This window comes from Vanacampus margaritifer, chromosome 1, assembly GCF_051991255.1.
Source record: "Vanacampus margaritifer isolate UIUO_Vmar chromosome 1, RoL_Vmar_1.0, whole genome shotgun sequence".
Taxonomy (NCBI): domain Eukaryota; kingdom Metazoa; phylum Chordata; class Actinopteri; order Syngnathiformes; family Syngnathidae; genus Vanacampus; species Vanacampus margaritifer.
The window spans coordinates 12,737,240-12,975,524 of NC_135432.1; the positions used below are offsets into that span (position 1 = coordinate 12,737,240).

The following is a 238,285-nucleotide window of genomic DNA, read 5'->3' on the forward strand; positions in this document are numbered from 1 at the left end:
GTGTTATGCTCCCAAAGTTCAACTTCTTAGATGGGGGTCACTGGTTTGAAAACTTAAAAACAAGAAAACAAAAAGTAAAGGTCAGAACAAATTGGGTCTGACTGGTTTCTGAATGGAAGTTGAGAAGAAAGTTCACCAAAACAACGTAGCAATTCTATCAAAATGGCAAATGAATAAAAGTAGTGGAAGATGGGGAAACCCCTTCTTTCCTTTCCTTACCTCTTTAGGTGAATGCAAAAGCTCCTGATTAGGTGAGCGTGGAAGCAAGGTAGGCTTTTTTCAAAGTCGTTATCATAACAATATTGTAATTTTTATTGTAATTATTTACCAGGTTGGATTACTTTATTAATGGCACTTTACTTAATTCCAATGGGGAATATACTATATATATATATATATATATATATATATATATATATATATATATATATATATATATATATATATATATATTTGAAATTGAGTAAACTGAATTACAAGCATGCTGATGGAATTAATTATGGAAGTCAAGGCATCACTGTATTGTATTCCTAAACTGCTTCACATTACCCAAGCAATTTGTGAAAGCATTAAAAAGGTAATAGTAGTGAACCTTTTTGTATGTCATCTTGTAGTTGTTTCAGTTGACTCATCTTATTATCTTATCACCCGCTTACTGAAACAGACCTTTCACTGCCATTGATATCAAACAGGGACATAGTCTTGTGTACAATTACTTGTAGGCAATATGTACCTGCAGCGTTTGGCCCAACAAAGCCAAATTATGAATTGATTTCAGGTTTATTGTGTCTCCCGGGCAGCCGCAAAATCATTTCTCCTGGGACAGCCACACTCATACCCCCACAGAGGAGACCTAGACCTTTAAAATGCGTGCTACATCTGAGATGACACCACTGGTTGAAATTATTGCCCGTCTCAAACCAGAGCGTGCCGTCAGTCCTTCCACTATATTTCATATCTGTGTGTTCCCACACATTGTTTCACCTGCAGGAGCTAGTGAGACGGCTAAACAGTTGTAATTAATTTCAAGGTTGAAGGTGCAGAATTTAATATGGGAAATTAAAAGATGCTAATTTCCCGCTTAGCAGGTATGCCTCAATTGCATGAATTTATTGCTGGTCTCCAAGCATGACAGTATCCTCATTGACTGTAAAATATAATCAGCTCTTTGCAAGCAGTTTAGCTTTGATCTGGATGCTGGGAGATTAATCTACACTATATTAAATAAATGAAGACATACTAAACATGTGTCCATTAAATAAACCCTGTTGGGGCTGGCTACGCGCAGGGGCAAGAGGGGGCGCTGCCCCCTCAAATCAGAAGTTGAGAAATCACATTTTTAATATACACGCAGCAGCGGTTTTTTATCTGGGCAATGTGGGTGACCGCTTATGGTGCAGTCAATGTGAGGGCGCGCAGGCAGGTGCCCAAAAACAAACAAACAAAACCGCTAGTTTTCTACTACCCTATATTTCCGTGTTGAGATGTGGAGTAGGTGCCCTCATGGTAACGTCAACTTGCTGCGGAGGCAAGTGGGAGGTGGGAGCGGGGGGTCAATTTGCGACTGCAGAGGGGGAGGGGGGTAGACAAATTTGTTTACGTCACGTGACTCCGGTTGATCGTGAACGGCGAACGAACGTTGTTAGCAGGCTATGATGTCGACTGTTGAGACTTAATTAAATGAAGATGATGGATTAAAAGTACAACTGAAAGGAAGCCATCAGGTGCCCAGTTTAGAAAAAGGAATGAAGAGGAGAAACAGAAAAGGTAGGCCAATTTCTATGAGTGCATGATGTGAGTGACAGCTGGCTATCGGCTATTTATTAGCCTCTTGCTAATATGTTGCTCAGCCACAAAACTCAACTGTATTATTTCATTTGATATTTGGTTTTGCTAGACTAGCAACTATTAGAATTGAGGCATTATGTGATGGAACTAATTTCACTTAGTTTAGTGTGTAGTTTGTTTGCAACACAACATACACTTGGCTGATGTTGACTTACTTGCCAACTTCTGACATACTTTGACATGACATTTTGTAAGCTACATGTGATGTAGATGTTTAAATAATTTCTAGTTTGTTATTATTAATCTTATTATAAAAGGTAGATGAGGTCCACTATGTGACAGGGGCGTCTCTCTGGGTTTGTCATCAGCATCAATCAAACAGTTGTACAACATATTTTGTATGATGATGTCATTGATGATTTTGCATCACAGAAGGCTAGAAAAGTCAAGTTTTCGATTGCACTTCACGCTTGTTAACGTTAATGCCAGTTCTAAACTGGGTGAAAAACCCAGGTTGATAAATAGTTAACTGCAGGAATATACAATATATATTGTTTTATGTTCCATAGATTTACCTTGTTGTTATTATTATTATTATTATTATTATTATGCTTTCTTCACTGATTTCTCGAGCATGTCCAATTATTTTTATTGATTGTATTTTATTATTTGATTTAGTTTTTTTTCCTTTGTTCCAGTTATGTTTTTGTATTATGATTATATGCAATGACATAATGCGTTGGTAGTGGGGTTTGGTGCCATGTCAATTTTTGGTGAGGGTGTGGGGGCTCGGTGGTTTGGGGGGTGCAGCATTATGTGGGGTTGGGCATGTTCATGTGTGTGTGTGTGTGTGTGTGTGAGTGTGTGTGTGTGTGGTGGGGGTGCGCTCAGTAATTGCATACCCCTGTCGGTCAGACTGTCTGACATGGATGAGTTTGTGAAAGTTTTTGCGAAGGGAAATAAGAGACTGTTGTTGGAATGGAGAGGAGTGAGAGAAATGAAAGAGTGGAGAGAAAGGAGATTTTTGCTACTGTTAAACTGTATTTCTTTTTTAAATAGCCGAACAAATGAAAGAAAACATACAATGTTTGTATCTGTATCTCTGTGTTTTATAAATTATTTTTTTGTTATAATTTAAAAAAGTACTTTTTAGTTTTGTAAATATTTATTATAGTGTGTGAAGTCTTACTTGAGGCAAAAATGTGTTTGAGAATTAGGCCATCCAGTTAAGATACATACATTGTTGTTGGTTGATAAAATCCGGATGAAGGATATTTTATTTGTATTTTTAAGTTTTGCCCCTTGAGGGATTGCCACCTTATTGTGGTCAAGGGATTCGTGTGTCTCAGTGACCGTCAGAGCTGTACCCAGCAGGAGCTTAGTCTTCAGGCGCGACACCCAAGTTGTCCAGGCCTGACTAATTGCAATACACTTCTCTACGTTGGGGCTGGACACATACTGTAGCTACCACCCCAATTCAATCAGAAAACAGTGTAACTATAAGCACAGGGAGAGAAAAAGTTCCGACTCGTGATGTGTACATATGATGCCCCCTTCACATTTCTGACTGCCCCCTCAGATAAGCCTGCTTACAACCGGCCCTGAACCCTGTTCATGAAAACAATTTGCAACATTTGGAGTCTTTAATAGTTTTCTGGGAGTCTAATCTCACCACATTCACACAGTCACATACAAAGCAAACACAATATCGTAGACATTTAACAGCAAAAAAAATTCTAAGAAAAAAACTTGGAACACTGGCACATCCATCAGTGAAATGAGTTCTGTATGTGGCTTTTACACTTAATTGGCTACGGTTGAGAAATGATTCCTATTATGAGCCACCTAAATAAAGATGTGTGAAATATGAATAAGGAGGTCAGTGGAAAATGTGCATATTACAGCAACCATTAAGAGCTTCTTTGTAGTTGACTTTAAAATGGAGCTTTCCGATAAGGCAGCCCTAGCGCTGTCCTAATTTCTTTAATTGGATGCCACTAAAGTAACAATCAAGAGAAATGATCTGTAATATACACTCCCCAAGCCAAGTGCATATCATGGACTGTGCTGCTTTGACACTTTATTAAGGATTCAATATAGGCTATTACTGTGCAAGTTGGCTTTTGATTGTAAAGAATGGACTCTAATCAACTAAGAGTCTTCAAGAAGGGAGTGGTTTGGCAACATGTTCCACAATCTTCTGCCATTCCTTTCAAGATAATGAACATACTTTATCAGCCAGGGGAAATTATCTTTACAACCATATATAAAGTGTGTATCTGTGTGTTTGCCGTGCACGCGTGTGTGTTGGTGTGTGGCTGCACACTACTGATGGATGGGAAAGACCTTGGAGCCAGCTGTAGTGTGTTTTCACAGATGGATTAACATGTCTTCCACTCTGAGGTCAATATGTCCCATGACGGCGGACTGAAACCACTTACTGTATATAGTGCCATCAATAGGATGCACTGTCCAGTAGTACAAATGGTTGCTTCAAAGGCCACTTCCTGTCATTTCATATGTGAATGCTAAGAAATTGAAGCAACATTTGAATGCTAAGAAATTGAAGGGAGTGGCAGTCCGTTTATTACATTCTAGTCTACAAAAGGGTTCTGAAGACTTGGATTTGTCCTGCTTTTGTTGCCTTTTAAATTCAGGATTCACACGCTAATACAGTCAAATTCTATATTAAAGGTTTGTGGCTTTGAGTGCCACTTGTGGGAGATTTCTGAGAGTGGCACATTTTCAAGTCTTTGTATTTGGAAGGACTCATTTTATGACAGCCGTTTTGAAAGGGTCCAACTTGATCCGGTACAATCAAAAGCCATCAGCATGATTTACAGAAAAATAGAGCCATGTCAAACAGAGTGCCTAGTGTGGCTTTTTTTCAACGTTGCTTTTCCTAACTCCGTAAAAGCAAATAGGTTCTTTGTAAAACTCAAAAATGGCTTGTTTTAGAAACCGACAAGTGAGGTAGCCTACTCACTTTATTGCCGTTAGCATCATCCGATTTAAAGCCAAACACGAGCCCATAAATATTTGCGTCACTATACAGATTTGCAGTTGTCACATACAGTACATGTTCAAAAATGTCTACATCCATGATTTCTCATTAACTTACTGTTAATATAGTTTCAGTTGTGCTTGAAAGGGAACATAAAATTAGATAATCAAGCAGAAAATTTTAGACTTGCTGAAAAGGCTTGTTTGAAAAGCAGTCTGAGAATTCGAGGCACTCTGTAGTGATGTTTAAAAGCGTCAGGGCAAAGTTGATGTCTTTCAACTGCGCCGCCTATGGTTTTTGTGTGAGACAGTCCCAGAGAAATGATGAAACTCAACTGTCAGTGATCACTTCCGCAGATCGTTGAGGGGAGCCTTCACTGATGTTGCTTACAATCAAATGGGTTGACAGGATCTTGCGGATATTAGCAACAAAAAGATTAGAATAATAATTAGTGGTTTTCCGATACCGTTATCGGTTAGAGGCCCCAACACTGCATAAAAACAGTGGTATCGGGATCGGCAAGTACTGACAAGTAAGATGCCGATACTATTATTTCTGACGCTAATATAGGACTTTGGATGCAGCATCTTGTGTTTTACGTGTGGACACCATTCACTGATGTGTGATGTGTTCACTGCATGCCAAGCTAGGATACCCTATTGGCCCTTGAATGCTCTGAACCAATGGCAGGGCAGCTTTTTCATGTTGAAAAAAACAACAACCCAGGTATCGGAACGGTATCGGCATAGGCGATACTGCAAAATTCGGTATCGGAATCGGTATTGGGGGCCAAAAAACAGTATCGGAACAACACTAATAATAATAATGAGAATCCTCACAATAAACACAATAAACTACTTGGCGGTTTGGTTATTGCAGCTTTTCATTTGTGACTGACCGTAGCTTCATCTATAACAGTTTTGCTTCACTATTTTGTGGGTTTTCTTACTGTTGTTGTTCATCTAAGTCATTAGAAATTAGTTTAACAAAAACAAAGACCATGAACAATAGAGTTCATCACTACGCAAATCCCTGTCCCCATGGGAGCAGTTTGAGGCAACTGGCAGACTGTTTAAATCTGTTGTTCGGTTATTCCGAGTGCCCCAAAAAGGGAGTACGGGAGCCCAGTGCATCAGGCAGTACAGATGGGATGTGAACAGAGCAACCCAAGGACGATGAAATGTCCGCTTACTAACTACGTCGAAGTTGTTCTTTTTATTTAACCAGAATCCCGGCCACATTACATTGTAGCCAAAGGTACAATCCCGCTGGGTTAATGCACAGTAAATCCTTTTTGGGGAAGTTACCATGACTACCATCGTTGTTCTTCTTTTTAGCAAGAAGAAGACTACCCATGATGAAGATGATACCCATGACTTAAAAAGAACAACAAAAATAACACCCCAAATTAGCAAATTATACTATACTATACTACAGTATACTATAATAATGTAAATATCTGCTGCTTTTGCATTTGAACTTTTCAAATTCTCTGTGTTTTATATTTCAGGTTAACACACAGACATGACAAAATGTAGAAAGTGGAGCACAGGAACATATCTGGGTAAAAATGATCTGCAGTTGTTCTGAAGAAAGTTTAGTTTTGTGTCAGTCTATAGTTCATAGTTGGTAAGCTCACTGCCCATCCATCTCGTGCACTATGACAGGAAGTAGCTCATCCTCACGACAGCTGCCTGAAGACTCTGTTAGCTGATAGATCGGAGTGACAGAAGACTGACACTCACAGAGAATATGACACATCATTTCTATAGAATGATGTAGTGCTGCAGTGAAGAATCGATTCTTTGGCTGGATCCGCTGCTTGCAGTGCTGTGGGAGGAGTTTGCCTCCACCAGGGGAGGCCCGACTCAGGAGAGTCTCACTTTCACCTTTCACAGCCATAGGAAACCCCCCAAATTGAGAAAAAGAGGAACACATGATGCACATTTTGTCCGGGGTTGCTTCATCGCCTCCGTTTCATGTGCACTGTAGCATAGGACACGCAACTTAGAATCCACTTTGTTGTTTCCCCACAGTGCACTTTATCTTCATATTTGTGTGTCACTTGAAGCGTGGGCGTGTGTACATGCATGGCGGGACGTGAGTTCATCACGTTTATTTGAGTGTGTGTGTGCGCGCACACGCATGCTTATAAATCAGAGAGCACAACTAATGTATGGTCATGTCCCACTAGTGGCTCTTTTGAGAACCATGTGTAATTTCACATTCGTTAGGTATTCCTCTTCAAGCGTTTCTGCAAAAAGATTTATGTATTGCCTCGCAAGTACACTTCATATTACGCATCTATACTTCGCCGCTTGTCAGATCTGTGCTATGCATTTACCAGCTTTTATCCAACTGTGAAATTTGCTTGAAGTGCATACTGTATTAGTAGTAAAGTATCTCAAGGTGATATTACTCCAAAGTGCATGAATGACTCCTTTAAAAACACCATTAAATCCATTTTTCTTGTTTTTTGTTGGTGACAATCCTGTACAGCACTGTGCATTTGAACTGTGACTGCATATGCTTCATTTATGTATTCACACTTTTATTTGGGTTGGGTCCTAAAAACCCTGCAGGGCATCTTGGCTCTTAGCTACTCTGTATGGCCATAATTCAGTCTGTAAATACTGTTTACATTCAATTCTCATTTGCACCAATGGCTGGGAGGCATCGTGGCTGCAGAGGAGGTGCTCTGAATTGTGTAGATGATTTATTACAGCAGTCCTCAACCAATTTTTGCATCACGAAACGGTTTCACATGAGGCAATATTTTGCCTGGCCAGCATAGAAACAAATAAGAACAGAATATTCAGAATTTTACCCACCATTAAATTGCTTCTGTTCCTCTGCAATGATAACCTGGCAATAGCTCCACTGTGATTTGCTCGGGAAAGGCGGGACATTTGGTACGTTACTTCAAGCTCATTGGATGATGCGGCATCTTGTGCACGTTTGTTTTGACCAATCACGGCCACGGATGAAAATGTCGTCATCAGTCTCATCTTAGAAAAAAAGCACGAACATCTTTACCAGATGAAAATGCTCGACGCACCTCTCGCTGTTTAACATTTAACAAGGAAACGGTAATTCTGCAAAGACAGAATTAATTGCAGCGTCCATTGGTCTATGTTAGGTTTGTTTCCCCCGGTGTCGGCACTTCCTGGTTTCGTCACGGCTGCATGTCCCGCCCTAAACAACGCCTGATTGGTCCAACCTAAAAAAGGTCGGTTGCAAACTAATCAGCGGGAGCAGTACAAGATGGATTCTCGTAGTTTTTGCGGCAGTTTTGAAGGCCTCATTTGCCCAAAGCAGACTTGGCATGTGAGGATCATGTTGCTCTAAACCTGCATACCAAGTAGGACTGCTGATATTTTCTCTTAAATGTATCTTTCTTTTTCTGAGGTTAAAGCAAGAGTGTACAGTGGGTAGCATCAATTGTCAGACGGTGTAAAACGAGTAACTGTGTTTTCTTTCTACTGAAGTGGTTTTCCAAGGTACCTTTTATTGAACATTAAAAATAAATGTTCGTTCAGGCACTCAATTAGTTTCAGCGTCTGATCCTTGACCAGTTCAGTACAGATTTCAAGTGTGGATATACAAACTTAGATAATGTATTATACAATCTTCAGCAAAAAAACATTGATCAGGTAGTAAGCCGTCAAACAATGGCCAACAAATACTAGAAAAGATCATGGTCAATTGCAGGAAACAAACCATTCACACTCACACACTACACAAGAACAAAATAAAAAACAAAGGTTTTTACAACTGTCGGACCACCACAGCTCTTGTTTCTGTCCATGTCGATATATGTAACAATTTGTTTACAGCGTTGTACATCACAAAGTGTGGTTTGTCGACATAATTCCATCATGGAACTTAGTTGAGTTGAGGGTTGTTTTCCAGACGTTGTTATTTGTGTGCTGTATTTCCTGTTTTATGGCGAGACTGTGGATTCAACATTTCAAACGACACACCTCCTTTGTCTCTTCGTGAGGTGCAGAGTTAGGACTCAGATGGCCTCAAAGAAAACACGTGGTAGACAAACCTTGAACTAACAAACTTGATTGAGAGAGCAGCGCAGGATGCATTTAAGCAACCTCGAACATGTTAAAGAACAGGCTGCGTGGAGGAAAGCTTGCATTTAAGAGTATGAATAGGAAATCTCAACGTGCTGAAAGAGAACCTCGACATACTGACAAAGCTGTCACTCAGAAACTCCAGCTAGAGCAAGGCACAATGCTAAATGACAGAATAAAGGACTATATGACAAAATAATTGTGACGAGACGAAAAAAGAATGACTAATACAGAACCATAAAAAACGCATAGCAACTGTCAACATCATTGTACTAAGGGACATAGCAACTGCATAGCAAATGACAATATCATCATCACAAGGTACAAATAATGACCATTAGTCACATACGACCCAATCCAAATCACAGTCATAGCAAAAAAGGTTGTAAACCCCATAGTTCTCCTTTCCCAAAGTCCAAAGGTTTCCATCATCAATTTAAGACATGACCTAAAGCTAATCCTTCTTATGTTTCAGTTGTGGGATTCAGTTTTCTAATTGTGCAAATCCCTTCTATTTAATTATACTCAAGGGCCTAAACAATATATTAAAATAAATATTATAATATATTATTATATTAATATAAATATTTTACAAGACACAACAGGGAGAATTTATTCACAGAAAAAAAAACACATATTGGCAATATTTCAGTCAAAATGCAATTCTGCACTGAGTATAGAGAAACATGTTTATATGCACCAGCGGCTCTGTGCAAACATGATTGCTACAGAATCTCTGTTTTATTCAGGTGGCCACCAGGGAGACCGTCTGTTGCTTTTACACCCTGTTAGGGATTTTCTTTGGCTATTTACTCATAGAGTGGATTCGATCTGGGAAGATGTATTGTGTGCTGTATCTCAGTGATGCATGCCCTTTTTCAATAATACATTAATCTGTCAGTCAGTACCAAACAATATAGAGCCATTGGGAGCTTGTTAATTAGCACAGAGATGCTCAGTATTGAATATCTATTTTGTATCAAGCAACATTTGACTTTTAGGAGCATACATTGCTGACATTGGCATCCATTCACGTGATTGGAATGCAAATTATATAAAATATGAGATATATGGTCAGGTGGCAGTCATCTCAACTCTTTTCACAACAATTTGTTAGATGGTGAACATTTCTTAAAGAAAAAGAGACTTAAAGCTGTTTATTGCCACTCCCAATTTTGTTTGCTGTCAAACTAAATATAAAACAAAGATTATTATATTATATTATTGTCACAGCTTGAGAAGGGAGGACCCAGATGCAGTGAGGTAGGAGAGCCACGGCAGGGATGCGGATAACTTAGGTTTAATTTGCCAACAAATGTAAACACAAAATCACGCACACAGGCGGACAAAAGTAAACACAAACTCACGCTCACAGGCGGATAACAAACAAAATCAAAATCACGCTCGGTGGCGGCAAAAAGGTAAGTCATGGGCAGCAGGAGAAATTCTTGTAGGAGCGAATCCAGTCGGGTCAGGAGAGCGGCGTCTCGGAGTAATCACCCGACACTCCTTGCTGTGTCCGACAGGCTTTTATTCTGGCCTGATGGCATGATGGGCAGCAGGTGTGTATGGTGGGCTCCGCCCACCAGCTGTTTCCCCAGTGCCTGCAAGAAAACAGAGCAGCTGACCCAAATCATGACAATTATATTATATTATATTATATTATATTATATTATATTATATTATATTATATTATATTATATCATATTATATTATATTACGTATTTAAAACAACCATCTAGCTTTGCCTTACGACATTCTGTTTAGCTTAATGCTAACAGATCAATAAATGAATAACATACGTGTCAAGGTTCATACTCATAACGCTTTATACAACAGATATTTAAACACTCATAGGCATATTTTCTTTCATCCTTAATAAAAAAGACTAATATTGCTGCATATGTGTTGATGTTTATATTATACTGTCGAAAAAGGAGTAGCACAATGTCCATTGAAAACACAGTACACAATTTTTTATTGTTTTCTTGTGTGTGTGTGTGTACACACATATATATATATATTCAGGCTTGCATTGCTTACAAATGATTGGTTCCTAGATGGTGGATGGCCAAAGGATGTTTGGTGATGGATGAATGACAGGCATGAAGGAAGAGGAATACAGGGAACTGGGGATGCTTTGAAGTCTTGTAACAATAAATGACTGAAAATCTTTACTTGGGTTGGAACACTTGAAGCCCACCGCGACGCGTCACAAGTAACCACATTTGATTGTGCATTTGTTCTGCTGGGACTTCAGGCTGGATAGCGGTTTGTGTGCAAACGCCTACATCCTTATTCTTCAATCATCGTTGCACTTCCCACCAAGGCCTGCTTGGAGGAGCGATAATTGTTCGAATGAAATGCGATGTGTCGTCATTTCATGGGGACCCTGAAATATCGATATAAAAATGTTGCAAATTGATATATTCTGAACGATTGATTCTGCCTGAGAGAGGTCAGCCAATCAAGTTGAAGAATAACAACTTCCAATGGAAACCTTTCAATGCTCTGACATGTGACTTTTTACTGTACTTAGCTGGGCTTTGAAACTCTCCAGCACATGTCAAAGCGGCAAGCGCACTGGCAATTTGTCACCTCAACCGTTCCGTTTGCTCCTCGGACTTCATGGCTGAAGAAAATTAATGCGCGCACATACATAAGGGCCTGCTTCAAGTCACAAGTAGTGCTGCAGCGAGCCGAGTAATCCGTAGAGAAGTTTGGAAAAGGTCAATCTGTACTCCCGTGATAGGCAATGGCTGCCATGCGTGAAAAAAATGTCGGATGTTTGTCTGATGCAGCAGCAAGTAATTAATTAACTTTTTCTCTCCCGGTGGAACAATAAGGAAGTGCAAGAAGTAGAAGATGTTTCATCATAATACCAACCGGCAGCAGAAATGCAAAAATACAGGCTTTTAAATCACTGAATAGTTAATTAAATTGGCAGCATAAAAAAGAGGCGGGGGTTATGTGGCGGGGTGTATGAGGGTAAAAAAATTGTTTGCACTGGGGCCTCTTAGCATGATCTTACATCACTGCCTCTTCTTATATCCTCAGATTTGAAGGTATACTAAGTCAATACTCTTCCTAATGATGTAGTTACACTAGATATATATTCCTAATACGCTAATAAACAATCCAGTATGCGGCATATGGTATAGTGTTAATTACTTGGAGTGTTAACATTTCCCGTTATGTAGGCAAAAAATATCTAACTGTGTTCTGAATTCATTTATTGCTTCTTTGAAATATGTTGAATCCAGTCTTCCGTAAAAGTTGAGTGGTAAAGGAAAAAGTGGAAGCTTAGCCACTGATTCAGCTTGCTGAACTTTCTGCTCTATCGACACTTCTGACGAGATTAAGCAAAGCTGCCCCTCTGTGACGTTCCCCCTCTTGCTGTTCCATCCCGCCTTTCAACCATTGTGCTTATTTTACTACTGCATGTGTGCCCTTTCATATGCATGCAGGATTATCATCACACTGCGATTCTGTTTGTGTCTATGTGTATGCATGAGATGGCATGCTTGTGTGGAAATGCCTTCTGCGACGACCATTTATCTCTCTGCTGATCTCGTCCGTGCCGAGGAATTCAGCGGCGACATAAGAGAGGTGCTTTCACGAATGATGCCAGTAGTGATTGCACGATCCTGTTCATTTTGAATGACTGACAAGCTCCTCCCCATTCATTCAAGACACGATTCATAATTGGAAGAGGATTTGCTGTATTATGAGTGAGTGATTTCTTTTTAATTGCTTTTGAAACAACACTAGATAGAGCCGGTGATATTCTTTTAAGATCACTAAAGCGCTAATCTGTATTTAAATGCCAGCATGCCCTTGTCTGCATGAGGATGGAGCCCTTACAAGTTACAAGTTATCAATTATTTCAGACTATAATTAATTTTCATGATCAAATCTTACATACCAGTTGACTGTAATGGAGCATTTTCTAGTGGGACTTATTTCAATGTGTTCCTGTACCTTTGAAAATTAGGCCTAGAATATCAGGAGAAACAATATCTAAAGGTGAAATTGTGAAAATGACTTTATTCATTTCTCCCTCCCCCAAGTATGTATTTTAGGTATTATATAATGGAATGAGTATGTTCTTTTTTCCACAAAAAAATTGTGGTGTCAAATGCATAGATATAAATTGAATCTAAATTAAATTATTATTACTGATTCTGATTAATAAAGTGCAGAATATCAATACAACTGGGAAAACAGATTAGACTCCATACACATGCATAAAAGAGGATTCTGTTCAGTAACAGACTACCATCTCCCACTAGTAATCACCATTGCCATACATGCCATCGGAGCCTGTTCAATTTTGATGTGTGAGAAGTGAGTAGGGCTAAATCGATTCCAATGATCATCTACTGATTGATGGACATCCACAAAAAGGGTTGCAGTCCGCTGTGATGAAGTGTCTTTTGATCCCTTCTTGTGTCATTGGCAGGTCATCGCTGTGTGATATTCACTAAGCTGCTCAGCTCAGTCAATGAATTGAACACGTCTGTGGCAGTAAAACGCATTATGGAGCACAAGTGAGGGAGGTTAAACTGGACTTCTGGAAACTATGGAAATTTAAATCCATAATACGGGTACTTTCAAAGCTTTAAGCGATGTTGTAAGAGTGCTCTTTGTTCATAACTATAAAATTGAGTTTTTTGTTCGCTTAGGTAATCATCGTTCTTGCTCGTGTGGGGTTTAGTGCTCTTGAATGTGTAAGGAGTGTGCTTTTATACCTGCTCCATATAAAAAGTGCCTTGGGATAACTGAAACTGGCACTATATCAATAAAATGTAATTTCTCTAACTTGACTTATGTTTGGTCCACATTACAAAACACCAAAGCTTCACTCTAAATGAGATCTAATACAATATGAGTGTTATGTGTACACAATTCCACATCAAAGAAATTCACCGAAATCCGATTAATAATTTATTTAGATAACACATTTCATACTTAAAAAAAAAAATCAACACAGTGTTTCACATATCAGGTAATAAAAGGACCAGTCAGGACCACAGGCAGAAGACGCGTACCCCTGTGGCGAGGTCAAAGAGCTGCCAAGCGCACATCTTCACCCATCCGTTAATGATTGTACTGTAGTGTCTTTTTTAGTGTTGAAATGAATGTCAATTCGCCGTCACAGACATGGTTAGGGTTAGCAAAAGCTTTCAGTGAGGTTGTACAGTAAACGTCACGTCTTTACAGGGGACACTAATGGTTGATGTCGTAGACCGCTACAAAACATGTCGTGACATGTAGACAACACTAAAGCAATCACTGGCCAAGTAGCTCAGCCAGATAAACACTTGTCTTCCGACCAGAGGGGCTGGATTCGACTCCAGCTTTTTGATTTTTGCGCTATCCAACATGGCCAATAGAGGTCGCTAAACTAAAATGCGTAACACTCGGTCGTAATTTGCCACCTTTTCAAAATGACGTACAGTATGTGGTCATATTTATTGGAGGACTTTCTCAAACAAAACTAGATCATGTGTGTAACCGGTGGCAGCCATTCCAGGGATCGAAACCACATTGCGAGTAGTCTCTGGTGTATGAGCGCGATGCCATCCTGTTGAGCTAAAACTCCGGAGTGCCGTCGCCGTTCCGGACAATAATTGAAGGATCATTCACCGTGTTTATGACCCACCCTGGCTCATCAGTCCTCGTGTAAAGTTAGCCAATCTAATCAGTGAAGGCATTGCCTACCAGCCAATTAGAGGCAGAGGAGCTGAACTTCAAGTGGGTAGACGCGAAAGTGACTGAAAAAGAAGTAGGGTATACACGCATATACCCTAGACTACAGTGGTTAGAGGGGTATAACAAATAAGCAACAGCGTGTACCAATCGTTTTTGCAGGGATGTGATTTTTCCGCTAATTCGCGGAATTCCGCTTTTTTTATCTCCCCCCCAAAAAAAAAAAATCCGATTTATTTTTTTTTTTAGTAGTTCATTGTGTATGCACATGACTCCGACAGATAACATCTTCTGCTATAACAAAGACATTTGTGGTATGCTCTAATATGAGTTACTTTTCATTTGGTCATGATACAATTATTTGTTCATGAAATTTGAACTCTTCAACATTATTTATGTGTTAACTTAGTAATCACATTAGTTAGATATGATGATATTTTCAGTGATAGTTTTTAAAAGCAAAGGCAGTCCAATGTTTTTGAATGTGACTGATTTTGAGTTGACTAAAACTGCCATTTTATATGGGATAGTTTAATATACATTGAAAATTTATGCTGTTGTTTTGTCTATTTCTTTGTCATAAGAGTGCATTGAAAGTACTTAAAAACACGGAAAACCCATAAGCTCCGGGGGCGAACCCCCCTTGTCCCCCCACCAGGGCACTGCCCTGGACCTAGCTGGGTGCCAGCGGCCCCCAGACCCCCGGCTAAATTTTCAGATAATTTCACTTTGGTCAAATCACATCCCTGTTTTTGTGAAGGAGGAGCTGACGAAAGAAACAGAAATACTAGAATTCTACTGATGAAATGTAAGTACTGCGTATTCATGAAAATTATTGTTTTGTCTTCATATTGGTCTTTTACAGTACTACCTGTACAGTCAAGGCTGGACTGGGCATCGGGTGTGGTGGGCAAATGGATGAAATAGCATGTAACAGAAAGCATTTCGAGGATATTATAGTGGATGCATTAGTCCCGTGTTATAGTGATTCAGTGGTTTAGGATAGTTCAACATTTTTGTTATATATCAGATCAGCCAACCCCCCCGCACCCTTCCTTTAGCTAACACACATATAAATCACTAGTCGTTTGCGCTCCGCTAATTATGAGTGGCTGCTCCAAGACAAAAATGACAAAGCAGATTTATTTTAATCCAATCCAAGGCCAAACTACAAATGGAACCAAGCTTTCATAAAAGAAGTAAGTCACCACTGTTTGAACCCTTTCAAGTGTTCAAATCTCTGCGGCATTGTAGCAAAGTGACACGTTGTAATTCCTATAGATGAATGCTTGAGTGCTCATGCACTTTGGTGTGTGTGGTTTTATGGAATGATCTGTTTTCTTTTCTTTTTATGATACAGGGAAGCTTACAATAAGCCGAGTTGAATTGGACACACGACATGTGGTAGGTTCTGTTTCTTCTTGCAAGAGTGCAAATTGAAATCAGCAGCTCGTGATAGAGCAGAACTGTTACCTCATAATTCCCAGGCCTAAACCTTCCTCCACTGTGCTGACCTCCAGCTTGTGAAAAAAAGCGTGAAATTAAACAATTCCCCTGTGACACAGATCCCTTGAGGCCCGCGCATCTGACTTGAGAAACTTCTGGTCGAGTGAGCAGCATGCTTTCACCCCGGCCGGCCGTCCGCGATGCCTGTGTGTCTTCAAGCAGGCCAATGAGGGAGGGCGGCGAGTAAAGCCCAGCAAGCCTTCCCAGATTCCCTGACAGGAGGGGTAGTCAAGTGGAAAAAGAGCAGCCCTTTCCACAGACTTCCAATGCTTCACAAGAGGATCGCATGGTTATCCACTATGTCTCCTGCACGATACTTCGGAAACTGTATTTATTAACAAATATTCTTTTGCAAATTCTTCAATTCACCACCCCCAAATCATGTTAAATCTCTAATTCAACCCTGTAGAACCCAAGAACCCTTTTCTTCTTTGGAAAATGATGTCAATTTATGACTGCTATAAATTCACTGAACACCAAAATATATGTATTTTCAATTTTAACCCTTTATTCCCTAATTTAGGATTAGGGCGAAATTTGACTCTTTTGGGATTTAGGGGTATCATTTCGAAAAATCTGAATAACAAAAACTGTCAGTAAACTATTTAGAATTTAAGAAAATAATCAATCAAATACACAGCTACATTGAACAATATAATTTTTTTGTTTTATTTGTTGCATTTTAGAACTGGATTTTGAATGTACAAACACAACTTTGGCCAATGGAAACAAGAACACAGGGACAAAATCACTGCTGGAAAAAAAAAAGGTCTTTGTTATTTGAGTAGCAGAATTTATAGGGGCCAAATTTGACCCCGTGGGTTCTCCAGGGCTTTAATATGCAAAAAAAAAAAAAAAAGTATTACACTGTCATTGGGAATAAAATGAGGTGGTGTCCTCGCTATGTATTTTGCATACTGTACACTTCTTCCACAGTAATGTTGTATCTGTTTCCATCTAATATTTGCTCTTCCTCAGTGTCATTTTGTGCGTGTCTCTTCTTCTACCCTGAGAGGGTATCCTATCTGTGGTGTCGTCGTGTTTGTTATTTTACCCCGACAACTTGGTTGGCATCTACAACATTGCTATTTCTTCTTAGTAGAAATGAGAGCATCAGTGCAAATGTTTTAACATCGTGTCACTATTTGTGATGCTATATGTATAGCGTATACGTAAATAATACAGCCTAAAGCCTTAGGTTTTAACATCATGTGCACACTTGAATATGCATGTGGCTTCCCCCAAGGGTCAGTATTCAGGCCAAAATGATTTATGCTTTGTATAAAAAGCATTAAGTTATTGGTGTCACACAATGAGGTATTGGCTATTTGTAGAAAATTGTAACTTGCGTGAAGACATGAGAGAACATTTCAATTCCAGCTGCACAGTGGAGAAAGGGTGAGGATTAAACAAGTTTATGCTTCTCCATACTCATTTTCAAACAAACATGTTGAGCTAGTATGTTTGCTTTTAGTATACTATCACTCACATGTTCTGAATATACAATCTTCATTTATTCTTCCTCATGTATGTTTAATGGGGACACAATTTGGACACAGGACACATGCAATGCAATTTAGGGCTTGAGAATATGAGCTGCTGTCTTTAACAAGTAATTTAAAATCAAAGTCACTGTGGGTATGCTTTTTATCTTCCGTTTATTCAAATTTATTCTCAAAAGAGTGGCAATATTTTTATGCCTTTGCACTGTTTTTAGATTATATATTAGTGTTCTCTGACTGAGTTGGGGGGAAAACAGAAAAACACACCATTGTGCTTTCCTCAGAGATGTATTTCAAAAGGAATGTTAATTGTTTTTTTTTTCAAACAATGCAAAGTGTTCTTTTTTTTTTCTTTTCTTTTTCTCTAGAGCTCAGTATTGTTCATTCGATTTGACATCATTGCTCTCCTTTTTTTTTAAAAAACAAATAAATTAAAAAAAAATAATAAATGTTTTTTTTATATAAATATACAGTACATATATATACATATACACACATATATATATATATATATATATATATATATATATATATATATTTTTTTTGTATGTGGGTGAGTATGTGTATGTGCGTGTGTGTGTGTGTGTGTGTGTGCGTGCGTGCGTGCGAGCGTGTGTGTATTCATCAGTTCACCTAAAGCCCATTAAATCCCATACTAATAATGCAAAGTGTTCTGTCTCATTTTGTACATCCATACATTGTCATGACAACAAGACAAAAAATGTTGGAGACAAAATTAATAAGTGTGTGAAGAATGAGTCAAGAGGTGGCTTATTGATTTGAAGGCAATCACTAATCTTGATGGAAGATGTAAATTGCTTGTTGTTCAATTTGCCAGCGTTCTGCTCTTCCCACTGTAATCAACAGTCCAAACACACACAGTGACTCTGAATAATTTAGCTCTGATGGAGAGATAAATAATATTACAATCGCGATTGGGGTAACTGATTCATAGGAACAGTTTCGTCTTCCACCTCATCAGTTTTGTAACAGTGCAGAATTGATATTATAAGACTTCCTTCATTCTGTCACATCATTGTATGAGCTGTTTTCTCCCCGGGGCATTTTTGTGCTCCATTACTGCTCCCCCTGCCCATGACAGCTACTATTAACCTTGGGATTGGACGTGTGATTCCATGTGTGTGTTTAACTGAGAGAAAAAGCAGGAAGATGTGCGACACATTTTGTAAATATGCATCAGTTTGTTGGATCATGTGTGTTGGCATGCATGGGGAAATATAGTGTAGGAAATTTAAAAAAAAAAATCATAATTTTGCGTGTGGACTCATCTAAACATACTCCACCTGCCATCGGCAATAAAATTGACTTGCTGTCAGTTGACCTGCAACAGCTCTTGTGTGCATTGTTAACCTGGCCAAAATCGCAGAGAAACTCACTTTAGGATAAGATTGCAATATTTTGCCCCACTGTATGTTGAATATTTAGGGAAAAAACACACCGGATTCATCTATGTCAGGGATGGGTTTCGGCCCGCATACAGCATACTGTGTGTCGTAAAAAGCAAACCATAAACCAAATAAATTGTGTATTTATTCCTCCATCCAGTTTCTATAGTATCCGTGGCTGAGCTGGAGTCTATTCCAGCTGACTTTTGGTGAGAGGCAGGGCACACCCTGGGCAGGTCGCCAGTCCCACCCAGCACACATATACTAGAAGAGAAACAAGCATTCACACTCGCATTCACACTATGGGCAATTTATAGTCATCAATGAACTCAATATGCATGTTATTGGAATGTCAACCATTAACGTCAGAATTGTGTGTCTGGTTTACTAAATATTCAACCACAGTGTCCTAATTTGAAAGTTTTAGACCAGGATTCTATATGTCCTTATGTATCCTGTTTGTGTGTGTTTAATGTTAATGTAGACAGGATTGAAAAAAGTAGCAAGCCTTCTGTGTGTTTCTATTAGTCTTAACCATACCATAACTATAAATAGAAAATGAGAACAACACTAATTTCCCCAAAGCTCTGGATGTTGGAAATGTTAATATTTTACATGTAATTCAGCATAATCAGTAGCAGGATAGAATTGATGTGGTTTTTGAGAAGTGTGGGCCAAGTCAAATTTGTCAATCATCAGATCTAAATATTACATTCATAAGCTAAGGTTGCCAGCATTTGCTTATCATTACTGTTGGGCGGAATCGTTGTATCACCACAATCACTATTTTTTAGGAAATGAAAAAAACAAACACCGTCTTCCTTGTGTTTCCCCTTATGTTGCTATCAAATACATAAAATCATGTCAAATTGTTATTATTGTTCACGGCAACCTGACGAAAAGGCTTTACAAAAGCAAACAATCAATTTTTCACAAAAAAGGTTTGTTCAAGTGCACTTAAACTAACAATTGTCATTTGTAATTGTCCAAAAATAAACATCGAGACTTTCAGTCTTGAGTTGACATGATACTGCACAGCTCCTGCACAGTGAAAGAAAAAGCAGTTTTACACTTCTCAGATAGCTAATCGTTTTGGTCTCAAACTATTTTCAACAGTTTAAATTGGTCTAAAAAGCTTAAAAAATACAGAGCTGGGAACAGACAAGTAGTATTAATTTGTGAGGAAAAAAATGAAATTGACCAAGTTTCCACCCTATAGTTATATTATTCCTCTCTGGCCAAGTGGTAATAGTTAATTGTGATGAAATATGACATAACAAATAAATAAAGAAATAAATCGCTGCTTGGATACTACAAAAATAATACACATAATTTGACACAGAACAGTGACATTATTCATAACTGATGTTGGCATATCATAGTGTTGTCATGATACCAAGATTTTGACTACGATACCAAAATTTTGACTTCGATACTATACCTGCATAAAATACCTCGATACCGGTACTGAAACGGTACCTCGACAAAACTCTAAAACATCAGCAAAAGCAGCAAAATTAAAGCTGACAAAAGAACTTTAAATTATTTTTATTTTTTATTAATTCAGAATATTGGGATGTATGCATGTTAATTTATGTACATACTGTATATATTTATGTTAATACTGTATGTGCTTTCACATTACATGCCATATTCTTGAAGTACTGTATTTGACTGCATTTGATGTAATCCGTTTTAAATATTGGCAATACAGTGGCACTCCAATGACTCAATGTAACGTTGCTTGAGTGTGCGTGCATGTTTCCGCTCTTCTCTATTTTGCTCCCAATTAGTCGAATGCGTAATCAAATACTACAAACTGGTAACAACATAATTCACACGCCACTTATTTTTAAGGGAAGGGTCAAAAATGCGTCACAACCTGTGTCTGTTGCTCTCTCAGTCGTCTGAGCTTTTTCTATGCATAACTGTGATTTCCTAATGCGTGCCTGTTCATTGAACACACCTTTAGTCCACTGCAGGAATGATTGCTGCTTTTTCTTCAGCTTTTCCGCGAAAAACATTTGCTATTGTTACAAAACGTTTCTAAAACTGAAAATTGAAAACCACATCTTCATGTGTTTATTCAAAACATGCGTAGGCAATGCCAATGCTGTCTCGTGGCTTCCACTCTGCTTGAGCGCTCCCGTGAAGCCTTAATTAGCGCGTCATACTTCGCAACGAGGAGTGGAGGGCCAGCGAACGCTACACTTAATAAGCTTTAAGAAGCTAAATTAGCGCTTCAGTGCGTGACGCCATTTTCCTGCGCCCTCTCGCACACACGCTGAAAGAGGCCTGTCGCTTACTTAAGGCGTTTTCCACATATCGGTAGACAGGCGGTCATGCGTGTATGTGTGCCTGCCTTTAAAACAGAGTTGGCGGGCTGTCTCCTATTTATTTTTTTAAGTACCGGTACTAAGAAAAAATTATACTGAGCCGTTTTTTACGCCATCAAGGTACGGTACTGGTACCGGTATCCCGTGCAACACTAGCATATTATCATTACTGCACTGTGGGATATTCTGCCTCACTTGTCCTAAACATTCCTCTTTTCTCTCACTTTCCCTTTTCTCGTTAGCTTTCGATTATAGGTACCTCTCTTTCGGTCTCTCTCCTCCACCTTCCACTTGATTCAACGCCCTATAATGAAAGCCTAATGGTCTATCATTTGTTTCCGCTCTTTGCTTGGCGAGGTCTGCAGTCAGGGCTAATAGTCCAGTAAGTGTTTGTGTGTACAGTACACAAATGTACCAACAGTTTGCAGCATGTACCTTATATGCTAGGGGTGTTAGAAAAAAATCGATTTGGCAATATATTGCGATATTACAGCAAATCAATTCGATATGTGGCCGAATTGATTTTTAAACATACATTTTTTAAGGAAATATTCAACAAAACGTCTTACTTAGGGTTAGGGTTCACACGTTAAGCAGGGAAGAATGTTATATTGATGGAACATTAAGCCTTAATATTTTATTTCAATGCTGTTTAAACATGAAACAGTTTGTTTGTTAAATACACTGGCTCACAGTTATAAGCCTGAAGTTTCGGATAAATAAATACATTTTCATACAAATCTTACAATGTACATGTACAAGTTTACTGATTAGTATTTTCTAAATTTGAGTTTAAAAAAATCACAATAATCAACTTATAGATTTGTATCCGGATTAATCGAATCGTGACCTTTGAATTGTGAGAGAGAGAGAGAGAGAGAGAGAGAGAGAGAGTGAGAGTGAGAGTGAGAGTGAGAGTGAGAGTGAGAGTGAGAGTGAGAGTGAGAGAGAGAGAGAGAGACTGTTGATAGAATAATGGAATAATGCATGTTTTAAAATATGTCTATGCTGAATCTGAAAGCAATATTGGGAGGTTTTGAATGCATTGAACGGACTCCACAGTGAACCGTTCTGGATAAACACAAGCACACAAACACACTCGGTGCCATCAAGAGGCTGTCATCTCTAAATGACTGATATTAATGATACTGCAAGCATTGACGCAATCCAGGTGCTTCATTTTCTTGGAACTCTTCCTATTTTATCATTTAATTACTGCTCCACGCAGCACAGGTGCACACGAGTATCTGTGAAAGCCATCACGCTAGTTTGGATTACCCGTGATAGGCGGTGTAATAAGGTGCCATAAAATCCAAATTAATAATTGATTTGAAGCTGGGCAGGAAACCGGTGCCAGATGCTCCCTGTCAGCTTCTCTCTCTTTCACACACTCACACACATTAAGCTGATGGGTGGGGTTGTGTACACGTGCTCTTGTTTCATCAGTAGGCTACATCAGTGTATGTTTATCTGCGGCAGTGTTTGTGAAGGTAAACACAACTTCGTCTATAAAATGAATATGTGAAGATCAACACTTCGGAAAAGCAACAGAATGACATAATTGTCAAAAGAGGGGCAGCACAAAGTGGAAGATGGTGGGTACGATGTGATCTATGCAGGCAGAAGTCTGGGTTTCAATCTTGGTTGGGGCTTTTCTGTGTTTGGTTAGTTTTGTTCTTGCATATCTCTTTCTATTATTCTGAGTGTGTTGTGACACTTAAGTGTCACTGTAGCATCTCCTTGTAAGCATCTCAAACAGGAGGGTACTCGAGGTGAAGAGAGATTCAGTAAGTGCCTGAAAATTTTATGATGGTGGCTTAGGTCCCAATTTTCTCCATGCTTATTTTTTTACTGAAAATTTCTTGCAAAGTCTAAATACATTTGGGGTTTTTGTTCCCCATGGAAGCTGTTAGCTAAACAACTAATCAAAACACATCTGCTTTGAGGAGATCACATTAGCCCTATAAAGCCTGAACCATAAAAATATGAGAGACAATTCAGATTCTTTGTAAATAGAGTATTTATTGGTCATTTTGAAAAAAACTTTTTTTTTTTATTTATAAAAATGAACTTCCACATATGACTTTTGATTTGTGTCATATTTGATACATCCCATCACAATGCTTTAAATTTGTACGTTTATAACTGTCAAAAATATAATACTAAACAAACATTAGGATTTCCAAAAATCAGAAAGAACATTTCCCACTATTAACTCTTTCACTGCCATTGACGTTTATAGACGTCAAGTAAAAACCTACGGAGCACTGCCAATGACGTCTAAAGACGTCATCCAATTTTTTTTTATTTTTTTTTTTTGAAACGGGTGCGGGCAAGGCTTCTGAAGCTGTGTTGAAAGTTTCCAGCCGGTCTGTTGTGCCTAATGACTATTTTTGGCCCCTAGAGGGCAGCGATGACTCTCTTTTGACAAGATCGGGTGGTCGTCAGTAGAGGCGGAGCTAGAGCGTCGAGCAGGAGATGAGAATGGAAGACAAAGGAAAAATGGCGGCCGGTCGCGAGGAGCTCACGCCCGAGCCGTTTTTTTCAAAGACCAAAAGCATCGCTGAAAGAGCACATTGTTGACGACGATGATCATCATCGATGATGAAGATGAGGGTGGTGACTCCGTGGTTGGGAAGCATTGACGCGGCAGTAGAAGACGTTAGATGGAGCTAGATGGAGGAGGGAACGGGCAATGGCGAGCGTTTGCAAGCAGCTCTACACTTACAAGACGAAAGGCATCGACCAACGCTAAAATAGTACATTGATGACGACGATGATCATCATCGATGATGATGAAGGTGAATCCGAGCTTGACGGCGAAATTGGAACCGCTGACGCGGCGGCTATGATGGTGTCGTAACGCGGAGCACAACCGAGCACGCACAGGAGGACGTTCGATCGGACGACGGAGAGTGCCCCGAGTCCAATGCATATTCATCGGAGGAAGTGTGTACAGTCTGCTACTTGCTTTTTATTCCCCGGAAAAAAAGGCCGTCAAGAAAGTGTAACGTTTGCACGCAAAACGGACCAATGCGAAAGTGAAAGTAAACTGTTGTGCGAGTCCTGGCGTCTCCTTGCACGCAGGAGAGCGTTACAAAAGGAAAAACTGTATTTGAAACATCCACATAATTGTAAGTAGTACCACAGTTGCACACATTTGTAAATAGTTTGCGAAATTGTTTTGTCAAATTTTACACTGTTGAATGGAAATAAACGTATTTTGCAATCAAAAAACACTTTTTCATTGTTGGTGAAAGCGTTTTACAGAAGTAAAGCACTATTTAGGTGTTTGTGGCATCATTCATGGACAAAAAGAAGTGTAGAATTCACTAGAGTGCATGAAATAACATAGTTTCACAAAAAGCTCTTTTTCTCCGTTTTTTGTTTCAAAACAGAGAATTTCGGTGAAAGTAACCATTTTCTATTGTTGATTACTGAAGAACGGAATAAGGTAGAAACAAGTCCAAACACAACATTTTCTGTGGACCTTGAAAGATCACTCAAAATGCTTAAATCGGCTGGCAGTGGGGACAACCCGTTTCTGAAAATGTCTGGCAGTGAAGTATAGGTGTCTCTTCTTTCTCAATTGGGGCAATCTTACAAGGTCACTGGAAAAGCCATCAGCTGGGTGACACTGCCCTCTAATGGATTATCCGTGCAATGCATGTGTCAGATCATATACATCAGGGTTTGAATAGGGAAAAAATATATTCATGAAATAGTGTGCTCAAAATGTCTTATATTTAATATGATACGTTTGGTGTTACAGGGTTAGACTAATGCAACATTTCAGACTTCATAACTTAAAATATGCTATTTTTGGTGGGTAAATATTTAGCTAGGCCTCAAATGATATCAAACCTGGGCAAATTTTTAATAAAGGTGATTTAAAAAAATGTTAAAAATATGTAAAGATGGAAACAAACGCCACTTGAAACATTTTGACATAAATAGGGGTGGTCTATCAATTCAAATTTTCTCTATTGTTTTGATTTTTTTTATTTGATTTGCTTCACTTCAATACAATCCGATATTGATTAATTATGGAACATCAATTCTTCTTAAATATCGAGGACAATATAAAATGTCCACAAACATTAAATTCCAACTTAAGTTTTTCTGCAGCAGTAACTGGTTAAAGGTGCATTGTGACGTGTAAAAAGGTAATATTAAAGCTTTTTCTACATCATGCATGCTCCACCAATGCTCAGATGAGTACGAAGAGCCCTGACTGTTTTACTCTGACTGCACCTATCAGCTTTTATCTTCCTTTTATAGTAGACACTTCACAGTTTCTTTGGGGAGGGGTTGGGCGGAGTTTTTCTTACCTCATTTGAAGTTATGTCTTTGTCAACTGTGGTTGTCGCTTTAGGATCGTGCACGTACTCCACGCACCATTAACGAGCCTAACACAGATGTTGCAGTTACACTTTGGGTCAGAGGTGGCAGTCGCGAGTAAAAAGGTGACAAACTGCACATAAATCCTTTGAACGATTTAGTTTATTAATGGAAGTAACACGTGTTAGAATCACTTAAGTGTTACACAAACACTGACATCAGCATGAATGACATGAAAATATATTCATAATTCTAATTCAATAATTGTAAATATAAAGTAAAAAGATTATAAATTGTCTTAAAAGCTTTAGTATTACCTTTTTAAACTGCACAATGCAACTTTAAAGTGCAATAAGTCAGGGCTTTCATAAATGTAAGAAAATACTTTTAAATTCATGTGAACGATACATTTCAAGAAAACAGAGATACAGAAAAATGGTCTTTAAAATTCTATTTTCTTATGAACATATGGGGAAAAAAAGATATCAAAATAATTGATTCATGGTTTTATTCATTGATATCAAGCTCAAAAAGGAAAATTGATCCCTGAGAAAACAACTATGGAAACTTGACCCCATAAAATGCATGTAATAAAATGTCTTTTAGATTATAAATTTCCTTCCGAGTACATGCTTGTGATGACGAAATCATCTTAAGTATCTTTGGGAAAGGGGCAGGAGGCAAATTGGGGAGCATAAACAATGATCGCTCCTTTCAGCCTGCACACTGACACTATGCATAATGTTTTTACAGTGGGTCCACCTACCAGTGGTGTGCCATCGTTGCCATGGGGACCAACCATACTGGAATCCCTTGCCATGGTTACGTGTATGCATGTTCCACACGCCCAACCAGTAAAGTGTCCCATGGAGACTATTAAAAAATGAGCTGCAGGTCGGACACTACTTGGGAGGACGTGCGTAATGAGCCCTGCTATAAGACATCACCAAGTATCCATGGCATGCACAATTGTTCGTGCTCTTGGATACTAATTTGAACATGGATGCTTCATCATTCAGCATCAATCAGTCTGTCTGAATGCCTTCCCCACCTCTCAGTATTCAAATACTTTTCTTATTTCTATGCTTAACATGCAACAATAGCACAATGTTTTTGTACCTCTAGTTGTCACCACATTGTGTAACTACGGCAGAGATTTTCTGGTAATGAAGAACTAATCTGAAAAGACTCTTCTTTTTTCGGTCTTTGCCTCTCCCCATCTGTTTTTGCTCTCATTCATTCATAAACAGCTTGTTTTCAACACGTGGTCAGAAAGAGCGCATAACTCAACTACAGTATGAAATCTGGTTGGATTTAATAAGAGGTCTGCTTGCATGCAAGTTTTCATTAAATTGTATTTGCAGTAGTTGTTCAGTATTAATGAAAGATCCAATTAAGGCAGTGGTTCTCATTGTGTTTGTTACGCCACCCAGGTAGAAGAAAATATCCCCCCAACTCTCCCACCACGACTATAAATAGCATCATTTGTCTATGAAATTGTTTTTAGTAGTTGATACTCCTTGTGCACTCTTTGAGAATGAGAGTGCCATTGCCACCTATTGAAGTAGATGTACAATTACACTTTATTCCAGCATGGCAAAAAACTAACAAACAAAGAAAAGAAAAAAACATGTTCCACCAGGTTTTGCCCCTATTTGAGAAGGACTGGATTATTACGGCCATACACAGGCAAATATTCTGACATTCACCTGGCTTTGTTGTTTCATCAGGAGTGAGCACCTGCCACATTTTTTTTTTAATGAAGCGAGTGCACATGTCCTTGACTGTGCATGCGCCTTGTGCATGTTGTTTGAGTGTTAGCCAGCAGAGGGGTTTTTACACTCCTATTCCCATGATTATTTGAGACAAAAGAACAGAAGGTCTTGCTCACTTCCTGCTTGCATAATAATGAAAACGTCCGTGATAAGCACACCTCCACAAAAACACACAAAAATAAACATTAGAGAATACATTGCTCAGTGAGGTGACAGAAACTAAGGTTGGTAACCGATAGAGAATGAGATCAGTAATGCATGACAATTTTCAACGATCATTGTAAACTCCTCTGAGTGATACTTCAACACACTTGATAAAAGATGACAAATTTCATCTTGAAATAAATCAAGGTAATAGACTCTCATGCCTAATGTCGGTTTTCACTTTGTAAAATTCCACTACCTTTATTTTTAGGGAGTATGCAAGAGACAAATATGGTCTATTTGAAATTTATACACTGAATAGATGATGCTGATGCTTCATAACTGAAACAAAAATCAGACAGCTAAGTATTTTTGGTTTTACAACAGTCTGATTTAAACCCTGTCATAAATATTAAAACATGAACATTATGCGTTTAAAAATAAAACACAAATTGGATCTCTCAAGTAAAAGTGTCCCATTTCCAACAATGATAAATAGGCCTACACACTTCAAATATGTATGATCATTTAACTGAATGCCTACTCCTTACATTACTAACGTGTAGTTCATTAGCTTCTTTTTTTGTTCATTAACTCAATAAAACGCTGTATATCATAGTTTCCTTTCTGTTTAGGATCTTACACTTGTCTAAAATAAATCAAAGCTGTTAGCTTGCATCTCAGCCGTCTGTGTGTGCTGAATGGCACGCTGCCGCATGGATCGCATACTGCTGGACGCTAACGTCCCAGTGACTGATTGACCAAGAAGATAATTGGCTAATGGCGCAGGGAGAGACTTGCTTAATTACTTCCTTCATTTGATGGAATTGGAAGCAGCACCAAGGTGACATTTGGCTACATCATGTCAGTTCCCGTCTTCAATTTGCCACTCAAATGACGCGGAAGAAGTAAACGATGGATGGCATACATTTGTCCATGCAATGGCAAACATTTCAATTGATGAGTTGAATTCATGCATCAACATATGCTGCTCCTGTTTTCTCTCTTGTTCACACACACATGCTGTATGTCATCATTGTAGGCCTGGTACACACGGAAGGATTTTAAAAAGATTTTTCCTTTGTGACAGACCCCACACAAAGACATTTAACTAGGTATGTTCGATACCACTTTTTTTAGACCGATACCAGGCCCTCAGTACTCACCGATGCCGATACCATTAGTACTTATGATACATAAAATTTCCACAAAAAAACAATGACATAAAAAAAAATTTTTTAAGACTTATATAACCCAACTATAGCAAATTTCCTTAAAATGAATGGCAATTATATTTTTTACAATTTGCTTGCAAAAGTCATTTTACATGGCGCACACAATAAAATAAATTTTAAAGAGTAGATAAATAAGATGAAACAAATATTCCAGTGGCCAGGAAAAACAAACAAACCAAATATGTGGTTGTACAACTTCCTTTTAAGGAATACAGTAAAGTACATAGAATTCAATTCGATACAATAGTGTTTCAAGTAATTTGGTAATACCCACCATGTTAAGAATTATTCAAGCGTTTTAGTGTGTGCTGTTTATTTATATCTTGTTTTGAAATTCATGCTTTTAATTTGAAAGGCTGCTCTGAATTTCCGTTTCCTGTTTCACGTTCTCCATTAGTCATTCATCTCATAGCAGTGCAGTAGTCAATGACTATATACTATATAAAATACACTCTAAAAACAGTTGGGCCAAAAATGGACTGATCCTCTACTTGGGTCTATTTGACCCAACTTTGAGTCAAGAAATAGGTCTTTTAGTGTAAAACAACTCATAAATATTGGTAAAAAAATAGCAGTATCGATAGCAGTCGCGAGTACCGATACATTGAAATGTGTCTTGGTATCGGCTCGATACCGATACCTGGTATCAGTGCTCGCCCATCCCTACATTTCACAGTTATGGTTGTAATTTGGGTGGTCTCCTCTCCTCCGATAATCTCAACACGTGAGTTGCCTACCACATAATGCTTGAGGGCATTCTCATTCATCCAGGTCATTTCTTTCTCAAGACATCGGATCAATTGCAACTGCACAGAAACATGAATGACTTAATCACAATGTAACGCACATAATGTAAGTCCTGTAGTCTACCAGTGAGGGCAACACGGGCGAACACAGATTTATGACGTCTGTCTCCACAATCACTTTTGGATTCAAAACTCAGTTGAGCACGGCACAAGAAAATATGAAATATGCAGATCACAGCTTGGTGAGAAGCCGCATGTGTCATCATGACATCAAATGTGAAATGCACATAACTCAGTGACACATATTGTTCACACATTCGCATAGCTGTATGGAATTATATATGGACACTGAAGAATAATTACACAATGCATTACAGTGGTGCCTTGAAATACGAATGACCTGACTCGCAATGGATATTCGAGCACAAAACATGCAGAATATAATGATAGTCAAGCATACATTATTTATCCTCTGTGAAGAACTATGGTAATATTTTTACGGCTTACTGGGAAGTTTTGCCCACCTCCATATATATGCATGCTTCTGATTTATGCCAGGTGAACAAGGCACACACACCGGAAGGAGCACCACAATGTCCATTGAATTGGAAAAACATTTAATTATATAATGATTATGCATTTTTTTTATTATTATTTTTTTTATTTTTTTTTTAACAAAACATTATTTATTTATATATATTTTGGGGTGGGGGGGTGCTGGAATGGATAAATGGTATTTCCATTCATTTCAATGAGAACGGATGATTGTAGATATGAGAGTTTTGATTTGTCATTGGTCACAGAACAAACTAAACTCATAATTCGAGGTGCCAACGTTTTAATTCTTTGGTGCAAAGTAAGAGAATCCTTATAGTCGTTATATTATTTTAACTTGCTTTATTGGCTGTAGTGGAAATTTAATTCAACATAAATCTTCTTAGCAGGATTAACTTTGGAAAAACACCTCAGTGAGTCAAAAAGCTTCACCGGCATCAATGCTAAAAGGCAGCAGGCGATTTGTCCCCTTTTCAAGAAAGTCTCAAGTCAAAGAATAGCATGAACGCTTGTGATCATCCAAAAGAAGTTTGTGCGAAGAATCTGACCATGATAAGATGACTGATGACTGTCATGATTTTATCAAGTTCACTTGAAGCCGCACATCTAAATGAAATGTGACATTTTAATTTCGACTTCAGACCGTAGATATGAACCAGTCGGCGCAGCAGACTGTGATGCGTCTCCGCTTTTTAATTTATTGAACTGCCTAGCTGGAGGCCATAAGAGGGATGAAATTAGTGTGTTGTATGCTATCATGCATGAACACCCCCACATGAAAGCAAAGGGAGGTATCTCTGAAAACTCTTAAATTTGTGAGATTGTTGGTTTATTATCTTTTAATTACTTTATTTACTTGTATTTTCCGGACCTGTTTTTAATTGCTGTATTTACTTGCTATCTCATTCAGTTTTGTTTGTTGCTTTCTACATTAGCCTTTTGTGTACTTCCTGGAACTTAACCTAGGGTAACCAGACGTCCCAGTTTAATCGAGCCTTTGTGTCTTGAGTCCAGGCGAATTTCGCCAGCCCTATTGTTTTATTCTGCTTTTACACAGGTCCCGTTGTGGCACTTTGTTTTTTTTTGTTTGTTTTGTTTTAGTCCAGTCAGCAAGCCAATTGTTTGAGCCATGTGTATGTCAAACAGATAGTTGTCATAGCGATTCAGCAACTACAATGCTAACAGGCTTGTTTTTGTCATACTGGAACTAGAACTACTATTGTGGGGAGGTTGGCGATATAAAAAAAGATATAAACATGCCTTGTGAAAATTAAACCACTAAAAAAACTAACCTAACAGAGGGTGCTAGAACTGCACAAATGGAAATCAACCTGACTTTTTTAACAGATGTTCCGCTTTTAATATCGTGACATGACGACGACGATATTGTGGCAGTTTTAATATCGCAATATCACGATATTGCCGTTATCGTTGCATCCCTATTTCACATTAGCTAAAGCAGTAACACAACCACTGGTCACCAGACTACATTTAGTGAGTACATTTGCTATGAATAGTTCCTGGTGAGAATATATTGTATATTTGGTTTTCAGAGAAATTGGAGCATCTCGGTTTTTAATTTTGAAAATCTGGTCACCCTAGCTCAGGCTTCCTAGTCCTCGAGGGCTGGAGCCCTGCAGGTTTTAGATGTTTCCGTCCTCCAATACACCTGATTGTAAAGATCAGACTCGTTATTAGGCCATTCGCAGAGCTTGCTTATGAGCTGATTATATGAATCAGGTGTGTTGGAGGATCATGTAAACGCATAAAACCTGCAGCACCCTCAAGGACCAAGATTGGGGAAGCCTGCCCTAGTTTAACCACCATTATGTTAGTCGTTGGATTATTTACCCATCACCATAGCTCAGTGGGCAAACTATTTAGTACACACAAGAGCACATACTTGAATAGGCTTGTGTTGTGTGTTATTGTTCCCACACTGTTTATTTCCATCAAGTGCGACTTAATTCTTTTCAGTCATGGTGGGACTGGACGGTGAATGATATTATTAAGCAGGTCATCATCTTGGAAATGACTTCTCTCCCTATTGTTAATCACAGAAGCGGATTCAAGCTCGAACACTGACTCCTATAATACCACTGTGAACTCAGCGGTATCACAAGATTTCCTGCAGAAGCCTCAGCCCACTAGTCACACTCCAAGGGCTTAGAAAGCAGACTCCCTCTGGACAAGTCTGAATATAGCCCCTATGTGGCTGCCCTCAAGTGTTGTGCCAATCACATTTATATGCAGAAGGATTTCATTTTTAATTCAAAATTACTAAAGATTGTCAGAGCGTCTCCAGGGAGGAAGAATAAAAAAAAGAGGATGAGACTGCTTTTGTCAGTAGAGCTTTACATCATGAAGTATGAGCATACATTCAAGCACTTTTTTAACACGTTCCTAAAACATGAGGAGGGTGTGTCGCCTATTTAAGTGTGTACTGGATGTCACCAGGACTGCCAAGACTTAATGAATCAGGTTGAAAATGCCAAAGCAGGTCCCAGATCGTTCTGCTGTGGCTCATCTATAGAGCGCTGTCAGCACCAGGCGGCTTTCTGATGGTAAGAAGCCTCGCAAAACAAACAGCAGTGCACAGGCACGAGCACGCATTGTCTGCCAAATCGTCATTTCTCCTCCTTTAAAAAAGGTCACCCTTGTCTCCCCGCCCCTTCTCGCTTCAGTGGGTGGTCAAATTTGCAAACTCTAACCCCAATATGTATCAGAGAGCAATTACTGTATGTGAGATTTGCTTTATCATTATTATGTTTCCTTCCTCTCCTTGTAAATCTTGCCAGGCTGACATGCTGATCTCATATCAGTGCTTTATATCCTGCTCCATCATGCTGCAGAAATACTTAAGCTTCTCCAGATTTTCATTTCAGGAAAGGGATACATACTCATCATGCATGCCTAACTTGGGGTCAATCAGACAGTTGCGGGGTGATTATCTTACATTCACATATCACCACCGCATCACTCTTTGCCTGCCAACACTCTTGTCTGCTTGCAGGCCTGCATCCCCATGTGAATGATAAGAAGAATATAAACAGTGTGACATGGGGAGAAGACAAATTCACATGTGCAGGGATTATTGGGTTGTCAAGCACACACACACACACACACACACACACAATCAACTGTGGTGCATTATATTTTCCGCCCGTGATAAATCGTATCACCCATCCGTTAATTTGGGCACACAAACTGCCATCCACACTCACGTCCTCACTTATGGACAGTCTTCAAGTAACCTAGCATGTTTGTGTGACAATGTCAAAATAATAACCTGAGCTAACTGTAAAGCGGCATTTAATTTGGAATAATTATAGTTGTATTAACTCTTTCACTGCCACTGACGTTTAAAGACGTCAAGTAAAAACCTACGGATCACTGCCAATGACGTCAAAAGACGTCATCCAATGATTTTTTTTTTTTTTTTGAAACGGGTAGGGGAAACCCTTCCGCATGTCTGGTGAAAGTTTCCAGTCTGTCTGTTGTGCCTAATGACTATTTTTGGCCCCTAGAGGGCAGCGATGACTCTCTTTTGACAAGATCGGGTGGGCGTCAGTAGAGGCGGAGCTAGAGCGTCGAGCAGGAGATGAGAATGGAAGACAAAGGAAAAATGGCGGCCGGTCGCGAGGAGCTCACGCCCGAGACGTTTTTTTCAAAGACCAAAAGCATCGCTGAAAGAGCACATTGTTGACGACGATGATCATCATCGATGATGAAGATGAGGGTGGTGACTCCGTGGTTTAGAAGCATTGACGCGGTAGTAGAAGACGTTAGATGGAGCTAGATGGAGGAGGGAACGGGCAATGGCGAGCGTTTGCAAGCAGCTCTACACTTACAAGACGAAAGGCATCGACCAACGCTAAAATAGTACATTGATGACGACGATGATCATCCTCGATGATGATGAAGGTGAATCCGAGCTTGACGGCGAAATTGGAACCGCTGATGCGGCGGCTATGACGGTGTCGTAACGCGGAACACAACCGAGCACGCACAGGTGGACGTTCGATCGGACGACGGAGAGTGCCCCGAGTCCAATGTATATTCATCGGAGGAAGTGTGTACAGTCTGCTACTTGCTTTTTATTCCCCGGAAAAAAAGGCCGTCAAGAAAGTGTAACGTTTGCACGCAAAACGGACCAATGCGAAAGTGAAAGTAAACTGTTGTGCGAGTCCTGGCGTCTCCTTGCACGCAGGAGAGCGTTACAAAAGGAATAACTGTATTTGAAACATCCACATAATTGTAAGTAGGACCACAGTTGCACACATTTGTAAATAGTTTGCGAAATTGTTTTGTCAAATTGTTACACTGTTGAATGGAAATAAACGTATTTTGCAATCAAAAAACACTTTTTCATTGTTGGTGAAAGCGTTTTACAGAAGTAAAGCACTATTTAGGTGTTTGTGGCATCATTCATGGACAAAAAGAAGTGTAGAATTCACTAGAGTGCATGAAATAACATCGTTTCACAAAAAGCTCTTTTTCTCCGCTTTTTTTCAAAACAGAGCATTTCGGTGAAACTAAGCATTTTCTATAGTTGATTACTGAAGAACGGAATAAGGTAGAAACAAACTTTTTTTTCTGATGAAAGATGAGAGTTCAATCTTTCATTTGGTAGTATGTGTGTTTCCATAGTCCAAACACAACATTTTCTGTGGACCTTGAAAGATCACTCAAAATGCTTAATTCGGCTGGCAGTGGGGACAACCCGTTTCTGAAAACGTCTGGCAGTGAAAGAGTTAAGTAAGATTTCAGTAATCATCTTTTGGCAGCTTAGAATTTGTACCTCAAGTTATTCGGTATCTTAACTTCTTTGATAAGATAAGCATTTTGAGATCAGTTTTGTTGTGAGGATGCGCTTCCCGAATCAAATTCAATTGCGCTTCAAATGTTCAGGAATGAATGAAAGGTTATATAAAGTTAGGTTTTAGCCAGCCATCTACTGACGCAAACTTCACCTAATCAGTGAATGGTTAAAAAAGGCCAACAACAAAAATCAAAGTGAGTTTAGCAGTGGAAAAATGCTCAGATACTTAATATCTTCACCCTCACCTACAATGTAGTCTCACACATGTACTGTTTGTGGTTGGCTTCCCAATTGGACACAGTCACTTGCACATCTGTCATTTGAAATGCGGTTTAATGAAGCTTTCAGACATCAGTCATTGAGACAGACACGCAACACTTAATTAATCTCCCTGTGCACATTCATCCCTTGACCTTCCTCCACACGTAGCATCTGTGCTACACGATATAACAAAAAACAACAACTACCTGCAGAACAACATCCAACAGGAGACAGAAGGCATGACCAATGAGGTGTGTTAATCATTTGCTGTGCACATACTATTTTGGAATACAGTATTCACCTCTAGCATAAAGAAAGAAAGAAAGAAAGAGCTAACTTTAGCTTAGTATTGCTAGCTCTGTTATTTTGTTGAAGCTGAACAGGGTTCTCTGTGAATATTTATCACAACTTCGCACTTTATGTCAGTGAAGGGGACAACTTTGTCACTTTGGTCATAGACTCAGAGGTGTAGGGTTGGGACAAGTGAAGTGAAGCGAAATCTTGCTAGCGGCTTTAAAACAGCAAACTCCTTTAATTCTTAAAATATTTCATGTCATCGTTTTTGTTGTCATTGTTTTGATTGTGAATGTACTAGGTGACAATCAGTTTACCATTTAGCTGTTGTGGCCTTTTTGAATGAACCTTTTTGGGCTGCAATATTAATCAAATGGATTATGTTTGACCCTAGGTAGAGTCTGTATGCAATGTCTTCAGTTTGCATTTGTGTCAAGTTGCTTCTGTCATAGATAATTGATATTCAGGCCAGATGAAGAGTACAACTTTGTCACTTCTCTGCATAGTCAGCCTCGGGGCCTGCAGCAGCTTGAAACGCTGGATGGGAAATGTCGGGCCCATCGACAGATTGCACACAGCCACACAGAAATGTTCGCCTTCTACTGTACCGTATATATGCTTGCAAGTGTAGAACGGCTGTGACTCAGCTTTTGAGCAAGCCTCAGAGTGTGTATGTACCTTTACCACACTTGCATCGCAAAACACTCTTATCTCATATCAAATCAACTTGCTCCATTAAATGGATGGAAACGCAATTAATTTGTTCCGGGGAAAAATAAATGCACCAATATTTTAACATTTTTTTTTTTTTTTCATAAGACAAATTGCACTTAACATTATACTATAAAAGTAAACAGTAATACCCTTTAATCTCCACATAACCTGCATACACAGATGTTTGTAATGTTTTGCCATACCTTGACAAAAAGGTAGTTCAGTGTAGAGCGGTGCTTCTCAATTATTTTTTGTTAATATGGAAGAAGGAAATATTTCACCCCCACCCTCCTCAGAACTACCTCTCTGCCTCGACTATAGTGTCATAGTGTCAAATTGTTGTAAGTATAGCGTTCCAGAGGAGCTAATACTCCCTCCGCACTCTCTGACAATGAGAGCGCCACTGCCATGTGCAATCGCACGCAAGTATGGCAAAAAATACCCCCACCCCTTATTTGAGAAAAACTGGTGCAGAGGCATGTTTTTCTGCATGATGGCAAAAAGACTTGATGTTTTTTTTTCTTATAAATCTCTTTAATGGCTTGTAAGGACCTTTTAAAATCACTGCAGAATTATGGCCAATAACTGGGTGCTGAAAGGCTAAAGCTATAAAAAAAAAAAAAGCTATCTGCAGGCCAACAGATGCCTCGCTGGAACAATACTGATGTTTTAGTCCTGCAACGTCAACAATTACACAGAGACTCTGACACAGTCTCATGGAATCTTAAAAATATATTATGCCCTTGAATTTGCAAACAAGTTATCAAATTACATAACTTCATGTAGTGGTGAGCTATATTAACTCACCCACTTTTATTATTGCCTGACAATTATATTTCATTGTGTTTTCTTTATGTTTTTCCACCACCATGCTCATGTCCGTCCACTTCCTCTATAAGCCTTTTAAGATTTGCGGTTTAATAAGAAGCCATTGTGGGAATATTTGGTGTCATGGCTCCTCTGAAGGATAATCAACTCATCCACTGAGGTTTTGCAGTGATTAAGTTGTCAGCTGAATAGGAACCAACTCCAGGGAATTTATTTTCTTTTATAAGCATGTGTTGACTCAGTCTTGTGGCTTGGCCATGACATGACGTTGGGTTTATTACCACACAGCTTTTCTGCTAAATGAAGAATGTTAGTTGCACTTTTGGAACTTTTTTTGATGTGAATTTTTTCTTTTCATAAATTCCTAATTGCAGAACGTGGAAATTTGGTGGTGGTGTTCCTGCAACGGGCGGCTCGTAAGTCAACTAAAAGTATCGCTCTATTTGGACAATGCTATGTTGCCCCTCAGCATCACTATGTTTGCGCAAGCTTCATTCATACAAACAACTCCCTGCAGCGGCATGCAACAGAAAAATGAAACGTCATAAAAGTCTGCATATAAAATAATGAGCCATTCTGCATAAAATCTAATATTTTCGACATGTTACTTTGTGGGGCTGCTACAGCGCTCTACAGACGCTCCCCACCTTACAAACGAGTTACGTTCCGGACGATCGTTCGTAAGGTGAATTTGTTCATAAGTTGCTTCAGTGCTATATTTTGTATTATAATTTATGTTTAAAGCCTATATAAGTATATTGAAGGTTTATATAAGTATGTTTAAGGCTTGTACAAGTAACCTGCATTGGTTTGTACTGAACAAAAACTTTTAATAAAATGGAGAGAATACGTACAGTACTGTACTGTACTACGTATGTTAGAGAGAGAGAGCGAGAGACACACACACAGTATGTACATGTACGTAATAAGATAAATAAAATGAAGTTTAACTTACTTTTGGAAGATGTACTCGATGCTTAAGGAGATGATGGAGGAGGAGGAAGAGGAGGATTTTATATCATGAGAGATTCTTCGTCGTCGCTGGAATCGGCTTCAAAAGTTATTTCCTGCTTCATGGGGACCGGCGTTTCTTCCTCCTCCTCCTCGCAACGTTGCTCAGCCTCCAATGAGCTCTCACAGCGCCAATCGTCGGTATTAGCGGCGGAAAGAAGCACTACGCGCAATACAAAATCTAACTTACAGTATTTCTTTCCGAACATTTTTCGACATACTGTACGCGCAGAAATGTTAGTATGTACCGTTGTTCGTAACTTGAATGTTCGTAAGTAGGGGAGCGTCTGTATTTCCTTGTTATGGGTTACGCGGCCAATTGGGTGCCTGTAATCAGTATTCAGGTACTCGATTGGCCACATATCCCATGTGACCATGTGCACTGCTTGAATTGCTGGAATTAATTACTGCATGCTATAAAACAAACAAACAGAGAGAACTAGTGTAAATTGTAGAAGCAGCCTTGCGTCCATCCCACATGGCTTCAGGAGAGAGGGATCCCTCATGCCGGCATTTGTGGCCCCAACACAACATCGTCTGCCCGGTAACACTTGCAGATGGACATCCGCTTCCCCCGACTTCCCCCAACACCCTCTCCTCAAATCAGATAAGACAATCTGCCATCACGACACTAATTGCATAAAAGGAACGTAATAAGGTTAAGTTGGTTATTTTATTTATTTATTGTTATTTGGCTGTTTCTATACGTGTGTTGCCACTCAATTTTCAGTTTTTCTGACTTGAATTGAGTTTTTGGACTACTGCAAAGGAATTATTGTTAGTAGGCACCATCCGCTTTATAATGTTGTGAATAAATAAATATGACAAATACTGTCAAAAGAAAGTGAACACACAATGCCTGATGACAAATTGAATTGAACTGTTTGGGGAAAAAAAGAAGAATTGGGCCAAGGGCCAAACTAATTTGACAACCCTTGCACTACAGGACTGGAGTAGAAGAGTTTGTTTGTTTTCCAGATTCAGAAAAACATGCTTGTAATTGTTTGGCCTTGATAGAGGTTTGAGCTGTCCTCAGTGACATTCTAGTTTTGTAATCATTCCACTTCACTTTGTGGCATTAATTTTCTACAGAGACCCTTGGTTAAGATATAAAATCTCATTAAATTTGTTTGAAAATAATTTTGTAAATGTTGCTAAGGGATCTTCTTCAGCAGGGTAGGCCTAAAGGAACACTTATAATGAAGAAAATGTAATTGTAATTTAAATGATATTATGTTGTGGGAAAATGCAATAAACAATGAATTTGCTGTTCATGAATGAGGCCCATCATCCCATTCTCCACTACTGAGACCAGTTTGAAGTATAAATAGAACTATCACATCGATGGACATTAACAGTGACATACATTGCACGTGACAGACTTTGCTCACCGCTGTCTGAGGTTTCAGTGTGTCAGGTTGACCCTACTCTGCATGCAGATTATTATCAGGATAGAATGCGACAGACATGAAGAAAGTAGCAGAGATAAGTATCTCCCCATGTGCCCCATAGCTCATATGCTATTCTCCACGGAAAGCCGGCGGGATGTTAGGAGACGGAGATGCTTGAGTGTAGTCTGTTAGCTGAATTGAGTTCCAGCAGAGTTCCCTGTAGATTTATCCAAAACAACATTTGGCCTCGAACACATCTCACCTACTGGCAAATAATTTCATTTAAATATTATGCAAATATGGCTGAACTAAGTCTGAACAATTAAGAAAATTGTCGACAATAGCAAGCTATCCCTTACTTTCCAGCCCAACACAAACTAATGTCAAAAATAGAGGTGTCCAAATTAGTGTGTTAATTTTGAGTTAATTTAAAGTAGTGCTGTCAAAGTTAAAGCGTTAACTCATCGATTAATCACAAAAAAATGGACGCATTAATCATGCATTGATGCAGATTAATTAATTTTGACCACACATTATATAGAGGGTCTTCTGCCCAGATTTAGTCATAACTGTTTTAATTTCCTTATTTCCTCAGTAGAGCTTTATTCTGCGGATGTATCTTTGTGAGTGTTATCGTAATTTCTGCCAGGTGCCGGCATGTCTGAAAAACTTCCTCTATTCCACAACAATGGGCCGTTGTCTGTGGTTGAAATCAATGTGTTTGAATGATGTCTTTAAAGTCTTATCTCATGTCCGGTGAACTCCGGGTGGGCTGTTTGCTGGGGGCTTTGTGATACCGCCCTTCAAGATTGTATAAGAATGTAGTAAATCCACTGTAATCTTCGCACTTGTGAGAGGCTGCAGCCATTGTCTGTAACTCACTTGTGCCCGGAATATTCTGTAGAAATAAAAGCTTCGAAGTAACTGTTCATCGATCTCCAGCCTGTATTCGAAATGTACTCGAAATGCAGTAGTGGGCAATTAACCTATTTTATGGTGTTACCGTAATTAATCTGCTTTTGTTATGCTAAAAAACTTTCAATAAATTTGATCCTTTCCGAAATGTCTGCTACATACCTTTGTGCGCTGAGAAACAACCGCCTCCTTGGTATTTTGTTTCCAATGTGCATGGAGGATGATTACATTGGGAAATTTTATTTTGAACATGAATAGTAATAAGAATACAGCTTAATAAAATAATTTGTGAAAATAATTAAAAACAACGTCCTTAACTCGCTGCCAGATGTTTTCAGAAACGGGTTGTCGCCAGTGCCAGCCGATTTAAGCATTTTGACTGATCTTTCAAGGTCCACAGAAAATGTTGTGTTTGGACTATGGAAACACACATACTACCAAATGAAAGATTGAACTCTCATCTTTCATCAGAAAAAAAAGTTTGTTTTACCTTATTCCGTTCTTCAGTAATCAACAATAGAAAATGGTTACTTTCACCGAAATTCTCTGTTTTGAAACAAAAAGCGGAGAAAAAGAGCTTTTTGTGAAACTATGTTATTTCATGCACTCTAGTGAATTCTACACTTCTTTTTGTCCATGAATGATGCCACAAACACCTAAATAGTGCTTTACTTCTCTAATACACCACCGCCAACAATGAAAAAGTGTTTTTAGGATGCAAAATACGTTTATTTCCATTCAACAGTGTAACAATTTGACAAACAATTTCGCAAACTATTTACAAATGTGTGCAACTGTGGTACTATTTACAATTATGTGGATGTTTCAAATACAGTTTTTCGTTTTGTAACACTCCAGGGCGTGCAAGGAGACGGAGCAGGATTTGCACAATAGATTCGTTTCACTTGGATTGTCCGTTTCGCGTGCAGACGTTACACTTTCTTGACGGACGTTTTTTCCGGGGAATAGCAAGTAGCAGACTGTACCCACTCCTCCGATGAATATGCATTGGACTCGGGGTACTCTTCGTCGTCCGATTGAACGTCCGCCTGAGCGTGCTCGGTTGTGCTCCGCGTTTTCCGGTGTTAGCATCGCTAGCCCGTGAACCTTTATGACGTCATCATAGCCGCTGCGTCAGCGCTTCCAACTTCGGCGTCAACCTCGGAGTCACCATCATCATCATCGATGATGATCATCGTCATCATCAATGTGCTCTTTAGTGTTGGTCGATGCCTTTCGTCTTTGAAAAAAATTCCCAAGTGTGGTCTGCTTGCAACCGCCATTGCTTGCTTCCTCAGCCATCTAACTCCGCCTCACGTCTTCTACTGCCGCGTCAACGCTTCCAACCTCGGAGTCACCATCATCATCATCGATGATGATCATCGTTGTCATCAATGTGCTCTTTAGCGTTGGTCGATGCTTTTCGTCTTTGAAAAAAAATGCTCGAGCGTGAGCTGCTTGCAAACCAGTCGCCATGTTCTGTTCTCTTCCCTTCCCCAGCCATTGTCCCCTCTAGCTCCGCCTCACGTCTTCTACTGACGCCTGCTTGAAACTTTCACCACAGCTGGGCAAGGCTTTACTCCACCCGTTTCAAAAAAGAAAGAAAAAAAAAGGGGTGGACGTCTTTTAACGTCTTTGGCGCTCCTCCGTAGGTTTTTGTAGAACGTCATTTAACGTCTTTGGCAGTAAAAGAGTTAACTGTGTCAGGACAATCGTTGAGAAATGATATCTAATTAATGCCATCTTTTTGGCAATTATTAAACAAAAAATGAAAAATAAATCAGTGTTAGAACCGGACTTAACACCTAAAGAGATGCTCCATTCAATTCCACTTACAACAGTTCTCACTCAGTGGAGTGGTGAGACATTATTAATGGGCCAGCGGTCCTTTTAACACCTAATAGTGTTGACGGGAAGATGGATTTTGACTCATATTATCCCTGGCAGTGTGACTTCATATGTGAGAAATGGGGGAGAGGAGAGGGCGCTGTTATACTGTTATACTATTTAATAGACCTTTCCAGAGTAGCGAAAGTGAATGCTCGCACTTTTTTCTCTTTTTTTTCTTCTCTAGTTACTAGAGATAATAGAATATATTTTTTACACAGCACAGTACATTTATTTTTGTTCCATGTGTACTCTTGACATGAAGCATTTGCATGTAAGCATGAAATTATAATATGTCACTAATCTGATAATTTACAACAATACAGAAATGCAGCACCTGCAGTCTGACAAGGGTGAAATTAGACTACCATCTCAACACATCACATCTGTTCAGTAATAATGATTTTGGAAGATGAGGCAGACAAACCTGTAAATGTGCCAGCCACTCTTAGAGTTTTCTGGAGTTATGACCTCTTCTACTACAGGGCGTCTTGGCTTACGTGAGTTCTGCTCCTATGGCGGTGATATAACTTGGACTTTTGTACATGAGTCGGAATGAGTTGCAATCTATTTCTAAGACACACTACCCCAGTAGTCAAGTCATAATTACAGTATATGTTTACAACCAAATGTTGATTTTTATTTGGTTGGTAAACACAGCAGTGACCTTAGTATGACCTCAAAATGTCTTATGATCATCATGTGCCAAGGCCTGTATTATATTGATTTTTCTTCTTTTCAAACTTTGTGCCCCCAAAATGCACCATTGGTTTGGCTTATGATCAAAAGACTATGGGAACCTCTGAAATACTGTTTGTAGATCAGCAACGCAAAACAAGCCACACACAAATGTGAGTCCTGCGCACTCCCCATTCTCACGTCTCTTTTTTTTTTTTTTCACCAATTCCTAGATTGAAAGTACACAATATAGGGTTGGGCGATATGACCTAAAATTCACGTTACGGTGTAAAATGAATCCCTTCACAGCAGGGTTGTAGTCAAGTCCACCTTTATCGAGTCCAAGTCAAATTCGAGTCACAAAGATCCAACTACAAGTCAAGTTAGAGTCCACAAGGTCCAAGTCCAGATGAACTCAAGATTATACTTTAAAACAGAAAAATACTATTTTCCCGACCACAAAATTTGAGAAACTTGATTATGCTCACCACTCTTCATACATGGAACCACTTGCTCTATTCATCCATCCAAACAAAACAAAACAAAAAATAAAATCCCAAATTTTGTCCAAAATTGTCTTACAGAATATGCTGGTTGCTTCATGTTTATTTTATCTAATTTTAGAAGATGTTGTGGCTAACGCCAGTCCTACATGGTTGGTAAAATTTAATTTTATAATCCCGATGTTGCCTGACATGACATGACATGCTTTGACAGTCACAGTCAGGTTAACCAATCATATGGTTTGCAGCAAGGTAGCCATGGTTGTTGGCCAATGTTGATGCTGTTCTGCTTTGGTAACTGATAATAAAACTTTATTTCAAGTTTCTTTTGAATGAGGACAAAAAATGTATTAAGACTTGGTTGAGTCGAGACAAATATTTTGCGAGTAAAATGGCCGAGTCCGAGCAAGTCCGAGTCAAATCCGAGAAAGAAAAAAAATGTGTCTTAATCCAGACTTGAGTACTACAGCCCTGTTTCACAGTAATGACATACATTGTGATATAAATTTGAGTGTAAAAATGATAGTGAAAAATTATAATGTACATATTACCGAATGTGTAATACAGTCAGTCCCTCAAAGCCAAATTCATTAAAAAATAAAAATAAAAATAAATATTTTGAGAACATTTATTTTGCAGACCTCAAAATTCAACATAAAAACTCAACTAAATACATACTAATATTTCAAACTTTATATTTATTTTATAATATTTCAAAGTCTCCTCCTAATATTTGTAGATTTATTTACAGTTTTTGGAAGTGTTGTGTGTGCTTACTGTGTAGCTGATGTATTACTTTGCCTCTACGGTAGACCCTTCATTTACCTACAAATTTTCTGTTCATAGTTACTGTCGGTTCATTGGTAGACGTTTTGTCACGATACCTAGCCAGCTCATGCAATGCAAGTTAGCTTAGCGACCAGCATTCCCTTAGTAAAGTTCCGTGAAGGATGAGTAACTGCTCATAAAAATGGTCCGTGGTCAGACCTGTTTGAAGCCATAATACAATGCCGTCATCAACAAGCGTTATCGTGATTAGTCGGTAGAGTTCAAATCTATCTCCGCCTACCATATACAGTATTGTGCGTACTGCGCTCCCATACTACGATGTGGTAATCCATTTTGCATTCACATGACACTTTTGGCCAATAAGCTCAACTTGAAGCAAAGGCTGGGAGGTAAGTAACCCTTTTGTCATCACTCAGCCACCTTAGCTTTGGATAATACTCTCTTCCAGAGATATGCACATAGACATGCTATGCTTAACGGTGTATGCTTGATTTGCCCTCCACACACTCAAAATGGATGAAAGTGAGCAAATCCTCAGTTTGACATCAGAGCTGCAAAGGGTGTCATCCTGTTTTATATCTGTACGTGTTCCAAGGACCCTTTACCAAACAAGACAATCCTCTCTCTGAAATCCTACCACACAAAAAGACGTTTTCGTCATATTTATCAAAGCGTTTGCTCTTTCACCGCTAGTTTTCTTTCACCCCTCGCATGAGTGGAGGGCTGAGCGTGAAAAGCTCAGTTAACCTCAGCTAAGGCCTCAAGGGATACACGAGTGCTGTATGCTTCATGTCAGAAGCTTAATGATGGCTCACAGTCAACTGCAGCTCAACTCATCCTCCGCGTGAGTGTGCGTGGACTCTCGATCTGGACGTTCGCCTTCTCTGTTTTCTTAAGATCAAGGGTTAACTACACAGGGCGTGATGTCAAAGAAAGGATTTTGCTCTGTGAAAACACTGATGGCTACGCTCAGCAGTTACCATGGAGACAATGCTTCTAATTCTCAGCCCCTTAAACCCATCTGCCTGCCTTATCGGCCACACCTGCAGTATATTGATCAGCAGTTTTTCTTATTTATATGTAACGTCTTTAAAGTTTTTTTTTACGATTGCTTAACTCTTTTACTGCCAAAGACGTTAAATGACGTTCTGCAAAAACCTACGGAGGAGCGCCAAAGACGTTAAAAGACGTCCTCCCATTTTTTTTTTTTTTTTTTTTTGAAACGGGTGCTGGGAAGGCTTGCGGAGCTCTCCTGAAAGTTTTAAGCAGGTTTTTTGAGCCTAATGACTATTTTTGGCCCCTAGAGGGCAGCGATGACTCTCTTTTGACAAGGTCGGGTGGGCGTCAGTAGAGGCGGAGCTAGAGCGTTGAGCAGGAGATCAGAATGGAAAACAAAGGAAAAATGGCGGCCGGTCGCGAGGAGCTAACGCCAGAGCCGTTTTTTTCAAAGACCAAAAGCATCGCTAAAAAAGCACATTGTTGATGACGATGATCATCATCGATGATGAAGATGATGGTGACTCCGTGGTTGGAAAGCATTGACGCGGCAGTAGAAGACGTTAGATGGAGCTAGATGGAGGAGGGAACGGGCAATGGCGAGCGTTTGCAAGCAGCTCTACACTTACAAGACGAAAGGCATCGACCAACGCTAAAATAGTACATTGATATCCATGATGATGAAGGTGAATCCGAGCTTGACGGCGAAATTGGAACCGCTGACGCGGCGGCTATGACGGTGTCGTAACGCGGAGCGCAACCGAGCACGCACAGGCGGACGTTCGATCGGACGACGGAGAGTGCCCCGAGTCCAATGCATATTCATCGGAGGAAGTGTGTACAGTCTGCTACTTGCTTTTTATTCCCCGGAAAAAAAGGCCGTCAAGAAAGTGTAACGTTTGCACGCAAAACGGACCAATGTGAAAGTGAAAGTAAACTGTTGTGCGAGTCCTGGCGTCTCCTTGCACGCAGGAGAGCGTTACAAAAGGAAAAACTGTATTTGAAACATCCACATAATTGTAAGTAGTACCACAGTTGCACACATTTGTAAATAGCTTGCGAAATTGTTTTGTCAAATTGTTACACTGTTGAATGGAAATAAATGTATTTTGCAATCAAAAAACACTTTTTCATTGTTGGTGAAAGCGTTTTACAGAAGTAAAGCACTATTTAGGTGTTTGTGGCATCATTCATGGACAAAAAGAAGTGTACAATTCACTAGAGTGCATGAAATAACATCGTTTCACAAAAAGCTCTTTTTCTCCGTTTTTTGTTTCAAAAGAGAGAATTTCGGTGAAAGTAACCATTTTCTATTGTTGATTACTGAAGAACGGAATAAGGTAGACACAAACTTTTTTCTGATGAAAGCTGAGAGTCCAATCTTTCATTTGGTAGTATGTGTATTTCCATAGTCCAAACACAACATTTTCTGTGGACCTTGAAAGATCACTCAAAATGCTTAAATCGGCTGGCACTGGCGACAACCCGTTTTTGAAAACGTCTGGCAGTCAAAGAGTTAAGCACGAAATCCAAAACAGGGCTCGGATTTGAATAACACTACACACAATTAGCACAACCATGCATATGAGATGTAGAACATCTCAGATCCTGTGCAAAAGGAATCACTCTTATGAAATACACATGTGGCATAAGGTTCAACTCTGTTTGAACCAGTTACACACGTCAATGGTTTATTTAATCAACTTTTAGCACTTACAGTTACTGTAAGCGAAGTACATAAATAAAGTTAGAAAGAAATTAGTCAAACACAAAACCAATGCTACACATTATTTAAAATAGGTTTCATTTGTCTTCAAATAACCAAAATCAGTCTAGATAGACACTCACAACAAAATGTGTCCAACACTGTAAGCCCAGAAAATAGACAAATAAAAATACTGTAGTCCTAAAATAAATAAAAATAAATTAAATAAATCGCAGATTTCAGGGATAGGCAACTCTGGTCCCAGAGAGCCGCAGTCCTGTGTCTTTTATATATCTCCCTCCTCCAACATAGGTGACGATCCTTATCACGTTTCCCCAGAGCTTACTGATGAGTTGATCATTTGAATCACCTGTGTTGGGAGGAGGGAGACATCTAAAACACGCAAGACTGTAGCTCTCGAGGGCCGGGGTTGCCCTATCCCTGGGCCTATTTAGATCTGACCAGCCAATTTCATCAACATCGTAGGCAATATCCTCGTTGGATTTTTTTTTTTTTACCCCATTGTCTTGTTGGAAGGCCTCCCTCAGCGTCAATTCATGGTTGATGACATTATCAAATAGTGTTGGACGGCAAAGTTGCATTTGACAAATTTGGTTTTCCCTCCTCTCGCCCTCACTTTTCTTCCTTTGACTTCTTCCATTTTGTTTGAAAGCAGGTGAACTTACCTGCTGCATTTTTGAAGTGTTCACACCTTATCGGTTTGTCTACAATAAAGCAATCACATGTTGAAACAGCTAATGTACATGTGTTTGATTTGTATAAAAGTGTGTTCAGAATTTCGCAAATCATTGTGTGTTTTCTGGAAAAAAGAGTGAGGCTGACTGTGTTTATAGTGGTGAAAATCTGGCCCAATGTCTTTGCTTCTTTAGTGTAAGGTTTTGATAATTATTAAATTATTTTGTTTTTAGTGTTTATGCAATCGTAAAAAACTGTAATAGTTTGCTTCTTCAAGTTTACATATTGATTTAATGGTGCAGTACCGCAGGCTTTTTACTCCCTTTTTTTTTTCCCTAGAGCTCAGTATTGTTCATTCGATTTGACATGTCATCATTGCTCTCCTTTTTTATTTTTTTATTAAATTTTTTTATATATATATTTTTTTTTTGTATGTGGGTGAGTATGTGTATGTGCGTGTGTGTGTGCGTGCGTGCGAGCGTGTGTGTATTCATTAGTTCACCTAAAACCTATTAAAAAAAATCCCATACTAATAATATAATATAATAATAAATTGCCAAATGCAGAAACATCAATGTAAGTTATCACGATGTGGTGGCTCTCGCTAACAGGCAGAATTAAGTAACCAGAATTAGGTTAAAAAATTCTATATATACGTAGACCATGTTTCTATAAATTTTGATATTTGGTTTTTATTTGAGGCAGATATTTTTTTTATTTATATTTTAGGCTTTTTACTCCCATTTGACATCAAATATTAAAATCGGAGCAACCGGAGTGATTGAAACCTCAACAAGAGTAGACCGCGTTCAACCATTGCTGACCACTAATGTGCCTTTGTGAGTTGCGGTGACAACACAAACCTGTCTGAAATTCCCTTAGTAGTCGCATCTCATTCAATTAAAAGGTATAAGAACTACGTACCGTTCATGATCTTAGATTTACATCTTTCAACATATTAAATCCACGATCCCATAGTTGTTTAATCCAGATATTTTTAGGAAAAAGAACCAAATCATCATGAATAGAAAGATACTTTCAGGAGATTTCCCAAATGATCTCTAAGCTGCTGGCGGATGTTTTTTTCTTAATTGCTCATCAATGCTCTGATCTGTAATCAAGATCAAGCTTTTTCATTAAAACTCCTGATGAAAATGCTAATAGTTGGATGATTTACACAAAAATAGGGGGGATGCAAATAGATGTCTGGTTAATATTACCATCTGTTGTCGCAATTCTACCTGAATCATAAAGCCAAACAAAAACAAACAATTTCAAATTTAGGCGAGACAAAACATAGATTAAAAAGCTTTTCAACTGTGATAGGAAGGTAGTAGTATTTAACACAAACCTCCAAATTAACTTGGACAACAGATGTGAAAAACTAAATAGCTAGAAACTTGGGATTTTATAGGTTTTGTATAGCTGTTGTACACGTCTAGGATTTAGGGATAGACCAAAATTGGTGCCAATATTGGGCATTTTGACGAATATCAATATCTTTTTTTTTTGATGGCCGATAAAAAGGTAAATCTAAAACCATTTTAACCTCAGGGAACTATTTATTTCAATTTTCAGTTAACTTTATTAGAGATGTTGCTGACCCTGGGGACCTTCTAAATCTTTAGTTTTTGTTTGACATTAAAACAAATAAATGTGAAAGTTTAAGCTTTCAGGTATTTTAAAATTTTGGGGAAAAAATATTTACTGTAAAAAACTATAGAGACCTTTGGTAATTACTTGTTTAAGTTTCCATTTAACCTTGGAAGCTCTCTAAACATTTGTTTTTTTAGACTATTTCTAAAATAAAAAAAATACACTTCTACATTTTGAAAAGTCAAAAAAAGAAAAGTTCAATAAACATGCTTTAAGACAAAACAATAAAGATTGGCATTTGTATTTTCAAAAGTGTTGACGCCAATTTCTGTTTCCCTCTTTTTACTGAAAATGAATATCTGCCCCAAATAACGGTTATCTGCCCCCTCGACGATTAATAATCGGTATCGGCCATGAAAAAAAAACATATCGGTCTATCTTTACTAGAATTACAATAGAGAACATTTGTCCTGTGGAAGTGAGGCTGGAAAGACCTTTTACAACATTTGATGCTGTCCTAATGAAATAAACATAATGACTAGTGTTGATTGACGTGAAAATGGCATATGGAAACAAATATTTACTGCACCAAATGATATGGATTACCACCGTCACTTCTGCACACACGAGCGCGGTCACAGAGACAAACAACCATTACAGAGTAGCCACAATTCTGTTTGCCTCAGACACAGCTTCCCTGGTTGCAACCTTAAAGGAGAAGAGATTATTCCCTCTATTTCCAGGGAAATTGATTTTATATCAGTTGTGTGTGTTTGTAAATCAGACCTCCATTTCCAAGCAAGCAGGGGGTATTACTCTTATCTCCTTGACTGTATTTGTAAAAGCACAGCGATATAGTTACAAGTTCTCAGATTTTCTACCTTACTGCCTTGGGAATTTGCGTTTCCTGCTACAGCAGCTATTTCTCTAAAGGAATGAATCAATTAAAGTGGAAAAGAAAGTATAAAGCAACATGACTTTCTTCCTGCCTTCCTAAAAATAGGTTATTTGGGTTCACAGATCATGTGCGTTCAGATAAATACGTTGCTGTGGGGAATTCAGTTGGCAAAGCGTGCCTTTAAATACAAATAGGAGCTCCAATTTGGTGATAATATAGGAATTGTGGGTAAAATGCACTGCTGAAAAAATATATATATCACAGAGAAACTCTGAGTCAATCAAACTTATCAACATGCCCAGTTGGGAACTAAGAATGACTGAATCAATTTCATGTGATTTTGTGCAAATGGAACTGACAGAGAGAGTCTGAAATCAGCTTTTGTGATCTGTTATTTTTTGTTCTCAACAACTCACCTACACGACTCACAAAAAAGTGTGAGATATAGTTTGGGAAATATCAAGATGTACCTAAAATGCACTATAATATATATAGCTGAACTTAACTTGACCTTCTCTAAACTTTTACGTTTGATGTTTCAGTACTTGAATTTGCTGTTCTCTACCAAGGAGCTCTGCGGTGTTTGATCCATACAATAAACCGACCAATACATTTCCTGGTTCAATTACGGTTGGTATTTAAACATTGAGAGGCCTCTTCACCATGTTGAGAAACGAGAGATAATTGATCAGCAAGAACTTTGAAGCTTCAAATAAAGATGTCGGAGGGGAACAGGCTCTGAATGTCATCGGCAGGTTGCAAAAGAAATACAGCGAGATTGGAAGAGTCACAGAATGTTTTTTTTTTTCTGTCTGACACGTTTTTTTTAAACCGACATTGTGTAATCCTTCATCGATCAGCTCCCAGTTTTTTTCCTTTCAGGTGAGCAATTGTGACATGGAAGTGTTAAGTTAAAATATAAATGGTTGGGACGTGCCTCTACCTTTGAGGATAAATACCTTCACAATCTCCTCTGTGCTATCCAGTTGCAATGAATTCAATTTCCTGAGTATACAATGGCCTAGATGAATAAGAATATTATTTAAGCATGATTTTGTATTGATTTGTGTCATAACAAACTCAAGATGGGAGAGTATTTTTTTTAAAGAAGAAAAAAAAAAAGAAGTAATCCACAGCTGTCATTTTGAAATCTGCAAAAGTTTATTTGATTACCCATACCTCCCTGGACATCCAGCCCCGGCCTCCCATATTCCTGCCTTTTCATTCTTCACTGGATGTGTCACTCAGCCTTGAAATATTCATGCTCTGAACTGAAAAATGAATGCATCTGCTGAAAGGAGCACAAGTTGAAGAGAGAAGAGTTCGTTTTTCACACAGGCGCCGTCTTCTGATGAAAGTGCCAGCCAAGCCCTTGTTGCAGGAAATGGGCATGATGTAATTACTTTGCGTGTGTATACATTTCATGTACGTCCACATGCTAATATGCAGGCTTTCTTAAAAGAAATCAGTAAATTCATGAATGATAGAGCTGAATACATTTTAATATAATGCATAATAATTGCCTTGTGTTGCTGCCATCAAGATTCCAGTAAGCGGAATGTTATGCAATCTTTCTTTCCCTCTTTGATGTCACGGTCTAATTGACTCCATACTTTTCCCCACTCTCCAGTATGTACATTTTGTATTGATCTTATTTCCTTCACTTTACAAACTCATTCATCCCATCCACAGCTGGTGTCTCCCTTGCATCCTCTCTCGTTCTCTTTCACACACACGCACGCATAATTGTCTTTTTTAAGTGCACGTTTCAATTTCGCCACCGAAGACCAGCTACATTGATGCCGACAAACCTAACCCCAACATTCATTCATTCAAAGATGAGCTAAAAACAATAGTATAGTAATGTTGGTGAAAAGTTTTCATTTTTTCATTTTCATTTTCTAAATGGCAATGTTTGAACAAAGAAATACACCCCTTGACGACTATACTGTCAGAAACTAAAAATGAAGTAAAATAGAGTTGCCCTCACTCTTCTGTTAGCCAAAAGCCAGTTAATAGAATAGCACCTGTGAAATGACTTCATGCCACCCTGCAGATCCAATACAGATTTGTGCCACACTGTTTTTGTTAAAGAAAATTGTATTTTCAATAGTCATTCATTGATGATGATAAATCCATGGACTTTAGCAAATCTCAACTAAAATGGACCTTACCGAGGGTAACCAGATTTTCAAAATTAAAACCTACACTACACTACACTACAATTTTGCTGAAAATCATATTTACAATAAATTCTCACCAGGAACTATTTATAACAAATCTGATTAGCTAGTCAACCGGGTTGTGTTATTACTTTAGATAATAATGCTAAATGCTCTCTTGGTTGACAATTCAACAGCTGTAAATAGTCAAGGCATTCACCATTATCCAACCATTTTTGCTCGGTCCTGGCAACTATTGGAAACTGGCTGTGCCATTTATCTGCATTGTAAGACTGGAAATATGCTCAGCTTGTGTTGGGTCTGACTGGCGACCGCAACATTAGGCTAGTAGAACTACAATTCCCATGATTCTTAGACATGGAAGCATCAAGTAGTTCTAGTTTGGTTGTGACGAAAACATGCCTGCGGCAGTAGCGATTTAACAGTTAAATTATTTGTATTTGGTTTATCGTATGAACCGCTATGACTACTGTGTGTGAAACAATTGGCTTGCTGACTGGACTTTTTTTTTTAAAATGTGAAAAAAAGACGGGATGCCGGGAATGGACCTGCGTAAAAGTGAGACAAAACGATGGGGCTGATGAAATCCGTCAGGACTTGGGACACAAGGCTCAAAAGCAGGACCCTCCCATTTAAATCGTATCTGGTCACCCTGGTCCCGATTCTGAAATCACTCATCTAGCTCTTAGTGTATGTATATTGTATGAAATGTAATCTATGTAATATGGAATGTCCCTTTTTTCCCGGATCTAATGGCATCAAGCTGGAATGAACCACTAACGTCCTGATCGACCATCTTGCCCAAAACTTTCCTGGTTTCTCTGCAGCTGGGAGTTTCACGGTACTCATAAATCACACACCAAAACCTTACACACAAATACTCACACACACACACACACACATGGTTGACGTGTGTACAAGCCTTGTCATCATGTTTGAAAACACGATGCTGTGATTGATATCCACGCCATGGACTGAAACACACATTCACAGTACAGAGTGTCCCACAGGTAGCTAATGCAGAATAACACTGTTTTCAGCAGGCACGACTATTAATCATGGATGAAGCTCTGCATCACTGACAAATAAACCTAATCTCACCGGGGAGGGTGTATATACTCGCACACACTGGCATGTAAGTGTGTGGACACACTCATACATACATACATGCATTTGATCAGCCTGATCTCATAAGAAAGAGCATGCTCTGACTGGCAAACAGAGCATTAATGCAGAACAGGGGGGGTGGGGGGGGCTCTCCTCTGGTCTCAATCTTTACTTATCTGTCTCTCTTATGTCCTTCTCTTCCTCCTTTCTCACCTTCACTCTTTCTAGTCCTCCTCATTTCTTTATTTTGTCAACAAACGATAAAACACCTGCAACGCAGACTGAAGGTAGTCGAGAAAAACAGTCCTTGCATTTTTTATTAAAAGCACACATCTCCCACCAGGGTTTTGCCAATAAACATAGCAGACATGAATTGTGTGCACTGGCCACTAACCTGAATTATGGATTATTATTAGGCCCTCACAAATAGTCATGAGAAGAAAAAAAATGTTGGATATGATTTGATTTGGACGTGGGGGTGTTTACAATGTGTAAAGGGAATCTCATTTACTTTCGGCGTTTCATTTGTCAGAATGGTACCATTCAAGTAGCGGTAATAAGTTCATATATTGCATGTCTTTGTGGATGGAAATGCATGTATGAATGCACGAAGCAGCCCTTAGACTTCAAAGCCTCTTTTAGCTCCTTGAACATGTGCATATCTCTGAGCCCCGTTGGAACACACAATGCCATTCTGTCACATAAATGCCCACCTCTGTTCATTTCCCTTTTCCCTCGACCCTCTGACTGGCGGCTTTGTGCCCTGACAGATATACACTTCTTGGCTGTCTTGCACACCGGACTCAGGGGAAATGAGATACAAATGCCACACTATCGGAGGTATCACCGTGGAAACCATGCAGCACTCTGACACCACGCTTGAAGTTAGGTTTAATACAAACACATCATGCCTTTCAGAAATTGTTTTAATAGTAAATACATTTTATGGACACCCTGTACTATATATATATATATATATACACACATACATACAGTGCTACCTCAGAGTTTGAACATAATTCGTTCCTGCGAATGTTCAAAGTCCGAATTGTTCAACCTCCGAAACATTTTTTCCCATAGGATATAATTTAAATGCAATTCATCTGTTCCCAAGCTCTAAAAACGGAAAATTCACATTTTAATTTATATTTCTGTTTTTTACATTTACAGTACAATACAGTATGTAAACAATAAAAATACCTTGCCTTACCTGTTGTAATGTGATGGCATCAGTGGATGATAAATGCTATGTTAATGCTAGCTTTAGTTCAGTGCTGACTTTGTGTATTTTACATTGGGCATATTGTTAGACTACTAAGCGGTCTTTGCGTGCGTCAGGCACGTTGTTGAACAGCTAAGGGGGGGTCCAGTATTTACAGTAGTAACAGTAGTTATAAATGCGCGATAATCTCCTTTCCAAATTCCACTGTGGTTCGTAGCACTGTATGATTTTTGTTGTTGCTGCCACTGGCACTGTTGTCTTTCTTTGGGCCCATGGCGAAGAAAATTGTCGTGGAAAAATCCAAATGCACTCGCAAGTATGGAGCACCTCCGGCAGTATTCACGATCTGACTGGAAATGAACAGTGCAACGTGAGCATTCGGCATTACTTTGCTCAGCTTCACTCGTTTACCCGTTTTCAAGGTATGTTCGGTTTAGCTTGCTTTGCTTGGGTGTTTTAACTCAGAAAATTAGTTGAAACTCCGAGGCAATTTTTACTCAGATTTTTTGGTTTAAGTCCGAATTGTGTGAGTTCCGAGGTTCCACTGTAATATGTGCCTTTTGAATGGCGAAAAAGCTGTCAGTAAAGCAGCTTAGCTTGTTCTGTGGTTCAATCAGTGGTTTAGTTTATCGCCAAGTCACAATGAGTGCTGTTTTCTCCGAGAACTTTTGAGGAAAAGATGAATATAATTTCAAGTGGTGGTCCTACTCTTGAAGTAGTCATCACGAAAACGGGGAAGAATTTCGTCCGTCACTTTCAAGTCAGGACGTACGAGAAACATAAATGGCTCGCTGGCTGTCCACAGGTGGGCACGAGCCAGTTCCAAATACTGTAAATTCCAACGTATTGGCAAATTTGTGAGCATGCGATTGTGTCCGCTTTAATTTTATACCGACACAGTGGTATTGTGGTGCTCGTTGACATAATTGCCCCCCCCCCCCCCCCCGTAACCAATGTTTGTTGAGTGTGTTCCAGTTAAGTCGGCGGTAGTCACCACAATAAAAAATAATATTATCTAATATATAATAATAGTTAATAATATAATTAATAATAATATAAAAAAAAAAAACTCCAAAAGGTCACCACTCGCCAGAGAGAGAGAGAGAGGGAGTCCACAAAATTTCTACTATTAAAACAATTTATTACAAAGGCAGTTGTTCAGATATTTTAACTAGATTCATTTATTTAAAAGAATGTTTATTACATTTTCTTTTAACTTCATTTAATAAACCTCTTTATGGGCACCACCATTTGCACGAAGCACATCAGGACGGTACTCTATTCCTTGCCATGTTCGCTGTAAGATCTCAACATCAGTTTCCCATCCATCAACACAGTATCTGAAACACAAAATTTTAATGTGAATAAAAACTGATTCAAACAAATCTGGTTAAGATATCTCATCAACTGCCTTTGTTATATCTTTTTTTCATTGTAAAGATACTTTATGGACACCCTACACACAAGGGCAACCAGTCCTAGTCTTTAAATTTTCACCAGACAAAAGCATTACAGACTGCCTTTATTGGCATCCAGTCTTATGATTTGAAATTACCATACCATAAGCATGTGAACAAGTTGTGGCCATTAGTCAAATGAAAATAAGGCTTCGTTTTTTTTTCATAAACCTGAAAACCTTTTTTCTTCAGGGATGTTGTTTTTTGTCTTGTTCATTACAAAGACTGTTTATATCATATACATCCTTGCTCCAAAAATACAATATAAAAAACGGAAATTTTTTACATTATCTACAAGTTAAAAATATGATAAAGAAAAAAATTCCAACACTTCGGGGTACGCTCCAACCGCCTGTTTTATCTAAAGATATTAACAAGCTTTCTCCGACAACAACAAAAAAACTTTCAAAAATATATAAGTTACTTTCATATACTGATAAAATGTCTTTACCCATCTCGAAATGGGAGACAGACTTGTCTATAGCACCGGAATCTGACTTTTGGATTCAAGTTTGTGAAAACGCATTTAAAATGACAAAACACACAAATTTAGAACTTATCCAATATAAAATTATTCACAGAACATACATTACTCAATATATGATGAAGAAAATGGGACTCTCAGACTCCGACATTTGTCTCCAATGTTTACAAAACACTACAGACACTTATGTTCATGCTTTATGGTTATGTACTCCGGTTATGTATTTCTGGACTAAAGTCTTAGAAAAACTTTCCGCTATTTTGGACTGTAGGATACCTTTATCTCCAAACTTGTGTTTGCTAGGTGACCTAACAACAACTGACTTACCACATAAACAATTTCAATCTACACTTGTAGCCCTTACTATCGCTAAAAAAACAATTCTTGTTAACTGGAAAAATAAACAAACTCTGAATATCGACCAATGGTCTGACCTCCTCATAAATCACATTTTAATGGAAAAAATATCTGCCTCAAATAAAAACCAAATATCAAAATTTATAGAAACATGGTCTACGTATATAGAATTTTTTAACCTAATTCTGGTTACTTAATTCTGTCTGTTAGCGAGAGCCACTACATCGTGATAACTTACATTGATGTTTCTGCATTTGGCAATTTATTATTATATTATATTATTAGTATGGGATTTTTTTTTAATGGGCTTTAGGTGAACTGATGAATACACACACGCACACGCACGCACGCACATGCACATGCACATGCTCACCCACATACAAAAAAAAAAATATATATATATATATATATATATATATATATATATATATATATATATATGTATATATATTTAAAAAAAAAAAAGAGAAAGAAAAAAACCTTTTTTTTTAATTAATTTTTCAAATCGAATGAACAATACTGAGCTCTCCTGTAAAAAAAACAAAAAACAAAGACTGCATATTTTTCTTTTATAGTAGTGGTAGGTGGTCTCATATATGGTATTTAATTTTCTCTGCCCTCGGGTTGATTGCTCTGCTTTGCTGTAATAAAGAGGTTAAGCTGCAAAGCATTTAATGATACATGCTGATGATACATCCTATTCACTCCTTTAAGGTTATATAAATTGGCTTTTAATCACTGTTCCAAAGATAGAAGAAACATAAATGATATTCTGTGTAGATCACTGTACATTCAACACAGTGGATCCTTGCGCTCTTTAATTTGCTGGTCTAATATGGTACTCTTAACATAGTGATAAGAGAGAGTAATCGTCTTAGGTGTGGCGAAAGCTTAATCAATATTAACATATTCTACAGTTCCCTCCCCATTGAATAATTGATATCCCCACACAGTCTTGCTGAGAAAGAAATAAGATGTAGGAGTATTAAAATAACTTCCCAGGGATAAAAGAAAATTGATTAAAAAAAGATGGCTGAAAATTAAAGACAGTGAAAGCGAGCCTAAGGGATTGAGTTTTGCATACAAATGAAGAGGTTGGGGGTGGAGGGGAAAAAAAGAACTTTAATGGAAGTTAGGAGCCCATTTATCCATCTCAAGTCATGGCACACTCGACCCTGTGAGTTCTTTACCAAACCAATCAAAGAACCTAATCTGAGGGATCCACTGTATAATCTCCAATCTCTGACTCCCTTGTAAAACATGCAGTTATTAATCATTTGCTGCTCATCTGCACTTCCCACATAATTACTCTTCATCACAGCATGCAGCGAGTTCGCCTCAAAGTCCATCGCTAGGTTCTAAACTCTGAATTATTCTCATGGCATGGCACACCAGTGATTTCTTGCTATAAATCATAAATCAAGTTTTTAAAATGTACTTTCGCATAGTTTGACTGCTGATTAAAGCTATGCCAGCTATACTGAATGACTTTACTTTTCACAATTTGTACCGTATTTAAACCTCTTGGCCTTGGAACTGTCAGTTAAAGCAAAGTTGCAAGGACAAACTGTTTTTTTTTTTTTTAAGGTACCGGTAGATGCAATGAGAGGCTCAGGATTAAGAGGAATCCTCTATTTGGAGCACCTCAGCGCTAACAAATCACTGCTGACACCTCAACTCACAAACCACAAGTTGAGACGGGAATGCAGACAGATGTTTGTTCCTGTGTGTGAGTGTGCGTTCAATTTATTTCCGCATTCATGTTTGTATGATGGGGTGAAACTTCTTTGACCATTTGGGGCGGACACAGCAACATCTCAAGGTTGTTTGTGACTTCCTGAAAGCTGTTGGAGTTGGTGAGAGGAAAAATGATGAGAAAATGAAATGTCAACATCTTGACGAGTATTGATTGAACATGTAAGACACCGGCGCTAATATACTCTTGGTGCTTTGACACGGGCTGTAAACAGCAATGTTCATAGCTAATTACATCTTTCATGACTTGAGAGACAACTTGATTGATGATTGGGCGTTCATCGTACAGGTAATGAAGAAATATTTGCCTGTATATGCATGCACTGAGCATGTCCTTTGTAATTAGCACATAACCACACAGTTTACTAATCACTTGCCATACCAACATTCTGTTCTTAACCATGGAGAACCCACGGGGTCAAATGTGGCCCCTATAAATTCTGCTACTCAAATAACAAAGACCTTTTTTTTTTCTTTTTTTTTACAAATTTAACTTCAAAAGTCCAGAGTGCCACTTCTGACCCCTGCATGGGGCCATCTAGTGGATGAATATTGCACTTACATGAGCCAGAGTGGCGGTGACAAGATGGCTAAAATGCAACAAATAAAACAAAAAACTTATATTGTTCAATGTAGCTGTGTATTTGATTGATTATTTTCTTAAATTCTAAATAGTTTACTGACAGTTTTTGTTATTCAGATTTTTCGAAACGATACCCCTAAATCCCAAAGGGTCAAATTTCGCCCTAATCCTAAATTAGGGAATAAATTGAAAAAAACATTGAAAAAACATATATTTTGGTGTTCAGTGAATTTATAGCAGTCATTTAATGTTTAATTCATAATTTTCCAAAGAAGAAAAGAGTTCTTGGGTTCTCCAGGGTTAAGATGAAATGTATTCTTTTTTTGTAATACCTCCTGAATTCTGATCTTTTGTAAACCTTATTTTAATGTGAGGTTCGTTTAGTGAGGGTACTCATGCTTAAGACTTCTGACAATTCAATTAAAACAGATTCACATCTTTTATAGTCTGCTTAAGTGTGTGTATGCTCTCAATGGTGTGAATGATTCCGTTAGAATGGTGGGGAGAGAAAAGCTCACCTCGCCAATTAAACTCAAAACCTGTCAAATGTTTGCTATAATAATTCACAGACTCGCTAAAAATACTACTTTGTGTAATTTTAAGTGCTGTTACTCAACTTGTTGGCTCTTATAAAGCAGCGGCTGTGCATGAATCATGATGCGTATTTTATGTTTGGTGAAATATCCCTCTGTATTTCTCACTCCTTCGTCATCTTGTTTTCTTTTTTCTCCTTTGGTTCTCTCGGTGCAGCCCTGGGCTCCTGTCACCAGAAACAAATAGACCTTTTCCAAACAGCGCAGCGCTGGGCATCTGTCAGTCAGGCTGCAGAGCGTAGATATTGATCATGTTTGGTCTAAAGTCAATACAAACAAAAATAACATTGTTTTTATCTATTTTTATGTCAGCAGACTGTATATACACCCACCTGTTTTGTCTGTGTTGTATATTGACTACATTTAGCCCTCGTCTATCCAATTGTCTTGATGCAGCAATTTCCAATTGACTCAAACGAGCACGACACAATGTAGCACGAGACCCACTAAAATTGTTAGCACCTTCATTTGCTATTCCCTCCTTTTGTTGTTGTTGCGAAGGCATAAAATGTTAGAGTAAAATATGTCTCTTATAGTGGAACTTTAGTTTTTGCATCCGCCAGTTTTCATGAAATTGAGTTTGCAACAATTATTTTACCCAAGATTGCAATGCATTTGGTTGGTTTTCTTACAGGTGAAAATCGTCTGTAGTAAAAGTAAAGTAAAAATATCAACATATATGCCAATGATACAAGCTTCCTTCGTTCCAAACCTCACCTTTTATCAATTTTTTTGGATACCTTTAGGGCGCTAGTGCGGTTAAATCTGACTACAGCCAAGATGTTCAAATAGGCACACAGAATAAGCGAAGTGCGCATGACGTTTGCGCATGCGTGGGGAAAAAAAATAGAGGCTACCAACTAACCGTCGTTTGATAGGCGGAGATTAGAGTGGTGACAGTCTTTGCGTAACTGTACATCTTAAAGCTTGCAAGTCAACCCCCGAAGTCAGTAAACCACATGCTATGCGTGTTTAAAATACATTAAATAAAAAAACAGCAACTTTCCAGTGGTTGAAATGTTAGAAATCAGAGCTCATTCCATTGGATCCAATTCATTTTCAATGACCGTATGGTAGTTTAGCCCACCCAGAATATACCACGCCACTACCCATAATGCACCATGCAGTCGAGATGCACATTTCGCCTCGTGTGAATAATAACAAACAACAGAATCAGTTTTCAAGAATGTAATGCAGATTACATACCATTGCAATAATGATAATAACTGACACATAGGTATTTAGAAATATTTGAGATGCATTTTGCTCTAAATAAATAAAAAGATATACAATATGGGGGGAAAAGGGTAGAAAAAAAAAGTGTTCCAATTTTCCAAAAGGGTTTTTCAAACCAGTTCAGAGGTTCGATTCGATAATTGGGTAGCTCGCCATCAATTTGGGAAAGAATCCATGGGGGAAAACCCCACCTAAAACAAGGCCAAAAATTGCAATCTGTATAAATCATAGATATGAGTAAACAAACCTGTTAGCCATTGGGATTTGATATGTTCAATTAACAAATATGAGTTGCACAATAAATGAGGTGAGGGAAAACATCTAACGAAAGCAAACAATTAATGTGAAACACAAGTAAACAATATAAATAGAACAGACATTTCAATGAGCTCATACTAGTTTAGTCTAAGTCTTAAATCTTCAAGAGCAAAGTGAACAATGCATGACACTTGATTAACTTCCAGTTTTTCTAGATTAAAGTGCACTTAAAAATCAAACCGTTATCTCAAAGCTACGCTTAGCTCAATGCTAAGCGAAGTGGTAATCAATATTGTTGCGCAACAGGGTTTGAAATCACCCCGGTAAAACAGGCTGGGCCCGACTCACCGATAAGCAGAGCCGGGGAGGGATTATTGGAAGTGAATCTTTGACAGCACGCGTATAAATAAGCGACACAAAACAACACTAATCAGTAAACAAATGAGGCTCGAGCAACTCACCCGAGAGCAGAATCAATGTGTAATTGTCTTGACAGTCTCCTCTTGTTAAGTGGTTCAAATTACGGCTGTGCAGATTGATCCAAGTATCGATAGGATCCATACTAAAGTGAGTATCAGTATCGGATCGATACTAGAGCGCTAGTATCGATATTTTACATTCATTTATTTTGGTTTCTCATGGCTCCCTCCTCCCCTTTGTAGCACACGCGCATGTGCCGACCTGCCAAATATATATATATATATATATATATATATATACAGGCGCTCCCCTACTTACGAACGAGTTACGTTCCGAGCGATCGTTCGTAAGGTGAATTTGTTCGTAAGTTGCTTCAGCGCTATATTTTGCTTCAGCGCTATATTTTGTATTATAATTTATGTTTAAAGCCTATATAAGTATATTGAAGGTTTATATAAGTATGTTTAAGGCTTGTATACAAATAAACTGCATTGGTTTGTACTGAAAAAAACTTTTAATAAAATGGAGAGAATACGTACAGTACTGTACTGTACTACGTATGTGAGAGAGAGAGAGCGAGAGACACACACAGTATGTACATGTACGTAATAAGAAATAAAATGAAGTTTAACTTACTTTTGGAAGATGTACTCGATGCTTAAGGAGATGATGGAGGAGGAGGAAGAGGAGGATTTTATATCATGAGAGGGTCTTCGTCGTCGCTGGAATGCGCTTTAAAAGTTACTTCCTCCTTCATGGGGACAGGCGTTTCTTCCTCCTCCTCCTCGACACGTTGCTGAGCCTCCAATGCTGGGTGAGCTCTCACAGCGCCAAGCGTCGGTATTAGCGGCAGAAAGAAGCACTACTCGGAAAAAGGCGCGCATACAAAATCTAATTTACCGAACATTTTTCGACATACTGTACGCGCAGACATGTTCGTATGTACCGTTGTTCGTAACTCGAATGTTCGTAAGTAGGGGAGCATCTGTATATATATATATAGAAACATCCACTTTTAAGACCCTGTAAAGGGAATTCAAAGGTTTGTTTCACACTACATGCAAATTTGAAGATGCTTTCAAAAAACTTAAAAATAAAAAAAAAGACCGAGATCTACACTGGACTGAATTGTGGAGCTGTCGCTTCAAACCATTGTTCGCCATTTCAGTTTTAGCTTTTAGCTTGTTGTCGTATACAGTAAACTCGAGCCCATTGATTTTGGAACGTCTCCCAGCCATTGGACAGGGTCTCAACCTGCTTCTCCAGAGGCGAGGCTTCTATCTGGCCAGCCATCTGCTAGCCTGCTAAAGGCTGGGTACGTAGCCTCTGGGCTGACTAGCCAGCAGCCTGTTATCCTTCAGCCTCAGACCCTGGCTCAGCGCTACCAACCCAACGGTGCACCACACACTCATTGTCTGCGTTTAGAGCCAACCCATCTGGCTTCTAGGTTTAGCTAATGCCAACCCAGATGGTCCTTGGCTTGCTGGCCAGAAGGTCTCAAGCCAGTGGCCTTTACCTTGCATACTCATGTTCCGAGCACCTCTTGTTTCTAGAATACAATCTGAAATATCTGGTGTACTCTCCAGAAAAGACCTTGACCTACGTACCCCCCCACACACACACACTTTTTTGGTATTAGACACAAAAGTTACGATAGTCGACTTAGACTAATCAATCAGTCCCCAGTTAATTTCTCCAATCACATTCAGAATACCTTCATGGCCTCACAGACGGCGAGAACACAACTGCAGTGTTGCGAGAGAATATATATAAAGTACCACTGATTGGCACACCCACCTAAGTGGGTGAAATTCGTTCTCCGCATTTGACCCATCCCCTGAGGGAGCGGTGAGCAGCAACCACGTGGTGATCTAACTCCCCAATTCCAACCCTTTTAATGCTGAGTGTCAAGCATTGCGGCAATGGGTCCCATTTTTAATAGTCTTTGGTATGACCCCGGCCAGGGATTGAACCCCCAACCTCCCAGTCTCAGGGCGAACACTCTACCAGTAGGCTACTGAACTATAATTATTACAATGGGAGGGAATGCTTTACAATAATATATTTGAACAAAACTGCAGTTGTGTTACATGGACTGGTGCAAGAGTTTTATAAGAGCCAACAGTCTGTGTGAACATGAAGGCGTCACTAATTTTTGATTGGATGATGGAAATGGGTCCAGTGGAAAGGAGCAGAGGATTGCAAGCACGTGTGTGCTAGATGAACGGTTTAGAGAAATGCTAGTTGAATGCCTGCTCTGGTGAGATTACCGTTCATATTTTTCATTAACGAGGTCATTGATCAGCAATTTTTTCATCTTCTAAGCAGATGCTATATTATATTCTGTCTTTTCACTGTTTTTGATCATTTCGATGACAGCTGACCTGAGGTGCCTATTCAGATAAGCATTTATAGTTCATATATAGCTTTTGTTATATTTGACATTAGACATGCATATTTTGCAAGTGGCCGTGCTACCTACCGGCCTCATTTTTAATTAAGTATTGCTGAAATTTTGAGGCACTGCTATTAGTTTGCTGCGTAGCTCTACCACCTGCCGATTTCAGCAATATGTCCATGTTGTTGCCAAAACATGTGGTTGATTGGCAATTAAGCTATTACCATCTTTGCGGAATGGTAAAGCCAATGCCATGACGAGCCGATTAGCGCAATTATTCCCAACCAGTGTGCAGGGGCACAGTTGTGTGCTGGGAGAGATCTTAATGTGTGATTATTGAATTTCACTTAATTGGAATATTTTTTTATGAAATGCCATGAGGAGAGAAAAAAAAAAAAGAACTCCAAGAGGAATAATTTTATTGTTTTTGCTGTTGATGATAATTTTGTGAATGCTGAAAGCACAAGATCTTTAGCATATTATTCCCGCCGCTTTTATGATGAGCAAAAACTCCCACATTATATATCCGATTTACACCATTCATTCACTTGCTTCAAAAATTCACACCATCTTGGAAATTTATTGTCTGATTCCACATTATATACAGTTTTCGCACAATCAAATTTACCCCATTCACTTTCAATGGGACACATTCAACTTTTTCTAAGTCCCACTTTCCACGCCCACTTCCATACATACAACTGATCAGCATTGCCAGCATTCCCATCATTCCGACTATACATTGCAAATATATCCATGACCATTATGCTAAGTAATATACATGTATACCAACTATCAAATGGGAAAATGCATTATGATTTCACTTAAACGATTAAATGCATTTATTTGTATTATATGACCATTTTCAATATAAATAAGTTAGCTAGCTCAGTGCTTAATGCACTTGCCTTCCACCTTCCCGGTTGGCCCAAACTTTACTCCAAATGCCAATTTTAATAATAATCGCTGCAGAATTATTTAACATCCATTATATTTAATGTCATTTCTCATTATTAATTTATCTATATTATTACATTCTATATTCAAAATTCAATGCAAGCTTTCCTGTATTAAACTGCATTATTCAATACAATTACATACAATGTCACAGAAATTTTCCTAAGGCAACAGTGGTTATTGCAGAGGATTGATAAGTGACATATCTGGGTTCAAATCCTGCTTGGACCACATTTTAGCACAACTTCAATTTCAGAAATAGTCACAGTGTAATTAATACTCATTATATTTAATCTATTTAATTACATTTTCAATGACACGTTCACTATAACATTCAGCAAGACTTCCTTCAATACCATCACACAATATTTGACTTGTTTCCCCAAGTCACGGGAGGGTGTGGTTCGAATCTCACCTTAGACTGATTGCAGTTCAAGTTTTCTTTTTTTCCATTTATCATTCACCTACAATTAATAATTTGTCATTTTCACACAATTTATCTTTCAATATCCTATGTAAGGATTTCACAAGCATTCCACATGCATTCAAATATTAGCAATCTGCTTTCAGCATTCACACGCAATTTCTCCAGAAATGTATAATACTTTACACCTACATTTCGCAATACAAATCAATACATAAATGAATATCATACAAAATGTAATTTGGACTATTGTTGATGAAGCGCTCTATAAATTTTGTATGGGTGTGCTTAACACATAAATATACATTTACATACATATACGTTTCAGCATTCTATAATGTAATACAATATTGGTTTGGATGCATTTTATAATACACTGCAATCAGTACACAGCAATAGGCTGCCCATCCCTATGTCGCTTTACATTTTCAAATATATGACCAACTTCCTCATATGAGATGTATTTTCTAATAAATTGCCATATAAATCGTAGTATATTGCCATGTATTTTCATTTCGTACATACATCATTGTAAATGCCAAAGCCATGTTTACATCTACTTTTGACCGTTTGTGTTGTACTCCTCTACTGACGTGCATCGGAGCTGACTTCCCGCATTAAGATTGAGAGCAACATGCAACAAGAGCCCTCATCCTCGTGTAGTCCATCAGAGGAAGAGATGCAGACAGACCTGGCAAGAAATATTTGTACGCACAGGAAACGCAGCTAAAGACTATTTCCATTCCTCGACCCCACACAGCCATCTCAGACGTCACTCCCTGCGCTGCCTGTGCACACTCTAAAACATTCATATGCCCATGCCTGTCTGCTGATGCTTTTTCCTTTGAATTATTTACTGTGGAAATGCAGGAACAATCTAATTGAAATGAAGGGAACGCTGTTGGAGATGAAACTTTTTTTCCCCCTATAAGACAAATGCTTTTCCATTGCTGCACTCTTACTTTATTGTCTTGGTCTACATCCATTTTTTATTCATATATTAGTCTGCGGCTGCCCACAAGTACAGCCACGTTAATTAATTCTGTATGGGTTCTGTAATGTATTTTGTGAAGTATGTGTCTGGTGAGGAGTACCACAGCAAAGTGTACACGACCGCCTATTGAACAACAGTATAAAGATTGCGACATGTTGATTTGAATTCCCATCTAAGAGAAAAACATAATTACTGTGAGGAAAAAAGCTGTCCCACTCGTGATTTTATCAGTGTAGAATCTCTGTTGAATCGCTCAGTGCCATGCGTTGGTTCTTAAGATTAACTCTTTGACTGCCAGACGTTTTCAGAAACGGGATGTCGCCAGTGCCAGCCGATTTAAGCATTTTGACTGATCTTTCAAGGTCCACAGAAAATGTTGTGTTTGGACTCTGGAAACACACACTACCAAATGAAAGATTGAACTCTCATCTTTCATCAGAAAAAAAAGTTTGTTTCTACCTTATTCCGTTCTTCAGTAATCAACAATAGAAAATGGTTAGTTTCACCGAAATGCTCTGTTTTGAAACAAAAAGCGGAGAAAAAGAGCTTTTTGTGAAACGATGTTATTTCATGCACTCTAGTGAATTCTACACTTCTTTTTGTCCATGAATGATGCCACAAACACCTAAATAGTGCTTTACTTCTGTAATACACCACCAACAACAATGAAAAAGTGTTTTTGGATTGCAAAATACGTTTATTTCCATTCAACAGTGTAACAATTTGACAAAACAATTTCGCAAACTATTTACAAATGTGTGCAACTGTGGTACTATTTACAATTATGTGGATGTTTCAAATACAGTTTTTCTTTTTGTAACACTGCCCTGCGTGCAAGGAGAGGGAGCAGGATTTGCACAACAGATACGTTTCACTTCGATTGTCCGTTTCCCGTGCAGACGTTACACTTTCTTGACGGCCTTTTTTTCCGGGGAATAGCAAGTAGCAGACTGTACCCACTCCTCCGATGAATATGCATTGGACTCGGGGCACTCTTCGTCGTCCGATTGAACGTCCGCCTGAGCGTGCTCGGTTGTGCTCCGCGTTTTCCGGTGTTAGCATCGCTAGCCCGTGAACCTTTATGACGTCGTCATAGCCGCCGCGTCAGCGCTTCCAACTTCGGCGTCAACCTTGGAGTCACCATCATCATCATCGATGATGATCATCGTCGTCATCAATGTGCTCTTTAGCGTTGGTCGATGCATTTCGTCTTTGAAAAAAATTCCCAAGTGTGAGCTGCTTGCAACCGCCATTGTTCGCTTTAGCTCCGCCTCACGTCTTCTACTGCCGCGTCAACGCTTCCAACCTCGGAGTCACCATCATCATCATCGATGATGATCATCGTCGTCATCAATGTGCTCTTTAGCGTTGGTCGATGCCTTTCGTCTTTGAAAAAAATTCCCAAGTGGGAGCTGCTTGCAACCGCCATTGTTCGCTTTAGCTCCGCCTCACGTCTTCTACTGCCGCGTCAACGCTTCCAACCTCGGAGTCACCATCATCATCATAGATGATGATCATCGTCGTCATCAATGTGCTCTTTAGCGTTGGTCGATGCTTTTCGTCTTTGAAAAAAAATGCTCGAGCGTGAGCTGCTTGCAAACCGGTCGCCATGTTCTCTTCTCTTCCCCAGCCATTGTCCCCTCTAGCTCCGCCTCACGTCTTCTACTGACGCTTACCCAATCTTGTCAAAAGAGTCATCGCTGCCCTCTAGGGGCCAAAAATAGTCATTAGGCTCACTAGACCTGCTTGAAACTTTCACCACAGCTGGGCAAGGCTTTACTCCACCCGTTTCAAAAAAATAAATAAAAAAAATGGGTGGACGTCTTTTAACGTCTTTGGCGCTCCTCCGTAGGTTTTTGCAGAACGTCATTTAACGTCTTTGGCAGTAAAAGAGTTAAGATAAAATGAAGATTGCAAAAATAAATCAATAAAAGAACATCTATATAGACACTTGAAAATGAATTCAGCGATTTGTATATAAGTACATTTGACATCTTTGATGATAATTGCTGAAAAAAAGACAGATCTACACCTTGCTAGATAGCGGAGATGTAGTTTTGCAGATTTTTGGGGCCTGACTCAAACGCCACCTGAGTGATACACTTTTGAATGCCACAATTTACGGAACAGATTGGTGTTGATATTTAAATCCCTAGGCGAGGAGTTGACACTGCGGACGAGCCCGCTGCCACTTTCACCCAGAGCATGGATATACATTTTTCCAGTCACCGGAGGCTTCAAGTCGATATATTTTTGTGGCTCCAACATATCCATAGTTATGTGTAAGCATAAGAAGGTTGCTGGATAAAGTATCATCTATTTTTCAACACGTGTTTTTACATATTTATTAGAAATGCAGCACACAAAGGCTTGATTTTTTTTTGGGGGGGGGGGGGTGAAACCTTATTTTATATACGTATCAATTTTGTTTAATCATTCAATTTTTTGTTCATAACATTTCTGTGGTGTCTCAAATTTAGACGGTTGTTTTCAATCAAATCAATATATCACACACATTCCAGATTTTCAAACAGGTGAAGGACATCAAAGATATAAAGAAAACAATGATACATTGTGCAGCGTACCTGAACACTTTCCTGGTTATGCACACCTGCTGCTCTGCCTCTTTTGGAATACTTTATCTCAGGAATGTCCTGCTGAATAGAAGCTTTAGCGAGGGATAAAAAAGTGAATGACCGGAGGGAAAAATCTGACAGTGAAAAAGATTGGAATTTAAATAACAGTGCCCTTGATTTGCATATGAGAAAGTATGATTGAGCGCCAATGACAATGTATGATGTGTTTGACGTGCAGCGGTACAAAGGTTATTTTTCATTTTCGAAAAAAACCTGTACTTTCTTACAGTGTCCACCCAACCTATATTCTAAACTACGATCTGTCAAGAACATTTTTGTCCACCGCCCCCAGGTATGCAAATAGACCTAATTATCTGCGGTGACCCCTTGTGTTGTGCACTATAATTAATTAGTTATTGTGAAGAACAGTGAGTAGTGTTCATTGTGGGCTGCTCAAGTATGTGAAATTTGCCAATGGTGTTCCCTTGCTATAGGTGAGCATGTACAATATGTCCAAAAAGTAGCTCTCCTAACATTTTTTGGGCACTTGAGTGGCCTTTCAAAAACCAGTAAAGTTGCTTTAAAATAAATTAGGCATGTTTTGACTTATGCATGGTAGTATTCAATTGTACACACCATTAAACAATTTTTCCCCATTTCAGTTTTCCTGTTTTTTGGGGTGTGTGCCTAAGGCCCTGTCTACACGTAGCACGGGTTTTTGCAAACGGGAGGTAAATTTATGTGTTTTGCCCTGTCGGCCACACTTCCCCAGGTTTTTTTTTTTCCTCATCAAAAACTAAGGTTTAAGAAAACTCCGGCCAAAGTGAAGATTTGTGTTTTTCTCCTGCTCCGCGTTCACGTATAACATTCGCTTTACACACATCATTCACACACACACTACCTCAAGCGACTCAAGCCATAGTTTACAGCGGGTGTACTGCTCACCTGCTCGTCTGACGCAAAATCACATGGCTCCTCGTAGGACAAGATCGAAGTACTGGGCGAGTGAGCAGAGCTGTCCAAGTCGTTTGTTTCTATTCCAGAAGGCAACCGAGAGCAACCGGCGCCGCCCGGGTAAATTCTTGGAAATCCCCCAGTCTCCTGTAGGTCCTCCTGGATGGCTCCAGGAGGACGAGTGCCGCCTCCTCATACCAGTGCGGCGAACCAGGGATCCTGGGGAAGCAACTGGCCACTCTCTGTGGTTGTAAGTGCTCCTGCAGGTCATTCATGGAAGCGGAAAAGTGCTCGATTTTTACCTGGTAAACGCTCCAGCGACAAGCGGGGCCTCTACATGCTTGGGGCTCGCTCCACGGGCCGGCGATTGCTCCAGGAGGCACGGGGTCCGTGACAGGTGATTTTAGCTTCTTAAAGCCTTTATTTCTGTTTCGTTGGCTCCAGACACCAAACATTTTTGTTGTTGTTGATGTTTTCTTTTTACGTTTAGTGGAAGGAGAACGTCAGAAAAGTAAACCCCAAGTAGTAAACCCCTACTTTTTTCTACACAGGGACGGGGGAAATATTTGTTTTTAAAATACCCGGCTACGTGTAGACAGGCCCTAAATTAACACCTGGTCACTGACTTTGATGTCTGGCATGATGTTGCCCCTCCCCTGTGATAAAACAACCTGAGCACCTTCATTCACATCAGCCAGTGCATCCAGTGCAATCGTGACGGTCAGTTAGCAAGCTAGCTATGCCTGCACCCTCAAAATGCATCTTCCTTTGTGCCTCGTTGTCGAGAAGGCAGAAGAGCAAGGCGGGAGAACGAAGTGTGACATGACAGCGAGTATGTCGCCTCATTGTTGTGTGTGGATGATCTGGCGAGACATATTCCAGCCAGGCCACAAGTAGATATATTTTCAGGTCGCTGTAGTGGTATTTGATTGACAATTGAAAGTTGTACAGACCCTATTATTATTATTTCTTACCATTTTCACATCTTTTTTTTTACATACTTGGCCATTTTTTTAATCATTCAAATTTGGCAGGGTTGTTAACCACACTCTTCTGTGTGGTATGTCAAATTTAGAAGACATCTTTATTTTCATTTTACAGGCGTGTATTTAATGTAGGCCAATTGTTGCTACACTTCCACACAGCTTGCTTTGTGGCAAAAGCGAAACTTGCCAGCAGATGATAACAGCAGAAATAAACACAATAACTGCCACAGCATCTGCAGTCTTATAAAACCACACCAAAGTTGCATTTTCAGCACAAAATGAAGATAACAGAGTTAAAAGAAAACTCCAGCACGCTATCGCAAAGTAGTCACTATGATAAGAAATCCAATCTCAGCTCTGCCAATTTTGTCTCAGAGAAGTCTTCAATACACCAAAAAAGAACATTTGCTTTTCTTGCATTTCTATAATTGTGCAGCTAAAACATTGCATCCTCATTTGCGATTCCCTCAAAGGCAAATTTGTGTGAATTTGATCTATTTCTGATTTGTCAAGCAGAAAATGAGAATCACACACCTTGGTGTGAGAGAATCTGGGCATCTTTTTGTGTCCTTGATTAGTCAACTGCACACAACTTTGTTTTTGTGACAAAAACATTCACCGTCTTTAGATGCAACTATGAATAATGCCGAAAGTCTCCAGAGTGTTGGATTCAGCACAAACTGTATGTGACTGCAATTATGCAAAACCGGTCATTAAACTAATAAAGTTGTCTGTAAACAAGTGCACAAAGGCACAGATTTCCTTCACGCCCCTCCCCCCCTTCCTTTCTTGTCGCCCTCAAAATCTTTCTCCCGCTTGTCTGCCTTTAACTCTCTCCAAATTTAACACTGGCTTCTTTCACTGCAGCTAAAGTGAGTCTGTATTAAGGAGGCTTCTGAAGTTGGGAAAAGAAAACATTCTCGTGGATTCAATAGCGAGATAAACAGCAGCGGATGGCACAGCAATGCAGTTCGATGGGTTTAATGAGTAGATTTTGGTGGCGTGACCTACATGGAGCTCGCTGACTGTCTGTCACTGAGAAGCACAGCAAAATGACAATAGCAATCATCAATGTCTTATTAATGATCGCTTTACCGTCCTTTCACAACATCAATTTAAGACTAGTGTGTATTTGTAGCCCTAATTTCCTGGAATTAATGACTCTTGGGAATTTGGTGGTGTGCAAATAAATACACTTGTAGCTTCGGATTATGAGAAAAAGGGTTTAGAGAGCATGTTTTCCTAATCTCTGCCATGTTGTGTAATGCTCTCACTCAAACTTGGCGTCATCCATCCTCCACCGTCTCCAAGCCAAAATGTCAACAACTGAATATTCATCACAGCATTGACACCCCAGTGCTGTGACTGTCTAAATCTCAGGGCAGACAAGATATTTTTTTGGCATTTGTTTCACTGCCTCCACAGACCAATTCGGAACACAATTCGAAAATTGACGATGAGAGCAAGAGTTCCCTGCACTAATAAAGCAGGAGTACCTGCTGTATTTAGTCTTAAAACTGCTAGCATGATTTGAATGTAGACTCACTTAATCCACCAACCCCTCCTCGTGTCTTTGCCCATTGCCAAAAATGAAATTATACCGGATTGATGTTGCATAGTTAGGATTTTGGAATTGAATCAATCAACGTACCTGATGACCCGCTGGGTAGCTAAAGTCAAGTTGGGGCATCCATGGCTAAAAACGCACTCTTGACCACTGGGTTACTCCTTTCATAACCGGCATTCTTGCTCGTATAGTAAGTTAAAAGCGGAAATGACGTTGTTTACGTAATCACATTGTCCGCACGTCGCGGTCGGAATGGGTAATTCCAATCGAGCACAAATAGCATGTAAACGAGAGTAACTCCGCCACGCATGTAAACGTGTTACCTCGATTGCTTAAGAAATTGGAATTGTGACCTTAACCCGAATATTGACTGCATGTAAACGTAGTCTATGAGTGGCAATGCTCTTGAAATTATTGTTGCATCCATCCCTCGGTCACAACTTCTGCCTTTGCAGTCTCTGATTGGTTAGTTTTCTTCACGCCGTGATAAGTTAAAGGATAACTCAACACTAAATCAATTTTTTTTTTGCTGATAAACTGTATTAACTAGTGTCTACAAATGCTTTCCACATGTCCTGGTCATTACTTTGACATTTTCGTGCATGTTTGTTGAAAGCTTACATTTGGGGCAAAACCCGTGTGTTTGGCGCCATCTTCAGGTAACACACTGGGATTAACTCAATTTGGCTGTTTGTCCTCTTATTACACGAGACGACACATACTACGTCACTTGTTCCGCATGACGTAGTCGCCCCCACCACCCACCGGCTCATTCTCGTACACGCCTCCTTAAACGGCTTCTTTGCGAGTTGCTGTTGTCAATCACAGCCAGACCACGCCCAACCCTCTCTCCATTCGCAACCCAATGGTCCTCCAGGCCACACCCCCTTTGAGTGCCGGTTTAAAATTTTAGTGAGGGTTGGAGCAAGAGTCTCACTTCCTGTTGAGTTATCCTTTAAGGAATAATAATTAAAATGGAGACATAAGATTGGAACAGAGGGGTGATTTCCCTCACAAAATAAATAAATAAATAATAATCACCGCAAACTCCAACCTTATCTTGCGTTTTCTTAACCCATTAAGACCGCATCACCGCATTTCTACCACTAGAGCCGGGAGCGCTCTAGCACTCTTCTACCTTTAAAACCGGGAGAAGTGATACGTCATTTTGTTTTGTTTTGACCAATTCTTGGTTTCTTAGCCGATGAAATGCATCAGAATCTACACGAGAGCATTCAGATTCGCAGGAGTTCTGAAATAAATGACGGCGATAGACGACGCCGTGGGAGGACTTTGAATCAGTGTAACCAGCCAAGAGTGACATATTGTGAACAAATATGTTTGTAGACAACGAGGATGTTGATAATTTCGATGGCTATGTAACAGAATGGATGACAAATAATTACCACTCGATCCCCGAGGTTCTGCGCTCCAGTGTTGAAGGTAAATATACTCGAAGATGCGACACAGTTGTTGATTTAAAAAAAAAAAAATAAATATATATATATATATATATATTGAAGGTTTATAATATAAACCTTAGTTTTGTGTGAACGCCACAGATGTAAGCTCTGAAATGTTTTTCGAATTATGTTTCTATCTGCTTCAAGAGCTGAGATATCAATTATTTAGTAGGCATTGACAATATTGTTGAATTTCCAGGTTTTCGGGCGTTATTCTAAAGCCACCCATAGGTTTTACAGGCATGTTTTGTCAGGCGCTGTAGGCCTTAATGGATTAAAGGAGTGTATGTTTCTGCTGCCTTAGTAGTTGTTCAAATGAAATTAATCAATTGAGTTCTCACAAGACATTTAAAGAAGAAATGCAAGAGTGAGCGAAAGTGGAAAGCGTTCAAAAGTGACAAAGAGTAATGGAGTGGTAATGTTGTAATAGATTAAAAAAAAACATAAACTACTTTTTCGTACATATGACACACAGCATGAGGTGATAAATCACTTCTGCATAGCCCAGCATAGTGAAACATCATCATTTACAACATGAGATGATGGTGCAGGCATGCGCCCACAGAACTCATGCTGGCAAAAAAAAAAAAAAAAAAAACAGTCAACAGCAGTTATAGCAATATGAATGCTATTATTTAAAAAGTGCAGTGCCTGATTAACTTAAATGTTACTATTAGAAAATCAATTGACCACAAGCAAGCCATTCAAGGTCCCCCGCACATTTCAGTCAAGCTGTTACCATCATCATTTTTGTGTCTTTACATCAAACAGTGCTGATCTTCTAAACATAATTTCGTAGTTTTTTTTTTGTGACACTGACAAATCTTGAATCGTAATCTGAAGATGTTTATTAATACACAGGAAATGTTACAAAAATTATAATATACATAACATCCTCACAAAGTCCTTTAGCGTGGACACTATAGAGTGCCTTGTTGTTGGCCATGAGTGCTTGCATTTAACAGAGGAAGGCAGAATTGCCAGAAGGGGATAAAAAGGGATTTCAAAAAAACATTTAACAGGCGGCATGTGGACGGGGGATTCACTGTGGTGTGGCTTGCTTTAGAGCGACTTGTTGTGACAACTTAGTGTGTTATATTCTCAATTACTGGAAAAATACATATAGCACAAGGCAATGCTATTGAATCATTTTGTTTGTTACCATAATATCATTTTGACTGCTTAATGTCATTTATTTTATGTTGATTATTATGACTATTATTGTTATTTTATCGTTATTGTTATTTATTTATTTTTATCAGGGGCAGATACCACAAGTTTCACTTCTATCTTTGCCCTTTCATTTCTTAAAAAAAAAAAATGAAATAAAAATGTTGAATTGAATTTAATTTATTTTTTAATATATTTAACTCTTTCACTGCCACTGACGTTTAAAGACGTCAAGTAAAAACCTACGGAGCGCTGCCAATGACGTCTAAAGACGTCATCCAAATTATTATTATTATTTTTTTTGAAACGGGTGCGGGCAAGGCTTCCGGAGCTGTGGTGAAAGTTTCCAGCCAGTCTGTTGTGCCCAATGACTATTTTTGGCCCCTGGAGGGCAGCGATGACTCTCTTTTGACAAGATCGGGTGGGCGTCAGTAGAGGCGGAGCTAGAGCGTCGAGCAGGAGATCAGAATGGAAAACAAAGGAAAAATGGCGGCCGGTCACGAGGAGCTCACGCCCGAGCCGTTTTTTTCAAAGACCAAAAGCATCGACCAACGCTAAAAGAGCACATTGTTGACGACGATGATCATCATCGATGATGAAGATGAGGGTGGTGACTCCGTGGTTGAGAAGCATTGACGCGGCAGTAGAAGACGTTAGATGGAGCTAGATGGAGGAGGGAACGGGCAATGGCGAGCGTTTGCAAGCCGCTCTACACTTACAAGACGAAAGGCATCGACCAACGCTAAAAGAGTACATTGATGACGACGATGATCATCATCGATGATGATGAAGGTGAATCCGAGCTTGACGGCGAAATTGGAACCGCTGACGCGGCGGCTATGACGGTGTCGTAACGCGGAGCACAACCGAGCACGCACAGGCGGACGTTCGATCGGACGACGGAGAGTGCCCCGAGTCCAATGCATATTCATCGGAGGAGTGTGTACACAGTCTGCTACTTGCTTTTTATTCCCCGGAAAAAAAGGCCGTCAAGAAAGTGTAACGTTTGCACGTGAAACGGACCAATGCGAAAGTGAAAGTAAACTGTTGTGCGAGTCCTGGCGTCTCCTTGCACGCAGGAGAGCGTTACAAAAAGAAAAACTGTATTTGAAACATCCACATAATTGTAAATAGTACCACAGTTGCACACATTTGTAAATAGTTAGCAAAATTGTTTTGTCAAATTGTTACACTGTTGAATGGAAATAAACACTATTTAGGTGTTTGTGGCATCATTCATGGACAAAAAGAAGTGTACAATTCACTAGAGTGCATGAAATAATATCGTTTCACAAAAAGCCGTTTTTCTCCGCTTTTTGTTTCAAAACAGAGAATTTCGGTGAAAGTAACCATTTTCTATTGTTGATTACTGAAGAACGGAATAAGGTAGAAACAAAAAAAAATTCTGATGAAAGATGAGAGTCCAATCTTTCATTTGGTAGTATGTGTGTTTCCATAGTCCAAACACAAAATTTTCTGTGGACCTTGAAAGATCACTCAAAATGCTTAAATCGGCTGGTACTGGCGACAACCCGTTTCTGAAAACGTCTGGCAGTCAAAGAGTTAATGTTACTTTATTTTAATAAAACTAAAAGAAAACAAACTTTCTCAGTAAAAGTGATGCTTAACTGAGACCATTGATACTTTACATTGTGTGTCAAGCTCCCCTAAGAACCTCAATCAAAGTGGATGAGCAACATTATGACAAAGAAAAAGTGGCCTCCACCTCCTGTACAGTATGCTTTCAATGACACAAATATTATATTCAACCTCGGGTTGCGTGCCTTTGTGTGAGTGCGAGTGGATAGCAGAAAGTATGTCGTGTAAATGACATGTTAAGACTGCCATGTGCAAAACTCCTTGGGCCTATGACGCTTATAACAGTGACACACACATACACACACACACACTTCTGGTGTGACACACACAGTCTCTCTGCTGAATTATATGTCACTCTGATCAGTTGAGTTCATTTGTAACCTGCTCAGATCAGCTCCCTTCTCCAAGTCTCACGACAGAAGCTGTATTATTTTTAGACCGTCACTTCCCACTAGTGTCACAGGCCTCCCTCCTCCATTATTTCAGTATCTCTGCTTGCCTTTGACTCGCCTCGCCACGCTCTCTTGTCTTTATGTGTGTGTCAAGAGCAAAAGAATCAGACATGAGAAGGGTTACGGTGCGACGCTAGCACAGCACAAAATCGGACGATGCACTGAATCGTAATGAAGAGTCGGTCAGAAGAGAAAAATAAAAAAGTTAAAGGAAAGGAAAATTTGGAGCTAGACGCATATTAGTTTTCCTTTATGATTTTCCATGTGTCTACGCTGCTAACAAGTCTCCCGGTGTATTAAACATCTTTGCTACCCACCTTCAGTATCATCTCTCAGCCCACCATCTGTTTTCAGATGCAACCACTTTTTATATTGCCCCGGCTAACCGCAGAGCGTATTGATTCATCTGAGCAGTACTTGGAGCGTAGTCACACATGGCAAGATTAATACTTTGCTTTCTTGCTGATGATAAGAGCTGCCAGGCAGATATGAGAAGACTTCGAGTTCCACCTGATGCCTCGCCTCAGCAAACGCATGAAGCATTTTGTGGAACTGTGCAGCAATGAAAAGACAATTTCGTCAAACATCTCAAGGTTGATCCGTTCTTGAATTTAGGCAGAGCTGGAGAAACGGTGGGTGAAGAAGAATGTGCTGAAATTAAAGCAGTCAGATTGTCAGATTGCAGTAATTATAATTATAGCAGTCTGTTCTTTGTGAGTTTCTCTTCTTGTGTGATTCATGGTGTGGATTTATTATATGTAATCTTGACATGCACTAAAAGGCATTTCAATTCAATGTGAGCCATGGCCATGTAACTCACAAACAAAATATGAGTGAGGTTCAAGGCAAGGCCACGGCCCCTGAAAGGATCTGCTGGCAGATTAGCCAAATCGGGACAGAAAGCGTTTTAAACAGGAGTTTTGGATTTTGGTTTCCCATTCGCACTGTAACTCCTATGGCTGAAACTTCACTTCATATGAGTTCTGTATTAATCAAAATCCACATCTAACTCTCATCCTACAAGCCTGGTGCCTTTTAATGAGTCTATACTTAACGTGGTCTTACTATGGAAATTCATTCAACAACACTTGGATCACTTAAGTAGAATTTGTTCTTATTCATCGGGTCGGGTCCCGCAGGGAACAGCTTTAGGAGGGAAGCCCAGACTTCCCTCTCCCCAGCCACTTCAACCAGCTCCTCCGGCGGGATCCCAAGGCGTTCCTGGGCCAGCCGAGAGACATAGTCTCTCCAGCGTGTCCTGGGTCGTCCCCGGGGCCTCCTGCCAGTGGGACATGCTCGGAACACCTCTCCAGGGAAGCATCCAGTTGAGGTGGCTCGGGCATCAGATGCTCACTGGGAGCATCAGATGCCCGAGCCCCCCCAACTGGCTCCTTTCAATATGGAGGACTAGCGGCTCGACCCTGAGTCCCTCCCCGATGACCGAGCTTCTCACCCTATCTCTAAGGGAGAGCCCGGACACCCTGCGGAGGAAACTCATTTCGGCCGCTTGTATCCAGAATCTTGTTTTTCCGGTCACGACCCACAGCTCGAGACCACAGGTGAGGGTAGGAACGTAAATTAGCCAGTAAATCGAGAGCTTTGCCTTTTGGCTCAGCTCCTTCTTCAACACATCGGACCGATACAGAGTCCACATCACTAAAGGCTTGAAGGCGAGCGTCTGGTGGCCAGGCCTTCACCCATCGGGCCCAGCCGGGCATAGCCCGAAAAGGCAACGTGGGTCCCCCTTCCTATGGGCTCACCACTTGTAGGAGGGGCCAAACGAGTCCGGTGTGTAGCGAGCTGGTTGGCAGCTAAAGGCGGGAACTTTGGTGGTCCGATCCCCGGCTACAGAAGCTAGCTCTTAGGGCGCACTCACACTAGGGTCATTTCTTCCGTACTGTACTGAAGCCAGATTGCCCCCACTCCCCTGTCCCCTTCCAACCCGCACTCACATATTCTAACCAAGTTGCCTCAGAAATATACGTGATGACGTAGTGACACAGTCGTGCTGCCTGAATGGTCGCTCGTTTAATACGTCACACGTGACGTCGCGGTTACGTTTCGCGCTCCGACTACTCGCCGCGGCTGTGCGCATGTGCGGCCAACAGTACCGTTCTCTGGCCCACCTCTCCCAATCGTGCTAAACTGGGGATCTGAACCGTACTCAGGAGTGGATCGATTGCGCTCACACTACCTATTGAATCTGGACTTTAGCAGCAAGCGTGCATGGGGCACGGTATAATGAGCTCCATTCATGTTGTTAAAGGGGCACGGGGTAATAATTTGGTGTTTTACTGGAAGCTGCTAACAAGACGCGTGCATGAAGGTAGCAATGGCGTTTTTAAAAACTTTGAATCTTAGTAAAACTAAACATGGAGATTAAACTTGTGGGCAGTAAATGGAGAAACCTCAGGATTGTTTTATGTCACAAAATATATTTTTGGTAATGTTATGAATATATATTACAAATGTAGTGGTTGGTGCTATTCAGTATTACAAAGATATGCAGGTAGATACAAAAAAACAATTAAGAAAAAGGTTGAACAATCATATTAAATTACTGAAAAACAAACATGATGGGTACTTAGAATTGACCCTTGGGGGACACGATATGGAAGAAAAAAAATCTGTCAATTGACTACCTAAAGAAAAGATATGTATAGCCTTAAATTTGAGAGGTTCATTTTCAATGGTGGACACAAAAAAAGATCTTAAGAGAGAACTTCTTGATTATCATGTCAACATAAGTAGTTGGTCTCTGAAGAAACTTCTTTGAAATTGAATAAATGACTGAAGTTAAAGACTTGTCCTCATTTTTGTTGACTTCCTGTAGAGTTGAATGGACGGCATGTATTTACTTTAGATGAATTCTGCTCTACTGTGAGTTATCAATAAGAAAAATAAAGAAATATCTTTTTGAAAGGCTTTATTCATTTCATATAATACTGACACATACTTAATAGCGGCTAACAGGCGTTTAAAAACACAGATATTAAAACCATTTGAGCATCACTTCACATTTAGCCCCACTGAATCCATGGACCGCTTTTTACATGTATACCAATAACACTTACATGATATCAGTCTAAACTCAAAAAAATGTCCCGTTAAAAAATAAACATGTGGAAAACCACAAACTATTCAAGGTAAATTATTTCTACGAAGGTGACATTTTCAGAGCTTTGACGGAGAGGTTCCATTATTGGAAAACATTTTGACAGATTTGAATGTTTCATAATGGGTGTTCAAATTTATGAAAGGTACATAATCCTTTTTTTTGTTTTTTATTAACGTTTTCTTTCTAAAATCCAAAGCCCAATAATTCCCTGTGTATATACGGAACACCACTTAGTCATAGAAGAGGTTTGAATAACATAGCTCGCTGGAGGGAAAATGTCTGTTGCCCAGTAGTTTTCAGTTCGTAGTTCACTTTTTGAAACTGCTGTTTCAGAAAGGATGTCGTGTCGCCAAGACACCGCACGAGCTTGGGTCGGTTGGCCGACATAAAAGTCCTGGCTTTTCAGCCGCCATTCCTCGGACTTCCTCAGAGAAATGGAACAAAATCTTCACTCAAGTCCATCAGAGTACATTTGCACTGTGCTTGCAGGTCCATTGTGCTGCAAAAAAACATTGTAGCCGCCACAGTTCTTGTCTTCTTGAACTATCGGGTCACCTAACAAACAAAGACAAAAGAAGAGGGTCAAAATCCAGAATTTAATTAATTTTTTTTTTTTCTGGAAATCTCAGTATTGTTCATTCGGTAATTTTACAGATTTGACATGTCATCATCATTGCTCTCCTTTTTTTTTTTTTTTTTTTATGCGGGTGATTATGTGTGTGCGTCCGTGCGTGCGAGTGTGTGTGTATTCATTAGTTCACCTAAAACCTATTAAAAAAATCCCGTACCGTTCACCTAAACCGAACACTTCCAGCCAGAGTCGTGAGGCCGTCAGGAGACCCGAGGAAGGACCAAAGAAAAGAAAGGAAAGTGAAAATCCAGAAATTTAAAGAAAAGCTTTGCGAGTTGCACGATTGGAATTACCGCTGGCACGTATCACTTCGCAGCTGTGAATAATACAGGACCGAGCAGTGCAGCAGTCATCTCTTTGAAAATAATGGAAAGTGATGCTTGTTGTAGGAGCAACAAGCACGCGGCCGGCCAGCATGCTCTCTTCTGGCGCACGACTAAACAAGACGCAGCTGGCGTAATGGCGGCGTCTCGCTCTCAGCACCTGGCGTGCTGCCACGCCATTTAGTGTGTTAGTGGAGACCGCTGCTGCTACAAGTATAATCAGGAGATCTCTTTACAACCTTTACCTTCCCATCTTCCATTGTTCTTTGTCCGTCCACATGCTTTTAAGCCATTTCCAGCTTTTAGGAGAATGCCTACCAGCTAATGTCACAAATGATTGTATACAGGGCTGTAACACATCAGGCTTTTCGTGTCATCTTGTCTCGGTTCCCATTCATGACATTGTTCCCGCTGGCTTTCCCTTTTAACACCAACACAGGCTGGCCCTCCTGTACTTCCTCTTGTGGGAGTTAGTCTTTTGTCCGCCAGGTGCCAAGCGTCGAAGGCCAGCCATCGCAGAGAGAGCACAGAAAAAAGCGTTTTTCTCCCAGCTGCCAGCTGGAATGGGTCTAGTGTATCTGGGCTGGCTCTGTGGCTTCAGGGCTTCCTCACTGCTGGGGCCCGCTCCCATTGACTTCAGACATCTCGTCCCGTGGCTGATCAAAGAGTCTACGGGCATTTGTTGACACGCCAGGGCACTCCGCACACGCACACCGCTGTATCGCTCAGCTTGCTATCGTTTTAGGTACCGTGTCCCTTTAGGGGATCATCTATTTGTGTGTAATATGCCTGTAGGTGTTCTGATTATACTGAGCAGACTACAAGTGTTGGAGGTGTGCAAGTGGACAATTCTGTACTGTTTCCAAGCTTTGCATGTTACCTCACAGCGCTTAAAACAAGCCACTTTGCAAGCATAATAGATCATGTATCAGTTGCTGTTTTGTCTGCAAATAAATACAGGTTAACAGAACCAGACATTAAAGCAAAATCTTTATTGTAAATTAGCGACAGACCAATGTTTTTTCGGGGCTGACACTGATTATTAGTAGTCAAGGAGGCCAATAATGGATATTTGGAGCTAATGTTAACTTAACACTAAAAGGGAAAATATTGGCGTCAATATGTTAAAAAATAAAAACTCCAACTTTAAGCATATGTTTGTTAAACAACTTTTCAGATTTGCAAATTAGGTTTTTTTTTATTGTAGAAAATAGACATCTTCATTTTAAAATTAAAAAAAAAAAAGTTATAGGGAGGTCCCAGGGTCATCAGCATGTTTTAAAAATTAAATAGCTCCTTAATATTTTCCAAACTTTGAAAATATCTGAGATGTTAAATTTTTAATTACTTAATTTCAAACAATAAACAGAAGGTGCAGAGAGTTCCCTGAGTCAGCAGCATCACTTATAACATTAACTAAAAAGTTTGAAATTGATCTATTATTGGCTGCGGGGGGGAAACAAATAACGATATTCGTCAAAATCCTGAAAATTCAGTGCTGATAATCGGGCTGTAAAACTGTAATATCAACATAAGGACACCAATTTGCTCTAACATACCATAAATGTATAAAAGTATTTACTAGTGTTGTTCCGATAACGGTTTCATGAGAAGCCCCAATACTGCATACAAAAAGTGCAACATCTCGTGTCTTGCTCTTGCACGACATTCACTGATGTGTGACATGTAAAAACCCAACAACTAGGTATCGACATCGGCCGATACTGCAATACTGCGTTTCGGAATCAGAAGCCAGAAAACGGTATCGGAACAACACTAGTATTGATCACCATAACACCCTTTTTTTTGTCTTCCCAAACTGTTTCCACATATATTGAAAATGGTACGTATCTTGCTAAGATAAAACATTAGGATTCAAGTAAAACTTCAGGGTCATGACCAGCGAAGGGTTGACTAATTCAGAAACTGTAGCATCTTGAACTTATATTTTATTACAGACGCTCCCCTACTTACGAACATTCGAGTTACGAACAACGGTACATACGAACATGTCTGCGCGCATGTCAAAAAATGTTCGGAAAGAGATGCTGTAAGTTAGATTTATTATTGCGCACCTTTTTCCGAGTACTGTAGTGCTTCTTTCCGCCGCTAATACCGACGCTTGGCGCTGTGAGAGCTCACCCAGCATTGGAGGCTCAGCAACGTGTCGAGGAGGAGGAAGAAGAAGAAACGCCTGTCGCTCATAGATAAAGCCATCGGACTCTTCGAGCAGCAAGACCCAAATATTGAACGTTGCACAAAGGTTGCAAATCAATTGAATGATGCCATACAGTGCTACCGCATCATTTATGATGAAAAAAGAAGAAAACTGTGCAATTGTAGTTAGATCGCTTTCTTTCGGCCAGTTTCTAGTAAATCCTCCAAGGAAGATACTCATCAACCCTCATCTTCTTCTCCGCGACCCTCAACTTCTTCCTACATTGAAGTTACGGAGGAGGAAATAACTTTTGAAGCCCATTCCAGCGACGACGAAGAACCTCTCATGATATAAAATCCTCCTCTTCCTCCTCCTCCTCCTCCATCAAATCCTTAAGCATCGAGTACATCTTCCAAAAGTAAGTTAAACTTCATTTTATTTATCTTATTACGTACATGTACATACTGTGTGTGTCTCTCGCTCTCTCTCTAACATACGTAGTACAGTACTGTACGTATTCTCTTTAAACATAAATTATAATACAAAATATAGCACTGAAGCAACTTACGAACAAATTCACCTTACGAACTATCGCTCGGAACGTAACTCGTTCGTAAGTTGGAGAGCGTCTGTACTCCTAAAATTCCATATTTATAGGCGTATTTAAAAGCAACAGAGGTTAACCTATGTGGTGTACCAAGACACACAATGCAGAAGAAGAACACCAGAACACCGTTTGTCCGGGTGGCGCTCACAGCAGCCCAATTGAACAATACAGTCAGGCATGTCCTAATACTTCCGTCCATTTTGTGCATCTTGCAATCTGCATTTTCTCTTTAATGATGCCCACGCAGAATGTGATTTAATTGCATATTGTGCTCAATGACAGCTCAGTGGCTTGGCAGCAAGGCAACGTCTGGCTGCTCATCCATACGATATTATTTGGCATTGATCGAGCTGTCTTCTGTCGCCTCCCTTTCTCCTCCCTTTGCCCTCCTCCTCTCCTCCTCGTCTCTGCTCTCAGCCAGGGATGAAGCCAAGGACCGAGGGTGCCAAAACCTCCTTTGTATTCCTGCCTGCGCCGTGATGCAGGGCACAAGCTCAAGCTCCCTGTCAGCTGACCAGGTGCAATGTTCTTGTTTTCAACTGTTTCCTTTACTGCTTTATCTTCCTCCCACCTCCGTCCTCAGTATTCCTCTCGAGTCTCCACTTATTTTTTTTCTATTTGGCTTTCTCTTTCCTTTTACAGCTCTCATCATGTCTGCCTCTCATCTTTAGCTCTCTCCAGTCCATCGTCAATTTCAATTTACGAGCAGGTCTTAATGGGAGTATAAGAATGTGTGTGGTGATATCGATCAGGATGCCCGTGTATCGTGACCTCGGCCGAGCGCGCAACGAGGAGGGAAAAAAAACAAGGCTTTTCATCATCTGGCAAATGCATCATTTAACACAAAAAGTGCACACAGACATTTAGTGCTTGCACACGCAAATCATTGATTAAAGACTTGAATGTAACCAATTGAAAATAATTGTGCTTTTTCCAACTAAGTTAATCAATGATAGAAACATGTCTGAAACTCTGTTTTCTATCATATTGTACAGAACTTTACAAATCAAATCATTTTGTCTGTGACATTTTGTATTGTTCAGAGGTGGGCATTCCATCAATATTGACGGAAGATGTGTCCGTCAATGACAGTCACCCGTTTTGTTGATGATCTGTTGGTCCGTACCAACAGACCTTCTCAGTCTGTCAATGAGGGACGCCCACTTCCACTTCTTTCCTGGGATTGTCGCCGACCTACTCTTTTACTCCTGCAGTAAACAAGTAAATGTACACTTAGCGAGTATGCTAACTTCCTCGCACACCATTCTCCAAATCTTCTCTCTTCTGACTCTGCCCGTGTCTTAGAGCTCGGGTGACTACAGACTATGATAGTAATGTTTTCTTCCTTTTGCTACGTTTATGCAAGCATTCGTTTTGTGCTCGTTGGTCTACTTTGGATCAGGCACATTGTTAGACAGGTGCTTTGGTGCACCATTTTACGTCAGGCAGGTCATTGAACAGCTAAGGGGTCCAGAAAAGTGGAAGTGTTGAGTAATATTTGCATGCACATACTATTTGTGACGACATTAATGAGGGAAAGAATAGTTAACAAAAAACAATTTCAAGCAGAAAATAGTGGTGACAAATTGTAATTTAGCATGACAGAATGGTGGTTAACATGACGTTGATGGATTGACGATTACAATTTGGTTCGGCTTGAATTATTGACGGATTGACAGGTGTCCTAATTGTTGACGATTAAGATTAATTGATGTGCCCACCTCTGTTTGCTAAGCTAATGAAACTTCATTAAGGCAAAGCTACGTGGTTGTTTTAATGCAAAAGTGTCATTTTCATTACAAACTCTTTATTTGAAAAATTGTTCATCTGACAAACTGCTGCTTGTCGTGAATTGACGTGACTTGACATGAGTTCACTGCCACAATCTGCCTAACGATGGCTTTTATCCTAAAAAACTCAGGTCACTTGTATCTACTGTTTTTGACATCGTCACCAAGAAAAAGCTGCTTTGAAACAACAACTGCAGTTTAATCAAAACAACATAAACATACCCTTAGTTAAATATGAACATGGTTGGTTAAAGAGAGAAGTAGTCTCATCCACTTTGCTATGGGTGACTAGAGTGAAAACACAGGGAGGGAATTTTTAATCAGCCTGATGTCCAAAAGACAGGTCCTCTGAGTGTTTTTGAAAGCGTGAGATGGCTGCAAGCGATGCATCGTGTACTCACTTTTCTTTTTTTTTATATAAACCAAAAAGGAGCACTCTCCCTCCTTCGGCCACGCCTCCAATCAATTATTAAGGTAGAAAACAAAAGTCTGCGCCTCGCCATGAATAATGGAAGATGAATAGGCAGAGAGCAGCATGGAGGTTAGGAACGGAGGTGTGCGGTGACGAGAGGTGAGTTTCACTCAAACGCCTCGGTGTGACGGACGGTTTCAACTCAAGACCAGACGCTGGGCTCAATGCATTATGTACAGGCGCTGTTCACGCTCACACAAGGACCACGCGGGGAAGACGAACACACACGTGCACAAATTGCACTTAGGGTGTAACACGCAGGTGGGAGCACCCGTGAGGAACGCAAGGTGAGCAGTTTATGCATCCAGGTGGAACGCGTGCCAATGAGGTGCGAGGAGAGTCTTGTTCCTGATGCCCTTGTTTTTCCTCAATGTTTGATGTTCCAATCGGGATGGAGGGACAACAACTAAACGAGAGAGTAGTCAAGAAATGAGAAGATGTGGGGAAAACAGGGAGGATTGAGACAAATAATGTAGGTAGGAAGCTAGAAGACAGTCAGTTGTGGAAGTGGGGTGAAGAGTCTTGCTTGTACCAGTTGGGCAGCAAAATGTTAACTGAAGTCCAAAATTTGAATGTACACTTCAGAAATAAACTTTTTCTGGTCATTCATTTTCTATAAGATCTTCCGCATACTTCCATATTGCATAATGGTAAAAAATATAATATAGCATATTACTTTATGAATTATTCTATTTACTGTCATTTTATGATATTTTAATATTAAGGCCAATAGCCAGAGAAGCGTGTTTGTTTTGCTGATTCAGACACAGGATCTGTTTTTTGAACTGCAGATTTGTGACAAAATTTCTCCCAACAACCCCCCCACCTTTTTTATTTATTTATGGTTTTATTATTTTCTTACATCAGTTCTAAGTACTTTCGTTAGACTCAGTATCATAAGGTGATTTTTTTATTATTATTATTTATTTATTTATTTTTTTTTTAACTCAAATAACTCGGTGGTTGACTGGTTAAGCACGTCTGCCTCCCAGTGCAGAGGACGTGAGATCAAGTCCGGGCTTCGGTCTTCCTGGGCGGAGTTTGCATGTTCTCCCCGTGCTTGCGTGAGTTTCCTCCGGGTACTCCGGTTTCCTCCCACATTCCAAAGACATGCATGGCAGGTTAATTGGACCTCCAAATTGTCCATAGGTGTGATTGTGAGTATGGTTGTTCGTCTCTGTGTGCCCTGCGATTGGCTGGCAAGCAGTTCAGGGTGTACCCCGCCTACTGCCCGAAGCCAGCTGGGGTAGGCTCCAGCGCCCCCAGCGACCCTTGTGAGGACAAGCGGTTAAGAAAATGGATGGTTGGATGGAAATCGCGACTGCCACCTGTTGCCGAAAAATGAAACTGCATTTTCCCTTCTTCACATACACAATGCACACGATGCCACATCCACAGATAGAGGGCGGGAAATTTGAAGCCCAATTTTGTCTGAAAACTATTGACCAGAGTCTCGCGAGTACCCATTGTGAACTTCTAAGGTGTTAATCTACTAATTTAAAAAAAATTCAATCATAAATGGTCAAATAAAAAGGCTATTGTAAAAATATTTTGGCCAAATTGTTGCAGAGAGCAGCTTTAATATGCATCATAAAGCCTTAATATTGTACACACAGCTTTAGTACTAAATGCAGCATAGATAGAAAACTGGGATTTCATGATCTGGAACTGGTTGTTTATTTTTATTTTTGTTATCACGTTTTTTTTTTTTGTCTGTTCTGATCTATGTTTTGTTATGTTGTCCTTGATTGTCTCCCTTTGTCTCGTCAAGCTGTATCATGTCCACCTGTGCTTGTCCGTTCTGTCAGCCACGTGTGCCTTGTCAAGGTGTCTCTCATTGTCTAATTAGTGAGTGTGTATTTAGGCCGCGTCCACACGAAAGCCTGTTTCAGTCCACAAAGCGGCGGGCGTTTCGGAGCTTGAAATTGATCTATTTTGGAACCGGTCTCCAGAATAGAAAGATTTCAAAACGCGCCCTGTCTGTTCCAATGTGGACATTATATGCGGGATACTCCTCCAGTTTGATGACGTATGCTCCAATTCTCGCGTGACTGCGCGCGAATCGCCAGTCTGTCAACAATGGCGGATAGCCGTGTCGTAGTCATTAGGCGCAACCTCCTTAGCTTTTACAGCAAAATATTTTGCGTGATGTTGTTGTACTGGAATCACCTGCCATTGTCACTTCTCCCGTGTTCGTCTCACTGATCTGTATATACTAATGGATAGCCGATAGCCCATGCACGCCCGTGCTAGCCGTTGAAGCGAAAGGGCAGCCATCTTACTCTTCCCATCTCGCGAGCAGACTACTGCATAAACGATACGTACAGATTAGACATGTACAGCTCGTAGGCTTATATATTTATATATTTATATAGGTCTACATATTTTGATACTATAAATGTATAGGATCATATGCTGAAAAATGTTTCTTAGGAGGAGTAATATGGTAATATTTTGTTCAGTCTTACTTCGGCTTGTGTTCTTGGACTGATTTTGTTGTACTTTGTTTTGAAGTAAATATTCTGTTTCAATTTAATTATAACTGTTTTGAGTTAGTTATAACTGTTTAGAATTGGACAAAATTGCTTTGATTTACTCAGTATAGTTTTGTGTGAGAATTCAAATGATGTGAGGGGGTTGGTTTTCTCTTTGTTCTCTCCTGAGAACATAAGGTGGAGGACAAGCGAAAGTGTAAATTAGACCCTTTGTTTATAAGCTCCTCAGAGTCTCTCTCCCCAGTCTCTTCTGTAAACAACGTCAACCCTTATCTGATTATCTGTGTTGCATCATGTGATTACAGCGGGAAGAAAAGAAGGAGGTACCATGTGACTCTGGGAGGGACTTTTGTAGGACAAAGGATATTACCCACAAGCGGAGCGGGAAACGACACAGTTGAGAATCAAAGATGGCGCGGGTGGCGGCCAATCTCAGCTGTCCACAAATTTGTGTAATAAAATCCTTAGGTAATGCCTGAATTCACTGATCTCATTGTATGTTTTGATAATCAACATCATGAACACGGAAAAGTAAGTATTCGTCTTACTACAGTTTACTTTCCCATTTTTGTAGAATTAAACACCATTTTGAGCTTTTTTTTTTTTACCATTGCCCCCTTGCCCTGCACATGGCTCCACCTTCTCTCAACCCCACCGAACCTGACAAATGTAAAGCTACATAAATTGTCACCTGTGAATTTCATCTGGCAAGGAGTTAGTGTTTAGCACCTGTTGTAACATTTTTATTTATTATTTAAAATTTTTTTTTGCTCTGCAGCACCTATTCTCTGGACCAGCGTGACTGCATCATTTTAGTCCACCTACGATATCCCTAGATTTGCATACAAACATATTACAAAGATCATTCTGGGAGGAGAACAAACAATTAGTTATGGTCATGAATGGCAGTCAGCAAACCAAACGTAGGAGAGAGAGAGAGAGAGAGAGAGAGAAAATAAATAAATACTGTGTGATATGCTCACCTTGGTAGTCTTGACTTTGTTGCCGGTGCTGCAGCTCCATCCTGTGAGGTCCGGAAGAACCTTACACTCCTCACTTTCCATACATGGCTCCATCTGACACCACCACTTCTGGGCAACAATGGAGGCTGGTGAAAAAGTTATGAAATAGATATATTTTTTTACCCTACTTAATATGAATGCAAACTGATTCATTGATGATTTTGCAAGAAATAAAGTTTTATAATGGAGAACTACTGTAATACAGTCTCCATATATACAGTGGTGCTTTCGCATCTGATTACTCATGCAACGCCCTTAAGCTTTACATGTCTCATTTAAAATTTTAATATGTTCCTCTATGGCAAAGACTCGAGGAGTGTTTTTTTTTTTATCCTATTTTACTTGGTAGTAAAAGCATTGGTGCATTGTATTATGTTGAATTTATATTCAAACTACACGTATAGATTTTTAGCCCCAATTTTGTTACGCTCTGTGCGTGTTTTTTATTTATGATCCTTGTCTGTGTAGCTTTTATGGGTACTATAGTGTCATGCGAATTTAATCAGTACACAGGGGATCATTTGCATATTCAATTCAAGTCGAAACGAATCCAAAAGGACAAAACTGGAGGCAAGATACGCATCAGACATCTGAGATGCGTCGTGATCTTTCGAGGTTGCGAGCAGATTTGTGTGCCGCACATCACATCAGATAAAAATGAATCTATGCCTTTAGCGGACATCACAAAGAAAATCTCTCAAAAAGACACATCAAGAGCAATCGGTTTTAAGTTCACGGTCAGTGTGCATAATATGTCGTCAATAAAGGAATAATGGATCCAATTTCAATGAGCACGTCGCTGTAAATCACAGGTAATTGCGGGATTAGCATTTAACTTGCAAAACAGCTGTTGCTCAGTATGTTTCGCTAAAAGCAGTGAATCCACTGGCAACATTCCCAGGAGAGTCGTGACACTTTGAGAGTTACTGATTCTTACAGAGAAGCTTTGCATTTGACTATTCTTGATAATCAGATGTTTCTTTCACGCTACAGCCCATCTCTATCGCCTGGGAAGAGACCGAAGCATTAAAAAACGAGACAGACAGACTTTTATCGTATCTTCATCATTTCGCCTCATTGAGGATGTTACACGCCCGCAAGCAGTTTAGGAGTTCAGTGGTAAATAAAATTGATGGATCCATTACTTTTACTTTCAGTTTTTTTTTCCTGATTGGAATTGATTTAACATTGTTATATTTTTACTACCTTTTTATGTATGCTATATATTGCTCATTCTTTCTATATTCATTCTCACTTAATGGCCTCAAGTCATAACATCAGGTCATAAAGTAAGGTATGCTTTTGTATATATACTGTATGTGTAGCAGTGACGTGCGGTCAGGATAGGCAAGGTAGGCACTGCCTACCTCAGGCTGAAATGAAAGTTGAAACCGTTTGCCTTTTTCTATTTATTTTAATTATTTATTTCATTTCAGAAAGCCTACACTACCTATAGGTTTAAAAGTGACAACATTTGGTGATTTTTCATACCTCAATTAAAAACGACTCATTACTTTGTCTGGCCTGCAGGCAAAAATGCTGCAAAAATTACCCTCCTGAAGGCAAACCCCTGTTTTTCCCAGCCATGTCCGGGAAGTAGCGATGTGTGTTCGCGCATGCGTAGTCAGTTTTCCAGTAGAAAAGTCCTTTACGCAAATAGGCAGATCGCTACGCTGCCTTTTTTACGTCGCTATATTATTCCTATGCAAACGTACGTACATTCGTGAATTCAAAACACACTTAGTGCACAGGAAAAACAATTTTTTTTGAAGGATGGGAGACCAATGCCTTAACTATCATATCTTCAGCAAAGTAAGGGACAAAGAATTATTCGTACTTTTCACAAAGAATGGTGCAAAAGGAAAAATTGGCTTTGTGGATGTGTTTCGATTAACTGGCTGTTTCACTTTACATGGTGTTTGGCATTGCTATTGCTAGCTTGATTTTGTGAGGAATTAGGCTGTTTTACAGGAAGATATTCACTTCATTACATGCTTTCCGAGCGGAAATTGTCCCGTTTGCCGTTGTGCAGCAAATGGGAGGCAGAGTGCACTGCAATGTTTACTATAGGTGGCAGACGGTGGCTCTGAACTTTAGCTGAGTGGCAAGTGTTGAGCTGCCGCACCGGAGGCAATGGGTACGAATCCCACTCAAAGTAAAAAAAAATAAGATTGCGCAACAAGACTTCAAAAGAGAGTCATATTTTTTGTTTTATTTTCTACCCATACAGAGGAGGCATATGTTAAAAAAAAAGTATCTCGAGTTCAAGCTGAATGTCCTCTTTTTGGGAAATGAAAATATGGTCACCCTAGGATACGTTGTACACAAATTTGTAAGTGGTGTGTGCGTCTCAATTTGCAACTGCCTGCCTACCCAAACCTCGAGCGCACTGCACGTCACTGATGTAGAGGTATTTTCTTTCAGGGTTTCAACTTTCATTTAACGGGGAAGTCAACCCAAAATACCCAAATATTTTCTTCCTCCTGTGGGGGTGTAATAAAAAAAAATATGGAAAAGCACTGATTTAATGTTTAACACCTAGTAATGTAAATTCAGATATTTGTTTCTATATAAATTACAAATGCTTGAAGATAATTGCTGAAATGTGCACCGATACGAAACTATGTATCAGTCAATTAAAAAACACCATTTAACTGTTTTTCACCAATTCAGATTTTTTTTGGGGGGGGGGGGGGGCTGAAGCAGTGCTCCATGATGCAGTTTGGAGAAAGGCATGAGTAGTTTCATCTGTTTGCATTATTGGCTCTCCAGATTAATTGCGAGTTGAGACAATGTCTTTATTGATTTATTTACATATATATATGCTTGGCAATTATTTTAATTATTCAAATTGGGCAAGGCTGTTAACAGTTTTTTCTTTGTGGTGTGTCAATATTAGAACACTCTACAGGTGCATTAAGGCTTTGGGTTAACCCTGATATTAATGCCCCAACAGGGAGTAAAAACAAAAGCAACTGATATGCTAAAAATGCAACTGATTGATTAATGACTCAATTAAATGGCATGACAGTTGATTTTTTTCATGAAGAGGTGTTGTGGGTACATTTGTGGAAATCCTCCGAGCAAGTGAATTTTATATGTATCATAAAGCTATACTGCTCCATGACTGCTTCATTTAGAAGTTATATTATTATACTCCAAGCTCTCTTGCCTTAGTTATGATGCAACATAATAAAATGTTAATGTCTAAAACGGAGCTCAAACCTAAAGTTGGCTTGTTTGGATATGTTTATCTGATTCACTCATAAACTTTATCTGCTGCATTCTGAAAGGAGCAACAAACACGCAAGCTCCGGGACTGTGATCTGGGATTTTATCAAGCGCCATCCGTAGCTGCGCCCGGCGAGAAATATTGATTTTGCAGACACAGGAAAAGGAGAAAGGCAGATTTTTAATGCACTTTACGCTGCATCGCTTGGGATCAGAATTATTAGCACTGCTCTAAAACGCAGAATAAAACTAAAATGATTAAAGTGCACCACTTTCTTTGGCTACCTGTAAAACTGTAAAATAAGGACAAGTAACACTTTTGACCAACCCCAAACAGGTGAGTGGAAAAATTAAACATCATAATGAAGCCTGTGGCGCATGAAGTGCGTCTCTTTTATGGGAAAAAGTTGACTGGTTTGCACAATACAGATTTATTTAGTCCTCACACTAAACCGACTTCTTCATCACATAAATGAACTCCAATTTCAACCAGTATTGGCCTCATGTTTACATAGACTCATTAAGTATCTTCTTCCGTTGTTCATCTATACGTATTCTAAGTAGTAAGTACTACCAAGTGAATATGCCTAATACTATAAATGTGCATTCACCCTCAGAATATGTTCAGTCTTTTGTAATCTTTATTCAAGAGATTTAGTAGAACACACACAATGTAATGCATAATTTAATAAGATGCAAACAGCAACAAACAAACCTTCAAATCTCATTTTTCATGGTGAATGTCACTGATTTATTATTATTACTATTATTATTATTATAGTACAGTCATTTTTGCCACTTTAGAAGGTGTACAAAAATAATATCAGTGATGGGTATCGAATCGATGTATGGCAAGAAGATTCAACATTTTAAAATCTGGAATAGTTTTCATTCAACATAACTAATGTGATTGGCGCCTGGTTGAAATGACAGATTCAGACTTGGACTTTTGCTTAGCCAAAATTGAATTACAGATATCTGCAATGGCATTTTGCCTTGGGAAAATTACATCACTTTTGTTTATTCATGTCGATGGGTTTCTCTTCCCCGATGCCTGCAATTCAGTTGCAGATAGCCGCTGGAAAATCATGGATATGTAAAAATTGAATCATAAATATCTGTAACTCCATCTTGAAATATATCTACATCATTTTCACTGGTCATAATTCCAATTCCTTAAATTTTCATATTTAAAACTTGATTTAACATATCTGAAAATGCAAATGTATCATGATCTCTGTTTTTTGTCCACTTTTTTCTGGTTGGATTTAGTCCATGTCCTCACAGAAACGAAGACACCTTTGCTCATTAAAAAAAATAAAAATAAAATCTCGTACACACGGAATCAGTTCAAGAAATGCGTGTGTCCACAAGAAGACGCTGAAGAGGCTGTAATGTACGTGCCAATTCTAAAGTGGCGCCGTAGCCCAACCACAGGAAGTCGCCTAAGTATGAAAGAAGAAAAGAAATTGTGGATAGATAAAATATTATTTTTAATGAGGGAGACCGGAATGAAATATATTGACAAGACATTTGCAGTCTAGCTGTTGAATGTGAAAATGCCTTGTCACACTGAATGGGCCTGTGACTGTCGGTTGCCGGTGAGCCGATCATTTAAATGTAAAGAGTTCCAGTTGGCTGGTAAGCACGATTGTGTCCTGAGCAGAAACTCTTAATCAATCAGTGTAGCAAAAATGTTTTTACCCATCTCAGATCAGTTTACGTTTCAACGCGGAAGCTCAACCAATGTTTTCGACCTTTGTGCTTTTTTTTTTGGTAACCTATAGTTGTTTCTCCGTCTAAACCCTCCAACACACACGAAACAGAATATAACCGAACCAATCGGTACGTACCGTCAACACAAGAGGGCATGGCCCGAGTGGTGCCGGCAACCTGTCCGGGGAAGCAGGAACATTTGACGGTTTGAGATCGCTCCTCAATCTTGTTCTTGTTGCAGCAGCGATGGGCGGCGATCACCTCGCACGTCCCCGCCTTCACATGCACTGCGGAACACAGAAACACTCGGTCGGTCTCACCGCATTGATCTTTAGAGTCGGCGCTACGCATGGAAGCAGAAACACATATTGCGAACAATGACACAATGTGACTGGTGGATTGAAAGAAAAAGGGGAAAAAGTCATTGGAAACATTTGTATGGTATTCTTTTGTATTTGGTGGAAGCGTATTAGTTCTTACAAACACGTTCAATGTATGCACCCGACGTTGAGTCAGGGACAAAGTATTACCGTACATTTCAGTACACGGCCTTTTCATAACAGCCTTTTATTTTATTTATTTTTTATTTATTTCTTTTTTTTTCTTTTTTTTCTGGATCGCAGCCTTTTATTTTATTTATTTTTTATTTATTTATTTTTTTCTCTTTTTTTTCTGGATAGCAGCCTTTTATATACCATGCAGTATGAGAGACGCTACAGCCCCGTCAGCATACAGGTGTAATGTTTTCATCTACACTGTTTTTATATTTATGATCGCAATATGAATGAGACAAGGAATGACTCTTAGTGTAATTAAATGCAAGGTCATATGAAGTGAAAGGCTCAACATTAAAATGTCACAAAGTTGAACAGAGATGTGAAAAGTTGCATATTGAGCAATGTGTGTCAAAAGTATTTTTTTCTTCTCATTTATTCCCTCTTTGAATTTTGCCAGCAGTGCGTTTAAACTTCGGTTGTGGTGCTGTCCGATAAAAGCACTTTTTTTTTTTTTACCACATTGCTTGCACCTTACAAACAAAAAAACTATTAACGGTCTGGAATGTTGTTCAAATCAGATGGTGACATTAAATATCCATTGAGGAAGAACCTTCGTGATCGTGGTGACCTTCTCTCTGGATCCACACACTAATGACCCCCACAGGATCACTTTTGTTTACAATGTGACCTTTTATATATTTAATTTAGAGCCAATTAGCATCAATTAATTATGCAAGTCATTAATGCCTTGTTTTTACTGTTCCCAATGCTGCCCTGTGTCTCCTAAAAAATTACGTCCCCATACAAATGAGCTGTTACACTGTCAAAAAAAATGCAGAGAGATCAATCTAATCCACAAAACTCATCTAAAATGTACTTGATTACTTTAGACAGCAAAGGATACATTTAACCTACACTATCTATTATGTAACAGTAAAAAGTGTTACCGTTAAAAACTGAATAAAACATACAGAGAAAAATGATGATGCAGCATCAGGGGGTTTAGTATCTTGCTCAAGGACACTTTGACACGGTCATAATGGCTGTCGATCGAACCCACAGCCGCTGGGTTGGGAGACGACCATTCTGCCACTAAGCCATGCCTCGCCAAAAATAAAAATTTACAATGCCTCACATTTACCCATTCACACCAGTGGCTATTGTCTTGCGGGGGGGGGGGGGGGGGGGCGCTGCCAGGTCCACAGGGAGTGAATCAGGGTTCAGTGTCTTGCTCAAGGACACTTCGATATGGTCACCAGGGGTGAGGATCGAACCCATCACCTCACAGATGGGTGACAGCCACTCTACCACTGAGCTGTGCCGCCCCCATCTATTGACCATTCACAAAGTTACAGTATAAAAGTGCATTCAAGCTGTTGCTTGTGTCTGAAAAATGATATGTCACATTCTAGTCCTATTACTTTCCTCCAACACCTCATCTTTTTCATCTTGTTGTGCTGCTATTTCATAAATGGGCCTTCCACTTCTACACGATTTCTCCGTCCCAAGCCCCATGTTGCCCCCACTGTGTCCCTCACTTACCCAGCAGGGTAGTGAAAATTATCGTTCATCTCAGACTTGAGATCATCTTTTCATCTCTTTCACACTTTTGATAATGCATGTTTTCCCTTTTTTTTTTAATCTTTTTGTCCGTGGTGCTGTTTCAGGGTACATACTAACAGATTGCATTTCGCTATCACTGGCGATATATTGTGACTGTGCAGGATTATGTACATACAGTACTTTTGTTGTTTGATGTGTTTTCAAATAAACTACAAATGATATTTTGTTATGATCCATAATATTTTTCAATTGCCAATCTGGAATGGTGAAGTGCTTGTGTATGCAAATGTGTGCATGCGACTCTACGATACTTTATGAAAGACACAGCAATAACATAATTGGAATCATACTTAGAATGCCATTGGAATATAAAGAATTAAATAATGTTTACATCATATTTTATTCAACGTTACTTCTCATTCTTTGTGTGTGTGTGTGTGTGTGTGACTTGGCCACCAGGAGGCAGTATACTGCGGTCATGAGGGAAACAAAAAGTTAGTTGCAGAACTGTAAAAACAAAGTAATTTGCAGCAAAAATAAATAAATTCACGGGGGATGAAGACAATATGTTTGTTAGGGTTGTTATATTTTCTGTCGACGTGATGCTTAACTGTTTGCGATCAATTATCAGTTCATTAAACACCACCACATGCTATTCATTAGCATCTATGGCATTTCCCATTATGTGTTAGCATAAAGCTAGCAGAGGCAAAGTTATGTGGTTGTTTTAAATACACATGTAATTCTCTTTAATGTTTAGTTTGATATTGAACTGCAACTGGGAGTTGCATTAAACAGCTTGGAGACTTTTTTTTTTTTAAATATTTGTTCACTTTCTGTCTAAATGTTGCTCTCTGCAACTATATGGTGCTTCTCTCTCTCTCGCTCTCTCTCTCGCTCTCTCTCTCGCTCTCTCTCTCTCTCTCTCTCTCTCTTTAAATCTCAAGAATGACAGCTCGCGTCTCAAGCAGCCTGTAGGTTGGGTACCTCGTATCACAAGGTGTAACTGTATAATTAAAAAGAATATAATGAGGTATGGACCATACAAGTCACGTATAGAACAGTAGAGGCGCGGCGGATACTGAATTTCCTTTATTGTGTTCACACAGGGTGCTATGAGAGGGAGCACGAGTTGAAAACAATTGCTCAGTTAATTAGATTACGTCGTACGTATCGCAGTGTGTGTGCGTGTGTGTTCCCGTCGGTGCATTTGCGTACGTTCATGCGTTTATGCTAATAATCAGATTACATTTCACTGAGAAGGGACCATCCGGTATGAATGGTAAACACCGGGCAAATTAAAATTCTGTTCTGGTGCCTGCCAAGAAAATTAGCGCAGAGAAAAGGGGAGGAACACACATTCAGCCCCGCCTTCATTTCCCTCACTACTGTTTTTGGCTCCCTGCCAGGTCTAATGCTCTTTAACATGTTCCCCTCTACCCTTTGTGTTTTTACATTCCAGTTTATATTCTATACATTATTTTAATTTGAAAAATGGGTTACTTAGAACGACAAAAAAACTCTCCCCAATAAATTCTTGACGCATATGAGTCGTGCGCATGAATACATTTACCATTTGCAACCCATAAAGGAGACTGTCACACTAATGTCCCTCTGGTAATATAAGTCCAGAGACCCTCATGTGGAAAAGACATAAGAGCTGAATAGGCCACTGAACACACGCACATAATCAGGACCAGTTATCATTTTCTTAAAATACTTTCTTGTATTTTATTAAACATTTTCTGAGAAATTTGACATTATGCATTCACAGTCCGAGTACATACTAATACAATCACTGTTTCGTGTACGCATCACATGCTCTAACGACACCAGTTGGTGTTCCGTTGTCTCCACCCCCCTAATAAAGCAACGTTGCCATCAGCGTCCCACCCCTTCACCGTGGCAGGTATGAGCTCCGACGACAGGACGCAACGGGTGGCGCATGGTGTGTCCTGACATATTAGAAGGCCCACTGCCAGCACCCGGCACACTGTTGTGCGCTAATTTGAACTGCAGGCAAAATGCTAGGGCGGCCAATTGCATATAAAATGTTAATATGCTCAGATGTATTAACACAACATTACCAGTGAGGCATTAACCTTCGTGTGCGTGTGTGTGTGTGTGTGTGTGTGTGTGTGTGTGTGTGTGTGTGTGTGTGGTCCAGCTCTTCATGTTTGAAACCTTGTGTTAATTGCTAATTCCTGACTGGAGGTGACTTTCTACAAGCGCTCCAGGCATTTCCATCTCTCCTCATTTTTCCGCCTCCCTCCTCCTCCTCTCCTCTCCCTCTCGCATGGTTGGAAGATTTTGAAACCTTCCCAGCATTTCATCCGCTTCATCCTTCAACAGCGCTTTCCATCCAGACATTTATTTTTTTTTGTCATTTGAAGCCGGTATGCTTCTATTCTATACCATCAAGCCTCCTTTTTTTTTTTTTTGTTCTTGTGTGTCATTCTGGAGACAGCAAATGTAAAATGAATGTCCTCATTGCAAGCAGCCTCTTCTAACCTCCTCCGTGTTGTCTTTGCCAGGGCAAGAATGGAGAGGAAAGATCGATAGCGCAGCAGGCATGTTGATGAGCATTACATTCTGTGTGGATTCTCTTCCTGTCAAAGGAATAAGGACGGACACTCGTAAACGTCAAGCGGCGTGTATTTCACTGTAGTAGCTGTGTTAGTGTGCATGTGTGTGTAGATAAATATATAAACTGCTTGTGTGTGTGTGTGTGTGTGTGTGTGTGTGTGAGAGAATGAGTTATTGTTGTTGTTTATGTCACCCCGTTGTGGAGGTGTCATTTTGCAGATCGAGATAAATGGCTTGCTATCATCCTGTTTACGCTGCGTGAAAGATTGGACACTCCCATATGCTACAATGCACACTGCCACTCAACACGGCGCACACACTCACGGGCATCCGTAAACAGCTAGAGTGGCTAATGTCAGGGATTATTGCAGATTTTTAAAGTTGACTCGAGGCGGGGAAAAGTTTTGTGCACAGGTTGGAAGCATATCGTTAGCCTGATAACATCATTGCTAATTGCTTTTTAATGCTTTCGGGAAAAAAAAGTCAAAACGTAAAGGCCCTTATTTTCGTGCTATGCTCAAGTCTAGCACAAAGCGCAATGGGTGGAGTTTTCTTACTTTTGGTATTTTTCTAGACTGGTAGGCATTTACACCATTGCGCGGCATTGTGGGATGGAACGCAGCTGACTCCCGGCCAATTGAAGGCTCCCCTCGTCCCCATTAAAAAAAAAAGGGTGGTGGAAGCGCACACAGTGCTTGACATTGCAGAAGTATAAAGTGACTTGGGCAATTGGAGACCGCTTTGAACTCCGGATTGGTTGTGCCGTGTGGTGTTGCGGGGGTCTTTTTAAGATGATAATGATAACTTGTTTACTAAATTGATTTCTACAATGATTCAGACGGGTTGTTCGACGTTCCGTGGAGAGCCAAATCTTTCTGCCTGCGCCTGAATCAAACCCATCAAAATCACAATACACCACCTGCACCACAAGTTTGACCTGCTTTTTGCGAGTCTAAAAATCTGGTCCTTTTTTTTGTGTGCGTGGCAGCTCTGTCTACCGGAAAGTCCAGAGAGGCGCAACGCAGTCCCAAACATGGAAGATTAAACTGGCCTTGGCACAAAAATGATGATACGTCAGTTTTTACGGCGAGCACACGGCCTATGAAAATAGAGCTAAATGTCCAGTTGCCTCGAATATGAATATATATATATATATATATCAAGTACATTGGTATATACTACATTTAAATAATATTCTAATGGCTGGAATTATTGAATATCATTTCAAAGTTTTGACAAACTTTTGCACCAGTGCTGCATCATAAGTCTCCAGTGTCATAAAAAAAGATTTGCTCCTGTTTCAGAGCCTCTCAATTCTCACAACGATAACCCAAGGAAATATAAAATGCAGTTTTTAAATGCCGATTTTACTTATTAAGGGAAGAAAAATCCAAAGTTGTCCGACTACGTGAATAAGTAATTGCCCCCATCAACGTAATAAATGCTTGTGCCAACCGTGCAGCAATAACTGAAATGGCAGAAGAGTCGTTTGCATTGCTCTAAAGGAATCTTGGCACATTCTTCATTGCAGATTGTCATATTGGAGAGTTTTCGAGCATGAACTACGTTTAAGGTCATACCAGAAACGTATCACTCCAATAAATTTTGGGGTGTTTTCGTCAATCAAGGCTTGGACTTGCTGGTGCAATAATCAAAAATCTGAATTAGGGCAGATACTTTTTCATGGCACTGAATTCAGGCGAATGTTTTTTTTACTTTTTAGAAAACATCAAATACCGAAAACACTTCTTTGCTGAGGTGGAATATGAAGGAAATATTTTTAAACAAGAACCTCCATAAGAATGTGGCCTTATGTCAAACAAGGCAAGGCAAGATCATTAGTAAAGTTAGTCCATGTCAATGCAGACATGATTTTGTTTTTGGGAGAGGAAAATTACATGACACAATTAGTTAAGTACAACACCTCCAGTTAAACTTAATTCAGCCCTTCAGAATCATGAAGCTGCTGGGGTGGATGCTGACTCAGCACTGTTCACAATTTGGATAATGTTATGGCCTCCCTTGACAAAAGCGCATGGAATGGAATGAGCTGTTCTGGTTACTGCAGCCATTACCTTCCATCTCTTTGGAGTTTACACAAAATAACAAATACACAGGAAAACAAGCATGTTTCCTTTATGCCTGTAGCTAAGCTGAGAAAACAAATGGCAACCTCAACTGGTAAGACTGACAGCAATATACTTGTCTTAATGTTTGATATAACATGTCTAATTAATGCATTTCCAAATATGCTGCAAAAGCTTATCTCGTCCTAAGTCATCTCACACGCCCTCATTGGCCACTGAACATTGACTAATGATGTGACGAGCTCTGTGATTGGTGCATTAAGCCCATCAATTTGTAAAGGCGTGATTCCCTTGCATCAGCACTTTCCTTCACGCTGCTTCATCAGGACAGATCATTACGTTCTTCCACTCATCTCCTCCTGTGCCTTTCCCGTTCTCTCGCGCCATCGCTCAAATGAAAGAGAAGCCCCGGCGTGTTTGCCGGCCGGCCGGCTGCAGGGGCCAGAGGTGGAAAGATGAGAAGGGGAAAGGAGGAGGAGGAGAGGTGAAGGCGGCGTTGGCCGATTAGTCGCCATTACAACTCTGTGGGAAGGAAACTGAAGAACCAGCGCAGTCCTGCCGCAGCGTGTTTTCGCACTCACGCCAATGATATCAATTCAAAGCATTCCACTTCTACGTTATCCACTGTATGTATCAGCACTCCAAATAGACCAGACCAAGGCAATGGTCTACTAAGCCCACACACATCAGTGCCTAAAAAAAGAAGAAAAAAAGTCTACTCGAACTCGTGAACTTTATTATGTTAATCAAAGGCCCTTAAAAAAGGTGGCTGGTATGTGCTTGTGCTGACTCAAGTTTAACATGGTTGGTTAGTTCTAAACACAGCCACATCATACTTGTGTCTACACATGATCAATTAGGTGGTACAAACAATGGTGGAAGGTGTGCACGTGTGCCACAGATCAGTTATTATCACATTATTGTTACACAATTATCCCAAAGACATCAAGTCAGACATCAAAATCCATTAAGAGTATTTGATGACACAGGGCGTAATTTTATTTTTTTAATGATTGAGGGGGAAAAAGGCACTTATTACAGGTCAAAATGACAGTTGCTTCAGCCACCTGAGGCCTATGTGTGCAAATGCCTGATTAGGAAGTTACCAGGAAAACACTTGCTTTGTTCCTTGCGGCAGCTGGAGCCAGGCAGGGGTTTACTTGTTCAAGGTTCCGTTTGAAATGTTTATTTATTTTCTTTTATGAACGCTTTAATGTTGCTTTTATTTTATTAGCAATGCTGATTGTATTATCTGTAAAGTTGCAGGCCACAAAGCGTCAGATGGCCATAATAGGCTATTATTATATTATTGCCTGTTACTCTTCTGTTGACGAGACTGATTGGCCCCTTATCGGCCAAGGAACAATCATTGTACACTGTAATATATTTCTGTAAACTCTACAGCAAAAAAAATAAAAAATACAGCATTTTGTTTTTTAGTTTTACAGTATTTAACTGTATACAGCAATGCATTGTGGGTAAAAAAAAAAAGTGTGTTATGGGTAATTGTTAGATTTTGCCGGGTATTTCTATTGGAGAAGAAGCAAATAGCGGACCCCGTATCATCACCGGAGCAAGGACAAAAGTAATATTTTAGCGCGAGGGCAGTCTGCATCGTCTTCACATCGCATTTCTCCGATCAACAGGCAACATTACAGCTAACATTCATTTATGCGCTCGGCTGCAGAACGAGGATTGATTTTAGAACACCGGCGGCGGCATGGTGGGGGACTGGTTAGCACATCCGCCTCCCAGTGCTGAGGCCGTGAGATCGAGTGGGTGGAGTTTGCATGTTCTCCCCGTGCCTGTGTGGGTGCACCGGTCTCCTCCCACATTCCAAAGGCATACGTGACCAATTTATTGAGCATTCTAAATTGTCACTAGGTGTGCTTGTGAGTGTGGATAGTTGTTCGTCTCTGTGTGCCCAGCAGTTCAGGGTGTACCCCGCCCACTGCCCAAAGCCAGCTAGGATAGGCTCTGGTGACCCTTTTGAGGAATAAGCGGTTACGAAAATGCATGGATGGATTTTAAAATAACATGCTGTATTATGTATTTACAGGAAATATAAATTACGTAGAATACAAGAAACGGTTACAGTGAATCGCTGTAAAAGTAAATACAGTAAGTAACTGTAATCTATATACAATAAATATTTGTAAAAAAAAAAAAATAATAATAATAATATACAGTAATTTACAAGAATTAGCTTGCAACTTTTTCGGCAGTAAGAAACGGTTGTAAACTAGATTACAGTGAATCGCTGTAAAAGTAAATACAGTAAGTAACTGTAATCTATATACAATAAATATTTGTAAAAAAAAAAAAAATAATAATAATATACAGTAATTTACAAGAATTAGCTTGCAACTTTTTCGGCAGTAAGAAACGGTTGTAAACTAGATTACAGTGAATCGCTGTAAAAGTAAATACAGTAAGTAACTGTAATCTAGTATATACAATAAATATTTGTAAAAAAAATAAAATAATATACAGTAATGTACTGAGATTTTACAAGAATTAGCTTGCAACTTTTTCGGCAGTTATTTCCTGTCAATTCTACAGTCAATTCGTTACAGTGTAAGCTATGTTGGCGTTGAACACGAAAGCCGTTAGCCTTACTCAGCCTCACTCAGCCTCACTCATGAGGCAGTAGATCTGCCATTTGCTAAAGTCAAATAATGGTGTACATGTAAAATGAAAAAGGGCATTTTAATGATATTGTCCAGTATAGATGACTTAATAATAGATGACTTGATGTTAGTACAACTTTGCACAGCATAGTGTCTTGCTGTGTGGAAGTTTAATGTTTTTTCTAGTGTTTTTATGTGCCGCTGCTTCCTCCCACATTCTGAAAAACGCACGAGTCTTGACGACTTTAAATTTATCCACAGATGTCAATCTAAGAGTGACTGTTTATCTACATGTGACCTGTGATCGACTGGTGAACAGTCCAGGGTGCAAAGTCATCTGGGCTAAGCTCCAGCTCATGACCCATGACCCTGAAGAAGACAAGCAGTGTAGAAAATGGACGACTTTTACAATCTTAAGAAGAAATGTCTGACCTCTTTGTTTTTGTTTTAGTTTGAATTGTTGAATTGTACAGCATACTGCTGTCAAGCTCTTTTGGTTTGTTTAAGAACGACATCTTGGATATTTCCCACATTAGCAGTTAAACCATTAAAATGTTAAATAAATATTTAGACAATTTAGCATGCAGCATGCACACACTCCAGAAGGAAGAAAAGTTATTTGTGGAAGGTTTTTCTCTTATTTAAAAAAAAAATTAATCAGAGCCAAAATAAGCATAAAACACTCAGTGAGGGATTGAGTGATTTGTGCTTTAATGCAACCCACAGAGTATTTACAGTGGTGTTCTGCGAGGATTAGTTGTGTGTGAGAGGATTAGTAAAGCTGCATTACTGCTGTTTTATTTAACTCACAACAGCAAAAGACTAAAAATAAAAGCCTCTTAACCACATTTAGGCAACATGAGAGGCTGGGCCTGACAGCTAGACAAACATGATGTTTGTGTCCTTTTAAAGACATGAGCTGGAAAAGGATGCGCATGAATACACACGCATCCGCACACAGATGCTCTCACGCAAAACTTTCGGTGTTTAATCTCTAATCTAGTAATCTGCTGAAAGTTGCCCTTGCGAAGCATATGCTCGGCATGGAAACACTGTGTCATATTAGTTAAGGCCAGAGTAAGATTGCAGCATATGCAGGCGGATCCGAGTCGCTTCAGCAGGCAGGCTGGGGAAGCTGATGTAGAGCGGAGAGGATTAAATCAAAAAAGAGCCGAGGAGAGAGAGAGAGAGAGCTGGGGAGAAAATGAGAGCGATCTGCAGAGGCAGCACATTACAGCTCTTTCCCTCGCTGTCCATCTCCTTCCTCGCATCAGCATTGATCACAGTGCATCAGTAAAGTAAAGAGCGCTGCATCCATCAGCCCACGACCCCCTCAGCTGCTCTTAAGAATGCTGAGGATCATCGCCGTCGTGCACCGAAAACACCAAAAAGCACCATCCAGGCAATGTTACGACAATAAATTAGGGGGTTTCCATTCGTAGATTTTAAATTAATTTCGTAGCTGTAATGACAATGCGCAAAACAAATATGGAACTCATGCTCTTTTCCATTCATTAGGTTAGAAATATATTTTTTAAATGCTTTATTAAAACAAATTGAAATCGCAAGCCAAACATGGCAAACATCAAGCAAACAAACATCATCGCAGTACACAACAATCTCACAATAACAATAAAGAAAAAATAATAATAATTAAAAATAATAATAATTAAAAATAATAATAATTAAAAATCATAATAATTAAAAAAATAAAGTAAAATAAAAAATATGCCCGGGGTCTTAAACTAAGAAATATTAAAAACACCAAAATGAGAACACAAATTGAAGGTCTTGATAGCCTTCTTATTTTTGGAAGTAGAGATGGACCGTAAATATACATCCATCTCTTTCAAAAACAGAAAAAAAATAGGTTTCGACTTTACATTAGAGACTGCACCATGAGATGACGTCATATGAGGGCGTCTCTCTGCCACAAGACACTCGGCTCACTGTCAACAAAAGATTATTGTTCGCTTCTTTTATTAATTTCAGAAATATTTATTTTTCCCCCAATAAATTTACTTTAACGTTCGCCACCATTTGTGACTACAATACTTACGTACGTGTGCCATAATATCCGGTCAAAACGCGAGACGTGGTATCTGGTCCTGTCATCATTTATTCGCAAAACTTGTTTCCGTTTCTTTTGAATAAGTTGAAAAATCCAACACATCCAAACGTAAAAACATTTTTGCGAATTTTAGGCTTTTTTTTTTCAAATTTCTCGAGTTTTCATTCAAGTTGATTTTTTTACAATTTGTTTACAATTTAAATAAAAATAGGTAGATGAAAATTGATCTGGTGGTGCCTTGATGTACATGTGACTCAACTTAACTTTCAGACAATTTTTCACTTTCAATTGCAAACAAAAATCTGAGATTCGAGGACAGGTAACAACCAATCAAACCAAACAGGAGAGCCGTGATTTGGTCGTTGCCTGAGCCCTGAGCAACTGTGATGCCATTTCCAGTTGACGGCAAGCCCCCTGAGATGGATAAAAACAGGTGGATTTTGCTGCGTAACACTTTAGACTATTACGACTGAATAGAACAGCGCTTGAAATTTGAGATCAAGCGTGGTCATGGAACAAATCTTCTTCTTTTCCTTTCGGCTTTTCCCTTCAGGGCTCGCCACAGCGAATCAGTTGCCTCCATCTAACCCTGTCCTCTGCATCTTCTGCTCTCACACCAACTACCTTCATGTCCTCTTTAATTACATCCATAAACCTCCTCTTTGGTCTTCCTCTAGACCGCCTGGCATTTGGAAACTCAGCATCCTTCTGCCAATATACTGACTATCTCTCCTCTGGACATGTCCAAACCATCTCAGTCTGGCCTCTCTGACAAGAAAATGCTGTATTTTTTTACAGAAGACTAACATGTGCGGTCCTATGGGGGATTTTGATGCCTGGTAGGTCCCTCTGATGTACTCATTCCTGATTCTATCCATCCTGGTCACTCCCAACGAGAACCTCGGCATCTTCATCTCCGCCACCTCCAGCTCTGCCTCCTGTCTTTTCCTCAGGGTCCTCCGTCTTGCTAACCTTCATTCCCCTCCTTTCCAGGGCAAACCTCCACACCTCTAGCTTCTCCTCCACCTGTTCCCTGCTCTCACTACCGATCACAATGCCATCTGCAAACATCATAGTCCATGCTGATTCACGTCTAACCTCGTCTGTCATTTGTCTATTACCATACCATGGTGTCTGGTCGGTGCTGGATTTCAGTTTCCTTTCTTTTCTTTGGTCCTTCCTCGGGTCTCCTGACGGCCTCACGACTCTGGCTGGAAGTGTTCGGTTTAGGTGAACGGTATGGGATTTTTTAATAGGTTTTAGGTGAACTAATGAATATGCACACACTCGCACACACGCACATACACATACTCACCCACATACAAAAAAAAAAAGAGAGAGCAATGATGATGACATGTCAAATCGGTAAAATTACCGAATGAACAATACTGAGCTCTCCAGAAAAAAAAAAAAAAAAACATAGCGAACAAGAAGGGGCTCAGAGCTGATCCCTGATGTATCCCCACTTCACACCTACAGCACACCTCACCACTGTCTTACAGTCCTCATACACGTCCTGCACCACTTGAACATAGTTCTCTGCTACTCCAGACTTCCTCATATAAAACCAGCGTTCCTCTCTGGGCAGCCTGTCATAAGCTTTCTCCAGATCTACAAAGACACAACGCAGCTCCTTCTGACCTTTTCTATCAACATCCTCAAAGCAAATACTGCATCTGTGGTACTCTTTTTTTTTTTTTTTTGGCATGAAACCATACTGCTGCTTAGAAATGTTCACCTCTGCCCTCAGTCTAGCTTCAACTACTCTTTCCCATAGCTTCATTGTGTGGCTCATCAGCGTGGTCGTAAAACAAATGAAACTCGAATTTAAAGGCACCACCGAATTGTCTTTATTGTAGCAATACAGGCCACATGCAACATCTTTTTTTTTTCTTCTTCTTTTTTTTCTGCAACATCTGTCATCTTGCATAAACTCCTGTGCTCATGACCTGCTTCATTGTGTTTCAAAGTGCCTCCGGGATGGACCTATCCGTTTTCTGAATGTTTGCAGCAGTGATGACTATTTTGGAACAGGGGCGCTTCGTTAAAGCTGCATGAGCACAATGGAGAGACATTTGTAAAAGGTCTAATGGGTAGCGCTGCGTGGCTACATGTTTTCAACTCACACATATTGAGCTTTAATATAGGATAAGTATGTGTCCCATTCATTATTCACAGCGTCAAGCACTTCTGGGATAACGACAGAGAAAAACGATTCACAATCTAGTAGAGGCTACTCGAAGGATTCATAAGCATAATTAAAGAGGCTATAGGTAGTAATGGGGAGTTTTTGTTGTACATGTACTGCACTGGAGGTCATTCCTGCAATGCACGATTATGAACATATTTCGATGGATTCTAAGGCAAGCGGAGCTTATTTTCCAAACATCTGGTCATTTGCAGCATCTCATGAGATGGCAGAACAAAGAGAACATGCATGGGAGAAAAGCACACAGAAGGGAAGTGACTCCTGCTGTGATATACTTCCAGCTTGGCTGCAAAAAAACAATGTCATTCAAGATGATGTTTTGATGTTGAATACAGTCATTCAACAAGTCATCGTAAAACATTTCAGAATGATTACCTTGTATGAAAGCAATAACAGTTAAGAGGTTTATTTGTACCTGTGAACGTTTAGGTTAGCGATAAGCCTTCGACGCGATTCAGTTGTGAAATGTTTCTTTGTGTGTGGCTATTGTGTGCCCAGCAGAGGGAGCAGCATGATGTTCATTGAATTGAAGCAACAGCACATAAAGCTTTGTTATATACATTTTGTTTTGTCATTTCTGTTTAGTTTTTTGTTTTTAGAAATTACAAAATGTAGAGTGTTGTTTTTCTTATTTAAAAAACCCACTACAAATATTTTGGGGTGTTTGGGGCGCTGTAATGGATTAATGCTAGTTCCATTTATTTCAATGAGGAAAGACTATTTGAGATATGAATATTATTTCAAGGCAAGGTCTCTGTTTCTGAACACACTTCAAATGTCATATTGATCATTTATATTAACTCATTTGCTCCCAAAAACGTATAAATATGTTATATATATAATATTTTTTTTTTATTAGTGATGCACCGAATATTCGGCCCCCGAAAACTTTCTACATTTGGACGAAATAAATTTATAGCCAAAAGAATATGGCCGAAATAGGATGTTGTGGTGACGCATGCAAAAAAAAAAACGCTGCAAACAAGCGTCTGTTTGAATTAAACAGCGAACGCGGGGGGGGGGGAGTGTCCGCCTTTTCTTCTCGCTGGCTTTTTACTGTGTGAGTTTGCACCGGTCGGTCACAGCAGCTCCCGGGTCGTCGCTTGGTGTACAACATTTAAGCGGATCGAAAAAAGACAGAACTGCCGTGTACTGCCGTATAGGTGAGCCACTCTTTCTCGTGCAGCGTCTTCCCTTTTTGTTTTTCATAAGAGCCCCTCGAACGCTTCCACTTTTTCATCGGCATCCCCGTGGCCGTGCTAAATACTTTAGCTAATGCTAGCACTATTGCTATCAACAGTTTTAAACACGGAAACACTTACCGCTATCTCTGGGTGACTTGAGATCTGTACTGGACTGTGTGACTTTGCACCGATTAGCTGGTGTGAACAAATGTATTAATTTATTTTTAAACGTTGGTGAATATGTGAATGTGTTGATTTTAGGTGTGCCGCACCTTGTCCCGCCTCACGCATCCGTGCCCGCCTGTGCGAACTACATTGACTATAAAGTGCAATCACACTGCCAGAAAATGCTGAACCCTCATTTGGTGTTTAATGGTTAAAATTACAGTGCTAAATAAATATTTTATAATAATATTATAATTTTCATTAATTACTGTATAATAAATGCAATGACAGTACAAATTGGCATATTTTTTTTCCAACGTTTTGGTTTTCGGCCAAACATTTTCATTTCGGTGCATCCCTATTTTTTATGATAGAGCATACAGAAGGCTTTGATGCAGCCTCTGAACTGAAGAGAATGCTTGAAGCAATGGTAGTTATTACAAAAATGGCCAACAGGTGGCAGCAGAGTATAAGAGATCTAGACTAGGACCATGTTGCAAAAAGCTCATTTACCCACAGTTTTAAACAGATCTGTGAATGATGATGAAACTTATATTCTAAAAACAGTTGGGTCAAAAGTAACCCAGTTATTGATTAAAAAATGGACCGATCCACTTTATGGGTCAATATGACCCACATTTCTAGGTTGTTTTATACAAAATGACCCAATTTTTTTGACCCAAGTAAAGGAACTGACCAATATTTATGAGTTGTTTTACACTAAAAGATCAATTTCTTGACTCAAAGTTGGGTCAACTTGACCCAAGTAGGGGATCGGTCCATTTTTGACCCATAGTTGGTTTATTTTTGACCCAACTGTTTTTAGAGTGTAGCTATATTCTAAGAAATAGAAATAAAGAAAAAAAATATTCTGATAAAAGAAAGGACTCTAATCTTTCTTTTGGTAGAATCCATGTTTTTATAGCAATAGAACACAATATTATGTGGGCCTTGCAAAATCATTAAAAATCTAGTAAAACAGCCGGGAGCGAAGGGGGTTGCTTCAGGGAAAATGGCTGGGAGTGAATGAGTAATACATTTCCATCATAGGTTTCTGATTTTTTTTATAAGTTAAAAGCAGGAACGCTTCAGCTTTTCATATAATATTTAGATTGAGATGTTAATCTTATGTCAAAGGTCAAATTTTGGTTAATACGACACTGCTGAATATCTAATCTAATTATTATTCAGTACAGTTTGCCATTGACTTTTGCATAAACAGGTATTGTGTTTATCAGACTCAATTTGTATTTCTTGGTAACTTTTGTAACTGTTTCGGAGGTGAGAAAAACCATTATATAAAAAAATCTAATGAATATTCAACTCTAAATCTCACAGTGATTTCCATATAAAACACTGAGCTCGTAAAGCCAAACTGCAAATTGAAATGCATATACTGTGGCCCAGCGAAGACCAAAAGGTGAGCGATGAACAAACACATAAGAAGAAAACAGCGCTGCACCACCCACCAGGCAAACACCTCTGGAGGACGAAATAGGAATGGACTCATAAACAACAAAGCTGCAAGGTTGAGTTTGGGTGGGAAGAAAGGACAGATGATATGGAGGAGGAGAGGAGAAAAGAAAGGATTGCTGCATTAAGAAAAAAAAACTTCACTCTATCCCTGCCCTTGCAGAACTTCATGCTGTGCAACCTGATTGAAATTTCCTGGTTTAATAGCTGTGAAATAAAGCAAAAGTTGGAAAGAGGAGGGTAGAAGTACTGTGAATTAGGGGGCAAAAGTGAAGAAATCAAGTAGGACTGAAAAGATAAGTGTGAGAAAAGGGCAGATTTGGAAAGTTGGAAACAACTGAATTGAATATGTAAGATTACATATTTTCAAGCTTGTTTTAGCAATCGTTACCATGTGATGAAAGCTGTGAAACAATTGTCTCCGGGTTCCAAAATAAAAAAGGTTAACATGACTGCAGCATATTAGCACTCTCAAAAGCAGCAAAATGATGAGGTTGTTTTTTATCTCCACGAAGCAAGCAAGTAGACTCCATGAACTCCGATGAGAATGTCTTGCGGAGTCCAAGTATCAAGGGAGGGTTCGAAAGCAACGTCTGGCTGATGAGTGGACTGATTCAAGAGGTGCGTCGTGGCACTTTTGCTCATATAGTACACTCATATGCATAACAACAAGCCAGCCTTGTGAGTCAGCTCCTGACAGGCTGCTTTGGTTCTGTCAGCTTAGTGCAAGCCATGAATCACAAAGCCTCTAAGCAAAGTTCGCCACCTTTCCACATTCATAGATTATTGTTTTCACCATGTGTTAAAAAAAAAAAAAAAAAAAAAACTCAACACATTTTCCTTCTGCAGAAAAAAAATCCATTTTGGCTGATGTGCCGGTTTATTAATTTAGAAAGCAGGCAGTCTGCCTCGCAGATGTGAGAAAATATATTCATCACCGTGCCACGTCCCTTGAAAGTACGGTTGAGACTATATTGTAATGGAACACAAGCATGCTGTCTGACGAAGGTGAAGCGATGCAGATGTGACTCTGGAATTTGTCAATAACGCCAACTGAAGTGGAGCAGGAGATTACAAGACAAGCGTCATGTTTTTCAGGTGGTACTGAAAATGATATTTCATAGTAAACGACAATATGTCCAAATATAAGTAGGGATGGGCAAGTCCCGATGCCACATAGCAGCAACACCGATACCCAGCCTGATTTCACATTATTGGTACTTGTGACCGCAGCCGATACCAGTATCAGCTGCCCTCTAGTGGCCATTTTACAATCAAGAACTAGAAATTAAAAGAACCGAAGAATGTTGCCATTAATTTAATGAAATTTTAAGGACAAATGCCATATATAGGTCTTTCATTATCTGTTGCTGTTGGGTTTTTTTTATATCAAAAGTAGTGGTATCGGTACTTGGTATCAGTGATTTAAGAGTTAAGTACTCTAGTACCAAACTGGTCTGAAAAAAAGTGGTATCGATACATCCCTAAGTTTGTATCTGATTTTTGTCATTGTCAACACATTAAACTTATACAATGCTTACATTTTCATAGGATTAAATATGTACACAAGAAAAAAAATGTGAAAAGCAAGGATTGTGGGAAAAATATTATATTCTATCGGTCACTAAAAATACATTAGCATTTTTATACATTCTTTTAATTATTTTTGTAACAATGTAAATCAGTGTAATACAATTGTATTTCATTACTTTATTATATGTACAGTATTTATAGTTGTAATTATAAGGTTCTAATGCAGTGGCTCTTAACCTGGGTTCGAGCGAACCTCAGGGGTTGGATGAATTAGTTTTAGGGTTTCAGAGGAGGTCAAGAAACACACCCGACTCAAATTACATTACATTGCTTGGCCTTTCTGTGATGTAAGGAATTTAGTGTGTTCAGTAGTCGACTTGTGACTTGTGATGGTACGTTGTGTGATTTATTTATCGATTTTAATTTCTTAATATTATGTCAAGCAAAAAAGAAAGTGGGTGAATTCAAGTATGAAATGGGACGTATGGTGTTCCATTGGGTTCCCTGGGTTCTATTGGCCAAATAGAAAGCTGCATTAAAAACAAAAATAAAGATAAAAAGTGACAAATGACTGTATAGGCCTACTGCATTTGGAACAGTCTACCATTGCATGCAGTACCACAAAACCGGATGCTTGATTGCTGCCTGCATAATCAATATTTCATTTCAAGTCCTGGGGGAAACACCAAAAAGCCAACGTTCTGTTGAAATGAGCCTGTCTGATGGTCTTCCTGACAGCCATCAGAAGCTGCAAGCCTTCACTCTGCATTGTATCCGCTTCATTTGCTCTTCGCTGCATCATTGTTCCACCGGTGTCACCGAATGAGTGCTTTTGGCTGTTTTGCTTTTGTTCACGTCAAGCGCATTCCATGTGTGCTAAATAGTGCTTTTAGCTATTTTGCTTTTGTTCGTGTCGAAGTTCTCATGCGATAACTCCCAATGCTTCTCAGGCTGCCTGTCTCGCTTGAAGCAGCACCGGTCCTACCTGCTTCATCTGCCTTGTTTGTCCTGCTGGGCTCCATTACATCTGTAAGCACAGTAATGAATGAAGCTGTTCTTCCTTCATTCACTGATGCTCGAAGAGAGGAAGATTCCTGGTGAGCCTGATGGCTTATTTTTGAGCTACAAAAGCTGGTGGCGATAGTCGGTAAATAATTAAAAGAGATGACGTCGAATCGCAAAAAAAAAAAAAAAAAAAAAACATGAACTTCAACTGAACTTCACTTGCCGCAGTCAAGTGCAAGCGCTGTCAGGAGTTGATGAACCGAGACATAGTTGAAATTCTAAGTATCAATGTGAATATAAACCCTTCTGAAAGGCATCCACACAAACCCATCTTACAATATTACCCTTAAATGAAATTGAATGTACAGTAAATAATTTTTTAAAAGATTGCCACATTTATTTGTTTCAATCCAATGAATATTGTTCAGCTCCTTCTTTGTTGCCCACCTTGGCCACAAGGTGGCAGTATAATACAGCCATACAGATAGAAATGGAGTTGAAGGAGACGGTCACAACTCCTCAGTAAGCTGCAGTAATGTTAGTAGTTTTCAGAAATGATCAGAGGATGACATTTTTTTTTAGGAATCCAGTGAGATTTCCACGGGATGGAAGTCTATTTTAGCAGTAATTATGGGATTGGGATGGTACAGGATTTTGCTCACCAAAACGTATAAATACGTCTATTTGAAATGTTTTAAGTGTCCCAAAGATGTATTTATACGTTTGTTTTTTTTAACGCTAGAGCATACAGAAGGCTTTGATGCAGCCTCTGAACTTCAGAGAACGGGTGAAGCAACGGTAGTTATTACAAAAACGGCCAGCAGGTGGCAGCAGAGTATAAGAGATCAACCAGGGCCATGTTGCAAACAAGCTGATTTACCCCCAGTTCTAAACAGATTTGTGAATAATGATGAAACTTAGCTATATTCTAATGCTAATTGCATTGCTACCAGATAGAAATACGCTTTTTTTTTCATGATGAAAGAAGACTCTAATCTTTCTTTTGGTAGGTTCCATGTTTTTTATAGCAATAGAACACAATATTCTGTAGGCCTTGCAAAATCTGCAAAATCGAGTAAAACCACCGGGGGTAAAGGGGGTTGCTTCAGTGAAAATGGCTGGGAGTAAATTAGTTAATATGATCTAGGACTGGGACGGGAAGGAAAATCCACTCCTGTGTAATCATCTAGACTAGATGAAGTATATAAACTAGTATGCCTGCTTGTGAGTATTGTTATAGTTATATACTGCAGTCTATTGATTTCCATACATCCACTGCAGAATTGGAATGTGAAGAACATAAAAAATAATATTTTTCTCCTCCTCGTAATATTCCGCTTTGGTTTAAAAAGAAAAATGTAGGCTTTTGTTTAGTTGCGTGCTCTGCTTATTTTATGGCGTTCCTCTCCTCTTTACAGACTGTTGATGCTGATGTCATAACATTTATTGGCATTCCATCAGACCGGAAACACCACTGAGACGAGGTTCTACTGTTCAGAAGCGTATCACGGTGAGCCGAACATAACTGCACCGCTTGGAGGCTAAACATTAGCAAACGCTCCTGAGAAAGTGCCTCTTCTTGTTTGGACCAGCAACTCTAGTGCAAATCTTAGTAAGTGCTTGCACGTTTGTCAGCATGAAACTTTCACAATTCAAATTTTCAGTTTGCATTTTTTATCAAGCCATATGGACTCATGTTGTGGGAGAAGCTTAAGTGTGTAGCAGCTTCTAGAGAGGGCAGACAGCCTGTCTCCAAACATCACATTAGAGGGCCCGTGTGTTGACTGGATGCATGTGTGCACGTGCGCCCGTGTGCATGTGTGACTTCTTCCATGTGCACTTGCCAGAGAAAAACCTGTCTACATTCTCGACTGACTTGAGCTCACGTGAGAGTCATTTCTGTGTCCGTCTTCCCAGAAACTGCATTGCAACTTTGTAGTTCACTACAAGTGTAGACGGGGTGCCTTTCAGAGCAAATGAACGTCTTTGTGGCCCCTAATCAGTGGCGTTATATGGAGATCGCCATTGATAGATTTTGAATCAATGAGCCGACACGGTGTGGTAAAGTGAGCAGCATAATCACTATTCTGCATTTCCTTAAAGTCCAAGCCAAGCTGTTTCTACGAGAGTGATGTCACCGCCACCGAGCCGAGGCACAAATTTAACCTCATTAGAGGACATCTGTAGGATATCTGAGATCTATAGCCCTGAAGCAAAGTCTCTTCATCTGCTTCAAGCCTCGGCCGCATGGTGTACTAATGGTGTGAGATCCGCCGCATAGTGAAGAGGTTCTAGGTTTGAATATCTACCCTGATGTAAGATGTTTATGTTCTCCCCGTGCTTCTGTGGGGTTTCTCCAGGATCTCTAGCTCACTCCTACGTTCAAAGAATCAAACCTGTTCATTAAAGTCTCTGAAGCTGCCATCTCCAAAGCCTGTGGCAATTTTTTTTGTAATTTTGTATTAAACAACCCAGAAAGTGGGTCATTATGCATAAAACAACCTACCAAAATTTAATCGTTTTATAACAACCCAAAAAGAGAGCAATTTTGTTAAAATAAATAAATAAATGAATAGGTTATTTTGTCCCCCCAAAAAAGTGGGTAATTTTGTATAACACAATCCCAAAAAAGTGAGTCATTTTGGAAAAAAAACAATACAATATGTTGGGTCGTTCTGTATAAAACAGCTCAATAAAGTGGGTCATTTTCTATAAAGTATCACTAAGAAACTTTTCAACCTTAAAATATTTAACTATTGTCATAACTCTTCTGATGAAACATTAGCCAGGCATGAAAACAGGTCAGGGGTGAAAAAGGTGAGAAGGACTAGGACCAAAACCGTCTGGGGGGGGGATAAGGGATGGCGAGTTTTAATGTTCAAGATTTTTTGGCGTCAAGAAAAACTGTTACTGCTACATTTATCGGACCGTGGATGGATGTCGAAAAAACAGCAAGTGTTGCATTCAATTAGGATGCGTACCTTTCCCATTTGAACCGGTTCGGTTCCAATTGTCGGTGCTGGGGTATTGATACCAGTACTGAACAATACCAATTTTCGGTACTTTTGTTCTGTTGTTTGTGGTAATAAATGTTAATTGATTTAACAACAAAATAATAATATTTGAAAAATAACATTCACTAACAGTCATTTTTTATTAAATAAAAGCAAGTCAAATTCATGACGTTTTACTATATGTCAGATGTTCTGACAAATAATTAAACATAATGAATATAAAACACATGAGACAGAAAGGATGGAGTAAAAAAAATCAAGATAAAACATTAATAAAATATAAATATTACAAATAAATTGAGAAGCAAAGTTATTTTCAATGAACAACATAAAGAACAAAATTAAGTAGTAATACAAGAACAGATGATAAATAATTGTATTCGTGTTATTTTGGTTCCTTGTGCAGTTTTTCAAAAACGTGCAAGCGAGATTATTTCGATCTCAACTTGGAGTGAAATCTCGCAAAAAAAATGACAGTTGGAAGAGGACATGCACGACAAAAAGAATAATTGGGACTCGGAAGCAAACTCAATGTAGACTGTATCCAACGCGGTATGTAATGTTTGCTAGTGCTGCAAGTTGGCCACAAGGATTTTGCAGTTTTATCGTTACCCGTGAAATTATAAATATGGTATAAGTAATATATTGTAACGATGGTAAAGCCGCACACCTTATAACATGATTCAAATCGCTAAACAAGCTTCACTCTCGTTTGGCTTGCTTATTAACCAAAATCCCAAACCCGGAAATGCATTTTAGCATAGAGTGAATGAACTCTAGCGCAAGTGGGTGACGTTAGTACACTGGTTGTGCGTACACCGCTACCTTATAGAAAATTACCAACACATCTACTCCCGCACAGTCATAATTTAGGACGCGCTTCAGAACATGGCACCGTCTGATTTAACGTGAATCGGTGCCGTCTTGGGTACCCATCCCACCCGGAGTTCACTGACGCACTGACTCTGGTTATAAAAAATAAAAAAAAATTATCATCGGATATGCACAATTCTCGTAGGTGACCTATTTTGGATTAAAAACGGCGAATTTCACTGAAAAGTGGTGGATTTTCATGCCTGATTAACTTAAAACTAGTTGAACGGTACCTTTGCCATAGCCTGAGGGGGTCTGTATCATTTTTACTGGCACTAAGCAATTTTGAGGAGGATGGTAGGAACACTGCCACACAAAAAAACGACAAATGTGCTGACTGCTTAATGGCATACGTCACTTTTTCCTTTCCCCATTCATTACAAAGACGGGAGTCAATTTGAGCCCAGAAAAACGATGCAATGTGCTTGTCTTCATGGGAAATTTGATCTTCCTTCAGGCATATGGTGCCGCCATAATCAACATAAACTGAAAGTTCCTTAGTGTTGCTTTAAAACAACTCAAAAAATGGAGTCATTATTTTGTACTAAACAACAAAATCGACCCAGGTAGTGGATCGATAATTTTTTTTTAAATGTAGAAGAGCTTCCTCAAAATCCTGCCTTACAAAGATTAAACAGGAATACAAATAAATGTTCCGTTTTGAGCGACACTGCCCCGCAGCAATGTGAGCGTTGTTGTGGTTGTACATTGCATCATACTAAAGTGTTTAAATACACATTCACGCATCTGTGTTGCTCGCTGTCTATGAAAAATGCAAGATCACATTAATGTTAATGATGTGTGCAAAATGTTGGCGCATCAACCTTGGAGTGACCTCAGGGACGATCGTCAGTAATGATTTGATTACGTGTTTGTTCCCACCCATGCGACAAGCCGTAAATGGATGCTGCGAATCCCTGATGACAACTTGCTCTGCAATCAGTCGTTAATTAAAAAGAACACGGCGACTCGACACACCTTCCGCGTTCAACTAGGATCCTGACATCAGTGTTATCGCCGCTATTTATTGCACCCGTCAAGGAAGTGTGGGCTATACCAGACAAAACAAAACGGCAAACATCAGTGTTAAAGAGAACATTTCCGTCCTCTGCCCAAGTAGATAATAATGCCTGGCAGCTGGGGAACATTGCATGTAATCTTTTGTGCTACAGAAACTCATAAAGTCACGTTTATAGCCATTTGCACGCTTGCTCACGTCAACTCCCAGAAAAGCATTTGATAATAACAATAACAATCTGTCCCCGGTCTCACTCACCCACTGTCGACATGAAACACTAACTTGAGTTGAGAAACAAAAGTATTGAGCGGTTGTGACAATTAAACACAACAAAGACAAGCAGTTCAGATGAAGGGCACCCTGTGCAAAGCCTTATCAGCACACGGAAGCCAAAGGCGAAGCTTAACATTTTCAAGCCATCACTCTCTATCATCTAAGGTCAAACCAAACATACAGTAAAGCCCACTTTAATAACTTTCGGCTTTTCTCCTCAGGTGACGGTGTCATTGTTTATTAGTCATTTTTGGCCAGATGTTGTTTTGGGCCTGCTTTGGTTCTTGGGTTTGTTGCACAGGAAGGGAAATCTTAAATGCCATTTTCTGGCTAAATGATAGTGTTTCAAACCTGCTGCATACCGTGTCGCACCGACTGACAGTAAAAGTGAGCAAGTGTGACAGCTCTGCAGTGCAGAACGTTTTTGTCTGCAGGTACCATTTAGGCCCCTTTTTTCGGGTTTTATAAAAAGGCATTTTTTTAATCATTCAGCCTAATTAACATGATGTAGATGGACAGGATGTAAGATTGGTTTTACTTTCTGACCTGACAAGCAATTTCATTCAGACTCAAGTATTAAATAAACATCAATAAGAATTTGTGCTAACTCGGATTGAGATGTGGATTTGCCGTTACAAACAAATACTGAATCAGAATGTTTGGATTTGAGTGAGAATGAATCATATTGTTCGGGAAATGTTTGTGCAAGTATGAAAATGTTAGCTAATCAGCATTATATTAAGCTGTTAAAGGGACAGCAACGTGAAAAATCCACTTTTTGGAGCTTTTCCTCCATTCGCCCCTCTATGAGAAATTCTAAGTCATTCTGCTCTTCAAGCACCAGCCCCTCCCAACCTGAGAAAACGAGCTCTTGGCACTTTTTGACGCCATTAGAAGCGGATCCGCCCCCGCACCGCCTGTGAGGACTAAACGCACGCCCACTTTCTCTGAGGCCTCCCTCCAATGGGACAATGACAAAAGTGGCCTTTGACAGTAAATATTCTGCCCAAATGAATTCAAAGCAATTAATTATCCTTGACATTTGCGATGCTAAAGTGCAATGAAATGACAATTGGCTGTCTTAAAATCCCTTCTGGCTGATACTTTTGGCTAAAACTTTTGCGCTGTTGAACCTAACTGAATGAATCGTGTAGCAGTTACTGCGCTCGCCCTGTAAGCAACAGGTTGCCCGTTCGCAACTCACCCTTGTGTTTTTTTCTCCTTCTTCTTCCCTCTCCTCCCCTCCTCCTCCACAATTTGTTTCAAATGTTTAACCCTGGAGAACCCAAGAACCCTTTTCTTCTTTGGAAAATTATGAATTGTACATTAAATGACTCCTATAAATTCACTGAACACCAAAATATATGTTTTTTCAATTTTAACCCTTGTTTTTTGAACTAGCTCAGAGTTGCTAATTCATCAAAATTTATATATAAAACATACTCCTACGCATTCTGCAACATGATATGAAATAGTTTAACAAAAAAAGCACAATTTTACCATCTGATGGTTTGCTGAGAAGATGGTTTTGTTTGGATTGATTTCCAGCTCAATAAAACAGCATGTTGCCAGCCATCTTGTCACCACCACTCTGGCTCATGTAAGTGCAATATTCATCCACTAGATGGCCCCATGCAGGGGTCAGAAGTGGCACTCTGGACTTTTGAAGTTAAATTTGTAAAAAATAAAAAAAGGTCTTTGTTATTTGAGCAGCAGAATTTAAAGGGGACAAATTTGACCCTGTGGGTTCTCCAGGGTTTGAAGAATTGATGGCTTTTATCTTCCCTTTATAGTAGAGTGTGCGGACCCTCACACTCCACAGTTTCTTTGGGGAGGGGAGGGGGCGGAGTTTTTCTTACCTCATTTCAAGTCTTGCCTTCGTTTGTCAACTGCGGCTGTCGCTTTAAGATCGTGAATGTACTCGCACGCGCACCATGAACGAGCCCGACACAGATGCTGCAGTTACGCTTTGGGCCAGAGGTGGCAGTCGCGAGTAAAATAGTGACAAACTGCACCAAGATCCTTTAATCTTTATATGCCTATAATTAACTGTGGAAGGGCTTAAAATACTGTGGTGTAATCTCTTTTTAAAAAATCAGTCAATAAAGCCCATTAGTAGCCTTTGTTGTAGCTGTTGGCCTCTGCCGTCCTAGCACGAATGGAGTTAGCAGGTTAGCTTAGCGCGCGTTCGGCAAGGAACTTTAGAGGTTAAAGAAAGTTATTTTAAAATAAAAAGGAAAATCTCGGCTGTGTTAGCGTTGTCAGCCGCAGCATGCGTGCTATTCAACTGATAATGGGTTGGAAAAAAAAGTAGCAAACCACTAATAGTGTAGTTACATTCATTTTTAAACATTTTTAAATGATACTCTAACAACAATAAATCAATGAACCAATAATACACAGAATTCATATCATTCCGACATGAGTAGCAGACACAATAGCACAAAGCCATTTTCAGCACCACACAGGTGATCACAACGGACCTGAGGGCGGAAGATATCCAGCCCTCACATGAGAAATAAAGTGCTGAGGAGTAATAGGCCTCTGGGCTCAATTATACTTGTGACTCAGCCACTTGGCTCACGCGGGAGCGATATCATGCAACAGAGAATTCCAAAAGTATAAGTCTCATTGCTCAGTCTGAGTCGCAACCTGCAGGCATTTTGGAGAGTCATCCTTCCCTGATGGGACCACCACAATGAGAAAGGCCCTTACTCCAAGACCTGTTTTGTTGGGGTTACTCAGATCACTCCTTCCAGTTTATTAGACAATTTTAAGAAGGTGCTTCCTGGAAAGATGCCTCAGAGGTCTCATACATCTTTCTGAATGCCGACAGGTATTATGTGTGCTTTACTGGTTCCATTTTTAAATATATAAAAAGAGGTTACATAGTGACAGTATACTATAAATGCCATCTGTTGTATAGAAGAGAAGAAACATAAAACAAATCCTTTTGCTTGCAGGTGCCCTTCATTTGTCATGTATTGAAATTTTTGACAAACTATGTTATAATTTGAAGCAAAATTAGTTAGCAGTTACTGTAAATACTGAAAAACTTTTCTGTTACAACACTATGTCCTGAAATATATAAAAACTCTTAGAAGTAACAGCATAGAAAATGTGAGAGGTTGTCTAGCTCTAACTGATCCAATTTAGCACTGCAGGTGATCTTTAGTGTATTATTCATTTATTGGTTTGTTTGTTTATTTATGTATTTCTTTATTTTTGCTACACTACCTTCAGCTATGTTGACGGCAAATAAATCAGTCTTGAAAGAAAGAGACTGTGAGACCAAAAAAAATTAGATAACGCCGCTGTCGGCTAGAAACCCCACATGTCCAGATATGGTCAATTTCACTGTTTATAGTATGTTATTTTTACACATTATCAACAATTTCAAAGTGTTGAAAATAGCTTAAGAACAAATATATTATGGCTTTTTTAATGCCCAATTGTCTGAGAAGTGTAAAAATGCCTTCCCTCACTATGTGGAAGCCATGCAGCATTATGTCGCCTTAAGATTGTACCTTTGGATTTTTTTAAGTCAATTAAAATCTTTATTTATATAGGCCTTTCAAAACAGCCGCAGCAGACGATACCAAGTGAACATAGTGACATACATTTGCGGAAGTCTGTTTTGTAAAAAAATTGATTGATGGAATGCTGTGGTAAAGAAGGAACTAGTCAGCCACAAAGAAGTGTGTGCAAATTAATTTCTGCTTATCACTCTGCTTAGTCCGCTCAATGTTTCATATATTGCATTGCATCTTGGGAAGATGATGTCACCATTTACCACAGTCATTTGCTTTTGTAAAGTATTAAAGGCTTTTTGTCTAGTCAGGGTATTTGTAGTGGATGACTGGTGCTGGTGACTTGTCCTACCATATAAATCAGTGACTGCATAATAAATAAGCTTCTTTTTTTTTAACATGTTAAATGATTTAACATGATTTTGGTGTCGTGCTGTGCTGATGTGGGTGCACAACAGTATACTATGATAGCAAATTAAGGCATCATACCAACTTGAATGATGCGGTGTGTGGTAGAAAGATGGTAAAAATAAAAAAAAATCATGACTTGAAATGCCATAAAGGACTTGTAAAAAAGTGTTTATATCGTTGACAAATGTATTTATGTAAATGTATCTCCTAGTTAAAAGCCAATGCTGGCATTTTCTGTTGACAGTTATTATCAGGAATGTTTTTGGGTTGAGCTCAGTATTGTTCATTCGGTAATTTTACCGATTTGACATGTCATCATCATTGCTCTCTTTTTTTCTTTTTTTTTTTTTTAATTATTTTTTATTATTATTATTATTATTATTTTATTTTTTGGTTTGTTTTTTTGTATGTGGGTGAGCATGTGTATGTGCGTGTGTGTGTGCGTGCGTGCGAGTGTGTATTCATTAATTCACCTAAAACCTATTAAAAAATCCCATACCGTTCACCTAAACCGAGAATGGTTTTAAAAACGTTTCATCCTACCTGTGTGACTCCTGTGTGCATGAGTGAGGGAGGCCAGACAAAGTGACAGCAGTAGACTCCACACACCGACTCCACACATACAAGGGCCCCGCTCCCGCATTCTGCCAGAAAAGAGGGAAGGCGAAATACATGCATACTTTATCAGAGAACGCATACAAATCCTGTGACATCAAATTGTCATAAATGCCGGTTAACTTGCTTCCCCTTTTATGCCCGTGTAAAGCAAACATGCATAAAACATGAAGAGCTCTAAGAAAACGGTAAAGCGTACCAGCCCAACAGGCTCGCAAACACTCGGCACCGCCTCATCATCTCAGCAAAATGAAATAAAAACATTTACGCATTCACGGGGAAATATTGTTTTCTGCCTTAAATGTTCACACGGTAGAGACGTTTCACAATGTAGAGATGAGGAGATGGAAACAATAAGATAAAGGGTGAAGGGCAAGGGATGTTGGCAAAATCGTTCTTTCATTTCCCGTCTTTTGCAACCAAGTGGAACATGGTGTCAACATCAGAAACGGAGATGAGCCAGGTTCTCTTGTGTTAATATAGTCACTGTGTCTGTGTGTGCGTAAATGCGGATGGCTGCAAATAGCTGGCATCTGTTAAATGAAGAGCAGCAGCATCTCAAACGAGCCCATTTCAAAGCTTTCCCAGGTCTGCTGAGAGAACACAAGCAGTCAAAATCCACATGATTAAAAACAACATAAACTCATCATATTTTATTTATAACAAAGGTTTGATTAATAATGAATCACTTTGCTTTTTATTTTAGGAGAGGACACGTTTCTCCCGTTATGTGCTGTACTCTATATAGCATGTAGAAACAGAGTGAAATAACAGCAGGTGTTTACATAGGGTTGAGTAGTGAGTAGAAGTCCTGACAGTGTGAAAAAAGTGCAAAGAAAAAGGAAAAAAACTTCTTTCATCAACCAGGGGGGAAAAAAATTTGCTTTCCTGTAAGCTTGTCTTCATTGCAAACTCTGCTATATTCATTATACATAATTACTGGAGGTTGACATGCAGGAAATGCATGAGGGCCATTCCATCCAATCAGTCCCAATAAAATGTATAAATGCATGATGAACTGTAAAATAAATGGTGTGTTTTTTTTAAGGCAATTTGTCCTGCACATTGATCTTATTGCATAGGCATTTAATACAATTAAAAAATAGTAATATTTGAGTGGGACAAATTAGATTGTGACGATATGATAACCACAAGCAAAAATCTCACGGTATTAATACTACTGCTCTAAAATGCCTGTAATATATATATATATATGTATATATATATATAGGTAAATAAAAAACGTTTTCATTGAATACAAGCTATTTTATTTTTAAACAATATATAGAACATTTAATACAGAAGAAACGTGTATCATGTTAAGTTTAAATAAATAAGAGTTGACATTCTTCTTCTGTTTTAATTCTTCTTCTGGGAGGGGTTCTTAAAAGAAACCCCAACTCTCATGACAAGTTTGCTCTTTAGTATTTATTTGGTTGTTACTAGCATAACAATGAGATTTATTTTCCAAAAATCATTTCCAGTTTAATTTCACCCTCCCCCAGGACATGCTTTTGTCATTCAACAGACACATTCGAGAGTTTTGATCGTTCCTATAGGAACATAACGGAGCCTTACCTTGCTTTCTTTATTGCCGTTTCACATTGCTCGGTAGAAAGTCGCCGCCATTTTACATCACTACGCACGGAACGTAAATAACAACGTCCGCGTATGTCCAAATAAAGTTTCTACAAAATGTATTAAATTGGAAATGTTTTTTGAAAAATTGATCTCATGGTTATGTTAGTAACAACCAAATAAATAATAAAGAGCAAACTTGTCATGACAGTCGGGGTTGCTTTTAAGGCCAATGTACAATCAGTACAAAAGGTCATCTGTGTTTCTGTTTCTGTTATCTACAGTATAAAGGGGAAAATATTATTTGTTGCCTGTTTAGAATTTACCATGAACTATCATTTATATGAATTAGAATAGTTATATCTTTACATATTTGTGTTACTCAGCACTTATGCTTTTTTTCTTTTATTTTTTAAGGTTATATTTTAGTTATCGCCGTCGCTGTTCACTCAGTCCTGCTACCCTAACACATTACCCCCCCCCATGAAAAATTTTGAATACTGTAGTCCACAAGCCACACAGTCCACCGAAAGTTGCATATATTTGATGATATTTCAACTATAACCTGTGATTCATTCATTTATTTATGTATCTATTTATTTGCCGAATCACTGTATTGTGCTTAGTGTCAACTTGCTCAGCGCCTAAGTGGCTATATTTGATGTGTTTGCAAATTTATGCTAAAAAAAAAAAAACTCACTCGTTTCTTTCAGTCTTGTTTATCAAATGAGGGGTTTCACTACAACAAAACAAGACATATAAAAACAATATTGCCTGAGATGGGCCAATACCCACAGGTAAACATTTTGAGTACTTTGTGTATGACCATATTTTGAATTGAAAAAAGACAGGAATGTAAGTTTATTTTGATAGTGCTACAACAAACAAATGTCACAAATTTGCTGGAATGCACCAAATATATCTGTAAATCCCTTGCTTGCTTGTTTCTCTACTGTTTTAAACAATCATATATTAATGTAGAATATCCTGAAGATTTCATTCAACATTTTAATACTGCACAACAGAGATAAAGTGCAGCAAAAAAATATATATATAATAAAAAATGCTAGGATATAATTGTAGCCCTGTAATGGGATTTGACCCCCAGTTCACACCAATATCTTGTTAGCATTCTATCAGTGTACTTTAAACATTTGGGCAAGCAAGATTAATTTATTTATATAAAATGAATTAATCTTCTACTGGTCTCTATTGTCAACCAATCTTGAGGCTTCCCGAGACTTCACGTGTGAGTCATGTTATGAGGGATTGTGTATGTGTGTTAAGCCTTGGCTTGACTTTTAAGCAGCATGTGTGAGTCATCTCGAGCTGAGGGAAGCTGCAAAGCCAGACAGGCTGAGCCAAGACTTTTTTTTCAGGCTAGAGGGCATCACACACGGAATCATACACATGTATGCTTTCTTGCCGCATTTGTTGCCTTTTTTTTTTCATCATTCATCTCCACCCACACTTTCCTCATGTCCTCACTTCAGCTCTACTCGTCAACAATCGTACCTGCTCCCTCTCCGGTTCATTTACACGCACGGAAAGTCTGTGATAACGCAGCGCCATTTCATCATGACTACTTTGTTTGGTCTGTCTGCCGCAGAGCAGAGAGAGGGTGTGTGATGTGTGATGGCCACAGAACAGCATAGGAAAGAGAGAGCATAAGAGAAAGGAAGGGGGGCGACCATTGACTCCATTAGTGTCATGATCTGAATCACACACAAACTAGCATACAGTCACTTAAATTCAGGGATACACAGAATATTAACCCTGAAGAACCCAAGAACCCTTTTTTTCTTTGGAAAATTATGAATTATACATTAAATGACTGCTATAAGTTCACTGAACACCAAAATATATACGTATATTTTTTCAATTTCAACCCTTTTTTTTTTAACTAGCTCAGAGTTGCTAATTTATCAAAATATATATATAAAAAATACTCCTAGGCATTCTGCAACATGATATGAAATAGATTAACAAAAAAAATACAATTTTACCATCTGATGGTTTGCTGAGAAGATGGTTTTGTTTGGATTGATTTCCAGCTCAACAAAACAGCATGTTGCCAGCCATCTTGTCACCACCACTCTGGCTCATGTAAGTGCAATATTCATCCACTAGATGGCCCCATGCAGGGGTCAGAATTGGCACTCTGGACTTTTGAAGTTAAATTTGTAGAAAAAAAAAAGGTCTTTGTTATTTGAGTAGCAGAATTTATAGGGGCCAAATTTGACCCCGTGGGTTCTCCAGGGTTAAACTCACTGCATACAAACAACACGATTCTTTCAGTATTGTTTACATCAGCATGTGTTGAAAACTATTTTGTGCGGCTTCCTCAGGTATTTCTGAGAGATGTCACGTAGAGAAGTCTACACCGCTTGATGATATCTGCCAGGCAAAATGGTGGCAATAAAGCAGCAGTGGATCTTACAACCCTGCATGATGTTGCTTTCATTAATCGAACTCAGAGGAGTAAAAGAGAAAGGAAGAGTGGGAGATAGTTGGAGAAAAAGTGGTCGTCTCTGATGAGTTGTGCAGTCTGTTCCATTCCTTTAATTAGTCCCGTTGGAATGCACTCCCCGCTACACACGCCTCGTCAGCCTCCTCTCTATAACTCCGCTCTGTTTTTGAGCGTGTGCATGTCGTGGGCATGCATGTTTGTATGCATTCTTGCTCAAAAGTGGACCGACATCCCGCGGGCATCTTTTGCGTTCCCAGAGGTGTGAGAGAAAATGTAATGGAAATATATTAACTTTCAAGGTGTATCCATTGCTGGAGATTTGGAGGATATCCCACAACATCACTCATAGCAGGAATTAAAAGCAAGTCGTTTTTGGAACAAACACAAAAACACATTTTTGGTTAAAGAAATAATATGCATTCATTTTGAACATAAAATAACCTGATAAAGCTTGTAAATGTTTCTAAATCCAGCATACAAGTTTGAAGAAAATTGCTAAAAACGTATAGCTGAGATGGAGAATTATGACGTGATTTATGGAGATACAGCAACAAACTGCTTTCAACTGTTATCAAAACTCACCATTTCAGTTTCCTGATTATTTGGACATTTGGCTAAAATGGTGCCCAGTGGTGCACTTTGGAGTCTGGCATAAGTCATCCCTTCCCCAATACATAAAAACTTGAGCACCTTCATTCACATGAGTGACTAATCAAACGGCGCAATTGTGAGTTGTTATTGCTCGGCCCTTAAAATAATTGCCTAAGTCTTTTTTTTTTTTTTGCAAAAAAAGAAATAATATTTTTTGCCTAAAACATCTTGTGATCCAAATGGATATTTTTTTTGTTTGCTGAAAAATCAAAAAAATTAAAATAAAATGACTTAGGTGATTATTTCAATAATTTTTTAATGTAATTATTATCATTATTGCCATTTTGACGCAATCGTGACGTAAGCTCGGAATTGTCAGTAGGCTAATATAAAATTTTGTGGGTACATCTTGTGAGAGCATGTTTCTGTTTTATCTGGTATTTGTTATCATCAGTGAAGCAAAACGCGGAAATCTAAATAGAAAATTCAATTGTCAGAGCACTCTGTATATCATTCTGACTTATTGGAAGGCTCTCGTCTGTTGCCGCAGTCTATCCAAACTAATTGCGACCTCAAGAAATTTCAGCTGGACAAGCGTCCCCAAGTACAGCCAGGAGGCATGTGTCTGCGTGTGCGTGTGTCTTTTTGCATGCTTTTGTTGTGTGGTCCGTGTGTGTTTCACCAAATGAAATCCTCAATTTAGCCTTTTTAATGCACTCCATGTGGCTCTAAATTAAGCCTCCAATTGAACATGAATTTGGGGAAAAAAATCACGTTCTTATTAAGACAGTTTTTTCCGACTCCAGCAAAATGCACATCACAGACATTGACATTCACATCTTTCAAATCAGCTTATGCCTCTTCCTGCCATATTTGCATGTCCTCAACATGTCCGCCACACACATCCCGAAAGCTTGATTCAACCCAAGGGTGTCACACTCCATCCGTCTCCCCCTCCCCATCTCTCTCTTTTTATTGCTCTGTCTCTGTCGGCTCACTATGCTAAGCTGGAGAACTTGTTTCACCTCAAGGTACAATCCCGATGTCACTACAAATCCGTCGTCTACAAGGCTCCGCAGCCGCCCCTAAAACATCCTGAGGTCAAACAGACGTGCACACGTGCAAACGATGAGCGCGGCTGCTGACAGTGCAGATCCAGGTGGTAAATGCAGTTATGTTGACTGAGCCCAACATCATCAAAACCCTTCGCATGCTGACTCCTGCTACTCACCACAATAATATGTGTGATTTTATTGCATCTTAAGCCTGATTCTGAATCAATAACCGAAACTTTAAACTGAAAAACAAAACACCACGACTAAAGGAGTTGAGAAATATGAAAGTAATGAGGAGGATAGAGTCAGGCATGGGAGAACACCAAAACAAAAAAATAACCCATGGGGGGACAGAATGTTTTAACTGATAATTCGAAAAGTTAAAGGTGTATTCAAGGATCGATTGTCGCTGCATCTTCCTGGTGGATCATTTTAGGGAATACAAGAATTATGAAAAACTAACCAGCTATTCTGTGAATTTATTTTTTTTTTTTCATTTCGGACAATCTTAGGAACAATTTACAACATTGACTTTTCACATACAATTATACTTGAAAAACAAAAGGGCTGACGGGATCTAGCTGAAGCTTAATAATTCCCGTTCCCAGAATGCAATAGGACGCAGAAAATCAAAGTGGTAATTCGTCACATATCAAGTTGTGTGGATAATCAAGTTGATTGATGCAAAAGTTCGTCTTCGTTGATCAAAACGTTAATTCAACTCTTCCCTGGGAAAAAAAATGTCAATTTATGTTGAGCGATTATGATTTGCTAGCACTTTTTATGAATATTTTTGCATTAAGTACATTATCGGACATTTTGGACCGTCACGTGATCACCGCGATGTATCGCGTGCTATAAACACGCATTGAATGACATAGCTGCCAATGACTACAAAGAGACTCACCAGGAATTGTTGCGTCCCACGGCGGACATCAAAGGTGGAATTACGCCCTATAGCAAAAAAATCACTTCTTCAAAAGCAGTATAGCCACGGAGGACTCGCCAAAGATATGTGTCTCAACCGAAAGTGGCCAATAAGAAGGACTCATTCAGCCGGCCGGCTCATAGCGAGTCGAAGTTAGGGACCGTCTGCAAGTTGCGGGTTGCAGAGGCTCAAATTACCAATCAAGTCACCATTGACATTGTTCAATCTGGAAATGTAAGTTGTGGACGGTCCCTAACCTGGACGCTAAACATCCGGGTGACTTTTACACTGCCAGACCAGCTCTGTTGTGTGCTAAGCACGCTTTAGCCCACATTGGGAGAGGTAGCCCACCACCGCCGCACCCCCACACGGAATGACATGAAACCTGACGTGCTGAGGATTAGATCAGAATTGGCGCAGTATTTGGGATAAAAGATGGCCTTTTTCTTGCCCATCACGTCAGCAAACTCCCAAGACTCAAATGGAGGCGGGCGGCTGTCATGTCATCACGATCACATGATCAGGATTATGGCGTTGACAACGATATGTTCTTGTTTTGATACTTTATCAGTTTAAAAGAAAATTCAGGGAATACGATGGAAAATAATAATACTGGAAAATGAGTTATTAGTGGTGTACTCTTTTGAGGATTTGTTCTCGATCCCGTCAATCAAGCGCACTTCGAGTGTTTGTAGCACGTAGAGCCGCGAGAGGTAATCCGTCTATGAAGTGAGGCCGGCTGCAGTTGCTGATGAAGATGAAGATGAGTTTGCACGTTCCCGGTGGGATTTACTTGAAAAAAATTTGCAAAGTTTCTAATTAAACTTCTTGTAAATTTTACAGTTTCTGAGTGCATCAGCTTTTACTAGGTTTTTTCAAGTAAATATCACTTAATTTTTACAGTGTAGGCGTTTCCCTCGGACGAGCAGGAGAGTTGGTAGGATGGTCTTCCGCATGCACATTTTAGAAAAAGTGACAAACGGACGTTTGGCTCCTACTATTCAAGAGGATCCTTGAATACACCTTTAAGCGACCATTTTAAAGAGTCAGTGCCTCAATATCAGCAACCCTGAAGTTTGGATCATATCGAGCAAATATTAGCGAACGTCTGGCAGAAAGGGTCTTCAAATGATGAACAGCTCAACGTTGGAGTCTAGAAGCCTGTTTTTTTTTCCATCACACTTGCAATTTTTATGGTGACGATATTAAGTAATGATCAATTCTTCATAGTGAAGGACGGGTTTGACTGTTTGACAGAAGAATTCTCCAAGGAGGATTGAAGGGAAAATAACCATGGTTTGATATGTCCTCATGTAACCTCTCATATAAGGATATGTTCTTGTCCTGAACTGTTGTACGAGTCCAGGTGCCCAACAATTTGGGAATAAAGGGCGGAATCAACCTGGGAACTCTTCCTTGTTTATGCTATAGTCCTCCCTGCTGCGGAAACATGTTTTCAAGGGTGCCTGGGAGTAAATGCCTTGTTTATACCACAGTCCTCCCTGCTTCGGAAACATGTTTTCGAGGGTGCCTGGGAGAGGGCTTGGCCAGCCCGGTTTCTCACGCTCACCCCTTTTTGTTAATGAATAAAAGACGGAGCGGCACACGGTGTGGGTAGAGTCAGCTGTGGGATACGTACGATCGCCCAGCCGTTTTGCAGCCCGTTCTACCCGGAACGTCGGCTCTCCGGTCTAGTGTCAAGGTAAGCGCTGATGATGATTATATTATGCTGCTTAGCGTTGAAGTGTGTTGATTGCTGTTTGCGGGGAATAAAGAGCACATTTGTTCTAGCACAGTATATCAGTCTCTGTGTATTCATTGTTGCCGCCGATCACTCACGATCCTGCATGAAAATATAAAAGTGAAGTAGTGTTTTCCACAAAACAAGGATGATTCGCCTAACGGTACTGGACTAAAAAAAATATCAATGACATCAGCAGCAGTTAGATGACATTAACTTCCAGATCACTTCCTACCACTGAATTTTCAAACTTGCTATGTCCCAAGTAAATTGTCTGTACTACAGTTGGACATCCCAGCAGAACAGCACTCTGAAAGCAACACCTCCCTGTGAGTGGCATGCACGCACACTTAATAGCAAGCACTCCCATATAAAGTGGCATGCAATCTGAATAGAAAAATAAAAAATACATCTGCAACCTTCCGTGTGTGCTTGTGCAGGAGGCCTGTCAGTGTCTCTGCCTGTGCTTCATGGAGATAAAAAAAATTGCATAAAAGAGATGGAAAGGGATAAAGGTAAAAAGTTTTTTTTTTTTTAATGGGATGAATACTGAGAATAGGTGAAATGGCACCGGCTCATCATCTTTGCATTTCTCCTTTTATTCCCTCATTTTCTTTCTGGCAGGATTATCGAAGGACCACCAACGTAGAGATCAGAACAGGCCATCGCACTAATAGCTGTGGCCCTTTTCTGATCTTGCAAGTTGTCCCAACTCCCCCAGTTAAGACCTATTTCCCTGCCCTAAATGCCTAATTTCATAAATGAAGCATCTGCTTGGGTGGTCTCAGTAGGCCCCTGTGTGTGTCTGGCTAAGGCTCCCACACGTGCAAACATGCACGCCATCATTCAAAAATAGTTTGACTCTGCATGGCTTTCAGTTGGAGGGGAAATTACAACTTTCATTGAAAAAAAATCTTAATGCATAAATTATTATTATTATTATTATTATTATTATTATTATTATTATTATTATTATTATTATTATTATGTTTCAAGCCCCCTGCATTAGCTGAATTTACACAAAGTAGGGGTAGACTTTTCATAAATTATTTTTATTTTATTTAGTTTTATTTTAGATAGGGGGGATTTACACCTATAATAAAGCTTTATTAACACCCCCCACCCCACACACACACACACACACACACACACACAACCCACACACACCTTTCTGTTACACCTAATAAATGTCATATTTAAAATGCTAAATTTAAAATAAATATTGAACTGCTGGTTCTAGGTTTCGTTTATTAATGTGAGCGGACTTTTTCGTCGACGTCATTTTCCTCTATGTCTTCTTCAACATCTTCTTTTCTTGTCTTTTAGCAGTTGGCAAACAATTTTTGGTGCATTTATCACCATTATCCAGTCCCACATTGTATTTCAGAAGGTGGTGGTAATGCACACAAAGTTGTTTGCCAACCACCGAATGACAGAAGAAGGCGAAGATTTCAAGCTGGTGGCCCCCTGGTGGCCAGTGTATGTAGTAATACAGAACTCTACGGTGGTCAGCTTTGCACAGTGCACAATTCCATGGCCAGTCTATTCATTCCTCTCTATCTTCACAAGTGACAGTGGCTTCCTTTTTATTTATGCTTGCACATTGAGTCACCAGCTGCTTCTTAGTCAGTGTGGAAGTAGGTCTCCTACTGATCCACAGTTCCCACATATGCACTTTATATAACCCATCTCCTGGGGTCTGCTCTTAAAGTAGCTCTCCATCAACTCAAGGTCCCCGACCTGTTAGTTGGCTTGTACAAAGGGACCACACGTGATGTCAGGGGAGGCCGGATTTAGAGGCGTAGAGAAATCGACGGCAACAATGAATGGTGCAAAAATAAACAGCAAACAAGCTATATGACAAGTAAAGCAATTTTCTTTTTTTGCAGCGGTTGTTTTATTCGCATTCCTCTGCGACGCATTGATACTTTTTGGAGGTCAGCCAACAGCCGGAGGAAACGGGCTGATAAATGGATACGTGATCACCAGCTGTAATTACGGTGTCAAATGAATTGCTATCCATCTACTATATGCACAGTGTGTGTGTGTGTGTGTGTGTGTGTACGTGTGTGTGTGTGTGTGTAATGTCCTTCGTAGCTTCCCGGGGAAGCACTTGCAATTTCAGTACACATAACAGCAGATGGACTCCAGTGACACACATATGCATGCAAATGCACACACAAGCAAGTAACCTAAATTATCATATTCCAAAAAAAGGAATGTGTGATATTATTTCTAACTATTTGCATTCCTGTGTGCTGCGATAAGGGTATGGACGGACTGTGATCGTGGAAAGCCATTACTATAAAATCTTATGGCGGGCCAGGCAGGTTAGCAGCCACAATGTGGTTTGTCACATTGGAATACAGTTTACAGAGCCAGAGTCTGTCTGCTAAACTGGAGCATTTGGCACATGGACACACAAACTAATACTGCAGTCAAACTAGTGCCAACAAATCACAATGAGCCATTGAAGTTTACACTCGTTGCACCTCCTCTACCAGGTTACGGAGAACTGACGCTGCCAGGGCAGGCAAACTAGGCTGACAATTAGTAGATTGAAAAATAGACTTTTTTTTTCTTTGTTTGCTTTACCGCTGCAGACGGCAAATAATGAATGTAGGCTAATGAAGCATGAGATGAAACGTTCCATATTTGGGGTTTAAATGCTGATTGGTCAAGTGTAAGTAAATCAAGAAAACAATGCTTTTTCACCACAGGATGCTCAGATTGTAAACATAAAAGTCCAACTTCGATGTGAATCCCTGCAGAGATAAGTGTGCATTTATGTCTATAGTAGAATTGTGCTGAAGGCTGAAATCTTCCAGGTTTGGAGGAGGCGGGGAAATGCAAGGTATGAAAATGATTCAAAATACCTTCTTGGAGGGCTTTGGTTAGTTTTGCTATAAAAATACATTATCATTATCCATCCATTTTCTTGACCGCTTTTTCCTCACAAGGGTCGCGGGGGTGCTGGAGCCGATCCCAGCTGGCTTCGGGCAGTAGGCGGGGTACACCCTGAACTGGTTGCCAGCCAATCGCAGGGCACACAGAGACGAACAACCCTACTCACAATCACACCTATGGACAATTTGGAGTGTTCAATTAATGTCTTTGGAATGTGGGAGGAAACTGGAGTACCCGGAGAATACCCACGCAAGCACGGGAAGAACATGCAAACTCCACCCAGGAAGGCCGAAGCCCGGATTCGATCTCACGTCCTCTGCACTGGGAGGCGGACGTGTTAACCAGTCAGCCACCGTGCTGCCTGCATTATCATTATTATCATTATTATTATTATCATCATTATTATTATCATTATGGGCGGTGGCTGACTGGTTAGCACGTCCGCCTCCCAGTGCAGAGGACGTGAGATCAAGTCCGGGCTTCGGCCTTCCTGGGTGGAGTTTGCATGTTCTCCCCGTGCTTGCGTGGGTTTTCACCGGGTACTCCGGTTTCCTCCTACATTCCAAAGACATGCATGGCAGGTTAATCGAACACTCCAAATTGTCCATAGGTGTGATTGTGAGAATGGTTGTTCGTCTCTGTGTGCCCTGCGATTGGCTGGCAACCAGTTGAGGGTGTACCCCGCCTACTGCCCGAAGCCAGCTGGGATAGGCTCCAGCACCCCCGCGACCCTTGTGAGGAAAAGCGGTCAAGAAAATGGATGGATGGATGGATTATTATCATTATTATCTCTTTTATCACAGTCTTTGCTGGTGTTCCTTTTGTGCATCAGCCGGGTGCAAACCGTGCACCCGGGGCGTCAGTCACTCGAGTCATTTTTTCTGTTCACGTAGTAAGCGCCTTTCTGAGGATTCGCGCAGATCCCAGCATGCAGATCTTTTGAATCCTTGCCATAGTAGCTATCTCTGATACTTTCATGATGTTTTCTACCATACCCTTTTTCACCGTACCAAGTGCACCAACAACCACAGGGATCATTACGATTTTCATACGCCACATTCTCTGTATTTTTTGTTCTAGGTCTTTGTATTTTTTTCCTTATCATTATTATTATTATTATACAGTATTCAAACTGACAGTTTGTTAGAAATCCTGCCAATACCCTGGCTTGTAAAAATAGGAACGGTGTCTCTGTCATTCCCATGGCAACCCCATATTACCCACTTTGGTGGTCTATGATTAATACATTATAATTATTAGACTTGCGCAAACACCTCTAATGCGGTGTTAGCACTTACAGTACATTTGAACAGAAAGGTCGCATGGTATCCTTTCTCTTGAATTGCTTAGTCGTAGTCACGCTTAATATTCAATATCTAAGTAACTGCACCTCAGTGCTTTTTCGGCAAATGGTCCATTCCAAGTCATCACAGTAGCTTTAAAGTATAGCGCTTTTTATAACTGCAGGGGCATCTAAGGAGTGAAAAAAGAAAACAAATGTTTTTCATTTGTGCTTTTATTGACTGAGTCAATATGAGGAATTACTTCTCTCAACACATTTTCTTATGTGGCTGCTCATGACAATTTCCAGTACAAAAGAAGCGTTTTCCATTCCATGTTTTCACTCAAAAAGTATAGAAAAAAAGGGCGAACATTTTAGATTATTTCATCATGAAGCATCCATTTTGCCAGCACAATATTGACATCTGGAGCGTTACTGTGACCTTTTGTGGCTGGTTTGGTTTTGTACATCCGCTAAATCTGGGCAGATGTTAGCCACACTCTCTGTAATTTGAGTTCATAATACTTGGCCCCGCGCTCCCGGGTGCCCGCAAGACACACACTCACATTGTGGATGTGTTTCCAAAGCATGACTGACTGAAATCTGATGATGAGGACATCCATCCATCTATTTTGTATATTGCTTATCCTCGCTCGGGTCGGTGATATAGAGCCTGATGGTTTCCAATTGTTGCTATTGTTGAGAGTCTTCTGCCCAGATTTAGTTATAACTGTTTTGATTTAATTATAACTGTTTTGATTTAGTTATAACTGTTTAGATTTAGTCATAACTGTTTTAATTTCCTCAGTAGAGCTGGGTGAGTGTTTAAATGATGTTTGGGGGAGCTTCCTCTATTCCCACACCAATGGGCTATTTGTCTGGGGTTGAAGCCAATGTGTTAATATGATTTCTTTGTAAGTTTTATCTTATGCTAGGTGACGCCAGGTCTGAGACCTACTATATTTCCACATCAAAAGGCCATCTGTCAATATGTATTGAATGCTGTAAAAGTCTGTCTTGGCTGGGGGCTGGTGGGGGGGAGAAAGGGGCTTGGGGGAAAAGGAGGAGTTGTAATACTTTTTCAAGATAGTATAAGAATGATAGGAGTCCGCTGAAAAGACACACTTGCGAGGAGCAGCTGTACTTCTGTAAACCCGCTTGTGTCCGGAATATTCTGTAAAATAAATCCTTCGAAGGACCTGTTCACCGATCTCCAGTCTGTGTTCAGAAAATCAACATTCTCTCTACCCAAACAACAACGAACACGCGGAAGACAAAGATAGTCTTCTAACACTATTTAAACGCAAGAGCTGAAGTGTGCTCTCTGAAGCAGCAGTACCAAACAGTTTTTTGTGCCGTGGAGCGGTTTCACGTAAAGACACATTTTGACAAATCAAGTTATTAAGCACCGTGCCCCTCTTCGGCCTGCTGTTGTGCAACGAGATCAAGACTCTCATTCTGACCATATCACCCCCCCCACGCAGGCCGTTGGATGAAAACCCCGGTTCTAAAGGTCAAATGACTTATAAATAGATGTGAAGATCCCTGCGCTTGATTCCTTTAATTGCTATACTATGATCTTGAATTAAATATGTAGGAGAAGGGGAAATGAAAATCCTCTATTTTTTAAGTGGGGCAGTTCTACAAAGTAAAACCACAATAATAAGCATAGGACGATAAAGAAACATCTCTTTGACTGAGCCAATCCAAACTGACCAGTGCTATCTTTGTAAAGGCAGACTTGTGTCGGCTATTCCAGAATGGCTTGTAAGTGTGGTTTTTCTGGGCTAACAGTGATTCTTTATCAGAGTTGTGATCACGTAAATGTGGTCACCTCATCCCTTTTGTCACACTATCCGGACCACACAGGCACACACACACACAATGACACAGTCATCACTGGGCTCACTTTAGAACTTGATGCAGTGAAAAAGTGCTCTCTGGGCTCCCGGCACTGCCTCGTTTCATCCGTTTGCAATGACATATTTAATTAAATCTATCTTTCTTTTTAAGTACTTGTCCATGATGTTCTTTCTTCGGGTTCATCTTTGACTACTACTACTTCGACTGCATTTTTATAAACAGGTAAATAAAATTCTGACGCCTTATCGCCAACTAGTGACAGGAAGCAGCAACAGCTCTGAGGCCCTGGTTTACACGACGTCACACAAGTTGTTAAAATAAGATAAGTGAAGCTTTTTAAAATTTCGGATTTATCCTCCTTGTTTTCTTCCATTTATGAGGTGCTCACTCTGATTGGCTGTTTACATGTGTTTTTTTGTCTTTAATTTTAATTTAAATTAAATAAATAAATTTAAATGGTGGACGTGGTGTCAAAGTCGAGCAATATTTGGCTAATTACTGCTGACTAGAAGCTTGGCATGCATCTAAACGAGTTTAAAAACGCACTTCTCCATTTTTTGCGTGCATGTGGATCTTTGTGGTAAACAAACGAGGCAGACAGATTTTTTTGTGGGTGGTGGGTGGTGTCTGGTCGGTGCTGGATTTCACTTTACTTTCTTTTCTTTGGTCCTTCCTCGGGTCTCCTGACGGCCTCACGACTCTGGCTGGAAGTGTTCGGTTTAGGTCAGAGGTGGGCAATCTCGGTCCTCGAGGGCCGGAGTCCTGCAGGTTTTGGAGGTTTCTCACTTCCAACACAAGCTGATTCCAATCAGCAGGATCGTTATCAGGCTTATGCAGAGCTTGCTGATGAGCTGATCATATATCAGCTGTGTTGAAGAAGGGCAACATGCAAAACCTGCAGGACTCCGGCCCTCGATGCCCACCTCTGGTTTAGGTGAATGGTATGGGATTTTTTTTTATAGGTTTTAAGTGAACTAATGAATACACACACACTCGCACGCACGCACACACGCACATACACACCCACATACAAAATTTAAAAATATATATGTATATAATAATAATAATAATAAAATTAAAAAAAAAGTTGAGCAATATTTGGCTAATTACTGCTGCCTAGAAGCTTGGCATGCATCTAAATGAGTTTAAAAACATACTTCTCCGTTTTTTGCGTGCATGTGGATCTTTTTTGTAAACAAACGAGGCAGACGGATTTTTTTTCTACACGGGGAGGGTGGAAATATTCGGTTTTAAAAAATACCCTGCTACGTGTGTACAAAGCCTCAATTGAAAGCTGCAGAGCTGAAACGACTTTGCGGCCCACTAGATGGCGCTCGGGGCCCAACCTGGCCCAATGGTTAAGGAACACTGATCTCGAGTGTATGATTCTGTATGATGAATATAGTATAAGCATGCATCTATTGGATGTGAGGTTTTGAACAGTGGGTGGATTTTGGGCAGAAAAATAAAAAGTTCAAATAGAATGAACTAGAATTGACTTGTTTTCTGTAAATTGCATTGTCAAATACCTCAAAACATGTAAGCACACAATTCACCCCTGATAGAACATCCTATTTGTTGCACATACGTGTTCTCACGCAAGCCTGTCTGACACCTCTTGTGATATTTTTGCATCTGCAAATTGGGTGAACAAATACATCTCTAATGCTCAGCTATGTGAAATGCATACATTATCCTGATCGGTAATACATTCATATTATTCATTTTCACGCCTGGCACGATCGTGCCTACTTAGTCTGCCTTCCATATTCTTTTAATGAAATTTGCATGGATTAACTTCCAAAATGCTTCCCGCTTAACTCTTGAGCCCACGGATGTTTCTGCAAGGGTTTTAAGTAGTACTGTCACACAATTACATCTTTTTAACTAACTAATCACGCAATATTCTGTCATTAATCGCAATTAATCGCGATTTAATCACAATTTTTTACTACTACTACAAAGCTTTTAACAGATATTTTCTTGAGTAAAATACTGGAATTGACCTGAAATCATTTGTTCTTAGATGCCCGAACCCAAGACAGCTGGGATAGGCTCCAGCACGCCTGCGACCCTCGTGAGGATGAGCGGTTCAGATAATGGAGGGATGGAGGGATGGATTATCCCAAAGACGTTCAACTAATCTGCTATTTGAATTTGGCTTTGCAAAGTTTGCAAATTATTTTAGAATTATCCAACAAACAGCAAGCAAGTAAAAGAGAATTTTTTTCAATCTTCCCACCAGTGACTCCTTCCGAGTTTGGCTCCAAAAGTGAGCAGGGGCTAAAGGCTGCCACAGGAAATAAATACAACTGAGTTAACTGAGTTAATTTTTTTATAGCGCTTTAAATAATTTAAATTAATCTCCAGACAAGGTCTTATCCTGAGCAAAAATACAGAATTTGAAGGGTTTTTAAAAACTTTTTTTTACCCTTCATCTGCAGGATTAGGGCCAGCAGGGGGCAGCACTGCCGCACTTGCCTACCTAAACGCACTCCCTGATTTCAAGGTTTTTTTTTTTCTGGAAAGCTCAGTATTGTTCGTTCGGTAATTTTACCGATTTGACATGTCATCATCATTGCCCTCCTTTTTTTTTCTTTTTTTTTTGTATGTGGGTGATTATTTGTGCGTGTGTGCGTGCGAGTGTGTGTGTATTCATTAGTTCACCTAAAACCTATTAAAAAATCCCATACCGTTCACCTAAAACGAACACTTCCAGCCAGTCGTGAGGCCGTCAGGAGACCCGAGGAAGGACCAAAGAAAAGAAAGGAAAGTGAAATCCAGCACCGACTAGACACCACCCACCCTGATTTCAAGTTAATTAAAGTATACTGTGCAGAATTTATTGTATAGGCTTCCTCCAGCTGTATTTATAGGTCACTGCGCTAATTTTGTTCAAGTAAAAGTACAACATTTTTAACACCTTCTGTTAAGTTTGTGAAGCAGCACATATACGTCCAAATTAAGCAATCTGCTAAAGGAAGTGGAGTCTGTAAATGATGGTGTTGCTTTCGCCCCTTGCTGGTTTTACTATCAAGCAGCTGCAGTTAGCTGTGGGGTGCTATCTTACACACAGAAGCACAACAGAGTACAAACAATTAAGTGGACAACAGATATCAAAAAAAAAAAAAAAAGTCAGCTCTTGTGTATTTCTTACACAGCTGTGACAAGATGGGTTCACAATCGCACCTGATTCCTACTGAGCGTCTCCAGAGACGAGCACACATGCATGTGCAGCCAGGCATGCCACCTCATTATGTCTCATTACGGGATGTTGTCTACAAGGTGTGGCATGATATACACACATACACACACACACAAACCAAGATACAGGGTCCCATCGTCCCTGACAGCACATTGCCAAAATAAACAGCATCAGCCTTGTCGACACAGATCTCTCTCTGCAAGACTGACTCCAAAACACCACTGGTTGTCTCACACACAAACACACCGACACACGCGTGCGCGCGCACACACACAAATGTAAATCTGTCTGCACGTCATACAAACACATCTGGCAGACAGACGCGCTAAAACGCACACACAACAGGGAGAAGAGGATCAGCATGATATTGATATTACACATAAATGAAATGAGAGGGAGAACAAGTGTTTTTTTGGGGGGGGTTTACCACCGCTGTGTTTTAGTCGAGTGTTGTTGACATCTCACTTGTGTAATTTCCTCTCACATTTGACCTGCAGCACAGCTGCAAGGAGCAGATAAAGCTGAGGTGCCAAACTGTGCAGATGATAGCAAAGCCATGCAGGAAAAACTCCTGATGGAAGTTTCTCACATCTGCCTTTAGTCGAAATTCGAGTTATGGCGGCCGGTCGCGAGGAGCTAACGCCAGAGCCGTTTTTTTCAAAGACCAAAAGCATCGCTAAAAAAGCACATTGTTGATGACGATGATCATCATCGATGATGAAGATGATGGTGACTCCGTGGTTGGAAAGCATTGACGCGGCAGTAGAAGACGTTAGATGGAGCTAGATGGAGGAGGGAACGGGCAATGGCGAGCGTTTGCAAGCAGCTCTACACTTACAAGACGAAAGGCATCGACCAACGCTAAAAGAGTACATTGATGACGTTGATGATGAAGGTGAATCCGAGCTTGACGGCGAAATTGGAACCGCTGACGCGGCGGCTATGACGGTGTCGTAACGCGGAGCGCAACCGAGCACGCACAGGCGGACGTTCGATCGGACGACGGAGAGTGCCCCGATTCCAATGCATATTCATCGGAGGAAGTGTGTACAGTCTGCTACTTGCTTTTTATTCCCCGGAAAAAAAGGCCGTCAAGAAAGTGTAACGTTTGCACGCAAAACGGACCAATGTGAAAGTGAAAGTAAACTGTTGTGCGCGTCCTGGCGTCTCCTTGCACGCAGGAGAGCGTTACAAAAGGAAAAACTGTATTTGAAACATCCACATAATTGTAAGTAGTACCACAGTTGCACACATTTGTAAATAGTTTGCGAAATTGTTTTGTCAAATTGTTACACTGTTGAATGGAAATAAACGTATTTTGCAATCAAAAAACACTTTTTCATTGTTGGTGAAAGCGTTTTACAGAAGTAAAGCACTATTTAGGTGTTTGTGGCATCATTCATGGACAAAAAGAAGTGTACAATTCACTAGAGTGCATGAAATAACATCGTTTCACAAAAAGCTCTTTTTCTCCGTTTTTTTGTTTCAAAACAGAGAATTTCGGTGAAAGTAACCATTTTCTATTGTTGATTACTGAAGAACGGAATAAAGTAGAAACAAACTTTTTTTTTCTGATGAAAGCTGAGAGTCCAATCTTTCATTTGGTAGTATGTGTGTTTCCATAGTCCAAACACAACATTTTCTGTGGACCTTGAAAGATCACTCAAAATGCTTAAATCGGCTGGCACTGGCGACAACCCGTTTTTGAAAACGTCTGGCAGTCAAAGAGTTAATAATCATTTCTTTTTTTTCTTCTTTTTTTTCTTTTTATTTATTTTTTATTAATAATGTTTTTTTTAATGACAAAATAATAAAAAAAATGAGGGGCATCGGGCGCTTATTTTTTTTTTTACCGAATTAATCACATGACTTCACTAGTTAACTCCCGATTAAAAAAAATATTAAATTAAAAAACAAAAAATTAAAAAATGTTTAGTTTTTTGTTTTAAGAAAAAATTATTGCAAATTAAAAGTCACAAATTTGATATCTGTTCTAATACGAAAAAAAACCTCGGTTTGCATACTTTTGTTAACAAAAGTGGGAATAAATGTAAAACTAATAGAAATAGTTCAAATGAATTTTTGACGTCCATAGCCGTCAATGGCAGTGAATGAGTTAAGATCAGTGTCCCTCCAAAATGTTGCTGATTTACCTGATTAATGCTGGGAAATCCACTAGTTTAGTCATTATTTTTGCTGATTTTTTATAGTAGTAATAATTATAATGAGATCTTAACTACTATGAACCACGAACTATGCATATTGAAAAAATGGATGGACATAAATAAATTATCCTTAAACATAAGCAAAACTAAAGCGATGCTGTTTGGTAATAGAAAAATTTATCCTGGATTACAAATAAATATTGATGGTGCGCCAATTGAAAGTGTGGTTGAAAATAAATTCTTGGGAGTAATAATTGATAGAAAATTGTCTTGGAAACCCCACGTCAGACATGTAACATCAAAAATCTCTAAAACCCTAGCAATTTTAAATTAATTAAAGCAGTATAATGATGAGTATGCACTTCATATTTTATACTGCACCTTGGTTCTTCCATACCTCACATATTGTATTGAAGTTTGGAGAAACACATACCAGAATACAATTAATCCGTTAGTTTTCTGGAGCACACGCATTTAATTTGTTCATTCAATCTAAGTTGTTAAAATTTCACGATCTTGTGAAATACCTTACATCATCAAATTTTATACAAAGCCTTTAACAAAACATTACCGGCCAGTGTACAAACGTTTTTCGCAATTAGAGTGTATGGTCATCATACACTGAGAGGATATGGAGATTTCACGCTAGCAAAAATCAGAACTACTCGAAAAGGTTTTTGTGTGTCTGTATGTGGTATTAAAATATGGAATAATCTTTGTTTACAACATAAACCCACAGTGTGATTTGGAACCGTAAACTCTTATCCGACTTGTTTCCACCAGAAAGCGGAACGTGTGATAGTCGGTCATACTTATCTCAGCTTTGTAAATGGTGTGACATCATGCATGCTGTTAACAAATAACAGCCAACTTAAAAAACTTTTAAATGTATTTTTCACTCAGTGCTTCCATTCCTTTATCAAACCAAGGCACATACTGTCATGTTTAGTTTCTGTTTTCCTTGTGTGTCTTCCTTGTCTTGTTAAGTGTGATCCTGCCCTTCCTCGTGTTATCCAATCAGTGCCCTCAGCCACTTGTGTCTTGCCCAGGTGTTTCTTGTTGTGTCGTTAGTGTTAGTGTATTTAGTCTGCTGTCTCCCCTCTGTCTGTGTGGGTTCATTGTTTTTCCATGTCATTGTCCCATGTCATTGTCCCATGTCATTGTCCCATGTCATTGTCCCATGTCATTGTCCCATGTCATTGTCCCATGTCATTGTCCCATGTCATTGTCCCATGTCATGCTGCTCGGTTTTTCCTTGTTGTTCCTGCCCATGTTTTGGTTCATGTTTTTTTTTATGTTTTGTTTTATCTGGTAATTTGGAAGATCGCCTTTTTTTTCATAGAAATTTAATTCTTTTTTTTGAGTGAACCTCTGCCTCCTCGCCTTGTGTTCCCGCATTTGGGTTCCCAAGCTTCTCCTCCCTGACACATACTGCATTTTACATTCTAGCCAAATCTCCTGGGCACGGCACCAAACAAATGTAGATACAGTACAGTATATAGATTTATTGCTGTCTGAAATTGTTAGTTGGATGGTCAGAGCTATATTATTGGCAGTCAAAATATAAATTTCCAGACAAATTAAGTCAAATTGCATAATTTCCCACGGCTCATTTGATAATCTCTCACGGCCCTCTAATCACTGTTTTAGGTAATGATCAGCATTCAGCATCACTGCAAAATGGGTGCCGAAATTTTATGAAATGGATGATTCCAACGACTGAACCATTTCTGACAAGGGAAATGTCAATTATTCTATTCCCATAAAAATGTTTGTTAGCTGAAGAAGCCCAATACCTCCTGAACATACACAGTGGAGATGACGTAGCCCCATCTGTAGTGTTCGCAGAGCCAGCAATGGAGGATTTTCAATCTTCTTTAAGAAAGGCAGGTTTGATACACTTGTGTGCTCAGTCCATGCTGCCGTTTCCAGCTGAGTGCCTGTTGAACCCTTTTGCAACATGATGGCAGGGGTTGCCAGATTGAGTGCTGCGGGGCCTGGTGTGACGCCAGCAGGGCCAGGTGGTGGGAATCTGTTGGAGATTAAAGTGCTTGGTGGCTGGCTAACCAGCTCACCCTTGCCCTGACGGTCATGCCACCTCTGGCTGAATGACTTGTGTGGCAGGTGGCATGGAGGGCGGGTCAATGCCTGTCCTTTTCTTCCCGTGGCTGGGGCGGAAGGTGAATGCAAAAGAGCATTTTGTTAGCTTATTAGTGTAATTGCCAAAGTAATTTGGGAACTTTTTCAGAAATCAATGCAAATAATTCAACCAACAAGAAGAGTCCAGTTGCCTTGAATAAACCTTTACAGATTATCGTGACCTGGATAATCCACACAAACAAACAAAAAATAGCAATCATGTTGGTATTTTTTTTAATTGCTATTGTGCCAGTAAATTAAAAATGACTTTGGCAATTAACTCTTTTACTGCCAAAGACGTTAAATGACGTTCTGCAAAAACCTACGGAGGAGCGCCAAAGACGTTAAAAGACGTCCTCCCATTTTTTTTTTGAAACGGGTGCTGGGAAGGCTTGCGGAGCTCTCCTGAAAGTTTTAAGCAGGTTTTTTGAGCCTAATGACTATTTTTGGCCCCTAGAGGGCAGCGATGACTCTCTTTTGACAAGATCGGGTGGGCGTCAGTAGAGGCGGAGCTAGAGCGTTGAGCAGGAGATCAGAATGGAAAACAAAGGAAAAATGGCGGCCGGTCGCAAGGAGCTAACGCCAGAGCCGTTTTTTTCAAAGACCAAAAGCATCGCTAAAAAAGCACATTGTTGATGACGATGATGAAGATGATGGTGACTCCGTGGTTGGAAAGCATTGACGCGGCAGTAGAAGACGTTAGATGGAGCTAGATGGAGGAGGGAACGGGCAATGGCGAGCGTTTGCCAGCAGCTCTACACTTACAAGACGAAAGGCATCGACCAACGCTAAAATAGTACATTGATGACGACGGTGATCATCCTTGATGATGATGAAGGTGAATCCGAGCTTGACGGCGAAATTGGAACCGCTGATGCGGCGGCTATGACGGTGTCGTAACGCGGAACGCAACCGAGCACGCACAGGCGGACGTTCGATCGGACGACGGAGAGTGCCCCGAGTCCAATGCATATTCATCGGAGGAAGTGTGTACAGTCTGCTACTTGCTTTTTATTCCCCGGAAAGAAAGGCCGTCAAGAAAGTGTAACGTTTGCACGCAAAACGGACCAATGCGAAAGTGAAAGTAAACTGTTGTGCGAGTCCTGGCGTCTCCTTGCACGCAGGAGAGCGTTACAAAAGGAAAAACTGTATTTGAAACATCCGCATAATTGTAAGTAGTACCACAGTTGCACACATTTGTAAATAGTTTGCGAAATTGTTTTGTCAAATTGTTACACTGTTGAATGGAAATAAACGTATTTTGCAATCAAAAAACACTTTTTCATTGTTGGTGAAAGCGTTTTACAGAAGTAAAGCACTATTTAGGTGTTTGTGGCATCATTCATGGACAAAAAGAAGTGTACAATTCACTAGAGTGCATGAAATAACATCGTTTCACAAAAAGCTCTTTTTCTCCGTTTTTTGTTTCAAAAGAGAGAATTTCGGTGAAAGTAACCATTTTCTATTGTTGATTACTGAAGAACGGAATAAGGTAGAAACAAACTTTTTTTTCTGATGAAAGCTGAGAGTCCAATCTTTCATTTGGTAGTATGTGTGTTTCCATAGTCCAAACACAACATTTTCTGTGGACCTTGAAAGATCACTCAAAATGCTTAAATCGGCTGGCACTGGCGACAACCCGTTTTTGAAAACGTCTGGCAGTCAAAGAGTTAAGCTATTAGGCTAACAATTTGCTGCCCCTAATTTCACGATGCAGCCCTCCCTGGGGCAAGTGTAGTGATTTGTGATTTGAATATTCATGTTTAATGCTAAAACATTAAGCAATAATAATAATAATATTTTTTTTAACTCATTCACTGCCATTGGCGGCTATAGACGTAAAAAATTCATGTGAACTATTTCTATTAGTTTCACATTTTTTGGAGTGTGACAATCTAGAATTTTTTTTATTGTACATTTAGAACAGATATAAAATGTGTGATTAATCATGAGTTAACTATTGAAGTCATGCGATTAATTACAATTAAAAAATTTAATTGCCTGACGCCCCTAATTTTTTGCTAATCTTTCCTTTTCTTTTCTTTTATTAGGGGCATCAGGCGATAATTTATTTTAATTATAATTAATCACACAACTTCACTAGTTAACTAAAGATTAATCACAAATTTTATATCTGTTCTAAATGTACAATCAATTTTTTTCTAGGTTTTCATACTCTTGTTAACAAAAATGTGAAACTAATAGAAATAGTTCGAATGAATTTTTGACGTCTATAGCCGTCAATGGCAGTGAATGCGTTCAAGGCTTCAAGCGGTTTAATGCAAATCCTAGTCGAAGTTTACTGTCAAGCACAACTAAAAGGTAGATTGTTGTGAAGTGCAATTTTGTTCTCACACTACAATGTCAAGATTTTTTTTTAAACATATCTCTTCAATCACAACAAATTCAGACATAAACATTCTAAATAAGATCATGTAGCTTGGTGGAGCTGTGACATTATAGATGAAAATTGTGGCACCTGTGTTGATGCTTAGGATTAGCGTTGATTGCAAAAGGTGTACTGTAAAGTTTTCACTGGATTGTATAACCAGGGTAAATCTGTGATAAAGCTTTACTCATCTCTCATATCCCTCGCTCCGCTTATTATCAGCCTATGTACACACACACACACACACACACACAGGTTTGTTTTACTATCTTTGTGGGGCCATCTCATTGACATAATGCATTTCCTAGCCACTTCCCCTAACCCCCAACCATCAAAAATTATTGCCTACCCCTATTCCTTACCCTAACCTCAACCATAACCCAATTCAAACCTAAACTCTAAAACCAAGTCTTGACCCTCAAAAAGAGGTCTAAAATGGCCCCACATGGACGGGTGGGCCCCACAACTCTGTGAAATCCTGAAATGTTGGCCCCACTATGTCACAAAAACAAGACCACGCGCACACACACACACATAAAACAACACAACATCCACACTTGCAAAAAGGTTGAACTGGATACTATCGCTATTTGAGAGATACAGTTTGTGTGACTACATTTATATATGCCCGGTGCCCACCCTCCCCACATTTTTCTTGCTTACAAAGTTTCACAAGGAAATGAAAAGATAAGAATTCCTAAAATAGGCTGCATGGATTTCTGTGGGTTTCTGTGTCCTCACTCGACCCGGTAGACCTGTGACTAATTAACGAAGACGCCTATGTTTAATATTAATCTAGTTGTGATTTTTGCCAAGGATTCCTGGCCTCTTTTACTGTGTACAGATTGCAGAGTCTAATCCGGATGGTACTGCACCAACTTCTGTGTGGGGGGAAATGGCAAGATAAGGAAAATGTTCACATTTAGATTATACCAATTACAAATGAAAATGAATTATTTCTTACTACAAGCAGCATCACAAAGTCACATAGGAATCCATAGGTGTGGTAGAGTGTGAATGAGACTGGGCATAGATCTGTATCAGATTCTGACAGTAAAACAGGAGCAAAAATATATCTAGGTTTCACAGTGTCACTGTATTAAAATTATAGCTCTAAAATGTAAAATGTATTATTTTGAAATGTTTGGGAAAATAACAATATTCCATTCTTAAGTACATTAGTAAACATTAAACGTTAAAAAAATTGAATTTTTCGGAACAAAATATGAATCTACTAAAATGTATTAACTTATTTCGATTTACTAACTTATTTCTGACCAAATGAGTAGCGACTTCTTTGATATTCTCCACTTTTAAACAAACTAATGCTAGCCATGCTAGTTAGCTAATCTGACTTGGTAGCAAGTCAATTGTATTTATTTTACCAACTGTTGACACGTTATCTTTCGTAGCGAATTGCAAACCTTCGGTTAAAGACAACACTACAGTAATATATTATTAGCATTACTTTGAATTTGTTGGAAAGAGATGGATAGCGCTCTTGTAAATGCGATATTGGACGTATATAGCCACTCTTAGTACGCACGATTTGCATATCCTTAATCTACCAATCCACGGTACCTGACAAATTCTCAAAAGAAACAATTTTTTGACAAGATGGATTAGTCGACGGGCTCACTGACTGCTCACACTAACAACGGGAGGGGGAGGGGTCATCCAATTTTGAATGCACTGTCGAAACAAAAAAAGAAGAAGAAGAAAAAAACAGCCCATACCACTGACTTAGGCTAAGTGAGACATTACCATTTGCCTTTTGCCGGAAGCAACTCAACATTTCCACTGAGAGCAAACTTACTACAAATGATTATTAAATCCACATTTTAATTTCATTTACAGTCAGCCATGCACATGTGCATATCCACAAAGTCTCAAGGATATCTGTGGCAGATTTTGCATAGACCTGCTAATTAACACGCAAACCAACCGACCTTTGCACTTACATGTAGTTATTAATATAGAAATGAGTGTTCATGACAAAGAAGCAGAGTAATTTCATTTAAGCGAAGCAAACACATTTGAATCGATGTGCAGTCAGGCGGGCAGGTAATGCATCAAATACATAATAGGATGCAATTAAAAAGTCACACCTGCTTTCCAACTGAATCATAATAACGTATTTGACCCCAATCTTATTGGGCGGAGACAGTTTACAGACACACAGAACCGAAGAAACCGTCATGACTCAATGTTATTACACCGCGAAACAAGGCAAATGTTTTATTTGCGCCGCTCATCTCATCCAGCACTCGAGAGCAGGGGGGCAGGATTTGCAGAAATGGAGAAGCCAGACTGGAAGCAGGTGAGTGTCAGACAAGCCAAGCCAAGAGGTAGCGAAAAGCGATGATAGAGACACATTGGGGGAGAGGAACAGTTTGTGGGTGGCAGCGAGACAAGCTTTTTGTTCAGGGAACACAGGTGGCTCACCAGGAAGCTCTTGGCAAGTGGTTCAAAGCAACATAGTCGAAATCAATCTTTCACAGCGTGCCCAAACACACTCTCTCAGACCTGGATCGGTGTTCGCTCAATAGCAAACACAAACAGCTCCACAAGACTAACGAAAGGCAACATTTTACTGCGTGTGACCACGTGTTTCTTTCGTGAGCTAAATTTATACACTCAGTTAATTGGTGGCCACTGCTAAGAACTGTACAAGACCAGCTAACCAAACACACACACACACACACATGCGCACAGTCTATCTCTTTTTCTCTGATCTTATATATTCATGCGTTGTTCGTTTGTTCCACCAGGTTGACTTTCAGACTGCCTTAGTAATTGCCACTATATTCTCGGCATTGATTTCCCCTCCTCTACTACACACTGAAATGCATGCATCAACACTAGAGCACTACTTAGAAACGCCTCTTGCCTATAAATCTGTCTTCAGAATAAGCCGTCAACTACAACTACAATACGAGTGACCCAAGTTTTTCCAGATGTAAGCCGTCATTGTTTTGTTGTTTCAAATATGAGCACTCTACGGCGGCAGTGAAATCAATTTAACACATTTTGGCAGTGAACTATTCTTCAAGCTGTTTTATGTAAAGACAATTACACACTGTTAAAATAACCACTCTATGCCTTCTTTAGCTTAATGCTAGCACGTAATGCCAAACACCATAAACATGCTAACGATTAGCATCAAATTGTTGCAGTGTTATAAACCTTTAGCCACTGTCTATTTGAACATAAACAATGCAGTGACACATAAGTAGATCATATAACAATACTCAAAGGCATATATTCTCTATCCTTTGCAAAAACAACTAATATTACCACAATTTATTGAGTCACTTAGAGTAGTTGTGAAAGTCTTCTTTTGTGTCCTCATGACTGAAAGTTGCACAGACCAGCAAAAGTTGCAAATTAATAAATGAATCCTTCACGCACAAACGTATTATTTATACAGTGGTACCTCAGCTCACGAACACTTCAGCTCACGAACTTTTCGCCTCACGAACATTAAATTCGCGAGCATTTTGTCTCGGCTGACGAACTAGTTTTCGGCGGACGAACCAAATCTCGCGACACGAGAAATCACGAGAAGCTGACGCACGCTCACGGCGTCCCAGTTCGCGCCCCCTTTGTTTGAGTGCGGACGTGGTTTGTGTTCGGTAGACATTTTGGATCATTTTGGAGTACTTTTGGAGTGTACTTTTGCTACCATGGGACCGAAAAAGACCCCACAAAAGGCTAGTGTTAAGCCTAAGAAGACATTGAAGAAAATTACGGTCGAGCAGAAGAAGGAGATCATCGACAAACACGAACGAGGTGCGCGTTTGTCAGCATCAAGTGAGAGCATCAAGACCATGTTAGCAAAGTGGAGTGATGTGCAGGATTTTGTCGAACAGTACCATTCAGAAAAGACTGTGGCTATGAGAATCATCAACATGATGAATGATAATGTGATGCCTCAGTTTCGTAAGACCTTACAACTCAGAAAGCAACAGGTGTCAATTAAGAGGTTTTTAGTCAGCAACAAGGATAAAGAGTCTCCTAAGAAGCAAAGAAGAGAAGCCACACCGGAGGACTCTCCTTCCAAACAGTAACTCCCTCCCTCCCTCCTCCTCCCACTCCATTCCATCAAGCCTTCAACTACTGTACCATCACAAAGGCAAGTTGCAAGTTTTGCAAATAAAAACACTTTATTATACAGTACAGTGTATTTCTTTAATTACAATACAATAGCACATTTATTATACATAAAATGAGGTATATTTTGTGTAGTTTTAAGGCTTTTTTAGTAGAAAATTGTGTTTTATGGGGACCTGGGAACGGATTATTCTCATTTCAATGGTTTCCTATGGGAAATACTTGTTTGGAAGACGAACTTGTGGGAACCAATTAAGTTCGTGAGCCAAGGTACCACTGTATCTGAATTACTAGAAGTTGATAAAGTGTGATTATTATAAAGTACTATTTTCTTTTAAAAACACAACGAAAACGTTTGTTGTCTTTTTAAGAATGCCGAATTACACTTGTGACTACAATGTCATTTCAGTGGGGAAGGTTGAGCGTATGGTCACGAAACAAATTTTACTCAAATCTCAAAGCATCAATGTGGTTTATTTATTCTAAATATGTGTGTTCCATATTCCTTCCATGTGTTCTTTCATTGATGATATAAAATTAAGGTGAGACAGCATGCATTCTAAATCAAGTATCTGGAGTAGAAGTGAGATTTTTCCTATCAACAACTCCTGCACAGTCTCGGGCGATGTTGTGTTTGCTTGCTGCTTTGGGTGATTTGAAGGAGATTTTCCCGCTGCACATTGACAACATTGGGACCACCTGGTGCACGTGTGTGAGTCATGCATGCTAAACCTGATTACATGATGTGAACAGTGTTTGTGTGTGTATCCGTTGATGTCGCGCGCGTTTGTGTGTGTGTGTGTGTGTGTGTATGTAGATATGTGGGCCGGCAGGACGGGGGGTCTGCAGAGAGAGATAACCATTCAAATCTGTCCTCTCCTTCTCACTCACATCCATCTTTTCAGACCTCTGAAGGCTTACCTATAGGTTTATCCTGCTCAGCGCACGGACAATCTCCAAACGTACCAAACGCACCACTCCCCAACGCTCGGCTGTACCAAATTTCCAAGGCTGAGCAGCAGGCCCTGCACAATTACATTACTTCCTCTCTAGCTTCAGGATTAATTCGTCCATCCACCTCTCCAGTGAGGGCCGGATTCTTCTTTACTTTTTTTTTCTTATTTTTTTTTCTTCTTTCTTTCTTTTCTCTGGAGAGCTCAGTATTGTTCATTTGGTAATTTTACCGATTTGACATGTCATCATCATTGCTCTCTTTTTCTTTTTCTTTTTTTTTTTATTTTCTATGTGGGTGAGTATGTGTATGTGTAAGTGCGTGTGTGCGTGCGTGTGAGTGTGTATTCATTAGTTCACATAAAACCTATTAAAAATCCCATACCGTTCACCTAAGCCGAACACTTCCAGCCAGAGTCGTGAGGCCGTCAGGAGACCCGAGGAAGGACCAAAGAAAAGAAAGGAAAGTGAAAATTCTTCTTTACTGATAAGAAAGAAAAAACACTGAGGCCTTGCGTAGACTACCAGGGATTGAACAAGATCACGGTTAAAAACAAATACCCACTCCCGTTGTTGGACTCAGCTTTTGCTCCATTACAGTCTGCCACCGCGTTCTCGAAGCTCGACCTGCGTAACGCTTATCATCTGGTTAGAATACGGGAGGGGGATGAGTGGAAGACGGCATTCCAGCTATGAGCCACTACGAGTATGTAGTCATGCCTCGGCGGTTTTCCAAAACCTAGTTAACGATGTTCTGCGTGATATGCTCAATCACTTTTGCTTTGTGCATCTTGACAATATTTTTGATATTTTCTAGAAAATCTCCAGGAACACCACCAACACGTCCGGCTGGTGTTGCGACATCTGCTAGAAAATTCCACACTACCTACGTTCCGTTCTTGGGGTTTATAGTTGAGAAGTGCTGTATAAGTGCACTCCATTTACTATTTGCCATTTTGATCAAAATTGGATTTTTCATTTGTTGGATTATGATTTTTTATTTTTTCAGGAAAAGTACGAAAAGTAACCGATTCAAGTTCATTCAGTGTTCGCTTGTAAACATGAACGGGAATAGTGAACGCAGATTTTGGGTTTGAGTCTGAGCTCCAATTACAATAATGTTTGGATTTGCCATTATTACTGTTCAGTAATTGTACTGTGAAGTACTCTGGTGTGCTGCAAACTACAGTACAACCACAACAATTGGCATCGTTCAATAGTTAAGTAGCACGCTTTAAAGCTGGGAAAAAAAGAAAAGGAACCTGGCAGTGGAAATTCTGCCAATTCAAAACACACGCACACACACACACACACACACACCACACTTTGCTTCAAAGAAAATGAGCTCTAACTGCTTTATTCTGATTTTGCTCCCTTTTACACATTTTCTTCCTCAGGAGTGATACAGAGGTGACCTCACCTTTCTTCGCTCAACCCGCATTCAAAACCACTCTGCATCAGATGGATTTTCTCTACCTTGTGCATGATTTCCTCTTTTCCAAACACCTTTTGGGGGTCAGACAGACCAGGCTATGTCAAGGAGATTCTTAAGATGTCCAAGCTGTGCTGACAATTCCTTAAAGCTGCTCAGCACCACTGCCCCGCCTCTCCAGCAGCGATGCCATCATTGGCGCGTGGGTCGCTAGAAGTCTGACTGATGCTTCCCCAGTGAGAAATGCTTTTGTTCTGATCTACGACTGCCGTGCATGCCAAGTGGTTTACAGTGGCCGCAGAAAAGGTCTTTATTTCCTCAGAGAGTTTCCTCAAAGGAGGATTTGTACGCTTGCTGCACTGGTCAGCACATGCAGACAGCTCCAGCCTGCATGAGATGCACAACGCAGCAATTTCAAAGAGATGGTCAAAAACCTTCAGGGTTTCCATTAATATTGTCATGGATATGCAGATTGTGCATAAAAAATACTTGCAGCTCAGTTTGACACTTGAGCCTCCAGCACACAACACTGATCGTTAATCTTACCTGATGTTTCACCTTTTAAAGACACCACCATCCCCTCTGCTTTTACCACCATTCTACTTGAGGGGATTTGGGGACGATTAATGAGTCTATCAAACTGGATTAAGACAGGACGCAAGCACACTGTAAATTCTGTGTTGTCACATGGCATCTTCAAAAGTGATGGGATTTTGTTGTTTTACCCTCAACTCAGATTCACCGTCAAATCCCCTGAAATAATCCCTTTCATGTGGAACAAACATCACTGTCAGAACAGTACGGGTAGGATCGTGATCCAAATATTGACAGCTGATGAACAAGGATATATTTTTCTGGTGAAAAAAAAATGGCAAAAGCAAATGATATGGTAAAACTTGGAGATTGAAGGCCCAAAAGCAACATGCAACCTGAATTAATCACCTGTTTGCGCACACCTCCGCCACAGGTGCAGCCTCCAGGAGGACACGAGGCCAGACTCGGCCTCGACAAAGAATGGCGGCCGGAATGCTAATAAAGTTGGATTCAATCAGATTGGAAGTAGTCTTTTGGCAATTCATGGCTTTAAAATTAGAATTCTTGTTGTGCATTCAGAGGCTCACACAAAGTCTCTCACACAGCCGGAGCCTTATTTCGGCTAGAACTGAGACACTTTTGTGTTATCTTCTGATGGAAGGAAATATTCTAAATCTTTTTGCAATAACACAGTCTATTAAAAAAAAGTATATTTTATCATTCAAATGGATATAGTCACTACAATTGAACAGAATCATCACATCTTCAAAACCATCCACCAAGCATGTTTTTGTGTCCCATGGACATTGCATTGTCAAGAGAGTATGCCATTTTCTACACTTAAGATTGGTCATTTTCACACCACTGCAAACTACACACAATAATAAGCAACCAATCCATTGTGTTCCAATTTAAATTGAGCAAAAATATCTTTGCGAAGGAAGATTTTTAATCTTTAACCTCTTGTATTGGTTCCAATAACGGTGTACGTAGGTTGACTTGAAATATTGGGGCATATTTTTGAGGGTATAACAGTATATATTGTACAAATATGATTGCCAGCCTATTTCCTTGTACTTCCAACTATACATAGATCTATGTGAATTTGTCACCCCAACACCCCAACCCTCCCACACCCCACCTGTGTGTAGCCTCTCTGCACTGTGGCAAACAGCTGTATTATGTCATTAGTCATATCAGGAGGGGATTAGTAAGAGAAACCGTCTTAAGGACGTGATCCCGGGGAGGGGGGGTGCCACATACTGCTTGTATTACTGTCAGCTCGGCCTCCTGAGTAGACTGAGAGTTGCTTTTCCGGCATCTCTCAATAGGACCTGTAAAGTAACTTGACACACAGACGTGCACCCCCTGCTGGAGTTCAGTCTCCTTCCAGTGTGGATTTCTCATCTTTGAAAGTGCTTGTATTGGAGAGTCAATATCACCAAGGTGCCTTTGGGACTTGCCCATTTCATTAAAAAAAAAAAAAGTTTAGATTTTCAATTAAACTTCATTCATTGAATATGATATTCAATGTATTAAGTTGATATTATGCTGTTAGAAATGCATATTGCGGCCACACTTTGTCTTTTAATCAATTACCTGCAAAATTGCAATGAAAATGAAAAAGCTAATTAGTAATTCATGAAGACATGGTGAACCTTCATGAAGAAATATTCAGTGAGCACTGAGCAAGCCTATTAACGTACATTTTTTACTGCTTCATATTGTGTTCCATTTTCATTTCACTGTTTCGTTTTCATCAGGGCCATAGTAACAATAATTATTTTCCACCATAATTCACAAATAGATTATTTTAAGAAATTTAAATGTGATTCCCAGGATTTGTTTTCATGTTTTGTCTGTATTACAGAGCCTCAGTTTTCATTTTGAACTGGCAAAGTACTTGTTTGTCCTGCTGTTGTTTTACAAAATATGTTACATTGCATCATAGCAAATGGTGAATAAAAGGTAAACAAGCTTTTAAAAAAAACAAAGTGCAGCAATCATTTGCTGTTTCTGCTATTGGAATGAATTAAGTGACTTTATTATTTGTTGCAGTGTTCCAGGCATCAATCAACTTTTTAGGATGAACCAAAAGTAGTATAGAATTCAAGAAAGAAGGGGTTAACGAAACTGCTGGAATGGAGAGTGTGAGCGGTAGTATACACAATAAGCAAAAAATGAAGATAAGGTTGGATCTTACCAATAAATACTTTATCGCTAAACATGGTATTTGTCTGCGGGACTGAAGAGAGGATCAATTAACCAAGCGGTACAGTTCACAGTGGTGAGCGATAAACCATTTTCAAACTGCACTCACTCAGTGTGAATTGGTCGCACGGCAGCACGGAAAGACGACTGTCCCGAATGCCTCTGTGCCCATTTTTTGGAAGTGCTGATGTAGAAGCCTATCAGCTAGTAAAAACTGAGTATTTTGCTGCTGGTTTAGGTAAGAAAGAGACAACATCTCTATTTTATTGTTGCAAACGAAACACCTGGCTATGCTGATTTTAAGAAGGAAAAGATGAGCAGCGAGCTGGGGGTAGAGGCTCGCTGGTTGGGGTGGCTTAGTGGCGGTTTGTTGGTGTTGCTGAAGGAAATACATTTGTGTTGTTTGCACATAAATGGGCAAGAAGTTTACTGATAACATGGTTGATATAGTTGATGTAAATACTAAAGTGTGCTGGACCAAGTATAGAACTCTGCGGGACACCACTGAGAATTGCTAACGGGTCTAAGAGAAGGCTTACTGAAGCTGTTCACAGCTCACTTTTTTTTCTTTTTTTTTTTCAGGAGAGCTCAGTATTGTTCATTCGATTTGACATCATCATTGCTCTCCTTTTTAAAAAATAATAATAATAATAAAAATAAAAAAAATTCTCATTTTTCTTTCTTTTTTCTTTTTTTTCTTTTTTTTATAAATATACATATATATACATATACACATATATATATATATACACTTTTTTTGTATGTGGGTGAGGATGTGTATGTGCGTGTGTGTGTGTGCGTGCGTGCGTGCGAGCGTGTGTGTATTCATCAGTTCACCTAAAGCCCATTAAAAAAAATCCCATACTAATAATATAATATAATAATAAATTGCCAAATGCAGAAACATCAATGTAAGTTATCACGATGTAGTGGCTCTCGCTAACAGGCAGAATTAAGTAACCAGAATTAGGTTAAAAATTTCTATATACGTAGACCATGTTTCTATAAATTTTGATATTTGGTTTTTATTTGAGGCAGATATTTTTTCCATTAAAATGTGATTTATGAGGAGGTTAGACCATTGGTCGATATTCAGAGCTCACTAACTGCATGTGCTCAGAGCAGTAGCTGTAAAACCAGCATTCCATAATTTTAATGTAACAATTGACAGAATCAAATATATTTGCCAGATCCACAAAAACAGCGGCACATCAAAATCTTTGGGTACTCTGGCGTCCTACCAAATTCCAATAACATGCATGCTAGATTCATTAAAAACTGTAAATTGGTCAGTGAATGTGAGTGTACCCTTCTTTTACCCAAAGCTCACTCGTGACCCTGAACAGGATAAGTGGTAGAAAATGAAAAAATGCTTGGATGGCTGATCAATGAGAGTGAGCGGGCCGACCGCCCCCAAAATAAAGCCGCGCTCGTTGCTGACACATAAAGCATATTAGTGAATGAATAATTGCATAAGTAGATGTAGTAATTGCATATGCTGAGGGCTTGCCTGACAACAAGATGGAGGCAGACATAAAAACAACGAGCGGTTCCACTTAAAAGAACATAATCAAAGACAAAAAGATAAAAGTGCATACACAAACACGGCAAGCAGTAGGACAAGCTTCAAGCTAAACAAGCAAAAGGAGAAAAAATGGCCACGTGTGTGCGTGCGTGCGTGTGTGTGTGTGTGTTCTTATTATAATCTGTCAACAGAGGCTTTATTCTGTCATTTTGCAGCCTTTGGGACATCATTTGCTCTTCACCTTTCCTTCCTATTCACTACTAGCCACACAAACAGGTCTCCCAAAAAAAGCAGAGAAAGAACACACACACAACAGAACCTAATTATTTCGGGCCAATGGCCACCATGATTACTGTAGCGTTGTTCCTAAAGAAGACAGTTGCAATGTGGTGTCGACTCTATTGAGCTGTCACACGTAATGAGTAAGCCATGACATGGCTGGAGTGCCATTATCTCAATTGGTCCTTTTTCATAACTCTTGCTGCTAGTAAGACCACCTCCCGGCCCCCACATGGCAGAAAGTCAAGTCACCACAGACTCATTAGCCAACGGCAGCGAGGGAAAAAAGGAAATTGTCAAAATTAAATTGTGGTTTGAAATAACGATCTTGAACACCAAGTCAGAAATCTGGTGCAATTGAGTTTAAATGGCATATTCATGACAAGCAAACACGAGTAGCCACAATTGTACTCGAGTAAGAGTACTGAGTAAGAGTAAATGAAAAAAGCTACTCAAGAACTTTGTATGCAGTCATGCCACTGCCAGGCTCTGTTTAATTGGTCAAATAGAGTCCAATGTCACTTGTGGTCCCGTTGGATTTGTGAAACAGTAGTGATGATGTGACAGCACCCACGGCGGAAGTCTCTCTGACTCTCAAGCAATAATAGATGAATACAAATAAAAGTAACCAGCAGGTTGTACAGAGAAACTGTAATGTTCCTTCAAAACAAAAATACTCACATAACATTTAAAGGTGTGTTGTATTAAAACTACTCTGACATGTGCACTTAATCCTAAAAATCCTTTTAGTAAATGTGAAGGAGTAAATGCATCGTACTGCTAGCCACCTCTGACTACATGACATCTGTACATGCATTTGGAAACATCTCAAATAGTATTAAGTTGACTCACTACTTACGATGTAGAACGCACTACCTCCTTCTCAAAAGAGAAACTATTACTTTAGCGTGTTAACTAACTACAACCTTGACTAATAAATGTAATGAGCTAAGATAGGAAAAGCCTCAAGTGAATGCAGATTGAATGAAATCAATCCAAACAAAACCATCTTCTCAGCAAACCATCAAATGGTAAAATTGTGTTTTTTTTTGTTAATCTATTTCATATCCTGTTGCAGAATGCCTAGGAGTATGTTTTATATATATATATTTTGATAAATTAGCAACTCTGAGCTAGTTCAAAAAAAAGGGTTAAAATTGGAAAAACATATATTTTGGTGTTCAGTGAATTTATGGCAGTCATTTAATGCATAATTCATAATTTTCCAAAGAAGAAAAGGGTTCTTGGGTTCTCCAGGGTTAAGAGAAAGACAGTTTGCTAAATATGCAGTATATGGACATTATCTGCGCAAATGAAGGGAAACCGATGATGACAGCACGCCACAGTCGCTCATAAGGGAGATGGATGGTTTTCAGCTCACATACACCCGGTTCATCACTCATGTCACAGACAAACAAACACACATGCATGTCCTTAGAGTTCATATTCACACCTCCCTCATGTTCTCTAATATTTGGGCCTTATTAAAATTCTGGATGTGCCACTTGCGCTTCATGTGCTAGACTGCAGTGTCAACAATGGCCATCGAAAGCACTTGTGATCACTGGCACACGCACACACACAGAAAATGTATTTTCGCATAACCTCATTTGTTAACGAGATAGCCCACTGTCCGTGTAGCCATGTTGTTCCATTTATCGTTTTGATATTAGCATCTTCCTAGTAATGCTGTACATTTACAGTTGTTTGCTACCATGTTCCCAATACAGACGTGATAACGAGACTATTTCAGAGTTATACAAGCACTCTTCAAAGTAATTTTAGCAATGAAGCTAACGCTAACACAACAGGACAAGCGTTCAGGCTTGTCCACTGATAGTACAAACCACTTAAAAGGTGATCCGGGTAAAAGCCATTGTACAAGCAAAATGATTATGAAGCCATTATTTGATGACAAAGTGACTGATTACATTAAACCATTTCGGATCCTTACAGTATCTCTGCCAAATTTGATTGTGGTATTATACAATTGTATTCCATCAACTCCTTACAGTTATGCTGCTTTTCTCCCGCACATTTCTTCCTCATTTTGCATATCTCTACTCAATGTTAATCTGTTTTCATTGGCAGGAAATCCAGGATTCGATACGTATGCTAACATAAGTAGCATAAGTAGCATTATCATAATTGCTATGCCTTAAGTCTAGGCACTGCACATACCGGTACAATACTCCAGTCTCCACTTTGCTGCAGCGGTGTGTTTGGTGGAGTCAGAGATGAGTGAAAACATATGCAAAGACTGAGAACTGTATAGCGTAGTTTTCCACTGACACACTAACTTGAGCGCCTTCATTAACATCAACAGTTATCTGGCGCTATTGTAACATAGCCTATAGTTAGTGAAGACATTTAACATTTTCAATTTGTGGTTTTACTGTTTTTTGAATTTACTTATAGGCATATCAATGTGATATAATCATGAGTGTTTAAAAGAATACAGTGGGATGATGATTTTGTGAACTCTTATTGATCTTTGTACCCCCAAAGCTATTGAAGATAGAATGCGCATGATGTTATCAGAGTCTTTTGTCATTAGAGACTAAAAGTCTGGGGTCAGATCCTGATTGCATTTGTTCCCCCAGTCAAGAAGGGGAACTATATTTAAATGTCTGTTTACTAATAACATTACACCTTTGTTTAACCTGGAGTCGACATGTCTGTCCTTTGTTCAATCAAGAGGCGGGAAGAGGAACCTTTTATCTTTTGAGTATAAATGAGTCGATGTTCTGTAGATTGTTACACACTTGGGGGCCCGGCGTTACATTCAGAATTGGGTGTCCTGACTGTGTCTTTAGAAGCTTCTAAATAAATCCTTGCAAGGAACCTTCTTCATCAGATCCTGAATACAATTATTTGGACACGCAAAGATTACACTTAATATAGTAATCAAAATATTCCTTCATTAGCTAGCTAGTTTTAAGCCTACCTACAGTATATGCCCTGAAAACTATATTATCCCTTCAGATGGTTCTCTGGTGAGGTTGCATAAGTGTGCCTCGTTGTTGGCTGTGAGTGTGCGCATGTCACACAGAGAAAAGTGAGAAGGGCAACTTGAAAGAGTGTTCGAGCTTGTATGACCACTTTGGAGTGCCTTTTTGTTGCCCAGATGAGACCCGGTGGGATATTTTCCAGCCCCCAGTGATTTCAAGTGGATATATTTTGCAATTAGTTAGGTAAGTGTCGGCATAAGACAGATGCTAAAAGTAGCATCCATTTTTCAGGTCATACTTGTAATAATGGTGTTAGATTGAATGTTGAGCAGTTTAAGCACATTCAGGGGGTATGACCACAGCGTTCGAAAGAAAATTTGTCAGGTTTGTTAACAAGACTCTTCTGTGGTCTGTCAAAGTGATACGACATTTATTTTCACTTTACAAGGACTTTAATCTCTAACAGCCACATAGAATGAATCCGACCCCTGTTCTCTTCTACTGTATTGTTGTTTGTTGGTATGCCTCATTTGGGCTGTTTTCAGTACAGTGTGGGATTTACAGCAGAGCGCACCTGAGCCAGTACTAGTCAGTGTGAAAGTGACATAATAACCTAAGATGGTAGATGTTCACTCAGAGTGCAGATGACAAGCGATGTCAAAGAATTGAAACACTCAATACCACTGAGACTGACTATCAGCCGCTTCATTAATTTGTTAATAACTGCAACACTAATCATTATTTAATCTCACTTAGGTGATCCAGCTGTCAGCAACTCCCACTCTACTCGGCAGACTATCGTTCTTCAGGCTCACTTGCATCAGATTTCTCACTGTCGTCCTCAACTCGTCTCCGTTGTGTAGTCAAGGGAGAGAGTAAGAGGCTCGGTAAACAGTGGTTCTGCAAAAATGTTTTGCTCTGTATACCCAGGTAATGGTGGCAGTAATGGAGTTTGTTCATGCTCACGTAATCTGCCCAGCTGCTGTTGCTATTCTTCTTTGACACGCTGCTCCGTTCCACAGCAGGTGCTCCTGTTGTTGGAGCCGTCGCCCATGCTGTCCCGCGCAAGTCATTCGGGAGTAGAACAACGTACTGTATGTTTGTGTAGGCCTATTTCCAGAAAGAAGTGTGTCTCGAAAAAAAGAGGAAAAAAATCTGTGCATATTTGTGTGCACATAGAGTGAGGTGTGTAGTAGAGGGACTGGTAAAAAAAAAAAGTTAAGAAATAGATGTGTTTGCATGTTTTAGCTCACCTTTGGGAGGTGGAATAAGAAAGACCAGGACTGGCGGCTAGGAAGGAATTTACAGGACCCGATCTTCCAGAAACAATTTCTTGATGTGGGTTACACACATTTTGAGTGGCTACTCGCTCCCTCTGGGCCTCAGCATACAACACACGGCGACTGGAGATAGCCAATCAAATGCACAACACTCTTTTATAGGACACCTGCTTTTTATTTATTATCATCTATCTGCTGTTAAAGTCCTTCCATCCCTCCCCACCCACCCTCACCCTTTTTCTATCCACTCTGGCAAGGTCTCCTTGTCATTCAATCACATTTTCATTCTTGTCCTTTGTTCAGTCTGCACTTTTTTCTTCCCATCAGGCACAGCTGCAGCATAAAGCAAATGAAAAAGAAATCGCCTTTTATGGGACACAATTCTTCTGGTGGCTCTATTTGTCTCATTTCTCGGTCGCGCCTTCGCTCTTTTGTTCACTGTACAGGAGCTTTGACATTATCCCCATGGCCCAGAGGGCTTATTGCTAGAAGAGTAAGATAGAAGTTAGAGAAAAAGATGAAGGCAGTGTTTTAAATGTCTATACTGTTATGGGAACACTGTATTTTGAGTGCATTTTGGGTCGTGTGTGTCTGTATTTAAATGTTTCATGCATATATAAGTACTTTCATCACCAACCATCAATATAATATATATATATATATATGTGAACCACAGATATTCTTTTGTCCACATGACGACACCATGTACACATTATAAACCAGAAGAACTCTGACTGTAGTCGGGTTTCCATCCAATTGTTTAAAAAATTTTAAGCAAATTTAGTGAAAATGCGACTTATGCCTGTTTCCATCTGTTCTTCTTTTGCGAATTTTGAGAGGGGACTCCGCCGCTGTAGGTGGCGGTATACACCATAGAGATGTGATCCACCAGTAATTTAAAAGAAGAAGAAGAACAATAACAGGGAAGCGACTGCGCCGTGCGATGACCTCGTATGAGTTTGCTTTTGTAATTCTTAATAAACCATGTAGCGTTTCTTTGCTGTTTTCCATCTAAAATAGCGTTAATATTCACTTCTTTCATTAATTCAAAAAACATTTAAAAAAACTCGCCCCCCCAAACATACCTTACTTTATCGTCTGACATTGCTTTGGGACTACAAACGTTCGTGTGACATAATATCCAGTCAAAATGGTCTTACTAGCGTTTATTCGCAAAACCTGTTTCCATCGCCAAAATTAGCATTTTCCTTTTTTTTTTGATACGCTTCAAAATCCACCTCCTCTAAGCGTAAAAACTTTTTTGAGAATTTTGGGCCCTTTTTCAGGTTTCTAGCATTTCCATTCAATTGTATTTTCACATTTCTTGAGAATTCTAGTAAAAATGGGTGGATGGAAACCCAACCTGTGTGTGTGTGTGCATGCCTTTTTGAAGGTTTGAGTCTGCTTTGTTGAGTTACGTGGAAGAGACTCATGTGGACGTGCCATTGGTCAGCTATTTCCTGGCTATATTATTAGTAACTGTTGTCAACAGTATAGTTAAGGTTATGGCTAGTTCTCTAAGAATGTGCTTTTGATTACTGTATTTTGTTACCGTTTGTTGAATAACGCAATTGGAAGTTTATCAGCAGCTGTTTCCATATTCTCTACATTTAGATATTCCATTTGTTATGGATTACAATTCATTCTAATTAACAGGGGTAAAATACTCTCTTTAATGTAGACCAAAAAATGTGTAATTTATTCATACACAGTACCAAATTTTATACTAAAGAAGCAACACAAAGTGCTTCAGAGAAAGGAACTAAATCCCAACTATACCTTTGACGTCTCAGTATCGGTTTAGTGTATTACAGAAAATTCCATAATCAATTTACACATAACAAGTAAAGACAATAAACTATGCTGCATTTTTCAGCAATTTCCTTAATTTCACACTGAGAGCATTGAAAAAAAAAATCTGAAAATGCAAATCCTGGGCACAAATAAAGGTGTACAAGTGTGCCATTCTAGTTACATACTGGTGTTTTCCTTGGCATCCTATCAGTCAACAACTTCATCCCACCCTCTCTCCATCACTCCCTGCTGTCAGTCATTTCTCTCTGCAGCTTTTCGATCTCATTAAATTGCAACTTCTCACTCATACTCTTCAGTGGGTCTTGTAAAAGTGAAGTGGGAGCAGGAGCAGCTGGATGCCAAAATATAGCTGCAGTTGGAATAACCTTATTTGTTGCAATTGAAAACCACTTTGCATTCACACGGTGATGCTTTGAGGTTGTAAAAAATTCAATAAAATGAAAGCAATTTGAGAGCCTCAAGGATCAGAAGACGGATGGATGTCACTTGTTACCTCTGCATAAACAGATTAGGCCAAAACATAAAACACCCCCTACTGCACATGATTTTGCATAACCAGAGAAGTATTTGTCTGCACCCCTTCATTACCATGTATCCATTTATTTTATATACATGTCCTTAATCAGGTTGCAGGTGAGCTGCAGCCTATCCTATAGCTGACTTTGTGTGGGCCACCAGCCAATCGCAGGACATATTCTATAACAAACAACCATTCACACTCACATTCACATCTAATACAGACAATTTTAAATCTTCCGTGAACCTTAAGTGCAGCTTTTTGAAATGTCGGAGTAACCTACAGGAGCAGAGATTCAAATCCATAATCTCAAACTATGAAGCACCATGCTGCCCACCCTACTAGTGTTATTTTCCTCTCACCGACACTTTTTGAGTGTAGCTTTTCTGTTGGAGCAAGCACCATAAAGGCAAGGTGGCATGGGTCTGTAATAAAGAAACACAAAGCTCTGACTTCATTCCTACCAACCATTTGGGATGAACTCGAAGACCTTGCACCACACAGATGTTCTTATAAAGAATGAATCAAATTTCCCGTAGACTCAAACATCTAAAAGAGAGTCTTCCCAGAGGTTGGGGGGGACCTATTCCACACTATAAATTAATTTTCCATTAATATCATGGGTATGTGTTCAATTATGAACTCATATATTTTAAATGGTAATTAGGAGAAATTAAAATGTAACACATGTTGCAATATCAACAACGCAAACGCCAACTTTTTGTAAAATAAAAAAAAACAACTGAATGTGGTCCCACATGTAAGCTACAAGCAGTATAGTGTGCGCGTGCGTGTGTTCTGAACTCGTACACCCGCAATCATTAGTCTTCGCAATATAATGGCAAGCATGATCATAACTAGTGAGAGCAGATGAGCAGGCAGTTTGGCACATTGTTTTGCCCTTTTACAAAATGACACTAGCTTGATGCTTCTCAAATGAATTCATTATTATTATTTTTCAATACAATTAAAATAAGCGACAGAGTGTTCGTGAACTTTGTTGTCACTTTATCCTCGAAGATGCGCAGGAATCAAACCCAGCTCCATTACCAAGTGTGTGGCATGATCCATACCTGTTGGCGTGGTGTGGTCTGGTTCTGTTATCCCTGAGAGCAGACTTCTATCCTCATTGCCGCTCCGCTAGCCGCGAGAGAAGGGTTCTCATCCCCTCTCCGGTCAAATTTTCACGGCTTCTGGGACTCGACTGGCGTGGGAAAGTTGCACCATAAACATCCGCCTCAACAATCGCGCTGCAGAGACAAGACCGCGGCACCAGACACGTTTTCCTGGTTGCCCTCTCCGGTAAAAGGTCCACTGAAAGTTCCGTGCCCGTCTCCCCTTTTTTGGCACAGGGATGGCAGCGAGAGAAACTTAGTTGTGGAGCCCGGCGGCAAACATGGCACAAAAATCCAAGTTAAAGCCGTTCATCAGGCTTTGCTGCGTCCAGAATCCTTCTTTATCCGGTGTGATGCAAACGACGAGAACGTGCCGGGACAGATGTGTGCTGCTGTTAGAATGAGACAGGCTGTTGGTTGGTGCACTCCTGCAGGATGAGTTTCTGTGCCTGACTGTCGGGTCGCCTGGAAGTGGAGCAGCGCCCTCTAGCGGGCAGATGGGGTGACCGCTGACCAGAGTCAAGAGTCAGAGACTGGGTCCTTGAGTTATTACTAATCAACTTTCAAACTTGAAATTAACAAAACAAAATATTTGGAGGGTTTTAGTTGTTAATAGGTGTGGGGACTGGTCTGTCTAGGTATTTAGTTGTGTGCAGTGGTGGACAATCTTTTTTTTTCTCAAGGGCCACACTTCACATTTTTTTAAAGGAAACCAACCAAATGTATTTTTAATGAACAAAACTGAATAAAATAGATTGTAGCCACTTTTAGAAAAAAAACATCTAAAGGAAGGCAACAAATATTAGAGGACTGTTTATGATGGGCTGAATTAAAGAATGGGGCGAGCTGTATGTGATCCCAGGGTCATACTTCTGCATACAAGTATTGTAGACACTTGACAGCACTAGACAGATATTTTTGCCCCACCCTTTGTTTTTCCTAATGTACAGTAAAACTTCTGCACCATGAAGTGAAGTAGGTGCTTCTATTATGTTGCCTCTTATATGAAAGCAAACAATTTAGTAGAAAATTGCATGGAATCTACATAGTCACGTCTTCCTCCCACAATACAAAAAAACATGCTTATTAGTTTAATTGGAGACTCTAAATAGACTGTAGGTGTAATTAAGTATAATTGTATGCCATTCAATGTGAAAGCTACTTGACAATATCACATATCAACGCCTTCTTAATAATCACCTAAGTAATTTTTCTGATTTTTCAGGAGACACAAAAGATTGAACCATTTGCATCATGAGGAGATGATTTAGGCAAATAATTTTTTGGGTCAAAAAAATGACTTGGGAATTACTTTAAGAGGGTGACGATATACTTTGTCCATCATCCACCCACTTGGTCTAAATCTAAACCATCACAACTTTGGACATAAACCTCTATATCCCATCCTAAATCTCATTCTGTAGCTGGAACGTTCCGTTTTAGCTCTTAAAATGTCATTTCATGATGCGGAAATGTTCCTTACTGTCTTGGTTGTGAGAAGTTCAAATTAAATTGAATGCACTTTGCCCAATTATAAACCAGTACAATTCATGGGGGATAGGGAACGAGCTAACCACGAATACCTCAAATCTGTGTGTTGTATATTTACCGGTCAAATAGACAGAGCATTTGGATTTGTGTGTGCTCGTGCTAACTGAGGTGATGATGAATAGTTGCACACATGGATGGCAGTGTAATTGATCCATATTGGGGGTGTGATTGTGAGTGTGTGTGAGTGTGTGTACGTAAGGAGGTCTGGTACCACTCGTATATCATCGCAACCAGTGAGCTAATCTGTTCCTCCGTCAGAGAGTTCACATTACTGATCTCTCCTTTCCGACCTCCTTAGCAACACTCTTCTGTTCTCTGTTTTCACCTCGCCGTCTTTGCGCATCGCTATCTCTGATCCCACCATGTTATCTTGCTATTACTCCTCCATCGTTGCTTGCTGTTTCAAGTAGCATTCGTGGATAGCGCACCCATGGGATTTGTCTTGGGCTCTGTTAACTGGCAGAAACACTTCAAGTCGACATGTGGACCTCAAGATAACAGACGCATGCTTGGAAGAAGTCATCGCTGCTTGGAAGCCCTCAAAAATCATCCCTACTCCTTTGGGATGAGTGGCATTTGCACGCGTACACCCTCACGCAGTCATTTGTGAACACGCTCCAGTTGGTGGCCTCCCAGTGACACAAACAGGGATTTAGACGGGCCAAACGCAGACCTTTGTGGATTTCTGTGTCCGAAAAGATAGACCGTTTCCCTAGAGAGGAGCTTTGCAGACCGCATGACCATATTAGTCGACTCAGCGTAAACATGTAGGCTACAACATCAACAAGGCTCAGAGTAGGTCAGAGTCGTCTGATCACTTTTGTTTGTCAAAACATTTCCTTCAGTTGCGGAAATGAACTGAAAAGCAGATGGAAGATATGCACTACAGTACATGCAGCAAAATCCTGCTGGTCCCTGAGATAATCCTTCCAAACATTTGCCACATGGCACACATTCATGATCAGAGCCGTTAAAGACCCTTTAGAGATTTGTTTCTACATAGAGTACATTATACATGTTTGAAGATAATTGCTGAAAACGTGCGAAGACTGCCAACTACTGTATGTTGTATGTGATACTGCGTTAAACTCTTTTTCACCATTTCAGTTGTTCAGATTTTCTTTCTTTCTTTTTCTTTTTTAGCTAAAATTGTGCTGTGTGACCCTCTACCACAATTGCAACGTGCAGTTAGCCAGATAGCTATGCAACTTCCCGTCACATAGTCTGCTGGCTTGGGCGCTTTAGAGCGCCTCGTTGTTGGCAGTGAGTGCATGCTCGCCATGCAGAGAAAAGCAGAATAGCCAGGAGGGGAGAGAGAGAACAAAAAAAACAGCCAGCAAGAAGCCTGACTTGTCAGCTAGCGTAGTGGATGTAACAGGTAGTGTGTGGACAAGGACTTTGGACTGTTGTGGCTGCTTTTGAGCACCTTTTTGTCACGACAACCTTGCGGGATATTCCAGACACTGTCTGGAGGCTTTATAAGCAGATTTCTTTATTATTTTTTTTGTCAGGGTTTTTGACAACACTCTTCTGTGTTGTGGCAAAATCTTTCGCTTTATGGGGACTTTAATTTATGTTGATTTTATGAATTTATATTGGGCAAAAAGGTCAGTTGTTTTCATAATTAAAACCCTGGAGAACCCACGGGGTCAAATTTGGCCCCTATAAATTCTGCTACTCAAATAACAAAGACCTTTTTTTTTTTTTTTTTTTACAAATTTAACTTCAAAAGTCCAGAGTGCCACTTCTGACCCCTGCATGGGGCCATCTAGTGGATGAATATTGCACTTAAATGAGCCAGAGTGGTGGTGACAAGATGGCTGGCAACATGCTGTTTTGTTGAGCTGGAAATCAATCCAAACAAAACCATCTTCTCAGCAAACCATCAGATGGTAAAATTGTGTCTTTTTTTGTTAATCTATTATGTTTTATATATATATATATATATATATATATATATATATATTGATGAATTAGCAACTCTGAGCTTGTACAAAAAACAATTGTTTAAATTGAAAAAACATATATTTTGGTGTTCAGTGAACTTATAGCAGTCATTCAATGTATAATTCATAATTTTCCAAAGGAAAAAAGGGTTCTTGGGTTCTCCAGGGTTAAGAGTATTTGATCAAGACCCAGAAAAATACAATGTTTTTAAAAAGTAACACAAATCAATTGCTTGGGGGGGGGGGGGTCGACAGTTACATACACATACATTATTTTTTTGAAATAAATGAGTGTTATGAAACTATGCACAAACAAACACCGTGTGACACAAGATGTCCGCCACTTGAAATGGATTTTTAAAAAAAACGTGTTAATTTTGTTGTTTAATTCATTTTCATTTCCAACAAACACAATATAATCAGAATATCTCGCATGGAACATTAGAAAGACACATTTTTTACCTGACTTCTCCTTTAATTGGCATATGTAGCTACGTTATCGCCTGGAAATGCACGTGTGCGCACACACACCATGTACACACAGACTTTAGTTTTGCCCTGGCAGGCAGTCACACCAACATTAGCATATGAAAGACAGCAGCTGGAACGTGTAGCTGTCAGTGTTGTTGTTGTTGTTGCTTGTTGTGTTATCCATTCGAATGGCAGCTCCTCTGTTCTTGCTGAACCAAAGCGCCCACTTGCATTTCCTCCGGTCTTTCCGTGAGTCTCGCGCCGCCCGTCAATCACACTTTGTCTTTGCCTCTCACACTGCGTGTGGCTAATCATCCCCCTCGGGAAATGTAAGCAAGATGTATGGACACTACAAAGAGTGTTGAGAAATTATGTAAAATGTGTCATTTCTCAAATAAATTCCAAACATACGCTGTCATATTTAGCAAATTTTCAAATCGGTCTTGTCCTTTTGTTGGTTTCTATGCCGTTTTGAGCATATGGTATTTTAAACGAAGACTGGTCGCCAGCAAATTGCAAGGCACATAGATTTAAAAAAAAACATTCACACTGACATGCAAAAGTTCAGATAATTTAGTATCTTCTTCATTATCTTCTTTAGTGTTTTTGGAATGTAGGAGGAAGTGCGAGTACTGAAGAGGAATAAAGGAATTTTGTCCTCTTTGCGTGTTCCAAAAATGAAGATAGATTTAATGTAAGAAAAATACACCTTTGCAAAAATGATTTTTAATCTTTCAGAGATCTCTGGGCATTCCAACAGCTTCCGATTTCATCACTTAAAGAACGTGGGATTTCAGAGCGTCAAAATGTACTCTTCTACGTGTACAATAGCTTCTTATAGTTAAAAAGACCTCCTCCTTTTCATTTGTAGACTAAACATACTCTCTGGTACTTTTCCGTGAGCAGATGGCGTAAACAAGGTCAGGTGGATGTTTTTGAGACGTGAGAATGTGTTATATAGTTGAAGGATTTTCCCATAGCAAAATCTCACAAACAAGTTGAACCAAATTTACGGTGGCCGTGACTGATGAAGAAAGTAAAGAGTGTGTGTGTGTGTTATTTCAAAGCTAATTTTGTTTTCAAGACCGAAATGTGTTTTCGCACAAAGCGCTGAGAAGGAACTTTTTTTAGACTAAATAGTATGTCCCAGCTTAAGGCCAGACCATACAAGGTCGACATCATCTGCTCTGCTCAGGACACAAAACATTTCGACAAGGTTAATGTGAAGAATTAAAATGTTCATAATGTGTAACAATAGTTGATATATGAAATTAGGTATTAAAAATGTTATAATATCTTTCAGTACCTGCATGGGAAATTGCACACAACCACGAGTGGACGCCATACAAGGAGGCTGGATTTGGATCCCCAACCTCATTACTGTAAATGTGCAAACCACTCAAACTGTGCCGCTATAATTGTATTGTTTTAAATCGACGGAATGTCCTTTTTTGAAGCATGCTTAAGAGAACTTTCAACACTGCAAGTTCTGGAGTTACAAAAAAAAAAAGTTACATTGGACCATTTATACCAGGCTGTATGAAGTTGAAAAGCAGAGCTGCCCTCGGCAACGAAGGCTTTATGTCAGATAACAGCGGGGTGCAACCTACCATCTCAACTTTCTCCTCTTGTCTGTTTCCCCCCCTTCCCTTTTTCACTCAAAGATGTAAATGTTCAAACGGACTAATTCCTTCAAAGCTGCAATGAGCATGAAAGGCCAGTCTCCTCCCGCATTGCTAATTGGTGGCCTCACATCTCTGCATGAAAGCCCAGTGAGCCTTGCTCGAGACTCTCATTAGCGGCAGCGACAGCGCAGTTACAGTAGCTGCATTAAATTTACATTACAGACATTCTAGACACACCTTCACTGGCCTTCTCAGTCAGATTCAAATGTTGGATGTCGTTTACGCCGGCAGTATTATATTTCTACTAATGGCTAGACTGCCTTGAGAGTCTGTCTGTCTTTCTGTCTGTCTATCCATCTCCATTTGTGAAATTTTTGTGGACATTTTTGTGGAAATTTTTGTGGAAATTTTGTGGAATTTTTTTGTGGAATTTTTTGTGGAATTTTTTGTGGAATTTTTTGTGGAATTTTTTGTGGAATTTTTTGTGGAATTTTTTATGGAAATTTTACTAGACAAAAAAAAAAAGTTGGTTTCTTTAAGTTATGGTGGAAATTGTGACTTCCAAGTCTTTAATTCTATTCATATGACTGTTTATTGACTGAGTCACCTGCTGTCTCACTTGGGGGGTTGTGGACATTTTTGTGGACATTTTTGTGGACATTTTTGTGGACATTTTTGTGAATTTTTTTGTGGAAATTTTTGCAGAAATTTTTGTGGATATTTTTATGTAAATTTTACTAGACAAAAAAAAAGTTGGTTTCTTTAAGTCTTGGTGGAAATTGTGTCTGACTTCCAAGGCTTTAATTCTATTCATATGACTGTTTATTGACTCAGTCACCTGCTGTCTCACTTGGGGGGGGTGGGGGTGATGATGCCCTAACTTATCAGATGTCCATGTGTGAAGTGTTATCCTATACGTGCACCGTGATATGCACACCAGCTGGAAAGCTGGGAGCAAGTGCAAGGAGAGAGGCTGCAATAAGACTCGTTGCCATGGCTTTTTAAAACATTCAGTAGTGAAGGTGAAGATAGGTACAGGTTTGTCTTGCATCCTGACTTGGTGACAGGCACTATGCCAGGAGTTTTTTTCCCCCTCTCTTGAACAATACGAGGCTGAGAAAATAATTGATATATGTATTTTAGAATGTCAAATAAATTGATGGAGGGGAATTACTGGGGCGACACAGATTTCTGATGATGATATAGCACCCCATAGCCCTAGTGGTGGGAGAAAATAGTATTTCTTGATGGTTCACTTTAACATCCAAGAAATTTTATTAGGTGCCAATAAAGCAAATGGCGGACGATATACAATAGACATAAAAAGGCTGCACAGACCTGTTCAAATGCCAGCTTTTTGTGATATCAAAAAATGAGACCAAAACAAATCATTTCATAACTTTTACCACCATTAATGTGACCTACAACCTCTAAAACTTAATTCATTAAATAAACCATGGAATTCAGAGAAAACAGTCATCATCGAGTGGGTAAAATAAGGCACCAAAATAACAATACATTAAGAACTGGACATCTCACCTAAACTGATGAAAAGACAAGAAGAAATATGGTCAGGCAGACTCTTGAGGCTGACAGCAACATTGAATGAGATGCAGGAATTACTGGCAAGTATTGGCTGTTCAGTATAAGTGACAACAATCGCTCATCTTCTTCATATTTCTGCACTAAGGTGTTTATGGCCCGGTTATGCCAACGTTGACCCCCCCCCCCCCCACCCCAAATGTTTTTCTTTATTTCAAATGAGCTATGCATGTTTTATGTCACTTTAATGGTGCTAGGGGAAAAATTAACATTTTATCTTGATCTATTGATATCATATAAACCGACATCTGATCTGGGGTGTGTATACTTTTGATAACTGCAATGTATGTAAAGTTATTCCTACTTTGTATGTGTGCCTATCCACTTAATCCTTGGCTGATGGTGTGACCTCTCATCTCATTTTAGCAACACAGCTATGGGGTCAAAACCTGCTGAACACAGGCGCCATACAGGCTGTCACTATACCGGATTTTGCAAGGGAAAACAACACCAGTATAAATCTGGGATTTAGTTCTTCCCGAGTACTGATTCATAGACAGAAATATCTGTTGCTCCTTCTGTATTTTTAATCCTCCCCCACTCTCAGATTTCCCCCCTGCATTTCTCCCTTACAACCTCTCTCACCCTCTCCCTCCTTCTCCAAATCTCGTAAACAGCTTTAGCTCTTATCGGGATGGGATCAGACAAAAAAAGCTCTGTTTGGAAGTTGAAGAGAGATGTTTCTGCAGAGGCATTTGTCTGATTTATATTTTTACTATAGTTCATGTTATAGTGACGACAAGGGAGAGAAATATCGCAGCATGCAGCCTTCAGAGGTTTAAAGGCTTCTCTTCCACTTGCTTGGAAAATTATTTGTATTAACTGTTTTCCCAACCCATTCCTGCCTAATATGCTGTCTCACTTTGGCCCAGTGAACATAAAACTGCATTAGAGAAGGAACTGGAACATAAATGCACGCCTTATGCTGTATGTATGACAGTGGCCACAAGATAAGGGTAATGAATTCCTTGACTAACACTATCTTACTATTTTTCTAGGGTTGGGTGATCTTTGTGAAGCCTGACACGACTGAGGCTATTGTTTTCAAATGTCCTTGTGGACACAGTCTGACAAAGAAAAGTGTCCCTACCGAGCATCATAGAGGGTTAAATTGCCTGATAGTTCCATGCCACTGTGCTCATGGAGATGTGCGTCAATAACCCATAGAGACATCAGTGTGCAAAGGGAGGCCACTGAAATCAATTCAGTCCATTTGCCAGTGGGGCCACACTGCATTCATTCATCCATCTCATCCCTCGTTCCCCACCTGCTACTCCCTTTCCACTCTTGTTTTTCTTCAAACTCCTCAATTTCCCCAATGACGACACCCACACATGAATAATGATAATCCATGCAGGCCATTGGCAACAGTTTGGAAGTATTTTATGGGAGGCAGCAGGGGGAATTTCACCCCATCTTTCTTAGTTCCCAGAAGTGTCTTTAACGCAACTGACTTACTGAGGAAAAAGACACCAGGGGGAGTCAAGATGAAAGGCATTTTGCAGGGAAGAAATCCACCGGCCTACGTTTTGTGCTACTGATAGCACTGTTTTGGAAGAAAAATCAGCTCGGAGCACGAGTAGGAGGAGTGAAATGATGGTGGCCATAAATGTCATCTTATGAAGAAATATGAGTCTTTTTATTTCGTTTAGGTCCAGGTTAAAAATCTTCTAAGTATTCTCTGGAGAAGTAGGGAAGCATGAACAATACTTTTCAGTAGTTCATAGGGTGTCAACTAATTTTAAATGAGTCCTCATAAAACACATTCTAAACTGAAATAAATCATGGTTGGTTGCAAGAAGTGTTTCGTGATTGTGTGGAATGTTACCTTGTATAAGAGCTCCCTCTTCTGGTGAGACCTGCAATTACAAGAGGTAGAACGTTGACGTTGTTGATGGCAGGTGCAGTAAGTCTACTGAAAGTCCACTACTTTTTCTTCTACTTCTTGTGTGAATTGTTTGCTCCATGGTGTATTTCAGAGAGTATGACCTAGATGTAATTTCCTTCGTTTAATATGCACATAGATCAAATATAATTATCTACTCTGGTTGTCTGTTGACAATATGCAGATGACAGTAGATCACTGCATTATAGAACAAATTAAGATACAACAGTGAGGTGTTTTCGGGCCACAGGAGTAGATGGAACACCTGAACCACCTGCGTTCACCTTGAGGTGGTTGTACACACAAGCTACCACCAATAGGCGCCGCTGTGTACTTACACTTTCAAATGTGTTGCGTTGTGTCCTTCGTGATAATATTACAAAAGTGTGAATAAACAGTAGGCTATTTTTATTTATTTATTTAGGTAGAAGAACATATAAATGTTCTGCCTGTCACTATACGTTGCTGGTATAGATAAAAGATCAGAGACATTAAAAATGCATAGCCTAAAGTAAAATATTTCAGAGTGCAATACAACTGACGTCACGACAAAATGAAATGTCAAAAGTTTGACTTGCTTAATTCTAGTTAACCTCCTAAGGCTTAGTGGACAGCACTTTGCATGTAAAAAACAGCTTGGGCTTTAGGAGGTTAAAAAAAATACTCATAGGAAATTTGTTGGACGGCAAAAAAGTATTATTCGTTCCCCCTACGGCTAAAAAGTGTAACTAATTTAAACCCAAAGAAGTGACGCCATCCGCTAACCGTAAATGGGTGTGGAAATTGGAACAGTTAAATCATTTTAGCCAATAGTGTCACGGCGTTGTGGATCGTCACTGAGTTGCATTCAAAATCACCCGACTTGTTCACATTTTTAGAACTATCATGGCACTGGAATCCTCCATCTGGGATACGTTGTTTCCAAAATGCCACTGTAATCCAAAAACGTGGAATAAAATCCAGGGAAAAAGAACTTCGAGGTTAACCACCCAAACTGCTGTCTCCCGAACGAACATGCGGGCCTAATTTTTAGGTTTTACGAGGAGCACTTGAACGCAACAGTCTGGGAGGGGATGCGTCTGATTTCTTCTCAGCTGGTTCACTTCATATACTGCTGCAACTTCGACTGTGGGAAGGCTACACGGAGGCCCTCAAAATTTGAAAGTCTTCTCCGGCCGAGGTAGGCGAACAAACCCCCTCTCACTATAGGCATTACAAAGCGTCACTGGTTTCTTGAAGCAAGAAAGTGAGTTTGGCATTAAACTTGACCACCACTGCTCTTTTAGCTAGCTAGCTAGCAACAGCTCGGTGACTTGTTGAAACATGTTACTTTTCCCCGAAGTTTTCCCTCTAAACATTCCAAACGTATTTCGAGGTTTCTGGGTGGTAAATCACCCGGAGAACAACTAAGATAACCTTTGACGTTGAACCCGATTTCTTTAGAACCTTGAACCGAGCAACCCATCCCTCTTAACCCCTTACACTTTGTGCTTCTTTTGATGACGTCACCTGGTTGTGAAGTTCAAGTTTGCACTTTTAAATATCTGTACGTCCCTAACCTCAGCATTTCACACGAGTGTGTGATTGCTGTATTGTGGTGAATTGTCTGATGGCGAACAAATGAAATTAAGACTAGTGGTTGAGTGTGGCCAGTTTGAAATGTTGCTGAAATGTTTCTCCGGAGGAATCTGAGCCACCACACCCTTGTTGTGCTGCTCGGCTCCAGTTGAGCAGACCCTCGTGTTTCCCAGAGGCTTGTGTCTGTGTCTCGGCATGTTTTCCAATATAAAAGGAAAAAAGTCATGCTACCATAAGACAACCCCCAGTAAGACGCACACACACACACGTGCAGCAAATGACAATCTGGCGTTGCACATCGACCAGGTAGCCCCAAAGGACAAGACGAGTAGCCCGCAGGCCTGTTCTAAAAATTGTCCACCGGTGACATGATCATTTAAAAATGTTAACATTATCAGAGATTTATAGAAATAAAGTGTATCATAATGATATTTAAGTTTTTATTTATTTAAGTCATTAATAATTATTCTGTCGGATCTTCGCTATGTATAACATATACTGTACTGTAATTCAAGGTAATGTTAGCAACTGTATTTCAGAAGTGTGTATGAAACTGGTAGCCCTTATCATAAATCAGTCCGGGTAGGTGGTGGGGGGTTTCCAAACTAATCGAGCGGAACCCGTGGGCGAGGTCAAGTGGATGTTGTAAGTAGTTTTACAGAGTGGATTGCATGACTATAGGTATAACAGAAAAAGCAATGAATTAATTAGTCCCTAAATAATCTTGTTAACATTTCCTGGATTTTAAATTGTAACCACGGTGATGGAAGGAGTGAGATGAGGGGGAATTATTGTACTTGCATTACTTGCGGACAATAAGTGTTGCAATGTCTTAAATATGGTAGTTTGTCAAAATGCTGAGTCAGCTTGCAAGTTGAAAATTGAAATTGGAGAATTATTATATATTTTTTTTGTGGTATTACCCACAGGATTTTTATTTTTTTTTTAGCATCCTTCAAATTAGAGTAAAATAGTATAACATCATTATTTCTCAACATATCTCCTTGACCCTCTTGTTACTAACCAGGGAATCCCTTCTTTGATTGACTGACAAGTTTCAGTTAAAAATATCCACCAATTATATCGTATGGGCCGTAAATTCCAAATTGATGTTTCAAAAATGATTGAGATGTTTGAAACGGCATAACTAGCCCTAAAATCTTAAATCTTAAATGGCACATTATTTATGAGAAGAGCAGTGAGTGCAATAGCATAGGTCATGTCCTTTAGTAAGCAATTGTTTTTTTCCTGAATGTAATTTGTAATTGTCTTGGAAGATTTTTGGAGCCATTGGAAGTGCTCTGACTGTTGTTGTTTTTTTAAAGAAAATTCCACAAAGATAACAGCCACTTGTCAAGTTGCTAATCATTGTATTACATTTGTAAAAAGGGAAACACCTTATATTACTGTAGGCCGTGCAAATGATTTATCCCTAAATGTAAGTAATGGAAGCTTAGTAGTTGCACTTTGAAAGGGTTGTGTGAAAGCTTTCATTGCTTATGTAATGAGATTGTTTAATTCAAGAGAATGCAAAATTGCAGATTATTTAATTCAAGAGAATGCAAAATTGCAGATTGTTTAATTCAAGAGAATGCAAAATTGCTAGCCAAGTGAGAATTCAACTCTGTTACAGAACACTTGATTCATAAAGAGGATACAATTTTAAGTAAAGCATCAGAATTTTAGTGTAGCCCAAAGACATTATAATAGATGATTTAAGCAAATGGCAGCTCTTTGTTTTAGTAGACATTTGCTAATGGAAACATGTCTGGTCTTGGCTCACTGCCGGCACGATACCCACCTATTGACAAATCCCATGTGTGAGGTCTTTTAAATGTGAGGTCCACATGTAGAACAGCTAGTCCAGACTAGAGTACCGTCATGGGTTTTGGGTAAAACTGCAATGATGCCGCTTCACATTTTGTCACCTTAATACGATCTTCACTTCATTCAAGCGGAATGTGCCTGTATGTTCTCAATCGGCGAAACAAAACTTCAGGAAGTCCAGCATGGGCCGCGGGGGATTGTTTGGTGCTTATCAGAGGAGGTTTCCTAGCTCAATGGCCCGGGAGCTGATGTCAGACTTATCGCAGTAACTTTCCATCCGCTGCGTTCTCAAATTAAGCCAGTGTTCTTCTGAAAACTGAACACAATAAATTTCGGAGAACATAAAAAAAAATGCTGACATACGTAGACTCAATCACTCACTTGCTCACTGCTTCTATGTCAGTACTTGCCGAGCATTTGGAAAAATGTCAGCCATGTAGATGAGTAGAATCCTCTTCCTGTTTGTACAGTACTTGTAGTGGCAGGAAGTCCTGAAAAGGACATTTTGGAAAGCTCGACATTCTGTTGATATACATTTGAGAGGACAGCTGAAACTATGAGAGAGGTGGCGGTAACACCAGGCTTAATGCGTATACGGCAACCTATTTTGTGTACTTGACATACAAGCGGATTAGAATGCGGAACATTATCTTCTTTATAGTGAAATGACTCGGGAGCACAGAAACGGACAGCAACCCTCTGAAGCAGGACAGCGCAGTGTACAACATAGTAAATAGGGCTATCCTACTCTTGATAAAAAAATTTAAATTTATTTATACGAATACAATTGATAATACCTTCACGTCTTGCATTTGGGATGAAAAGGTGTTTTATTTCAAACACAGCTCCCCAGCTCAACTGTGATATAAAACGTAATTGAAATGGTATGGATTATTGATAATAAACTGCTGGAAACCACGATTCAGCATTAAATGTACATTATTTGTTCATATTTTTAACACGTATTAGGAATCAAAGACAAAGTTAATCTTCTCGGCATGTGTTTGATTTACGACAATGCACCTTCGACCCCTTAGGCGTTTGTTTTTGTGAGTGCAGTAAATAATCAAAGGTGGACAAAGAGGGGCTGGTTTTGTGGTTCGGAGTTGTTCACTCACTGTGCAGCGCTGATAAATTGGGCTGAGTCTCAGTAGTGCTGTCCCATTTGGGCTCCAGCCCAGTTCTGTGACTAGCTTCTGGACTGGCCCAGATCCCCAATAGCCAGTACTGTACTGCTTGTAGTTGATGCTTAAATTCTTGTCTAACTTAAACTAATGGAGTAATTTGTTTAAGAATCACACGGCAAAACTATTTTTGTGGCGTTTACCATTGCTGGTAAACTTCGTTTTGAACCATTTTCACTTTCATATTAAGAAAAATCTAATTATGAAACGCCAACGCAAGGTTCATTCATCTGATGTGATCATCATAGTCACTGTTGGATGACTGTTGTGGATTAGGGCTGGCTGCTTTGAAGGGTATCACCAGGCTTGGGGAGTAACGGAATACATGTACCGCTGTTACATAATCAGATTACCAAAAAAATGTAACTGTATTCCGTTACAGGAAAAACATGTAATCAGATTACAGGTACATTTATAAAAAATGGGGATTATTTTGAGGGATTACAAACCTACTATGAGCGAGCAAGAGAGAGGGTGAGAGAGCGAGCAAGCAAGAGAGAGAGACTTGTTGACGCGTCGGGCACGCGGCCTGTTTAAAAGGGTTCACAAACGAAAGGAGGAAGTAAGTGGCCACCGGTATTTACGGTTTGGAACAAACTTGTCTTGCTGAAGGACCGATTTATCTTTAACAAAGGAAAAGTTTCAGCTGAGAGTCGATCCTGCGGCACGCTACGCTGAACTTCTTGCTAGCTGCCGCTACAACATAATGTGAGTTACATCTTCTGAACAAATATCCCTCCTGCCAATTCACCATACACAATATGGCTTAACTCTTGACTGGGATAAAAAGTTTATTTTCTAGTTAATGTCACGCGTGGTCATCCTCATAGCGTTATTGGTGCATGTGTGCGTGGGTGAAATGAGCATGGAAATGTGCTTTTAAAAGCATAATTTGTCCCTTTTCTCCCTATTCATGGGATATGTCTGTCTGTTTGCGGCCTTCAATCAATCAATCAATATACCTATACTGTACATGCATTTCAATGGTTGCCAATTATACAAGGATTTTTGCTATTGTTAGGCGGGCCGGGTCCCGATCACCTGCAAATAGCAGGGGCGCACTGTATAGAAATATAAATGGTGGTGATATTTTTTTTTTTTTATTTTGACTTCATGAGCATACTTGGTATTGGAGTAATCCAAAGTAATAATTACATTACTTTAATAGTATGGTACTTGGATTACTTTATTAACTACATTTTTTAGCAGGTAACTTGTAACCCAACCCTGGGACAACATTGTTGTCTTCCAAATTAAACAGATTAAGTGAACTTTACAATCCTTAATGTGGCTAATGATGAGAATAATTTCCCTCTTCTGGTTCTGGAGCAATATTCCTGTTGACGTCAATTACAGTAAGTAAAAGTTTTGTAATCAGCCATGGACTCACAACTCCTTGTCACCATGTGAACCAGGAGAAAGAGAAGAAGTAACTGTGGCAGGGGAAAGAGTGTTGTTTCCGAGTAGAGAGTGAGGGGTGTGTGCTAACCTGGGTTAGACATTCCTAGCTTGTCGTCTCACATTTTTACACAGTGCTGCGTGTGTGAGTAGCCAGTGACCCATTATTAATAACTGAGGAATGTAGTTTGTTGCTTTCAACTCGCCACTATTAACAAAGTTATCAGTTCACCCCCCTCTCCCCCCCCCTATCCATCTGAAAAATGGTGAGGATAACTACTGTATGGTTTTGGTCAGGTGTGGAACTGCAGTAGGTCATCTCTCCCATTCTGGTTCAGTAACTTTTGGCAATCTAAAGTCAAGTTTGACAAAAAGCTTTTGCAACTGTTGTGGACAGAGTCTCGCCCTCTGGGTCGGGTTCAGACTGAACTGAACTCGCTCTAGTCATTCAAATAACAAAGAGGAGATGCTCTTCTTTCAACAGGAGGGGAAAAAAACGTTTTTCAAGCTTTTTTTCAGTTCTTGCGTAAACATTTACAGGCCATTGGTTGGTTTCACAAAAAATAGCCGTTTCAAACCAAAAAAGCTGAGAAAATGAGCTACTTGTGAAAAGAAACATGTCAAGTAGAACTGTGACTTTGATGCGGTTTTATTTCCTTCTTTTTTGGGTGCTTTTTTGACACCTCAAACTACAAAACGAACTGGGAAGAGGTCCAAATAAAAAACGTCATGTGTACACACTCCATGTGATAGTACAAGAACTTTGTACTTTTGTACTTTTAACATGTCGTCAGAGTTAAATATTATGCAAGATGTGAGATCATTTAACTTGAGACGCAAGTTCCGTGACCATTATGACTCATCTCTCATCGCAGCACTGTATGTTTAACTACTATTTTTTTCACAGTGCTTGTAATATCCTTTTGTCCCTGAGGTTGCTGCGGCTGCACAGCCATGTAATTGATGTTGCTCCTCGTACAGCTGTATTACTGTACGTACAATAGTGCTTTTTTTTTTAAAATAAAATATTTTTTGTCTGATTTTTGAAGTGCTTGAACGTTAATGGCATTTACATTGATTTTAGTGGGGAAAGATGATTTGAGTCGCGAGTGTGGGCAGAGAGCAAATCAGATTTGTAAGTTGAGGCACCACTTGTACTTACATGACTTGTAACTGATTCAAGTTTTTAGGGTCAATATTTCTTATGTTGTTGAACTTGTTGTCGGGTGCATTTCCTCAGTTTTGCCTATATCAATATTTATGTGATTTAAAAAAAAATACATATCTACTTGCTCAAGAAAATGTATTCCAAGGCTCTAAAGCAGAGGTGGGCATCGAGTCCTGCAGGTTTTGCATGTTGCCCTTCTTCAACACAGCTGATATATGATCAGCTCATCAGCAAGCTCTGCATAAGCCTGATAACGATCCTGCTGATTGGAATCAGCTTGTGTTGGAAGTGAGAAACCTCTAAAACCTGCAGGACTCCGGCCCTCGAGGACCGAGATTGCCCACCTCTGCTCTAAAGTATGTGCTAAATCAAAAGGTGACTCTAGAAACCCCGTAAGTAAAGCTAATGCCAGGGGGAAAAAATAAAAAATAATCCAGAATAGACATCTTTTAATTTGAAGCTGTGAAACAAGAGACTGTAGACTGTAGGGGTGTTTTAAAAAAAAAAAAAAAAAATAGGCGATATATCGCGATATTACCGTTCACAATTCTGGTATCAATTCAATATGCGGCCAAATCGATTTTTAAACATCAATTTTTTATGGAAATATTCAATAAAACGTCTTACTTGAAGTTAGCTTTTAAACAAAGAGTGCCATCTAAAGGAGTCAAACATTATCACAAGTGTTTCATGGAGCTTAATTTGTCTATCACTACTGATTAGTATTTTCAAAATCTTGAATAATTTTTCATTCGCAATAATCGACTTATAGATTTGTATCACGATTAATCGGTATCTAATCGAATCGTGATATGGATCGAATCGCCAGGTACGAGGCAATTCACACCCCTAGTTAGACTGGGAGACTTTGCAGACAAAGTATGCATGCTGATTGCTGACACGTGTTACACACACTACAGTAAAAGCAACAGTGCTCCAGGTATGTTCAGTTCAGGTATTCAGTTCAAATAAAATGGTCGGAAAATTCACAAATCATATTTAGGAGTCAGTTTGTTTCTGTTATGTACAGTATTGTATTTGGCGGTGGTAGCGATATCTTGATTCTCATATAAAAATAGTTTTATGTCTATCAGGATATTTGATTTGCAATTCCCGATTACTGCAACATGTCCACTTCGACACAAGCACAAAAATGAAACACGTTTTAGACGGGCCGTAATTTAAACACACAGCAAGTCATGAATGCTTATTTTTTTCTAACAGAGAACTGTGAGCCACTTGGAACTGCTAATCAGAAGGATTATCTACAAAAATGAGACCCGGTTTCACTTGCATAATGGACAAGAAATCTTATTTTGGGGGGGGAAAGAAAATATGTAATCCCACCTAAGGTGCCTTGTTGGCGTGTGATCTTGACAATGCCAGACCCCTTGTTCCTTTCCCACCCACTACTTTTCCATGTGGGACCCAACCCAGAAAGAGGGTGTCGGCCGCTGCTCCCCAACCGCCTCCTTTTGGTGTCAGGAGGCTCCGCTAAGCAAAAAGTGTCTTGCGCTTGCAGATGGCAGCCATCAGGAAGAAGTTGGTCATCGTGGGAGATGGCGCGTGCGGGAAGACCTGCCTGCTCATCGTCTTCAGTAAGGACCAGTTCCCCGAGGTCTACGTCCCCACCGTGTTTGAGAACTACATCGCTGACATCGAAGTGGATAGCAAACAGGTACGCGACGAAGCACGTGCGCGCACAAATGTGTCATACAAGCAAGAGCCCGGTGCTTTTCTTTGCAAGTGTGGAGCTCAATAACAGGAAATGGATCAGTGCCACCTTCCTGTGCAGGCGTGGAAATCCCCATCCCCCCTCCCCTTTGTGCGTAATGACTCATGTCCTATTTCCTGCTCCTACTTCCTGCTCCTCAAATTTAGGCGTCGGTCCACTGGGAGTGGGATGCAAATGAAGGCGCTCACAGTTTACATGCAGGCAATATTCGGGTTATAGTCAGAATTTGGGTTTCTGGGGCAATCGGAATAACACATGCGCAAGTTGACAGAGTTACTCCCCCCACCCCACCGCACACCCCCGTATACATGGCGTTTGGAATAACCTGATGCAAGGGGGTGAAATACGGACACCATCATGGCAGAAATAGACGTCATTTCCGCTTATAACTGTAAACGGTCAATGCCAGAAGAACGGACTTACTTCGTTTGGATAAAGCGGAACTATGTGTGTGTCATGTAACGTTCCTACACGGGCCGTGTATTGTTGAACACGGCAAGCTGGAGATAAACATCGTTTAAGCATTGCGAGTGATGTCGCGTCCGTCTCGCATGAATAGTTAGCGTGGCACAACATAAAGCGAGAAATCAATATATTTAAGCGAGGCCCGCGTAGGACGGCGCCGCGCATACGAGTCGTTGCTACCAAAGGCCAAGATTCCTTGCGAGTGCAAATAAGCGAAGAAGAAGAAAAGGAGACGAAGAAGAGGTTGTGAGCATGCGCACAACCAAAAGCAATGCCCCGTTGATTCGAGGCGTTCCGATTCCGTTCATATGAACCAGTATTCCGGTTATGAAAGGGGTACCCCAAGGGGCATAGTCGGGTTTTTAGAAACCCGAATAAGAGCATATCCGGGTTATTGCGGGTGTTTACATAGCCTTTCAAAACCTGAATATTGCCAATATTCGGGTTTTACACCAGTTTCTGACCAATAAGCGTTCGATGGTAAGATAATCATTTATTTACAAGTATACAACTAAGAAACAGGCCGGACTCGCCATATGAACTACTGGCGGGGTGTTTTTGGAGCCCCCCCCCCCCCCGCCCTCCATTTCCATTTCAAGTGCGCTTACCTATTTCTGTCACCGCCCCGGCAGGTGGAACTCGCCCTGTGGGACACGGCAGGTCAGGAAGACTACGACAGATTGAGGCCTCTCTCCTACCCGGACACAGACGTTATCCTCATGTGCTTCTCCATAGACAGCCCCGACAGTCTTGGTAAGTCAAAGTTGTGCCAACTCTCACTCGCAATGTATTTTGTTAGGCTGATACACAAGACAACTCTGTCAGCGTGGTGACATTTGCCAATATTTGTAAACTTGGTTTGTACTTTATACATGGCAGCATCTGCATATTGTACAAGCAAAGACGGAGAGCAGCATGATGAGGGATTAAAATTAATTGACTTGTCATCCAAAACAACAAAAAATTTGCTGCTCATGCTACGTTACTATTCTTTCCATCCTACTTTCGCTGAATACATTGCAACCTAAAGTTTGAAAAACACTTCTTTTTTTTTTTTATGTTATGAATAAGAAGCATATCAAGTGTGTTCTTTCCCACGCCGTGTTGGCATTCCTTCTTTGCGCACTTTAGCAGAGGGCCAGTGACCTCTCTGTTTACATTTGCACAGACTACTGTGAGGAGGAAACGCCACCGTTTGCCTTTTAAGGGAAAATGCTGCAATTCTGTGCCCGTACCTTGTGCTGCGGTCTTCAATCTATATTTCCAGCCTTCTCTATAATTTGCTTTTGATCACCGTCGTTGTAGAAAATCCATGTTCATGAAAGATGGCTTGTTGGAAATGGAAGTAAGGCTGTCACTATCGAATCACCCCCCATAAAATTTGATTTATTTATTTTTGTTAATCCACTAAGGTTGAACGTGAGTTGAATTGAGTGGATATAACTATTCATTATTTATCTTCTGCACGTGTATTAGGGGCGTGCCAAAAAATAGATTCTGATAAGAATCACAACTCTCATTTAATGCAATTCTGAATCGATTTTAAATGTCCCAAAATAAATTTTATTTAAATTATTTTATACTGCCTTTGTTTGTGCGTGCCTTCATTGGTAGCGCTGTTCATGTTGTACTCGATTTGGCCACTTAGGGGCAGTGTGGTTCCACGTGGTCTGGTTAAGTTGTAGCCACATTAGAGACTAGAAGGAAAAAGTCACGATCGAGTTATTCCAATAAAAGTTGTTTTTTTTTTGCAGCATGGAGCTGTTCTTTTGAGTGATAAATGTGCCGCGAGTAGCGCGCTAATTAGCGTTAGCGAGTCTGACTGGAGTAAATCATTACGATTCTTTGCACATCTGTAAATTGAAGCTAAAATCATTGTCAATCAAATCATTTTGAATCAAAAATGATTTTTAACTGAAAATCGATTCTGAATTGAATCGCAGACCCAAGAATTGGAATTAAATTGTGAGACATTCAAAGATTCCCACCCCTAATGTGTATTATTAAACACCAACAACATTTGCTGATGCTAAAGGCAAGCAATCGTGATGAGCATTAGCGCGCTAGCGATTACATTTCAGCTAAACAAACACTAACTACCATTTAGTTCACACACACACACACACGTCATATCTACATTACACATATAATAATGTCTTAAAAGTCACTTACAGACGATGCTTCAACAATAGTCCGTGTGCAAATGATTGGCGTTGCCTTTTAGCTACAATGAGCTCAATAATTTTCTTTCTATCCACTGCATGCGTTTGCAAAAAAGGTCTGTGTGGAAACATGAACAAATCATGTCAGCTTCAAGGCAGACGTTTTTAGTCAACCTATTTTTTAAGTTGACTTATCATCAGACTTGGTCAACATTTTTTCCCCAGTCTTAAATGGAAGAACAGTATTTAGTGCTTTTTGGGGGCAGTTTATCATCTAATACTAAACATCACGTGTAGCGATTAACTGTAGTAGGACAGGTAAATGTCTCTTAAATGTAAAGTTGTCTTTTTCTGGTAAGATTGTATGTATGCTCACAGGTGTAGTTTTTATCCTTGGTGAAAAAAATGACTATTAGTGTAATATTGTCCCTTAATTATATTTGTGTTATATTAGCACTATGGCGTTCATCTTGTCTACAAGGTAAGATTTTTTTTCAGGGGAAAAAAGTACAGGGTGTCCATAAAGTCTCTTTACCATTTGGAAAAATTTATTAAAAATGCAATTGATTAGATATTTTATTTAGATTTGTTCTATTGTATTCAGCGTTTATTAAAGTTTTTTTTTAATCTCTTTTAATACACTTGTACATGGGCACCATTAGTTGCACGAAGCACATCAAGACGGTACTCGATTTCTTGCCATGTTCGCTGTAGCCTCATCAATTGTGGCAATGGCATCAGTAATCCTTTGCTTAAGGTCAGTAATGATAAACACTGTTTTTTTTAAACACTGAGTACAATAGAACAAATCTGAATAAAATATCGAATCAATTGCATTTTTAATAACATTTTTAAATGGTAAAGAGACTATATGGACACCCTGTACAGTAACTTTAAACTTTGTGTTATATTGCCCTCTGCTGGCCATGGAGTGCACAAAGAATGGCATTTCTATTCATTTCAATGGTGAAAGTTGAGTTGATATACACCTTTTTGAAGGGACCACGATATTATTCTATTTTTCCTTCTCATAGAGAACATTCCGGAGAAATGGACACCTGAAGTGAAACACTTTTGTCCCAACGTCCCCATCATACTTGTGGGCAACAAGAAGGACCTCAGGAACGACGACAACACGCGCAGAGAGCTGGCTAAAATGAAACAGGTGCGGCCTGACCAATCGCTAAAACCCACATCACACAATTCTTATTTACGCGTCATGTTGACACCCGCCAGGAGCCAGTCAAGTCTGACGAAGGCAGAGACATGGCCAACCGCATCAGCGCCTTCGGATACCTGGAGTGCTCGGCCAAGACCAAGGACGGCGTGCGGGAGGTGTTTGAGATGGCCACCCGGGCCGCCCTGCAGGTCCGCAAGCGCAAGAAGAGGAACGGCTGCCAGCTCCTGTGAAGGGACAGCTCACCACATGCCAGACGGCCCCTGAGGAAGGGCTCGGGTGCGGAGGGCCAAATGTGGAGAAACCTTAAAGCAATGGCTTCCGCGGACCGGGCACGTACGCCGCTGGCAAATATGAAAGACTGACACGCCTGTAACAGCAAAAGATCAGCCTTTAGGACTTTTCCTCTGCTTCTCACACTTTTTTGTCTTCCATCTGTTGATGCCAAGAATCTGCGATTCCTCTTTTCAATGTTTGTTTGTATTTATGTGCATTTACTTTACAAATACATCACATCTGCATCTGCAATAAGTTGCTTGCTTTCTTACTTGTGTTGAAGTAACTCCTGCTTTGCCCATCTGAGTTTGTCACAACGCAGACGCCATCATTCATTATTCCCACAAAGAATATTCCACAATTTGTTTACTTAGTACTTTCTCCATTATGAATCTTAAACTATAGCATAACACTAACAGACTGGAGACGGCCCATATTTAGAATATGGTCGGACAAGATCAATATTGATCTAAAATGTCACTCTATCGTTTACAAATGCACCAGTTAGGCACGGCATACAAACATGGACAAAATGGTTGGTACACTCGATGAAAGAAAAACACATAATGGTCACTGGAATCACTTGAAATTTACCCAAGTAAAGTAATAAAAAAAAAATACAATTATACTTTCAAAATCAGGATTACCAAAAAATAATAATGAAACAGGCCTGGACAAAAATGATGGTACCCATAACTTCAAATTTAGTTGCACACCCGTTTGTCATTGTTTCTGAAACCGTCATGAGACTTGCATGTATTTTGGTCCACTCTTTGTGAACAAACTCCTCCACTTTAAAAGGTTCTCATATTTTCATTTGGATTAAGATCTGGACTCATAGGACACTTGATAGTCCAATGCTTTGTTGGAAGACCCGTGACAGACCAAACTTTCCGACATTAGGCAGCACATGTTTTGATATGTCATTGTAGCCCCAGAACATGACAGTCTCCATTTCACCGTCGGGACAGTGTTATCTTGGTTTACTTCATGTTTGAATCTATGAACAGATTTGTCTCTTACCAAAAAGCTTGTTTTTCCTCATCTGTCCAAGCACATTCTCCCGGAAGCATTGTGGTTTGTTAATATGCATTTTGACAAATTTATCTCACTTTGTCTCAAACTGTTAACCCGGGTGATCTGACACTAAATTTATTATTTGCCAAGTTACATCAATCTTTTATAGAGGTACTATAATCTTTGTCCTGGCCTGTTTCATTCTTTTTTTTTTTTGTCTTCAATACAAAATTTACAATAGATACAAATCTTAAGAGTTAAGTGATTTTTGGTGACCATTTTGGGGTTTTTGCTTCATTAACAGAGAGGTAGCAATAATTTTGTGTGTGTATCCACTCATGTCATTATTACCCCCACTCAGGTGACCCACCGCTTAACTTATTTCATAACAAGACTCAGCATTAGTAAATACATCTTTATTTGACATGAGAAAAATTCTTATACCACAATATTGAATAACAGTACAGCATGCGCTGTAATTAAAAAACCCTCACGCAACTGATGATTCGTCACAAATGTCACATGGCTTATTTCATTAATAATAAAGATACTTTTTTTTTTTTTAAAGTAGCACGTGCAGTAATCTGAATTCTTTTCAGTTGTGATGTCATTTCTTAAATCATGTTTTGTTTGGTCCTTTGTGCAGACGTAGAAACATTCTGGACACTTTTTTTTTTTTTAACCTCACAGGTCACTCCTCTGTTCGGTAGGGCAGTTCGTCCGTATCGTCCTCCACTGAAGACAGAAAAATGGCTTTAACATCTGTTTCAAAACATTTACTAAGTGACAAGTTGAAGTACGCCTCACCCTGAGAGTGCATTTTGTGGAAAAGATGGGAATGTCTTTCGGTCACGGCTTCCTCGTCCTCCACGGGCTTGTAGCCGCGGTCAGCCTTTGAATCTTGACAATACTTGATGAAGCTGCACACGGCGGCAAGAAGAGGAAAACATGAGACTAGGTTAGCTTCATTTTTCAATATGCATGCATAGAAAGTGATAGACAAAATGGGGCTCGTACCACTTCCATACGTCGTCAGTGCTGAGCACCACGGGGTTTCCCACCACAATTAACAGGGCTTGAGCTCGAGTCATTGCCACGTTGAACCGCTGCCCCAAAAATAAAAATGGTGTTAGTTGTATTTTGTGCACTTGTTGGGCAAGCTGCTCATATTGAAATGAATAGCGATGCCATTAATCCATCTCAGCCCAAAAAAAAAAAAAAAAAAGTTTTTATTTTGGTAGGTAAGCCCCAGTAATAATAGTCAATCTTCATGGAGGGGAAAGAACATGTACTGTATATCTACGTGTTGTTCCACATTTTGTACAAATGACGGTTGCAACACTGATGCTATTCATTAGCTTCTCTATGCCAATTTGCATTCTTTGTTAGCATTAACCTTTACTAAAGCTATGCGGTTGTAAATTCACCAGGCGTAATTCTCTATGTTTAAGTTTGACAGTAAATTTCATTTGAGAGTGGAAATAAACATTTTTGAAACGTCTGTTTCTGAAGCAAATGTTCATTATCTGCTAAACCACAGCATGTTGCAAATTGAGTTACGAGTTCACTGCCACCATACGGTATATACCAAAACGAAACATCTGCCAAATCATAGTATGCATCTGGAAAAAAACGTAAATTGGTTCACTCATATCTCAAGGCATTAGCATTCTGAAATGATCATCTGTATGATTAATGCTAACAAATAGCCTGTATGTGAACGCAAAATAAAAAGTTGTGCAAAGGGTCGCAGTCATGCTTGAACTAACGAGGGGCTTTCCCCAAACTCAAATCATACAATTGCCCATAATGCCTTGACTTAGCGATACGTCCCAAAACTTTTGTGCATTTAGTGTGCATGTGAACGTGGCGTACCTTCTTGTTGGCAACAAAACCGAGGTTGAACTGTTTGTCGTAATCCGTGTAGTTGCGGCTGCTGCGGACTGTAGACACCAAGATCACTCTCTTCTCCTGACCTTGGAACTCCTCCACTGAACCAACCTGATACAAACATCAAATGGGTTGCATGTACATGGAGATGAATTCACTCTGTAGCAGGCTACATAAAGAAAATGATAGCTCTGTTGCTTTTGTTTTACCTTCAGGGCACTCATGTCCTTAGATTTTAATTCTCTCTCAACCTTATTAAGGGCTTGGCGGATTTTCTGCACCTGTTCAAGAAAATTGACATTTACTCATATTTATTTACTTCACATTTAACAAATAACTTGTAAAGTTCAGTCAAATCAGATCAAGTCAAGTCAGGCCAGGTCAATTAACTTTCATCCAGAGATACAACATTGGAATACGCAAACGATTGGTTATGTGATTTTCAGGAAAACAAATATTTGTACACTACTCCTTTGCATATGCGGTTTAGGGTTGAGTTCTCAAACTTGTGTTTGCTAGGTGACCTAACAACAACTGACTTACCACATAAACAATTTCAATCTACACTTGTAGCCCTTACTATCGCTAAAAAAAACAATTCTTGTTAACTGGAAAAATAAACAAACTCTGAATATCGACCAATGGTCTAACCTCCTCATAAATCACATTTTAATGGAAAAAATATCTGCCTCAAATAAAAACCAAATATCAAAATTTATAGAAACATGGTCTACGTATATAGAATTTTTTAACCTAATTCTGGTTACTTAATTCTGTCTGTTAGCGAGAGCCACCACATCGTGATAACTTACATTGATGTTTCTGCATTTGGCAATTTATTATTATATTATATTATTAGTATGGGATTTTTTTTAATGGGCTTTAGGTGAACTGATGAATACACACACGCACATACACATACAAAAAAAAAATATATATATATATATATATATATTTTTTTTTTGTATGTGTATATGTGTGTATATATGTATATATATTTAAAAAAAAAAATATTTATTTGTTTAAAAAAAAAAAAAAAAAAAGGAGAGCAATGATGATGTCAAATCGAATGAACAATACTGAGCTCTCCTGAAAAAAAAAAGAAAAAAAAAAAGGGTTGAGTTCTCAAACATTATTGGCACAGGGACCCCATAAACAATTCAGTCGTTAAATCCAAACAAATAAACACACTCTCACGTCACTCAAATGCTATAAAACCATTTACTGTACACACAAGGATAAATAAAATAAATATCTGTCGTTACCAAGTTTGAACACAAAGTAACAAGAGTAATTCTTACTTGTTTCCTGTAGGGGGCGATGATGCCTATGTCTTTAGGCGAGATGGTTCCCAGGCCCTTTTTGCCACCCGTCTGCAGCAGCTTCTTCACATAGTCCACGAGAACTAGCACCTCTGCCCTGTTGAAGAACGACGGGCTGGTGGACTCGCGCTCGTCGATGCCAGTCACGCCGTGGAAAATCACTGGGAACTCCTAACACAAATGATACAGAGTTGTTATTTGATAAGACCTTTGACTCATTCACTCCAAATGAGGGCTATAGGCGTCAAAAAATCATTTAAAGTATTTCTATTGGTTTAACATTTTTTTCACTTTTGTTAACAAGAATATAAAAACCTAGAATTTTTTTTGTGTACATTTAGAACAGATGTAAAATTTGTGATTAATCGTGAGTTTAGCAGTTAAGGCATGCGATTAAAAAATTGAATCGCCTGACGCCCCTAATTTTTTTAATAATCTTTTCTTTAAAAAATAATTATAGATTTTTAAAAATTAGGGGCATCAGGTGATTAAATGTTTTAATTGTAATTGACCGCATGACATCACAAGTTTTTTTTTTTTTAATGAAAAGATTATTAAAAATTAGGGGCGTCAGGCGATTAATTTTTTAAAACTGTAATTAACAACATGACTTCACTAGTTAAAATGTTTGTTTTTTAAAGAAAAAAAGATTAAAAATTAGGGGCGTCAGGCGATTAAAATTTGTAATTGTAATTAATCGCATGACTTCACTACTTAACTCACCATTAATCGCAATTTTTTTATATCTTATCTAAATGAACAATATTTTTTTCTGGGTTTCATACTCTTGTTAACAAAAGTGGAAAAAATGTTAAACTAATAGAAATAATTCAATAGAATTTGACGTCTATAGCCGTCAATGGCAGTGAATGAGTTAATAACAACCTGCATCGGGTCACAAGTATATCGTTTTTTATATTGATATCATCAATATACAAGTGTGACCATGACTTATTTAATTTGTTACGTGAACAACTGATTTGTATGTCAAAACAGTGTTCCCCATTTAAATTGATAGAAATGCCATTGATCCGTCCAGCCTTTAAAAAATAGTTTTTTGGTCATTACATTATCTTTACATTCCCGTAGCTTGTAACTAAAAATTTGGCTGAGTTACTTTTTCTTTTTCTCTGTTTTTGTACAAAATCTAAAGCCCCACTTTAAACTTTTGTTGACCTGACTTTTATGAACTAGGAAACATTACCTGTTTTTCAAGGTATTCCCATTTGCAGAAGGGGTTGCATTTCATTGGCTCAGCGCAGGCCTGGAGCTCTCCGTCATAGAAGAGTTCATTGGGAACCTTCAGAATGGCAGGATGGGACCTTTCGTAAGAGGACAAAATGTTTTAAGCAGACTGGAGGGTGCGTCCAGGAAAATCAAAATGGCGTCTGATAGAACACCTGTAATTGCGCAGCAGTTTTGTGACAAAGAGGTCATTAAATCCGTCCTCCTTCTCGTACACTGAGGAAATGGTCATCATTCTCTCCAAGAGGGAAATGCCTACAAACAGCAGCGATACTATAAGCTTCCATGCAGTGCATACGCAAATAGCTAGTATATGGACTCGACTTACCCAATCCATATCTAAGAGCAAGAGGGGATGCGACAATGGGTCCCAGCTGCTTATGGTCTCCAGCCAAAACCAACTGGCCAGACTCTGGGTTGAGCAGCCCTTTAACCCAAACACATTCAATAAATACTTTAGACAACAATTTGGTCTCTTTTTGTTTTTTTACCAGCCACTGGGATGATACATTCCGTCTCTGTAGCATGTCCGGCCTCATCCACAAAAATGTGAGTAAAATGACCCATGGGGAGGTTTCCTGTGACCAACCTGCAGAGGTGACAGAAGAATACAACTCGCTGGCTTCACCATCGCTAATGCGATCTCAGGTTTCCAACAGTAAGAAGATAATAGTTTTGTCTATAATTAATGTGTTAAGTTCATTATTTTTCATGAACAATTAATACCTTTAAAAACAAATTTTGCCACTTGCTGTCGACTGAAGATGACATCACCTGTGCTGAGGAAACCAGTAATGACTAGGGGTGTATACCCCGGAAAAAAAAAAATCGATTCTCATTTAGTACGATTTAGAATTGATTTTAAATGTCCCAAAATCAATTTGATTTAAATTATTTTATAATGTCTTGCCTTTGTCTGTGTGTGCCTTTATTAGGAGCGCTGTTCATGCTGTACCCGGTTTGGCCACTGAGGGGCAGTGTGGTTCCACGCAGTCTAATACACTGTTAAGTTGTAGCCAAAATAGAGAGTAGAAGGAAAAAGTCACAATCAAGTTATTCCCCAAAAAGTTTTTTTCTTTCAGCGTGGAGCCGTTCTTTTGAGTGATAAAAATGCAGCGAGCAAATTAGCATTAGCGAGTCAGACTGGAGTAGATCATTACAATTCCTTGCACATCTATAGATTGAAGCAAAAATCATTGTCAAGCAAATCATTTTGAATCAAAAATCGATTCTGAATCGAATCGTGAGACATTCAAAGATTCCCACCCCTAGTAACGCCCAATCATGCCTCAGTTTGCTGAGCAAGCCCAGAAAACAGGTGAGCCGTGATTGGTCGTTAACCATTTCCTCAGCACAGATCATCTTCAGTCAACAGCAAGTGGATAAATGTGTTTTGAAAAATAATGAAGTTACCAAATTAATTCTGGACAAAATATTAACTTTTTACTGCTGAAAATCGCTCAATGGGTCAAGTATCACTTTAAATGAGACACAAACAGTAACTTTTTAATTTATTGTATACGAACAGCTGATTCTTCAGATTTTGTCTATTTTCACCTAAGAATGTCAGACACTTTTCAAGATAGCTGGGAACTGATTTTGAATATATTTTTTATCTTTACATAAATCTATACAAAGTGTATGCTGCAACGAAGTGTCCAGTGCAGGCTTACATAAACACAATACGCATACGACATAATGCACATCAACAAATGGGTCTGACGCTACCTTCCAGCAGTGATAAGAGTGGTGACCAGAATTCGATAACCCATCAGTTTCTCTTTGGAAGGAAACACGAAATAGTCGCCAACCAGGTTAGAGTATGGCTGTGAAGTCATCACAAACAACATGCACACAAGCCGCAATGAGACTGGATTAGAATTTAGGAATCCACACAGAGGTCATACATGCAAAGCACATCACAGCAAACGTTAGTACGGTATATTTTGCTGCAATGTGTGATACTACATTTGAATGTCCACCAAAAATGTGCAAGCAACATTCACCTTCCGAGCTTGTCTGCATTGTGGCTGGCCGAAACATGCGTGTGGGAGTGTGTGCGGCTTCTAACCTGGTCTAGAATTTTTTCATTTTATTTTTTAAACGTTCGCTCTGACCCTTTCAACAGAATAGAAAATTATATATCATCATGGCCTAAGACATATTTTGACACTATTATATATTTTTGCCTTAAACATCTCATGATGTTGGTCACATCTGGTAAAACTCGCAACCTCCTTAGTTAAATAGATTAATTCAACCCTACCCATGCAATTAAATTATTAAATCACTGTTCAGTTATTTGTTTTCTGGGGGAAAAAAATAGACCTGGGCCAATGTTTTAGTTGGGTGACAATGTTAGATATGAATGTTGCTTTAACAGAAAAATCTGTAATATAGCAGGATCGCGATAGGAAAACTGCCATATAGTGGAGGTTCATGACTGGAATCTTAACTTGAGTTAAATTCGTTAGTAGCCAATGTCGTTGCTTAATCTAACTATGTCAAATACGTTATTGCCCATAAAATGAACTGAAAGAAACTAAATGGATTCCAGCCCCCGATAAGCCACAAAAAATACTTTCTTTTATTCGTTATTTTTTATAAAGAAAATCTAAACTGGTTTTCTAGTGTAATTTCATAACTACGATACTGAATGTGAGCATTTGTGTGTTTGTTCTCATTTTGTGTGTTTGACTGTTCATCCCATTCAATAAAACCAATTGGTAATTGGCAATTTGACTTCACTTGAGTGGCGGCATATCTGAAGCTTGCTCGTAACTCAAATATTGGTTCGCAAAAAGCAAAAATATTGACCCAGCGATGACTCCTAACTTAAAAAAAAAAAACATGAAGTTAACGCACTGGTAAGTCAAGACAAAGCTCCACGGTACTTGGGCATGAAAAACAAAATGTGCCTTACTATTACTCGCTACTAACCTTGATGTCCTCAGGGACGCACTGCGGGTCGCGGCTGCTGGCATACATGCGGTACACTTTGCTCTTATTGCCGTGGCCATGTAGAATCCTTGAGCAGAGGAGATCTACAGCACTGTTGGAGGGAGCGCAGGCAAGAATGTGGCAGTCTTTGTGGAGCTTGTCGATCTGTTTGATGGCCTCCACCAAAGTGATGGTTTTGCCTAAAAAGGATAAAGAATGATGTGTGTGGACTTCACATAAGCAGCGCCGTGATATTTACCTGTGCCGGGTGGACCGAAAACCAAGTACGGAGCAGGTTTGGAGGTGCCGGCTACAATATGACAAATGGCTTTTTTCTGCTCTGTGTTGGCCTCCAGCTGTCTGTCGTAGAAACTGTCACACACGAAGTTGAAGAAAATCAAGTCCAAACTAATATTCAGAATGATGGGGATTAACAACAGTCACTGAATGGAAACTGAACCCATGCTGCTTGAACACAAGTCAGGCAACGAATGAATGAATTGTAATGAGCAAACTCCTAAAACAAGAGAACCATGTGATTTTGTTGACACAAGATAATCATGTAATGGCGGGAAAAAAGTTGTCCAAACATGATAACCGCAATCCCTGGGTGACCTTGGGGGGGTTGGAGGTAGCTGACAGCTGCAATAACCAACCCTCAGCGAACTGGTCTGTGAGTGGTTCTTGACTTTCCGATAACCATTTTTTTTTTTTCTGGGCGTACCACAAGACTGAGCCGGCGTACCACTAGTGGTGTTGGTTTGTGCCACACTGAGCACTGCAGTAGCAAATGCAAGCTGTCGCTTTGCAAAACATGTCCTGTGTCATCTAACTTTTCTGAGTAGAGGGGACTTTCTCTTTTGGGCTGGGTATACGATGACTGGATGTAATAAGAGGCAGAAACAAGGACAAGAGATCCACTGTTGACTTTTTTCTTTCCTATAGTACCTATACCTATAAATATTCCTGAAAGACAGATTCTTCTTCATTGCATGTAGGGCTGGGGGTGGAAATGTCGACCAAGTGAGATAAGTCGGCTTTAAAAATAGGTTGACTGGTGTTTTCTAACCCTAACCCGGAAACATGTTTGGTCCATATACCGTCCATATTTTATACTTCTTTTTTTTTTTGCAGGATTACGCAGTATTGCAAATGTCGCTGTGATCTGTTATGTTGTGCACCATATTTTGACCGAATAGCGGACATTGTCTGCTTACTGACTTAGTACTCAGTGTTTTTAAGACAATATATAGCACATTGTGCTTCCCCAAAACACTGGAAAGTAAGTTCTGTACGAATGAAAAAGCACTTGGGCTGTAATTATTATTTCAAAATAAAACCTGCCAACTTGGTTTTAGGAGTTCACCACTTAACCAGTAGAGTGTTGGAAAACGATCCTTAAGTTTTCCGCGTGTTCGTAATGTTGCTTTTCTGAATCAGACTGGAGATCGGTGAAGAAGACCTTCGAAGGATTTATTTTGAAGAATATTCTGGACACAGAGGGTTTACAAAAGCACAACTGCTCCTCGCTTGTGTGTTATTTCAGCGGACTCACAGCATTCTTATACTATCTTGAAAAAGCCTCCTTCGCCCCAGGAAACAGCCCCCAAATCCTTAAGCCCCCCCGGAAACAGACCCCAGTCCTTAAGCCCCCCACCCCGACAGCATTTAAAAAGACACATCCACAGATAAAAGTTCTAGTGAGGAAATGAGTAAATTAAAACAGTTATGACTAAATCTAGGCAGAAGATTCTCTTCAAGAGGAGACTCATCGACTCCTGCGCTAAACGTTCCCATAGAAGAAGACAGGAACAGGAAGATATTGTAGCTAACACAGGCAGCTCCACTCGTTTACCCCTAGATTATTGTTGAAACGCCATCTGTAAGTGACTTTTAGGATACTATTACAGGCGTAATGTAGATATGATGCGTGTGAACTAAATGGTAGTTGGTGTTTAGTTTGTTTACCTTAAGGGGTAACCGTTAACGTGCTAATGCTAATCGCAATTGCTAACCTTTTGGCCAGTACCCTTGTTAATCATGGAATAATGTTGAAGCATTGTCTGTAAGAGACTTTTTCAAAGACACTATTACATTTGTAATGTAGATATAATGGTTTATGTGTGAACTAAATGGTACTAGTTAGCGTTTACCCTAAGTAGTAATAGCTAGCACGCTAAAGCTAATCGTGATTGCTAACCGTTTAGCATAGGCCAAGTTTGTTGGTGTTTAATAATGCACATGTATAGAAGATAATCAAATAGGAGTACTTATATCCACTCAATTCAATTTATATCCAACCTTAGTGGATTACTAAATTGATAGGTTAATTTAAATTCGATTTCTAAAAGGTTTGATAGTGACAGCACTAATTGCATGTGGACAAACTGGAATTTTTTCAAGCATTCATTGAGTGACTCACCTGAGTTCGGGGACATTAGCTTCTTTCTTTGAAGAGAGGCTGGCTGGCGGGAACAACACCGTTTCTAGTTGAAACTTTGTTGCAAAGTCTACTGCTCTGTGCTGCACACGCAGAATCAGCCGGTTGAAGGTGAACTCCACATTGAACTTCATGCCATCAATAAAAATATTCAACAATCTGCAGGCACATTCACAAACCACGTGATCCTGTAACACTGACCTCGCTTCCGAGCTAAGAGTCAAGTGAAGACGACGCTTACTTTGAACTGAAGCCTAGTTTGACAGAGTCCCGCTCTACTTTGTGGACATAACCGCAATACTTGTGTTTTGTTTCCCCTTGAGGGTAAACCAGCAGCCTATCTCCACGTAGCACAGACGGGCGGTTCTCAGAAAGACCAGGTACCTGAAAGGTGAATATCACACACAAATCATTTTGTCACGCACTGATCTTGTGTTAAAGACACTGAAGTGACTACACAGATTTATTGCTAAATACATTATGTATGAAGGTAATTGCTGAAAATGTGCAAAGATTAACAACTACAATATGTAGCACACAATTGTGTAGCTAGCTAAAGTTCTTTTCTTTTTTTTTGTTAACGTGTTTTTAGGGTTAAAGTTGACCTCTACACCAAGCAAAGTTTTAACAATGTGTAATTTTATTTTAATCCCACACCAAAAAAAAAGCATCAATAATCTGTGAAAAGTAGGCCAAAAATAACATGAATAAATAAGTTAACCTTCAGAATGAGTAGATTCCTGTTGCTCGGATCTCTTTCCATGTAGGCGTATTCCATGTCACTGTTGGGTATGAAGTATCGCCTGATGTCCATTTGCATCTGATGCTCTTCCAAATACAACAACTCGTGGAGCTTCTGAGAGTATTTCTTAAAGCTCAAAGGACTGTCCAGCACCTGACTTAAAAAATAAATAAAAGGAAAATATGTGGAACTTAAGGTAGGGTGCTATGCGATGGATAGCAAGTATGCAGACAAATGTCCGTTTTTGTGATATTAAAATAAAGGACTAGCCCAAGCTAAATTTCACTTTCTCTACTATTGTGACTTTTATCCATCTCAGTTGAATTAAAAATAAAAAAAAGTTATGTCAACAACAAAAAAACAACTGAGATCATGTGGTTGCACAAGTGTACACACCCTCTAACTGGGGATGTGGCCGTGTTGAATTTTACCCAACAGCACACAACTGCCACCAATTAAATTGCCTCCGGTTAAATAAAGTTCAGATATCCGAGTAGGCTTCTGTCAGTCAGGGCAGTAATAGATTTTACTGATCAATGAACATTCCATTGCGGGGAGGAAAACTGTTTCTGGTTGTAAAAGAAAGTGGGGGTCTGGGTGTCTGTTAGTGGGCAGGATGTGTTTGTTTGTAGTAGCAGAGGTTTACAAGCCATGTGTGCCCAGGTCACAGAATGTGATGAGGATGATGATATCATCAGGGGAAATGCAAGGGCACAAAAATAAAGAAATGCACAAATTAGACAATCTAAAGTCTTCGACTGGATCTGAACCAGCAGTTAATTACGGGCTTGAGGCCCTTTTGAAGTTTTGCCATACAATCAAATTTTTTATTTTTTTAGATATAATAATTGGCTCTGAACACAGTTACTGTATGGGAGTATGCCCTTTTTTTATGGGGTTTTGCAGGTTATGAGTGACAATGGTGTAAAAAGTTTTGAAGGGATTTTTCATGTCTCTGGTTTATCATCTGAACAGTGGAGTGTAGATTTTTTTTTTTTTTTAATGCACTGGATGTTACTATCAAGCATTCAACCAACCTTTTATCAACCGGAGGGTCCATTTTCAGGAAGTTGATGCGCTCACCTAAATAGTTTGGAATCTGGTAAGAATACAGCGGGGTCTCATTTTTCAGCTCCATCTGTGACAACCTGAGACAAGGAAAGCGTATTACCGTGAGACAATATCACAATCTGTGTAAGTTGATATGGAGAAGCTTGCTAGCGAGCTAATCATTTGAATCAGGGGTGTTGATGGAGGGGCCCCCAAGGACTGGAGTTGATGACTCTTGGTAAAGAGTTTTATAGTAATCAACAAAGAATTTTATAATGAAATGATTTAGTTTTGTAGTAAGCAGATAAAGCCATGCCATAAAGTAATGCTTACTATTCTAAACTTGAAAATGTACATTAGCGACGGATTATGAATATGGTATAGAAAATAGAAGTAGAGAACTTTATTATACTGGGAAATATAGTGAATAAAATGTGGTCTCAGTATCAGTTACAGACCAAGTTTGTAGATTTATAGTTAATTCCTAAAAATTTCCATATGCTTGATCATTTTTTCTGAAGTTTTGAACTTACCCATCAGGCGGCACTCCTTCCACAACTTGGCACTCCGGCTTGAATTCTTGAGCAACAGGACGGAAGCGTTTGAAAGGAGCAACAGGTTTCAGCTCCATTCCCAGCGCATTCAAATAATGAACTTGTATATAGCGCACTATATAGAATAAGGCATTGGGGGATTTCTGCTTAAATTCAAAGGCCAACGTCACTGGATAGTTCCCGGCGTCCTCAAGATGGTAGTGAATCTGGACTGCATAGCTATCACCTGGAAACAAAATGGCACTTAGTCATACTTGGTTATAAAAGGGAAATAACTAGGGTTGTAAAAAAAAAAAAAAGTTTTGGCAATATTACAGTGCACAATTCTCGTATTGATTTAATATGCCGCCAAATAGATTTTTTTTTTAAGATCAGTATTCAACAAAATGTCTTAGAGTTAGGGTTCACACTTTAATCATGGAAGAATGTTATATTAATGGAACATTAAGCCTTAAAATTGGATTTCAATGCTGTTCAAACATGAAACAAATTGCAACCTGTTTGTTAAATACAGTGGCTAACTTAAGTAAATTTTCATACAAATCTTACAGTGTATACATGTACAAATTTACTGATTACTATTTGAGTTAAAAAATAAAAATAAAAAATGACAATAATTGACTAATAGATTCGTATCAGGATTAATCAGTATCGAGTTGTGACACAGATCGAATCACAAGCTACTAAGAAATTCACACCCCTAGAAATAACAGTCCAAGTGTAAAAACGTAATCACGGTGCAGTTGTTAACGCTGCAACAGGGGGCCAATACCAGGCTGAACTAATCTAGCAGTTTTTTTTTACAAATAGGACCTAATGTCATCATGGGTATCTTCACAGAGCGCCCAATTTCACAGGGCATTTTCCCACCCTCACATGCGCCGCTGTCCTAGACGGTGTACTCACTTACCCTGCTATAGTGGGCACGACTGCGGCGCTTGTTGTAGGATTATGTGGCTATAATGAGCCAATCAAACGGTTTGTTTACTCGAAGAAATGCGGCATAGCTTGCTCAAAAGCTGTAAAAAATAAAATATATATATATTTTTTTTTTAATTGTAAAATCAGGAAAGAAGAGATTTTCAAAATAAATGGATAGAACAGCAACCTGTTGGGTTTCATGTGTCTTTGCAATAGCCTTTTTGACCATTTATGACTTAAATGTCTCCTAATTAGTGGATTAACACATTAGCTGTTCACAATGGCCATAGTTTTCAGGCTGCATTCGGGTTTGAATTTCCCGCCTGTGGATGTGACGTCAAGTGCGCGTCGTGTATGTGAAGAAGGATGTGTGCAGTTTTATATTTTATCAACAAGGCAGTAGCGATTTGAAGTGGCATTTTCTGAATTCTGTAGCTTTAATTAAACAGCACTTCCAAACCAAACACATCACATCCTTTGACCAGAACTTATAACAACAATAGGTTAACAGAGTGCTGCACAACTGAAGAGCAAACGAACGTTCCCTTCCCTCTATATAGCTTAGTTTTGGGGGGGGAACGTAATTGAGCATTCTTGCAACGTTTCGGTTGTAGAAGAATATTTCAATGCAGCTGCTGACACATTATTGAAATGTGCATTTATTTAACAGTTGCGATTTTTATTATAGGCTTGATTCGCCTTCGTGTCAGCAGAAACCGTCGAGGTGGGCTGAAGTGTTCCCCGCTCCGGCTAGGTTAGTGAATGAGGAGGTCCTCGTCCCGTACTCAGCAGCAGATATTGTTGGTTGCTAAAAATGTGCTTATTAAATAAAATAAAAATCACTATGTCTTAGCAAAAAAAAAAAAAAAAAAAAAATCAAGGCTGGAGGCAAAGAGATTTTGGATAACAGTAAGCAGAACACGGACTTTTATACACAGTATTCTGGCAGTCCTTTCCCTCCGATTGGACAGAAACTGTGCATAAGAATCTTCCCCCTGATCATTTACGGTGCACTCTCACAAATTTCTTGTGTATATTTGAAGCTTCAAATACAGAAACCCAAAAGACATTTCATTTTCAAGACTGATTTATTGATCTCGCCTAACTATTGAAAATTTCACAACAGAGTAAAATGTGATAAAGAGAAGACATAAAGATCAAAACGTAATTCTCTGTGTCAAATGAAAATTACCTTGTCATGGCAGAATTGGATTCACAGAATTCAGATAGAGCAGGTGCAGTTAATATTAAGAATGGGAATATATTAAAAAAGAAAAACCTTTTTTTTTTTTACCTGGTTTAAGTGAAAGTGGATTTTTTCGGGTCACTTTGTGCTCATCCTTCAGAGTGAAACAGCTCAGCTTGTGCAATGCAGCGTAGTAGGTAAAATGCACAGTTTGAGTTCCAGTGTTTTCCACTTTTAGATTGACAACATACTGTTAAAAAAAAAAAAAGGTCAACATGAGCAAAAACACATTTGAAAGTATGTTATTTTCTTTTGTTACAAACATTTATACAAATTAATGAGGGAAAAAAAGAATACCTTATCTGTTTCCACCTCCAAGCAAAGTAATCCATCAGTGAACTCATGGTCTGACGTGATGACAATGCCATTTTTATCAGAAATGAACTGAGACCTTTGAGATGAGAAATAAAAGGGTACAGTACTGCATCATAGGGGAACAAAGTGGGAGGAATCGGAATTTCAATTCTCATCTTTAGTCAACTTATCCTCCCAAAATTTAGCTCGTGAATTGATTTACGACAAAAAAATGACACTCTGTGGAGCATAAATATGAACCAAGGCGAAACAATATTCATTTTGGTCAACACAGAACTGAGAATAAAATCAACTGTGAATGAGCAATGGAGTCTTTCCGTCTGAATGTCTTGTTTATTTTTTGACTTGAAGCCTTTAAGCAAGTGTCATTCCCCGTACATCGAACATCAAAATCATCTGACTCAATATCTTGTTTCAACTCAGACAATCTGCTTTACATGAATTACTTACCAAGAGGCACACGTTGGGAAAAAAAACCATACAATTTCCACTATAGGTGAACTAAAATTACACAATAAATCACATTAAATCATTCAGCTCTAGTCTACACAGAAATACCGTAGAAAAAAAACAAACATTTGCAATGAATTTCATCAAATCTACCGGTAATGTTAATCTTCAATATCATCTCAAGAACTTGAATAAAAATGTAATTAAAAGCACTGCTAGCCATTTTCAAAGGGTAGGGGTGGGAAACTCTAAGTACGTCGCGATACAATACGATACAAGGCTCACGATAACGATTATCTCACGATATGACGATACCACGATTATCGATATATTGGTCAGGTAATAAATCCACGATAAAACTACTCAAGGCATAAATTGATGTTTTTTTCAATGAAATAATAGTTTCTTTTTGTACCATCACTGAAACACTATTTAAACTGGTGTCTTCTTCACAGTGAGTACTTAAGTGTATTTTTTTTTAAACAAATACTTAAGAGACCACTTTCTGTGAACAAATTTGGGTCTTTCTTAAACACTATTGTCATGCAACATGTCAAGTCAGTTACATAGTGAATTGTTTCATTTTATAAACTGTGACGATTTTTTTGTGTAAAAGTAAAAATAAAATAAAAAATTACTTAAATATTAAATCCAATTCAAAATCAATATTAATATTACTCAAAAATTGTGTGCTTCAAAAAGTTGAACCATAAAATATGTTTTAAAATGTTACGTATGCAAAAAAAAGTTGCTGGACAGGTAATAAATGTCTTACAAGTAAAAGTAAGCTCATGGTATTTTTCGCCTGAAGACTTCAATACATTTCCCCGCCACTTTATGAGGCGCTCTCCCTAGCGGCCTGCCAAGTAATTGCTCAATAAGTAATGAACAATGGAGCCGTTATAGTGGCTGTATATTAACTACAAATATCGCGATACTTGCATAGGCGTATCGATAATCTATCAGGAGACAAAGTATCACGATATCGATATATCGTCACACTCCTATTTCAAAGCAGAGTATTGCGCAAACACGCCGTGAAAATGCTATGCTCACAGCACAGCATGAGTGTGGCTTGTGTACATACATGCGCGTGGCTTGTCCGACTTCCGACGTTTTGGCAGCCTTAAGTCTAAAAAGTCAAATCTTTCCCTCATAATTGATGTGACAAGATGAGAAAACACCCTAATCTTTCATCTTCATCTCAAAGGATGGGTGTGGTTAGGTCGATACATACATAGAAATTATGAGCAAGGAACGTTGCTTCAATTAATTTGTTCAGTTATATTATCATTACAGTATGTGTTATTGTCCCGTGGACAGATGTTGAGAATTAGTGGAGTTAAAATACTAGAGCAATGAATCTGGTGTGTCCAATGTTTTTGTGGTGTGACGTCCATATCAAACAAATTCTATCAACACATGGAACGTGCTTATTAAGGAAACAGGAAAAACCTTCTCACACCTTACAGCAAGCATTCACTTCAAGTACATTACTTGTTGGGTCATTTTACCTTTCATTCTTGAGCTTTTCTGTAAGACACCTGGCAATTTTCTTATTTTCTTCTATTGCAGAAAGCGGCGGTTGATCTGGAGAAGGCTGTGCTTCGACAACATTCAGGACCATCGCTGGTTTGGGTCTTCTAGGTATGTACCACTGGTCCACTAATAGCTCTGTGATCTGTGCACAGCATCACTGTTTTTGTACTGGCAGCGAAGGAAGGTCACGTGATCTCTACTCAACAATTTTTTGATATTCCTGGGCTCATCTTACCAAAACTTGTACTATTATATATTTTCAAAAATGTGAAACTTTTCTGTTTCAGTGTCTTTTCTCAATCAAACACCTTTGCTGTCAACTCAATTTTATAGACGAAATCGTGACAATATGTATTACTATTATTTACATATATTTGTGAAATTAGAAAAACATGAAAATTATTCAAGTTCAGGCTTGAAATAAGGTAAAATTGTGTATATCCATAAGGTAAAATTGTGTATATCCATACCGCAGACTTGACGCGAACTTTATCTTTGCGCACTTTTATTTTATTCGATCGTTTCAGGGTGTACAGGACCGAACCAAAGTTCGGCACAGTGATCCCTTGATTTCTAAAAAGTAAAATAAGAAAACAAATAGGCAGTTAAATAACACTTGGACGAGTACACTAGTATAGACACACAGACCGTTACACTTACCTTGCTTTGAACTCGGTGTTGTAAATTTCTTTCAGTTCGGATCGAGCGCTAATGGATGCTCGATCGCTTTCCCCTAGAAACACAAAAAAATCGAGGCCAGCTTTAAAGCTTGATTTCCTCTTGTCTGGCATGCTGTCCATGTGAAGCTCCTCACTCGCTTAAATGCGGAAGTACGAATGAAACAAGACGAGACGCTTCCACCGAAGTCGCCGCCCTGTCGCTATTTTTTATGCATACAGCCCGGGGAGGCGGTGCTTCCGCTGTCAAACTCTGACACCAAGCCACAATGATTGGCGGTGCAGCCCAGGTAGTCAAAACACGCGCACCCACGTAGTCAAAACACGCGCACCCACGTAAAGCGTCTCTAAATCAGAAGAAACGAAACTTACACCACGGAATCTAACACAATAATACAGTAAAAAGAAAAAGGGAAAAAACATTAGGGCGGTTGAAAACTACCACTCTTTAAAATATTTAGCTGATTTTACCATGCTTAAAACACCACTGAGTGATTAATCAACTGCTATTCCTGGAGTGTCGTCGGAAAGTGAAAGTAAAACGGAGGAACATTATCGGAAACAAAAGTAAAAGTTAAGACGGTCACGAGACTGCTGTTCCATAGATCAACATTACAATGCCAGATAGTTGCGCATGCATTTCATAATACTGTACTACAAATTTTACTACTGAATTTCAACTACTATGAATACAGCTAAAGCAGTGAGCACAATGCTCGAAAAGGGTCTCAAATGTTTTTGTTGCTGTTTTGTTTACACCCATGACAATGAATGAAAAAAAAGGCAGGAGAGAGACACACTCCTTTAATAATTAATCAATCGCAGAATATCTCCTCTTCCAGCATAGTTGCCCCCAAGCACACATACAAGATCTGTGAAGAGTGCAAAAAAACCCCCTCATAAATCCTTCCTTATCCTCACATGGGTTATGTGATGGTTCCTATCCTAGCCCACTTGGGATGAGAAGCAGGGTAAACCCTGGCAGGGCACATATGGACACACACAGACAAACCCATGACCTTTGAACTGTAAGGCAGCTATGATATATATGCCACTGGGGGAAATTTTGACATATTAAAATGAACCCACTCCACTCTTTAACTGGTTGTATTTTATGGCATAAAGACGGATGTAAATCACAGAGCAACCCTCACTATAACTGTCAGGTTTACCTGCAGACATTTGTAGAAATCATCATTCAACAAAAGGAGGCAAAGACACCGAAAGTTTTGTTGCTAGCAAGAAAACAAGGTACGGAGGCATGGCCATGGCAATCTCACCAGATGCGCTCCCCTTCCTCCCGTTCAGCTTGGTCTTTATTGAACACAGCAAAAGCCCATCCCAGCCCATACAGGGTGTGGCTAATCATTATCAGAGGTGTTTACACCTGTCATATGTTATTCTAAGGCAATGCATGTTTGCTTAGTCATTTGTTTACACCAGTTATCAACCCTTGGCAGTCATCGGCATGCGTCAGTCGTGGATCTGATCCGCCTCTCCTGGGCCTCAATGCGTCTATCCAAAGTGATCTTCATCCAACACTTTTTCACTGCAAACAACTCTGAATATGTTTGACAAAAAGGCATAATGCACAAATGCCCACACAGAGCTTAAATAAGTTTTAGCAAATGTATAATGAATATATATATAATTTTCCTAACACACATCATTTATACAAACTGTTATTGAATAAGAAAATGTGATTCAGTCTAACGTAAATGCGCTTCAGTCCAATATCCATCTGTCCACTTGTTATCATTAGGATCGTGGGTAAGGTGAAGCCTATTTCAGCTGACACACCTTGGACCGGTTGCCATCCAGTTGCAGGACACATACAGATAATGAATTAATGGCAGTCACATTACTCAGCATTTACGTAACATCACAGCATGACCTGGATCACATGACTATAACAGGTTCTGATGTGTTGTCCTTTCAGTGGCAAGCTTGGCTGAGAGAATAATGGCTAAAGAGCTGACTCATCTAAACGAGCCCTCTGGTTAAAATTAACCTGCTGGGAGATCTGTGGTACGATCTTGATCTAAATTTGTTTAACTGGGGCAGAGACTGCAATGGGGAGTTTAAAAAAAAAAGATCCAAGTTGATTAAAACGCACAAGAGTCAATGAGATCTTTGCACAGGATATGATCTGTGAAAGAAAACAAAAATAAATATGCAAATGATGTTATTCTGTTTATCATGCAAGATTAGTGAATGACCGAATGCTTGAATCGCATATACAGAAGGAGTTGTTACGTATTATTGAGAACATAATTTAACAGCAATCAATGAAAGCCCAAATCATTACTTGCCCTGGCATCGACTGGCAATTTGTTTGAGGGTGATCCACTTCTCGTCCAACGTCGCGAGGGACAGGCTAACTTTGAAGTGGATATGTAGTAGAAAATGGCAGGATGGACGGAACAGAGGCTGTGAGCTGAGATGAGCACGAGCAAGCACACAAACAGCCTCCTGGAGGTTAACGTTCCTCCTTGTACCAAAGAAACAAAACTTGTACTGTGATGTTTATTGTATGTGTTTTGTTGTTTTTGTTCCTTGTAGATAACTTCTAAACATTAAGAACACATAATATACAAAAAGGCAGACACCGAATAGGTTTAATTGCCTCCTCTGGAGTGAAACACACTAGATAGGAGGTGACGGCCTTCAGATACGGATAAGTTTCACATTCCCATGAAACTAAGACAATCAAATGGAATGCGGTCATACCTAGGGCAGTAACACAGTACACATTTTACATTATGTAATGAGTGTCATGTAATGAACGGAAAATTTGCTAATGGCATGGCTACAACTGTGTGGAATTAAATGTAGATATAAAAATGCTTATTTTGTAGAATCATGTCATTTAAAGATAATAATAAATTATCCACTCTACACAGACAATCACATTTGTTATGACAACAGAGCACATTGTTATTTGTAACAACTAGCCTAAATGGTACAGGAAATTCACAACTTTACACTTTAAGCGTGTAAAAAAATTTATAAAAAGGGTCTCGTCGTTCCCTTTACACATGAGGAAACTTCATAAGTGCAACAATTCAAAATTTAATTGTGTTGCCTACTAAAGATTTTAAAACAACAACAACATACAAACACACAACTGGATGCTCCAAGGATAGTATTAAACCGACATGTCACCATGTCAATGTAGTGAATTGGAAAAATAGGTTTGTTCCACGTTTTGATATGTTCTAACTTTGACCGCTAGAGGTCACCACACACTGCATTTTTTGGGGGGGCGGGAAACTTAACTGTGTTGTAGAGCTGTCCCCCCACAACTCGTTCATTATTTTCTGTTTGTTTGTCGGGCCAGGACGTGTAAACTGAAGACTAAGCCTCAGAACAATTAGTGGCGTTTGTTTGTCCTGTTCAGTGTTAATGGCGTGTGTCTGTTTGCGTGTCTGTGTGATGCCTGCTTGACCTTGTTTGTCTTTTGCTAGACCATGTTGAGAGCATCACACTGTACTGTCGTTTTGTCAATGACACAGTGATGGTGTCATTGACCTGACGCTCACAACCTCACATGAGCAGGATAACCCCCCCCCCCCCCCAGCACTTGTACTCACTTAAATGGTTCCAACTCTTGCACAAAAACACATCTTGTCGGTGCCTGGGCCGCTTGAGTTCGAAAGACAGTGTGCAGAGCTGAAAAGTCTTAAATGGCCGCAGCTGCTTTTCCTTGGCAATTGGGTGTTTTAATAGAGGGACATTATGGGCCGGAGAGCAGGGTAATGACCGCTCTGGCCATCGGAATGCCTTGATCTTATCAGTATGGTGAGAGGGGATGCTCCCACTTTCTGATGGTCTAATAGCCCCTGCTCTAATAGACAGGCACCGAGGTCACCCGGAAACCGCCCCTCTCGCGCATGCAGACACATGCAAAGACACAGTCACGTTCGTCTAAGCCAATCAACCATGACAGTGTTCCTTATAGCGATCAATTCCTGCATGTGGTCGTATTAAAATGGCTTCAAGGTTTTAAGACCTCAGGCCCTATTTTCATGCCCAGCGCAAAGTGTAGTCTGCACATGAGTTTTTTTTTCTTTTATTATTTTGCTAGCAGAGATAGAATATTTTGTTTTGCATCATTGTGGGATGGAAATCAGCCATCTATTGGCCAATCCATGCAGCTCCCCTCGTTCCTGTTAAAATCAGGGCGGTTGGACCGACGGGTGCCCCGATCCGGTATTAGTATAAAATATTGGCCCCCATATCAGCCAAAGAAACAGTATCGGATTACGTCGGTCTACATCCAAATTCTCCAATATTAGCACTCATATACAAGCAGTCCACTTTGCTCCAGCTCTTTTATCCTACAGCATCTGGACCTAGCATGAGTATAATTTATTTTGACTAACTTTATTAGGATTATTTCTCATGGTTGTTTAATTTATTTTGATTTTATTTCATTTAACCCGTGGGCAGTATTTTATTTTGAAATGGCAAAAAGCCAAAAAATGGTCACAATAACGCCTAGGGGTTAAGTGCAGTACAGTCTCATGTTTTCCTCATATTGTTCTTTGTTTGAATAATATCACGTAATTGAGTCTTTTTTAACATTTCAAATGAATAAATAAATAAATATAAAACATTTATTATTCCTGCTGATATCTGGTTGGTATTAGACAGTACTCTAGGCCAGTGTTTCTCAACCCTGGTCCTCAGGGCACACTATCCAGCCTGTTTTTCATGTCTCCCGATTCCAACGCAGGTGAGGATTGTTATCAAGCTTCTCCAGAGTTTGCTGATGAGCTGTCATTGGAATCACCTGCGTAAAAAAAGTTGTATCGAGACACCCTTAACTTAGACCTGGTTTTACCAAGTCTAAAATCTAGTCCACTTTCAGTCACCCAATTGCCCGATTCAGCGGAGGCGCACGGTCGCCAACAAGTGTAAACAGGAGGAGAGAGCATACAAGAAACACAAACTCAAGAAGAGAACATCCTGCTGCTGTTTTGGCATCCTCACGCACAATCTCATGCGCACATGTATACGCTGGCAAATCCTATAAGTCCATTTGAATACAACAGCACTCATCTTCTGCTGTGGTTGTTTGAAATTTGTGATGAATTGGCAGTTTTTCACTAACTCATGCTTAGTCTTTATCCATTCTTACGTGGGCCCAACCCTAACATGTCCATGTTTGGGTTTGACTTATTTCTCAACATGATTGCTGGATGCCAGTGGAACAGTGTGTGTGTGTGTGTGTGTGGGGGGGGGGGGGGGGGTCGGCATAGTGACAGAGACAGATAGGGTGTCTTGAGAGGGACAGATAGCCTTGCAACCAACCTCTACTCACTCATTGAGTCAGATAAAGAACAACACAAACACACGCATACACAAACATTCTCCTTTTCGACACTTCACAATCACAGCACGGATGGAGGCAAGGAAAAAATAATACACTATTTCATATTTCTAGTCTATTACGTGCAGTGCTTGAGTAGTTTTTTTAATTTTTAAATACTTACAGGTACTCAATTATAGGAATAGTTTTTTACTTAAATCATGTTACTCTAAAGAAACAGTACTCTTAAGTACAATTATTAATCCACCCAGCTATGCTCATAACCAAATAAAAAGAAATTGGTTCTTTCCAAAAATACAAACGTTTAAATACAGAAGACAACGTCAATTAATTTAGTGTGCTTTTGGGTTACAGCTAACAACATAATTATGTTCATCATGGTGTTGTTGTTTTTTGTCTGCAGTCATATTGCATCATTGAGTGGTTTTGTGCTGTTCATGTTTTTGTTAACCTGTTTAGTTATTTAAGGGGGCGGGGCACCTCTCAATATTTACTGCAGTTCTGTATCTCTGGAAACTGCAAATACAATGTAATTTATGCTCATTGCTCTCATTGTAAAGACATAATTTCTGATAGCACAGTGCAGTTGACTATTGTCTGCCTCACAGTTCTGAGATTTAAGGTTCGATTCTCAAGTCTGGTCTTTTTGTGTGGAGTCTGAATGTTTTTCCCATGCTTGACTGTGTTTTCTGCGAGTACTCCTGCTTCTTTACATCTTCCAAAAACTTGCATAATAAATTTTATTATTATTATTATTATTATTATTATTATTATTATTATTATTATTATTATTATTATTATTATGACTTGCAAAATTCTAGTGGTAAATATGTATTTGGGTGTGTGTTTGCGAACGTGTGTGTTTAAAAACAACTGTAATCTCTTTAAACGAAGAAAATCAACCCAACATATCCGACCGGTTGAAAACTGTGACTGCTGGAGTGCTGAGTGGTAAACAGCTGTTGCTGTGCGCTTTCACTGTTGCTAAACACAATAGAGATTGTTTACGCTTCAACAAACTATCACAGGTCAAACATTTTGCGGGGAAAGCCAATGATGCAAACTCGAGCATCCTAATAAGCTGTTGCAAAACATTCTTGAGGTGTTACCAAAGCATCCTTGTTTTATTAGGTTTTTGGTTTCATCTAAAGTTGAGCGTAGAATGTGCGGAAACTGAAGTCCGCCTGCTTTTGCTCCTCAATCCATGCATTCCACATATAAAGCAACATTCTTGTATCAGTGACTGATTTACGATTTTACACGTGTTGAAGAGAATATTTGCACGCATGTACGCTTTGCATGCAAGCATCTCTGCTCTACGTGTGTGTAATGTAACACTCAGCAATGTGCTGAAGCTGCTGCCGGCCCACACAATCTTCGCACGAGAGGAGTCTGAGCTGGATCAAAATCTGTCAGGAGATGCTTCTGGTTACTGGAGGCAGGCGGATACAAAACGCTTTGTCACTAGCAAAACAAGTGGAGGTTGTGCTTTTCTGCCAGTTGTTGGATGCAATTGATACAGTGACGCCCAGAGATACGACTTACGAGTTGTTTGAGACACAAGTTGACAATTATTATTATTTTTGCCTCGACTTGTGAGCAAAGACCTTAGCATCAATTTGGCAGAACGTAAACAACTCTTCAAAAAATAAGCTTCAAGCTATTTATTGCCACTCTCAGTCAAAATTAACTATAAAATTAAACATAAAGCAAATATAATTATGTTTTATATTTATATTATATTTATAATCTATATAATATATTTATATTATTTTGTATTTACACGACCCCAAAATTTCCCTTTAAAGTCCACTAGCTTAATGCTAGTACATAGGAAATGTCTTGGATGGGCTAACAGATTGCATCAGTGTTGTTGCACTATAACATTTTAAGCTCGTATCCTATTGGGCAGTGAAGGTTTGTGAATATTTCGAAGGGAGCTAATGTAGATTTTTCGTTACGGTTTGTTCAAGGTCGCAAAGGATCGCAAAGACGTTCACCAGACGTTTGCCAACAATTTTAATGGTCGCAAAAATGTTTGCTTATCAACTAAATGTACAATACTGATGGCATATCTATGCACATATAAGTGCAGCTGTTTATGTGTAAGTTTGTGTTTTTTGTATTTTTTTGTAAGAGGTTAGGACTCAATAAGTTTTTTACTTCTTCCTACTCCCTTTTGAACATCTAAACTGTGCTTAATGATGATTATGTATGTAAAAAAAAAACAAGTTTCTTTTAAATCGTTTTATCTTAATTGCAGTATTTATGATACTGGTTTATATGTTCAATAAACAAACAAACAACCAAACAAACAAACATGTTCAGTTTTGAATGACCATCAAAACTGTTGGCGAACGTCTGGTGAACGTCCGCGACCTCGAACGAACCCTGTCAGCAAGCCAATTTGGGCCATGTGTATGTCAATCCCACAGGTGTCATAGTAATACGTAGGTCTAATATGATTACATCTAATCTCTAACAGGTGTGTTTTAGTCATCCCGGAATGAGAACTACTTCCTGCTGCCATAGCTAAGATTAAGAATCATGGGAAATGTAGTCCCGCAAGCCTAATTCTGCCGTCGCTGGTCAGACCCAATGTTATGCGGGACCAGCGCAAGGTAAACTTCCAATAGCTTCTGGGACTGAGCAAAAAACGTTACATAATGGTGAGTGGGTTGACTTGTTGAACTATCAACAAATATAGCATTTAGCATTAGCTAAAGCAATAAGACAACCATTGGTCACCAAATTGGCTAGCGATTAAATTTGTTATAAATAGTTCCTGCTGAGATTTTTTTGTGTATTTGATTTTCAGTGAGTTTGTAATGTCTCTGGCTTTTAATTGTGAAAATGTGTTCACCCTAACTAAACTCGGTTCTAACTTCCAGTTGGGAAGATGAGTCAAATCAGCCACCACACGCTGCCATGAAAACTTCTAATAGGCTCCAGCACGCCTGAGACACAACTGAGGGTGAGCGTTTCAGATAATGAATGCATGAATGAATGAATGACTAAACATTCATTGTTACATTAGATTTATAACACATATTAAAGTGATACACTTGTATGGAATCAAATTACATAATGGATATATAAAATCCATCCATCCATTTTCGCAAACGCTTATTCCACACAAGGGTCGCGGGGGTGTTGGAGCCTATCCCAGCTGCCTTCGGGCAGTAGGCGGGGTACACCCGTAACTGGTTGCCAGCCAATCCAAGATATAAATTGCATTGCCGTGTTAAAGCTGGCCTAAGTGCTCCATAACACTTGATTGAATTTTCGCCTCTCAGAGCGAACGAGGCCCAAGCATAAACAAGTTCCCTCTCAGTAGCAAAAAGGACCGCTTACTTTCCGTCTCTTGTTTTTGTTCCACCAGCACTTTATTGTAAAAGTGAAATGATATTGTTCCCATGTCAGCTCTGTGTAAATGTTTTGTGAACGGTATTCCTCCATTTCGTGCCGAGCGCTTGCTCTGTTTACCTCTGTTTACTAAGAGACTGAGGCTACTGTACTGTGTCTCTGCTGGAGGAAGAGCTAAAAGCAGTCAGTCACCTAGAAAAGAAGAGAATATAATGTGTCAAATATATTTCAGTTATGTTTTCAGTACTTAAAACTTCAATTTGATTTTTTTTTAAAAATCTGTTGGCATTATCTCCTGCTACATTAAGATTCACATTTTTAATGCTACTATAAAATGTCCATTTTGTATGCCACTTGTCCTCATTAGGGTCGCAGGGTACACATGAGCCTATCCCAACTGACTTGTGTGAGTGAGAGGAATGGTACACACTGAACTGGCCACCAGCCAATCACAGGCCACATTGAGACGAACAACCCGTTGCATTCAGAAAAGTTTGAAAAGTAGCCACCAAAATCACTCATATTTCAAGACATCACCATTGCACCAAAACGTGATTTGTAATCATATAGTTAAATGTGGAGGGGCTTAATGTACCAGGATTTGGACCCTTTGACCTTCAGACGTGTGATTTTGTGCAGTTGATTTCATGAGCAGCCTCAGTGATCACCTGCTTCTTAGCCTTCTTTTTGACTTGTTGGACAAATCTTAAAGAGCACCCATTTTGAAATTCATAGACCCGTTTGTGATTATACCGGCCTTGCTAAGCTACTTAGCCAATGTATCATCATCATAGTATCATTTGTCACCTGGTTTCACTTAATGATATCTACACATGTGAGACCTACACAATTTGACCCTGACCTCCTGTTTGCCACACCTCTGTCTCTCCTTGTGTGTTAGTGTGTATTGTCAGCTCAAACCCCCTGATTCTTTGGTATGTTGGTGGAATTTCGACTATTTTTCCCAGGTCACTTTTGTTTGTACCTTGCGAGGTGTGTCTGTAAATTCCCACACAAGGAGAGAGATAAACACACTCACACAGTGACGTATGTATTCAATCCTCGTCACATCACAGCCCGTCCCGCTTCTGGCCAAATAATAATCGGACTCTTGAAAAGCAAGGATGCTGTTTGTATGTATTCCACTAGACATTCTCTGTAATTATCACAATTTCTGAGTGAAGTTGCAACATAGTCAGCAAGTTGATGAATTACAGTTTGATCAGCCTTTAATCGTTGACTATAATACTCTAGCCTATTTGCAAATTTGAAAAGGGATATGCTGAGATGTTAAAAATATAACTCCCAAGCTCCTGTAGTACATCCTGTATCAAACTGTTTCTGAAGTCAGGATATGAATCGAATTCTTTCTATGCTTACGGTCCTAATTAAAGTCTTAATACCCTAAATAAATAAATAAATCTAACACAATCAAATGAAAAAACAGTAAGTGTGAATTTCGGTTGGCAGCTAATGGGTGCACCTCCTAGCCTGCATGTATGTGCATGCGAAAATGCATGGCTGAGGACCACCCCAAGGTGAAGGTCATTGAAGGATTGTTGGTGGGCTTGCTGCCTGGAAGACAAGGCGTTATTTGAGGCAGGCACCCAGCAGGAACTGGAGGGAGATGTTTGGGGAGGGGACGTGGCAGGTGGGCCTGGTAATGATGATGAATTGTTGAGAACAAGTTTCTTTCTCCTAAGATTAGGATCTACTGATAAACATGCCCACCGGGGTCTTTGGGGAACCTCATCCGTTTCTGTCTCTCCGTCTGTTCCATCAGTTTGACTTGTTGTCTTCCGTATTCATGCCTAGTTGAGATTTCGCAGTCAGGTTAGGCTGGATTGACACTACATGGTTCAAGTAACACGATTCCTATATTTTTGCTCCCAAACGGCACATTACGAGATAAAAACAATGAGAGAAAACCACAGGAAATCAGGTTGGAATTAGGCCTCTTCCAAATGGGGTTTAATCGGACATGAATATCTGTTAATGTGAAAGCACCATAGGCAGGTAAGATCAGCTCTATAGATGGAATCCTGACATCATCAAAGTATGGCTATTGATGGCATACTGTAAACATGCATACATTTACACAAATAACACAGTGCAACCATATATAATATTATAAAAACTAGCCAGCAGTGACCACATACTGTAAATGGTGTGAATATGGTAGGTTAGAATGGCATGGATTATATACATAAGGAAAATCTGCTGAACAATTTCCCACGTTACCTGCGTTTAAATCAATAAGAAACAGTATGTAATGTTGAATTCACTTGCTGATGTTGAAGTGTTGAAGTGTGATATTGAGAGAATCCAACACCTTTGTTGTTCAAACTCTAGGGGTTAAGTAAAATTCCTTTGGTGTCAAAATTGGCGGTTCTTGGCATCTTTCGGGGGCCCCTGGCGGGCCCCCAGTATGGGACTTTCTGTAGATCCTTATCTTCTGGGTTCTGGACCTTTAACCCAGTTTGTGAGTAGGATGGACTACGCCACTGTTTCTCAGCCCAGGTCCTCAAGTACTCCTGGCAGAAGGTTGACTGCATGATCCTAGCCTAACACATCAGCAACCAATGGTGCCCATTCTTCAGTACGGGTCGGGCCCGGAATCTGTGTTGTAAAAGTGTTTGCGCCCACAAAAGCTATATTTATGGAAGAAACTGGCCTTTGTTTTTATTTATTTATTTTTTCATGGCCTGTCTTTGTCTCTATGCCAACCAACTCAAGTTCAAATGGTTATATTGAAATCTCAGGTGTTTATAATTAATGACCTGGCTTAAAAAAAAAAACTCGGTTCCAAGCAGTTATACAAAGGCAGAAAAGAAAAATCCTTGTTTTCAATACCCTTCATTGCCCTTCATTGCCTATACAGGGTGTGTCAAAAAAAGAAAAAGAAGAAGAAGCACTGGTGTCACAAAATGATGTCAAACCTACGGCCAGAAGATTTAAATTCATCTTTTGTGCTGGAAGAAGAAGCGAGTGTTGTGGCAGGACACCGCGTGCCTGCTTCACCATGATCATATTTAATCATTTTTATTAAAGGCCCAACATCTGTCCACAAGCTTTAAACAGAATGAGCTGATAATGTACATGGTTTGTATCACGTTACACTTTACATATAGTACACGACATACATCTGGAATCATTTAAGTGGGCCTTTGCATGTGAGTAGAGATTTAATTTGAATTTTCTTGATGATATATTCCTTTTTTTCTGTCATCTGTATGTTGACAATGTAAGGGAGCTTTGACTGGACTGACTGAAATTTGGAATACACAAGAGGCTGAGACAGAGAAGATTGCTGTAAAATATTCGCTTTGATAAGCTGGCCAAGAAGCCTTTGAATAAATGTGGCCCCAGCACGAGCCCACACTAGGGCCTCTGTGGCATGACCATGTCCAAACGCCAGCTATCAACAACCCCGGGTAATTACGGCCATCTTGTCATTAGACTGGGACCCACCTGGATTTGCTAATAGTGAAGGGTGGGATGAGGCCAGCGTGGGTTTAGTTTGGCTCTTTAATCAAACACTTCCCTTCCTTTGACTGATATGACAAAAGCCACCCCAACTGACACAGTATATGCTTTTGTTACCGGCATGGATGTTTTACTGTGTGTGAGCTTTTTTATTCGAGATCAATTCCTAGACTTATTATATTTTGTTGCGGCACTTTGTATTGTACGACGTATAAATATTTTTAGATGGGGGGTAATGTTCAGAGAAAAAACTCACAAATTTAGGAGAAATAAACTCGGCAATTTGCGACATTATGAAGTGGCAAATTTGCAAGAAATACACACTAACCAATCAAAAACTAGCATACTTTAGGTAAATGCAAGTGAATGACGGGGAACAGCAGATTCGACACATCAACTTAGCTACTTGTACAAAAAAAAAATAATAATGTCAATGTGTAAATAATAATTCTGGAAGTATTTTTATATTTTAACAAATTAATTTAAATGTTTGTGGACCTTCGCAAAGCGCAAGGCGTCTTCCTCGCTGGCTGTAGGCTACCTTCAAAGTGCGAATACTTAATATGATATGGTTAATTGCTGCTAAAGCTATTTTTATGTTCTTATTTGATCGATTCGTAGCCTTAAAAGGGATTTATCTTAATTTCATCGCAAAATTCCATTGATGCTCAGTTGATGTTTCAACGTATGGATACATCAGTTGATCTTACCTTATTATAACAGTGCCACATAGACGCTATTCATTAGCCCAACTATGGTGTTTCCAATTTTGTTTGTCAAAACTGTCTGTTTTGAAAGAACACTACCAAAGCACCACAGTGATTGTCCATTTATTCTATTAGCTCCATTCATGATTATAGTTTGTGGTGATCTTAGATTTGCAGAGAGAGCATGCTTCCGCTGTTTAGTTTTCAATATGATAATCACATATTTGCCAATGTTCCACAAGAAAATGTTGAACTGACTTATAACAACTGAAACGACATGTATTTAATCATATAATTTTCTTCATATTTTGTTGATGTCTATAAATATCGCAGAAGGCTTAATCTGGTCTTGGTATTGACTACAACACAAGTGCATATGTGTAACCTATTGCCTCTTATGGTTAATTGTAAATACATAATGACCTCTTCTTCTTCTTTTATCAGCTGTGATATGTTTGCCTTGTATTAACATTGTGTTGGCTGTTGCTGGATACCAGATTTTCCTTTGGGATAATTATACAGAATTGTATTATCATCTATCAAATCTAAGATGACCCTAAAATGTAAAAGGATAAGATATAAACTGATCTCCCCCCACGTCTCCCCACCCCCTTTTAGATATAATCTGCAAAGTCTTTATACTCTCGTTTCTTAACTTCAAATGAAAAACCAAACACAATTCTAGTGTCTTACTAACATATATTTCATAGGAACATCTATAGTTGAATAAGGCCATATAGTACACAGTTATACAAGCAAGCTCAAGAACATCATTATCAAATCTGTTTGGGATTTGTGTTTTTTTTTTGTGTGACTGACAAGATTGCTGTCCTTGTGTCAGTCATTGTAGTGCATTGCATCCAAAGATGGAAATGAACCAACAATTAATAATATTTAAATAAATCATAAAAATAAAAAAAAACTTTCCTTTTTCCCTTACAGTATTGCATTCAATGTTCCAATGAGTCATGTCCATTTGTTCAAATAATAGACATCTCCATGTTCTCCTTCAGCCTTTTGCAAAAGATTTCTTTCTGACATCTTTAGCTTCAATGTCCACTGTTCAAAGTGCGCAACGAAAACAGTTGTTTCTGGGGTTTAAAAAAAAAAAAAGCACTTCTCCTTCCATAAAAACAAAGGAAATTATGTGAGTATATGACATTGTATAATACTGGTTCAAAGGCTCAGTTTATGTAAGAATGTGTCTTTGAAGCATTATAAAAGCAGCAAACCATTTTAAACCCAGAACCACACACTCGGAAAAAAATTCCAATGGACTGAAACTTTGAGCCATATCCATCTGAACCCCAAGTTTTTCCTTTGACACTGTTCATCCTCTGATCCCAACAGTTCCCAAACAGAGGCTAACGGGTATTTATTTATACTGACGGGCATTGAATTCTACCGCTTTTTTTTTTACACAAACAGGTACATAAGCCATGCAATGATGAACTGAATTGGGGACGGGGGAATGGCGGAGATGCAGAGCACTTTCAGACACACTTTCCCAGAATGCCATTTCCTGCAGGGTGGCCTGCAAAGGGGGGAGGGGTGGGGTGCCATCACAAGATGGGGGCGTGGGGCGCGTTTTCAGGTCTTGTCCAACCATTCAGCTTGCTTGGGGGCCTTGCATGTGTGTATATCCACAGTTTCCTTGCAGACTTTGCACTCCACGGCACAGCACCATTCAAATTTGCACTCGCACTGAGTGAACTGTTCCACTCTGGTGGTGTCGTAGCCCCGCCCACAACACATGACCTCACATCCATCTGGGCTGTGCGATGTCTTATTGCACAAGCGCCCAGCCGTGCCAATGGAACCTGTAGAGTATAGAAGAGTTTGATTAAAAACCAAATACTTTTAAGTATGCATTTATTATGTTACCAGTTGCTCCACAAAACAAATAGCTGCATCATCATTTGTGTAGCTGACCTGCGTGACGTATATAGGCCTGCTATTTTGACAAGAGGAACTGAAAATTGAGGAAAACATGAAGTCAGTCCCCTCTCTGCGGCTGTAACAGCTTCCCAGAAAGCAGCAAGATGTTGATGGGAAACGAAGTGTATATAAATTATACTGAACCAAATGCCAATAACACAAATTGACCTAGCTTTCAATCTACTAAGCCGTCCAATAATTTATCGGCTTTGTTGGTGCCGTTGTTGTTGTAAACGAGGTTATTAACATTAGCCACATAGCCTGGCCCCAACATCAACAGCTAAATTTGGAGACTAATCCCGGATGCAGACAAAGACTCAGAATTACATCAGCGCTGGCTGCTGTTCCACTATTCCGCTGTGCAAGCTTAATTCTTGGAACTTGCCTTTGTGAAATCTCTGTGATATGACTTACTTTCATCTAAAACAGCGATGGGCAACTGGTCATGGTCCCTTGAATAATTTTTTAAAGAATTTCTTTATTTTTTTGTGTTTTTTTTGGGGGGGGTATACTTGCAGCTTAACACTTGCAAATTCTCGTATTCACAAATTAAAAAAAAATATTATTATTATTTTTAATTTTTTTCCCCCTTGGGGTATTTAGGGGGAAGCTACCCCCACTTTTTATTGAAAAAGTATACTGGATTTAAATTTTTTTAAACAAAATAAAAATATTTTCCGCAGCATTTCACTGGCAATCGATTAAATGTGGATTTTTGTTATTCACAGGTCAGCCTGGTCACTAACCGCCGCAAATAGTAACGTTGTAATATCGCCATTCACCGACTTAGTTGTCTACTGCGCTATACTACAACGTGAGTAGGCCTGATCATTTTTCTGTGGATTTGGAATGACTTGCAGGACAAACTGTTTAATTAAATGACATTACAATTTTGAGTGAGTTCAGGGACGGGAGGGGATTTTTGATTGTTCAAATTCTTTGTTGTTAAAGGCTGAATTTTTTATACATGCATTTACAAATGTATTATGAAAAACGAAATATATTATGATACTATAATGTACATTGACAATGACATACTATATTATATTATATATTATTATTATATTATATAATATTATATATTATATATTATCATATTTTGTCTATATTTAAAATGCCATTTTTGTCATACATCGGATTAAGACATTTGTGGTCCTATGTGGCCACTATAACACTTTTTCAATACAGCAGTCCTTCTCAAATGTGGTGGTGGTGGTGGGGGGGGGTTCCAGGGGGAGCGCGTGTGACTGCAGGGACTTTATTTTTTTTTTTTGCTGTACTAGAATTAAGTGTAATTGCACATTCACTAAAGTAGGTGGCAGTAAATCTCTCATTGTAAGAGAGCGCAAGGAGATTTAGCGCTTTTTCAAAGGCGTACTCGCAGCAATTTTTTAGACAAATGATGCTATTTTTAGGCGTGGCAGACAGTTAGCGAAATATTTTCTTCCACTTGTTGGGGGGCATAACAAAAATAATTGAGAAACAAAGCTATTTGTGAGGGATAAGGACCGGGCTGACCTGCAAATGTAAAAAATCTGCATTAATATTAAGCCCTTTAAAATGCATTGGAAAAAGAATTTAAAAAAAATTAACCAAAGAAAAAAATCTTCAAAAGTGCTGATAAACATTCATTATGTTTTTTCACAAATAATGGGCAATTGGGGAGGAGTGTCACACATGGACGCATGATGAAGGGTAGAAGGCAGTCTCCAAGTGCCCTGCGGCCAACTTAACATCATCCGCAAGTGGAGACCTTCATGTGATTCCTTTTAATTGTACATGGTGCGTGCCTATCTGCTGTTTCTACATGCCATGTAAACCGCACATCTTTCTCTCAGCTGAATTTAAAGGGAATGAGGGGAGCCGCTTCCGTTGGCTGCATTCCCTGCCACAACGGCGCACAAAGGATCACCACCCTTCAGTCTGTGCCCCTCTAGGAAAATACCAAAAGGAAGAAAAAAAAATAAAATAAATTCCACCCATGTATTAGGTTATTTTGTGCCAGACTTGTGCCGGGCATGAAAATAGGGCCCTCATTGCTTGTATGTAAAAATTGCTCTGTGATGGACTGGCGACTGCTGTTCAACCATAGTCCAAATTAGGAGAAACGGTGTAAAAAGGTGTAAAAAAAAATGGACGTATGAAATTGTGATATTAAAGATGTGAACGCATGAACTACATCAAGCATTGGCTTGTTGTGTGTGTGAGGTGTGTGAATGTCATCCACACGGAGATTAGTGTCGCTGTTTGATTTGAGAAGCTCCGTGTTTGAATTGCTACCTATCACAACAAGCTGCCCCGAGAACAACAGAGACGCATAGACAGCTATGCAGTGTTGGTAGAGTAGCCTATAGTTGCACTGCCTTTCCCAAGCCACTCCGCCCTTTGAAGCCACATTGTGTGTGTGTTTATATGTGTGTATGTGTGTGACGGTTAAATGGACAGTGGAGCGTGACAGACAGACAGGCTCTCACACTCTGAGGCCCACTCTGCCCTCCAGCTACGCTTAGTTCAGACAGACAGAGAGCGAGAGACTGTGGCAAACAAAAAGAAGTGACTTTTTCTTTTTCTTTTAATTAGCCGCTTGTGTCCCTAGGCTGTGAATTCCACTGGGAAGGTGAGAAAAGAGGGGGTTGATAGACCAATTTGACAGAGATAGGGGGGTGGGGGGGGGCAGATAGAGGTGTTGATCCCTAAAGATTGTTCAAGCATTTCATCCATGAACTGACCAAAGAGAATCAATTAGGTGCATTAGGTAAAGGTGGGGCAACACAAACTCCAACCACCGGAGGGGTGTAGGTGCGTGTTTGTGTTGGCAAAGACTGACAGAGGTCAGGTGGTCACAGAATGACCATGTCCCCGAGGCTACTAGGATATTAGCTTCCACTGACACGGACATCACACAGGAGGTCGACTGTGTTATCTGACTGCCATGACTGACATCCACACACAAACAAAGACATTAATATACACACATAACATAGACAGGGCCCATCTATCAACGGGGTTAAGCAGATTACCTGTCGATTTGTCCGGCAGACAATAATTGGGCGAGTTTTCAAAGTAGACCAGGTCATTTTTGGTGGCATTCCGAAAGGCTTTATTGGCTACGGTGAATCCCGTCCCATCTTGGTTCATCGTCACCTCGATGGCACCGTTATATTTCCTCCTCAGGTAGTCGCCGGTCTTCCTGAAGTCCGACATGGCCATCCAGCACGTCCGCAGCGTGCAGGAGCCGCTCACACCGTGACATTTGCACTCCAGCTTCATGAAACGCTTCACTGCCTAAATGCGTAAAGAGAGTGCATTCATGTTTTTTTGTATTTTTACTTTTACCATCTTTAGATTGGTGTGATTAGGACATGACATCAGGACATGAAACCAGTTTAAGGCTCTCAACTCAATATGTGAGAAAAATCACAGATTTCATACGTAACATAGTTGTATAGTTGTAAAGTTGTATCTTGTATCTTTCAAGTGCAATAACTCGTGAATTTTCCGGAACAAACAATGGATCATGGAGCAAATTAAACTTGTCAAGGTACCACTGAATTGTATGAACTGTACCATTGCTGCCCCGAGAACTGAAATTGTCAGTATAGGCTATTCATATGCACCAATTCCAATTTACAATACCAAACAGAATTTATAGGCAATATAACTGATTAATAATAAAATATATGCCTGCCAAAAATGTAAGCATGAGTAAGGTCTTCAGCCTCTGCACTTGAGGTAAAAAAAATACAATCGATCGTTTGAAAATATGCCATACGGATCATGCGAATACAGTACAGTCACATACTCACAGTTCTCCCACAGCGGTTGTTGTGCAGGTTCATGCGCGCCCGAGCATCACTGACTTCTTTGGCATCTATGAAGGCTTTGGCAAATCTGATCCCGTAGTTGATATGGTCACTACATCCCCCCCAGTCAAATTCTCCTCTGTCATCCTTGTCTCGACCGTGTTTTTGCGGATCACAGTTGCACATCTTAAGCTCCCCTTGGCTGCATGCACGAGTAAGCGCGTACACCACCCCGGCGGAGGAGATGGCGTAGACGAACGCTGCTTCTCGGCTGCCTGGAATAGAAATAGAGAAAGACCAATTAGAGTGGTAATGACATCCATTTCACACTCGCTCCTATTTTTCTAGACAGGCACTTGGCATAAAAACAAGGACATTTTCATTGCTGTGTCGGGCCATGTTTGGGAATTTGGTTGCACCTCGTTGGGCAGTCCAGTGGACAGAGCTGGTGCACCCCCCCCCAGCACATCAGACAATTTGGTGACAGAAAGCAGGCTGTGCTTGGGCATAAAAATGGCTACATCTTAATTTTTGTACCAAGGCAAGTCGGTTTCCAAGTGCCCATCCACAGTGGACTTTACATCATCAGCAAGTGGAGATCTTCTTGCAGTTCCTTTAAAATATGCTCTTACTGTGCGGAATTAAAGGGAAAGAAAGGTGCCGCTTCCATTGGGCGGGAGTCGGCTGCGTTCCCTCCCACAATGGGGCACAACGGGGCGAATGGCATTTCCACCTGTGCTCGTCTAGGAAAATACCAAAATAAAGAAAACTCCCGCCATGCGCACATTCTTTACTCTAGACTTGCACTGGGCACGAAAATAGGGCCATCAGAGTTACTGTGGTCAATCCAGTAGTTCCTGGCCAGGTCATAAAGGCTTCAGAACCACAACCTGACGTGACCATTCCTGGTAGTAATTGTCAGGACTTGATAGTGGACTTAATGTGGAGTAAAGGATACTTCTGTTTAAAGAACCTTTATGGAAATAATCCAATAGCTAATTTCAGTTACTTTCAGTTTTGAAATGCTGTGACTCATGTGCAATGTTATGGGAAGAAACAAAAGATGATTGACGGTGTCTTGATTTTGCAATCTCAGCTCTGCGAACCTAATGGTGATGTCTCATTTGACTAAAACAAACCTACAAATCTTTTTGTTCACAAATTGTGAGCCTGCAAGTATAACCTTTTTACGTTGTTGATAATAAATGAAAGGAAGGCACAAGAGCCAAGAATAGTCTGTTATCCAACCTGTTGACTCTGAATTGACTGGAATGTCTTGTTTCATCAGTGATGGTGGGGCGGGGGGGGGGGGGGGGGGCAGTGGGTGACGTGGGGGTGTTTGTGTGGGAGGCTGAAGGAGGGCATCGCTGTTCAACATTCAAACTAACGCTGTGTGCCTGACAATGAATATCTCTCTAAATATTTACATCTTCATTAATGTTTATCCCTCTCTACCACACACACAGTCTGTATCTCCGTATCTAATGCAGCACATTTCCAAGAAAGCATGCTTTGAATGGCTTTCAGTAGTGCAGCCATCCAACAAGCTGACAATCCTTTTTTTTTTTTCTGGAGCCAACAATCCTAATGAATTGATCCACACCAAAGTACTCGCTCATTAGACCGACTCAACTGCAGTTCACCAGTTTGACAAGCTATGTGGCAGTTATAAGGCTCCAACGTGTAGAACAATTGAACACTGCAAGTTTCTCAAGACAGGAAGTCGTTTTTGGCAAATCAGAAAGCTTGCTACTACCACGACTGATGAAAACACCACACTCCTAGAGCAGGCATTCGTGCCAAGCCAGGGATAGTATTTTCGGAGGGCTGCTCTAGAACTCGGCATCAACAAAACCTCGCTCCACTCTCCCTTGACCTCACACCTTATACTCTTTTTCTCTGGGGCTACATAAAAAGCGAGGTGTATGCCTTGCCCTATGTCTGTACTAGCTTGAGGAATAAAACCAAAACATCCAGAAGGCCTGCCTCGGAGCATGGCTGGATATAAACAGAGGCATCGGAGCATGGTGGCAAGGCTAGCAAGTAATACTCTACTTCTTTTTTTTTCTTTCTTTTTTTTGTTGTTCTTCTTTTCTGGAGAGCTCAGTATTGTTCATTCGGTAATTTTACCGATTTGACATGTCATCATCATTGCTCTCCATTGTTTTTTTTTCATTTATTTATGTATTTATTTATTTATTTTTTGTATGTGGGTGAGTATGTGTATGTGCGTGCGTGCGTGCAAGTGTGTGTGTATTCATTAGTTCTCCTAAAACCTATTAAAAAATCCCATACCGTTCACCTAAACCGAACACTTCCAGCCAGAGTCGTGAGGCCGTCAGGAGACCCGAGGAAGGACCAAAGAAAAGAAAAGGAAAGTGAAATCCAGCACCAGTAATACTCTACTTCAATGACTTAGCCTATTTGTCGATTCTAAACATATGAATATAATTCACTGTTGTTTCCTCTTTACTGTAGTACCCCCCACCCCCCACACACACAATACAGACGCTCCCCTACTTACGAACATTCGAGTTACGAACAACGGCACATACGAACATGTCTGTGCGCATGCGCGCATGTCAAAAAATGTTCGGAAAGAGATGCTGTAAGTTCGATTTTGTATTGCGCACCTTTTTCCGAGTACTGTAGTGCTTCTTTCCGCCGCTAATACCGACGCTTGGCGCTGTGAGAGCTCACCCAGCATTGGAGGCTCAGCAACGTGTCGAGGAGGAGGAAGAAGAAGAAACGCCTGTCGCTCATAGATAAAGCCATCGCACTCTTCGAGCAGCAAGACCCAAATATTGAACGTTGCACAAAGGTTGCAAATCAATTGAATGATGCCATACAGTGCTACCGCATCATTTATGATGAAAAAAGAAGAAAACTGTGCAATCGTAGTTAGATCGCTTCTTTCGGCCAGTTTCTAGTAAATCCTCCAAGGAAGATACTCATCAACCCTCAACTTCTTCCTACATTGAAGTTACGGAGGAGGAAGTAACTTTTGAAGCCCATTCCAGCGACGACGAAGAACCTCTCATGATATAAAATCCTCCTCTTCCTCCTCCTCCTCCTCCATCAAATCCTTAAGCATCGAGTACATCTTCCAAAAGTAAGTTAAACTTCATTTTATTTATCTTATTACGTACATGTACATACTGTGTGTGTCTCTCGCTCTCTCTCTCTAACATACGTAGTACAGTACTGTACGTATTCTCTTTAAACATAAATTCTAATACAAAATATAGCACTGAAGCAACTTACGAACAAATTCACCTTACGAACGATCGCTCGGAACGTAACTCGTTCGTAAGTTGGGGAGCGTCTGTATGCTTTTTCTCTAAACTTCAGACAGAGGAATCCGCTGCCTTACAGAATAGAAAAAGGACCCTAGAAAGCCTTTTGAGGGAGGTTTAACAGTCTTTCTGTCTGTCTTAATAGGACGCTGCACTAATTGTACCTTTGAAAGTACCCAATACTGAGCTCTCCAGAAAAAAAAAGAATAAAAATAAAAAAAAAATAAAAAATGAAAGTACCCATGTTAAATCATATGACCATAGGGTGAACTGTACGAATTAGGTCAACGTGGACTTACTTCTCAGCAAGACACGCCCGAACACAGTGGGATCGCGTTCCAGTGTGCTGCAGTTCCAGCGATGGTGTCTGAACTGGTGTTGGCACTCTCTGATCCACTCCTTTGTACCTTCTCCGATGGCCTGCATAATGTCTGGGTGGCGCTGGCAGAGTTGCCGCTGCTTGTTCACCAAGGCTGGGATGTTGTCACAGATCACACGGGCACCCAGAGCACCTATGTACCTGCGTAGAAAACAATCAGCAGTGATGAATTGATTGGCATGTTCCCATAGAGACACACTAGATGGGTACAGTTGTGCCTGAATGCGGTAGCCTAGCTACAAGAAGACACGACAAAAATTGAGTACAGCAAATGACTCCTCGATTTAACTTCCTGTTAGGTATTATGCATATTTATTTTTGACATTTCGGGTCTTGTTTGCTCAATTGTAATGACACTTCAACAATGAATCCATCGGCCAGTGAGTGACTAGCAATGGTTTACACGGCGGCAGCTCTCTGTAAGGTGTTCAAGTCGAATGTACAGTACCAGCATATACAATGACAACTTACAAGTTGAATTTGTCACTTCATAACTCTCGTGAGTGGTAACTGAAAACATTTGTATCTCAAATCATCTTTCCCCACTGAGATAAATAGGAATGCCATTAAACTGTGCACGCCACACATAATGCTCTTTATGGTCGCGCTTTGGCCACCAAGGGGCATAATAAAGACATGCAGATACAAATAAAGAAGAGTTTCACAACTAAGAGAGTAAGAGACTCAGTAAGCTGCAGTAATGTTTGTCTTCTCCATAGGGTTAGGTTTAGAGGATAAAGAACATGAGTGAGTCAGGTTTACTGTATTAATAGCTGAGGAATTTTCATTACAGTTAGTTTGTATTTTATAATGACTTTAGTTTTTTAAATTTAGCTAGTTTTAATTAGTTTTCAGAGCAGTTTTTTTTCTTGAAAATGTTTTGTTTTAGTTTAGCTTCTATTAGTTTTAGTATTAGTTTTTTTTTATAAAGAGAATGGAAATGTATGTATGAAGTACTAAGTAAGTTAGTTTCAGTTAGTTTTTCAAACCTAATATTTAATTTGATTTAGTTTTATTTTTTAAAAGTGTTTTCTTTTTAATTTGATTTTGTTAACAACATATTCTTTATTCTATATCTTTCCCAAGTTTTTGTTATTTTGTTAGTTTTTGTTAACTTTACTAGCCTTGCTGTGAGTACCTATTGTTATATTGCCTATCTATTTGTGTTGCTACAGTTTGTGTTCTGGTACTTCTAAAAGTTCTAAATGACGCATGTTGGACAAATAGTTACCTTCAGAACTGTCTGCTAAAAATAAATGGAAAAAAATTACGAGAATTCAGCTTTTTGAATTTTTTGTTTTTCCTGTTATACTGAGCTCATACCAAACCAAGACCCAAAACCCGGGTACGTACCAAACCGTTACTTCTGTGAAGCGTTACACTCCTAGTTGCAACATATAGGCCGTGTTCCAATACTCGCACTCCCAGCGATGGGTGTGAGTGTGTAGGGTGTCTCAGTTCTCCGAAGCACTCTGAAATGCACTCAGAGAACTGAGACACTCTACCCACTCGCACCCATTAACGGGAACGCGCAATTGTGGGGCACAAGGGTGGTAGTGCGAGTATTGGAACACGGCCTATTATGTTGCCACAGTACCCGGAAACAGCATAGGTGTGTGACTTACGGAAGTCCCGCTTCCTCTGTGGCATAAACCCCATTTGTTAGCCCATCTATGGAATTTTGCATTGTGTGTTAGCATTAGGCTCGTGGACTATTCTCAACAAAGATATGTTGTTGTTGAATACACAGCATAGTAATTCTCTCTGATTTACTAAATGTTTAGATTAACAGTAAATTTCAACTGGGAGTAGCAGTTCCACAGCTTCCACTTATGAAAAATTGTTTACTATCTGCCAGTCGACATTAACAGAAAGAAATTGACAGTGTGACAATATGTGTATTGAAAAGCTTGTAAGTCGGGTCACTTGTACTGAGAGATGCTAGTCTGGTTCCGGACTCCTGTCGAAGTGTCCTTGAGCAAACCCATCCCGCCACCAACTAAAGAGGTGCAGTGCAGTTTAGGCAACCCATTACACTATATTGTACTATATTTCTCCATGTTTGTGTTTTAGTTAGTGTGGTTGGTGTTCAACACAAATATACAGCAGCATAGTTGATTTTTTTTAATTTTTTCAAGAGCAGAATCAAGAGAACATAAGATCCAGGTTTTAGGCGACTAGCTACAAGCTAGTAGACACCATGCAGTGGAGAAAGGCCAACACATTCTTCTTTGACTCCCAAAGTCTACAACACTTAACAGTTTAAGGTTTGTGTATAGAAGGGAGAAGCAAACCATTTACTCTTGCGTGCAAATAAATAGGCACTTAACCTCTCTCCACTTGGATGCGTGTTTAAATGTCTCCCAATGAGACAGTCGAAGCCACGGTGTCACAAATCAGGGCAAGGGGCCTCGAATAACCCTGTCCATTTGAGACCCCTTTAACTCTCATTTTCTTTTCACTCACGTCTCTCCCACGCTCTCTGTCCAATCTTCCGCACAAGCTTAATAAAACAGACATGAAACACTGCTGCCAGCTTTTCCACGGTAATGCCTGAAAGTGATACTGTGTCTATGTGTGTGCGTGTGCATAAGAGCAGCCAGCGCCTCGGTGGGTCACCGAGGAGGCGTCCCGAGGTGCGTAGCTGTGTGGTCGTTTTTTACGAGAGAGGATGGAGACCAGCGGCTCTCTACCCCCCAAGAGAGGGATTAGACGAAAGGAAGACGAAGAGAGTGCTCATCAAAAGCCAGGACAGGCCAAGCAGCAACTCATCCTTAATTTCTCCTCTTTCTCTCTTGAGAGTCAAGAGGACTTCAGTTTATTGGGTTGTAAATCATCATCCGCACACCTAAAACAGCATGCTTGTGTGCTACATGCTGGATGATCTGAGGAAGACAAGCGAGGGTGAGGAATAAGATCGGGGGCTCGGAGGTCTTCCATGTTTTGTTCTCACGCCATCCCGGCTCATGTGGATGAAAAGACGAAATTGTGAACATTAAGTTTTGCGTGGGATACTGGGACAAATGAGTTCAGGTGCAGACACATTGTGCATATGTGAGTGAGTGTGAGTGTACTTCAAATGAGTCAATGAGAACTAAAGCTGACTAACTACATTTTTATCATTTTTAAGTTATGATTTGCGAAAAGACATATCGGTAGTTCCAATTTTGATGGATAGGGGGCAATTCATTGTTGCGTTCGGCACTTTTTTCTTTTTCATTAGTGCAGAGATGTCAAACTCATATTAACTCAGATGCCGCATGGAGGATCGGAAAGAATGGTATATAACTTAAAAACAATTGCCGTCAATTATACGCAGATTTTCGCTATTTGTGGGCCAGCCCTAAATTACGGAGCTCAACTGTAATCGTATTGTTCCGAAAAAATAACACAAATGCAAATGGAACGCAACAACACTTTGCCTGTATGATTTCCGGATGTGTCAAAGTTACCTGTTTTGCATATACAGTACAGGCCAAAAGTTTAGACACACTTTCTTATTCAATGCATTTAATTTATTCTCATGACTGGTTACTTATGAGATTCTTACTGAAGACATCGAAACTATGTGTGAACTGATGTCGAGTTATGTATTTAACAAAAAAAAAAAGGTGAATTAACTGAAAACACGTTTTCAATGATAGATGCTTCGAAATAGCCATCCTTTGCTCTGGTTACATTTTTGCATACTCTTGGCATTCTTACTTCTGGGAACTCCTTAAAGACTGTTGGAAAACCTTTTCATGTGACTACCTTTTCAAGCTCATAGAGAGAATGCCAAGAATGTGCAAAAAAGTAATCAGAGAAAAGCGTTGCTATTTATTTTTGTATTTATTTGATTATTTTCACCTTTTTTTGTTAAGTACATAACTCCAAATGTGTTCCTAAGTTGTCGTCATGGTTTTAATGCCTTCAGTGAGACTCAACAATGTACATAGTGATAAAAAATAAAGCATGTATTGAATAAGAAGGTGTGTCCAAACTTTTGGCTTGTACTGTATATTGTTCCCAGAATGCATTGTGTGACAGTTAATGAAGTTATAAGGACATTTATCCTTGTCATATCTGTTTGTTACCAGTAATTGAATTTGTGTCGAATCTAACACGTTTATGTCAATCTATGATTATTATTATTATTTTTTAAACAAACCGTAACTTTAGGTTGTGTGTAAAACAATGACATCCAGGACTATTCCGTATACAAATTGCAGTTCATCTGAGGACTGCTTGTGAAATCACGAATTCATGTGTTTCGATTGTGGCTGGCTGATTAATTGGTCTGATATTATATAAAAAATAAACTTTACAAATATCATCTTGCGGGCCGGATTAAACTCCTTGGCGCGCCAGATCTGGCCCGCGGGCCGTATGTTTGAAACACCTGCATTAGTGTAACAATATTTCCAAGATGACCGCACCTATGAAAGCAGGCTTCATCTCGCAAAAACATCCCAGAAAGTGAGCTTCAGAAAGTGATGGAAGACTCAAAGAGTAAATATTGTTTTAGTTGTGCCAGCGCATCTGAACGTTATTGAGCATCTTTATGAAATATTGATAGATTTTGACAAATGTTTGAAATAAATTAAAATCTGAGCAAGACCACAATTTATAACAAAACAAGTAGCCGCAAGGCCAAGGTTGTCTTGCTAAAGTTTTTTGTTTGTTTGTTTGTTTCTGTTTCTTTATATATCGTTGCTGTCCTGTGAAAAACACTTATGTCCATTTTTGTCCATTTTTGTCAATTTTTACATTTTTACGTTTATGGGATGAAACTGAATGAAGATACCCCCTACCCCCAACCCCCACCCCTACCAAAAAAAAAAGGGCATAAGTGTTTTTCACAGGACAGGGAAGTTTCTTTGATTATTGTATACATGTATGTATGGACCGGTAAATTGTACAATATACATTTAGCTAAGTATTGTATATAACTAACATAGTACAAATATAATGTTATATGTCAACACTATTTACAACAAAGTGTAGGACTAGAAATATTTTTTGCTTCTTCCCACTACTTCTTTTGTTTCGGTTTTGTAGGGGTTGGGTTTTTGTTTATTTTGGGTGTGTTTGTTGTGTTTGTCTGTGATTGGTGTTTGTCATGTGTTCCTTAGTTCTTCCCCGGTCTCGTTATGTCTGACCACGTCCACCTGTGTCTCTGTTCCCTTCCCAGTGTGTGGGACCAATCAGTGCCCTCAGCCTATTGTGTTCTTCAGGTGTGTCTCATTAGTGTTGGTGTATTTAGGCCCCGTCCACACGAAAGCCACTTCCAATGTATCCTCACAAGTTTCTTACCGCTGAGGCCGTTTGTCCACACGATGGAGCGGTTTCGGAGCTTGAAACCGATCACTATTGAAGCTGTTTCTGTGTGTACGAGATTTGTTTGAGGAACGAAGCTGGCTTTGCTTCCGTCTGGACGGGGCCTTAGTCTGTTGTGTTTGTCCAGTCTGTGTGGGAGCATTGTCGATGTCGACATTACGTGTGGGAGTCTGTGTTTCCCGTCGCATCAAGCCAAGCCCTCGTCACGGTTAAGTCGTTTTTGTCTCAGTAAAGTCATTCACGTCTCCGTCTAGTTGTCTACGTCTTAGTCTAGTCGTCCACGTCTCAGTTTAGTCGTCCTCACTGCCAAGTCTTCTTCGTCCTCATTGCCACAGCTAACCCAGTCATCCACGTCACAGTTTAAGTCGTCTTTGTCTCTGTCCCTGCCCTGACCTGGCGACCCGTCTCCTCTCGTCCTGGCGACCTGTCTCCTCTCGCCCTGCCCCAACCTGGCGACCCATCTACTCTCGCCCAGCCCCATTTTGGCGACCCGTCTCCTCTCGCCCTGCCCCAACCTGGCGACCCATCTCCTCTCGCCCTGCCCCGTCTTGGCGACCCGTCTTATCTCACCCTGTCCCGTCTTGGCGACCCGTCTCCTCACATACCTCTCCATTCTTGTCTCCCTGCTGTTTCTCCTCGCATTTGGGTCCACTCTCCCCCACGCACACCATATCATGCATGACATTCTTTGATTTTCTTTATCGATCATATCTATATATTTTCTTCCTATATGATTGTATGTTCTAATAAAGCAACCAATAATGTAACATAAATCCCGCAAATTGTATTGCTGGCATGAAACCTGAAATCACTCCTGTAAAATGACAACACTGGGATTATTCTACTGCAGTTCATAGTGTGGCTCAAATCAACCAACATAAATTATATAGAAAATGTATCATAAAGTACCGTATACACTTAATTTACAGTACTTGGCTACATGGATGCTGATGATCAGAATAGTTTGTATTAACACTAAAAGTCACTGACATAGATGGATGGATGGATTGTCTTCTGCCAAACATCAGAATCAGCATCATACAAAAAAAAAAAAAAACGGGCACATATGTTGTGTACAGAGGATTAGTTATCTGAATAGATATTGTATATCATAAACAACAAAGATAAATTTTTACTTACATACTTTAGAACTTAACATTTCAGACTTTTTTGTTGTTTTTACTTTTACTTAAGTAGAAGAGTTAAATCATTTTTTACTTCTACTTGTAAGTAAAATATTGAACATTAAACATCAGCACATACGTCAGAAGTGCTGTCTCTCTTCTGCTTATGGGATGGAAGAATCTCTCTCCGAATCTTATGAACTCCTGTTTCCATGCCAGTGATGTAATGACCTGAATTTATAACAACGCATACTTGGATGGAGTTCAACTTCTGTGTTCTTATTTAAGCAAAGAAATAGCTTCGACTGAAGTGCCTGCGCTAGTTGTAGCCAAGTTCATCTGCAAAATTGCATGGTCAATTCATTGATTTCATGACCACAATAAATGTGTCATAATGATTCCGGGACTGGTTTCACAGAAGATATAATTCAAACTAGGCAAACTAAGTTTGAATATGGTTGTGGAAGGGCAACTCGCACCTGCTCAGCCCTGAGCATCGGACAGTTCCCGACCAATAAGAACATCACTGTGCTGGAGCAACCACCCTCCTCACCGACCTGGCTACCTGTGATCCCCCCCCCCCCCCCACACACACACACTCTTTCCCAAGCTCAAGAGAGACTTGTTTTGAAGACATGAACAACATTAAAATGGTTTCCAAGGGGAAACTCGAAATCTATTAATTTCAATGTATTTTGGTTGGCAAATCAGGCTGTGGTGTTTGCTCATGAGAGGGCACAGACGTACCTAATAAAGTGGCTGGTGAGTGGCCGTCACACAGAAGCTATCTATGTGGACCATGCAGGCATCTTACTCTATATTTTGTTTTAGGTATAGGTGAGAATTAACATTTTTGTGGTAACAATTCCTAAATATTGGCATTGTATCAATGGCACACACTCTAAACACAACATGCCACAAAACTGCTTAGAAGCTACACTATCAGCTCAAAACGGACTAAAATATCAATCTCCGTTTGAATAAGGTCCAATATTATCACTTCGATTTTCTTACCCTTTGCTTTTTAGCCTATATACAGCATGCTCTTGTTTGGAGTATTTCAACAAAGTGCATATGTGCGTATTTAAATTAATGACTTCTTTGCCTTGTCTGATGACAATTCCAGCTGAGTTGCACATGTTGAGCCAACTTCCACAAAAATTAAGTTAATTGCTCCGTTATTGGGGCAGAACGACAAAATGACAATGCTTCACAAAGCACAGCGAGTCTCAGTGGCAAAAGTTCAAGCTAAGCAAAAATGATTCATGTCGATGGTATGATTACAAAATGTCATTACTTCATAACTGAAACTAACCATCACAAATTGATTTAAAATAATCTGTAGGGAATTACATTTTTTGGTTCTGAAAATATATATTGAATAAAATATATTACAATATAATATATATTGAGGCCTATGCTTTGTATTTGTCCGGCAGTATAGTGCTCTAAAATATTGAAACAATATAATTAATCACGTTTCTTATATATACAAGTTTCATCATTAAACAGCCTATATCTTTTTGTCAGCCCAGCCCAGGTCTGATTAATGAAAAGAGACTCACTCACCACCATGAAGAATCCACTCGTGGGGTGACCAGCAGCAGCAACAAAACACACGCACAGTAAATCCTGGAAGCGGCTCTGGGATTTTGTTGTGACTTGGGTGAGACTCCCCGTGACCCACAACTCCGAATCCGGGCTGCCCGTGTGTTTAGAATTTTATTTAAAGCCAACATGGTTTCTTTCCTCCGCGGGGTCCCTCTCACTAAAAAAAAAATGTTCAAATCAAAATGAAGCTGTGGAGAGCGTTTGATCAAAGGGATCAAAGCGTTTGATCAAAGGGATCAAAGTCAGGTGTCGTTATCCAACGTGCGTCTCCATGCCGCGCACTATGAGGAGTGAAAGCGACGCGTCTTGGGCGCCATGTGCGCACACGACTCCTCTCGTGCGCCTTCTGCCTTACCTGAGCACACCAGCAATAAGTGTGGCCGCTTCACTTCTTCGCACCGACGCCTATCCTTGTTTGGGCTCTTTTCAAAATACAAAAAATAAACAATACGGTCCAAATTGTAGCTGGAGTCCAAAAGAGATGGTCTCTGTGTTGGAAATGATGCTCGGATCGGACCAGTCCTTTTACAGAGTGGCGGACACACTGACGGAGCTGAGGGGGGGGGAAGGAGAGAGGGAGAGATAGGGGGGAGGGCACCCTGCTGACGCCCATTGGAGGTTATGGGGTTTGACTAGGAGGGAGATATTGAAGAGGGATGACTGTGCGCGCGCGCGCCAGTGTGCGTACGTGCGTGTGGCTTTGGCCCAGTAAAACAACGCAGTACAAGGCAATACATTTCATTTTCCTTTCCAGTGGGCTTTAATAGGTAGGCTAATAAGACACATAACGATAATACCAAAGAGGATAATAATAATAATAATAATAATAATAAGAAGAAGAAGAAGAAGAAGAAGAAGAAGAAAGTATTCAAA

The 238,285-nt window shown here is 39.6% G+C and overlaps 4 protein-coding genes, 1 long non-coding RNA gene and 1 other non-coding gene across 10 annotated transcripts; 2 read left to right on the forward strand and 4 right to left on the reverse strand.

Moving 5' to 3' along the window:
• Positions 1-1,622: 1,622 nt before the first annotated feature.
• LOC144035018 (uncharacterized) lies at positions 1,623-18,066 on the forward strand. 2 transcript variants are annotated; one of them, XR_013288345.1, is made up of 4 exons: positions 1,623-1,767; positions 12,463-12,608; positions 15,950-15,993; positions 16,155-18,066. It is a non-coding gene; the product is annotated as an uncharacterized LOC144035018 (long non-coding RNA). The 2 variants fall into 2 exon arrangements; XR_013288344.1 differs by lacking the exon at positions 12,463-12,608 and having other exon boundaries at positions 1,629-1,767.
• A 62,167-nt stretch (positions 18,067-80,233) lies between these two features.
• LOC144035011 (chemokine-like protein TAFA-2) lies at positions 80,234-167,065 on the reverse strand. The gene is made up of 5 exons (XM_077544307.1): positions 166,609-167,065; positions 123,543-123,643; positions 95,015-95,164; positions 89,892-90,016; positions 80,234-80,987 (listed from the first exon to the last, which is right to left on the reverse strand). The coding sequence occupies exons 2-5, from the start codon at positions 123,640-123,642 to the stop codon at positions 80,976-80,978; spliced, it is 387 nt and encodes a 128-aa protein (XP_077400433.1). The 5' UTR covers position 123,643; positions 166,609-167,065; the 3' UTR covers positions 80,234-80,975.
• A 9,564-nt stretch (positions 167,066-176,629) lies between these two features.
• On the forward strand, positions 176,630-191,218 carry LOC144056513 (rho-related GTP-binding protein RhoA-D). Of its 3 annotated transcripts, none has more exons than XM_077573411.1 (5): positions 176,630-176,910; positions 184,408-184,563; positions 185,718-185,838; positions 188,282-188,412; positions 188,484-191,218. In XM_077573411.1, the coding sequence occupies exons 2-5, from the start codon at positions 184,408-184,410 to the stop codon at positions 188,655-188,657; spliced, it is 582 nt and encodes a 193-aa protein (XP_077429537.1). In that variant the 5' UTR covers positions 176,630-176,910; the 3' UTR covers positions 188,658-191,218. The 3 variants fall into 3 exon arrangements, with proteins under 3 accessions (XP_077429537.1, XP_077429546.1, XP_077429555.1); XM_077573420.1 differs by lacking the exon at positions 176,630-176,910 and adding an exon at positions 176,952-176,976; XM_077573429.1 differs by lacking the exon at positions 176,630-176,910 and adding an exon at positions 180,886-181,027.
• On the reverse strand, positions 190,119-209,523 carry LOC144056505 (putative helicase mov-10-B.1). Its single transcript, XM_077573399.1, has 25 exons — positions 209,361-209,523; positions 208,329-209,197; positions 207,032-207,104; positions 206,842-206,944; positions 206,347-206,513; positions 204,365-204,458; positions 204,116-204,257; positions 201,880-202,126; positions 201,334-201,444; positions 200,276-200,453; positions 199,796-199,938; positions 199,537-199,713; positions 197,374-197,486; positions 197,115-197,314; positions 195,903-196,000; positions 194,666-194,763; positions 194,503-194,601; positions 194,330-194,429; positions 194,134-194,251; positions 192,909-193,100; positions 191,817-191,888; positions 191,593-191,718; positions 190,735-190,823; positions 190,525-190,637; positions 190,119-190,452 (listed from the first exon to the last, which is right to left on the reverse strand). Exons 2-25 carry the CDS (start codon positions 208,396-208,398, stop codon positions 190,409-190,411), a joined length of 2,967 nt encoding a protein of 988 aa, XP_077429525.1. The 5' UTR covers positions 208,399-209,197; positions 209,361-209,523; the 3' UTR covers positions 190,119-190,408.
• Positions 209,524-220,591: 11,068 nt separating this feature from the next.
• On the reverse strand, positions 220,592-237,936 carry LOC144063819 (protein Wnt-2b-A-like). Of its 2 annotated transcripts, XM_077585705.1 has the most exons (6): positions 237,768-237,936; positions 237,371-237,569; positions 229,279-229,499; positions 225,687-225,958; positions 224,901-225,165; positions 220,592-221,762 (listed from the first exon to the last, which is right to left on the reverse strand). In XM_077585705.1, exons 2-6 carry the CDS (start codon positions 237,538-237,540, stop codon positions 221,533-221,535), a joined length of 1,158 nt encoding a protein of 385 aa, XP_077441831.1. In that variant the 5' UTR covers positions 237,541-237,569; positions 237,768-237,936; the 3' UTR covers positions 220,592-221,532. The 2 variants fall into 2 exon arrangements, with proteins under 2 accessions (XP_077441831.1, XP_077441822.1); XM_077585696.1 differs by having other exon boundaries at positions 237,371-237,936.
• LOC144042012 (small nucleolar RNA SNORA17) lies at positions 230,803-230,922 on the reverse strand. Its single transcript, XR_013290501.1, has one exon. It is a non-coding gene; the product is annotated as a small nucleolar RNA SNORA17 (small nucleolar RNA).
• Positions 237,937-238,285: the final 349 nt, after the last annotated feature.

Coding starts and splice junctions, on each gene's coding strand:
- LOC144035011 (XM_077544307.1), bottom strand. CDS start 123,642: ATGCGGGAGCGGGGCCCTTGTATGTGTGGAGTCGGTGTGTGGAGTCTA. Junction 95,165..123,542: donor TGCACACAGGAGTCACACAG/GTAGGATGAAAC, acceptor TGTGTTCCGCAG/TGCATGTGAAGGCGGGGACG. Junction 90,017..95,014: donor CATGCCCTCTTGTGTTGACG/GTACGTACCGAT, acceptor CTTTTTCACCAG/CCTCCATTGTTGCCCAGAAG.
- LOC144063819 (XM_077585705.1), bottom strand. CDS start 237,540: ATGTTGGCTTTAAATAAAATTCTAAACACACGGGCAGCCCGGATTCGG. Junction 229,500..237,370: donor CGAGTGGATTCTTCATGGTG/GTGAGTGAGTCT, acceptor TTTTCTACGCAG/GTACATAGGTGCTCTGGGTG. Junction 225,166..225,686: donor ACAACCGCTGTGGGAGAACT/GTGAGTATGTGA, acceptor TTACGCATTTAG/GCAGTGAAGCGTTTCATGAA.
- LOC144056513 (XM_077573411.1), top strand. CDS start 184,408: ATGGCAGCCATCAGGAAGAAGTTGGTCATCGTGGGAGATGGCGCGTGC. Junction 184,564..185,717: donor TCGAAGTGGATAGCAAACAG/GTACGCGACGAA, acceptor CCGCCCCGGCAG/GTGGAACTCGCCCTGTGGGA. Junction 188,413..188,483: donor AGCTGGCTAAAATGAAACAG/GTGCGGCCTGAC, acceptor GACACCCGCCAG/GAGCCAGTCAAGTCTGACGA.
- LOC144056505 (XM_077573399.1), bottom strand. CDS start 208,398: ATGGGCTGGGATGGGCTTTTGCTGTGTTCAATAAAGACCAAGCTGAAC. Junction 204,258..204,364: donor TGGAGGTGGAAACAGATAAG/GTATTCTTTTTT, acceptor TTTTTTTAACAG/TATGTTGTCAATCTAAAAGT. Junction 202,127..204,115: donor TCCACTTTCACTTAAACCAG/GTAAAAAAAAAA, acceptor TTTTGTTTCCAG/GTGATAGCTATGCAGTCCAG.